Below are 288,358 nucleotides of genomic sequence, written 5' to 3' on the forward strand. Positions count from 1 at the left end.
TGTCTTTTCCTTTCCTCCCCAGGTGTGCTGGTTGCTGGAGCTAAATGATGAACACAGCCACAGTGTCTCTAATGGGGACATTATGCAAGAGTATGGTAGAAGTGCTCACACCAGGCTCATAAATCACATGCTCCTGGAGAGAGCCTCACGGCGAGGCCTCGCTGCTCCACTAACCCTGCACAAGACACACTCACGGAAACTCAAAAAACAGACACATGCACACATGCAAACACATCAGTGCATTTGCATGCAGGGATAAACAAATACAGATTAGCACCCTCACACACATGGTGCTCAGGCTGCAGTTCATTCACCTGGCCTCTCGTGCATATAGCTACCGAGGCACAATTCACTTACATCTGTCCGGTGGCGTCTCTGTAGGACAGTGTACCACACCACAGCTCGTGTCAAGGTGATTGAAGTTTGACAGAGCAGTTAAAGCATTATTAGTGCTCCCTGTCACAGCCCAGCACACATGGAGGCCCGGCAGTGGCACAGGTGAGGTAAACACAGGCCCCATTTAGCATATTACCCATCAGTCAACACGACAGGCAAAAGAGATAAAGAAACGCACGCCCACTGCGACCGGGAAAACACGCACTCTGGTCTGCTCTGCTCTGTCTCACAAGGTGGGCTATATAAAGGTATTTTGGCAGGTCTGTACTCAGGCGACCCTCACACACACACACACACACACACGCGCATGCACATGCACATGCGCACACATACTCACAGCCGTTCATACCAACACTGGCTGATGACAGAGGAGGCTTTACTCAAAGTAAAATATCTCTGGGAGATGCCTCACACAGCTAATTGACTGTGATGAACCAGCGCCAGCACGCCTTGATCCTCTTTCTCTCTCTCTCTTTTAAATGTATCCCTCAATTTCTGCTTTATCTACACGGAGATAATCTGGAGAAATGCACAAAACTGTTTTTTTCTCTTTGTGGTATTTCCAGTGACAAATCGATGAAAATATCCACAAGTGAGGCGTGACTTATTGCTGCTCACAAATATGCTAATCTGGAAAGTCCAAGGTGAGGAATTTGATTTGTAATCTCTTTCTATATTACTATTCATGATAAAATACTTCAATTTACATTTGCAAAGGAGGAAGTGGAATAACAATAACCCCAGGAGCACCCACTGGGAAGGTTTTAGTAGTTAGGATATAAATAATACTCACAGGCATAAGCACGCGCTAATGACGGTGCCGTTTTAACAGCTAGCATTTTGCTATGAGGTATAGGCCACGATGTGGCAACAGAGATTTAGCCGACAGAGCTGTTTGGATTAGAAACAGATAGCTGGCACAGTGGTGGGGACACCTGTTTGAATGGCGTCTCCATGGGAGGGCAGGAACCCGGATGACCTTTGCTCATACACTCAAAATGTGGACGTGCATAACAATTATCAGAACAATTCCAAGGAACATTGGACAATAATATGTACACTACCAACACATATGCTAACAAGGGTATTGAAAATAACTGGCAGGCTACAGGAGCTTTTCATTGCAGTGTCTTTCAGTGTGCCACAATGGTAGTGTGAAAAAAAAAAATCGGGGGATTAAAAAGGACGTAGGTTGAAAAGACAATAGAGTGAGACAGGTTGACAGAATACTTGATATAGTCGACAAAAGGGAGACAGCGCGCATATTCTAACCGAAATATTTACACGCTCCGCTGATATTTGTCTTACATCTTTTGAAATGGCATGAAGCAACCTTTATCCTGTGTGATTCCTCCCTGAAGATAATGGATTATGAACACAAAGCCGCCTCCTCCCCCTCAAAACTCATCATCTGCCCCTTTCTCACTTCCTATCAGCAACAGGCACGCACGCACACGCACACACACACACACACACACACACACATACACGCACACACACACGCACACACACACAGACCTCCGTCAACACTCCCCCAGGCAGTGGTGTTAATTCTCCTCAGCCTATTCTCAGTCACACATGGCTGTGGTGGCAGTCGCCAGTGGAGCCTCACTGCTAGATTAACCTTTGCTCCCTCCACAGATCTGTTTTTCAGTGGGACCAGCAATTGAACAGGGGGCCGCGGCTGGCTGATAGTAACTCATTGTCAGGACACTGTCAGCATTGGGTCTTGCATTAGTGCCTTTTGAAGAAAGGGACTGTTGACATGGGCAGAGTGCCAGCCAAGAGGAAAGCCAGGCCTTCAGCCCTGCACAACACTTAACGTGACCTCTCCCCTCAGGATGTGGGGAAGAGCTGGAGGAGCGTGTGTGTGTGTGTGCGTGTGTGTGTGTGTGTGTGTGTGTGTGTGCGTGCATGGCTTCAAGAGTTTCAATGTGCCTGCGCATTCGTGTATTTTGGCTGCCGACGAATCTCAATGCAGGAGAAAGAAAAACAACACAGGTACTTTCTGTCTCTCGGTTTTTCATTTGTGCAAAATGTCCACTCCTGTTTCCTCTGCACCCCCCTGTGGTCTGCATTAGATTTGCCAGCGAAGATAACATGTCACAGTGTCTGTAAAAAGCATGTTCTGGAGAAATACACACTGACACACAGGCTGTGCAATTTAAACAGAAGCATGTCCTTTGTGAAAACCTTATGTGAAAACACTGAACATGGCTTCTATTAATTACTGTGTTTCCTTCCTAAAAACTGCCAGGCATGCACAGAGGTACATGGACAGGATTACACAGCTGAGGCTAGGCTCTGTGGTTCAAATGATGGAGTGACCTTATTGAACGGCAGCTAAACTAAGTAGTGAGTAAAACCATAAAGAATCAATTGCAAGTGAAGAATTTGTTTTGCAGTAAAAATCAATACTAAATGTTGTTCCCCATAATCAATGAAATACACTTCCTGACTGGTCTACATTACCACTTACAGCACTCACTTAAGTCAAGACAATTACCTGTTGTGTTGCAGCGATGGGGCAATAAATGCTTCAGACTTCCAAACACATCATTCAAGTTAATCGGGTAAAACAGAATTGACAGGGATGTAAGAGGTGGACAAGACTGGGTCAAAACCTAACGTGCCATTGTGATGAAGATATCAGCTATTACCTGGAACGAAATGTTTAAAAAGAAGCATCAAAAGCACAATGAACAATTCATTTCCTGAAAGTGGAGAATGGCGCGGGGCCTGTGAAACTGGGTTCTACGCTGAGCCCAGTTTAAAGGCTCATAATGTGCCGGAGGGAGGAGCAGGATGAAGCGGTGGAAGGACAGAGCAGCGGATCAGGAGCGGCTGCCGACAGCTTTGTACCTCATTGTGTGGTTTGAATGGCAAGGAACAGCAAGATAGTACCAAACAAAGGCGGAACAGGAAAAGGCCATTGGAGAGTTCTTTTCAGCAGCACAGTGTCTAGTTCTACCGCCGCCCCTCCATCCAGCGCCATGTCAGCTCGGTGAATCCTCCTTGCTCCGCTGCTTACCAAGTGAAAAGCCATGGCTGTCAACGAGGCTCCCAGGTGGGTAATGTACTCTTTAGAACACCTTATGTTCAGCTAAGAGCAGGCTGGGGTGGCGAATTCATGGAAATGGAGCTGCTCTGAGCAGCAGGCCTGGCCCAGACATTGAGCAAGGAGGATGTGGGACTTGTCGGGCAGGCAGTTGGGAGCCTGTGAGTGAAAAAGCGATTTGGGTTTTAATGAAGCGCTGATGAATGGGTCTTAGACCCCTGCAGCAATAACTCAAAGCCCAGGCGGAGACACATGCCTGGCAGGGAGAGGAGCTGCGTATTGCCGGTCCATGGCAGGGACACAGTAGCCTGACACTACAGACGTGACACTTGGTCTTCACAATCAGCTTTAAAAACATGGCAGAGTGGGTCGACCAGCATTCACATTTTGTTGTTAAAACAAACCACTGTGCAGGCATGGACACTGAAATGCATCCCAGCAGCTAAAAACACTTCGCTGTGTAGCTGCATGCCAAACCCAGCCCACAATAACTGATCCCCATTACAGAGAAATCAAAGTGTATTATGTCTATTATGCTTCTTGAGTTATGGCAGCTTTTATTGTCTATCCAATAAAAACAACACAAGATTGCTCTTAGTCTTAAATAGCCACAGATGCTGAATTTTACATTTATAAGAGCTGCAATAATTTACTGTAAAGGAGATGCTTTTTCAGACATGGAAAATTTCAGATTTAGTTTCTGCACATTAAAAGGAAAGTTGTAATACCAAGATGGATAATGAAATTAAATTCAACAGGAGCTGACGGCCTTGTCAAACACAATTTGCATGAACTGTACATTCATCACAGAAATACACTCTTCTTGCTCATTTTAATTGCACTGGCCTTTTGAAGAGCTGCTAAATGTAAATGTCCCAGTTATTGTTGGATTTTACGCAATGGAAAATAAAATAATGCAGTGATAAATGTGGCCAGTCGCCCAGCTGACTGGTTTTCTGTGCTACTGCCCAATGGTTTGATCAAACTGCTTTACTGTTTGCAGTCACAGTATTGCCTCTTGCAACGCCTAATTATGCTCAAATTCCTCACTGCCCCCTTGGTATTAGCATTGTTTCATGCAGATTAAAAAGTCAGTGGCACATTGTACCCCATACAAGCAGCCAGGGAGCCCTCGAGAAAGAAGTGGCACAAATTCATCTCAATAGCAATTGGCTTGAAAACCTGACTGTAGCTCCCAAGGCTCGGAGATCTTATACTTTCAAGAGGCTTTTTTTCAACCATTTGAAGGAAAATAAAGAAGGCAAAGCTAAAAGTCATATTTTTCCCTCATTGTAACACATGTTTTACTTGTAAAACAAACAAGTGGGCAGCCTCTGGAGACTCTTCGCAAGCAAACATGTTTATCTCTCGGCTGAATTACATATGAGAGAGAAAAACTATCATCAGACAAACAGTTGAATGACAGACTTAAACATCCGTAACTGAAATGAAAACGGGTGGACGGGCGGCCGAGCTGGAACACTTCAAATAGCCAAATAAGGTCATGCAGGTGAACCTATTAGTTGTATTTTTCAGTGTGGTTGAGGAATAAATCTGTGTTTGCGTGGGTTGGTTCAGTCACGATGTAGCAAATCCGTCCACAGCGTTTCCAGACAGACACCAAGTTTAGCTGTGGTGCGCTCGCTCACGTGAAACTTTTCACTTTTAATCATAAGCTGCCATATGTCTGTTGTGTGAACATCCCCCGTTGGCTCGCCGGGAGCCAGGCAGGACAGCTTTCGGGGAGTCCACCTGCGACGGTTCTCAATCCACAAACACAACTCAAGTGTTGCAGTGAAGCCGATCCACTTGGTTTGACCGTGGTCTAAAGCCACTGCTCAAAGTGACATTTGGTCCTGAAAAGGGCTGGCAGAAAACAAGATGAGCTCATGAATACTTTTGTAATTAAGCACGTCTGGCTCTCCTGTGCCGTCTTTCTCCCTCCTTCTGCTGCACTTTATCTTTTGCCCCTCGCAGCCTCGTCAATAGAAACACACGTCCCTTCCTGCATCTGAAGGACGGAACAGACTGGAAAACAGACGGATGGTGGATCGTAGCAAGGCTATCACGGATTCTAAGACAAATCCTGGACACCTTTGCTGTGGAGCACCTGTGCCAGCAGCAATGCACATCTGCGTTGCATCTGCTCATTACAGGTGATTAGCGAGATGATATGGTGTATTCTCCACTTTCTAAATGCTGGCCTGCAGTAGAAGTACCTGATGTCTCTCCACGTTATAAACAACACTTATCTAAAACATCCCATTTAGAAGCAAGTGGAGATCTCAAGCCAAAATATGTATCAAATTCTTGTTCCCCATCTGTCCTGTTATGCTTGTTGAGAACAATAAAAATAACAAACATATCTTATTGTTTCTTCAGTTTGCCCTTGGAATCCCAACTCCTCTGTGGGCTTAAAAATAACCTGTCAGACATTACACCTACATCAGCAGAGATGACCCAACCGGCAAACAAACACATGCAAGACTGACTAAATAAGAAGCCCACACACCAACTGAAGACGGCAACAGAAATTAGTTCATAGTCTCAGCACGCAAAGTCGAAATGTGTTAAGCTCCAGAACATGGCGTCTCGAATCCTCGGGCTTCCTGTTTTCTCTCCCTCCGCGTGGACATCGCCACTGCCACAAGGTGAATCTGCAGGAGATCCATCAATTACCTTGTTTAGCTAAGTGACAAGGACAGCGAGACAGAGCGAGCGTGGCGGATATCAAACCGTTCAAATGTCAATTTAAGTACAATTAAATACATTGAGGGCAAAGCGTGGGCCTATGAGACAGAGGCAAACTCTATTAGTATTTCTTAAACACCTGATATCTGAAGCAGAGGTGAGCCTCAGTGTGTGTGTGTGTGTGTGTGTGTGTGTGTGTGTGTGTGTGTGTGTGTGTGTGTGTGTGTGTGTGTGTGTGTGTGTGTGTGTGTGTGTGTGTGTGTGTGTGTGTGTGTGTGTGTGTGTGTTAGGGGAAACTTTATTAGCGTAACATAATTTACAACAACAGCAAAACAGAGCACCGACTTGAGATATGAATTTATGGTTACCTCAAATTGAGAGTCACAGACAAGCAATGGCGGGTAATTTGCAATTAATATCAGTAATTGAAGCAATTAACTTTGTTTTGTTGAGGAAAGGAAACCATTTAGACACTCATGCGTGCAAAGACACACACAAACACACACACAACTATAGAAAGGGGAATGATGATGATGATTGTGATTATAATGATGATGATGATGAAGCTAAGTATATTTTGTTCTAAGCCTGAACAAACATCAAATGTAATATTAATATGCTAAAATTAGCATGTTTAGTTCCTGACAAGACAGCATTTAAAATTCAAATGAATAATTAACGACCCCTCTAAAGGCTTTCCAAAATCCGTGTTGTTTCTCTCATTTCTGCAGCGTACCAGATGGCGGTCCTCTCACTCCTCTGTTCACACATTTTTCCTTTTGTGTTATTTTTGTGTCTGCTACACTTCTCTCCACACAACAGACAGATGAGGCCTTGGACACAAAGCGGGCTAAAAAGCATCCGCCCCTTAATTCCCAGCCATGGCTGCTCAGACGACTCACTCGCAGTCTCTCATGCGGCGATGCAAATCTCTGCCCAGTCTTTCAGGTTGAATTTTTCTGCACGCCTGCTGAGAACGGCAAAGGCTTTTATCAAAACAATGCCACAACATTCAGTTTGAATAAATTCTGACGCAACACTGAAAATAAGTTTTCTTTAAAAAAAAAACCCCAAGAAACCGAAAGAATAAACCCTGAGTTATGAATATCAGGGAGGAGCCAGCTCTCCAAAAATAGCCAGGAATGACAGCACCATTCGTACTCGGCTGTGTTCGTGATGTCTTTTTAAAACAGTGTGACTTAAATCCACAAATACCATTCCTGTGGTCAGACTTCCACATTGTTTTGTGCATAAAGTGAGTTGGTATATTAAAACAACCCCAAAAGCAAAGACGTGAAACGGCTGTGAACTAACAACACTGACTGTCATTACCTTGATAGTATCACCCTGACATGATGCAAAACCTTCCTTTTATCACAAGGAGGAGATTCTCATCCGTGGGCGTAAAGTAGAACGAGACACGTTCACAGATGTGAGCGGCCTGTGTAGCGCTCCATTATAGAGCCTGACCGCCGTTTCTTTTCAACACTTGAAGAAAATAAAAGTATCTGGTGGGAATCGGTCTTAGAATGGGATTTCTGGAATTTGTTCTTTTTAACAGTTTAAAGGTGCAGTTTTAGCTTTTTTTTTTTTCAAGTGGATATTTTGGAAAATACACAAACAGACCTGAAATGCCTCATATTGAGATAGGGCTGGGCAAAAAAATCAATTTAAAGGATTTATCGAATTTGTAGCTAAAATTGATTTTCATTGTGCAAATTCGAGCAGTTTTTCGGCATTTTTTGCATTCTGTTCAACCAATCCTTTGGGTTACTGTTGTCACCGTTGCACTTTTGCTTACATCTAGGTTAAAGCTTCAATTTTTTTAATTATAAATTTTTTAATTGACAGAAATCAACCACCACCGCAAGTCTTCACCTTCACTAGTCTTACTAGGGACCCAGTAAGAGCAGACAAATAGTCGAGCATGGAGGTTTTAACTATTAACACACCTTAATGAGGGACAGCCTCCAGGAGGGGGCGCTGCTGTGAAGTTTACTTCAGTCAAACATGAGGCCCGTGGACCAAAACCGGCCGCAAAAAGCTCCAATCAGCCCCAGAAACCACCAAGCAAATGGTTATATAGGATTTACTTTGATATTTCACTGTATTTTACAGCAGCATGTTTCATTAAAATTGACTTCATGTTGAGAATGTAGTAATTTTTAGTACTAATTGTGAAATTCAAAGGCTATTATAGCATTATTTTACCAATTCAGCCACTCAAGCTGAAACAGGACTGTATGTGGCTTCTGAAGTTATATTTTATTTTGGATTTTTTGTATACCTTTTTGTATAATGTACAAAAAGGTATACAACTTTGTTGTACAACTTTGTCTGTTTCAGAGACGGATTACTATTGCAACAACACATCATCAGTAGGGTAAAACTAACCATATATACATGATGTATACCATCATGTATATATGGTATACATCTTTACAGTTTCTTCCATAACATATTATTTGGTGTTTGGTTCGTTCAATATGAACTCGTCCTACAATTTATCACATGTCACAATGTAGTATTTAATATTTCACAATGCATTAGAGTGCACTATTTAATCCCATCCCCCATCCCCCACCCCCCACCCCCACCCCCACCCCCACCCCCACCCCCACCCCCACCCCCCACCCCCACCTCCACAAGCTCACAAGAGCCTGAACTCTGCTGAAAAAAAATTCCTGAGGGAACACTGGATTGTTTATACACATTTCAATTATACGGACAATTACAGCAATAAAGTTGAACTTTTGACAATATATACTGTATGGTGTCTGCAGTTATTTTTCAAAATTTTTTATTGGAACACACATTTTTTTTATTTTTATCATAGATTTTTTCTCTCGGCCATATCACCCAGCCCTATCTTGTGTTGGCTCAGCTCCCTCTCTTCCAGCCCACACATCAGCATCACGCCGGCACTGACATGTTGCACCTTGTTTGCTTATTTTGTCTTTAAACAGGTAAAGACTTCAGGGACCCGCATGTGGGGTGTTGACAAGTCAGCAGACTCACTGCGGTCCAGGTTTTATTGCAGAGCCATCATTCTGCCAACAGACCCTGATTGTGAAGTCATGTTGTATTTAGGAGCACTGTCCATACCGGGTTATGTTAGGAGATCAGGCTTAGTTCAGACTTAGTCTTGAGTAAACCGGAGTTTAGTCACACTGTGGCTGTCAAGACTAAAGCTTTGGCTTATGCAAAGGCTGTAATGCCTGACATGTTTTCATGTAAGAAAAATGTCAAAAGTAATTATATCGTCAAACTTTGTCACTGTAACTGTTCCTTACCTTGTTAGATAATGTATCATTTCATATTTAATGTGTGGCCATGAAACCTGAAAAAAACTTTATGAGGATCTATAAAATCTTTTCACAAAACTAGAAAATCCTGAGAAACCTGATTTTTCCAAGTTTTGAAAGAATCACCTTTTCTGCTGATCAATAAGAGGATTTAACTTCTGACAAAAAGACTCGTCTGCATTCAGCGCAGCAGTGGAGGAAGTATCCTGCAGAGGTTGAGAACCACTATCTCCTTTTCCGGCCTGCCTTTTTCTCCGTGTTCACCTTTCGTCTGTTAATCCCCGTCTTTCACGCCCAACAGGAAAGGGGGGATTTCGGCTAGAAAAAAGTATTCTCACCCGCACATGGACTACATTTCCCTTCACCAACTCACACTTTTCTTTCTTCTCAAATTCAGCTCGGTGTGTACGTCTGCATATGTGCACGCCGTGTCTGCGGGTCACTACAGGATTTCCATGTGGGTGTGAGGTGTGTGGACAGCTCAGTGTGGTACAACACAGTGCCACTGACTGTGAGCAGTCCATCACTCTAATCCTGTTTAAATTAGCCAGTGTTCACAGGATACTCACACACACACACACACACACACACACACGCATACAGTGCGGTAATACATTAACATTTTTTCCTATTGGCAACCCAAATCAGACATTGTGTACACACCCACATTATGAGTTTCTTCTTGATTTGTCTTCTTTGTACACACGCACGCACGTACACACACACACACACACACGGAAGCTGAAATAAAAAAAAAAAAAAGAGAAAAAGAACAGACACAATACATTTAGTGTGTTTGCCTTCGGGAATATGGAATGTTGGAGATGTTTCCTCGAGCAAAATAACAGGAAAGGTTTTTGCGAGTTAGTGTACATTGTTATTTACTATCTGAAAATATGTTAATTGTTTATTAATGCCGCTGTTCATTGCGAATGATGATCATTACTCTAAACTGAGCTGTTTGGAGTAGACTTGTATGTCACTGGCAGTCTGACTCGAGTCCGTTTTCAAGTCCTTTTCCTTTCCCCTGTCAGTCGTCTCCTCGCTTCATGTGTGAGTGAAGCTAAAACCAGACCACACAAACAAATTCTTACACACTCAAGCTGCAGCCTCACTCTGGCTGAGCTTTTGTCGGACTGAAACAGCGAAGCCGGCAGTCTTTCACAGATGATGGGGGAAAAACTGGCAGCATCTAATAAAACGATATTAGACTGTCCAATCTGTCCAATTCATTTAGGCCTGTGCACTCCCTGTCTCTGCAGAGGGTTTCAGATATATAGATTGATTCTCAAGATTCCTGTGGAGGCGAGCTCAGCACCAACCACGTCTCTCTCTCTAATTGCACTGACATGCTCGATCACCCACAGATCTACACCAAAATATGTGTTTTTCTCGAGGTGGTGTGGTCACCATTTCTATCAGCCATTAACGGTTTGTATTCACATTCCAAAAGCCCTCCTAACATTTGGAGACCTCTGTGCTTTCAGTGGGCCGGTGAATGATGGGTGCCCTAAAGGCTCCTAAATCTGCAGACAGAAAGGCTCTGACACACACAAACATGAACCCAATTAAGTCTTCAGTGGGTCAGTCACACGGCAATCAAAAGAGAAAAGATCAACGAGGTTTGAACACTCTTAAAGACATCCAGCATCTAAAACATCTATCAACAGCACTGTGGTTTCTGCCACCAAACAAATACCAGCACATTTACAAAAAGAGCAGCTTCAACACAACCAGCATGACGGTGTGCACAATTCATTTCGACAACAAGACAACACTTAGTTATTCCTACGACTTACACGGCTCAGTGGAATCATCTGGTGCTGTCTTATATGGTTGGCACACACACACACACACACACACACACACACACACACACACACATATACAGAAATGGAGAAAAGCCCATGTGACACAAACCAAATGCTGGTTTTGCATTATGCCTCAACTCAACGCAAGACAGAACAACATTTAATTAACATTTATAATTGTGCCTTGAAGGCTGCCTCGATCTAGCCGCGGCTTCATCCGTAGCTGATTATGTCGCAATGATGAGGTTAATGGTGCTGGATTTTTGGCTGCTTGGCAAACAGTAAATGTGAGGACGTTGCAGCATCTAAGTTGCCCCTGGAAACTCCACATTGAAATTTTAATGAATAGATCCAAGTGTGAATAGAGTACATTCTTATTACAACCTACGTGGATTACCTTGGCAAAACTTCGGCTTCATTCAATTAGTCCTCCTGATTTCTTTTGAGACAAGAGTTCATGTTTGCAGTTGTTAAAAGTCAAACAGCTTTTTGTTGGCGGAGTTCTGAGGGCATGTGTGTGTATAGACACACTGGAGAGACACTGTTTTTAAACAATATTGTCATTCAGGTTTGATAGGATAAGATAAGATAAGCCTTTATTGATCTCACAATGGAGAAATTTACTAATTAAGTATTAAATACCGTATTTTCTACCCTATAAGGCACCTAAATACCTCAAATTTTCTCAAAAGCTGCCAGTGCGCCTTATCACCCGGTGTGCCTTATATATGGAAGATTTACGCTACATGAGACTGCTATTTGACAGCTGAACAACCAGAAGCTTTTATTTTGACAACTCTAACTTCGCAACTGGATCTTCAGAGCGGACGACACTCCACACAACACATTCATCACTCATGGTTGCACACCAACATTCTAACAAACCAAAATAAACTAGATGAAATAATGACTCCCTAAACTGGGGAACAAAAACACATAAACACAATCAACACAACACCAAGCCCAACAACAACCCACAATAACCTCCAACAACACAAAACATGAATTCCCATCATGCCTTGCATCCTGAGCTCCTCAGTGCAGCCGATAGAAACTCCCATAATTCATTGCAGCTGTTTGTGGTGTTTTAAATGCAATAATTGGGGGTTCTATTTGGTTTGTGGTGTCGGTAATAATTGTGTTGTGTTTTTGTTGCTTAGTTCAAGTAGTTTAGTTTATTATTATTATTATTATTACCGGTAGTTGTAAGTTGTCAACCAGCAGTGAAGAAGGTTTTGTGTGTAGTATCCTCCTGGCATAGGCTGCAGGTAGGACTATCAAAATAAAGTGTGTGCACCTCTCTGGGTGTTAGAATCAGTGGAAAATGTAACCTAATGGCTTTGAGCTATAAAGGTTGCTGACCACTGGTCTATTCCATGTGCCTTATAGGGCGGTGTGCCCTATATATGAACAAAGTTGTAAATTATGTCAATCAATGTAGGTGCGCCTTATAATCCAGTGCGCCTTATAGGGCGGAAAATACGGTATATGTCATTAGTCAGTGGTTTGGTGTGTCACATCACACTGGGTCTAATCTATTAAAGCTTTGCACGTATGGCCACTTGTGATATTATACACACACAAACACACACGTGGAAGCTGAAATTTAAAAAAAAAGCGAGAAAAAGAACAGACACAATATATGTAGTGTGTTTGCCTTTGGGAATACGGAATGTTGGAGATGTTTCCTCAAGCAAAATAATAGGAAAAGTTTTTGCGAGTTAGTGTACATTGTTATTTACTATCTGAAAATATGTTAATTGTTTATTAATGCCGCCGTTCACTGCCGATGAACATCAGGTGTAAATCAGTTCCGCATTGCACCAGAGAAGCTGCTGTTATTGTGTTGAGAGGCATTTCCTCAGCTGGGACACCACCACTTTAGTTTGTTGTCCTCCATTTTGACTTTGTGACTGATCCTCTTCCATAAAACAGTAACAAACGTATATTTGATCACTTCCTCTACCAACATGTCCAATCACCCATTCCTGTGTTTGTAGATTCAATAAATACTCCATCAAATCATTCTATGATTGAAGTAAGTAAATTAATACTGAAGCAATACAATTTCCTGCAAATATGAAGATTGTAAACTTACAAAACCAATGGGACCAGTTTTCAAATGATTTCAATTATTTCTAGTTTATCACTCACAAGGGATGGGAATTCATAAGATTTTTAGGATCCTGATTATTCTTTCTGATTTGGTTCTTAATCGATTCACTACTTGATTCTCATTTGGAGATTAAACCAGCAAGGACGTGCTCACGTTGCCGCGGTTGCTGGGTTGAGATTCACTCCGGAGCGGGTCCAAAATTCAACATTCGGTCAACGACATCGCTGCCGTGTGTGCAAATGCCTTTGGTCTGTTATTGGCCTAATTTCCTCCCTTTGATGAAATTTACACTTTGCAAGTATTGCAAGTTGCCCTGGTATCATCATTTCTCCTGAAATACAACCAAACCTTTGAGCATTTGTGCCACTTGGGCGCCATCTTTCCTTCTGGCTGCGCTGGTGAATCATGTCGCCACACACGTTGCATAGCTTGCATTCGCCTTGCAAATTTGGCAAATGAATCCAAGGAATTGAAAAGCGGGGAGCCGGTTTTCAAGAAGATCCGATTTTCGATTCCGATCCCTACACATAATGCAAGCAAGCTGAAATCTCTTTACGGGAGTATACAATGCAGCACTCGTTGTGCATGGTCCTAATGAGTCCGTCCAAATTGTACAGAACTGACAAAATATTGTGCAGAAGGTCATTTAGAAAAATGTTTAGAAAAGACTTTCACAATGAAAAAATCACGAGCTCTGCAAGAGTCAAAGACACACTCACTCACACTTGGAAAGGCACATTTCGGCTCAACACACTCAGGCCATATAATTCTGCCTCACTGAGCTCACTTGACTTTCTGCCAGTACAACTGTAAAAGTCACTGCCCTCCCTTCCCCACTTCTGTCGACTCTGCCGTCCTGAATCTCCCATCCTTTCCTCCTTCCTTCTTCACTTCCGACCCTCCCTTGCATTTCAAACTAAACATTGTGGGCCTGAGATGAGCGAGCGGCATAAACGGGCCCAGGTTTATCGTTAACAAATTGTTCACAACATTGCAGAGAATTCATTAGAAAAGAGCACAAAGCAGCCATTTACAGTGGCCATCCAGTGGAGAAGATGGAACTGGTAAAGCAAAGATAACGGCTGTAAGATAACAAAGACAAACCTGCTAACACGCAAAGAGTCAGAGAGGCGCCCAGAGATCTGAAAACCATTAACTCTGGTGCAGGCTGGGAGGAATGGGGTCTGCAATGGCCTATTTCTGTAGGCTCTATACCTCATCAGAGGCTCTCACCCCAGACTTCATGTTGTGTGATTTATTTGTCCTTTTTTCAAATTAGGTGTGTGCATGTACGTGCACTGGTTGTGCAGACCCAATGGCCTCCAGTTGGAGATGGGACACAGGTGCTCAACAAGCTCCCCTGACACCTGTAAGGTCACACTGAGCCCTGGATGAGGAAATAGTTTGGCTCTTGCATACAGGAGTACTTAATCTTACCCTCAACATTGTTATGACTTCAAACTTCACAAATCTGGGTCACGGATCCAAACCACGCTACTCAGTCCCATTTACAGAAGCCCGTTTGCTGAGCGCTGCAGGGCAACTATTAGCCTATTAAATCCACATTTGGACAAAAACTCAAAAATGAGACCTTGAGAACTATTGATTAAGTGACAGATCTGAAGTGACGTGAAAAAAAGGGACACCCCAGATCATTTGTGCTGAACATCAATCGGTGGTCAGGAGGAGGCAGGCATTGGATTACTTTCTGTCAAATGCACTGACTACAATAAAATAGGCTTTTTAGTGCGAAAAATATGTTTGAAAAGCCTCTAGAGTCGTACGTATGTGGAGTGGAAGAATTACAGTTGTTCTCTGGTGATGACCTCCCTCATCACACTCATGCACTAACTCAACAGAAGACACATGGCGGAACAGGAAGCATGGGGAGAACGTCTGTCCGCAGGTCCACGACAGGAAATGAGCTGTAGTGTCCATCTTTAGATAATGGAGAGATTCATTACAACAAGGCAGCTGCTTGCGGTGCCAACCCTAATACATTTTTCTGTGTGTGTGCGTGTGTGTGTGTGTGCGTGTGCGTGTATACGTGTATGCGTGCATGTGTGTGTGCGGGAGAGAACTATGAGTGGACCAAAGGAAACCGAAAATATTTGCATTTCAACACCTTACAGGTTGAGGGACAAAAGAAAAAACATGTTTTGGTGAAAGCAACCAGTTGTGGCTTGGCCTATAGTCAATACAGTTTGCCAGACAAGGTAAAACATGTGTGTTTTTGGCAAAGGAGGGATGTATAGATGAGACACCGAGGACCCCGGACAAAGCAGCCTTCCTCTCTGCCAGCCTCGCCTCTAATTAGAACGTGCACATCGGACCGCATGTGTCTGCGTGCAATTTTAGAGGCTTCCTAAAGGAGTGGAGATGTCAGGGAGGTTCTGGCTGAACTGCAAAGCTGCCGCTTTCTGCTGAACTCCTTTAAATGTAGTATGGCATAACCGTAGCTTAAGCAAACTTGCAAATTGACTTCAAAGATTGACTTCAACTTGTCTCCAGCGAGATGAATCATGCACTGTCAGAGCTACACTCAATGAGTCGCTTCCGCTGCTCGCTGTGATTCACAATTACCGCCCTCCTCAAATGTAATGAACTTAACCAAACCCAACAGTATCAAGCTGGAGTAAAGTCTTTAGTTTTTTTCCATTCACACTCCATCCAAATGCCACATCTGCTCATCCATGCTTTTTATTTTTTTCCACATTTTCAACCAATCAGTTCCAGCAGCTACCACAGTGTGGCAGTAATGAGCCACCTGCAGCTGTAATCTACCAGCACAGCAGGAGAAGAAGGCAACAGCCAAAAGCTGGCTTTGTTTTGCCACAGCTGAGTCGGTCCACGCTTTCAGCACGGTGGTGGTAAACAGGAGAAAAGAGAAATTTCAGGAGAGAAAACTTAATGAAAACAGTCCTCCAAAGTGTGGGAGCTTCACACTAAATCTACAAGAAAGATGTGTGACCTGCAAGCTGAAATAAGGACGAGACTGTCGTTTACATTTGTGTCCAGCTTAATTAGCATTCATTTAGCTCATTATTTCCTTTGAAGTTTTTTTTACAAAAAATATTCAAATACAATACTATAAAATGCACAATTCACTTGTGTTTGCTTGTTTTCTTCATGAAAATATATTCTTAATAACTTAACTGGGTAAATAAAGACTAAACAAAAAGACATTTCCTTCCATCAGTGGGGTGGAAGTATTTATACGTTAAATACTGTATATATCATCAGTGGGGTTTCTAGATATAAATACTCGATGGGGCACATTTTATTTCAGGTCTAGTGACAGCACTGAATTCCAAAGTAAAGAGGGTGCACAACCTTTTAGCCACATTACAATAATCATAAGCCCCGTCTCCACCGCACAGAAAGTACCAGCCTAGACGGGTTTAAACTGCTCCGGCTCGCGTCTCACGACATGTAATGCAGTCTAAACCGTTCCAAAGGCCACCGCTTTTCCGCTACCCATCCGTTGGGGTACCAGGACCATGGAACGGGTCTGAGCTTGAGCTGCTGTCTGCTGATTGGTCAGTGATTTACTACACGCCCTCAATATTTTAATGTGCTGGCTGGATGAAGCCTCTGCTGTCAGTGTGGTCAGCTGTGCTCTGGTTGTTTTTATTTTCATTTTCTTTTCTTTGCTGCTCAACTTTAGTGTTTGTTGTGAAAGAGCGACTTTAGGCAGGGGGAGACCGGGGGGAGGGACTTTGCATCGCGTTGGAGTTTTCTGTTAGCAGCATAGCGCTCGCCGTGGCGCTGATGTGCGTCCGGGACACCGGAGTCTGGAGCTTTGGGCTCCGGCGCTGACCGCGCTCCGGCAGCTCTGCTTCCCAGAGGCGGTCAGCGTTCTGTTCAGCCGCGGTCAGTGGCGCTTTATCGCGGGGACGGACCACGGAAGCTCGGAGCTCGGCGCCTCCGTGTTCCGGCGCTGTGCTGCCGGAACACGGAGGCGCCGGAGTGGAGAACCTCCTGCGTTTGAGCAGAAAGCTCAGACTCCCGTGTCTGTGCCTCAGCCAACCGGGGGGAACGCTCCAGCCACTTGCCCCACACCCCCAGCGCTGCAGTGCGGGGCAAGTCGCTGGCCAAGCGGCCGAGCGACTCGCTCTCTCAAAACAAACACGGAAGTTGCGCTGCAGTTCTCCACTGCAAAAAATGACTGCTGCAAAAAATAACTTCTTTTTTTTTCCGCTGCAAAAAATAACTTCTTTTTTTTTCCGCTGCAAAAAATAACAGTGCAAAGTGGAGAATTTAAACAACAACAGAGGATTCATAAGATCTACATCTGACGACATTCTTTTCTGTTATAATGTCACATTTCTGCGGAGCTCATAAGCCCCGCCCACTTTTCACGCTCCTCTCTGCAGTGGAGACACGACCCAAAATTTCGGTCGGGGTTAGTGCTTCCGAACTGCTCCGTACCGCTCCGCTCCGCCCCGGCACTTGTGTGCGGTGGAGACGGGGCTATATAGGCAATCCCGTAAAAAAGTTGAACTTTGGAGATAGCCAATCAAAAAAAAAAAAAATGTATGTCATCACACAGTAATTATTCTCTATATAAGAAGAAGTTTTATTCACAGACAAGAAAATATTGTAGATAATCTTAAAGAATTAATAACATACTTTGCATGCAGTCCTTCCTGATGACACCAGGTGGCGCTCAGCCCTACCTGCCCTTAATGGCCAGTCACCCCTGTATATCATTAACCATTTATGAGGTAAATTACCATATATGATCACTTTCTTTACAACTAACGGATTCAATTTAATAACTCTTAAAGAACAGATCAGTTCTCCATTTGTTGAAGGACACATGGGATGACAGCACTGCTCCCATTTAGAGATTTGTTATCATTGTAAATTGTGAAAGATTAACTCCAGTGAGTTTTAAACTTACCAACAGATTTTGTTACATAAAAATGACAGCAGTGTTTTTAAGTGACTCCAAAATGTCACAAATGGAAAAAAAACAAGCAGAACACAGCTTCTGAACAAAAGATTGAGTTTGTTTCCCTACGCTTCGCTCTTGACACTGTGGTCGAAAAAATTATTATCTTGTATTTAGAAACTTTATTTATTCCAATAATCAAACACGATTGGACAACACTTCTCTACCTGGTAAATGATAAATATTAAAACAAGGCTCATCCCAACTCTTCATCTCGTCTTTGTCTCCATTGACTTCTATACTTCTACCTCACTGTTGTTGTGGCTCAGCAACACAAGCTGCCACACAACACAAGGCTGGCAGTGATCCACATGTTAGTTAGTGTTCTTGGACAGCACACACACACGCACACGCACACGCACACACCCACACCCACACACACACACACACACACACACACACACACACACGCGCACGCGCCCGCACTCGCACACGCACACACACACACACACACACACACACACACACACACACCCGCACCCGCACCCGCACACGCACACGCACACGCACACACACACACACACACACACACCCACGCCCACGCACACGCACACGCACACGCACACACACACACACACCCACACACACGCACACGCACACGCACACACACACACACACACCCACGCACACGCACACGCACACACACACGCACACGCACACGCACACGCACACGCACACACCCACACCCACACGCACACACACGCACACACACACACCCACACCCACACACACCCACACACACACACACGCACACACACACACACACACACACACACACGCACACACACGTTATATCGGGTGTGTGTTGCAAATCACACAAATTACTGGGAGGAGTTTTTAGCACATTCGAGTCATTTCCTCAGACACCCCCCCCCCCCCCCCCCCCCTCCCCCCCCAGCACTTTTGTTTGTGGACTTTATAAGAAGATTTTCTCTGTATTGTACTTCAAACTTTGATTCCGTGACCAATAATCTTCCAAATGTCTTCTTTTTTTAATTTTGTGTTCCATGTCAGATTCATTTGCTTTCATGCTTGGATACATTCAATACCTGTCAGGCCCTGAACACCAAGATTCTGGTGTGTAAACATCCTTGGCCATTGAGGGTTAAGTCAGTTCTGGTCCAGATTGATGCCAGTCCAAACAACCTGTTCTAGATGTAATTATGACTTCAAGAAACCTGCCAACTGACTCAGATCATGTCTCGACCTGCAAGAAAGGTAAATTTAGATATGTCAAACATGAGTAGGCATCATTTGTAACTATAGATACTTGAAGCCACTCATACATATTTTATTATGTGTCTTTGGCTACGTATGTGTGTCTGAGTGAGTGATTGTTTTCTGATGGTGTGCTATGCCTCACTATACATCTTCCGTGATATCAGGGTGACTGGGCAGGCCTCCTCCTTGACGTCGGTGGGGCATAAATCAGAGTTGATTTGGCTTCCTGCCATGGATGTGTCAGCTCACCCTGCCCAGTGAGGATCCAACAAATAGCGTACGTTACTGGCGTCACACTCCACAGATCTCGCTGGGGCTGCGGTTTCCTTTTCTGTCTTTTAAGACTGGTGTTGGCACCCACTGCATGTCCCTACCGTGGATTTGCACAATGTCGTCCCTCTTCTGCTCACCCCTCAAATAGGCCTGTCAGGGTATTTCCACTGGATCAAAAGCCTCAGCAGCTACAGTCAGCGGGAGAGATGGGGAAAACCTCCAGTACAAAACTGGTATGAAGTCAGATGTCATGGAAGACAGTGGTTTTAAAATGAAATTGTACCGCAGTAACTCGGGGATAAATCAGTGATAGCTGGAGATGGAGATGGAGAGGAAACACATGAGGAACATGGCTCACACTGAGAAAATACCTTTTCCCTCTCCCTCCAAGCCATACCTGCTACCCTCTTATTGCTATTCTTTACCTGAAAGCAGCACAAACTGCGGTCCCATTCTGGAGCTACTGTGTGACTGTGCACCTCTGCTTGCCGCCGTATCTGCCTGTGTAATTTCTCCAGCAGCCATGGTGAAGCAGCCACTGTACAAAGTGTTCAGTGACAAAGCATTGAGTGTTGAAGCTGCTGTTCTCTTTCTGCCTCCGCACTCGGACAAGCAGAGTGATGCTCTGGCGGTGGCGTACTATTTCAATAGCATGTCAGGTCAGCGGCTGCACTCTGAGACTCACGAGGCAAGAAACCAACATGGCTCCCTCTTTGTCTCTGTCCTCGGATGCTTTGTTCGCTTCCTGCTCTTGTTCCACGAGCTTTTCTTCCACCTGAAGTTATCAGGTTTTACAAAGCGAGACCCATTATTTTCAACTTTTCTCCTGCCTACAGACACAGTTTCCTCCAGCGTCTCAAATACAATGCGGGTGGAGGCAGCGGGAGGAGTAAATGTGATACGGCTCACTGGAACACGACACACTGCAAGGACGCCTTGTGTTGAGCCACAAGGTAAACACTGGAGACAAAGTCGCAACGGGAAAAGTATTAGCATGAACAACATCATCAGCTGTTTGATTGAGCGAGATCTCAGTTCCAGAGGATCTAAAGAATAAAAGGCTGTGACATGACCAACGCAATTGAACAAACACACAAGCAGCAACACGGGGGACAGCGTAGAACATCTGTGATCAGCATTCGTCAGATGGATCTGCTTAAATTAGCATGAAAATCCAACCAGCAGACAGCAATAAAATCTAGATTCTTCTGCTAGACGGAGAAAGACGAGAGCAGCATGCCAAGAGAAAAAGAGAAAAGGGCAACCGAGATTGGGATGTAACCAAAGAGCTTAATATTTTCACTCCCAACGCTGTGATGGCTCAGTTTTGTAATTTTCTCACAAGGGCAAGACGGCACTTCTGAAAACGTGAACATATTTTGAGCAACAGCCTGAGATGAAGAAGGAGGTTGGAGAGAGGGGAGGCTAGAAAAAGATGGAACTCAGAATATATTGGGAGGAGAGGAAAAATGAGAGAATCAGACTGGGGAACTCATTAACTTCTCTTTAATAAAGCCCAAGTCACATGGGGACTCTCTCACTCATTTATCTATCCAGGCACACTCTCACACACACACACACACACACACACACACACACACACACACACACACACACACGGCTCGATTGCTCGCCTCCAGATCCCCACACATGCAGTGATCATAACCGCGGCTCCAGAATCGTTGGACTCCCATTAAAAGCCACCAGCCAGTAGAACTTCATTAGGTGATGGGATGCCACTGTCAAGCCTTTCCCACTCTCAAGTTACCGCAAATCAAGCTGCTTTGACAGTAACCTCTTTGCTACTTTAAACTGTGAATAAATTATTCGGCTGCTGGCAGCCAGAATGCTGAATGTTAATATTTTGAGCGCTCCACGCCAAAGAGAAGCTAAATATCTTAAAGCGAAAGCACACACTCTTCAAGAAAATCTGCAAATAGGGAGAGACGCAACACTATTCTCCCACTTTTTCTTTTCTATTTGCAGTCATCCTCAAAAAAACAAAAAAAAAACAAAATCAAACATTTCCCTGTGATAAACACTGAAATCCCTTTGTTGCTGCCGCTTGTGGGGTGAGTCGAATCCGACTGTGAGGTTACAGTCGCTGGATGAGCGTGGCTGGTTACTCCACAGGGAAGGAAAGCAGGGAATGTGCCATTAAAGCTTCATCTATATCTGAATATCCACTTCCTTCCCCAGGGAACAGACAGCAAGGCTAATTTAAGAAGCGTGGGCCCTGTCAGCTGTCACTAGTCATACACAAACACACACACACACACATTTATCCAAACACACACACACACACACAAACACCCCACCCAACACGCAAGATAATTCCTAAAAATGTGGGCAACTCTCAGAAGTCGTGGTGTGTTAGCACAAACAAAAGCTTCACAACCTGGAGCTCCTCTGTTTGGATGTTGGGAGGGAGAGAGAGAAGACCGGGGCAAACATTGATCGGGTGACTAATTGGAAAATAACCGCAGAAAATGAAGTCGTCAATGTGTGAAACACAGACTTCATCAATCCAGAGTGTGTGAAGCCGCTTTATTGTTCATCAGGTTTCTCACAGAAAACATCAGGACAGAAGGACGTATCTCGAAGGCCTAATCCACACCAGCCAAAACCATCTTTTTTTCCTCCCTGTCGTTCTTAACGTTTCCAGTCTACATGGCATCAGTGCAGGAAACATCTGCGTCCATAAGACACCGTCAAAGCTACTGAAAACAATGTAGGAGATGTGTCAGGCCTACAGGTAGCGCTGTGACGCTGTCACAGAAACACACCACAAGCGGAGAAGAAGACATGGACAATGCAAAAATAGAGAAATGGACAAATCCGACATCTCCATATCTCCTGCAGCCCCATCTGGAGCAGGTCGTCGCCGTTGTCGTTGTTATTAAGTGACGTTGTGGAGAAGGTAGCGGGGTTATTGGGTCAAGAGGCGGAGCGATGACATCATCATTTGCCTAAATTGTGCTCCTTGCCAAAACGATGCGATTATATGAAGTGAACGTGGCCTTCACTGATGCCGTTATCTGACACTCTGCTGGAGACCAGAGACTTTCTCACTTTGCTCTTTTGATGATCAAACATTCATTGAGGACGATTCATGATTATCACACAAAGGCTGGGACATCTAAACAATGACTGGTCTCTCTCAGGTCGGTCGAAACAAACAAGTCCTGCGGCGGCTCGTGTGCCAAACAAACATGAAATAGATCCCACCAAGAGACAAGATGAGGGAGCTTACATTTTGTTATTGTTGTCAGTCTCTCTCACGATCACACACAGGTGTTCTGTGATCAAGAAGCATTTCAAAGCAGCGACATGCGACTGCAAGCCTCCATGGGTGGCTGCAGCGGCCCTCTCACAGGCACACATTCCCTATCTAGATCAATAGGGCGTGAGCCATTCGCAGTTACTGCAGTCCTTCAGCGGAGGGATCAGAGACTTTTACATTTTGGTTCAATAACAAACAGGATGCAGTCACGGCCACCGAAAGACGTCTTGACACCCTTTCCTGGTTCAATGTGGCTTCTCTGCCACTGTGTGCAGGAAGGGATTTTCCCAAGACGCTGTGTGACATTCCTCCAACAGATTTTCATCTCATTGTCACTGTGTGCTCCATTGCCCGCTCGCTCAGATGATACAACTTAGGCGGTTTGGCGCTGAAAAGCATTAGCATTGTGGAATATATTAGCATACCCAAAGGGGGCTGCAGTAACATTGATTACCACACACACACACACACACACACGCGCACACACACACACACACACACACACACACACACACACACACACACACACACCAAGGTGACAGGTATCTGGCTTCCTGCCATCCCCAACAAATGTAGTGCTAATTGTCCCTTCAGTGTCTGAGAGCAGCGTGGATCCACCATGAGGACCATATGGACTCAAACATAGAAGTCCCCCCCCCCCCACTGCCCAGAACGGAGTCATGGCGTTAGGCAACAACCGGGGGGGGTTCGCATTGGCACATGCGCTACCTGAACAAAAATCCCTGCAAGATATTTACGATCCTGTTTCGTTTCTGTATTCAGCTTCAACTCCTGAACTGGCATTTGGCAGCCAGACAACAGACACATGTAGAAGATGGTGTTGTTAGAATGACAGCTGATTAGAAAGATGAGGGATTTGAGTGTGACACGTCTAATGATCTCTTCATATGATTGACAGGCCAGGCAAGGCTCCAGTTCACACATCCAGCTCATCACAGAATGTGGTGATCATACAGCAAAGAAGGTCAACATGTCAGACACACACACACACACACACACACACACACACACACACACACACACACACACACACACACACATCCTCAGACAGAGCTCCATTGGATGTTAGAAAAAGACTATTTGCTTCCATAAATCCCTCCTGCGGCTTCTAGAATATTCTGCTATTATGTTGGCAGTGGCGGGGCTATTTCCTCTCGCAGTTAGCCTGTCATCAGGGGGCATTGTACTCTATTGTCTGGTAGCAAACCTAAATGGGACCCTTTCAGGGGTATTTTCAGGTACTTTCATGGGAGAAAGGAGAGGGTATTCATATCGCATTTCTTTTTCTTTTTTTTCCTCTGCCGCTGAGCAAACACAGTTTTGGACTACATGCAGACACACACACACACACACAGAGACCATCACTTCCTCCGCTGACCCAAACAAACAAGTCAAGCACATTCCTGCTCCTAGCAATTTCCCATCTTTTCCCAACAGACAGGATCCCATTACAAGCGCTGGGCTTTTATCTCCCGGAGTCGGCGGCAAGCGCTGCTGCTCACATTGCACAGGGAATGTCCTGCCCAGGTAGATGATGCATCTATATATATATACTGTGTTGGAGTGGGAGCTGTTCTGTGATTAAAGAGCATTCTGGATTAACCTGCTCCACTAGACAAGGGTAGAACATTCACTTCAAATTTCAGATTTTTTAAAAGACCCAGCATGTGGTGGAGGCTCTGGTAATTGCACTCACACTGATCCATCTCGTGATTATTGGCAATTATCTGTCAATTGCTGATGTCACTTACTAATAATCCGATCCCAGCCGAGAGCCAGGCACCTTGGGCATGTGTGTGTGTGTGTGTGTGTTTGGTCCGGTGACTAATCTCCAGTGTGACTGTAGCAGGCGACGCACTGCAGATCTGTCACTGTTGTTTTATGTCGACACTGCTCAGTAGTATTGGGGCTCCTAAATAGAGTGCATATACCACTCAAAACAACCTTGACTGAAACACACTGAACCCCTCCTTGAACAGTCCCCTCACAACTGAAGACCCCAGTGACATTCCTCATTTCTTTGACTCGTACTAGGTCTGGAAACAATGTTCTCAAATTACAAAATAGAACAAAACCAAAAGCCTTTGTTTTACGTTTCCAAAAAGCAGCCTCAGACATAATTATGATTTTAAATAATGTTGTCCTTGATAACTTTGTGACGTCTTTCTACATGGGACACAGCGTTCTCCTGTCCTGTTAAATGTTTACAAAATCACAAAGACATGCAGGAGATGACAAACCATCCCGGGATCTATCAAATCCAGCCAATCCGTCAGGCACGGACTCAAATAAACAGAGGACGCCAACAACATCTGTCATTCCTTCCACATGCTGTGATCCATGATATGATCGCAGCGCTCATACATCCTGGATGATTCACAATCAATCTTTAGAGCCAGGGTGACAGAGAGAGAGAGAGAGAGAGAGAGAGAGAGAGGCCTCTTGTTTGCTTTTTGTCTCTTCCACTTTTTTTAGATACATTATCCCTCCATCCAAAACATCTATCATTCCTTTTTCTTTCAGGAGCACTTATCAAAGGTAGGAGCACATTTCCAATGCATTATCTGAGTCTGAAATTCATTGAAGACATGTGCAGAAATGCAAGTCACTCTCGTCTCCGCGCTCTATGTTTCCAGCCATCAATAACAGGAGGAAGGTGTCCTCTTTCGGCCAATCATTGACAGGTGTCTGGAGGAGCTTTTAGAGAAAGCCGAGTGAGGTTTTTTTTAAATACATGTACTTACACAAACATACACGCAGACACACTCACGGACTGGCTCAGTGACCTTGTCAGGAAGTATAACCATCACACATAGACAGCCGCAGAGGTCTATGGCTGCCTTCCACAACCCAACTTCACATATCCACTTGCTTTCATAAATGGCCAGTGCATCGCTTGAGGAATAAAAGTACATTTTTAGGGCTGAGAACATTTATTTTTCAAACCTGAGCAGAAGATGCATCATGTCTGTGCACAGATGGGCTGTTAGGGTTTTAATGGAGCCCCTTTATTCACTTATAAACAGACACACGTGCACAGTGTAAAAAAAAAAAATGGAGGTTTCACACATACCGCTGGCTGCAAGCACAACCATTTGTAAAATAAACACATTAAACACACAAAGACCAGGAGCCTACACAGGAGCATGAGACTGCAAACTACTGAGACTCATGCAACGTTTTAAATATGCAAGTAAATACAGGAAATGTGTGTCTTTGTGGCGTTAATCTGTTTATTGCTGGAGAGGAAGAGAAGACTAAAGCTCTGGCATGTAGAATAAAAGCTTGGAGACTGTCACCCTCAAACACACCCCGACATGACTCCACTCGGCCGGTTGCTTTTGTCCAGGCAGTCATTTTGTGTTGGGTATTACACGGCCGGTAGCACAGGTTGGAACATGATACATCCACCTGAACGAGTGAGGAGGAATTCAGTAATGTAATTCATTCAAATCTAAGTACTATAATGCTGAAATGATGCCCTTTTGCAGAGGAAAGCACACTGTACTCTCTGGCATGAAAGTAATAACACGCAGAAAGATCCCGAGACCTCTGTGACAGAGATCAGCCTTGTTTAGCATATGCCTGTACATTTTTCTTCTTTTTTTTTTTAACATGAACCCTCTCTGCCCAGTCTCACTGTGTTTACTGTGCAGTTACAAGACGTCATTAGCTTGCATGCAAAACAAAATAGAGAAGAAGTGAACAGAGGTGACCAATTAAATTAGGAAAATGTACACAATTGACACAAACATAATGAGGGTTGTGTTAAATTTTGGTTATGTTGTCAATGAACCCACCAGTGATGGTGTCACACTGATCAACCACATTAAAATAAACTGCATGTTTTATGTTTAACGTCAATTTCCATTAAATCACTTGTGGATTCTTCACCTTGAAATGGCCTACTTGACATTCTGTGGCATAACTCCCGTCATAATGATAAAATATAGTAAATGACCTATTCTTATATAAATGCAAAGTTGCAATAAAGGGATCAAAAATCTTTTTGGGAAGGTCTGGGACAAGAAATTCATCACATGCTAATTATATCTGTTAGTTGCAAAACACCCTCATATTTGTACATGTATCAAACACTTTCTGTGTATGTTTGGTTTTACAAATCATCTGTTATTCACTGCAGGAGAGATTCAAAGGTTTGCTGGCGCTGCATTCAGATGGAGGGTATTTGATTAAAAAAGGAGGCTAGTCTTGTGTTCCATGCATTACTAATATCACATCACTTACATGTCAAGGATGTATCTTGTAATATTAACTGAACCAGCTCTAAAACTGATGTGGCACCCAAGTAAAACAGCAACACTGTACAATTACATTCGGCTCGGTTCAGACAGAGCGTTTGTCATCCTGACATGTCATCAGCTGAGTGCAGCAAGAGTGGAGAAAAAAAGAAAACAGCACATCTGTTCACTCAGGGTCATATTCCACTTTACTTTATTTAAAACTACCTGACTACAGAGTGTGTGTGTGTGTGTGTGTGTGTGTGTGTGTGTGTGTGTGTGTGTGTGTGTGTGTGTGTGTGTGTGTGTGTGTGTGTGTGCAGTACATTGCTCTCAGAATGGGGCTGACTCCGCCCAGACATCAGTGTCAATCTGCTGAGTAGGTGTGTAACAGTGTGTGAAGCTCACATCAAAGGTACGCCGCTTTAAATGCCCAGCCTTGGCAAGGGACAGACTTCATAAGAATAAGGGATGAGGAGGAAGGGAACAATCGGAGAGGAGCATGAATTTGACACTGTTCGCTGAGCCTCAATGCGGAGGAGGTTTGGGACGAGGGCGTGTGATGGAGCCCGCTATGCTAACGAGTTAAATCAAGACATATTTCACGAATACGACAGCCAACGTAGAAAATATGCTCCTACTCACAGCAAATACTCTGATTTAAAACATCAAGTGATCTCCTCTGGGTGGGTGGGGGGAGGTGATTGGGGCACCTCCCGCTGTGGTCCCGCCGTGCTCCGGGGTGAGTGCGGCTAGAGTACGGGGGGGGGGGGGGGCACGCTCACTCCAGCGTGGCACTCCCGGGTGGGCTGGGTAGTGGTTCTCCCTCCCTCTTCACGGTTGGATTGGTGGAGGATGAGATCTTGTAGTGGCCTGGTGGGATCCTGGCTGGCGGCCTGGGCAGTGGGGGGCACCCCCCCTCCCCACCAAGTAAATGTATGTGTGTGTGTGTGTGTACGTGTGTCTCTGTATGTATGCTTAGGTTGGGTGTGTGTTGGGATTAGGGGATGGGGGGGTGCGGCGGGCTCCGCTGCCGGGATCAGTGGGGTCCCCTGCCTGCGTAGCCTGGGGGCCCTGCTCCGACCAGTCCCGGCCTGGGGCTCTGCGCCCTTTATCCTTCTCTTGTGGGCCCCTCTGGCCTGGGGGGGGGGGGTCCTCTCTGCATTCTCTGGCTCTCCGGGGGGGTTTGCCGGGGCCTCCCCGGGTCCGGGTGGCTGCCAGGTGCCGGAGTGGTGGCCTCGGGCCCTGGGGTGGTACTGCGAGCCCTGCCACCACAGTTCCAATCACACCCAGTGGACAAACCACACACACACACACACACACACACACACACTTCCACTCCTCATCGATGAGATTTGCTGCTGATTTTTCTTATTTTCTGCTATTGTTCTGTCAATTATCAAAATCATGGTTTCGTTCTTTGTTTTGTGTCGTTTTGTTTTTGCTTTTGTTATCATTGTTGCTGCTGTTTTGCTTTTTGTTTTGTTGTTGTTGTTTTTTTTTTTTTTGCCTACCTGCTAATTTTGCTAGAAAATGATGTTACTGTCTAGATAGCTCAGGCTGGTTTTATCTACAAAATGATGTTACTGTCTAGATAGAGCTGCTCAGGCTGGTTTTATCTACAAAATGATGTTACTGTCTAGATAGAGCTGCTCAGGCTGGTTTTATCTACAAAATGATGTTACTGTCTAGATAGAGCTGCTCAGGCTGGTTTTATCTACAAAATGATGTTACTGTCTAGATAGAGCTACTCAGGCTGGTTTTATCTACAAAATGATGTTACTGTCTAGATAGAGCTACTCAGGCTGGTTTTATCTACAAAATGATGTTACTGTCTAGATAGAGCTGCTCAGGCTGGTTTTATCTACAAAATGATGTTACTGTCTAGATAGAGCTACTCAGGCTGGTTTAATTGCATAACAGTTGGAAAATATTTGGATCAGTGTGATTACTGTAAAAAAAAAGAAATATATGTAGCACTAACAAGGGTATTGTATGTATCTCCCAACCCAGTCTATCTCTTCGTCTTTCCTCTCCTCTCCTCTCCTCTCCTCTATCCTCTCCTCTCCTCTATCCTCTCCTCTCCTCCATCCTTTCACCCCAACCGGTCCGCAGAATTCCTCCACCTCTGAGTCTGGTTTCTACAAAGGTTTCTCCCTGTTGAGGGAGTTTTTCCTTTCCACAGTCGCAAATAAACCTGCTTGCTCATGTGGATATGTTGGGCTTTTCTATTTTCTATGTAAAAGCACATAGGAATGACTGGATTGTATTTTTTTTTTTTTAAACAACAACAACAAAACATTGTTCTCCTCCACATCCTCTGCTGTAGCGATTCTAATAAAATGATGACTCCAGTCCTCACAGACGTCCCAGGAGGACATTCTTTCTTGTGGAGACTCGTGCAGGCGGTTCCACTCTGAAGGGTTGGATGTGCTCAAGGGTCAGCAGCCAGAACCACCAGCCTCCTCATTAGCACAAATAAGATTGTAAGCAGATACAGGCATCTCGTTCTCTCCTGCTCCATCTCTTTGTCCCTCTTCACTGCTCTCTCTCACAAATATGTCTTAATCTTTGCCCAATCGCACGGCTCCACCGAGAGCAACAGAAGACAGATACAGAGGAAGAAAAACAACACCTTCATATGGGAAACCTCCTGTTGAGGTATTTACATCTGTAGAAACTAAAGATTGCTAGAATCTGGTGCATTGGGTGGTGATGAGACCTCAGAGTGTCCTGAGAATATCACACAATGAGTACAACCACTACAGGGCACACAATATCAGCCAGCACCAGAAAGAAAGTTAGTTAGAATTAACAAACCCATTAATAAATAGCTAAACATTGCAATCATGTATTATATTGTGTATTATATCATATTTTGACAATGATTATATGTTATTACAGTTTTGACTGGTTGTTGTCATATTGAAGTAACTGAAAACATTTGAAAATATATTAAATGTAGCCAATAATGTAATGGAATATAAATAGGAATAGACTGTTTTAGAAAAAAAACGTTTTTTGCAGTTTATGCACAGTTTGCTGGTTAGAAATAGATATAGTGGATGGCTTACTCATCATTTATTCACACAGAATGCTGTCAAATACATTATTGGTAGCTACGTGGAGTAACTCAGATTGGCTGTGTTACAAGTATTATGGAGTAAACTGGAGAATCTGGACACGTCTCATGCAGTCACAGGGAGAACATGCGAACTGCAAAAACACCTGACAGAAACAAACCAGGAGGCAGTGATTATTATTGAGGGAAAATACTATACTATTACTGATGGGTGTGAGATGAAGCATATTCTTATCACACGCCTTAACCAATGGCGATGATAGCACCTTGTGATCTGTGTTGAAAACTGTAGAAGACGTTGGACTGTTTTTCATGGTTTGGGTCATGGCTTATCATTAAAGGGAAGACAAGTTGTTTTTCCTTAACACTCTCCTAAAAAAAAACCATGGAACTGAAGATGAAAGCCACACAGACTTTGGCTCTTTTTAGGAAAAAGCCACTTTCACCCTGTCAGTTGGCTCGTGGCAGCTGACCCAAGCAGGTCACTGCTGCCGTCTACTCATTCATCAGTACCCTGTGCTTTAGATCAATAGTTAATTACATCCAAAAGGCTCTCTTCTTATCCAGATAGAGCAGCGGGCTGAACAGGGCAGCCTGGCAGAAGGCTCTGGCTCCTTCTACCGCCGCTGCGAACTGGACCATCGTTGTCGCTGTCCGAAGCTGCAGCTCCATTTTGCAGCCACTTCATTTCTCTCGCTGACACACACACACACACACACACACACACACACACACACACACACACACACACACACACACACACACACACACACACACACACACACACACACACACAAATATCAAAGCACATTTCTTCTGCCACTCTCTTGTCAAGAAACCGATGTTTAATAAGAGATTACATTTATGGTGAGAAGGGCAGGCGGGCTCTGAAATATGTCCTCATGTCCGGAACCTGAGAGAGGCGCTGGCACTTACTCATTAATAATGGGACAGGCTGGGGGCCAGGGGCCCGGGCCCTCAGCTCTCAGTCTCTGCTCATTTCCTCTCCGCACATCAAAGCGTCAAAGTGTGTGTGCATGCCTGTGTGTGTGTGTGTGTGTGTGCGTGCGTGCGTGTGTGTGTGTGTCAGTCCCTATGAGAAACAGCCTGTGGAGGAGCTGGCTTTTATTTAATCAGAAGAGAAGCAGCTTCCACCACCATCCGTAATTTCAGCCCTATTAACGTTCTGCCTTTAATTCCTCTGAGCGCTGGAGATGCAGCATCCTCTGGGCTGCTAATTCACTTTAAATGCAAAATGTACCGCAATTTTTGTTTCTCTTCCCCCCTGCACAGAAGCAACTTCATATACTGCACATTTAAGTTTGAGAGATGAGGGATTTGGTTAAATAAACATGGTGTGCACAAGAGTGCACAGTGAGCTGAATTGATATTCTTATAAGTTTGATTGTAGACTTGAAGACGTTTCCCACGCTTTGGAAGTCACAGACACGCAGCACCACAATACCTGCTTTCTTGGACTCTTCAGTCAGCCTCTGCCACGCCTGCCTCGTTGCCCCTAAGCCCTGAGCCTTCAGGCTTAGAAGTCATATTAAAGTATTCTGGGTCTGAAAAAAACAGATCCCATTATAACGATCATAAATGAAGGTCTTTGTTCACAGGCCTACAACCCCAACAGTCTTTTTACCCTCTTCCTCTTCCTGTCAATGCAGCACCCATTTCATCTTCAGACGGACATGCTTACGGTACATTTCACTTTTCTTCCTTGTGGTAAACTCCCATCAGTCTCCATAAATACATCTGCTTCTAACAAAACAGTCCAGAGGCACAGAAGCAGGTGACAGAGGGAAGAGAGAGAAGTTAAAAGAGACAACTGTTTATTCTCTTGCAGCATGGCTTGGAACAGGAAGTTAGAGACTGGGGAGGATGTACCTCGCAACTACTTTTGGATTTAATTAAAAAGAACAATCCAGCAAGTGAGATGAAACCATGAGGAAGTCCAGTGGAGAACAGAAGCAGCAGCCAGTGGGGAGGAGAGGGCTGGTGTGGACGAGGGGCTTAAGGGGCCGTGGGGTCAAAAGAGGTGGTGGAAATATTGCTGTAAGTATAGAGGCCCCAGGAGCCAGGGCTACGTGAACAGTGGGAAAGAAGACTCGATAATCAATGCTTTTCCTTCTCTCCTCTCAAGCCAACACATATTGAAGAGGCTCCTCTTTCCTGTTGACTGAACAACTGTCATCCAATCTGTAGGACAGATGATAATGGAGAGGGGAAAACTCCTCGGAGACAGAAAAAGAACGAGGAAAAGCACATTTTTCACACCAACATCCCTGAGTGGTTTGGTAGCTGGGTCACTGCAGCCAATCAATTACAAACAATGCCATTTTCTGCTAGGTGTAGCTCGGATGGTTATCGGGCAGTTTGTTCTCCTGCGCACATCAAGCCTTGGTGCTCTGCGTGCATGCGTGCGGGTGCGTGTGTTTACCATTTGAGAGAACTGGCTTTACCAGCAAACAGATGACTCACACAGTTTGAGATTGAACCGTGTCACGAGCGTCACTGCCTTTCCCTCCTGCGCTCTAATATGTTTCGTATGTTGCGGATTGCAGTGGGTCTGTTTGTCCCTGTGATTGGACAGATAAGGCCGCAGCCCCTCATCCCACAACCAGCCACCTGCTCTGACAAAGGCCAGACATGAAGCAAGACGGGTGGAACCTGACACTGCAGATAGCATCTCCGCAGTAAATCTCTGGACCCAGGAATGTGCCCAAGACCCTTGAAAACGACGTAGTAAAGAGCAGAAGATACCAACGAGGCCCATGGCCAGACTTGCACCAAAACACACACACACACTCAGCACAGCACACACTGCTGTGTTCCTCATTTTCTCTACTGTGCCTCGATGCAAAAGTCTCCCACTGAGATGTACACAGAAACGTGCGCATGCATACGCTCCCAACCTGCATCCACCATCTGGCCTTCCCAAGGCTCAGATGTCTCTGGGGTAAGGTGAGCTGCGAGGGAGAGAGAGTGTGTGTGTGTGTGTGTGTGTGCGTGTGTGGTGCGTGCATGCATGCGTGTACTGTATGTGACAAAGCCAGAGACAAACTGAAGCCTGTGATCACATTAGAAGTCCAAATATGTAATATGCAAGATATTGCAAAAAGGGGGAAAACATTTACATTTTGCTCTAAATTTCTTACACAGACCACAGACTGCATGCATGTAATAGTTTCATTGAAAAAGAATAACATCACATTTCCATTTGTGCTGCAGGCTGAGGCTTGTGATTGCTGTGCAGGCTCGTGTGCTTTAATAGCAACCGATCGTTTCACTGTGGGTGAAACCAAGCCCCCATTACTGGATGAGACCACGTCTACTGCACCTGTCACAAATAATGGTTTTAGCGCCACATCAACAACACAGGCACCCAAAAGTACAATACACACACGGCTGCTACAAAACAAGTGAAAAATGGAATCGTACTTCAGGTGTTCCCAGGTCAGCAGTACTGCCCCCGGCACTCATGTGAGCACTTATAATCCTTCAACTATTTGCAGGACTGGCAGCCCACAACATGTGTCTACAATACACTCATATTTTCATTTGTTCTTTTGCAAACTACTTTAAACAAGAGATCAGAGGAGAAGGGCAATCTCGCATTCACATCCATTAGCAACTCTACAGGAACCCTTCTACAAACTGGTGAACTCAACATATCTTACAGACTTTTCAACTACACATCAACACATACTTTCACTGCAAACTTGGGAGTCTGGGGAATAACTGTAGCACAAATACTAGCACGGCACCGCCCCTTTAAAAACCCTCTGACAGGGAGGACCAGCTGCTTCAAACTGCACTTTAGAGAAGTATTTTCTCCCTTTTGCTGGCAATTACAGAAAAGCTGCAATTTAAAAAATACATAAATACATATATATATATATATATATATATATATATATATATATATATATATATATATATATATAGAGAGAGAGAGAGAGAGATACATATAGACATCTTCATGGTAATTTCAATTATACTAACTGTGCTTCTAGCTATGACTGAGAGGTCAATACCAGTTCAGGTTAATACCACTGTAGGGATTTCTTACCTCATAAGGATCACTATTTATGTTGTGGTTGACTATCGATAATGATTAATAATTATCAAAGATAGTTATTAATAATGTTATTGAAATTTAATCTGATCTGTATCAGAACCTCGGAGCTCCACCTGTCTTAACAGGAAATGATAGCCAATTCAGTTCTATCAGTCTCATAAGATATACTAAACAGTTAATCAGGAATTGGAATTAATAGTTAAATTAATTACAATTACCAGAATTAACAGTAAAGCTTGAAGGATTTTGGAGTTCTTGACACAGAAGAGTCGACATTTCATTCACCTTTGTGCTCTTTAATAACACAGCAAGTATGATTCCAAACATTATATTTATTAACAATGAAAACAAATAAAACACAGATTCTAACTACCTATATACAGCTTGGTGTGTGTGTGTGTGTGTGTGTGTGTGTGTGTGTGTGTGTGTGTGTGTGTGTGTGTGTGTGTGTGTGTGTGTGTGTGTGTGTGTGTGTGTGTGTGTGTGTGTGTGTGTGTGTGTGTGTGTGTGGAGAGAGAAAGAGAGAGTGGTGGAGGGAGTGTGTGTGTGTGTGTGTGAGACGTGTGATGGAACTACAAAACAAGATGGCGGATCACAAGAAACTCCATTCAAATGGAGGTTATCAGGGAGCAGGAAGTCTGTCCTGGGTCTCGACCATGTGCTGGAGAACAATGGAACATGAAGCTAGTCTTTAGCGTCTGCTTCCTGTGTGTCTCTGCTAAAGGACCATTTCTAGAATGACTTGATGTGAATGAGACTTGTTTTGTAAAACGTCAGGAGTCGTCAGATGGTGTTCAGTTACTGTGTGATGTTGTCTTTGATGTGATATGTGTAGGATTGTGAGTTAACTAGTTAGTAAAGCAAAGATTAGCATGCACACCCTGTGTCTGTGGCAGAGCTAACGTTGGTTTACAGGTTGATAACTGCTCCTAATATCATTATCTATAGAACTCAATCACTGTAACAGAACCAACACACCTTCATAAAAATGTAACATTTCAATGCATAGCATCAGGTTTAACTAATCTCAGTTGTTGTTCCCACTTCCTTGAAGGAGTTCAGTTGTTGTCCTGCTGGAGGGAAGCTGGTGTCTTCTCCTGTAGTTAGCACCTCCTGCTAACTGTGGTTGCTGGTTCTGCAGGCTGAGGAGAAGAAGATGGAGTTGATGTTTCAGGAGTCCTTCTTTGCAGCTCCTGGTTGTTCCTTTTGTCCAGACTGAGGAGCTGGTCGCTCAGGTCTGTGATGGTTTTCCTGCTGGTTGAGGAAAACACAAAGAAGTTCTGTGAGGCGTCGTTTCCCTGGTCCGTCCTGGAGGAACCGGTTGGTTTTCCTTGGTTGATGGGAGATCAGACTCTGGACGCTGGTCTCCGGGTCCTGGGAAGGTCTGGCCCTCGTGGTGGGTCAGCAGAGGAGTTGAGGAGTGAAGGCCCCTGGTTGCAGGCCTCTGGTGTTAGCTGTATGCTAACGCTGGGTGAGCTGCCTCCAGCAACCCACCTACTCGGGGTCGACTCGCTGCAAGAGACTGTGAGACTGGTTTTGCAGCCTTTTGTTGCAAGTGTGTGGATTCAAAGGTGTCGAATCCTGAGAGCTTCAACCAATCAGTGACTGGCTGAGTGCATGGGGGGGAAGCGTCTTTTCAGCAGAAAACGGGGGAGGGTCTGCTGTGGCAAAAGGTCCCCCCACTGGGTGTGATGGTCAATCACATTCCTGGGTCCAAATTCATATGTCATGACTGTGTATCATGACATGAAAATTGTCTTTCCTTAGAAATGAACAAACTTTCTGTGTCCTTGTGAGATCCCAACACCACTTTAGTTTAAACCCTCTAAAATAAACATTAAATCAGTCCAAATGAACCATTATTAGATCCATAAACAAAGAGTTGTTTATCACGTTGGAAAGTGCATAAGCAAAGGTTCACTCCTCAGCCAAAGAAACGTGTCACTAACTTTGCAGTTTTTATTAGAAATTTTGGTCAAAATCTTCCAACAACGTTTTTGTAGCCTCACTGCTCTGATTAGAAAAAGTAGCATCAACCCCAGAAGGCCAATTCTCCCAGCAGCTTGGTGCAGAGGGCAGGGCAACAGGTCAGCTACAGGACAGCACCAGCGGAGCCGAGTCAGTGTCTTGCTCAAGGGCACTTCAGCAGGGCAGTAAATTGCTGAGACGGGCCGCAACTCTGACCTCTCAAATCGATATGCCTGCCTAACGCAGATGAATGTACATCAACAATGTGCCGTACTGACCTCCATAGCAGTCATCTATTGTTCCTCATGCAATGATTGTTTATTGAGGAAGCTTCAATATTCTGCATCTGGTCCTCTGAGGATGATGCAGTGCAGTGTGGGATCTCTGCTCAGCATGCTGAGGGACCGGTCGTAGCACATTACTAACATTCTCTTATCACCCCTGCACTGAATGCCACTGCTGTTTTACACCAGTGTACCATGGCTTCAGCGTCCACCGCATGTCAGACCGCAGAGACAGCCGTGCTCCCTCACTCTCTGGGCCTCATTCAGTTTCAAACTACTTATTTGTAAAACATGCAAACTGTATCTTTCCTGGATCTGACTGACCTCCCTCCTTCTGCTCCTTTCATCTTTATTATCTCCCCCAGTCCCCATCTATCATCCCTCCTCCCTGCACTGGTAAATGAGTGGGCTTATCGGAGCCTAATTGGTTTAAGGGCAAACAGAAATAAGCAATGGCTCCGGAGTAGGGGAGAATTACTGCCGCCGTCGGCGGCAACCATCCCCACGCCACAGACAAGGAGAGTTGAAGAAGTGAGGAGGGACACAACAGTGGAATGAGAAGATTAGTGGAGAAACTCTGGAAGACAAAGCAGGGCGGAGAGAGGAGGAGGAAGAGGAGGAAGAGGAGGCAGTGAAGGCGGAGGTGGCAGAGGGCCGGAGAGTGAAGACAAACAGGGATGAAACAGAGCACCACTTGCTTTCACTCTAATGCTATGCAAATCCCTGTGTTCACTCTCCTCTCCGCTCGCCTTCTGCTGAGGTCCAACGGTCCTTCTGTCTGCCTGCAACTACTTCCTGCTTCTGTCTGAACCAGAGCCTGTGCTGGACCAGACGTCTGGGAGACTCATCAATCACAACTCCACGTTCCTTCATCAGCCACACACTTCGTCACCGCACCTTGTTCACACACTCTATCAGACACACACTTTCAGAAACACACACTCTTTCAGAAACACACTATCAGAAACACACACTCTTTCAGAAACACACTATCAGAAACACACACTCTTTCAGAAACACACTATCAGAAACACATTTTTTCAGAAACACACACACTCTTTCAGAAACACACTATCAGAAACACATTTTTTCAGAAACACACTATCAGAAACACACACACTCTTTCAGAAACACACTATCAGAAACACATTTTTTCAGAAACACACTATCAGAAACACACACACTCTTTCAGAAACACACTATCAGAAACACACACACTCTTTCAGAAACACACTATCAGAAACACACACACTCTTTCAGAAACACACTATCAGAAACACACACACTCTTTCAGAAACACACTATCAGAAACACATTTTTTCAGAAACACACTATCAGAAACACACACACTCTTTCAGAAACACACTATCAGAAACACACTCTTTCAGAAACACACTATCAGAAACACACACTCTTTCAGAAACACACTCTTTCAGAAACACACACTATCAGAAACACACTTTTTCAGAAACACACTATCAGAAACACACACTCTCTTTCAGAAACACACTATCAGAAACACACACTCTTTCAGAAACACACACTATCAGAAACACATTTTTGCAGAAACACACTATCAGAAACACACACACGCTTTCAGAAACACACACTATCAGAAACACACTTTTTCAGAAACACACTCTTTCAGAAAAACACTTTTTCACAAACACACACTTTCAGAAACACACACTGCTTCAAACACACACTCTATCAGACACACACTTATTCTGTCAATACACACATTTCATACCAACCAATAACAGTGAGATGGGCTCTGGTGCAAAACAGCTGCAGACTTTTACCCAATCAAGAATGTGGGGAGATGTTTTCTAACTAAACCATATTTTAAAGAGAGATTCAACCAGCATTCAACTAATTTTCTGGAGTTAGGGGGGGTGGAGGGTAGGGGTTGCATCCAGACACCCAGGCATATGTGTGCAGACACATCTCTGTGTTGATCAGCCAATTTGGAGCCTTAATCAAATCAGAGATGACAGGATGAGCCGCCTTCATCTGGTCAGTGGCCTTGCTCACTGTCTCCAACACAACAAAGGCCAAAATTACTGAAAGCAACAGATTGGAGTTCAGTTCAGTGAAGATGTAACCTTCCCATGGGGCAAACTCCTTTCAATTAGCAACACAAACAAGGAAATCTGCTTTATCCTTCTTATTGGTGTAACACAGGGGCCTTCTCTCCACACAGCTGCTGTGCACTTATGACATTTCTTAAAAGCAGAAAACACCAAACCCTCTTCCCTGGGAGGAAAATTTTACTTCCCCGTCACTCTCACCATCCACCCGAAATAAGAGTTATGCTGTCATTTCGCAGGTATAAACATTTGTAATATGCATTCTGGCAGAGGTAGTAATTTGAGCCGGGGCTTGGTATTATGAACTGTGCTCAGATGAGCACAAACAAGAAAGCCACCACTGAATTATAGAGCACAGCCAGCACTGGGAGCAGTCCAGCACCAGAGTTGTAAATGATTAAAGAGGAAACCTGCATGTGGAAAAAAAAAAACAGACAAAAAATTTAAACATTTTAATTGTGCTTGCAACTGACTGTTTTGTGGGAGTGGATACAGACATCCTAAGAGAGGCTGCTGTGTCCCTGTGTGTGTTGTATGGGAGTGGGAGAGCCACCATACAACACAAGAACAGGCTTGTATCTCAATGCTTCTTTCAATATAACATCCAGCAGCTCACATCTGAGGCTCGGTGTCCCCAGGGCCCACAGCGGAAATGAAAAACATGCTTAACTGAGGAGATAGTAGGTACTGTACTAGTGGCGCCACTTGTCCAGATGACAATGAAGAGATGCAGACAAAGGAGGAAAGAACAGGGATGGAGATGTATGAGGAGGGAAATAATGCAGGGACGGACTGACAAAAGGGGGAGAGGCACGCAAGCGTTTCTAACAGTGGATGATAGTGCTTGATTTTCAATAGTAAAACGGGAACGTTTAACACATCCCATCAGCGCACTTCAAAATCTGGAGTTTGTCTGAGTAATTCCACAGACATGATTTAGTGGTTATCTTCAGGAGTAATCTATACATACCATTAAATGTGCAAGAAAGCCGTTAAATGTGTCCCACAGAGGAGGGGAAAATTATAGCTTGTGGGATCACAAGAATCTAAAATGCCACATTTAATAGAAGAGACTTCTCCCATCACGCTCGACTGGAAAACTGAGGAAAATACATTTTGACGCATGAAAACACACTAATAGTTTAAAGTTGACACCTGTTAAATCACACAAAGTGAGATCAGCGGAGGATAACGCAGAGGGAAAATCAAACCGATCCACGTGTGTTTAACATCCCCGCGCGCCAGAGGCGCAGCGCAACCAGGCGGAGCAGCATCCCCACGGCGCTCCCGCAACCACCGGACCCGCACCGGACACGCTTTATTTACCTTCCATTGCGGAGCATGTGATGACCAGCACGCATAGAAGCGAGAACAAATCCACTGTCATGGCAGAAGGGTAGTCTCCACAGCCTGTCCCCAAATAAACCAAGACGCACGGCGCGCGTCACAAAGAATCCCTCAGTGTGTCCCCGCGCAGCTCCAGCAGGTCGCCTCGGTCCGGAGTCACATCTCCAGCCCCGGTAAACAATGTGTGACAATCAGCGCGTGGGAAGAGTGGAGCGTGGAGGCCGTGGGGTGCGAGGAGGAGTAGGATGGGGGAACCGGAGGAAGAGGAGGTGGGGGAGACCCGACATCGCTCGCTCACGGTCCCATTAGAGGACCGGGGCCAATCAGCGGCCGGGAGAGGAAACTCACCAGCCAATCGCCGAGGCGCCGCTCCGCCCATCTCACATTGTCAAAACACAAAACTTTTCCTTGACCTAGTTGAAGCGGCGTCCGCTGCACTGAAGGGGAATAACGCCCCCAGTCGGGTGAAAGCCGCCACTGCACGAGCGGCGCCCCGGGGAGAAGATCCAACATCACCTGCTCACTGCCTCGGTTACTAAAGAGTTATTTTCCAAGACGCTTTATCACGTTGAGGGATCTCCCTTGTGCAAATGCAAAGCCTTTCCAGGTTTAAGGTCTCAATTAATTGTATCCCACTTCAATGTGTTTATGATGTCTTCCATAGAAACAGTTGAGAGGCACAGTCACGCTCTCGATGAACTGTTGTTCATGCAAAACCTTCCTCTTTTTCTTGAAGCCTTAAGGCTCCATAGCCTCCGCGGTCTGGCACCTTCACTCCCATTATGCTCACACAAGTGCGAAGCCCATTTGCAATGAAAATGTTCTTTAATAGCTTGACAAATTCAGCTGCACCTCCTAATGATATTAAACAGGCGTTGCACATCAGCTCACCCCACTTCACCCCCCCCCCCCCCCCCCCCCCCCCCCCCCCCTTTGTGTGGGCATGTGCTGCAACAGATGGTGCATACAATGGGCTTTTCCCTGCAGGGAAGCAGAGGACCTGAGTCTACCTTGGCAAAGAAGGGCCAATATCTTGCCCTGTAGCCCCCAACCATACACCTGTCCTGGGCTAGATATGTCCCCCACATGTCCCTGGAGCTGAAGAGCTGGGACTGAGCTGTTCATCTGGAGCCTGAACAGGTCTGCTCTCACCTCGGGCCACCGGCTGGCCTCATACTTCAGTGTTGTCCCTTTAAAGCACACTGCCCCACATACTTTTTACCTGTTTCTGTTGTCGTGCACGAAATGGAAGGCTTTAATCTCGACCAGGGTCTACAACCTTTATGACCAAAACAGCCATTTTCACAATTTTAACTATTTATAATCACTGTGTGTTTCCTCGTGGTTTGAGCAATTTGTTCTTTTTTCTTTGTTTTTCTTTTTCTTTTTCCTTTGTTCTTTCCCTTCTTTTCATCTGTTTCCCCTTTCTTTTCTATTTCCCATTATCTTTTTTCACCTATTGAAAAAACAACAACTCTGTACTAGTCGTTTTGATTATTTTAGTTTAACCATTTTTACTGTATTATTATTATTATTACTATTATTGCTATTATTACTATTATTATAATTTATTATTATTATTATTATTATTGTTGTTAATAATAATAATAATAATAATAATAATAATAATAATAATAATAATAATAATAATAATAACCACTATACCTTGATACTGTTTATAATTCAAAATAATGCCTACATTTAGGTATATGCAGTTATTTCTTAAAACGGAATAGTTTTGACGACATATCTTGGCCACATAATTCCAACTTTTACAAATCTGAACTTCTCTCTAAATGAAAGATGACTCACACTAAATAAATGGTTGTTCTAATTGTGGCAAAGGCCAAGTGATGAAGTGGGGCAGACACTCGGCTTCAGGAGCATCAGGCAGCAGCTCCTAACCTGGGAAACCAGTTGACGAGGGCATTTGTCATTTTTAATGGTGTGGTGAGGAGTGGCATTATCATGTGGTGTGGCACCGCACAGCGCGCCCCCCGGAGCTGGCTGCTTTGTGGGGCTCTTGCAGCCACCTGGCCTGATTTTTCAGTAGGCCAGTTGCCGTCACCTACACGCTTCCACGGGTCATCTCCAAACATGGGAGGAATCTGTCCCAGTTTGCTGTCCACACCCTGGGGAGGAGGAAGGAAGGAAGAGTAAGAGGGGCGGCAGGAACAATGGCTCTGCTAGTGTAGCACATCCTCCCTCACAATGCACACACGGACAAAAACACACAGACAATAACACAAACATGTGTGCAGTCGCTCACCCACACAGCACTCTGATAATGATCCACACAAAGCTGCACAAGCACTCGCCTACTTGAGCTGAAGAGCCTGAGCCAGGACCAATCCAGAACCCAAACACGTCACAAAGAGAGCCTCTCATTCGCTCCTAGCCATGGTTTTCCTGGTTCAGCCTGTCAGTGGCACAGCACACAATTCCCCTTCATTTCTATATTCCCAGATCAGATTTATGACAAAATAAAGAGTACACCTCACCAACCGAGGTCTTTGACTTGATGGCTGTTCTGTGAACTGAACCAAAGTTTATTGAGCTTTTGTCCAGTTGGACAGCATCTGATTCTCCATGACCTTTATATTTCTCGCCTCTGTCTCCTGTTTCCTGACTCTCGTTTGGTTCTGGAGACGGAAAAAAGGAAAAGTCGCAGTTCTGTTTTTTTCTCCATGAAGTCACACAAGAAATACAAAGTCGTATGAATCTTGTTTTTTCACAGTAACAAGAACATGAGGAACAACAGAGAGGACCAGGTGGTATACAGGGAAGGAAAACCTTTTAGGATGAAAAAGCAATGCATTTCACAGCCTTGTTCACTCAGACACACACTCATTATTTAGAGGTGTGGTACGACGGTGACAAGTAGGCAGGCACAAAAAACAAGGTGGTTGATTATAATAGCATAGAATGAGAAAGGTAGAAACAGACAGAAAAAATAGAAATATTTTGCAGAAGCTGTGGAACCTGGGAAGATCTGTCTGGTGATGAATATGAATGTGTAAAAATGAAATGTCTAAGTCAATATGAAGACAGTGCAGGGACTCAGGTGACAAAGGACTGGACACCTACTCTCACCCTGAGGGTATAGACTTGTTATTAGGCCTGGTTTGAGCTTCATCCATCTTCCAGAGCCCGTGCTCTGGTCATTGACAACACAAGTGCAGAGCCAGGCTGAATACAGATGTGCTCTTGACCAGCGCTCCCCTAACAGAGAGTCCACACTCACTGGTGTGTCCCGCCCTGACTCAGACTTTCTGGGTCATAACTCCAGGGACAACGGGGTGAAAAAGGTTCATTGCTTCACACGCGACAGGTTTTTTTGGGGGGTTTTTCTTAAAATATTTCCAAAGGCTGCTCTGCAGAAGGTAAAATTTCTTCTGAGTTGTACTGCAAATTGAAAATAAAGAGTTTATTTGCAGCAGTGGAGTAAAAATGTATCCACAAGTCATATTCAGCAAGACCTCTATGAAGAAAAAAAAGTTGAATGTGCTGCTTGTGGGGAAAAAGTTTTTGCATGGACTAAAAGATGATTTTCATAGTCTTGAGAATAGAAGAACTCTCCAACACTAGGTCACACAAGGACACAGGGCAAGAGCTAAATTCAGCTTTCTCGTTACTACCAATGATGCCAAAACCAATGGTACATGTTCCCTGCTGTCTGAATAACACTCACCTCAGAGACATTCACTACCCTCCTCTGACACACAAACTCTGCAGATGCAAGAGACTCAGACATGCAAATCCATGCAAACATACCGTATATAAAAATACATACACACACATGCAGAATCGATTTACGTAATAGATGTCCTTGTTTCTGTATTATATTGTGTGTAAGAGAAAATGAATTGTACAGCATATCTTCCTCCACAGACTTGCAGTGTTATTTGTTTTTAATCACAACAGCTTGATTAATAAGTGGATAACACACATTCAGCTCTTTCATTGTAAATCCCACAAATACATGGAGGGGATTCTGCACAGCGTGGAATAAATGAAAGCATCATGCATGCGTGTGTGTGTGTGAGACAGCTGCTTGAGCGCTTCCAGCTGAAGGTTCAGTGGCATCAGGTTGCACTCTGGCTCCAAAGTGAGGAAGAGTGTGCATGTTCTACCTGACGGCATCTTCTCTAGCTTCTCATCAGAACCATCTTCGACATGGATGGATGGATAATGGATGGATGTTCTACAATGAATCTCAGCCTTCAATTGAAAAATAAATAAACCCCCAAAAAATGTTGGCTTCTCATGCAACTTATATTAGGAAGCAAGTCATTTATCAATATATAGCAATAAACACCATCGATGACCACTAGATGTCTCTCTATGACCACAGAAAGCTGCTACAGTGCTACAGAAAGGAAAACCTCCCTTACGACTCGATTTAAAGGACAAAGCGATGAAAATGTCTCCAGAAAGAAAAATGACCACAGCAGAATTTAAATCAGAACTAGAGTAGCAGAATGAGTTCAGAGTGTGAGAGAAACGTATGAGGGATTGGAGAAAAGAAAGTGGTTCCGAGATGAAGACAAAGAAAGTTTATTGTTGGCTAAAAGCTGAGGGACAACTCCTTAGCATGTCCTGATAGTATACATATCATATGGTTCTCTATGCGACAACACTTAACCTAAGCTGAGAAACTCAGGAAAATGAAACTATGAACTGTGCAGTGCCCTCATTCTCTTTATCATTTTCATTAAAAAGCATCACTTTACTGGCTTTCTCATGCTTGTTACACATTTTTAATTGTCAATTACTTAGATCCTTAGATAATATAAGATATAATATAATAATATAAGACAGTGATATTCAGAATCCCTGCAATTGTCCCTTTTTCAAACCGTCTCCCAAGGCGAAGCTTTTCTATGACACTCCACGATGTCCACAGAGACACCTCTGTTACTGCGCAGGCGCCCCACCACCATGATGAAAAGTTCTTCTGCTCATGCACGAGTAATAAACATGGCAGCCTCCGGAGCAGCATGACTCAGAGTCTGTATTCTAGTTTTATAGCCAATATTGATACTTTTACAGTTGAGATTCACCCCTGAAGCATCAAATTCCTCACTCCATCGGGTTTATATTTATAGTGTATTCTCTGCACACATGTATGTGTGGTTTCATTATCAAACAAACAACAGTGCCCCCGTGTGGTCTGGCATACTAACTACATCATCGTCCGTGTCTCTGCTGTCATGTAAAATTAACACGTTCCTGTTGCCTCTTTTACACATTGTCGTGTAAAAGAGGCTTTGGCTGAGCAATTTCAAGGATGATATCACAGAGTTTGGAGCAATGACACATGCTAGTGTAATGCCTCAAACTTCTTGTTGCCAATCAGTGGCGCTATGACTATAATTGAATTTTAGTGTGGATGTATTCAGGCATGGACTCTTGTCGATCATATGCAATTTGAATGAAATTCGATCATCTGTTTCTTCCCACAGTTCAAAAACATTCCTGTGAGGTGATCTTAAATTGTGATCTTAAATTGCTCCGAGGTGTGGGTGTGATTGTTTGTCTCTGTGTTTGCCCTGTGATAAACTGGTGATCTGTCCAGGGGGCAACCTGTCCATGGTACGCTGGGATCAGCTCCAACGCCAGGTGACCCTGAACAGGCTAAGCGATGTAGAAGATGGATGGATGGAAGGTGAGGTAGAAAGTAACATTTCATTTTTCATGGGAAAAAGTGGACAATCATCACCAGGCCCCAATGGACATGCCATTTAACATAAGTGCACAATTTTCACCATGAATCATCACCAACATGTTGGGCTTTATATCCAAAATTTGATGTTGATACGATCAGTGATCTTAGAGCTCTATGTCAAAGTGTCATTCAGCACCACCAACAGGTGACACCATGACTGTGAATGCACATCGGAATATGATTGTGATCAAACATGAATCTCCGTCTGGATTGGCAGCTCCAGAGCCTCAGGTAAGAGGTTGCTGCAGAGGGTGATGGGAATGGCAGAGAAGATCATCGAGACTCTTCTTCCACCTGTCGAGGATGTTGCACATGAGCGCCGTCTCAGCAGAGCCCCAAACCTTATCAAAGATTCCACATACCTACATCATGGACTGTTCTCTCTGTTGGGAGGTCCTGCAGCTCCAGAGCCAGAACCGCCAGATTCTGCAATAGTTTCACCCCCCAAGCCATCAGAGTCCTAAACTGCCAGTAATCCTTCTGGGCTCCACTGTTCACTGTGAAACATAACTGCTACTGTCTTTTAGTGTTTCCTCTGAAATAGATCTCTGTGCAATCCTGCTGCTACTTTTCAATTGTGCAATAAATGTGGGCAGATATGTTGGTATGTTGGTGTTTTTATATGAGTGTGTATATTTATTAATGTTGTCAAATGATTAACATTTTAATTAGATTAATCACAGGGTTGCTGTGGATTGGATTAATTTTGATTAATCACAATTGAATATCATTGTCACGCCCCACTCCTCAGAGGCCTCCTAGGGGCGTGGCTGGGTGTTCTCCCTCTCCTGTCTCTCCTCCCCTTTTGGTTTTCAGGTTGTGTTTAAGGAAGTGGAGCTGCTGAGGGAATCATCTCCTGATTCAGTTCAGCTGCGACGACCGGGTGGAGCTCGTTGTCTCCTGATCAGCTACACCTCTTAAACGGGTGATCGACTCCACTCGGCGCTGGATCGTAAAACTCCCTGAGTTAGTGGACCTGCGTGTACGTTGTCCCAAGTTAGTCGTCTACTAACGTCGTTTCCTTTGCTTCCCCTTTGAAGACTCGCCAGCCTCAGCTTCCTTGGTTCCTGACCCACCGTGACCAGATCTGACTCGCGCCCCAGTAGCTCCTGCCTCAGCTAGCCACCTTGACCTCCTGCCTCCGGAGCCTGCAACACCGTCAATCCACGCTTGTTAAAAGAATAAAACTCTTCCAAGCGTATCATCTGTCTCCCGCTGGTTTCTCCGCACCTGAGCCTCTGAAGTCCCACCGTAACAATCATCCATCCATCCATCCATCTCCTACCTGCTTATCCTGTTCAGGGTTGCAAGGCTTGAGAGGCGATCCTAGCTCACTGTGGGCGAGGCCAGGATTCACCCTGGACAGGTCGCCAGTCTGTCACAGGGCAAACATATTAACAGACAAACAACCACACACACACCCAGAGGTAATTTAGTGTCACCAATTGACCTCACGTGCAGGTTTGTGGACTGTGGGAGGAACCGGAGTACCAAGAGGAAACCCGCACATACATAGGGAGAACATGCAAACTCCACAATCTGTTAATTGTGATTCATTTTGCATGAAGAGACATATATATATATATATATATATATATATAATAAATTCCCCTCTCGCCCTCCGCGGGCGGTCACCTGTTTTTCTATTCCAAGCTCGGGTCCTCTACCAGAGGCCTGGGAGCTTGAGGGTCCTGGTCCTCTACCAGAGGCGTGGGAGCTTGAGGGTCCTGGTCCTCTACCAGAGGCCTGGGAGCTTGAGGGTCCTGCACAGTATCTTTGCTGTTCCAAGTACTGCACTTTTCTGGACTGAGATGTCCGAGGTTGTTCCTGTTTTTTTCTCATGTTGATTTTATTATCTATTTGTATTAAATGTTGATTGTTTTATTGCATGGATCTGTACAGCACTTTGGGGCAGTGGCTGCTGTTTGTAAATGTGCTCTATAAATAAATTTGACCTTGACCTTGACCTTGTTCCAGGGATCTGCTGTAGCCACTCCTCCAGTTTGGGGGTTACTGCCCCGAGGGCACTACTGTCACCTTCACCTTCCAAGCCTCTCCAGCTCCTCTCTGAGCCCTTGGTATTTCTCAAGTTTCTCATGTTCCTTCTTTCTGATGTTCCATCACTTGGTATTGCTACATCCACCACCACGGCTTTCCTCTGCCCTTTATCAACCACCACGATGTCTGGTTGGTTCGCCATTACCATCCTGTCTGTCTGTATCTGGAAGTCCCACAGGATCTTCAACGGTCATTCTCCACCACCTTTGGGGGTGTCTCCCACTGTGACCTTGGGGTTTCCAGACCATACTCCACACAGATGTTTGGGTACACTATGCCAGCCATTTGGTTATGGCGTTCCATGTAAGCTTTCCCAGCCAGCATCTTGCACCCTGCAGTTCTGTGCTGGATTGTCTCAGGTGCCTCTTTGCACAGTCTACCCCTTGGGTCTTGTCTGGTGTGGTAGATCTGGGCTTCTATGGCTCTGGTGCTCAGAGCCTGCTCCTGTGCAGCCAGGATGAGGGCCTCTGTGCTGTCCTGTAGGCCAGCCCTCTCTAGCCATTGGTAGGACTTCTTGAGATCAGCCACTTCAGTTATGTTCCGGTGGTACATCCCATGTAGGGGCTTGTCCTCCCATGATGGTCCCTCTTCCAGCACCTCCTCATCTCGCCATTGTCTGAGACATTCGTTGAGTATGTCATCCGTTGGAGCCCTGTCCTTGATGTACGTAAGGAGCTTGGATGTTTCATCCTGGATAGTGGCTCTCACGCTCACTAGTCCTCAGCCTCCTTCCTTACGGCTAGCATACAGTCTCAAGGTGCTGGATTTGGGATGGAACCCACCATGCATGGTAAGGAGCTTTCGTGTTTTAACATCTGTGGTCTGTATCTCTTCCTTTGGCCACCTGATTATACCCGCAGGTATAATAAGGTGGATAAGGTGAATAAGGTAATATATATATATATATATATATATATATATATATATATATATATATATATATATGTATACTTACTATGTTACCTGCAACTGAGAACAGTCAACGGAATCCCTGACTGACATTTACTTCACGTTAATGTGGTATTTAATGCTGAAAGTGTTTTGGTGAAAAGAAAACTGTCCTGTCGACTCTTTGTCTTGGGCTTTTGCACTCCAAGGCCACCGTGCTGTTTAGCTTCTTGTATATGGATTTGAATCTGTGACTGTCGCACTGCCACGCGCTACGCTAAGTCTACCTGGACAAACTGCCTGAAATGCATTACAAGAAACTTTTCAGTGATTTCTGTGCTACAGATGGATTCAACGTATAAAAAAAGACCAGACTAGCCTTGACAATAGATTAATAATTAGCTTTTACAGCCCTAATATGGATAGATAGATAGATAGATTAATAATTAGCTTTTACAGCCCTAATATGGATAGATAGATAGATAGATAGATAGATAGATAGATAGATAGATAGATAGATAGATAGATAGAAATTCCACTGTCCAGCAACTCATCAAAAGAAAACGTAAAAAACATCAACCACACTTCCATTCATACATCACTGTTTGTTAAATTACTTAAGAAAGTGCAAACATAGTAGGTTTAAATATACATTAAAAAAATAGTTAAAATAGGATTTGAAATATATTTTTTAAAAAGTGCTCAAAATGAGGATGGAGACTGTGTCTGCTATTGTCCATTGTTGCTTTGAGTCTGTTCAGGCGCTCCTCTCTACCACAGTTCTAAGTGGGTCCAGTCCTCTGCCAAGCACTGAGCCCACTCTTTTCATAAGCTTGTCCAGTAGTCTTACTTGTATATATTGTAAATATATTTCTTTCTTATTTATTTACAAATCTTGGTTAATTCATTTTTTCACCTTGTTTTTAACATTTGTATTGTACGACGTTTTTGAGCTGCTGACAAATAATTTGTATTATTCTTATCATCATTATTGTTGGACACCTATTTGATATTGTTGAACAACTGTGTAATATGGGACCTTTGACTGTATGTAATCGCCCACCTCTGGTTTCGAGAGAAGCATAAAATAGGAGACACATATTCACTCCATAGAAAAAAGCATGCGCAGACCCTAAAACAAATCACTGATTAATTGATTTACTTGACGGCCATGGTGATTAGAATGCCTCCATTAGTCTGTGATTAGGGCTCTCTAATCACAGATGAGGTTAATGGGGTCGTGCAGTCACTCACCTACTTTGTTTCTCTCTGAGCTTTTAAGAAACTTTCTTATTAACGAAGTAGCCTCAGACTCCTCTGGTATAACGCACCTTTCAATTTATGCACCAACCTTTGGCACCTCCTCAAAAGAGGCGCTGTGACAACAACAACACTTGACACATGGTAAATTGTTTTTTGTATCGCTGAACATGTTATCATGGGCTACTCCACCACATAGTTTCCCGTCTACAAAAGCAACATTTCAGAGGTGGACTTGTTAATGAGGAGAAACAAAACTGAGATGACAGCTCATCCGTTTATGTCAGCTTCCTGTGACAGTCTGTCCTGTTCATTTCCACCAAGTTGTTTGTCTCCCAGGGACACTATCAAAATGCAGCCCTCCGCCTCCTCCGGCCTGTCTCCTTTCCCCCACTGGCCTGTGACAGATACTCGAGTACAATCTATCAACCTCAGTCTGCCACAGTCAGACCCAGTGCTTTGTAAAGGCCATGTGTGGACAGAGTGAGCACACAACAGAGCTCATCCCCGAGTCTGTCACACTAAATGGGATAAATATCTGCCGCTGCAGAGTGTGGGGAAAAAAACCGAGGTCAAATCAATCTGCCCCCCTGCCTGCCGTACACTGATCCGCTGTCAGAGGCCGACCCCTCCGACCCACCAAACCTCACCGAATCAAACTGCAGTGATGGATTTGAATACAAAGAGTCATCAGCACTTCAGTCGGCTTCAATACAGCAGAGGAGGGGAACCGACTCAACAGTCGCTTCTTCAGTACATTTGAAAAGCTGTTGGAACAGATGTAACAATAAGAACTGTCAATACTCACTTTAATATTAAAACACCCTGCTTTATAAGCAGTTTCTGTTACAAAACTGCGCCATATGTTCATTAATCTCCTTACTATAAAACGTGTGATAATGACATCTTTTAACAGAAACATCTCATCAGTGAGGACCCTTACCCTGCACTCATCCGCCACAACATTACATACACCAGTTCAACTGCTCAAGAGTGATGAAAATGTGATATATAAGTGTGTGCGCGCGTGTGTGTGTGTGTGTGTGTGTGTGTGTGTGTGTGTGTGTGTGTGTGTGTGTCACTCTTCCTGGTCTGGGGGTGGGGTGGGGGTGTGGTGTCCGAGGCTCGACGGCTGGGGCCTTCTCTGTCCCGCTGGGTTGGGGGGGTAGGGGGCCCCTGGGAGTGCGGTGGGCTTAGCCGCCGGCATCAGGGGGGGGGGGGGCTCCCTGCCCGTGCGGCCTGGGGCACTGCTTTTTCTTGTTTTCTGCTATTGTTCTTTCAATTGTCAAAATCATGTTTTTGTTTTGTTTTGTTTTATTTTTGCTTTTGTTGTTGTTTTTTGTTTTGTTGTATTGCCTACCTGCTAGTTTACACTCTTGCTTGAAAATCATGTTACTGTCTCGATAGAGCTGCTCAGGTTGCTTTAATCTCGAAAATCATGTTACTGTCTAGATAGAGCTGCTCAGGTTGCTTTAATCTCGAAAATCATGTTACTGTCTAGATAGAGCTGCTCAGGTTGCTTTAATCTCGAAAATCATGTTACTGTCTTGATAGAGCTGCTCAGGTTGCTTTAATCTCGAAAATCATGTTACTGTCTTGATAGAGCTGCTCAGGTTGCTTTAATCTCGAAAATCATGTTACTGTCTTGATAGAGCTGCTCAGGTTGCTTTAATCTCGAAAATCATGTTACTGTCGAGAAAAAGCTGTCAGGAGGTAGACTGAGGTCTCCTTTAAGAGTGGGCGGGCCACAGGTCTGGGCGGTCCTGTTCCACACCTGGGGCCAATTTCTGTCATCACCATGCCCTATATATGTCCTGTCTGTGTGTTGGTCTGTTAGTCGTCCATGTCTCGTCTGTCCTGTCCAGTGTGTTGGAGTACAAGTCTGCTGTGCTCGTCAGGTGGAGGAGCAACCTGCAACTCGTCGGTCTGTACTGTCCTTGTAAATAAAAGACTTGATTGAACTCAGCCTGCCTCCAGAGTCCTGCACTTGGGTCCTGTCCGTTATCCGTGACAAGAGCTGCTCAGGCTGGTTTAATCTCAAAACAGTTGGAAAATATTTGGATCAGTGTGATAACTGTAAATAATATATGTAGTACTAACAAGGGTATTGTATGTTGCCACCCCAAAGAAAAAGACAAAGAGACAATCCTCAGTGAGTGGCAGCTGTCTGAGCGAAGAAGCCCTGAATGTGTGTCATGACGCCAGAGGTCTGAAGGGGACGAGACTGGCTTCGGGCAAAAGAGGCACAACAGTCATTCAAATAAAAGCTGCTTGCAAACAAGAGGTGTCAAACCTTGAAGCAGTTGAAGATCCCACCGGGGATTGAATGAGGTCAACTTCTGCTTAAAGCTAGCCACATTATATTACTTAGACAGTAAAAGCTGCAGGAAGTGTCCATTCACCCTCCAAACCATCTCAGATCAGGCTGAGTGGAGCACCATGGCCATCACAGGTGCATTCCCATTACTTTGCATGATGTTATAGTATTATTTAGTATTCATATTAATTTGGTTGTAGAGGAAGTTTGAGCAATTTGATTGCATGTTGGCCAGCAGGAAGTAGATCTACTTGCTACCTCCTGTTTCTATTTGGGTGGTACAAATATTGAAAAATGTTTTCTTCAAATGGAATCTCTTTTGGAGAATTTTGCAAAATAACATTGTTTCCTTTTTCTTATTGAACTCATATGATCCTTTCAATGAAATAATTTAAAATAAGGATTCTTACTCATCAACCTGTGTCTTCTTCTACAACTGCATTTTATTTTTTGTCTGCTGCTACTTCCTTTTTTTGTGTGGTTTGCATGTTTTAAAGAATTGTTTTTCACTATTTGAAATTGCAAATTAAACATTTAGTTTAAATGTAAAAACCAAATTTAAAAAATGTGTTTCTCAGGCCTGAAGTTGAAGGCCCCTGATAAAACTGCAGCAAGTCTCTTTGTCTGGTTCTGCAGGCCTCTTCCTGTTAAAGGGAATTTTTCCCCTACTTGCTCATGTGGGTTTGTTGCTTTTTCACTGTAAAAGTGCCCTGAGAAGACTGCGTTGTATTTGGAGATTTTCAAATAAAAATTAATTGAACTTGTATAGGAAAGTCCAGTATTGAACTTTCTTTGCAAAGTTTGAATTTGTGTGTGTGTGTGTGTGTGTGTGTGTGTGTGTGTGTGTGTGTGTGTGTGTGTGTGTGTGTGTGTGTGTGTGTGTGTGTGTGTGTGTGTGTGTGTGTGTGTGTGTGTGTGTGTGTGTGTGTGTGTGTGTTTTCTACTCCAGTCCAGAAACTCCTGTTTGATGTGACCTCAAGTTGGACAAAGCAGCACAAAAAATATATGGATGGAAAATCTACAAATTCCAGAGGAGAAAATACAAACTGCACACAAAATAATTAAACCTGGAACCCAAACTAGTTTCTTCTTGCTGTGAAGTCAGCATGCTCGCCACTATTCCTCTGTACACCTCTGAAATTTAATAACAGCAAAAGTTGTCTTCCTTTCTTGAAGCCTCAGCCTCTCCTTACCTATGCATTGATTCCATTATCTGTGACTGGTTCTATTTAATTACATTTCTGTTTTCACTTCAGATCTTCCACAGTGTTTTCTTATTAATTGCTCTGCCAGCAGACTGTTATTTTTCAATTTATTGTTGTGATTTTGTATTTCCACTTCAGCCAGTTTGTGATTTGAGGCTGCTCCAGGCCCTCTCAAATTTCAAATTAAAATTTCCACCTGCTCTGGGTTCAAATGCTCAATGCACTGGAAATTCTACAGTATGTGTGTACACTCTGCTAGTTCAACAACATAGGCAGGTGGCCCCACTGTTGGGGATGTGATTATGCATCTGTTGGGATCTGACAAGACCACAAAAAAGTGGTTCATTTCTAAGGAAAGACAATCTTCATTTGTCATGACGCAAAGTCATGAAATGTGGAGTCTGATTCAGGAATTTGCCTGAGCATCTCACCCAGCAGGAGGTCCTGCGGACACTGCAGTCTCATGCAAACCCTCCTGCCTTTCCTCCTCAGGGACACTGACGGCCCCCATGCTCAGCCAGGCACATATTGCTGGAGGCCCCCAGGGTTTGACACCTTGGAATGCCCTGATCTCATTAAAAGTCCTTGGAGAGATTCTCTTCCGGTCTTCCCCCTGTGAACACCAGAGCTGAATCCCAGCAACTCCGTTGTAGCACAGCCTACCCACAGGTAACACCAGAATCCTGCAACCAAAGGCCTCTACTCCTCAACTCCTCTTCTGACCACGAGGGTCAGACCTTCCCCTGAGCCAGAGACCAGCACCCAGAGTCTGATCTCCCATTAACCAGTGAAAACCAACCAGTTTCTCCAGGATGAGACCGGGGAAATGAGACAGTGGGAAATGACATCTCACAGAACTTCTTTGTGTTTTCCTCAAACAGCAGGAAAACCATCACAGACCTGAGCGACCTGAGTGTGATAATGACATCTTTTAACAGAAACATCTCATCAGTGAGGACCCTTACCCTGCACTCATCAGCCACAACATTACATACACCAGTTCAACTGCTCAAGAGTGATGAAAATGTGATATATAAGTGCGTGTGTGTGTGTGTGTGTGTGTGTGTGTGTCCTGGTGAGCCTGCAACGTGCCGATAATGCTCTGAGCTTCACCTGGCAGCCATGACTATCGATCTGCTGATGCATGCTGGGAGAAAAGATTGCTTTCAAAGGTCAGTGGGAATATCAGAAGGTCAGTGCGTTCCTGCTGTTGTTTGTTTGTTTGCATCTGTTGTATACATATAACAGGATATTCTAAACGAAAGTATTTTCCAAACCATAAATAAAGAGCATTTTTGGACCATGACCAGGTGTAATTGAAGACATTTAGTCCTCTGAGCAGGAAGAACAGAGCAGCGCTACTTTGACAATTATTGTTTCCGCATGTGTATGTGTTTTTTTTTTTTTTTTTTTAAACTCTTTTCTATCACAGATGTGTTGTGATTTCTTACCTCATAAGGACCATGTGGTACCATTTATGCTCTGTTTTGGCATTTTGGCTATCAATAATGATCAATAGTTATCAAAGATATTCATTAATTATGTTATTGAAATTTTATTCTGATCTGTATCGGATAGCTCAGAGCACCAACCATCTTAACAGGAAAATAAAAATAGCCAATTCAGTTCTATCAGTCTCATAAGATATACTAAACAGTTCATCAGGAATTAGAATTAATTGTTAAATTAATTACAATTACCAGAATTATCAGTCAAGATTGAAGGATTTTGGAGTTCTTAACACAGAAGAGTCGACATTTCATTCACCTTTGTGCTCATTAATAAAACAGCAAGTACGATTCCAAAAATTATATTTATTTACAATGAAAACAAATAAAACACAGATTCTAACTACTTATATACAGCTGGGTGTGTGTAGGTGTGTGTGTGTGTGTGTGTGTGTGTGTGCAGAGAGAGAGAGAGAGAGAGAGAGAGAGAGAGAGAGAGGCAGGTGGAGGGAGTGTGTGTGAGACGTGTGATGGAACTACGAAACAAGATGGCGGGTCACAAGAAACTCCATTCCAATGGAGGTTATCAGAGAACAGGAAGTCTGTCCTGGGTCTCCACCATGTGCTGGAGAACAATGGAACATGAAGCTAGTCTTTAGCGTCTGCTTCCTGTGTGTCTCTGCTAAAAGACCATTTCTAGAATGACTTGATGTGAATGAGACTTGTTTTGTAAAACGTCAGGAGTCGTCAGATGGTGTTCAGTTACTGTGTGATGTTGTCTTTGATGTGATATGTGTAGGATTGTGAGTTAACTAGTTAGTAAAGCAAAGATTAGCATGCAGACCCTGTGTCTGTGGCAGAGCTAACAGTGGTTTACAGGTTGATAACTGCTCCTAATATCATTATCTATAGAACTCAATCACTGTAACAGAACCAACACATCTTCATAAAGTTAAACAGTTCTATCATAGCATCAGGTTTCACTAATCTCAGGTAAAGCCCAGTTGTTGTTCCCACTTCCTTGAAGGAGTTCAGTTGTTGTCCTGCTGGAGGGAAGCTGGTGTCTTCTCCTGTAGTTAGCACCTCCTGCTAACTGTGGTTGCTGGTTCTGCAGGCTGAGGAGAAGAAGATGAAGTTGATGTTTCAGGAGTCCTTCTTTGCAGCTCCTGGTTGTTCCTTTTGTCCAGACTGAGGAGCTGGTCGCTCAGGTCTGTGATGGTTTTCCTGCTGGTTGAGGAAAACACAAAGAAGTTCTGTGAGGCGTCGTTTCCCTGGTCCGTCCTGGAGGAACTGGTTGGTTTTCCTGGTTGATGGGAGATCAGACTCTGGGTGCTGGTCTCTGGACCAGGGGAAGGTCTGACCCTCATGGTCGGGTCAGCAGAGGAGTTGAGGAGTGAAGGCCCCTGGTTGCAGGCCTCTGGAGTTAGCTGTATGCTAACGCTGGGTGAGTTGAGCTGCTGGGAAGCAGCTCTTCCCACAGTGTTCACAGGAGAAGGCTCACTGCCAGACTCTCTTGTAAGACTGCTTTTGCAGGCTTTTCTTGAAAGTATGTGGATTCGAAGGTGTCGATCCTGAGAGCTTCAACCAATCAGTGACTGGCTGAGTGCATGGGGAAAGCGTGAACTAGAATGCGGGGGGAGGATCTGTTGTGGCAAAAGGTCCACTGGGTGTGAAGGTCAATCACATTCCTGGATCAGAATTCAAATGTCATGACTGTATCATGACATATGAAAATTGTCTTTCCTTAGCAATGATCAAACGTTCTGTGGTCTTGTGAGATCCCAACACTCGCATTCTGACATTTTTGTTTAATAAAATGTCATAAATGTGTAGCTATATCAACAATATCATAACAATATTTCAAAAAAATGTGTAAGATTTTATTTTTGTACTCAAATTTATTACATTTGTTTTCCTTATTACATTCCTTTGTATATACTGTCCTTTCAATATTTCAAAGAAGTTTTGTTCCAATAAAAGTCCAAGATATTTATCTTGGACTTTTATTTATTATTGCAGTTAATTGCAATTCTAGCTTTATTCATGTTGTTTGTATTTTACTTTCACCGAGGTGTTTTGCCACCTGTTAAAACATTTTGACTAATTATGCTCAGAAATTCTGAGAATAATTATTCCTCCCCCTCTCTTTTTTTAACAACCTGAAATGATTCCTCTGAGACGTTTCTTCACTGTGACATGATTGATGGATGAATTGTCGAGTGATATACACTTAGGTACCTGCTCACAGAACAACTCTGTTATGAGACGTTTCAGGTCACAGAATCTGGCCAAAGTCTCAGGGGTTTGTTCAAATGTCAGCCAGATTCATGAAGGATCACTGGGAATTCTTCCAAGCTGATGACTGGAAAATTGTGTTGACACTGCTGCATTTCTATTAATTATATATTTGTGTTTTTATTTCTTTAATTATTTTCTCTTAGAGCCACAGAATGAGGGAGGCACGAAGGAAGACCTTATATTTACAGTATAGCCCTGCAGAGCTTAGCCTTATTCTGAGGCCACAGCGCCCCCTTGTGGCTGAGCTTGGGGACTGCAGACAGGACCATCGACTATTTTCAAACTTTCAAACAAAAACAGGAACCTCCCTACAATTAGGAGAACTCTAAAACATGCAGGACAGAGAGCCTGTAGGACCAGGTCTGGACACCCTTGGTCTAAGTAAAAGAATTCCATCATATTGCCTTTGTGAAAAACCACACCGTTTAATGTAAAGAGTGTACAAACTGTTCTCTCCTTTCAGGACTCGGGCTGCCTGCCATCCCAGAGAATGTCAGGCAGCCCACAAAATAACCAAATGGAGTCATTTTAGTTTCTACAAAACTAAAACTAAAAAAACTAAACACATTTTTTTTATTTACTTTTTTCCCCCCATTAACAAAACATAATTATATATATACATATCCATCAATGTATGAAACATTACAAAAATATAACCCTACATACCCCCACCTCCACCTAGCAGAACAAACAGAGGGAGACCATGGACTCGTTCCGTACGGCTTTGCTTCTTAAAAAAAAACCAAATTAAGAAAATTAAATATAGTTGTTACATAGTTGTGAATATATTGTCATCCTTTTCTCATGCAATCATCACTGAAATGTATCTGCCCCATTTCTGTGTATATTTGTGCGCCTTATTTGTGATCCTGTAAGACATATTTTGATAACCTTTGACCGTCCAGCAGTCCAGTCATCAAATGGGGGAGTTCCTGGGGATTTCCAGTGTCTAAGCAGAATTTGTCTTCCAATCATGATCACAGTCTGTGGCCAGTCCTTCAGTGCACTAGGCCAGTTCAACAACATCTTCAACAAAAACACCAGTGTCCAAGAACATACAATGCTGGACAGAAATCAAAGTGTAGACCCGATACATGTATAATATGTGTATGTGTGTATTCTTGTACAAAATAATTGGATTTGTGGACAAGACCACCGCACATGAAATAAAGTACCATCACAGTGTTTACATTTCCAGCACAATGTCGAATCTAGCAACCCTATTCTAAATAATCGACTTGGTTTTCAATAAAAGCGGTGTAATATTTTGAACTGTATCAGTCTCACTCTTAGGTCTCTGGATAAAGTACGACAATCAACACATACATTTGCTCAGTCCTGGTCATCAAAAGAAATCCATAAATCTTTTTCCCATACCCATTTCAGAGAGGCCATGCTTTTATTCTCTCCGAGGCTGAACAACAGCTTGTAATATTTTGAAGCCTCCTGCCCTCCCCCAAATATCTTAAAAATGGCATTTACTGAATCTGCAGTCTGTGGGGTCTGATAATGTGAACTAGAAACTCCTTTCAAAGCATGACGAATCTGAAAATATCTCCACATGTAGTTTCTGCCCAACCCATATTGATAGATCCTCAAATGATTTAATTATATTCCCACAGTACAGGTCCACTATGGTGCCAATCCCTTTATCCAGTCAATATGTGCACAAGAAGGGAACTTTATTTATATAAACTGTAAGATTCAGCCAAATACTTTGCAACCCTGTTATTTTGCCCCGTTGTATCCAACAATACAGTCTGAGGCAAACACTTGTCGAAACAAATGAAGTGTAATTCTGAGTTTGGCCAAAAGGTGGCAGTGCACTAACGCCCTTTAGCACTCTTGTTCGTTAGTTTCCTTCTCTGGCATCCACATTGCTAAATTGAGCACAACGCAGAGAAACAAAGGTAAACTTGAATAAAAGGTGTTTTCATAGTATAAATCAACCAAAGGTTTAACTATGATGATTGTAAATATGTCCTGGAATGTTTTGAACCAGTCCAAACTTAGAGGAAAATGGTTTTGTGGTGGTGTGTGTGACCACATTTTCTGTGTATTAGCACACTAGTGTTGCTGATAAAAACACAAGAGACAACTATAGATTAGATTAGATTAGATTGGATTCAACTTTATTGCCATTACAAATGCAACGAAATGCAGTTTAGCATCTAACCAGAAGTGCAATATCGTAAGTATCAGATAATATTATATATACACACACACACACACACACATACATACATATATATATATGTATATGTATATATATATATATATATATATATATATATATATATATATATATATATATACTGTATATATGTTCACATCAGGTGTACATGTTGTGGAGGACCTGATTGTAATTGGTACCAAACACATAGTGTGTCTTAAAGAGTTCATCAAAAGCTCCAAGAGAACTGGTTGACTTGCATGGTATGACCTGCTTGTCCAGCACGATGAAGAACTCAAGTACGGTGTTCCTCTTCATCCCAATAGCCAGTAGATAGGGTTGAGTGCTGCTCTTGGTACCATCAATATGTTTCTGGAGGCTGGTTCCAGTCTGAACATGTATCAAAGTTAAATGTTGAAAATTACAGATTAGTTTGTTGAAAATATCTTGTTAAAAAGTCTTAAAATAATCAATTTAGGTTTAGAAAAAAAAGTTTTCCCAATTTTCTAAGAATTAATTAATTTGCCATAAAATACTTTGACATAAAAAAAAGTTAATCAAATATAAACTGCAAAACACACCTTCTTGAACAGAACAAGTTGGTTCTCTGCTTGAGATGCTGACACCTCCCTGGTCTTGGGCTGAAGGAGGGATCAAGTGGAGGAGGAGGAGGATGGAAGCCATATCACTGTCCCATCCTGGAAACAAACAAAAGAGCTTAATTTGATATAATTTTACTTCAAAATCACAATATCAAAACATTGCTGTGAAGCTCACATAATATACAGCCAGGGAACCGAAAGTGAAAAAGTTAGCAGAGGCAATAGTGTCGTCCATTTCCATCTCTTCATCTGATGTCGTTCTGCACAGTGTGTCAGTTCTTCAAGGTCGCTTGTGGCAGGATAGCCTTGCTCTGCTGGAGAACCTTGGGCTTGAACATGGTGGGCCATCTGAAAGAAATATTTCATTATTCCCACACAAATAATTAAAACAATAACAGATTAAGAAAAAAAAAGGTTTTGTTAGGTCAGGACTAGTATATATTTTGAGACCAACTTCTCCAAACACTTGGCAGCCACATCTTCACCAAACTGTAGGATGTAATCTTGCTCAATCTGCAACAGATAAACATTGTTTTTGTTTTATGGCATTATCAGTGCAACTATAGAGATGCAAGCCCCCCCCACATTTAAAATGAAATATTGACACTCGTAACAGTGTGTATACTGTTGAATATTGACACAATTCTTAATTGTCTGTGATTATAAATTTGTGTGGGAGAAATCTTATCTGTTGCCCCTGCTTTAAATATATATATGTGTTTAACTTCCTCAATACATTTCTTCAAAATTGTAATTACCAAGCCTTTGACATCTTTGAAGCGTGGAAATTCAGTCAAGACTTCTGAGGATTTGTCTTTGTCGAGGACCATATTGCGACGATATTCAAACGTCATCTTCATCTTCTGCTTGACGGCAGCCTCATCAGAAGAATACTTCATGAAGGATATTGCCTCCCTACATTGCTCGTCACTCAGGATGATCTCTGGACAACAAGGATGTCTTCTAGCTGTTGGTCCACCACCAGACATGACATGATGACCTCCTACTCTGTGAAGCTGCACTTTTCCTCTGTATGGTTTTGATCCTCCAAGCTATATAACCACTGCCGCTTTCAGCATCGTAGTAATGTTCCTAAAAAATGTTTAAAAAATTACCATTAGTAGTGAAAAGAGCAGCAGTTTAAAGAAAAACACATCATGAGGCTGGATTAAAGCTATATGGAATAGCCTGTATGACACAGGTTAGTCAAAGGATTTGAAACTGGAAAACTTGCAAATAACACAATTTTTTAAAGGTTAAATTGTGTAATCTATGAATTCAATTTTGGAATACTAGTGTGATCACTTACTTGAGAAGCCATATATTTCCAATAATCAACAAGAGAACCTAAGAGGCTTACATATCCATTTTTGGAGTATGGATCCTTCAGGTAAGGCAGTGGTTCTCAATTATTTTCTGTCACGCCCCCCCTAGAGGACAGAATTTTTTTCAGCCCCCCCCCCCCGAATTGTACTACCATTGAGAACTTGATAATATTTATTTATTTATCTGTATAAACCACTGTATCAGTTGCTGGCACCAGCATTCTGCATACAATCGCCTGATTATCAAAATAAATCTCTATGGTGTGAGGTTTTATGCACCTTGTGATGTGGTGGGCAACTTTGTAAGAGGCTAACAGGCTTTTTTGTTTACTGATGCCGCGCTGACACAATGACCGGCTTGTTGGCCATACTCATGGAGTTTACCATGAAACAACTCCAGTGGCTTACTGACATAACGGGTGTATGGTCTCCAGATGTATGGTGTATGGTCTCCAGGTGTATGGTGTATGGTCTCCAGGTGTATGGTGTATGGCCTCCAGGTGTATGGTGTATGGTCTCCAGGTGTATGGTGTATGGTCTCCAGGTGTATGGTCTCCAGGTGTATGGTGTATGGTCTCCAGGTGTATGGTGTATGGTCTCCAGGTGCCGTCTTCATTTATTTGGTTTCATGCTCCGCTGCCAGAGTTTTTAGGCATAAAACACAAATGGGTGTTTCCTGGTTTCCGACGTGTTCACGGTAAACCCAAGGGCGACGTAGCATCGTCATATCTCCTGCTCTTACTAGCTTTATGTTTACTCTCACCTGTTTTCTTTTCCTCTGACGCCTCATCCTTTTTTCTTTTCACTCCTGTCAGAAACTTCTCCACCTCTCCTCCTCCTCCTCCTCCAGCTCTGTACACCGGTGTTCATGTGTCGTACTTCTTCTACTCTACTGGTTGAACAGGCAGCCTGTTGATTAGTTTGAGCACTGCTGCCACCTAGTGGCTGGAGGCACTTTTTTTATTGTTCAAGCATGAATAAAGACACTAATACTGAAAGTCGCGCCCGCCTCGCGCCCCCCCTGACACCCCACCACGCCCCCCCAGGGGGGCGCACCCTACCATTTGAGAAGCACTGAGGTAAGGGAACATGGCAACGATTCCTCGAGCATACTTCTCTCTCACATTCATTGGTGGTGGTGTTCTAACAAGAGCAAAGTGAAACAAGCATTTTAAAAACTGCTTGACGGGTCAAATGTCACAATCTTGGAAGAAACTTTCTCTCTGAGTGAGCTGTCTGAATTACCCGTAACTTCCAGTCATGTCAGAAGTGAGGATGTTGATCATCTGTCGCCGGGAAGAGTCAGTCAGGCCTTTTGTCCGGTTGTACTCTTTCATGATACGGTCTCCACCTGGTTTCTTGGTCAGTGCAGATTCAACCACCTGTGAATTGACAAGGTAAAGGACAATACAATTAAAATTAAGTAATCTTTAACAGTTTAAAGTCAATACACCTTTAAAGAACACTGAATGTGTACAATCCCTAAAGGACAATGACACAATAAACACATTTTCACACATAAACTTACACTTTTGGCACCATCATCTGCCTTCTGCCTTTTTCTGGCATGGCTGAGATCCTCATCCAGGATGACTGTATCATCAGAGCTACAGGCTGCAGGTTCCAGGATAATCGTATCATCGGGACTGCAGGCTGAACCTTCCACTGGTGAATTTGTGTTGTCATGCAGGACAAAGGAAGAGGAAGATGTTCCTGACCAACAGTCAGATGAAGCTGTTCCTAAATGTAGTTGAGGAGAGAGAGAAAGAGAAAAGAAAGCAAAAATGAACATGTAATGTTTGTCAGTTTTTCAGCACACAGCAGCAGAATTGTGTTACCAAAATTCTGTGGACTTTGCAGAAAAAAACAGGAATCGGGGGAGAGAAAGTTTACCACTGTCAAATCTGATGGTAAATACACCAGCACTGGGTTGCTGAAGCACCTCCTCAAAGACATCTCCATCAATCTCAGTTCCTGTCTCATCAAATACTCGAACACCTTCGCTCACAGGTGGGATGGAGAATTTCAAGAAAGCTTAGGAAATAAACACATACAGGGAGTCATTTGAATGTGAAATTTTCAAGATCATTAAAAGGTAGGCCCCACAGAAATACTCGTTGATGCCTTTTGAACATCCTATGCTAATCTGGACACACGGTTTGCCCTTCCAAGTTTGAAAGAACAGTTCCCGTCATACCTCATTGGTAAGGTGAGGAAACTAGTTTGTTAATTTGTGATGACGACAAACTTACCTTTGTCTTTCGAAGTCCATAAAATGGCGATGTGTTTGAAATGAGTCTGGGGGGCTTTCCAGAGTACTTCAGGTCTCTCCAGAGTAACTTTTGGTTTACACTGAATACTTTTTACACTACGTTTTTTAACTCCCATTTTTTACACTAACACTAGGTTGTTGATGTTGATGTTACTCAGCCTGTTGTTGAAATAACTCTGATAGAGTAACTGAATTTCATCACTGCATATTTTACACTCCTGAATTTACTGTGTAGTTGCAAAATTGCAACGTATAACTATAAATGTATTTGTGAACCTTGCTGATGATAAAAACCAGTCAGGATAATGTTTATTGTTGAAACTGACCACTGGAAGAGTGAATTTACTCCTTTTGTTTTTGGTTTGTAATGTGAAAATGGCATGGAAAAATGACAGTGAACTCCAAGTTGCACATGTCTGGACTTTTTTTTCCAATCACATGAAAATGTGAGTGTAATATGCTACCTGTATATTTTAGGATGTTTGCAACAGTAATTTATAGTTCAGCCAATTATTTAAATGATTTATATTTTATTGACGATAAATACTTTTAATTGTAAAATGAATCCCAATTTTGATTGTAATACGGTTTTGGTTAATCCAGCTGATAAAGACTGATTAGTAGTTAATTTTCTGCACATTGTGCAGACTGTTGTTTTTTTTATGGATGACTCGTCTGGATCTGGTCCTTTGTCCTGCTGAAACTGGATTCCAATACATTCACCCTGGTGCCTGGTTCCCTGATCCACCTCCTTGTCTAACAGTGCTGCAACGGTCACATTGGGTACTCCTTTTTTTTTATATGGACGCTGAGTATTAAGGATCTTAATTTGAGCGCACTCAGAGGTTAATTTTATTTGGTACCAACCTTTTTGGATTTTTTTTCTTTATATTTTATTGTTCCTGAGATCTCAGCGATTGTGACTGATCTGTACATTTGCTTTTTGTTATTTCAAATGAAATGTTGACTTAAAAAAATAATGAAACTGAAAAACCAAACACTAATTCGAACTTAAAATTAAGATCTGTTGTCGTATCCTTCTTTTGGAGTGGAATCTACCAGTTATTAAACTGTTATACCTATTTACAGCCAGCCTCCTCATTAAATCTAGATTTTGATAACCTTACCATAGAATCTTAGACTTGCTACGAGCAAGGAAAATCACTGTAGGGTTACAACTTCATGTCCAATTTAGATAAGGGTCAACATCTGCTATCTTCAAAGTTTTTCTCCACATCCCTAGAAGATGTGATATGATTGGGTGAAATGTGTCCCCCTTCATAATTTGGCTTGATAAACAATGTATTAAGGGTAGAGGGGCTGCTTCAGATTGCTCTATGGAGTGCCATGGGGGGGCCCTTTCTGGAGGCAGTGCCCAATGTGCAAGGTGTCGTGTCCTGTCGTTTTTCGCCCACACAGAAAGAGAGGACAGATCTCTTGATGAAGGGAAGCAGCGGCGAACATTAAGTATAGTTCAACAAACCTTGAGATTGGATTAGCACAGTAATTTATTACAAAAGACAGAAATACTGGCCTACCAAAGATTAGTCTTATACTTAGCCGATAAACGCGAAGGAAAACAGCCAAGGATGAAACACGTCAAGTCAATACGAGGAGGAATGGACAGAGAGAGTGAGCCAGCAGGAGCTTCCTCTATATAAAACACGCGCCGTGGTAAATCCCCTCTTCCCATTGGCCACCGCTAGAAGGAGGCGTAAGCAACGTGCTCTCCTATTGGCGGACCTTCACACAGACTGAACAAACTACGGTACCCATGATGCATTTCGGTATTTGTCCACCATCTACAGCTCAATAACAAAACAGTCCGCCGCCATTTTAACAGTTTTAAGTAAGTCTATGCGGGAAGCGTCACAGTTCGGAGGTCAAAGAAAACGTCATAACTTCTAACAGTCGCAAACTGTATACATAGTAATAAAATCATAGTTTTGTAAGTCCCCCCTCCCCTTTTTCTACAGGTTGCGGAAGTTTCCCAAGATATATTTGTGGGCACTTAAGCCCCATGTCCACCGCACAAAAAGTGTGAGGATAGAACAGTATAGTCCATTACGGTTCACGTTTCCACCGCAGGAATTTGTGAGTTTCTGAAAACAACTGCTCCAAAGGTGGTCGCTTTTTCGCTACCCCTCCATCAGGATACCCGGCACCATGGAACGGGTCCGAGTTTGAGGAGCCGTCTGCTGATTGGCCTGTGATTGACGTCACTCTCGAGACTTCCGCCTTTGGAGCCCAACGGCGATACGTTCAAGTTGCGAGAAGAAGCGAGCAGCTGCACACAGCGCCTTTTCTGCACACTGATTATTTATCCAAACATGGCACGGGAGACTTCATCGTGGACCGGCGCAGAGGTCCAGCCCTTCCTCTCCATTATAGGAGAGGAGGGGGTCCAGCTGGAGCTTGACGGTGCTGTACGGAAGGAAAAGATATTTTGAGTGGTTGTGTAACGAATGGCTGCACGTGGCTTCGTTCGCACGCTAGCGCAATGCCGCTGTAAACTCAAGAAACTTTGGAGCGACTACCGCCGGGTGAAAGACGTGAACAGTAGGAGTGGATCCCAGCGGAAGCACTGGTGGTGGTACGAAGCCATGGATGCAATTTATGGCCACCGACCGGCGAGTCAGGGACGGGAAGGCGGCTGAGTTGAATGCTCCAAAATGTGCTGACAACCTCTGCTCATTGTAGTAAATAAACCCGTGTGACTATGCATTTATCCGTGACTTTCCTCAGAGCTTTTCTCTTAACAATTGCATTGAAAACACTGCCAAATGGTATTTGATTTGGTTAGCTTCAGCTGCTAGCGCGGTCTTAACGCGAGCCTGTCGTGTTTTTAGCATGTGGGCTATGCTACATTTCAGGAAGTGGGAGTCAGGGAGACACAGCTTCCACCTCATCCAACACCAGAGACGCCCGAGCCGCGCCACATTTCCCGCTGTCCCCGACACCGTCAGCTCCATCACCACCACCACCACTAGCGCCATCACCACCACCACCAATAGTGTAATGACCACCACCACCAGCGCCACCACCACCACCATTGGCACCATCACAGACTGGGCCTTCCAACACGCTGCAGGGTCCAGAATCAGGTAAGAAATAACCATGGAAATGAATCCAACTTTATTGTCATTCTATAGTTTAGTAAAAATGTTAGTGTTGTTAGCATTGGTGTCACGCCCCACTCCTCAGAGGCCTCTTAGGGGCGTGGCTGGGTGTTCTCCCTCTCTTGTCTCTCCTCCCCTTTTGGTTTTCAGGTTGTGTTTAAGGAAGTGGAGCTGCTGAGGGAATCACCTCCTGATTCAGTTCAGCTGCGACGACCGGGTGGAGCTCGTTTTCTCTTGATCAGCTACACCTCTTAAACGGGTGATCGACTCCACTCGGCGCTGGATCGTAAAAGTCCCTGAGTTAGTGGACCTGCGTGTACGTTGTCCCAAGTTAGTCGTCTACTAATGTCGTTTCCTTTGCTTCCCCTTTGAAGACTCGCCAGCCTCAGCTTCCTTGGTTCCTGACCCCCCGTGACCAGATCTAACTCGCGCACCAGTAGCTCCTGCCTGAGCTAGCCACCTTGACCTCCTGCCTCCGGAGCCTGCAACACCGTCAATCCACGCTTGTTAAAAGAATAAAACTCTTCCAAGCGTAATCATCTGTCTCCCGCTGGTTTCTCCGCACCTGAGCCTCTGAAGTCCCACCGTAACAATTGGCCTGTTCAGTGGCAACCCCGTTGAAGGCAATAAACAAAGGCAAAACAAAAACATGTGGAATAGGATATAAACTAAATACACAACTTGTATGTAGCATCTTCTGGCAGGAAATGAACCCGAACTGCTGCTGTGAATTCTATGTTGTGTTTTTATGTCATCAGAAGTTGTGTTGCCATATGTTTTGGATGAAATGCATCATATGGTGCAAGTGCTCTGTTGTTTAACATCTCCTGTCTGCTTCCTGTTTAGCCCGGAGGAGGAGAGATGAAGCCAGCAGTCCCTTGGTTGCATGCCTGTGGGACATGCATGCCTCTGAGAGCTCTCTGGCTGAAAGGGCGCTGGAGATGCAAGGCCGGGCGCTGGAGATGCAAGGCCGGGCGCTGCAGGTTATGGAGCAAGAATCCATTGTCATGAGGGAATACCTGACCACTCATAGGGACAATTTGGGGGACAGGTTCATACAGGGGATTGCCATGCTTGTCCAGGCCCTCAGGCGCGTGATCAGTCCAGCGAGCCCACCGACTGAAGCAGCCTTGTTGTACATTTTGTAAATAGTTGTCTTTATGTAAATATGATTGTTGTGGTTTTGTTTTATTGTTTTATTGTTTTATTACTTTTGATTTTCCATGCGTGTTTATGCTCATTTAATCAATATCAGCACAGGACTATCAATTTTCCATATCATGCCATTAATACAGTTTTTGCACTGTGACAACAATGAATGTCCTTTATTTTTGATGCTGAATATAAGTTAAGTAAAGGTTGCAAGTGTATCAATTTAACAAATCTTGCACTTTGGTCTATAAGCAATTGTTTTTTCCCCCCAATATGTCAAACACATTTATTATAATTATAATTATATTTACTATAAATACCAAGTCAGAATGTGCAGAATCAAATGAACCCCTTATAATTGTTCCTGGGCATGGTGTTAGCCAGTGTCAATGTAAATATTGCAATTTTCTTTGTGGTAGCTGTAATCTGAAATTTGACAAGCTATCTTCAGAAAGGATAAACACTTAAGGTAAGCAGGGACAACAAGGAGACAATTGTGGTTTGAACATATATTTACAACATACAAACATGTACATTACAGGAGGCCTTTATGCATGTAAATAGTTCATTACAGCCTCTCTGCCATCCTCGTCTGCACTGTGAGCCAGTGTCTCTGCAGGTTGGTCTTCTGGGGGTGATGGTCTGTCTCATTAGTTGCTGTTCTCCTTTCCATGAGACTCACAAACAGGTTGTGCAGAGCACAGCACACCACCACCATGGACTTCACCAGGCTGATGTCACTGTCTGCCAAAGGCGTTTTTCACAACCACCCGAGCTCGTGAGATCTTGCGGTTTTACACCTGTTGATCTGCAGTCAGATGGCCAGTGTCAGGGAAGGGTTCAGCAGCCACTTCTGCAGAGGATAGGCAGAGCCCCCAAGGATGTAATATCCAGTATTCACCCCGCCTATCTCTGGTGCATGCTGGGAAAAGGCAGCCATGGTCAACCAGCTCCCACAGTGTGGACAGTCTCAGGACCCGAGCACCATGCATGCTTCCCGGCATGCCTGCATTCCAGAAGAGCCCCTTGCCATCCACGACTCCTTGGAGGATAATGGAATGCCAGCCTTTACGATTGAAGTAATCGCAGTGGAAGTCTTGTGGTGCCAGGATAGGAATGTGTGTTCCGTCAATGGCACCAACACACTGTGGAACCCCTCCACCGGTTCTGGAAATAGGCTGCCAGGTGTTGCAGCCTCTCCTGGTTAGGAAAGGTAATGTGTGCAGGAACCAACAAGTCACACGCTGCATCACAAAATTCCTTCACACAATGACACACAGTGGTTTTGCTGACACCAAAGAGATGGCCAATACTCCAGTATTCAGCATTAGTTGCAAGCTTCCACAAAGCTATGGCAACTCGTTTCTGCAGGGGGACACACAGGCGGTAGTTTGTGTCCTGGCGCTCCATCGCTGGACGAACCGTATCACACAGATACTTGAATGTTTCTACAGACATCCTGAAGTTGTGGACCCACTGTGTGCTGGTGAACCCAGGGACAATCACGTCCCACCACTCCTGGCTTTGGTTCACACTCCACACTGCAGGTCCTCGGTGGCGACTCCGGAGCAACAACATGAGCTGAAACGTATACAGAGCACATATTTTGATATCATAACAGCATGTTATAAGCTGCACACACAAGACAAACGTTAGAGTACACTACTACTCCAATTTGCTTTGTACAATTACAAAAAAAACAAAAACAGGGTCGAATGATATGGAGGACAACACGCGAAATGGATGAAAAACATGTGAAAATGAAGCTGATGAATGGACATGACAACAATTTACCAAAGGAAAATGGAACAAAAAAACATGCACAACTTGAGGAAGAGCCAAAATGGTTTTAACAACCTAAATGTTTCGATTGTCAGGTAAATACTTTAAAAAGAGGAGCCAAAGTGCTACAATCAGGTAATAAAACTAGTCACGTCATGAAGATTTCACTTTTGTGAATTGTAATGGAAACTTTCTAAACTTAGTACATTTATCGCGAGGTCATATTACACTTCATAAGCTGTGTCTGGCTCACATTAAAGGTTAAACATGTTTTATGGCTCCAGTTACATTGTTGGAAAGTCACAGAAAATGCTTTGTTTGACGTTGCAGAACCCTTGTGAAGGTGCTTACCCTGTTGCGTCTCCTTCTGCTCCTGTCCACCACGTCTGGAGGGAACGCTATCGACCACAACATCGCCATTCTTCTCCTGTGAGCGCGCAGCACTGCTTCCTCGAGCATTACTTGTTCCTGCAGGCAAAACAGGAACCACGCAACCAGAAGTAGAATGACCACGAGATCTTCCATTGTGCTCCGAGCTTCTCCAACAACAATCCTTTTCAACAATCCTTGCATGATGACGTCACCTCCCTGTGTCGTTACGCGGCGCTCAACATCCCGTCTACATTTTCACCCTCCCCTCTGCAGTGGAAACACGACCCAAATTTCGGTTGGGGTCCGCTTAGCAGGACTGTTCCGTACCTCTCCGTTCCGTCCCCGTCCCTGTTTCCCCGTGTGGTGGAAACGGGGCTTTACTTCAACATGACGGATTGCAATGAGTGACTCATTATCTCGCTTTGTGCTGAATGTGGTGATGAACCATCCAGTGTGTTAAAGAAAGGAGGCATGGAGAACATGCAGGCCTGCGGTCCTCCAGGATCTGAGTCAGAGGGAAGATGGAGGGAGCGAAAAGATTTCGGCTAAATGTATGAATGCATCCACAGAAAGTCATGAACTTAAGTAGTGAGGCTTTTTTAAACTAAATTAAAGCTAAATGAAGCATCCTCGGTGACTGGTGCCAGCTCTCCTACCCTGAGACAGCCTGCTGCGGATTTTCTGTTGCGTGGTGGTGAACAAGTTGGTCTTGAAGCGCATTTTTTTGTGGAGGGTGTCGTAAAGAAGCACCCCGATCTGCCACACTGTGGTGCCTCCTGATGTGTGCACGCCGTGAGTTTTAAACTCTGGGGGGATGTGACACCTCGTACCTAATGAGAACACAAGAAGGAGATGACAAACTGCTTGCTGGACCTTCATATTAAGTTACTTCTGCTCTGGCTTCATGTAAAACTCACCAACTGGTGAGAACGAGAAAGGGAAATGAACTCACCAAAGAAGGTGGGTAATAGTGTCCCTCCCTCCACGATGGTGCTCACTGACACTCCTGCAGGTAATTTCCTAATTGATTGCTCCCACCTCTTAAGCTACGCAGTGAGGTGGGTCCGGTGCCCAAAGATTGTGTTTCTCAACCGAGACTTAAATATTGTATTTTACCATTTGACTCTTTGTTATGCTGACGGCATTCAGATTTACCAACATGTGATTCTTTGTCACCCACAGAAATATTGTTTTTTTTGGCTTTTGAGAACATGTTGGTGTTTATTATTCAGTTTTTTTTTGGGATGCATACTGCATTTTGTGTTTCAGCAGTAAGATATTTTAGGTAATTAGAACGGGCACTCAGTAGAGTGCAGACCTTCCCCAATGCCACATTTGTTTACGGAAGCAAGTCAGCATTGCCAATGTAATAGTCTTTAGCTTATGGATGGTAACTAGGTAGGACAGGCAGCTACACCACTGTGTGAAACATTGAGCGGGGAGCATCTCCATGACAACAGATGCTGATTACCTCTTTCAGGTGCCTCTCCCATCCGCTTTGTATGGGAACGTTTTTTGAGATGTAAAAGTATTTGGAAAAGGTTGGTTAATGTCATAAAATCTAATCAATTGGTCCTTGGAAGATGACAAATCCCTGAAAATGCCATGTAACATGTACAAACATACGCAGATGAAAACGTAACCTTCCCGGCCCAACTTTCTTTGGCAAAGCTAACTAGGAGTTAATGTAAAGTGTGAGGATCCACACCTCGCTCCAGCGCCAGATCCGTCCTCACGGACACCCCTACAGGTAATCAACTAATTGATTGCTCCCACATCTTAAGCCCTGCAGTGAGGAGGTCTGGTGCCAGAAGATTGTCTCTCTTGTACGAGTAACCTCTGCGAATGCACTCCACGGCTTCTCTCTACAAGCGTCCTCGGCCAGCCTTCTCGCCGTGCAGCTCTCCCTGCTGCGCTCCTTGTGTGCCCTAAGCACTCCTCGTGGTGCAGCACACCTCCCTGCTGCCGGCCTTCTGCCTGCATACTCTGCATCCCGGAGTCTCCGTTTCCTCGTCTCCCAGGTCTTGGTTCTCAATAAAATCACTGCCAATTGCACCTGCTCTGCCTCCTGGTCTGCTTCTGGGTTTCAGGACTCCACGCACCGGCTCTCAGCCGTAACTTTTAAATTGTGCTTTAAAAGTACAATTTGACTGACTTTGCTTTCTGCAAGCAAGTTCTTCAAATTGTATCTAAACTGTTGCTGTTCCTAATGGTTCAACAGCATGCTGGAGGCTTGAAGAAGCTCTCCTCTGGAAATCTACCTGAGCCTGCTGCTCTGTCATCAAGTGGTCACGTTGATGAACGTAGTCCCCATGTCCATGCAGGGCACGGGTCGCTCAAGGACCAGGGTGAGCTCACCGTTCATGCCTTACCAGTTGAGCATGGCCACAGGAGCTGACCCGGCCTGTGACCCAACTTGTCCAGCCATGAGCCTCTGCATGATGGCCACTTCCGTAGGGATCTCATCTCATCCCGAGAGCACCAAGAGGGGGTCAAAAAGCTTGGAATGAGGAGTGATGTATAGAGTCGGCAGGTCAATGCAGATTTATGGATAATGCACACTTACGATCTTTGTATAGTAGACGTTTCTTTCTGTTTGGCTTTCAGACTTTTCCTGACTGAAAATCAAAAATTGCACTTTGATGTTTCAGACAGCAGTCATTTGTTCTCCTCAAAGGACTCGAGGACATCTAAGATTAGGTGACAGACATTACTGAAAACTGATACATGAATGTGTGTGCACATTTTCAAATGACCACAAGTAAAACTGGAAAGAACAGTGACTTTGATACTTACAGGAAGATCATCTGCTCGGCGTGAACCAGCAAACACTTGCCCACAACCTCCACTTTGAAGACCCTTCTGTTGTGTTTGCCAATCTCCTGCTGGCCGTCTTCCCTCTGAACAGCTTCCTCCCTCACAGGTTGAAGATTTGTTGTGCCACTACTAATGACGATGAAGATGCTGCTGATGGTGATGATGTTGCTGCTGCTTCCTGCAGATGATAAAAACACTAAAACATGAGCATAATCAAAGGGAACCCAGATTGGTTGAAGCTTTTCAACACCAGATCAGGAAACACATGCTGGTGTTTATGTTCGACATCATTGAAAATATGTCATTAAACTTTTCCCATCTCTTAGAGACTCAAACCATTTTCCATACCTATGGGTTAGAAGGTTTAACTGACTCCTCAACTCACCTCCTTTTACATGGAGGCGTCTCCTCCTGACAGATCTTTCTTTTCACTGCCTGTGTCTTGTGATGTATGACATCGTGAGTGTGATCTGTGAATGAGCACAACATGATTAAAGACATGTAACAGATAAAAAAAAAAGACAAATTTACCACAAATGCATATAAAATGGCAACAACAGACAAAACATTACAGCAAAACACAGAATAGAGATTAAAACAAAAAACACAAAGACCCCATGTAAATTGTAAATGACCAGAAGGCAAGGGTAGGCAAATGTAATTATAGCGTACCATCCAAACACGACAATTCACAGTGCCCTACAAAGACATTAAAGAAATACAGAAAGGCTTAACCTCCCCCTTGAACTGCTACCTTACCATGGTGGGGGAGTTTGAGCACCCGGATGATCCTAGGAGCTATGTTGTCGGGGGGCTTTATGCCCCCCAGTAGGGTCTCCCAAGGCAAACAGGTCCTAGGTGAGGGGTCAGACCAAAAGCAGTTCAACACACCCCTATGAACACGCATCAGAGGAGAGCAGTGACGTCGCCCGGTTTGGCGCAGCCGGGGCCTCACCTCCAGGGTGAAGGGTTGAGGCTCGCATGCGAGCGCCTGGTGGCCGGGTTCTTGGCCGCGGGACACGGCCGGGCTCAGCCCGAAGGGACGACGCGGGTCACTCCTCCTCATCCTCCTGTGGGCCCACCACCTACAGAGGCTGCCGTAGGGGTCGGGTGCAGTGTGGATTGGGTGGCAGTCAACGGCAGGGGCCTCGAAGACCCGATCCCCGGACACAGAATCTGGCTTTTGGGACATGGAATGTGACCTCGATGGGTGAGGAAGGAGCCTGAGCTTGTGAGGGAGGTTGAGAGATACCGTCTAGATATAGTCGGGCTCACCTCCACTCACAGCTTGGACTCTGGAACCCAGCTCCTCCACAGGGGCTGGATACTCCACTTCTCTGGAGTTGCCCATGGTATAAGGCGGCGGGCTGGCGTGGGCTTGCTTATTGCCCCACAGCTCAGCCGCCATGTGTTGGAGTTCACCCCGGTGAATGAGAGGGTTGCGTCCCTACGCCTACAAGTAGGGGACAGGTCTCTGACTGTTGTCTCGGCCTATGCACCGAACAGCAGTTCAGAGTACCCAACCTTCTTGGAGTCCCTGGGAGGGGTGCTGGATAGTGCTCCACCTGGGGACTCCATTGTTCTCCTGGGGGACTTCAACGCCCACGTGGGCAATGACAGTGAGACTTGGAAGGGGGTGATTGGGAGGAACGGCCTCCCCGATCTGAACCCGAGTGGTGTTCTGTTATTGGACTTCTGTGCTAGTCACAGTTTGTCCATAACGAACACCATGTTCGAGCACAGGGGTGTCCATAAGTGCACGTGGCACCAGGACACCCTAGGCCGGAGGTCAATGATAGACTTTGTGGTCGTGCCATCTGATCTCCGGCCGCGTGTCTTGGACACTCAGGTAGAGAGAAGGGCAGAGCTGTCAACTGATCACCACCTGGTGGTGAGTTGGATGCGCTGGACTGGGAGGAGGCCGGATAGACTCGGCAGGCCCAAACGTGTTGTGAGGGTCTGCTGGGAACACCTGGGCAAGCCCTCCGTCCGTGCAGTCTTCAACTCCCACCTCCGGGAGAGCTTCTCACAGAGGGAGGCTGGAGACATTGAGTCCTAGTGGACCATGTTCTCCACTTCCATTGTCGAAGCCGCTGCTCGGAGCTGTGGCCGCAGGGTCTTTGGCGCCTGTCGTGGTGGCAATCCCCGAACCCGGTGGTGGAAACCGGAAGTAAGGGATACCGTCAAGCTGAAGAAGGACTCCTATCGGGCATTGTTAGCTCATAGGACTCCCGAGGCAATCGACAGGCACCGGCAGGCCAAGCGAGCTGCAGCCCGGGCTGTGGTGGAGGCAAAAACTCGAGTCTGGGAGGAGTTCGGAGAGGCCATGGAGGAAGACTTTCGGTCGGCCCCAAGGAAATTCTGTAAAACCTTAGGTGGGGGAAGCAGTTCTCCACCAACACTGTTTACAGTGGACATGGGGAGCTGTTGACCTCAACTGGGGATGTCATCGGGCGGTGGAAGGAATACTTCGAGGACCTCCTCAATCCCACCACCACGTTTTCCATTGAGGAAGCAGAGGCTGGGTTCTCAGAGGTGGACTTGTCCATTTCCCAAGCTGAAGTCACTGAGGTTGTTGTGAAGCTCCTCGGTGGTAAGGCTCCAGAAGTGGATGAGATTCGCCCAGAGTTCCTTAAGTCTCTGGATGTGCAGGGACTGTCGTGGCTCTCTGCAACATCACGTGGCGGGCGGGGAGAGTACCTCTGGACTGGCAAACTGGGGTGGTGGTCCCTCTCTTCAAGAAGGGGGATCGGAGGGTGTGTTCCAACTACAGAGGGATCACACTCCTCAGCCTCCCCGGGAAAGTCTATTCCAGGGTACTGGAGAGGAGGGTCCGGCCGTTAGTCGAACCTCGGATCCAAGAGGAACAATTCGGTTTTCGTCCTGGTCGTGGAACACTGGACCAGCTCTATACCCTCCACCAGGTTCTCCTGATGGTGGAACACTGGACCAGCTCTGTACCCTCCACCAGGTTCTCCTGATGGTGGAACACTGGACCAGCTCTATACCCTCCACCAGGTTCTCCTGATGGTGGAACACTGGACCAGCTCTATACCCTCCACCAGGTTCTCCTGATGGTGGAACACTGGATCAGCTCTATACCCTCCACCAGGTTCTCCTGATGGTGGAACACTGGACCAGCTCTATACCCTCCACCAGGTGCTTGAGGGTTCATGGGAGTTCGCCCAACCAGTCCACATGTGTTTTGTGGATCTGGAGAAGGCGTTCGACTGCGTCCCCCGAGATGTCCTGTGGGGGGTGGTCCGGGAGTATGGAGTCCGGGGTCCCTTGTTGAGGGCTATTCGGTCTTTGTATTCCTGGACCAGGAGTCTGGTTCACATTGCCGGCAGTAAGTCGGACCTGTTCCCAGTGCATGTTGGCCTCCGGCAGGGGTGTCCTTTATCACCGATTCTGTTCCTTATATATATTGACAGAATTTCTAGGCACAGCTGGGGGCCGGAGGGGGTCCAGTTTGGGGACCACAGAATCTCATCTCTGCTATTTGCGGATGATGTGGTTCTGTTGGCCCCATCAAGCCTGGATCTCCAGCGTGCACTGATGTGGTTCGCAGCTGAGTGTGAAGCAACTGGGATGAAGATCAGCACCTCTAAATCCGAGGCCATGGTTCTCGACCCGATAAAGGTGGCTTGCCCCCTCCAGGTCGGTGGAGTGCCCTTGTCACAGGTGGAGGAGTTCAAGTATCTTGGGGTCTTGTTCACGAGTGGGGGAAAGATGGAGCGTGAGATCGACAGGCGGATCGGTGCAGCGTCTGCAGTTATGCGGTCGTTGTATCGGTCCGTCGTGGTGAAGAAGGAGCTGAGCCAAAAAGCGACTCTCTTGGTTTACCGGTCGATCTTCGTTCCTACCCTCACCTATGGTCATGAACTATGGGTCATGACCGAAAGAACGAGATCCCGTATACAAGCAGCTGAAATGAGCTTCCTCCGTAGGGTGGCTGGGCGTACCCTTAGAGATAGGGTGAGGAGCTCAGTCACCCTTAGAGATAGGGTGAGGAGCTCAGTCACCAGGATACCTTAACAGAACCAATGTCCTAAATAATCTGCACAGTGTGATATGTGAATGGTCAAAATCGGTTGAAGATTGAGGAAGACGAGTGCGTTAAAATAGTTTTTTTTTTTTACAAAGTTTAAAAGATTTCAAACATTTTAAAGAAGTTTTCAAAAATGTTGAATGGTTTTAAACATTGAATGGTTTGAATTGGTTAAGGTTTGAAGGAGTTATATGCTGAAGAAATGTTTCCCCATCTGTTAACATGGGGAAAAAAGTTACACAAAAGTTTAAATATTTCAAAAAGTTGAAAATATTTCAACGAGCTAATACACAGCTACATTGACTTCAAAGAGCTACACAGTTTGAAGTGTGAATTGTCAAAATCGGTTGAAGATTGGAGGAGTTGAAAGCAGTTGAAAAACATACAGACCTGTTAAAATAATAATAATAATAATAATAATAATAATAATAATAATAATAATAGCCAGTATTAATGCATTTACACTTGAAAATGCAATAGTGAATGCTTCAAGCAAACTGCAATGCCTTTTCCAGTTTAAATATAGTTTCAAAGGTTGACACATGGGATTTTGTTTATAAAGTGCTTCATAGACGTTTGAGCGGCCCAAAGTGCTATACAGAACTCATCACATTTACCCTTTCATCATACACACATTCACAATTAACAATCCGACTCAATCTTTACAAGCTTCAAAGTTTTAGCCAATAAGCTTACAATAAATGACATTTGGCTTGGACTTTTTTTTTTTTTAACAAAAATCATCTTCATTTCCCGACAAAATAAAATCATTCATAACAATGCTTTATTCAACGTATGCTCCTTGCTGCAAGCGAGATTCAGCTTCGCTTTTCACTCAGTTGGTCCTCAGCGTCCGCCGTAGCCTGCGACATCTGATGACGTAAGGAGTGGGCGGAGTCTCTTCCTGCTAATCCGAACAGGGACGAAGAGACGTCCACAGCTGCTCATCAAAAACCTCTTAATCACAAATAACTCGTCATTGTCGCCCGGATTGAGGCACAGCATGGCCGCGCAGAAGATCAACGAGGCTCACGAGCACATCGCAAAGGCGGAGAAATGGTGAGTGTTGGTGAAGCCGCCGTGTCGGTGTTGTTAGCTTAGCCGAGAGGCCAGAGGGAAGGTGATGCGACAGAAGCTGGCAGAGAAACACATCAGCGCTGAAACTGTGTCTCCATCTCCCACTGTCTCGTGTCTGCAGCTTAAAAACCAGTCTGACCAAGTGGAAACCTGATTTCGACAGTGCTGCGTCAGAATACGCCAAAGCAGGTGAATCCACGGTCCCAATACCGCAGAAGAATCACTGCAATCTCATCTAATCTGATCTGTATTGTCTTTCAGCGGTTTGTTTTAAAAATGCCAAACAGTACGAACAAGCGAAAGATGCTTACCTGAAGGAGGCCGAGTACCACACGGAGAACAAGACGTATCCAAACACCTCTGTGTTTATAACATTTTTACTAGAGCCATGGATGGAGTCAAATGTTCACTGTGTTGTAGCACACCACCACTCACTGCAGTTATTAAAACGTCAGTTCAAGCTTTCTGAGGCTTTGCAAGAGGTTGTTGGTGAGAACGACCTGACTCTAGTAGGGACTCTCAAACCTTCAGTTCGTTTTCACCTGAATCTTGTTCATCAGCGGTTTCAGATCTGTAGGCAACATAAAATGCAGCAAGAGGATTTGTTTTCATGTCGGCATTATTTAGTAGATTTCTAGTATTATTGTTCATGTGAAGGCTGGATGTACAGCCTGGGACAGTTGATTATAAAATGAGGAAGGGAAGAAGAAAGAGGCAGTTCAGCTCTAAACATATCCCAGGTGAACGGCAGCTTCCTTAACCTACTCCTCAGGCTTTTCCATGCTGCAAAGTAAGTATGTTTTAATGTCCTAGTAGCAGTGAATCACAGCCCAGGTCAGTGAGTGTATTTTAAATTGTGTCTTCTTTGTCAGGGCGATCGAACAAGCTGGCATGATGATGAAGGTGAGTACCACAGTGCACAGAGTCAAGTCATGAGTTTATTATCCACAGTACAGACATCACTGCTGGATTTTACCGCCACAGGAACAAAAGAAGATGCCGGAAGCCATCCAGTACATCGAGAAAGCCTGCATGATGTACATGGAGAACGGGACTCCTGACACTGCTGCCATGGCTTTGGATCGGGCTGGAAAGTAAAAAGAACTCTTTCTTATGTGTGTGACCAGAGATCATTTATTAGGAGATGTTTTACGCGGACTTTGTTCACGCTCTGGGTTTTCTTCAGGCTTATAGAACCAATTAACCTGGAGAAAGCTGTGGACTTGTACCAGAAGGCTGCAGGTGTATTTGAGGTAAAGAGGCCAACCTGCGCTGGATAACTGGATTAGAATTATTTGGCAGATTAAATATAATGTGATTGGTTATGGTTTGGATGTGCAGAATGAAGATCGTCTGCGCCAGGCGGTGGAGCTGCTGGGCAAAGCCTCGAGGCTTCTGGTCAGGTTAAAAAGGTCAGTGAAAGTCATTAGTGTTGTTCTGTTAAAGGACAGTGCATTCAAGCCATTTGTGACGGCGTTTCTTTGTCACCAGGCTGGATGAGGCTGCAGTGGCCCTGCAGAAAGAGAAAAACATGTACAAAGAGATTGAAAATTTTCCTATGTGCTTCAAGGTTTGTCACGTTTTTCTTTTAATAACTTGAATGACTTTATACTCGCAGATAAAAACAAACAGGATCCTGCCTTCTTCCTGTCTTCCTCCGAAAGCTTTAAGTACATCACATCAGGAATGACGGCAACTTACTGACACTACATCCACAGAGTTTCTCCTGCAATAAGCAGTTGTTGGACTTGATGTTTAACAGTCTGGATCCAAATCAGCCAGAAGACTAAACTCAAGTGTTTCACTCTCTACTGTAGAAAACGACTGCCCAAGTGCTGATTCATCTCCACAGAGGCGACTATGTAGCAGCCGATAAATGTGTCCGAGAAAGTTACAGGTAGGAGAATTAAAGTACAGATAAAATCACATGAAACGCTCTCCAGATTCATCAGACTGAGCTGCGCTGCTTGATCTCCAACAGTCTGCCGGGCTACAGCGGGAGTGAGGACTGCGTTGCCATGGAGACTCTCCTGCAGGGCTACGACGAGCAGGACGAGGACCAGGTCTACCGCGTGTGCAACTCTCCTCTCCTGAAGTACATGGACAACGACGTGAGTTTACACATTCAGCTTTGACTGACTCCAACTTTTACGAGTATTTTTATTTCCCTGTGAGTTTCCTTTCTTTTATTAATGCTGGCTGTGGCCAGTGATTGACTGGGATATAAGGGATTTTTGTCCTGCTCTGAGGAGAAGCACATATACATCCCAGCTGTGGCCTGAAGCAGGATAAGTATAAACATGTTACCAGACAACTTGGATCCCGTTCTAAATATTCATAATGAGTCCTCACGAGGAGATGTCACTGGAACAATCCAAGTAAAATACAAATACTTACTTCAAAGACCTCAGTCGGCTCATATAATATGTAAATGCACATATTGGCCAACATCAGACGACTCTGAAAAATGTAGACGCATCACTGTGTTTCACATTTCAATTTAGTGTTGGTACGTAGAGTTTAAAATGTTCTATCGACTAGATTGAAGTGTTGTGACATGAGCATTACTGTGAGCGCGTCTTAGCAGCTACTGAGTTACAGTCTGCCCGAAAACGCCACACAGAAAGGTGTGTGAGGTTTACAGGTGAACTTAAAACAATTGAATTTGTCAGTCAGGTCACAGTCATCGACCAAGTCGGCCAGCCGTGCTGGCGTCGTGTGACCGTAAACATTCAAGTTGTTGTTGCTCTGCAGTGACGGCCTCAGGTCACACAAGACTTTAGAGGCTTTTCCACTAGTTCCTGTTCAGCCCATCTCGACTTGACTTTAGCAGACGGCAGCCTCTGATTGAGTCAGGAGGCTCGTTCAGCCACCATTTTTGAAACACGATTACAGCAAAAACTCTCTCAAACGGATATAGACGCACAGAAATCTATCCCATGGAGCAGCGGTGAGCTGCAGACGTTTCCTTGTCTGCTGGCGACTGGAGGATTCAGGAGCTTGATGGAGCGACCCGCTATGGGTAGCGGGAGGTCTCCGAGCCACCCGGTGTTTCAGATGAACTAGTTTCCCTGTTAACTAGTGACCGGCTTCCTCAAGTGTCCACCCCCTTGTCACGGCAGATGTTAAAAACCTGACCAAAATTCTAAGATGTCTCGGTGAACACGTTTAACAGCATTTCCATTAAAGTTTTAAGCATCGTACTGTTTGTTTGTCTTATTTGAACCCCTGCTGCGTCTCACGGCTGGTGGCAGAGTCACCAGTTAACAGGGGCACCAGTGAAACCGAAACACTGGACAGTGAAGCATGACAGTAACAATCCACATTTTGTATTAATATTAATAAATGTATTCATAAAATTGTATTTCTTATTTGAGCTGATATCCAATACATGTTGCTCTGCATCATATCGTGTTGATTACTTGTGCATGACGAGGCGAAGCTGTGATGATTTCAGCCATGCTGCAGTGATGTTATATTAGAATGGAAACTGCGTCCAGGCGAGTGGAGTCGGGCTGAGTAGCACTAGTGGAAAAGTTCCTTCAGAGTTTGTCATTAAAAATTGAAGCAAAAAGGTAAATCTGCAGCAGAAACGGATTATCTCAGCCAACTCGGCCAGTATAACAATATAAACCTTATCCAGGGTATTTCTCCGATTTTCTGAAACTTCTTCTTGGACAAGTTCCTGTAGAAGCAACTAACCTGAGTGTAAAAACACTCTCAGTGAAAAGTTCATCCTCTTCTCTCCTTGGCAGTATGCCAAGCTGGCCATCTCCTTGCGTGTCCCTGGAGGGGGAGGGAAGAAGAAGAAGGCTCCTGCGGCTCCAGCAGGGGGCGCCACGGCTCCCGCTGAGGAGGACGACGACTACGAGGGCGGTCTGTGTTAACGTCCAGGAGAGTCTGCTGCCGCCCGTCATGACACCCGTCAGCTCCCAGAGAAATACCCGTTCTGGTCAGAGGGGATACCAGGAGGGTCTCCGGAACCCCCCTGGTATTATTTTGAGGTGGATCCTCAGCCTGTCTGTGTACGTCTCATCATTTCTCCGTGTCTCTGTGAAGCTGCTGTAAATATAGCTCTTATTGTTTGTGGGTAAAGTGTAAGATTACTATAGAAATATTCAAATGTACATGTCGATGTATAGGTGTTTATTTGTACAGAGGTAATTTATTCAGTATTTGTGACTGCGGCCTGCTGGGAAATGTCCGAACGGAGTAATAAGCAATCAGATCATTCACGCATGTGTGCAAATATTCAATCAGATCTCAGAGGAATTGATCTGCTTTCAAACTTAAACATGGCTGCTGTTTCCGACGCCTCACAAGGAAATTAAATGAAACGACTGCTCCGCTCGCTTTTGTACATGTACACTTTTGTTTCCCTTCAACTTAGAAACGTCCTGCTTGTGTCTTGAGTTTCCAGTTGAACACTGATGTGAGGGAATAAAAGGGACCATGCATCAGTGTCTGCTCCGTCATTTCCTTCCTTCTGTGTTGCATTCTGGGTAAAGACCCCACAACAAGCGCATCCTCCTGCTTGTTACATTGATCTTTATAAAATGCTAATAAAGGGACTGTTTATATATATATATATTTTATTTTATTTTTTTGTGCTGTTGCCTACTTGTATATTCCTCGAAAGCATATCTCCAAACTTTGCACATCTATCAATAAATACTTCCATTGTGTGGCACTGGGTTTGTTTTCTTTAAGCGCTTATCAGATTTTCCGCATTAGTCCGTCTGGCTGCGGCTTCTGACAGACATGTAACGACGGCGTGGAGCCTCCTGAGCCGGACTTCTCTCCGACGAGGAATGTTTTCTCCCCGTGTATGTCTCAAATGTCAAAGGCTGAGGTGCATCTGTGCATTAGAAGGATGAACGCTGGACGCAAACGAATACTTTTTCTGAATGTTGGTCTTTCCTCTCAAGTAGCATGTCTTTGATCAACTCAGAGTAAATGCTCCATATGACAACAAATATGAGAATCGTTTTACAGTGACGACATTATTCCCTACAAATCACCAAGATGTTTAGACAGACATGACCATTTCCCCAATATGTAATTTAAGAAACCTATGTATCACAAACTTAGAGCAAATATAAATTAAAAGACGCATTTTTAAAACTACACATGCAGCTTTAAGATCATTTCTATTTTTTTTTGTATTGCACATTAAACATTCAAGTTTTGCAAATTTATGGGAAGAAAACTTCATAGCAAAGTAAAAAAAGTGTAAATTTTTTAAACAGTAAGTGAATGTTTGTTGGATCATTTCTTAGTTGTAACATTGTTTGACGAAATAAGCTTCACACCACAAGAGAGCCTCACTACTTCCCCATGAAATGATTGGACATCCTACAAATGCATGCCCCTCTTGTACGAATGGCACTTATTCAAGTTGTCAAAGGGTTTAACATTTATTGCTGTGAAGCTTTATTACAACCAGGGAATAATCCACCAAACAGGAATTTACTCACATTCTGTGTGTGGTTTTAAATTCTCCTTTTTTAAGAAATTTCAGGTTTTTTTGGGTGTATTTTTACTCAAATATAATTAGACTTTCAGATTTGCTCAGTTTAATTATAAAAACAACTTGTTATTCAGTTTTCCTCCTAGCATTTGGTCTCATTGGAGGCATTGTTGATTCACATTCTTAGTTTTTCTGGAGGCTTTCTGGTCAATTCAGGTGGAAATAGACTGCAGGAGACGAGCAGCTGAAATATTTAGAACAGTGAAAAATGTTCATTAATGGGATGTGATACATTTTCATTACTGGTGTCTTTTTGTTAACAAGGTGATTAAAAAAACTTGATAGATTTTGAACACATTTGAAAACTAATGCATCATATGCAAAAGGAGTTGATGCAGATCATATTGTGGAAGCAGAATTGAGAAGCTTTTGATGTTCTATAAAGTGGAAATGATGCCTGATCAGATTGAATAGTTGGTTGTGTGCAGAGACAGAAGAGACTAAAGAAATCAGGATTATATCCTGGACAGGAAAGTATGCAGATCCAGAAACAAATCTTCCTGATGGTGGAGAAATGGGCTCTATATATTGTTATATATATACAAAGGCTAAAGAAACAGACCCACTCTAGTTCTCTCTTTTACTATCGGCTTCTTTTAATCAGTCTTTTGTCCTCCAGGTCATCAGATCCCAACGTTCGTTGCTATTTTTCACTCAAACTTCCCTGCACATTTGTTTTTAATGAATGAAACACTCTCCCAGATGCTGAAACTGTTGAATGTTGACCCCTGCGAGATGAGCACTATACTTTAATGTTTTTAAGTTTGTTGTACTCTCAGTCTCAATAAAAAAAGAGCATCCGTGTCAAAGTGAGGGAACATTTTGGACAGATGTGACACACATCAAAAATCCCTCCTATCACCAAGGTGTGTTCATGTCACTTTACTTAACTCAATGGTATAAATACGTAGTGAGAGACAGGGAAGTCTGGCGCACCAGTGTTCAAACTCTGCATCGCATCATTAGCGAGCTCATCAGGCCACACATGTAGAATTAATGAATTAAAAAACGTCCCTCTTCTTTGCTCCACTACCACGAGTCCAGGCAGAGGCCGTGCAAAGACGAGTTTAGGACGGCAGGAAAACATCCAAAAATACCTACAAAAAAAAAAATCCCCCCAGCAACCTCCCGCTGTGGTTCCACATGTGTTCCGGGGTGGGGGGGGTTCTGGAGTACGGGGGGCATGCTCGCTCAGGCGTGGCGCTGGGTTCTCCCTTCCTATTCACGGTTGGATTGGTGGAGGATGAGGTCTCGTAGTAGCTTTTCTATTTTCTCTGTAAAAGCACATAGGAATGACTGTACTGTATAAAAAAATAATAAAAAATTAATAATAATTAAAAAAAGACAATGTAAATAATCTGATAATTAAAAAACAAACAAAAAAAGACGCCACGTGAAAAAAAAAAGAAGACATCTCACGCACGTTGCAGAGCTGGCATACCTGATAAAGGAATCGTTGGCAAATTTGGCAAAAGATTCCAAGGAAGTGAAACACTGGGAACTGATTCCCATTCCTACTCACTCCTCTTCCACATGCAAGCCACTGCACAGACACTGCACAGACACTGCACAGACACTGCACACCTTTCCAGACACTTTTATTTGCAGATCTCTGGACCTCTATCACACCACTACAGTTTCACATTTCATTCCACAGTGACTCGTCGCCTTAAAGTAACCTCTATGTACATGTACTGAAAGTGAAGTCATGGCAATAATGAAGTTTTTCACTCATGCTACAATGTCCTCTAATGCATAGTTTGGACCAAAGGGCTCCGTGTCTCAGCCCTTAGTGTGAGGAATCGTTTTGTCTGCTCCTTCCTTCCTGGACGCACAGCAGGAGGCGCCACAGTATTCCCAAGTACTACGGTTAGAAACAGCAAGGAGTCTCCCGCCTGATGCGCTTTTACCCTGATTGAGAAACGGCCCTCTGCTGCTCGCGACCCGAGCCAACCTGTAGGCGATGCAAAGCGAGGAAGATTGGCAATAGTCTCATTCTCTGTGAGGAAAAAAAGTCCACGGTGGAAGATTTCCTACTGCAAAACACGGTTGAACTGTGCAGTGAACAAACTCCGTCCGTCTCAACAACATCCACATTATAGATCATGCCATTTAAATAGTTCTCGTCTTTTCGACAGTCTCATCACGGATCCGTCAAAATCTACATGTTCCAACCAACACCTAACGCGTACAATGAATATGTGAAAACAGCTCTTCCTGAGAAAGATATGTAGTTCATAGGAGTTTCAGTTCTTGGTGTAAAAACAAAATAAGACAAGTTAGAATGTCTGATAATGTTCTATACTCTCAGGCTCCAGCGTGGCTCCTAACATAAAAAAAAAAAGTCTCATCTGTTTGTGTCTTCAGGTCCATTTATTCGCCCCACCTGTTCTTCACAAACATGGAAGAAGGAGCTTGGTATTGCACAGTCCCACAATCCAGTTGGAGAAAATATGAGATTGTGCCCGTGTGGTCATTATTGTGCACTTTAATCACAAGTGGGAAGCCCTTAAAGAGTAATGCTGTAGCCAGTTTGAGTGTTTCCTCCCTGACCAGGCCATGGTGAAAATGTCCGAGGCAGCTGTGGAGAGCAACGAGTCCCTTTAAAAATCCCCTTCTACATCGAGCACGAGTCATTTTTTTTTATATACGTTAAGAAAATCGTCCGAGAAGATCTCGGGAGCCGCTCGTTTCACCCGACTGATAAATACAGCACTTGTAAATTGTGCTCATGTTCTAGTTTTGTCACTGTTGTTGTTGTTAGACATCAGCCAAAAGTTAAAAAAAACCCAAAACAAATGGTGTCACTGGGATCCGAGCTCAGCTGAGGAGGGGGAGTGCTGCTCCTCCTCAGCTCCGAGGCTTGAAGCAGCAGAGCGGCCTGAAGGCTCCGACTCGTCTTCACTGGGTTTTCTCCCGCGTCCACTTGATCATGGTCTCTGGCGAGCGGTACAGGAAGATGAGTTTGGCATACATGTCCTCCTCCAGGTCCAGCTCCCCCGTCTCTCGGACCAGGAAGATGTCGGTACAGAGTTTGAGGATCCGGTCCACGTTGGGCAGCTCCTCGAACATGATGGTGTGGGAAATACCGCTGAAGAACTCGCGCACAAACTTTCCGATGACCAGGACCACGGAGGCGTACATGCCCATGATCCTGAGCAGACGAGACAGACGGAAATGGATTCAGGTGAGGTGAAGAGAAAGTGAAAAACAAACAAAAAATAAAGGGAACAAAAAGAACAAAAAAGAATGCAGAAACATGCAGGAAAGAAAGGCTGCTATATTTCTACCATCATGACAACGGAAATATACTCGATCAAACACTTGTTTTAATTCATGTCAAAACATTTGGGCTGTTTTAGTGAGCATCCGATTTCAAGTAAAAAAAAATTCTACAAGGTTGCACCAACTTTCTATGAAGGAGAGACTCATTCTTTAAATTGATTTGAAATTAAATATCATCTCTCTTTCAAAACCAAATGATCTTTGAGACTAGCAAACTTCAACCCTCATTAACAAGCCTGTTTTATGGCCACATCAGAGGTTAAAGCAGTGGTTCTCAATTATTTTCTGTCAGGCCCCCCTTAGAGGACAAAAAAATTTTCAGGCCCCCCCCCCTGAATTGTACTACCATTGAGAACCTGATAATATTTATTTATTTATCTGTATAAACCACTGTATGAGTTGCTGGCACCAGCATTCTGCATACAATCGCCTGATTATCTAAATAAATTAATAAAATGAGCTGGAGGCCCTTTTTTTATCGTTCAAGCATGAATAAAGACACTAATACTGAAAGTCGCGCCTGCCTCACCCCCCCCTGACACCCCACCACGCCCCCCCAGGGGGGCTCACCCCACCATTTGAGAAGCACTGGTTTAAAGGGACTTCATATTGCAGTTTTGTTTTCTTTTATATCACAAGAAAAAAAAGAATCCCAGGAAAATCATGTGCTTCTCCTTTAATTCTGCCTCAACTGGCCTGATACTACATTAACACTCAAACACTTCTTTCTTTTCCGTTAAAACTAAAAACCTTCAATAAACTATACATTGAAATTAAAATAAAACAGGCTGCCAGTTCTCTCAGTGAGTGGGAGATTCTCACCATTAACTCTAAACTCATGTTGGTTTTCAATTCAAACAGAAGTTTCTTTGTTGAATCTCTCACTGACTTATTCTCACATGTAAGTATTCATCATTGAATGTGGTGTTGGGTCATGCAGAGTGGATTTTCCTGTGACGGTTAAATAACGTCTGGATCAGGAGTCGTCACCCTGCGGCGCCGGAACCACAACATGGCTGAATTGCTCTCTGAAGGTTTCACAAAATTGTACCTAAACAAAATTTGTATCTTATTTTGATTTTATTTGCACATGAGTCATTTTCGAGGACGTTTATATCTTGGCTTTAAATGGCAGGGAAAGGTAAAATGGGGGAAAAGAGCTAAAATCACAAGAAATGGGGGGAGAAAACACTAAAGGTGGGAAAAAAACATGTAAAGTGTTTAAAGAGTCCAAATGGTAAAAACAGCTAAAATGATAAACATTGTCAAAAACAAATGGTGAAAAAAAAAGAGTGAATCAGGTACAAAAATAGAAATGTAGTGAAATGTTTCCTACCTTGACCAGTAACTGAAACTTCATAAATGCAACATAACTAATATCAAAACTATCAATGAAATTCACGTGTTTGCCTCACGTTAAAGATTCAAAAGTGTTTTGCAGCTCCACAAACACTAGTTTTGGTAAAAAGTAACAAAACCGCCTCTTTTGGTCACAGACCTTTTTACAGACCAATTTTTAAAGCATCGGCATTTGCTAAAATGGATTTTCGTCATATTTCTGGGCCTGAAACAGTGCGTGTCGTACGTACCCGTATCCAGCGAGGAAGCCCAGGCTGGGTGGACTGACTTGGTCGCTGAACACGTACAGCTCCAGTCCGGCTTCGTTCTTGTATTTTTGACTGATATTGATGAGGCCCGGCTCCGTCTGCGTCACAATCCACCATTCCTGGATCTGATTGGAGGAATTTGCTTTCTGGTTTCTTTTCAGAGTCACATTCAGGTCAAACATCTTCTCATCTGCAAACAAAATTAAGTAATATGAGCATTATTATATGTGATAAATAATTAAAAGAATCCATCTCTCACATCCAAACATTGCAAGTTAATGACATAATTTATTAACAATATAGAAATATCTAATGAAAATATCAGTTTCACAACACTGAAGAGATGAAGTATAACAAGAAGGCCGTTGCTGGGCTAATCCCCCGCCGGAGGGCTTTCTATTTTCTCACAAAGCCAGCTCTAAGGCAGCACACTTGGTACACTAGAGGGTGTTCCATGGGTCCTAGTAGATAATTATGTAGAATCTGAAAGGTCTTCTTCATAAGCTATGTCAAAATACGTCTCCAGAGCCCAAAAGGTGTTTTTATGCACTTAGTGACCCTGTGACCTGATATGCAAATGAGGTCATGGTCACCATGGTGACCCTTCTCCCCAGGTGGAGTGTCCATGTGTGAAGTTTGGTGACTGTGGGCCCAGGAACTGCTGAGAAATGAGGAGAAATGTTTATATGGAAATACATGTATTGTGCAACCATGACGAGCAAACTTCAGACCCTACCAATCTTCAAGTTCAAGGTCAGGTCACTTGGTGTACTGGAGGTTATCCCTGGAGTGTGTATCATGTGTGTATAAAATTTCAGAGCCCTAGCTCAAAAACCTAGGCCTCCAGAGCCCAAAATGTGTTTTTAAGCACTTCGTGACCCTGTGACCTACTTAATATGCAAATTAGGTCAAGGTCACCATAGTATCCCTTCCCCCTCTGAGATGTATCCACATGTGAAGTTTGGTCACTGTGGGCCCAGGGGTTGCCGAGATATAGGTAGAAACGTTCCAACGGACGGACGTACGGACGTACGGAGACTGTTTCAAGATCCCCCTTCGGGGCCTATCGGCCACAGCGGGGGATAAAAAAACAACATGAGTAGGAAAGTCTAGTTTATTTTGATAGTCAAAGTTGAATACTGTGTTCTTTCTTATGAATGTGATTATAAACATGATATATGTGTGTTCAGAAGAAGTGTCAGTAAATTGAGCTATGCAGTTGAGTTTAACTATAAACCTGGTCTAAACTACAGAAGACAGTTCAAACCGAGTTGAACTGACAGAAAACCAGTCAAAACCAAATTCCAAAACCAATTCAAATTTAAATAAAATAAAATAATTCTGAACTCCACAAAACGTGTCGGAAACAAATCTAGAAGTAAATAAAACCACGCTGAAGCCAGTCCCCACCCCAGAAAACCAGTTGAAAACGAGTTTCATTCACATAAATTCAGTCTAAACTCCACAAAACCTGAAGCCAATCTAAAACCAGCTGAAACCACTAAAACCCAGTCTAAAACTATTTCAATTTATATCAAATCAGTCTAAACGCCACAGAGCTGGTCCACATGGAGTCCAGAAGTAAAGATAACCAGTGTAAATCCAGTCACCGCCCGAGAAAAATACGTCTCAGTTCAGTTTAGTCTGAAGAAGCAGTGTCGTCTGTAGTTTAGCTGGTTTTCTTTGGCGTCATCCAGACACGAGCAGCACCAGTCCCACCCCACTGGGATGAAGAAAAGGTTCGCTCACCTTTGTAAAGCTGCTCGACAGGCTTCGCGTCGGAGTCACTGGGAGCTCGAATGTATCGAGGGAAGATCTCAGTCAGTGTCCTGCAGGAAGGAAAAGCCATCAACTTTGATCACTTCATCTATTGAGATGTTTCACAGCGACAGCAGCTCTAATAAATGATCTAGTAATCGAGAGCTTTGTCCAAATCAGCGGTTCCCCGTGATACAATGTGTGAGGATAGGTACACCTGGACAGACATGAGACAGGCTCATGTCTGTGGAATTGTTTGGGGGTTTCTAAAATATTATGAAAATGCTGTTTTTTCCTATAGATGCTCTTTTTGCTTGTTTACAGTGTTGTTATGATCACGTGAGACATTAGTCTAGTTTGAATGTATGATTTGCACACGAGGGTGAATCATCACTTTTTCACTTCGATAAAGTTGCCGGCTTGCATGCATATGGGGGTTTTATTATAGCAAAACTGTTTGTCAATGCTTATGGAGAGTTGTCGGTCTGTATAGAGAGTTGTCTGTCTGTATTTCAATCCGTCTGTCCAAAGTCAGAGTTGTCAATGTGTAAAAGAATTAGTCAATGTGAACTTCTGCAAAAGTTGTATTGTAATTTGTCATGATCGAGTCACACAGAAGGTTTGGTTCAATTCCCAGTGGAGGAACGCTTTTTTTCTGTTGTGTCATTAATGTTTCTAGACGTCCAGACAAGACATCATGCAGTCCAGGAAAAAGAATGTTCATTGTGGTTCCTCTGAGGACGTGTTTTGAACCACTTGTTCCTCAGTGAGGTGCTTCTGTATGCCGACATGAGGCCAGGAGGCTGCAGGTTTGCAATAATGGATGTGGATGTGCTGATGGAAAGCTGCGGTATATTTTGCACCTTCTCCCTGTCGACAGGTTTTCTCTGGTTCCCCCGACAGTCCAAAAACATGCAGTTGAGGCTACTTAATGTGCTAATGGTGAATGTGGAGAGTCTCTGAGTGCTGAGCTGTCCTCCACCTTCATTCCAGGACGCAGCCGCCACATGAAGCCAAACTGTGTTAGAAAATCCATGAATTCAGCCACGAGAGTCGCGTCTGCAGTTTGTAGACTCACACTTGTAAGTTGTCCTCTTTCCCACTGAGCAGCCTGATGAGCTCCTGCTTGGTGGTCTTGCTCAGATTCGTCACTCGCTTCCCAGACGCTGTTTCTGCCTTGGCACCAAGAGTAAAGTTTCTAAGAGAAGAAACATTCTACCATTTAAAATGTGTCAAAGATCATTTGTTTGGTCAGAAATAAGACAAAAGCACGGTAGAACTGATGTTCTGTGTTTATGTTTTGTTTGGGTTTTTTTCTCATGCGCACGTCCCAGAAGAGAAACTCCCAGATCTTTTGTGATTTCTAGAACATTCAAGAAGTGGCAGAGAGCAGAGAGATGAAGCTCTGTGTTCATGGTCCTAAAGTGCAGACCTTAGCACGGACCAGGACACCGTGATGGGGAACTCCTCCTCGGAGCTCAGCATCTCAATCAGGTTCATCCTGCTCGGGGGGCTGATGGTCCACAGAGAGTTGGAGTTTCCTTTGAGCTCGGCGATGATCAGGTCCTCCGGCATGTAGCCCTCTAGCCACTGCTGGGCCACCTGCCGGCAGCACACCACCAATAAACTCTTCATTCATCCACTATGTCACCAACTTCTCCACCACAACACGCAGAACGCATGAAGGCATTTAGTAGTGGCTGAGCTAACGACAAATTAGACATTTACATCAGAGCCAATATACTGTTACCAAAACACTGACATATCAGAGACCCAACGAAAATAACATGCTATATGGAAAATATATCCTTTTCTGGTGGTTTTTTTTTTATTCAAAACAGCAGTGAACTCAAATAATCATACTGGTGTTTAAAGGGTTAAAACTCCTCTTGACTTTATATTTCTGACTTTTTTTTGACAGATCACAACAAAAAAACATCTGCAAAATGTTCTCACAACACTGAAGACGAGACCAGATTTTGATCAAACAGAAGCAAAAGAAAAGAATCCCAACAATAAATATGAATTATGAAAAACAATAACAACAGTAGTAATAATTCCATATGTTTAGATTTATTTTCAGGACTAATTCTGAGACGTTTTTCCTGAGAAACGATCATGTTGGTGTCACGCTGATGGTTGAGACTTTGGATTTTGCTGATGAAACTGTCACCAGTTTCAGAAAGAGGAATAAAACTGAAGAGCTCAGAAATGGAAAAACTTTCAGTATCAAGGAACAACTTCATTATTAAATGCACATTAAGAATATCTATCAAACTCAGTTCTCGTTGAACCTCCAGGACAACCCGATCATCGACTTTTTGCTCCTTCCTCTGGAAACACTTTGAATCTGACTCAAAGTACTTCAATATGAAACAGTTCATTTGTGGCATCAACAAAAACAATTACAACAGAATTATAAAACCGATTTCAGGCCTATTTAGTCTGACTGAGCAACTTTAAAATGACCAACAAGCAGAATAAACGATGCGCTCACAGCTTCTGTGTGAAAATTCAGACAAACGACACTAAACCACCATCCAACGATTCATGTCCACTGGTTTCTACCATAATGAAGAGTGAGTTGATGGTAGTTCAATCCTCCCCGTGGTTGAGTCGTACTTACATCAAACTGAAAGTAAGCCAGCTTGAACTTTTCGAAGTCTGCCGCTGTCACATTCTGCAGCTGTTTCTGCTGAGCGCTCATGGTGAAGATGGGCTGTGGAGACAGGAGTTTTTTTTTTTTTTTTTATACAAACAATCAGGTCTACATACATTTTGTTTCTACACAACCGCGTTGGAGCTTGTCCCTCTTCTCCTGATCAAAGTTCTTCTTCCTGCTGGAACGAAAATCTGCTCCTGCCCAGCAAGTGAACGCAGCCATAAAGGATTCCACTAGAGAAGCAGTGTGGGCACCTGGAAGCCGGCCAGTGTGATTTGAAAGGAGACGTCCAGCGGTGCGTTGACCACTCCAGCTACAGACTTGATCAGCGACATGAAGAGGAGCGGGAACCAGACGATGCAGATCAGCAGCACGACGATCATCCCTCCCATGCCGTACTTCACCACCTTCTTCTTCTTCTGGCCTCGCGGCTGCGGGTACCTCTGCAGGGACACCACAGCGACAGTAAACGTCCTGCTCGCTGCCACACAGGAAAATTACCACAACATCTGCTACGGCTGAGCAGATGTTGTGTCATCAAAAATAAATACATATTTGAAGGGACTTTTGCATCAGTCGAAGACACTCACTTTCATTGTATTGATAAAACGAGATGAGGCAATAGAGGTGTGTGTGTGTGTGTGTGTGTGTGTGTGTGTAGTATAAGACAGGGAGAGACTGGGATGGGATTATTATTATAGAACATTTAATATGGAAGAAAAGCAGCGCAAACAGATCAAAAAAAAAACTAATCTGGGTGAATTTCAGTCTGAAGCAGGTGCAAGTGAAACAGGGGGTTAGAAAAACCTTCTCGGACTCCCTCCAACACTTGAGTATGAAGATGTGAGCGTAGATGTCCTCCACACAGATCCAACTGGACAGGGACAGTGACGTGTCCGTCCACACCCAGTCCATCACAGCTCGCAGCTCCGTCAGGAAGGGAACCAGGCGGAAGCTGGAATGAACACAACACTTCCGTTCATCTCCATCCACACTCAGCACTTCCTTCTAAAACACTCATGCATCATTCTGGTTGTTTCAATGACATTATAAAATGTTCAAATAAAGTTAGAATAGAATATAAATCCTTTAGTAATACCAGAGGGAAATTCTTTCAACCTTTTGTTTCTTCACTATAATACAAGTTGCATTGTGTTGGAAATGCTACATTTACAAAAATCCAGACTTCGACTGAACTAAAAATGCGGGAGTAATATTCTCTTTTTAATGTCTGCCCTGTTGAGAACAAACAGTATATATTAAAAATTATGTAATAATTAAACTCCGTCTTATTTATGTAATAAATGTAATAAATAAGACGTGAAAAAAACGTTGTTTTTTTTCAATAAAAAGGAGAAAACATTATACAAGCCTACTTTAACAAACCGACTGTAAAAGAGCCTCCTGGAACGTAATGGCATTAATCCTAAGCCCTGAAAGTGAAGCACATGCAGCAGGGAAGAATCCCGCTCGGAGCGACGCCTCAGACCTGTTTGTCCAGCTGGAAGAAATGAAACTCACCCCTGGAACAGGAAGAGGTTGACATAATTGTAGCTCTTTGTGAGGAAGTTCCCCAGAACGCGGGTGGGATAGCCGCAGCGGATCTGATAGGCTGACAAGCCGAAGTAGATGCACTTAACAAAATACCACATCTGAGCCACCGTGTTCTTACTGAAACGCCTGTGAGGGAAGAAAGGCACAGAGATTCTCAAAATGACACTCCACAGACACAGTGAGGAGCAACTTGCTAAAGTGGATATGACGGAAATACAAAGGTACATTCAGAGATTTGTTCTAAACAAAATCTTGATGTTTTTTTTTAAGGATCAGTAACAAGAAAAAAAAGTGAATTAAAGAGAACAATAACACACGGTCGAGGTTGAGGACTGTATCTCATACACAGGATTTGTGTGAATACCTTCATGCTACCAAATATCAGAAATTCTCAAAATGCAGAAATAAAATACAATATTTTCCAGACTATGACTCGCAGTCATTTTAATAGTAGAGTTGCTCATATGACATATAGTAAAAAATGTAACTTATTTCTCAAAATATAGCTGTATATACCACCTTTGACCACTAGATGTCACTGTATGACCACAGAAAACTGCTACAGCACCACAGAAAAACCTCCATAACTATTCAATTAAACTGACAGAGCAATGGAATGTCTCCAAAAAATAAAATGTCAACAGCTGAGCCTAAAGTAAAACTAGAAAACAGTAAGAAACAAGAAAGGGTTCAGAGTGTGAGAGAAACTTGTGATGGAGAAAATAAAATGGTACCATGATGAAGAAAATTAAGAAGGTGATGCATTTTTAACAGGCCCAACTTCTAGTCCAGAAAATGCAGTATTTGTAAATCAAAATAGAGAAACAATAGAGACAGAACTCTACTTGGTCTTGGTTCCTACTTTTCCGTGATGCTTGGCAGGATGAAAAACATCCAGAAGTGGATTCCAAAGACTAGGATGACCTGGAAGATGACCTTCCCCATGACAGACTTTCGGAGGTAGAGGGCGCGGTCCACCACCATGGTGCCAAACTGGATCAGGACCATGACGAGGAACGGTCCCGGGACCTGATCCTCCGACAGAGACGAGGTGATGTCTGCCGAAGAGTGTTTCTGTGGAGGAAAAAGGGCCCATTAGTTATTCAATGAACAAAAATCGTTCGGGGGAAAGCTGTGACTTCGGTTGAAACGTACACCAAATGCTGAGAATCCAAACACGATGATGATAAAGTTGACCGTGTCAGCGAGGAACATCAGCACGTAGACATCAGTGACGGCACTGTAGTCTGGATGAATCAGGTTATAGAAAAACTGCTTCATGGGAAGGTAGATCTCCAAAAACCTGCATTAAGGACACAAGTTATTAACTACACCCACCATGACATGGACAAGTTAAACAATTGCATCTCATTAAATCGGCTCTATCAGACTGAAATGTGTAATTTCAACAGCTCCACTTATTGCTTCACACACACTGATGGAGAAAAGTAACGAGAAATGCTGCTCTCAAACAAAGAATTGTCTTTTCCTAATCAGACTCTGAACAAGTAGAAATGTATGTTCTACAGAAGCACGAACAGCCAACAAATCATCTTCAACACTTCCTGATAAAGCTTGATGAGGATGTGACCATGCCGCAAAGCACTCTGGGATCGATACACTGACTGAATGGGAGGACATTATGATCACTTTATTCAGTCTTCATGTAAACAGGACAAGCTGATTAAATGAGACCAGTACTTTAAGTAGGCCGGTACGCGCCACTATGCAGTACCGTCACTTTTAAATTTGATCCCTCAGTGTACCAAGACGTTTCTAGCATATGGCGCTTACCGGAACTTTCCGTGATTTCCAGACTACAAGCCACTACTTTTTTCACATGCTTTGATCCTACTGGCTTAAGCAATGAGGCTAATTTATGGATTTTTTTACGGTAAACAAGCTTCATGCCGATATTACATGGGTACATCACCCATGTAATATCGGCATGAAGCTTGTTCAGATGCATCATGTAACTCCGACCTGCTGCGCTCCGCGGCTGAGCAATGTCCTCGGAGGAGGAAAATCTCTCAGAATCACAACCAGAAAATACTTTATGAACAGAGAGAAAACCCTCAATGTTTGTGTGTTTTTGTTGTGATTCACTTGTCCTTGCTATCTCACATCATCTGTCGACCCACTACTGAAGCTGGTTAAAAACAAAACAAAATCCCACAGTGAAATTCATGCCCTATTACAATGTGGACACACGTGTTTCGTAATTTGGTGGTGCAGCTTCTGTTCATTTTTTAAAAATTGGTGTACACTCCACTGTCTGTGGGCCATATTGATGTGATCATCGACACGATTAACACGATTTTCACAATTAAACACTTAAAACACACAAAACATCACATCACCGTAGAGGCAGTACATTTGATAAAAATTTATTGCAATTACTTACAACATTTACTTATGTTTTTTTAATCTCACATGACTACAATAAGGCAGACGGTGGATCCAAACGCTGCACAAGGTGCCTTTATTTTACACTGTCTACCTGCCATACACAATGTCTGTACAAGTCGTTGAATACGTATTATATTTTTGTCTCATATTTGTACAAGAGACTGCCAGCAGGTCACTAAGGGGACTACTGGCACTTAAAGCAGTAAATCAGATCAATGAAGTGACCAGATGAAGACAGATAATGAAACAGCTGAAGTATCATTGTGGAAAAGTGATATTATCTTGAGTCAAATTTCCTTTTTAAGCATTAAAACCTTTTGTATGCGACTTGAATCCACAACTAACTATAAAAAATACCATTTAATAGTCAGGAAACCAAACAATCCAGTGCGATTTCAACTGGGTTGAAAACAGGTCTGAGCTGCTCGTGTCCTCATGTTCCCCCAGACCGTTACACCTTCTCTCAGTCAGACATTTTCAAGTCTCCCGGAAACATAGTGAGTGGACTCCACCAGACACAAAATGTTCAGCATCTGCTGATAGTTTTCTCACCGCTTGATGATGAAAGCCTTTGCTTTGATGAGCTGCTCCCTCAGTTTCTCCATGATCATCTGTTTGCGGGTCTTCTGGTGGACACCGGCCTCACTGCCGTACTTGCGGCTGCTGTTGTGGGAAGTGGTGCTTCCTGTGGAAGCAATTTAGATTTTAGCTTGTTAATGAACCGTGATGAAGCAGCCTGACAGTATAAAAAAAACCCACAGAAAACATCCACACCAGAAGTCTAGAGAGGATGGAGATTTGTGTGATACAAGTACAAACACTTCATCATCATCTTGATGGTGCTTCAGTGCCATTTGCATCTCGCGTATGTGTGGGGCTTTTCTGTGATATTCCAGTTTGCTCCCACAGTCTGGAGACTCTAAATGTCCTGGCGCCTATCGACAACTGGATTTTTTCTTATTCAGAGAACTTCAAGAATTAACTTTGAGAATGGCGCTGGTTCACTTCTCAGCAGGATAAATCACCCCGGTAACTGACTATGAATGACTAACCTGCTCCGAAACAGGTTATGTCGTCGTCACGAGGTCAAAGTTCCGCCTCCTGACCAATCAGATATCTTCGAAAATAACCTACCCATTTTGAGATGATCATGACTGATGCACTGTTTCAATTCAATTCAACTATAACTGTAAAGCACCAAATACAAGACAGTTTTAGAGCTGAGTGCAGCAGAGCAGAGAGGAGAAAAAGTTTGACATAATATAAAATAGAGCAGCCCGCTGAGCATCTTCCCCGGGCTCTAGCGGTGTACCTTACCTTGTCTACAAGCGCTGCCCAGAGCTTCTCCGGCACCTGTGGAAGACCTTCAAGGTGATCTGGCGAAGGGGAAGAGTGGTCGACCAGTGGAGGTATGGAGAGGGCGTTTGGATTCCCAAGGTAGAGGACTCGAAAAACATCAACGAGATTCGGACAATCTCTCTACTGAGTGTGGAAGGGAAGGTGTTCTTCAGAATTGTCTCCCAAAGACTGATCCAAGTTCCTCCTCGGGAAGAACTACATTGACACATCAATGCAGAAGGGTGGGATTCCTGGAGCTTCCGGATGTATAGAGCACACTGGTGTAGTCACACAGCTCATGAGAACAGAGGTGACCTTGTCGTGTTGTGGCTGGACCTGACCAATGCCTACGGGTCCATCCCACACAAACTAGTTTAGCTTGCACTACACAACCACCATGTTCCCTGCAAGATCCAGGACTTGGTCCTGGATTATTATGGTCATTTCAGGCTCAGAGTCACTTCTGGGTCAGTAACATCAGACTGGCATCGCCTTGAGAAAGGAATAAATAACAGGTTGTACAATCTTCGTTATCCTTTTCGCACTAGCGATGAACATGGTGGTGAAGGCTGCTGAGGTGGAATGCAGAGGGATGCTATCCAGATCAGGCATTCGACAGCCCCCTATAGGTCTTCCGGGACCTACATGGATGACCTTACCATCACAACGTCAGTCCCAGGGAGCAGGTGGATCTTGCAGGGATTGGAGAGACTCATCACATGGGCCAGGATGAGTTTCAAGCCCTCCAATCAAGGTCCATGGTACTGAAGAGGGGGAAGGTGGTTGATAAATTCCAGTCCTCAATCTCAGGAACAGCAATCCCATCCATCATGGAGCAACCAGTCAAGAGCTTGGGGAAGCTCTTTGATTCCAGCCTGAAGGAATCTGCTGCCATCCAGAAGTCTACTGAAGAGCTCGAAGGGTGGCTCACCAAGGAGGTCTGGCTTGCCTGGCAGAATTAAAGCCTGGATCTACCAGCACTCCATGTTGCCCAGAATCTTGTGGCCTATTGGTGTATGCAGTTCAAGTAACAACTGTGGAATCCTGTCAAAGGAAAATCAGCAGCTTCCTTCGGAAATGGCTGGGCCTTCCTTGCAGCATCAACAGCGCTGCCCTGTACGGGACGAGCAACACCCTGCAGCTACCCTTCAGTGGGCTCAGTGAAGAATTCAAAGTGGCACGCACAAGAAAAGCCCTCCAGTACAGAGACTCCAGGGATTGCAAGGCGTCATCAGCTGGGATTGAAGTGAGGACAGGAAGGAAGTGGACGGCAACAAAGACAGTGGAGGTTGCTGAGTCACGCCCAAGGCAAAAGTCACTGGTGGGGGTCGTGGCTACAGGAAGGCTGGGCCACTTCCCCAAAAGCCAGGTTAGACAGGCCCAGGGCAAAGAGAGACACCGTCTACTCCAGGAAGAGGTCCAAGCAGGCTTGGAGGAAGAGCGAGTGGGCATGGCAGTGGGACTCCGGCAGCAGGGAGCATGGACTAGGTGCATGGACTAGCTGCTGAGGAAATCACTGGCGGCACAACCAGGTACTCAAAGCAGTAGCTGAGAGTATAGCCTCAGTCATCAGCTCCAGCAAACACCAACGTGTCCCAAAGAAGGCAATCTCTTTCATCAAAGCTGGAGAGAGACCTCGGGCATGTCCACAGTCAACAACAGGCCTCCTTCACAGCCCCTGAATGGCAGCTGCACGTTGACCTGGGAAAACAGCTGAGGTTCTCTCCGGCCAGATATGATCATCATCTCTGAAGCTTCAAAACACATGATCATACTGGAATTTGCAGTGTCCTGGGAAGAGTGGATTGAAGAAGCCAACGAAAGGAAACATGCCAAGTACAAGGAACTGGTGGAGGAGTGCAGGGGCAGGGGCTGGAGGACATTCTGTGAACATAGAAGTTGGCTGTAGAGGCTTTGCAGGACACTCGCTACAGGGAAGAGGGCCATTCAATCCACTAGTGAAGCTGCAGAGAAAGCCACGCGGTGGCTGTGGCTGTAATAGACAGATCCGGGGATTGCTACTGGGACACAAGGTGGGACTTGATCACCCCAGCTGGGTCACCTGGGCAAGGATGTCTGATGTTGCGAGACCCGAAATATCCAATGACCACAGGATACATCACTGAAGATGTGTCCCAGTGCATCCAGGAGATGTTTCTTTAAAGTAAAGATAAAGACTTTTCATTGAGTCTTTCAAGCACGTTTTGTTCTTAACGTGTTTCCAAGTCTGTTTCACTACACGAAGGTTGATCTGGAAAAAAGAGGTTAATAATAATGGTCATGCCTGACAGAACTGCAGAAACATGAGTTTATGGAACCTAAAACTACTCATGCTGTCGCAGTGATGAAGTATTATTCACAACACACACTGACACAAAGGGTACTCAGCCTCAAATATAAACTAAAAGAAGAGCACTGATGAAATTCTTTCTGAAATGTTGGAGTGAGCACACTGCCATGCCTGTCTGTTTATATTGTCCGATGAATTCATATTGTGTAATCTCACCAAAGCCGGGAATGTTCCGGCTTTGGTGTGTTGCTTTTAGCCTGGTGGATGTGTTTTATTTCTTCATATTTTCAGGGAACATTTGCTCCTCTATGGTAACTTAAGCGGCTCTGCAGAGTTTCTCCGTGTGTGTGATTGGTCAGACACTGCAAACTCCGCCCCTATCATGTGCATGCTCACTGATCCTGAAGGAAAACGAGCGAGTTGTTAACTTGCTTCCTGTTAATGCTTATCAGGATCTTGCATGTCTGTATAAGTGAGCTCAGGTAACAGATATACCCTGGCTATGTTATTGCCGGGTCATCATATAGGCCCCTGGAGGAGTGAACCTGTTGCTTTGAAGCAGGAAACGGTGTGATGTGTTGGTTTGGACCGTATCTGCTGTAGAGAGAAGAATATTCACCTCTCTTGGACCTTGCAGAAGAATGGAGGGATCGGTGGGAGATGTAGGAGCCTCCACTGGAGCTCTTGCGTCTCTGGTAGGTCTGCGGCTGCGGGTACTGCACTTGGACCTGTCCTGAATCGATGGATCTGAGGGTGTGGGTGGAGCCCCGCCGCTCACTGATGAGTGAGGAGGCGGGCTCCGACTCCTTCTCACTCTCCTCTTTCTCTTTCCTCTCGTCCTCAGACTCACTCCGATGAGTAGACTCCTTCGTCTCTTTGGGGTCGTCTTCATCCCATAGACCGTGACACTGATGACCAGAGAGAGAACATATGCACACTAAAGTTGGGGGATAATACAGTAATAAGGTATCCCACGGCTTCTAAAAATAGCAATGATATCAGTTTCATTACGTCATTGAAAAAATTGTTAATCTCCTGTGCATACAGGTCTACAGGGTTGCTAATACATTGGTAACTTGGTATACTGGTCTTTAATGTCTAAATAATAAGATTGTCCGGCACCGTGTATGTATGCTTGAGTTTTCTATTCAATACTATTGAAACTATTAGTAAGCTCAACTGATTCTCTTAACTGTTATTCCAGGAGGTGAGAGTTAGTAAACATTTGGGATGTGATGTTGTCACATGACAGCTCGGGAGTGAAACTAAAGTCAAGACGGCGAGGAGCACACCGAGACAGTTGATCACCAAAAAAACACCCGAGGTGCCCAGATGTTTAGAATAATGTTCAGCTTTGACAAAGACATTCACTCTTCTCTCCACATATTGAGTTTTTTCACCTTCAGGATGGACCTGTGGAAGAAGAGAGCCAGTAACTGAACCAGATCGTAGTGCACGTAGCCGTCTTTCTTCTCCACGCCGATGATGTTGGGAGGGTGATACGGTTTAGATTTTTCCATCTTGTTCTGATTGAAGGGGAAGAAGCCAAACTGAAAGAAGTACTTGGTGACGATGGTGACCTGCAGGGAAAACACACAAAAGAAAAAAAAAACCTTCAGTTTTCATATTATTAGAATATTTCACATGCTTGTTTCTTTTGTTTATATGTTTTGAAAATTAACAGTTTATTTCTAACAGAATGCTTTCAGATGCACTTGTATTATATCTGAACAATGGGGCCAAGAATTGCGATCCTTTGAAGGACCAATGTCCTGGAGCAGTCACCTCGGTATAGATGATGGCGGTCATCCAGTAACGCTTGCTGGGCCGAGGCACCGACAGCATGGCCCAGAGGAAGATGGTGATAGGGAGGACCAGCGTGGCACAGGAGGCCGACACCATGTGGTTGATGATGATGACCAGGTAGCACACCTGCTCCGAGTGCGCCACCAGCATGTTGTAGAGGGCGTAGCAGAGCTGCAGGATGAGTGGCTGGCACTGGTAGAACTTATCGGATTGCTCCAGCTCCTCGTCATAAAACATCCTGCGCACAGGAAGAGGCTGGTTGTGCACTAAGACCACTTATATTTACAGACCAAGTACAAGTTTGAGTATTGAAATTCAGCTAATGCTGTCCTATACTATATTACTCTTATTATACTCTATTCCATTATTTTGTTATTTATGTTTCAGTGTCAACCGGGCCTCGAGTACACAAATTCATACTATGTCATGTAAGAGGGGCAAGAAAGAATCCTTCAATCATAAATTCTTATTCATAGAATTACTTTAAATATGTTTTATTTTCACAAGATAAAAATATTTGTTCAATATCATTCACATCACTACAGACTTCTCGCTGTTTGCCATTCTATTATGTTCCTCAAACAAAGTGAAATACAATTGTTTTAGTATATAAACCACCAGATTCACTTTCTGTGTAGCTAAATCCTGTCTGCTCTGATTTCCTCTCTACTTCCAACCTGCTGTGTTCAGTCAGGAGAGTAGATCAGAGAGCTGATTCTGGTAGAAACACCAGAAATATGTAGAAATCCTGCGGATGGCAGTGAGAACAGCGATGCCTGGTGGAAATCAAGATTTACTACCACTGCGTATTTACCACATTTTGCCTTTAGGCCACTTTGCATCATTGAGTTTACTTTCCTGTCCCTTCTTGCACGAACATACAACTGAATCACCACTATTTTGTATCCCATTTTACTTTTGCTGCTGCTTTTATTTACTCTTTTTCATTGTAAATCTCCAGGGTACAATGCTCTGCGGTGTGAATGTTTGTAGACGGCTCCATGATTGTTTTCTATTTTTAGTTTTCATGTGAGCAAAGGACCTCTGTGCTATCGATATCTATGACTGACAGTTCTGCGACTAATCATTGCGCATCTAACATCCGTACCAGTCAAAATCTCACATGTACTGCCATGAGAGTAAGTTGTGGTAAGAAAAAGGGTCAGAAGGAGCTCTATGTTTGATTTTTTTTTTTCCATAATAATTTGTAAGAATTGATTCAAAGATAATGTAAGGGAGAATGGACATGTGAGAATACCAGCTGATTATTTCTTCTGAAGAAGAACATGGAGGCAGGAATGATATCATGTCAAGCTTCAGGTAATGCAGCAAGACGATTACCCTGCTCAGTATTGGATCTGACCCTAGAAACTGGCCTCCATGGTCAGAATGTGCCTGAACAGTGTCTGGACTCACTTGTTGAGCAGCAGCTCGCTGGCGGTCAGCTCAGTGGTCATGGAGGGCAGCATGATGTCTGAACGGCTGTCTGAGCGGCTGTCAGAGGTCATGAGCATGCACCTCTTCCTGTCGGTGTCACTCTCATCGTCGCTCAACTCCAGACGGTCGAAACTGACTGCCTTGCTGTAACTAGGAGGCACGTCGGCATCCGAGGCTTTGGACGCGTCGGTGTCGGGCGTGAAGGGCAGCCCGCCCTGAGAGCTTGTCTGCAGGAAGTCCTCGCTTTCTGTGATGAAGCCGGCAGAATCCTCCACGTCACGCCTGAGGGACGGGCCCTCATCGGGGCCAAAGGACTCCCAGGGAGCCCCCTCTGCTACTCTCACTCTCTGTCTGTCCTCGGCCTCCTGCTCCTCTGCTTTCTCCCTGGGTTCTCCATCACTCTCCTCAAACTGTGTGAACTGCCAGGAAACGGCCTGCTCATCCTCCACCTGGTACTGCTTGTCCTCCACCTGGTACTGCTTGTCCTCCACCTGGTGCAGCTCATCCTGTCCCTGGTGCAGCTTGTCCAGTCCCTGGTGCAACTCCTCCTGTTCCTGGTCCTGCCCATCATCTGCCTGGTCTTGCTCATCCTCTTGGTGCAGCTCTTCCTGCCCCTGGTCCTGCTGGTCATACTCCTGGTCCACTTTGTCCTCCCCCTGGTCCTGCTCGTCCTCCGCTTCCTTGATGGTGTCTGTGGTTCCCTGTCTGGAGTAGAGCATCACACACTGGGTGGCTTCACTATGAAGGAGGAAAACAAGAAGAGAAAACCAAGTTCAACTTTGTCCACCAGTCAGCTACCAGCAGCCACCAGTTAGTCAGCAGCAGCCAGTTAGCCACCAGCAGCCAGTGAGCTACCAGCATCCACTCAGCCAGCAGCAGCCACCAGCAGCCAGTCAGCCACCAGCAGCCACCAGTCAGCCAGCAGTAGCCAGTCAGCCACCAGTCAGCCACCAGCAGCCAGTTAGCCACCAGTCAGCCAGCAGCAGCCACCAGTCAGGCAGCAGTCAGCCACCAGTCAGGCAGCAGTCAGCAGCAGCCAGTCAGCCACCAGCAGCCAGTCAGCCACCAGTAGCCCCCAGTCAACCACCAGTAGCCCCCAGTCAACCACCAGTAGCCCCCAGTCAACAACCAGTAGCCCCCAGTCAGCCACCAGCAGCCACCAGCAGCCAGTCAGCCAGCAGCCACCAGTCAGCCACCAGTACCCACCAGCCAGCCACGAGCAGCCAGTTAGTTACCAGTCAGCCACCAGCAGCCAGTCAGCCACCAGCAGCCACCAGTCAGCCAGCAGTAGCCAGTCAGCCACTAGTCAGCCACCAGCAGCCAGTTAGCCACCAGTCAGCCAGCAGCAGCCACCAGTCAGGCAGCAGTCAGCCACCAGTCAGGCAGCAGTCAGCAGCAGCCAGTCAGCCACCAGCAGCCAGTCAGCCACCAGTAGCCCCCAGTCAACCACCAGTAGCCCCCAGTCAACCACCAGTAGCCCCCAGTCAACAACCAGTAGCCCCCAGTCAGCCACCAGCAGCCACCAGCAGCGAGTCAGCCAGCAGCCACCAGTCAGCCACCAGTACCCACCAGCCAGCCACGAGCAGCCAGTTAGTTACCAGTCAGCCACCAGCAGCCAGTCAGCCACCAGCAGCCAGTCAGCCACCAGCAGCCACCAGTCAGCCAGCAGTAGCCAGTCAGCCACTAGTCAGCCACCAGCAGCCAGTTAGCCACCAGTCAGCCAGCAGCAGCCACCAGTCAGGCAGCAGTCAGCCACCACCAGCTGCCAGCAGCAGCCAGTCAGCCACCAGCAGCCAGTCAGCCACCAGTAGCCCCCAGTCAACCACCAGCAGCCCCCAGTCAACAACCAGTAGCCCCCAGTCAACAACCAGTAGCCCCCAGTCAGCCACCAGCAGCCACCAGCAGCCAGTCAGCCAGCAGCCACCAGTCAGCCACCAGTACCCACCAGCCAGCCACGAGCAGCCAGTTAGTTACCAGTCAGCCACCAACAGCCAGTCAGCCACCAGCAGCCACCAGTCACCAGTCAGCCACCAGCAGCCACCAGTCAGCGACTCATAGCCAGTCAGCCACCAGTACCCACCAGCCAGCCACGAGCAGCCAGTTAGTTACCAGTCAGCCACCAACAGCCAGTCAGCCACCAGCAGCCACCAGTCAGCGACTCATAGCCAGTCAGCCACCAGTAGCCACCAGTCAGCCAGTTAGCCAGCAGCCACCAGTCAGCCACCAGCAGCCAGTCAGCCAGCAGCAGTCAGTCAGCCAGCAGCAGTCAGTCAGCCACCAGCAGCCAGTCAGCTAGCAGCCACCAGCAGCCATCACCACCACCTCTCATAGCAGCGTTCAGAGCACAAGTTTGTATTAATGAGCACAAAGGTGAGTGAAAGATCGACTTTTTCTGTGTCAACAACCCTGAAATCCTTCAGGCTTTACTATTAATTTTGATAATTAAATAATTTTATATTCCAAAGTAATAATTTATTATATTTCACAAGCCCAATATAAACAAATTGGCTATAATTTCCAAGGTGGTACCCCAGAAGTGCTATGATGTACATCAGATTCGTGTGGAGGATTTCTATTGCCAGTTGAGACAAACTCTAGAGCCCCAGAGAGTCCTGTCTGGTACGGAGCAGCTCTACAACTTGTGTCATGCCACCAAAACCAAGGCTGGACATAAAACCTGATGAGTAAAGAGTCGTCACACTCTCACAGGTGAATGACTTACTATGACAACAGAGAGTTCGGCTCAGTGCATTGTAATCAAGGGCTTTATCAAACAGGTACTGTACTCAAAGACAAGAGTAGATAAGATATTAAAGTTCCTCTTCCAAAATCCACACAGAAAAAATGAAAAACGTAGGACCCAGTTTTAGATGTTGATGTACATCTCTAATATGTTGTCAATACTTTTCTGAAGGAAACAATCAGTTTCACAACATTTCACATAATAGTCTTGTTGTTTGAAAACTTTTTCATTGAGAAAGTCTAGATTTTTTTCAGGCTGAATGGGTCAAATGTTGATAGTTAAGCTTGAGCTGTTGCGATGCCATTTTTGATATCCCAGTGGCAGGTTTCCCAAGATGATGTCAGTTAAATATACAGGACTGTCTCAGAAAATTTGAATATTGTGATAAAGTCCTTTATTTTATGTAATGCAATTAAAAAAAACAAAATGTCATACATTCTGGATTCATTACACATCAACTGAAATATTGCAAGCCTTTTATTATTTTAATATTGCTGATTATGGCATACAGCTTAAGAAAAACTCAAAAATCCTATCTCAAAAAATGTTAATATTTAGTAAATATTATAGTAAAAAAAAAAGATTTATAACAGCAAAACAAAATCAAACATTTGAAAATGTCAATGAATGCACTCAGTACTTGGTTGGGAATCCTTTTGCACGGATGACTGCATCAATGAGGCGTGGCATGGAAGCAATCAGCCTGTGGCCTTGCTGAGGTGTTCTGATGCCCAGGATGCTTCAATAGCGGCCTTTAGCTCATTTGCATTATGGGGTCTGGTGTCTTTCAGCTTCTTCTTCACAATACCCCACATGTTCTCTCTGGGGTTCAGGTCAGGGGAGTTGGCAGGCCAATGGAGGACAGTAATGCCATGGTTAGTACACCAGTTACTGGTGGTTTTGGCACTGTGGCCGGATCATGCTGGAAAATGAAATCATCATCTCCATAGAGCTTTTCAACAGATGGAAGCATGTAGTGCTCTAAAATCTCTTGGTACACAGCTGCATTGACTCTGGACTTGATGAAACCCAGTGGAACAACACCAGCACTGACATGGCTCCCAAACATTGCTGACTGTGGGAACTTCACACTGGATTTCAAGCTCCTCTCCAGCCTTCCTCCAGACTCTAGCGCCTTGACTTCCACATGAAATACAAAACTTGCTTTGGTCTGAAAGCAGGACTCTGGACCACTCTGCAACTGTCCAGTGCTTCTTTCCACAGCCCAAGTCAGACGATTCTTCCGTTGTCCTGCGTTCAGGAGTGGCTTGACCATGGGAATACGGCTATTGGAGCCCATTTCCCGGACACGTCTGTGAACGGGGGCTTTTGATACCTGGACTCCAGCTTCAGTCCACTGTCTCTGAAGCTCCCCCAAATTCTGGAAGCGGCTCTGCTTCACAATGCTGTTAAGGCTGCGGTCCTCTCTCTTGGTTGTGCAGCGTTTCCTGCCACATTTCCTCCTTCCACATTTCCTTGCCTGCTCTTTAAGAAATGTCTTTTTGTGTCTGACCCTCCTGATGGAGGGTGTCAATGATGGTCCTCTGGACAGCAGTCAGGTCAGCAGTCTTCCCCATACTTGTGATTTAGTTTACTGAACCAAGCTGAGTGTTTTTAAAGGCTCAGGGAAACCCTTGCAGGTGTTTCCAGTTAATTAGACGATTCAAGTGATTAGTTAAATGGCCTGCTACTATACCTTTTCATGATATTCTAATATTTTGAGATAGGATATTTGAGTTTTCTTAAGCTGTATGCCATAATCAGCAATATTAAAACGACAAAAGGCTTGCAATATTTCAGTTGATGTGTAATGAATCCAGAATGTATGACATTTTCATGTTTTTAGTTGCATTACAGAAAATAAAGGACTTTATCACAATATTCTAATTTTCTGAGACAGTCCTGTACACACAGTTTGATGGATACAAATTCCGGTTAGGTGTGATGGATTTGGGAAACTGCATGTTAGAGATTTGTGGAAATGAGTGGTGATGGTCTTGTTTTGGTTTATTCTTTTAGCAGACATAATAACTTTTATAGGAAGTAGACTTCAAAGATCTAGTAGAGGAGTTTAAAAAGAAGTTCAAGAAAACAAAACCAAAGGCTTACATTCACACAGACAGAGGTAGAGGATATTAAGACCAGTCTTGGCAAACAATCCAAGCACTGTAATGACACACAGACTGAAATCTTTAAGATATGTGAATGTGCTCTTGCTGTATCTGTGGAATATCTGGAGATCTACTCCAGAAGAAACTATTTGGTCATTGATGGACACCAGGGCACAGCAGCAGAGACCCGGGAAGATATGGAAGCTACCACGAGAGATGGAAGTGTAGCACAGGGAGAACGGCACCTGAGAGCAGCAGACAGAATTATTGTGAAGTCTCCAAACTATAACGACAGAGCAGCAGTGCTGCAGAAGCTAAAATGTTTCAAAGGTACTGAAGATTATACAGATGCTGTCCAACTGAAGAGAAAGGAACTGTTCCCCAAAATGAAAAGCTGCTGGAGAACGACGGAATAGGCTTTGACAAACTGATGGTCCATCCACGCAACAGCACCCCAAGACAGCCTGGAGAAAACTAACCTCATGCAAGTACACTTCCAAACAGCTACTGTAATCAAATCAAATACACATCTGTTTCAGTTTGCTTTCTATCGTGGCAGAAACCTTTCACCAATTGGCAGCAAACAATGATAAATTCACTAATTGACCAACATGAGCCAGAAGGTAATTCCTCCAACAACATAAACAGTGACTCAAATCCACATCATTACTATAATGAGGATGAGATTCGAACTTTAACTGATAATCTAAAATATGAGTTACATCTGAACAAATGTAGTCTGCCAAAGAGAAATGACAAATTTTACATACTTTTGACAGAAACACAACGACATTACAGTCTGTCTCAGTACTTTTACCTTCACTAATAGAAAGGAACGTGCTGATGATGGATAACATCAAAGCCTCCATCACCCAGAGCAAACAGATCTCATTTCTCCTCCACCTGGAGGCCCTAGCAGCCACGTCAGGAGGCCGTTTGTTGACTTCAACTTGAGCAAGCTGCTCAGCAAACTGGAGACGATTCCTCGATTCCCAAGACTCACAGCTGCCAGTGTGTCCGAACTCCAAACATCCACTTTCTACTGAATGTCGTGGGCCCAAACTCAGGAATTCTCTGGATAATTCACTTAAAACGCTCCCATCTTTCAGGCTAAATTATGTAACGACCTGCTGATCAAATAGGATCCCACTGAATCTGTGCTGCTGTTGTGTGACTGTTTTATATTGACTTTGTTTGTTTGTTCTGCTTGTTGTTGCTTCAGTCATTACTTTTATTTCCATTACAGTATTGTTTATTGATGGGTAGGACTTTGTACATGCCTGCTGGGTTTCTTTCCTATCCTGCAGTTTGGCTTCGTGTTCTTGTAATTATGTAATATATTCTGATTTTGTGCAAATAAAAACAATAAGTTACTTCATTTAATGCTCATGCTACATTGGACTTTCGATGAAGGTTTAGATTTTTATTGATAATAATTTTCATTTCAGTTCCTCATTTAAATTTTTTTTTTCTGTCTCACTGAAAACCTGCTGGTGTCTCACCGTCCCTCTTAAATCAGTAAAGTCATTTATTCTGAATGCTTAATAGTAGAAGATGTTTTCAGTCATAAGAATAAATGCATTTCAAAAAGGTTTCTCCAATTATTTTAATCTGTGATATTTATGGCATCCAATTAAAAAAAAAGACTTTTTCAGAAATATTCAGATGATTTTAGCTGAAAATATTGAGAATGAAAACAAAGAAAGGCCTGATATATTTCAGTTTAGGTGTAATAAATCTTAAATATAAAGAAGTTTCACAGTTCAAAGTAATACATTATTTATATTCTTTCATTAGAGGGGTCAAATTATACAAAATTCACTTTCTAATGGTTTTCCAACAGTAATAATTAGGGATGATCGAGAACACCACTATCTGTATCTATATCTGATCAACCATCTAAATTATCTGTATCCATATTGGCACTTGGGGTGGGCGGGGCCTAAACATTGTTTATTGTATATGGCCGAACAGCCATATACAATAAACATTAATATAAGCTACTTTGTGTGTTCAGCTATATGTGTGTATGTGTGTAAGTAGTCTTTAAGACTTTCATTTTTAATGATCTGTGTGAACTTGGTGATTCATTTAAACATCTAGTAGTGGCAAACGGAAATAATCTGTTAGCCTTGTTGACTGTATTCTTCCCAAAAGCACCGCGTTCAGTACGAGCAACGTTTTCCAACTGACTTTACACCACCAGCCAAACTAAGAGCAAGCGGACCGTAAAATAAAAAAAAAAAAGAAAATCCCGACCGGAGTGGAGGCATTGACCGACACGAGCCGTTTTCTGCTCTGTCCTGTCAAATGCACCACGTACGCTACGAAACAAGTTCGCCAAGTAACTTTAAATATACAAACTGAAACAGAGGCGAGCTGAAGAAAACAGTCATTCTCTGTGTGTGCGAGCTGGCTGCGGAGATGTGTGTGTGTAGGGAGGGGCGGCGCTATGTGTGTGACTGGCCCAGAAGTGAAGAAAGTGTGTCTTCTCTCTCCCTGGCTTGTTTCAGTTTTTCAAAAAGTGTGTTGCTCCAACTAGCCAATCAGAAATGAAACCATATATAGTGTCATCGTGGGTTTAGCCAATCACAATCAAGGTAGGCCCTCCCATTGACTCCTCCCAAAACAAGGGAGCTATGCTCTGGTACGTGGCACCACGATAGGAAGTACTTTCTCCTCTTCCCAAGATGGGTATGTGTGGGCGGAGCCAGTCCAGCTCACACAGACACAGCAGATTCTAAATGCAGCTCCTATGATCCAATATTCAAATGGAGGAAATCAAAGAAAAGCTGGATTTGGGGCAATAAACTTTCAATACAACATTTTTTTACCAATGAGACCAAGTACAAATGTTGACCTGCTGGATAATAGGAGATCCTTAATTGCACATCCATCTCCAAACCGTTCAGATTTTCCTCATCATGAGTTGCAAGCAAATGCATTGCTATGAGAGCCATGCGGTGATTGAAGTGAGTGATGAAGGTGATGATGAGGGTGAGGGGCCACCTGGAGATGAAGCTGCTGCCACTGTCCATGGAGGACGTGGACATGTCCAGGCCGTACATCTTGCGCAGTTTGGGCCGGGCTCGCTCGCTGGTTTTGGGGATGCTCTCTGCGTCCATGTCCTCCAGGGTGGACTGGCGAGAAAACAGCGTGGTGGCCTCGGTGAAGGCGCTGAGGGCCGTGAGATGAAGTGGTGAGGGGGATGAGATGGTGAAGCCAGCATGCACACAGGGCAAGTTTTACCTGGACATGCTGTCTCTGGACGCCGTGGAGTCCTGGCTCTCCATGCTGTAGCCTGCTCGCCTCCGTGTCACCCGGACAGATCCCGAGGCCGTCTCGTCCTCGCTCAGCTGGTCCATGCTGGCCTGCCTGGACATGTTGAGTCTCATGGCCTTCTGGTAGTAGACGTGGATGCTCTCTCTGGATGGAACGTTGCCCTGCCGGACGACAGTTCAGCTTTTCTTACTCTCAACTCCAAGTTTAGACACTTCAAAAGAATTAAAAGCTTCAACTTTGTGAGGTCACTGTCATTACAAAGTAAAAAACGTGCTTTTATTAGATTCAAAGCAAAAATTACAATGGTGGCAACATTGGAGTTCCTCAGATATTTGAAGAGACATGTAACTTAAAACACGATGGTCTGCTGGCTCTTTGTGGAATCTTGATTTTTCAGGTGATGTCACAGGGATGACAGACTTTATTTCTAAAAAGGTTACTTGAAAAAAGTTGGGAATGTATAACCCCAACAGGCATTTGTAGGTTGAGTATAAACAAACAGCTTCTGTTTATTGTTGACTGTGTTTTGTGCTGTCTGTTGGATTGGATGGTTGAACAAAAAATAAGATAAATAAAGACATCCTATGAAGATAAATGTAACACCATTTAACATAATTAATCAGGTATAAGAAGCAAAAACAAGTTTCAACTTCTGAGGAAACTCAGCCAGAAGCCACTGGTATACATCTCCCATGGCAAACATATAAAAAACTTCGTAAAGTTCTGAAAATATTGACGCTAAAACCATGTTATTTTGACACATTTTACACGATTTCCACATGTACAAAGCCAGACAAAATGATCAGCATTCAACTTGCATCTGAGTTTTGAATCAAACAAATATTATTTCCTGAATAAAAACGGGATTTTATTGAAAACACTCTGAATTCCAATTTTGTAAGAAATCTCATTACTCTTCATTTATATAAATTACTATCTTTTACTTAGTAGTTTCTTCATCGAGCCTGTTTCACTAAGTGTCCTATGAAAGATTTAATTTATCACCCTTTGAAGCTTTTACTGTAATTCTGAATCCTGATCATCCAGATTTAAAGAGGCGAACCAATTTGAAGAATGAAAGGAGAAACACACCCAGGAAGTAAAAATATAATAGTGTGTGTGTGTGTGTGTGTGTGTGTGTATATGGGGAATTGAGGAGGACGGCCGACCTTCTTGACCTCCCGGGTAAGCATGCAGCGCTCGATGCGCAGCACGGTGGAGATGTCGATGTATTCTCTGCACATGTCATTCATCCACTTGGTGAAGCTGTCGATGGTGGTCTGGAAGAGCACCCAGGTGAACTTTATGATGTTGAACACCCGCCTGATGATGTTGTCTGCGGGAACATGTCATGCAAACAAAAGATCTTCAATTCAAGAATGATTCTTAAAATACTTTTTTTATTTTTATTTTTTTTACTTACCTGGACCATCTGACTTCTTATTGTCATCTTTCTCTTGTCCGTCAGACAGCTCCCCGAGATCGATGGTCACATGAGCTGCTGCAGTGTAGTAAAGACATTTTATTCATTTAAGTCTGAAATGAAATCACCCTTGAACACCCTCACTTCCTGCAGGGCTGCGACTGAGGTGGTCAGTCGTCATATGTAGGGCTTCAGGGCCAGAGTATGAGCAAACATATTGTAATGACCAGTGTTAACCATTGTTCATTGTTCAGTTAAAAACTGTGTCATCGTTTCTCACTGTTTATGCTGTTGCGGTTGTCACGGTGATGGGATGAGCGGGCACCTGGGAGGAGGGGCAAGGAACAGGGAATGCTGGGAAGGCGGCGAGACGGAAGCGGAGACAAATGAATGACGGATGTGTTTTTGCAGTGTTCTGTATTTCTGCTGGCGTGGTCACGGCCGACAGTGACCATTTTGTACACGAAATAAACGGCGACTTGGATGCCAATCAGTGCGTGCTTCTTGGGACAAAGAGAAGACATTACACTGGTGTCAGAAGTAAAAGACCGGACTTGGCTGCTCCGTGTGGCTACGATTAGCTCGGGCTAGCGCCGTTAGCCCCCTGACTTCAGCGTTATGGCGGTACAGCCAGATGGAACCAAGTCACGTCGGTAGAGGCATCAGGAGGTGACGATGAATATGAGGCCCAATGTTGTACCGGTAGGAACGCAGGATGAACCCACAACAGTTAAATTGCGAACAGTGACAGGTGAATTAGCTCCAATGATTGGGAGGGGCGTGGTAGCTATTGCAGTGGGTGGGTTCTCTGTGAACTTCAAGGTCTGGGTGGCAGATGTACAGGACTCATGTATATTAGGACTTTTTGAGGTTTGCCCGTTGTGTTTTAGACCTCGGGAAAAACACACTATTGTTTCCTGGGGGTCCAGAAGTTGGAATGGTGTACCCCACACCCATTACAAAACCACACTCACTGACGCTGAGGGTTGAGACACACACCACTCACATTCCTTTGGCCAATCAGCCAGACACGACAGGGAGACGGCAGTTCGAGAAATCTGGCGATGCAACTGTGAGGGTTTAGATTCTGGTCAGCAGGAGGAGCTGTGGCAGGTGCTGCTTGAGTTCAAAGACATTTTTGCATTGACAGAGGAGGAGGTGGGGTTGACACATTTAGTGCAGCACGATATTGACACGGGAGATGCACAGCTAATTAAGACACGCCCACACCGCCTGCCCCTTGCCCACCAGGCGGCTGCAGAGAAAGCGATTGAGGAAATGTTGAGATCTGGGGTAATTGAACCCTCTGACAGTCCGTGATCTTCAGGAGTCATAGTGGTCAACAAGAAAAATAGCCCAAAGATGAGGTTTTGTGTTGACTATAGACCACTAAACAACGTGAGAAAAACAGACTCCTACCCAACACCACGCATCGATGAGTCATTGGACTTGGTATCAGGTTCATCCTGGTTTTCCGCATTAGATCTGCGCAGCGGGTATTGGCAGGTGCCCCTTAGCCCAGCAGCAAGGCCCGAGACTGCTTTCTGTACAGGAAGGGGATTGTGGCAGTTTAGGGTCTTCTGTTTTGGGTTGTGTAATGCTCCAGCCACATTTGAAAGGCTTTTGGAGACAGTGTTGGCTGATCTACCTAGACAGGAGTGCCTAGTTTACCTAGATCTTGGTGCACGGTTGCTCCTTCCAGGTTGCCTTGGGGGCCCTGCGGCGCATCCTGCAGAGAGTAGCAGATGCAGGCTTAAAACTCCATCCAGACAAGTGCCAGTTTATGATGAGAGAACTAGAGTTTCTGAGTCACAGAGTTGATGGAGTGGGGATTAGCACTGTTGAAGAGAAAGTGCGAGCAGTGAAAGACTGGCCAACACCAACTAATGTGAGGGAGCAAAAGTTTTCTTGGCTTGGCGTCTTATTACAGACGTTTTGTGCGGGGTTTTTCTTGTGTTGCCTGGCCTTTGTTCCATCTGCAACAGAAAGACGGAGATTTCTCTTGGACTCAGGAGTGTGAACAAGCTTTCTCCCCATTGAAGAAGGCTTTGATAGAGGCCCCTGTCCTGACACCACCAGACCCTAACCTGCCATTTATCCTCGACACAGATGCAAGTGATAGTGGTTCCGGGGCAGTGTTGAGTCAAGTGGGGTCGGCAGGAGAGAGAGTAGTAGCGTACTTCAGTGAAACATTCAATAAAGCTGAACAGCGCTACTGTGTGACACGTAGGGAGCTGCTGGCTATTGTCAGGGCGATCAGTCACTTCAAGTACTACTTAGGAGGCTTACCTTTTGTAGTCAGGACCGACCATGCTGCTCTTCAGTGGTTGATGTCATTTAAGGAGCCAGTAGGACAGATGGCACGCTGGTTAGAAGAACTAGCACCCTACGTGTTCACAGTGTACAGAGCAGGAGTTCACCATGTCAATGCAGATGCTATGTCTCGTCGGCCTTGTGCGGTGACAGGGTGCCAGTATTGTGAGAAAAGAGATTCCCTGGAGGTTGAGCTCAATGGAAGGGGCGGGAGAAACCCTGAACAGGCAGAAAGAGGGCCAATGTGCAGGGAGTTGCAGGTTTTAAACCCTGTGGATTGGAGAGATCAGCAAGAACAGGACCCAGACCTACTACCAGTGCTGCAGTGGTTGGAGTCGGGGCAAAGTCACAGTGGAGTGAGGTTGCAGGGTGCTTGTTGGCTACAAATAGATTGTTGGCTAAGCTGAGACCCTCAGGCTGAGTGCTGGGGTGTTGCAGAGGGTGTGGAAAGAGCCAGCTGTTGGGGAGGAGAGGTGGCAGTTGGTAGTCCCTAGAGCACTACAAGAAAAGGTGTTAAGGACAGCACATGGAACCACAGGAGCTTGACATTTTGGGGTCTCCAAAACCCCGAGGCGACTCAGGCCGGGGTACTACTGGGGTCGACTCAGAAGGGACGTAGAAGACTTTTGTCACCGCTGTGACCTCTGCTCAGCACATAAAGGCCCCCCGGGGCAGTCTCATTCCCCCCCTGCAACAGTTGGCAGTAGGAGCGCCGATGGAACGCGTGGTTGTGGATGTATTGGACCCATTTCCCTTCACTGACAAAGGAAACCGCTACGTGTTGGCTGCAATGGCTGCAATGGACTACTTTACAAAATGGCCAGAAGCTTTACCAGACCAAGAGGCGGAAACAGTTGTTGATGCGTTGGTGGAAGGCATGTTTGCTCGGTTTGGAGCAGCTGAAGTGATCCACAGTGATCAAGGAAGGAACTTTGAGTCACGTGTATTCATGGTTATGTGTGAGCGGTTCGGGATGTACAAGACTAGGACAACACCATTGCATCCTCAAAGTGACGGTCTTGTAGAGAGGTTTAACAGGTCGCTAGCCAAACAGTTAGCCATTCTTACTGCAGAACACCAGAAAGACTGGGATACACATCTGCCCTTGGTGTTAATGGCCTACAGGTCATCAGTTCAGGACTCTACCTCCTGCACACCTGCCTTACTCATGCTGGGGCGAGAACTGAGCACGCCGGCAGAGATGGCATTTCTCTGTAGGTGCATCTGGGGTCGACCCAGTAGGTGCATCTGGGGGTCGACCCCCAGATGCACCTACTGCTCCTCCAGGTCCGGAGTATGCGAAGACGCTCCAGGATCGGATGGACACAGCACATGCTTTTGCATGGGTCCAGCTAGAGAAAGCAGGTATGAGGCAGAATAGTAATTATGATGTGCGAACAAAGGGCCAGGACTTTAAAGCCGGAGATTTGGTGTGGGTTTATAACCCAAAGAGGAAGAGAGGCTGGTGCCCAAAATTGGACTGTCACTGGGTGGGACCATGTCCAGTTCTGGAAAAGGTGGGTGAGGTGGTTTATAGGGTGCAGTTCCCCTCCCCCGAGGAATAAAGGTCTCCACCGAGACAGAATGGCACCATACAGGGGCGATGCAAGCCCCAACCAGCACCACTCACCTCGAGGGACACAATAAAGTGCTCAGGCAGCCACAGCCCCAGAGTCACCAGCTATTTCTACACAGGCAGTGACACGGCCTGTTCCACATGATGCAGGGAGTCCCGAGCTGCCACAAATGCGGCCTAGTAGACAGAGACAGCGGCCACATTACTTACAGTTTGTGTGTTTTCCCTCGGGACGAGGGTCTTTATAGGGAGGGGGCAGTGTAATGACCAGTTTTAACCAGTGTTCAGTTAAAAACTGTGTCATCGTTTCTCACTGTTTATGTTGTTGCGGTTGTCAAGGTGATGGGATGAGCGGACACCTGGGAGGAGGGGCAAGGAACAGGGAATGCTGGGAAGGCGGAGAGAGGGAAGTGGAGGCAAATGAATGACAGATGTGTTTTTGCAGTGTTCCGTATTTCTGCTGGCTTGGTCACAGCCGACAGTGACCATTTTATACATGAAATAAACGGCGAGTTGGATGCCAATCAGTGTGTGCTTCTTGGGACAAAGAGAAGACATTACAATATGAAATGTGCAGGGTATGTAGATTCCATTTCCTGTTTCCAGCAGGTGGCATGATAGGGCGATGGATGTTATTATCATATGTCTGTGATGAGATCCGGACTCATGCAGCGTGTAACGTATCTGGTCGATTGGACCATGTTCAGGCTATTTACACTGCACGTCAAGTACAGCCCATGCCCTAAGATTCCGAATTCCTGTTCACCAATGTCAGTTGTATGAACTGGCCAAATTTGAAGTTATTTAGAATAACCCCCTTAACGAGTTTGCTCGAGAAAATCTACAAATTTGGGCAAATATTTGCCAAAATCTGCTATATTTTTCAAAATGGCCGGCTTCCTGTTAAGTTTCTCGTATGTCTGTGAGAGGCTTTTTTGTGCGTCTTCTTGGGGTGTTACATAAGTATACCCAGTACTTTTGTAGGGTTAGGTGAAATGTGATGCAGGGGCTAAATTCTGCAGGTGGCGCTGTTGAGCCATTTGGACACTCACGTGTGTATTTCCCCCAAAATATGGACACTTTATTACCAGGTCAGACGTATGCACCAGGTTTGGTAACTGTTTGTGAACGTTTAGGACCTCAACAATGTGTTTGTTTTGTTGGGAGGATATTTCTATTTTTCCTGTAGGCTCATGGTTCTCAGACCCTAAATGAAAGGTGTATGTGGAACTTTCTTACCGTCTTTCTTGAACTTCCTGTGCCTCATGCCTTTGGTGTATTTCTTCCAGAACTTGCGCCTGTCCTTGCCCCGTGCTCGCAGGGCGGCTTTGGGGTCGGTGATCCAGGCTTGGTAGAGGAACTGGAGGAATGAGGGGAAGCACTTTAGTTTGCGATAAACGTGGGGAGAGACTCGGGTGAAAAATTCAGAAAATGCAAAAATGCATGAAGGAACAAACTTCAGCTCAGGGGTGTCAAATTCACTTCAACTTAAAAGCCAAACACATTTCATCTGAGTTAGGTTAGACTAATAACATCAAGAATGAGAGGATCGTCTACAAAAGTTCCAATTTCATACAAAAGTCCACATGAATCATCTGGAATGATCATTTTTTTCAAAGGAGCAATCGGAACTTTGTTTCTCTAATGTCTAAAGTTTGTAACAGTCTGACGCTTCACATGCAGAAACATAAGTTCACTTTAGTTTCCTGTGTTCGTTTTAAATGTTACTTCTCACTGACACGCAGTGAAACCTTCCCCAGTGGGCCAGACTAAACCTTCTGCCAAACGGGCCGGAAGTTTGACACCCCTTGCTTTAGGCGGTTTTGTATTTTTCAGTGTAATGATGAATTGATTGTTGATGAAGAGTCATGTCTTTTAATGATTCTCCGTCTGATGTGGAATATCGTCTATAATGGCTGTAATGTCCAGTCTGAAAACGTTTACATTACTCACACACAAATGCATTTTAAAGGAGTCATATTATGCAGCTGTTCAAACACTTTCACATGGCTTTCGGTAATCCAAACATGTTGTATTTAAAGTTTATTGTCCCAAAACCTGGATTTTCCTCCAATTGAATATTGGATCATAGGAGCTGCATTCAGAATCTGCTGCGTCTGTGTGAGCTGGACTGGCTCCGCCCACACATGCCCATCTTGGGGAGAGCAGGAAGTACTTCCTTTCATGGTGCCATGTGCCAGAGCAGAGCTGCCTAATTGTGGGAGGAGTCAAAGGGAGGAGCTACTTGGATTGCGATTGGCTAAACCCCCAATGACACTATATCGGGTTTGATTTCTGATTGGCTGGTTGGACCAACACACTTTTTAAAACCTGAAACCAGCCAGGGAGAGAGAGGACACTCTTTCTTCACTTCTGGGGCGTCGTTCCAGGTATGGGGAAGATTATTACTGTTGGTAAACCATTAGAAAGTGAATTGTGCATAATATGAACACTTAAAGAAAAGTCATCTTTTGAGATGTGCCTGTATAAATTAACAATAATTAAATGAAAACATCTGTGACATTCTTGTAAAATCATTGTTCTTTATTATTCAGTGTATTTGTGAAACATGCATGAACACCAGGCAAACTAATCAAAAACTACTGCATGCAAATAAACAGCTGGAAAAACAGACAGGAAGCAGCAACACTTTCCAAATTAAAGCTGAAACATGCAGAGCAAAATCATCAGTGTCTCTGCAGCACAGCGTCCACAAGTCACATCAGTAGCACTGAACAGGAGCTGCTGGTAGTTTGTACGTTCGCAGAGGAGGCGAGTACCTTTCCTGCCTTCACTACATACTGCAGCACAGTTTTAGGCAGCTTAATGACAGACTTGGGTAAAGCCAGAACAGCAGACACAAACTTTCCAATCGCTCGCTGAAGAGAGGAAGCAAGAGTGGGAGAGAATTCAGATTTCACCCGTTAGAAACACTGGAGACTCACTGGGTTAGGCGACATGAGAGGATGGAAACATGCACATTCAGGCTGTTAGGTTTAGTTCAGCTGCTTGAATGTTAGACTTCACATCCACAAGTTGAGAAAACCTGTGAAGTTGACCTTTAACCTGCTGTTTTACAACTTGGGGAAACAAGTTTTGCATCACCAATTTAACTTTTGAAAATTGTATGTGTTGAAAGGAAAAACTGTGTGTGTACCTCATATAGTCAGGGTCTAGTTTAAAAGGTCCAGATCTGCTATGAACAAAAATTATATTTATGTGTAAAAGTCTGGCTGTGGATCAAAGAGTCCTGGTGGTGTTTCAAGAGATCAGGTCAAATAATGTTAACAACAATACATATTTCACATCATTATTTCAACATCAAACCGGGAGACAAGCAGACAGAAGTCAGACAAAAAAAAGAGAAAAATACAACGAAATTGAACTCATACACATACGTGAAAAATAAAAAGAAACCGCTACACAATTGTGTCTTAAGAAGAGAAAGAGCAGTGTGATATTATATATTTATACCAAACAGCATCCTATGTCCAGATAATAACATCAACAATCCGACTCCCAAGTCTAGATCCAAAATCTGGGTCTTGTTTGAGGATTTATTTTTTACAGAACCTCAATCTGTACCTGATCAGGCATTGTTTAAAGAGTTAAAATTCAGTGGAAAGACCCCAAGTGTCTTTTTACAGAATCCAGGTGGACGGAGTCAAATTCAAAGTTTATTTGAAAGAGTCCTGGTTTGGTTTGAACACAAAACCAATCATTTAATTTAAAACTGAACATCCCTTCAGGGCTCCAAGTCAAACGGAATCTGCTGAAGAAACACATTTAAACAGGTTTGTTTTGTCCAGCTTGGGTTTTTGGACACAGTGACGGTCTGCTTATGAAAGCAGACCGTCACTGAAAACTCACAGCGAGAGAGTGACGTACTGAGTCTGTGTCAAGTCTACTTTTATTTATCATTTTACCAGCAATGCGTCATCAAATCTCATGAATAATTTCTCAAAGCTCCATTACTTGTATTATTTCCAAGTGAAGAAGTAGAAAGTCAATGAATATTCACGCAACGTACCACATTTCCACACTCTGTAGAGCTTTGTTGTCCCACAGTTTAAACAATATAACTTTATAGGGATGAAAAAGACAGGCTTTTTTTGTGAGCACCTGAAATGCAGACTTCCTCAGTGGCTCCTCATCGCTTTTCTCTTCCTCCTCCTCTTCCTCCTCACTGTCAGTTTCAAACAAGTAATAGTCTCCACTTCTGACCACTGAGGGACAGAGAGCAGAGCCTTGTAACACAGATGAAGTCACTGGTCATTTCCATCACATTGAAGTACAAAGAAAAGGTTTCCTGGCTGAAAGGAAGACGGAGGAAAATCAAAGTGCTCGCCCTTAAATTCTCATTCATTCACTAACGTTCACACATGTAAAGACAGTCACAGTTTGTCGTTTTAAAGACACACGAGAGGATGACACACAAAGTATAGAGTGCAATAATGTTAGTAGAACTGAAATGACTATGAGCACAAAGCACAATGAAGGACATCCTTTCGACTCTGCAGCAGGTCAGTGTGAGACACAATGGGACAGACAAGGCTGACTTATGTCCTTGAACAGAGCCGCGGTGGGCAGGAGATGTTCGGGAGGATGCTGGGGAAATGGACGGGCGAAACATCAAATGACAAAGAGATAAAAATGGAGAAATTATTTGAAAATGTTGTGTGGGGGGGGTGGAATACGATACGAGACATGAGCTGGAACCAAACAGGCAAACTGGGCTGATTCAATGATGTTTAGATTCACCACGTTGAACAGTTCCAATGACTGATTGCGGTTTGATTCTCCTTGCAAACACCTGTTTGGTGGTCATGTCTGCAGGCAAAGAATGAACAAAGCCTCCATCCTTTATTCCAGCTATGAAAACGAAGGCACCTTCATATCTTTGCTTCTGTGTGTTGCACAACAGAGCGATTCTCTACTGTGGACTCCTCAGGTCAGACCAACGATGACGTTCGTGTGTTAAACAAAGTCGAGCATACACCTCCGGCCATTATTCATTTTCTCTTTTTTTTCCATCTTCTTCCAGTGTCTATTTAAGGCCACCCTGCTGAGCCGTTTTTATGGAGCTTCTTAAGACTGAAGTGCCTCTTCACACATGCAAAGTAAAGTCACGGGATGCCTTCAGGTAGCAGGGCCCTTGAATAGACACAGAAAAGGAATAACGACTGGAGGGAGCCGGGCTACTGTGCAGCATGGCGCCTTTGGAGCCCTGGGGCAGTATGGGAATCCTCAGCGTTCTGGTCAAGGACACAAGGGCCAATCAGAGTGAAGGAAGAGATAAAAAAAAGGGCTTGGAGGGGTCAACCTACTGGAAGCATGGTCAACCCACGGCCTCCACCACTGCTTTTTTTTGGTCTTGGCTTTCGTTCGCTGTGCTCCTAAAATTTCACAAATACATCAATGCAACATAAGAAAATCAATTCTTCATATATTCATATTTCCACCACATGAAGCTACAACTTTGTCCCAAATACAAACATGAATCATCCTTCCCTGAGAGCTGCTAAGGCTCACAGAGCACACAGGGAAACCTTTAAATTCTCATTCTCATTATTATTATTATTATTGAAGTGTTTCGGCCGCAGTGGAGGGCTCTGTCATACCGTCATCATCATCATCATCATCCTCAGGCTGGACCAGTGTCTGTCCTTCTCCAGACTCTTGGGCCATGCTCAGCATCCTCTCCTTGCCCCTCTTAAACTTTTGCTGCCTCACCTTAATGCGCTCCATCCTGATTAGATCAGAGAGACGGTGAAGAGACGTGGAGTATGGACACAGGCCAAAATCATCACACACACATCTCAGGCTTCATACGTCAGATCATCAGAGCTCATGGTGAACTCCTGGGAGGAAAGCTAAAAGTGGTGGGAAGACACTGCCTCTAGGTACAGTATATACCAACAGCTTTCTCCCAGGAAACAACTAAGCTGGGAAAAGATTAGGTTATTCTGAGTCAAGGTTTCAAGATATTTTCCCCAATATATCCAATTAAAAACACTTGAAAGCACCATTACACCATAAGTTGGGAATACAAATTATATAAATACTATACATTGTGGCGCAAACTTACACTGCAAAGCTCAAGGGGCCGATTAAAAACAGTTTTTGAAATAATATTGTTTGCTTTTGCCACTCTGCCTTGTACATTGCTCCTTTACACTGAACTGAAATCTAACATATCGTACATTTTAAGAACGATTCCTATCTGATCCTGGACAACAAAGCTGCACTGTGGCCTGTTTCTAGATGAACTGTATTGCTTCCACACACAGTAAGAGCGAAACATTTAGAGTCTCACTGTCTCTTCAGCTGCTCCACAGACTTGCGTTCTTCCTCTAGTCGGGCTCGCACCGCCTTCACAATGGTGGCCTGGAAAAGCTCTGCCCCCCTGAAACACGCCGGTGAACATCCCAGATTAAACCTTACATATTCATATTATATGTCCTGAATGAACCATTGATATATTCATGTATACATTTCTGGATGCACTATCAAACAGACGACTTGTGTGAATTGTATTCACTGTCAGATGAACATTATTTCAGAGTTAGTGATGATAAATCCCTTCATTTTTTTTTTTTTCTACAAATGTTACTGAAAACATTTGGTGACGAGACGCATTAGAGATGAATGACTGTTCACACTCCACCACCGCTGTGGTCAGATGCTCCCTGACCACCTTGGGAAGCGGTCAGGTGCTTGTTCACACATTTCTTTCTACTAGGGCTTGTCACTTGTGATCTGAATGCTCCGAACGCCTGTTAATGGCCTGTCTGAATGGGCCCCCTCACCGAGTGCATCACAGGATATATTCACTTCTGTGTGGATTCCATCATCCTCACCGCGACTGTCCTGGATATATCATTCATCCTTCCATCCATTGTCTGCCGCTTATCCGGGGCCGTGTCGCAGGGGCAGCAGTCTAAGGACGGATGCCCACACTTCCCCCGCCCCAGACACTTCTTCCAGCTCTTCCGGTGGGACCCCAACACGTTACCAGGCCAGCGGAGAGACATAGTCCCTCCAGCATGTCGTTGGTTGGCCCCCGAGGCCTCCTACTGGAGGGACATGCCCGGAACACCTCCCTAGGGAGGCGTCCGGGGGGCATCCGAAACAGATGCCCGAGCCACCTCAGCTGGCTCCTCTCCATGTGGAGGAGCAGTGGCTCTACTCCGAGCTGCTCCCTGGTGACTGAGCTCCTCCCCCTATCTCTAAGGGTGACTGAGCTCCTCACCCTATCTCTAAGGGTGACTGAGCTCCTCCCCCTATCTCTGAGGGTGACTGGGCTCCTCACCCTATCTCTAAGGGTGACTGAGCTCCTCACCCTATCTCTAAGGGTACGCCCAGCCACCCTACGGAGGAAGCTCATTTCAGCCGCTTGTATCCGGGATCTCATTCTTTCGGTCATGACCCATAGTTCATGACCATAGGTGAGGGTAGGAACGAAGATCGACCGGTAAATCGAGAACTTCGTCTTTTGGCTCAGCTCCTTCTTCACCACGACGGACCGATACAACGTCCGCATAACTGCAGACGCTGCACCGATCCGCCTGTCGATCTCACGCTCCACCTTCCCCCCACTTGTGAACAAGACCCCGAGATACTTTAACTCCTCCACTTGGGACAAGGGCAAGCCACCTTTTTTCGGTCGAGAACCATGACCTCGGATTTAGAGGTGCTGATCCTCATCCCAGTAGCTTCACACTGGGCTGCGAACCGCGCCAGTGCAAGGTATAGGTCCTGGTTCGATCGAGCCAGCAGAACCACATCATCTGCAAAAAGCAGAGACGAGATCCTGTGGTCCCCAAACCAGACACTCGGTGCCAGGCTGTGTCTAGAAATTCTGTCCATTTAAATAATGAACAGAACCGGTGACAAAGGCCAGTCCTGCCGGAGGCCAACGTGCACTGGGAACAGGTCCGACTTACTGTCGGCAATGCGAACCAGACTCCTGCTCTGGGCATACAGGGACTGGACAGCCCTTAACAAAGGGCCCAGTACTCCATACCCTCGGAGCACCCCCCCCACAGGACGTCTCTAGGGACGCAGTCGAATGCCTTCTCCAGATTCACAAAACACATGTGGACTGGTTGGGCAAATTCTCATGAACCCTTGAGCACCTAGTGGAGTATAGAGCTGGTCCAGTGTTCCACAACCAGGACGAAATACGCATTGTTTCTCTTGGATCCGAGGTTCAACTAACGGCCGGATCCTCCACTCCAGTACCCTGGAATAGACTTTCCCTTGGAGGTTGAGGAGTGTGATCCCCCTGTGGTTGGAACACACACTCTTAAAAAGAGGGACCACCATCACGGTCTGCCAGTCCAGAGGTACTGTCCCCGACCGCCATGCGATGTTGCAGAGACGTGTCAGCCACGACAGTCCCTACACATCCAGAGACTTAAGACAGTGTTTTTCAACCTTTTTGAGCCAAGGCACACTTTTTTGTTTGGAAAAATCTCGAGGCACACCACCACCAGAAAATGTTAAAATTTGAAACTCTATAGCCTCTATTAACAATATAAAGTCATTCTCATCATAGTTTTATCAACAGGAATCAAATAAATATAGATAAAAAGTATTTCACAATTTCTTTTTTCTCAGTGTGAAACCTGGGCCTGTTTGGACGAACACAGAGCTGATATCCTGGTTAGCCTTCTTCCTTTTCAAAAACTTGTCCATCACTGTCACTGACACAGTACATTGATATATGATGGGAGCAGCCGCAGGTGGTGGTGATTAACGAGACTGACGTCTGTTAAGTTTCGATTTAACCGGCAAATTTATGTGCTGCCATCTAGTGGCGAAGAGTATTTATACATGATTACTCTTCAACACACTGCTCTCACAGCTGACAGCGGCTGTGAGAGCAAATGATTTTTAGAAAAATTGTGAAATTGGATACTTTCCCACGGCACACCTGACTATATCTCACGGAACACCAGTGTGCCGCGGCACAGTGGTTGAAAAACACTGACTTAAGATACTCAGGGCGAATCTCATCCACTCCCGGTGCCTTGCCACTGAGTAGCTTAGCAACTACCTTGGTGATTTCAGCCCGGGTAATGGACGAGTCCACCTCTGAGAACCCAGCCTCTGCTTCATTGGTGGAAGACGTGGGAGTGGGATTGTGGAAGTCAGCTCCCACCTCCATTGTAAACAGTGTTGGTGAAAAACTGCATCCCCCTCCTGTGGCGCCGGACGGTTTACCAGATAGTCCTCCTCCCTGGCCTCCCTGAACACTTGCCAGACCTGAGTTTTTGCCTCCACCACCGCGGTACTATTGGCCTGATGTTACCTGTCATCTGCCTCCGGAGTCCAATGAGCTAACAACGCCTCATAGGACTCCTCCTTCAGCTTGACGGCATCCCTTACTTCCGGTTTCCACCACCGGGTTCAGGGGTTTCCGCCACGACAGGTACCAGAGACCCTGCGGCCGAAGCTCCGAGCAGCAGCTTCGACAATGGAAGTGGAGAACATGGTCCACTCGGACTCAATGTCTCGGCCCTCACCTGGGATCTGTGGGAAGCTCTCCCGGAGGTGGGAGTTGAAAACTGCGTGGACGGAGGGCTCTGCCAGGTGTTCCCAGCAGACCCTCATGACATGTTTGGGCCTGCCGAGTCTATCCGGCCTCCTCCCGGTCCAGCGGAACCAACTCACCACCAGGTGGTGATCAGTTGACAGCTCTGCCCCTCTCTTCACCCAAGTGTCTAAGAGTGCCGGAGATCTGATGACAGGACCACAAAGCCTATCATTGACCTCCGGCCTAGGGTGTCCTGGTGCCACGTGCACTTATGGATACCCCTGTGCTCGAACATGGTGTTCGTTATGGACAAACTGTGACTGGCACAGAAGTCCAATAACAAAACACCGCTCAGGTTCAGATCGGGGAGGCCGTTTTTCCCAATCACCCCCGTCCAAGTCTTGCTGTCATTGCCCACGTGGGCGTTGAAGTCCCCCAGGAGAACAATGGAGTCCCCAGTTGGAGCACTATCCAGCACCCCTCCCAGGGACTCCAAGAAGGTTGGGTACTCTGAACTGCTGTTCGGCCCACCGTCCGAGACAACAGTCAGAGACCGAACTCCAACAGATGGTGGCTGACCTGTGGGGCAATAAGCAGGCCCACAACAGCCCGCCACCTCTCACTGCGGCCAACTCCAGACAAGTGGGTTGTCTAGCCCCTGTCGAGGAGCTGGGCTCCAGAGTCCAAGCTGTGCATGGAGGTGAGCTCGACTATATCTAGATGGGATATCTCTCCATCTCCCGCACAAGCTTGAGCTCCTTCCCCCCCAGCAAGGTCGTGTTCCATGTCCCAAAAAACAGATTCTATGGCCGGGGATCGGGTCGTCGAGGATCGGGTCGTTGAGGCCCCGGCCGTCAACTGCCACCCAATCCACACTGCACCCGCCCCCTATGGTAGCCTCTGTAGGTGGTGGGCTCACATGAGGAAGAGGAGGAGGGGCCCTCATCGTCCCTTTGGAATGAGCCCGGCTGGGTCAAAAGCTCGCCCGCCAGGTGCTTGCATACGAGCCCCAACCTGAGGCCTGGCTCCAGGGTGAGGCCCCGGCTGTGCCTTCCTGGGTGACGTCTCGCTTCTCTTTTGTTGTTTGTCCACAGGGGGTGTTGAACTGCTTTTTGTCTGACTCGTCACCTAGGACCTGTTGGTCTTGGGAGACCCTACTGGGGGGCATAAAAGCCTCCGACAACATAGCTCCTAGGATCATTCGAGTACTCAAACTCTCCCACCACTATAAGGTAGCAGTTCAAGAGGGAGTGGATATATCAATACGTAATATTACTTATTCAACTTTATCCTGTCATATTGGCATTTTAACTTCTATGCTATTTATTCTGTATGAAGCAGTTAAAAAAAACTGATGTGAAAGGTGATGCAAACCGAGAGCAGGATGATTCTAGACAATTGGAATTAAATAAAACTCGCTGGTGCCATTAAAAGCTAACTCCAGAAGAAAACATGTTTTTTATGATGCGTTTGTTTGAGCATTGACCACTTTTCTTTTTTGTGTTTTATGATTTTTTTTAATTTGTTTTCGCAAAACCAACACAACGGCCAAACAAACATGGCCTCTACTTTGAGAAGAGAGCACAATCATTCTTTTCTTGTTGTGACATTGAAGATTTATACTGCAAATCTTTCGGATTAGAGCATAGTTAGATGACAGAAGTGGAACTAAAACCAATATTAAATCTGCCACCATCACATTGGAGCTGGAGGCTCGGTGGAGTACCTGGAGGCGAGGATCTGCGAGGCCCTGATATCCGCCACGACGTGGAGGAAATAGTAGCTCATGAAGACTCGTCGCTGCAGCAGCAGGAAGGCGAAACAAATGCTGTCCCAGATGATTCCAGCCTCGTTACTGGGAAGCTCACATTGCTCATCGATACCTGAAACACATAGAAACACACACACAAACAAATCCTGTTGAATCTGCATCCTAAGGCGGAAATTAAGCAAAGTCCTATGAGTTGACAGCAGTAGAACTGATCCCAAACATCAAGACTTAAACAGATCTTATTAAATCAAGAAGTGTGGGGTTGTTTACCACTCAAAACTGTTGGATATTTTTTTGCTTACTATTCATCATTTCCCTCAAATAAACTGGTTAAAGTATTTAAAATAAACAGAGGTGTCCTCGAGTTTAGAGGAAATACTTCATTTTCATTCTCATCTGCATAATGCATAAAGTGATACTGAAAAACTAAATAAATGTCCAGGTGAAAACGTCGTCTCCCACATATTCAAAATGCCTTTACATTCACAACTTTTCTAGGAAAATACATGTAAATTATCAAAAGAAAGACTGGAAAGATGGAATTGTAGATTTGTGTGACTCTCTTTGGGAAAGCTTTCAAAATGCGGCAGAACAGGCTTAAAAAAACAGAATTTTCAAAGCTGAAATAAAATAATTTTGACATCTTTATCTCTGACGTGCCCGATCTGGGGGCCAGGATCTTTTTGGGAGGGGCCAAGGATGTAAAACTAAATAATAATACAAGTCTTTCTCGGATCTAAAGCAAAGTGAAAAGTGAAAATGTCCACTGTTTGTTTAAGGCTCTTGCTTGTGTCTGGGCCTTCTGGGAAAATCTCCTCATTTTTACAACTGAACATACCTTTGTCCTTCTGGTTGATGTCGGTGTCGTATTCCTTGATGGTGCAGGCTAGACTGAACAACTGGATCAACCAGCACTGGTTCTCAACAAGAGACTTGATATATCCACAAGCCAGGATCTGCAGAAAAAGGCCTCTTTAGTAAACATGTCATCATGTTGTGAACATTCAAAAAACTGAAGCTAAACTCAACATGAAGAATAAGAAAGTATGGAATAGATTACTCACTGACAAGACATTCTTCATAGTGATTACAAAGATGTTGTAAGCAATGAGGAAGTCCCAGTAGTGGAGTATCTTCTTGATGGGTTTCAGCAGGAGCTCGCCCCCAAAGAGCAGGAAGTAGAAGCAGGCCACCAGGTAGCCCATGCAGAAGACAGAGATCCGCGTGGTCCCGGTGATGAAGATGATCGTCAGGACAAACCAGAACAGGTAGCTAAACATGATGACCTTCAGCATGTCCAGGTAGGACCTGCAGAGGAGACGCCAGCAGTGTGTGTGAATGGAAACATGACTATGTCACCTATGTATGAGGCCGCAGAAGTGAAGGTCTGCCATCTTCCTCACTTGGTTGCTCCACTTTCCAGTAAACATGTGCTCATACATGCCATCCAGAGATTTTCCCTTCATGACATCATGAGGGGAAATAGTCACTCCCTCTGGTAGTGCATACTCACTATGACCCTCACACGGGGAGGTGAGCTCTGCCTTCTAAAGGCCAATTCAGAATTTCCGCATCTGCCTGCCTGAAGGGCCATCCATCCATCCATCCATCCATCCATCCATCCATCCATCCATCCATCCATCCATCCGTTGACTACCGCTTATCCAGGCCGGGTCGCGGAGGCAGCAGTCCAAGCAGAGTTGCCCAGACGTCCCTCACCCCAGACTCTTCCTCCAGCTCCTCCGGTGGCACCCCAAGGTGTTCCCAGGCCAGCCGAGAGACATAGTTCCTCCAGCGTGTCCTGGGTCTGCCCCGAGGCCTCCTACCGGAGGGACATGCCCGGAGCACCTCCCTGGTGTGGGAATGATCTAAGCTACATCGCCAGCAGACTGAAGACGTCTTTCAAAATACTGAAACCCACCCAAATACTTTTTTAGTCATTTTTAGCAGAGCACTCCACATTGAACATTTTCTCAATAAAAAATATATTATCTGTTGTGATCAATAAAAAATAAACAAAAGCCTCTGCAACAGTTATTTATGGTTTTGCACCATTCTAATGTGTCTTCATTACACATGCAGCATATTTAGCTCTAAAAATGGATTTTAGATTCCAAACACTAAGAATCCCTCGTTTGGTCATGGGCTGCACCCTGCATGACACGTCACCAACTAAAGTCCATTGCTCTGAGTAAACAGGATGAAAAATGAGCGCACTGTCAAGCCAGGGCGCCGGAAGTGGACATACGTTAGTGAGTTCACCGCGTACTAGACGAAGAAACAACATTTCAGGTCATTGTGTTGCTGTGATCCACTCATCCATCACACTCAGCGTAAGAGCAGCAGTAAGAGTCTGATCAATGAACGGGAACCAGAGAAACCCGATCTTGTCGCTGCACAGGTACGAGGCTGCAGCTGTAGCATGTCTAACATGCTAAAAGCATGAACGACGTGGTACAACACCAGACGCCGTTAATGTGATGTGTGGGGTGAAAACATAGGTGAAGAGAGGCTGATGGAGAAGCTGATGAAGAGGGGCTGATGGAGAAGCTGATGAAGAGGGGCTGATGGGCCAGAACAGCTGACTGAGTGTCCTCCTTCATATCAGCAGGCCAAAATACCTTTTCCATAGTTAAAAGCTATTTATTGAGTTAGAGTACAGGGCAAAAGCGTCTGAGTTGCGGAGTGACGGACAGAGTGTTTTTGTGGATTATGGATTTCTCCTCCACCCGGCACCCGTAATTTGATCCTGGAGGGAAACGATGGAATAAGTGCAGAGCTGTGTGGACAGACGAGCTGAATCTCTCTCTCTCTCTCTCTCTCTCTCTCTCCCTCCCTCCCTCCCTCCCTCCCTCCTAGTGTTTGCTGGACACAGAGTGCGTTAATAAAAGTCTCGTCCACTCAGAGCATCAAAACAATGGAATGTGAAGCGCAGATAATCAATGACGACAGGTCAGCGTGCTCCCTTCTTCTCCTGCGGCTAAAAATCCTCCGTTCATTCTTTTTTTTTTTTGCAAAGTCAGTTTTCAGTTACAGATCCAAATGCCCAACTTTGGCCAAAATTGTAAATAATGTGTCCAGTGGGGATCCAATAACATCTGTCAGCGAGCCACTGACATGAGCTACCGAGGTCTGTCAGCCTTCTCTTACCATTATTTGTCCGGGATAAGAGATCTGCTGAGTGAGACGGTTCTTATTCAGCACCTCCCCATTTTAGATTTCTACAGTTACACTGCAAGTGGCCAAGTGCAACAACAGACTGTAACTTAGTGTATAAAACAAGGCTTACAGGAGGTCGTTTAAGGAGACTGAGAGTCTCCTCCTGTTGCTGTATTTATTGGAAATGAGCATGGCTGCCGGACACAAGGGGGTGGGAAGACTCAGACCGCGGGGTGGGGTTATGTCAACAAGGTTACGTTATGAGGCAGGAACTTTGTTGACAATATTGTTACAGTTACAACATCCCAAAGCAGGAGTCTACAGCCTTTATGACCGAAAGAGCCATAGACTTTCCACCAAATCAAATTTAACTGGAGCAGCCAAACCTATTTAACCTTTAAGATGAGGTCAACACAGCACAGTGCAACGTCATTTTGGATATATAGACATAAACCTTATGTTGCATTTATGAACTTTCAATTGCAATTTAGAATGGTACACATTTCATTACATCTTCAGCTGTTTTGTAAATTATTGTAGAGGCTTCAACCATACTTTTCAGCAGTTTTTAGGCAACTTTACATTTCAGCTGTTTCAACATGTTGGCTCTTTTGTAAGCAGTGTGTTTTTTACCCTAATTTGTCATTTTTTTTCTTTCAGCAATCCCAGTCATTTTAGATTTTTTTAAAGCTGTTTTAGCAGATTCTTGTCCCCATTTGTTATGGTTTTAGCAACTTTCCTCCATTTTATCCTTTTAAGTTGTGCATTTTTAAAAGCCCTTTTCAGAGCTAAACGTGCTTTTGAAAATGACTGTGCGCATAAATAAAATATAAACAAGATAATATGATTATTTAGGTATAATTTTGTGAGCAGCTCAGGGAGCCACTACAGAAGGGTCAAAGAGCCACATGTGGCTCCAGAGCCACAGGTTGAAGACCCCTGTACTTAACTTCTAACACCTAATGACACCTATAGAGCCAGACTAGCATGAGCAGTGTTTACAAAACCAATTTGCGTAAATAAATAAATAGATTAATTAATAAAATAACCAGAATGGACACATTAATTCAACATTTAGGTGAACAATGTGAAATTAAACAAGAGCAGCAGCACATTAGCAGAAGCTGTCAGCTGAGATGACGGGTTCCAATCTTCTCCTGACACAGGCTATGGCGGTCGTACCTGCAGTGGATGAAGTCGGGGACGGGGTTGTGCACGCTGAAGGAGGCGGCGTCCAAGTCTCGACAGATCTCCACGTTATCGCCGGCCATGAGGCGGACTGCCGCCTTGTTCTCGTCGTCGAAGACCTGCCTCTGGAGAGAGGCGCAGAGAAGCAGCATGAAGTCATCTGAGAGGAGAGGAGAGGAGAGGAGAGGAGAGGAGAGGAGAGGAGAGGAGAGGAGAGGAGAGGAGAGGAGAGGAGGGGAGGGGAGGGGAGGGGAGGGGAGGGGAGGGGAGGGGAGAGGAGAGGAGAGGAGAGGAGAGGAGAGGAGAGGAGAGGAGAGGAGAGGAGAGGAGAGGAGAGGAGAGGAGAGGAGAGGAGAGGAGAGGAGAGGAGAGGAGAGGAGAGAGGAGAGGAGAGGAGAGGAGAGGAGAGAGGAGAGGAGAGAGGAGAGGAGAGGAGAGGAGAGGAGAGGAGAGGAGAGGAGAGGAGAGGAGAGGAGAGGAGAGAGGAGAGGAGAGGAGAGGAGAGGAGAGGAGAGGAGAGGAGAGGAGAGGAGAGGAGAGGAGAGGAGAGGAGAGGAGAGGAGAGGAGAGGAGAGGAGAGGAGAGGAGAGGAGAGGAGAGGAGAGGAGAGGAGAGGAGAGCCAGTCAATCACCACCGACGTCTTCATGGTTAACATGCAGGTGAAGCACAACTTTTCTGATAGACTTTGCTTATTTCTGGTATTTCAATCAGGAAACAATCTGTTGAGTAATGGCAACACGTTTCAGATACGTCAATAGTGTAAAAGAAGGGAATTGACAGCTATAACACAAATAAGACAAATTGAAATAAAATTAAGGAGGATACCAAAATGAATACGGAAACATCTAAAATGAATGGAAGAAATCTTCCAGAGCCTTTTCCATCTGGCTTTTATCTAGTTTTGTGTCTGTTTTTGTTCTTTGTGTGGAATCATTTTTATCTGATTTCACTCTTGAACGGTTCTATATAACTAAACTCTTATTAATTAATTCTGTTAAAAGTGAAAAAACTTGAAATGTTTTACTTGTAGCACAATGATCAGATTTTAAATCCACTTTTACCTGAGTGGTATGGTTTGTCAAAGGAGTCTTAGTCCAGAGGCCACAAACTGAACAATTTGATCTCTATCAGGCCAAACACATGAACCAAGATTTACTTTAGTTTTACTGCAAGAAAGTACAAGCAAACCCTGAAAAACAGGAAATCGACTTTCTACAACATTTTGCCTCCTGCAGTGTCTCGGCTGATCAGATCTTCCATGAATGAAATGAAAGCAGAGAAATGGAGCGTTATGTCTGAGGTCCATGTCACTGATCTCTCTGACTCTTAATTGGTGACTTTCATTCTTGCTGAAACGAAACATCGCCCAACAGAAAAATCTGGAACATTGATCACTTTGAAACTGCAACAATTGCAAATCTCCGTTGTGCAGGACTGAGGTTTATAAAGAGGTTCAGGGCCGAGAGGCTCCGGGATGATACGTACAGATGAGGAAGGACGGGTTGGGCTTGGTGCGGAAGTCTGGCACATAGAGCCACTTGACCACGTTGGAGTCGGTGGTGGAGTTAGGAAACCTCCAGGGATACTCTGCAACAAACCAATCAATTCAGAGTTCAGACAGTACAGAAACCAGATGTTCTCTTCAAATGACCCTGACATTACTATAAAACCAAGAACAAGTATTGGAGAAATAAAACGAAAGGGGAGGTTTTATTTACAGTAATTCAGGAGTAATGCAAGATAAATTATATCTGCTATTGGAGAATGACAGTGTTATTTTCAAAATAATGTATTATTTTTAAATATCATACAGAAAGACTAATAGAACATGCATTTTTTTTGTTGAAATGAAATGTTAATAAATGTTACTTTTGTAATTTCATAAACTAAAATACTTCCAGTTTTCACAAGATTATATTTCTAGTAACTAAATTAAATAATTACCCAAAATAAGTGATTTCAGTGCTTCCTGGATTATCTAGACAGTTTTGGGAACACAGACATTCTCATGTGTCTGGATTAAGAAAATGACGGCAATACAGTGTTTTATGAATCAAAACCTATGTGTTGTAATATTTTTTTCAATACTAAATGTATATCATCTTCCACAACAGTGTATTATTCTTTTTAAACATGTACCATATTTTCCGCACTATAAGGCACCTAAATACCACAAATTTTCTCAAAAGCTGCCAGTGCACCTTATAACCCGGTGCGCCTTATATATGGAAGAATTGTTCTACTTGAGACTGCTATTTGACAGCTGAACAACCAGAAGCTTTTATTTTGACAACTCTAACTTGGCAACCGGATCTTCAGAGGACGACACTCCACACAACACCGTCATCACTCATGGTTGCACACCAACATTCTAACAAACCAAAATAAACTAGATGAAATAATGACTCCCTAAACTGGGGAACAAAAACACATAAACACAATCAACACAACACCAAGCCCAACAACAACCCACAATAACCTCCACCAACACAAAACATGAATTCCCATCATGCCTTGCAGCGACCACCTCTGGACGGTAAGCTACTCAGTGCAGCCGATAGCTGCAATGAATTGTGGGAGTTTCTGTTTGTGGTGTTTTAAATGCAATTATTGGGGGTTCTATTTGGTTTGTGGTGTCGGTAATAATTGTGTTGTGTTGTGTTTTTGTTGCTTAGTTCATGTAGTTTAGTTTATTACGGTAGTTGTAAGTTGTCAACCAGCAGTGAAGAAGGTTTTGTGTGTAGTGTCCTCCTGGCATAGGCTGCAGGTAGGACTATCAAAATAAAGTGTGTACACCTCTCTGGGTGGTAGAATCAGTGGAAAATGTAACCTAATGGCTTTGAGCTATAAAGGTTGCTGACCACTGGTCTATTCCATGTGCCTTATAATGCGGTGTGCCTTATATATGAATGAAGTTGTAAATTATGTCAATCAATGTAGGTGCACCTTATAATCCGGTGTGCCTTATAGGGCGGAAAATACGGTAATTGCATGAAAATAAGTTTGTGCATGTGACAATGCAGTGTGAAATGCTGTGGTCCTTATTTAAGATAAGATAAGATAAGATACGCCTCTATTAATCTCACAGTGGAGACATTTACTTGTTGCATACAGCTCTTGAGGACACATGAGGAAAGGAGAGGAAAGTGCAAACTGTTAGTAGAATAGGCAAGGAAAGTGCACACAGTTGGTAGAATAGAGGTATCTTATATACAATTTTACAAATTAAGTGACTTAGATAAAGTGTCCTAGGTGCAGGGGTTGTTTCACATACTGTTTTAGTTACTACACAGTCCTGTGTAGTAACTAAAACAGCAGTGGGGATGAAGGACTTGCTCCGTCCTGCACTGAGGGTGTCAGTCTACCACTGAGAGCTCCTCAGCTCCTCTACTCTATTTGTTTAGTTTATATCAGGGGTCCCCAACCACCATGATGCAAAGAGAATAAAAAGGTTTATTTAAAAAAAATGTATATTTAAATTAAACTTTCCGTTAGTCTGCATTGAGTTTTATTTTGAAAAAACGTTTCAATACCATGAGCATATCTTTCCCGTGCTGCACTTTCAGGTTTGTTCATACATCACTAAGCCTTCGGTGATCAAACTCCATTCTGCCCTGAGCAGAAAAATGAAAAGCTAGGAGTAATATCGCAAAAAACGTTGGTGAGTTGATCTCTGACACCTCTATTCTAAAATCTGAGACCATGTCTGGACCACCAGACTACAAACGGTCATCACGTGCTGCATGACGCAGATGCAGATAACTGATGAAAAACTAAAGGATGCACCGTTTTGGTAGAAAATGACCACATTTAATCCATTTTATTCTGCATATCTGAGTCAAACTGGGGTGATTAACATCCCTCATACAGCTGCTGAATTCATTTAAAGATCTTAAAAACATTTCAACAGTAAATGAAGCAAGAAATAAAGAGAAACACGTGAGCACACAAACCTTTACAGGCTGCCGGCGGGATCCCGATGCACACAAAGTACTGGAACGTCAGCATGCAGGCAAGGAAGCAGCAGTACTTGGGCCAGATCTCAGCGATGGCTTTCCTCCTCCGTCGATACATGACGCCGATCAGGGCGAACGCGTGAAGCATGGCGTAGAAGTCCATCCTCTGCCCGATGACATTGACCACCAGCAGCAGGCAAGTCTGAGGGAAACACCGAGCAGTGAAGCTCTCCACGGCACGCAGTCCAACTCTTCGTCACGCTCCATACCTCAAGTCCAAACTTGTAGAAGAAGTAGTTGACGAAGTATTTGATGAAGCAGATGATGCCGATATCCAGGTGCTGCCGTGTGATGTCATGGAAGATGATCCTGGCGGCTGGCGGCGACAGTTTGTTTCTCAGTCTGAAGTACTCTTGGTGGCGGTAGATCGTCACTTCGAATGCTAACAGAGCCAGCATCATCAGGTTGTTCTACACACACACACACACACACACAGGTGTTACAGTGGTGCTAAGAAGTCACACTGTTGACCAATGCACAGGCCAGACGGGCAAACTATTGATGGATGGATGAAGAACAAATGGATGGACTGAGAGAATGAATAAATGGAAGCAACCAGTGCTGTTAAAAACTGTGTGTATTCATGGCGAGTCTTAAACATTCACTGTGTCAAATTGAAAAAAATCTACATTGCTGCCACATGTATCTGGAAGTTGTTGATTTATTGTGTCGAAACTAAATAAGCCAAACTTCAAACTGCTTCAACACACCTCTTTTTCTACTCTGTCTCTTTTCTGTGTCCTTGAGGCTCATTTGCTAAGATGAGTGACTGTGTTGATGTGTTGACTTTGAGAAAGCTGTGGCTGCTGCGGTGTGCTCACCCTGAGGTACCCCAGCAGGTCGTTAGACTTCTTCAGGCCCACCCAGTTGGCCGGATCTACCGGCGCTCTGTACAACGACGACTCCTCCAGCTCCTTCCTCTCGTCCGTGGAGTAACCGTCTAACTGTGGGCAGAAACACAAACTGTTCATCAATTGATCCTTCCCCATCAACGGCTTCACATAAGAGTGTGAATCAGGTGAGTGTAAACATGTGTATATTGGAGGCACCTCACTTTCACACAATTATTTTTATTGCATGGGGAAATAAAATCCACCCCACTCACCCAGCAAATTGATGCATTTTAAAATGTGAGTGAGGCAGAGCTGCCAGCTGAACACATGAATCAGGATGCAATTAACTCTAAAATCAAACCAAGCCAATTTGTGCTCTGGTAAAATGCCACGTTTCCTAATGTTTCCCAACATTAACAGAGACAATAAAATAAATAAATAAATAAATGCTGTTGAGACCAAACACCAGTGGCTCCCCACATGAGGTGCAGGACTCTCTTTTGATGAAATACTTATTTTACAGCAGCAAGAGAGAGAATGTGACCATTTTTAGCTGTTAATATTTACCATGGTGCAGTTCTTGGAGTATGTTTTGGGGTTTATGGACTCCAGCTGGTACAACATTTTACACACGATGATGACACACGTCCAAACAGTGCAAACACTGGAGGCAAGTGGCCGGTACTGGCTGTAGGGCAGCGCGAAGGCCCAGGATGCCAGGAACACATAGTTGAACAAAGACACCTGCACACACAAAACAGGCAATGAGGACAAAAAAAATTAAAAATAAAATCATCATCATGTCATATTATCCAGCTTTTCAACATGTTCACGTGTTGCGTTGGTCCTAACGCATTGTATTCAGTTTATTACCCCAAATCCAGCTTTACCTTGATTTTCCACCATTTGAATATTGGATTATAGGAGCTGCACTCAGAATCTGCTGTGTCTGTGTGAGCTGGACTGGCTCCGCCCACACATGCCCAATTGGAAACAGGAGGAAGTATACCCTCACGTGGCGCCATGTGCCAGAGCAGAACTTCCCAATTGTGGGAGGAGTCTAAAGGGAGGAGCCTACCTTGATTGGGATTGGCTAAACCCCCGATGACACTATAGAGGGTTTGATTTCTGATTGGAGCAACACACTTTTTAAAAACTAAAACCACCCAGGGAGAGAGAGGACACACTTTCTTACGTTGCTCCAGGTATGGGGATGATTATTACTGTTGCAAAACCATTAGAAGGTGAAATTTGCACAGTATGATCCCTTTAAAAACCGACCGTTTCCTCCTCAAATAACCACAGGCACCATCAGATCACTTTAAAAACTACAGAAATAGTTACTGAAAGATCATCACATTACAAAGTTTGAAATGGATAAAAACAATCAGACTGAGGAGCTGATCCAGACAAAGGCTGTATTTACACTACAAGTCTTGATGCTCAGATTGGATTTTCTGCCTCGGTTTTTTTTAACAGTGGTGTTATATGTACTTAAGTGACCCACATCATATTCTCGTGATTAACTTGCCTACAACATCAGAAACGTGTGTTTGTTCTTGTGGTGTTTCGATCTTTGAGCTACTTCTGAAGTAAATGTTATTCTATTTTTATTCTCTTTTTTTGTACTTATACTTACTTATTTATGTATGTCGGCTCCAGGGTAGACGGCAAAATAAGAATTTCATTCACTGTGAAACCTGGCTTTTACTGGTGATATGACAATAAAACACCTTGAACCTTGAAGTGCCAACTGTGAAGCCCCCCCCCCCCCCCCCCTCCCAAAAAAAGGAGGATGAGATATGTTTCATGCTGGTTTTGTGGCACCTGACAGCCACCGCTACAATATGCCTCACATGAGAAGTTATGTGACCTCCTCAACTACCAACCAATACGCTGGATTTCCATCTTGTTCGATCCCCATGTGTTTTTCATTTATTCACTCTACAACAAAATAAGCCAGATGTTGACAGATTTGATGACGTCAGAAACGTAATGTTAAGACAATCTGATCAGCCTGGTTACTACATACATATGTAACGTATTTACACATATGAATGAGGCTTGTATCCGATCTGAATATATCTGAATGCTTGCTTTGTTTTCCTGCTTACATTCTCTAAAAGCAGATAGAATCTGTCATATAGGAGCAAAAAAAAAGGGGAGATGGGTCATATGACACTGACCGTGTCAATGTGGCCAAAATCAGTCATTATGATGGCAAAAACTTTTATACACGGGTGAAAAATAAAAAAGCTGATGGTTTGCTTCTCAGATTGATCTGTATTTTGAATAATGTCACAGAAATCAATTTTACAACAACTTAATGAGAGCAAATCAACAGAAATGAAATGTAACGTGCCAATCGCTTCAAAGAAAAGGTGTGAAGAAGAGGAGGAGCAGCAAGTGGAAACATTGTTTAAAAAAACTAATTAAAAAAACAACCTTCCAATCTTTAAAACTACTTCCAACAATGTAAGAAAACAGACTGACGTCAGGATTTCTTGTTGGTCTTACAGGTGCAAGTTCTTACAAATGTGCATCCCATTTATTGTAAATAAACACCATGAAAATAAAAAAAAGAAATAGTGGTAAGTAAAGTAGTATAGCCATTTTCATTTTAAGGTTGCATTGTGGATGTTGTACACTGACAATTGTCTCAAGAAAGAGAAATGATGACATGTTGACAGAGTAAACAGTCGCCGTTTCAAAGTTAGATGTGTAAAAGGGGAAGGCAAACATAAGTTAGCCTCTTCCGTCTCCTTTTTGTGAACATGCTGACTTTCAATTTTCTTATTTTCTGCTAAAATATGTTTTGTTACTAATAATCGTGTTCACGTTCCAAAAAAATACATTTCATTCGTTCATACATTTTATTCAAATTTCACAATGTTTGGACGAATGATTAAGAGCAAATAATTCATGACTGTGGACTCGGGTGTCTCACCTCTCGGACAGAAACCAGGACGATGTAGCAGGAGACGATCTTGATGATGTGGATCTCCAGCAGCCACCAGATGAACAGCTGCAGCTTGTGGAAATACTCCAGGAACTTGAGGAAGAGCACCGTCAGGCGGTCGACCACCAGATGCCATTTATTCTTCAAATCTGGAGAAAGAGATGAGACGCAAACTGGAATCACTTCAGAAGACCAAAAAAAAAAAAAAAAAAAGAGTAAAGAGGTGTGATAGAAACTGTCTCCAGGTTTCACTTCATAATTAAAGTCACACATCATCTGTTAAAATCCTCTTTAAAGTCATTTAAAATCAGGCTTTATTAATCTCGTTTGGACTTTCTGAAGTCTCTGATTCAATGTGAAATAAAACTCTAAGACATTTGGTGGGACCAAAGTAGTTTTTGGACTAATTATCTTGGTCTGTTAAAGCGTATGTCACTTTGCAGGGCAAATTTAGAGCTGATAAAAATTCTTAAGAAAATCATACTGACTGCATTTTGCAATCAACTGTAGCATTTATTTCCACTCAAGGTCAACTTTGAGCTCAATTTAAACATTTCAATCAGGTACCTGCAGAGTGGAGAAGGCTCAAGACAATCAGGACATCTCTAAACTTATTTTGGAGGAAGGTAATATACCACAAGAAGAACTTTTTTCTCTATATTGCATCAGCAAGAACAAGAAAAACTGTTTGTTTTGTTTGAGGTTTTTGATACCCGGTGGGAACCGACTGCGAGAAGTCGGAAGACACATGTCCCTCGATTGTGGAAATGAGAAAAAAGCCCAGCAATGATACAGTGAGGAGGTCCGTTTTAGAGCCCGTGAAAGGGGTTGAAAACTGCATGTTTGACGCTGAGGAGGAAGATTCAGCTTTAAAAGGTTTGACAGCAGAGGAGATGGAAAAAGAAGTGGGCATAGGTGGCTGAAAGGCCCGAGTACCAGCAGAGCTGAGCAGTCTCCACCTCTATCTGGTTTCTTCTTCTTCCCATTTCTGGCAGGTTTATTCCCGTTAAAGAGGAGTTTTTTTTCTGTTTGCTCATGTGCAATAGCTGTTTTTTCTCTGTATAAGTGCCTTGGGATGACTGTGGTGCATTTGTAACAGAAATAGATTAGAGCTGAATTTAGAGCACTAATAAAATACATATATTTGAATGCTGATAGTTTGTACTTGATTTTTGAAGGAGCTGATTGTCTAGTATTTCTTTGTTTTCTGTTTTTTTGCTTTTTTTTTTTTTTTAAAGATGTGAGGACTACAGTACTTGTGAAGAACTCATATTTGTGGCGGTTTTGCAGAGTTTAACATTCCCTTGAGCCCCTGCAGGCTGGTAAACAATGCAGCGAATGAGTTCCTCCTTTCGGGTTTATGACAGAACGACGTCGTGAGAAGCCAGAATTGTTTTTTCATCTGGACACCAGAGAGAAAAACTTCTTGCTTCTTGTGGAGCATGCCGAGGCGTCTGAGAAATGGTTGAAATAAGTGATTGGAATTGACTGGATGAGGTCAACATTTGCAAGACATCAAAATACTGAGCATTGATTTGAGACAAACGTTACCCCACCAGTGCAGTCAGATTGTAAAGGACCTCTGAGGTCCTCGAGGGCAGAGGCAGCAGACAAGGTTAGAGATCAGGACATCACAGGTTTGAATCCCACAGCAGTCAGGTCACCCTTTTAGGTTCGACCTTTGACCCTCATTGGCTCATGAATTGTCCTAATGTGGCCACACCTTCGCATTCTAGAAACAGGATGTTCAATGTGAAGTAAAGGAATTGCCCCTAGGGGATCAATACAGCAGGATTAGTTGAGTTGAAACACAGGCTCACTCTGACGACCACTGTCTATGAGCACAGTCTGCAGTAGAGGCCTTCTACACAAGTTATCAAGCAAAATGTGACAACAGTCCAGAGATTTTGATCAACAATGGGTCACGACAGTGTTTCTGGTGTGAAGCAACATAAATTGCTATTCAAACAATGTCTCTTTGAAAAAGATCTTCACGCTTCAGTGAGACGAAGCATGTTCATGAATCACACACTGCATTCGTCACTACAACCTGGATCCACGGTGGAAGAGTCCGTCTGCAGGACTGACCTGAATTCACCAACACAGCCACTACAAGTACCAACCTTTAGAAGACATGCAGATTTATGTTTAATTTACATGCTTTCCAGAATAAATCAATGCATCTGGGTTTTATTCACCTTCTGTTCACAAGGACTCTTAGGAATCAAGGTTGTTCGTATTAACAAGGAAATTCTACACTGTTGAATTAATTACCTGAGTATGAGGACTTCACATATAGTTTTATATTCTCATGAAGGATATAAAACCTCCAGCTGTGCTGAGCTACAAAAGCCAGATTTTCTCAGGTCCTAATAGAGACCTCATTGTTTGTACTCAAAGGTCTGAGCAGCCCACTGCTCTCCATAAACCCAGAGGCTCTGCAGACGGGTGTTTTATCATCCACTTTATTTTCTGCATATGTAAAGTACAATTTAATTTAAGACCATCTTAAATGTTGGTATAAATATGCTAATGGTGCAGCTTCGGCTGGGCAGTGAAAGTGAGTACGAGTTGTGTCACAAATAAAATAACTAAAGATAAATCTTGTCAAAAATCTGCAAATAACAAAAGTTTGGTTTTTTTCACCTCCTAGCACAGTGGTTAATGACTGGCTGGAGAACCCAGGTGGGGGGGGGAGGAAATAAAGAAGGAATAAAGAGAGGAACGAGAGAGTGAGACAGTGAGGAAAGAGAGTTAATACGAATGAGTGACAGAGAGAAAGAGAGCAAAAGAGGGAAATAGAGACAGTGACAATGAGGGAAAGAGAGAGAGCAATAGAGAAGGAGAGGGATAAAGCCACAGTGTCGTTACAAACCAACATGTGATTTTCACCTGCAATGAGTTGAATGAATCACAGGAAAAGTTGCATGAATTTCAAACCTTTTTGAAGGAGGGAATATCAGTGATAACAGACACATGACTATCACAAGCTCCAGAAACTCAATATTTCACCTGGTGAACGTTCAGCGAATCAAGTGTGCAAATGGAGAGGAATTCATGTGAAGTCCAGATGAATTTGTCAACATTCTGCACAGATTTGTGCAACAATTCTGTGCAACCAGTTCAGTGTGATTCCAAGTGAAGACGGTCATGGATTTGCTTTGGAAGTTTTCCAACTTGTTGTTTCAGACCGGTCAGATTCAGGCTGTCGCGTTTCGCGGAAACATCATCTAAGTCTTATAAGTTTTAAGTGACTGGAACAAACATCATCAACAACTAAGTGGAGCAATAGAAATATCTTAAAGCAGCTTTTAGCTGTTTTGGTACTTTATTTATTTCTGTCTTTATGTATTTCCTTAAACTTTACTCGATGAAAATCAACTTGTTTTCCTTTTATTTTGGTTGGTATTTAAGAAGAATCACGGAGTCAATCCCAGCTAAGATTTTCACCTAAATGAGCAGAAACGTATTGAAGAGACAAACCACTTCATGCATTCATCAGTTCATATGGGAAAAGACTAAAAGAGATGAAAAAGATCTGAGTAACAACAGATCAGTCATGTTTCTCTGCAGTGTGCATGTTTAAAAGTGGAAGCAAAGTTTGATTCATCGCGATTAAAGCACATAAACTGCGAGATTACCTGATTGAGCAGCAGGGGTTCATTGGCATAGAAACATTATCATTGTCTCCTTCAAACACAATTATCATGTCAGTGTGTCGGCAGTCCAACTTGACCAGTGGTTCCTGATCTAAAGACCCCTGAAGGGACTCCAGAGTCGACATGCTGGTCAGAAATATCTTTTCAAGTCTGCTTTGTTCTGTACATTTCAAGCACCTGGTCTGGCGCTGTACAATTAGGCCGTCAACCATGAGTTTGTTTGGTCGAGACCATTGTTTCTGAGCGGTTCTAACTGGGCCCTCCTGCCTTGCTGCTCAGACCCTAAAGTAGAGAAGTGTATTTGTGCCATTAGTCGGTCAAGACTGAACCTCAAGTCTGAACGCCAGAGCTCACAAGAGGTTTGCACATTATGTTTTCTAAAACCTAGAGCAGACATGAACAGCTCACTGGGTCCTGGAGGAGTCCCACAGGGAGTGTCACCATGTCTCCGGTGTGGTGCTCCACACCTGAGGTCTGCTCTCCCTGAGGTCTGTATCTACCCGAGGTCTGCATCTACCCGAGGTCTGCATCTACCCGAGGTCTGCATCTACCCGAGGTCTGCATCTACCCGAGGTCTGCATGTACCCGAGGTCTGCATGTACCCGAGGTCTGTATGTACCCGAGGTCTGCATGTACCCGAGGTCTGCATGTACCCGAGGTCTGCATGTACCCGAGGTCTGCATGTACCCGAGGTCTGCATGTACCCGAGGTCTGTATGTACCCGAGGTCTGTATGTACCCGAGGTCTGTATGTACCCGAGGTCTGTATGTACCCGAGGTCTGTATGTACCCGAGGTCTGTATGTACCCGAGGTCTGTATGTACCCGAGGTCTGTATCTACCCGAGGTCTGTATGTACCCGAGGTCTGTATGTACCCGAGGTCTGTATGTACCCGAGGTCTGTATGTACCCGAGGTCTGTATGTACCCGAGGTCTGTATCTACCCGAGGTCTGTATGTACCCGAGGTCTGTATGTACCCGAGGTCTGTATCTACCCGAGGTCTGTATCCACCCGAGGTCTGTATCCACCCGAGGTCTGTATCCACCCGAGGTCTGTATGTACCCGAGGTCTGTATGTACCCGAGGTCTGTATGTACCCGAGGTCTGTATGTACCCGAGGTCTGTATCTACCCGAGGTCTGTATGTACCCGAGGTCTGTATGTACCCGAGGTCTGTATGTACCCGAGGTCTGTATGTACCCGAGGTCTGTATGTACCCGAGGTCTGTATGTACCCGAGGTCTGTATGTACCCGAGGTCTGTATGTACCCGAGGTCTGTATGTACCCGAGGTCTGTATGTACCCGAGGTCTGTATCTACCCGAGGTCTGTATCTACCCGAGGTCTGCATGTACCCGAGGTCTGTATCCACCCGAGGTCTGTATGTACCCGAGGTCTGTATGTACCCGAGGTCTGTATGTACCTGAGGTCTGCTCAGTGCTGGGCTCTGGCTCCGTCACTGCACTGCGGTGGCTCTCCTCAGTGCTGGACTGCCGATGGTCCGACAGACTTTTGGACTTCTCTCTGGTCACGTCGGTGTCGTCCATCACCACCACCAGAGCCTGGTCCTTCTTCTCCTTCTCCGTGTCTGTGCCCCACCCCCCCTGCTCCTCCTGGTCCTCCAGCTCCTCCTCCCTCCTGGACAGCGCCGTGTCCACAGAGCAGGCGCTGAGCATGGTGAGGTCGGCCAGGCTGCCATCCTGGTGCACCAGCCTGAAGACACCACAGCTAGTTATTACTGGACAGGACCCTGGTTGCACGCAGACACTCACACAAAACTCTATTCATATACTTATGAGGACTTTTAATGACTTTTCACATCTGGCTAAATGGTGTCAGGGACTCTTCTTTTGGTTTAAAATCCATTGTTGAATCTAGTAAAACTCAGGAAACACGTTTTCCCTATTTGATTTTGAATAGAAACAATCACCCTTTCTCCGAGTTATTTCATTTCCTTCCAATAACACTGTAAACTAGAGGAAACATCCTTCACTTTCAATTTAGATGCAGTAATCCAAAATTTAACACACATTCATAGGGGTGGACAAACCCAGAATTTTATGTGAAATTATTAGGAAAAAAAAATGTGTGGCAGAAAGCAGTAAAAAACTGAACAACAGATTGCTTCTGTGTATTAGGATGAAGAAACCCCCCATAGACCATCAACTACACTGAGCTTTCCCAGCATCCCACCTGGACCTCCAAATGTTTTCCACATTGTAAAATATAATTATTAGTGGCTGCTGAGCTTCAGAGAAGATCACAACATCAGGCACCTTGATCTACTATTATGAAATAATGGTCATTTTTTTTCTGGTTTAATAGTTAAAACTGTCTTTATTCAATTAGAAGGTTGCAGGTTTGATTCCCTACCTGTTTAAGTGTCCTTGAGTTAGATGCTAAACCTGCACCCAATGGAAGGACTAGGTGCCTTGTGTGATTGGATGAATGTGATTAACAAGATAAAGCGCTTTGGTGATTGCTCAAGTGGTGGAAAAATATCATACAAGTAAAATCCATTTACCTTTTATTGCACTAAAATCCATTAAATCTTTAAAATGTATTAATTAGGGCACTGCTCGCCCTGTCAAATATGATTTTTTTTTTTTTTTTTTTATAATTATAATGTGATTCTGAAATCTGTGTCTGGAATCAATTAGTGACTTTAGCAACTTTATCCAGAAGACGACTGGTTCTAGCTTGTGGAGCTCAAATCCCCTGTGTCCTCGAAACGCATCACAGCTCTGATTGAAGCTGGACGCTGCTATTGGGTTAAAGTGTTGAGTGACAGTATCATCAGCCAATCAGATTTTGATGTGTTATTGACTGAATGTCTTAGGGTCTTAGGGCCAGCAGAGTTCCGAGCACTGGCCTTGGTGTCGTCATTGAAATGAGCTTGACTGATTGGCCCATGGGCAGGTGGTGATGACGCTCTGTTATTATCTGCTATTCTGGAGTGATGGTGGCTAATTTAACAGCAAGATCGATAATGCGATAGTGGACCTGGTTCAGGGTCTTTATCAAGGTGCTGTTTGCAGAAGAAATTGAAATTATGAGTAGAAGAAGACCAACACCAGAAATGGATGAGCTAACTCAGACCAACAAAGACTTTGTGCAGTAGCTTGGCTGCTTTGTTTCGTTTTCCGCCTTTCCACTCATTCACCATGTGAAAGTGGAGGAGCTTCCTTGTTTGCTCTGGTCCCTGTTTTCCAAACACCCATATTAGAAGACTTTGGAACTCTACAGTGTAATAATAAAATGTTATAAACACGGTCTCTACCAAACAAATACACACGGAAGCTACATACGGCAGACGGCAGCGCTACTGCTGCTCTTAGTAGTATAAAACACTTTATATAAATTTAGAAGCGTATATATGTGAAATGCGAGTCCTTCGGCGCCATGTCCTCCTACCCCTCTGTTTAAAGTGTGCATCTGTAAAAGCTTTGTTTAGAGGGGTGAGGGGAGAAATGAGATGCAGCCTTAAAGTCCTAGTGAAATGAAAATTCGACCTCCAAAACACTCTGGCTGTCGCTACTAGGGACATTTTTTATGCTAACTGGTCCAAGGGTAAAATGTTAAAACACGGCAATCTGCGAGAAAATAGCAGATAAACAGCGCTATTTCCGCTGCTGGGCGGAGCTTCTGACAATAATAGAGTGACATCACTAGTTGTGCACACGCCCAAGTTGTGTTTACATTATGGAGGATCAGAGTTTTGACGACGAAGAGGCTGAATTTAACGATATTTCATCATCATCATCGGGCATTTCAAACCCAGTGATTGATGAAGACACAGAATGCTCGTTCTGCCATTGGTGACCCCGTTTTGAACACGTTTGAGGAAGCAGAAGACTGTTCGTCCTCGCCTCAGCAGCCGGCAGTTTTCACCGCGGCTTTGAGGCTCCTGACTTTTGGAAGAACGACCCGGCTTCCTGGATCATGTCGAAGCGCTTTTCCGACTGCGCGGAATCACCGAAGATGAGTCCAGGTATTACTTGATCGTCTACTAGCCGCCCGAGCTAGCGGCTCCCGCTAGCCGTGCTCCTTTTCTCCTCTCTGGTCTCTTCCAGGCTCAATCTTTCGTCAAGGCTCATAAAACGCTGACTATAACTTCAAAACACTGTAAAAACTTTGATATTTAAGAGGGAAACAACGCAAGCCAATGTAAACACAACAGATGGAGATCTGCACAACTCTTGACGTCACGCTCACGAAGAAGGATTCCCCCGACTTCCTCGGCTGGAGATTCAAAATTCAAATAACTTTGTTATGCGACAACAGTGGTGGGGCAGAGTCGGACGAACCTTACAAGTAGTAGCCCAGCTATCGTTTTTTGCAAAGTAGTGTTTTACATTTCACTAGGCCTTTAATCTACAAGTGATGGTGAAGTGCTAGTATTTTTTCTTTTTTTTTTTACCTTCTCTGAATTACATTGGTGCTGCTATTGGTACTTGGTGCTGTTTTTTGATTGTAAAGTGGTGTTTCCCATACACATTGACAGAGCGCGCCTGCATGACGGGTGTGTGCGAGACCCCGCCCCTCGTGCAAACCTGTTGGAAACACTGGAAGATGATCTGATGGCGAAGCTGCACAGTGGTGTCTTGATGTGTTGTGGTTGTTGGTGTGGATTAAGTACTGATGCATAGTAGTGGCCTTACGTTGGATTACGATTGTGTATTTACTGTAGGACATACTGTGTGGCGCTGGCTCTGACTGAAACACCACCGCACGCTATTGGTTACCCATAATCCATGTATACAGAAAACTGAACAATTTACAGAAATTAGAAACTCCTACACATCCAACTAATTTGATGATGCAAAAAAAAAAGTGCAATTTAAGGTGGAGTCCTTGATGTGAAGAGAAAGAGCTTCTGCACATCCGTCACTACTGTTTACACCCATCAGTCAGACATTATTCTGCACTGATGCTCATCTCTGAGTTTATTAGAGGGAAACTAGCTGGAACAGCACAGTGTTGTTAAAGAGCTGCTAAACCTACGAAAGATTATGACAAATCATCACTTCCGTTACCTGAGTCTTTGCTGCTAATGCTGAAGTTTAGCTAAATGCTAATGTAGTGTGGTGATGTGATAATTTCTTTTTGAAGAATCGGACCAGTTTTTCTCCAACAAAAAAAACCCAACTAGTCTAAATAACTAAATAATTGAATATTAACTCTATTATCTTATCATATTACTTTGTCTACAATTCATTTAAAGACGGATATCGAATTAGATTTTACTTGATAGATGGGTTACATTTTTCATTTCACATTGTGGTACAATTTACTGACATCAGTTTATTTCTATTATATTCCTGCAATGTGATTGTTTTTTTTAATTCTCATTTCATTTCTGCCCTTTTTTGCTCAAAGATAAGAATTAAAATAAGATGTCCTTTACTCTTCTGTTTAAACAAATTGTTCCGTTAATTTATAGTTGTGTATTTCTGTCATTTTAATATTGCTAATTATTTATTTTTTTCACCATTGCCTGTTGAGCTGCTTGGAAAGTTTTGTGAAAAGTTCAACTTTTTTCTAACCATCACAGCTTCGGTGGTCAATCCACCTTGTTAAATTTTTTTCTTTCTGTTGTGACTCTTGTAAAAAAAACATTTTGAATTGGAGTTTTTATTCGAGACCCTTAAAGCCCCGTTTCCACCGCAAAACCGTGGCGGAACGGAGCGATACGGCAATGCATAACCAGAGCCAAATCCGGTTCCCGTTTCCACCGCAGAAAGGAGCTTAAAACGTGACTTAAGAGCTCCGCAGATATGTGACATTACAACAGTCGTCTTAGCCTGGCGGCAGATCTAGATCTTATGAATCCTCTATTGTTGTTTACATCCTCCACTTTACACTTGTTGTTTAGTTAACTTTTATTTTTTGCAGCCGCAGAGCTGCAGCCGCAACTTCCGCGAATGCTCCGGCGACTTGCCCCGCACCCGAGCGCACCCTGGTTGGCTGCGGCACAGAGCTTGCGCTGGTGCACAGCTCCGGGACACCGGAGCCTTTAGCTTTCTGTTCAAACGCAGGAGCAGCCACTCCGGTGCTGATCGCACTCCTGCAGCCCCGCGCCGGAACACGGCTGCTCCGAGCGTCTCGTATCGCGTCCGCGGTCCGTTCCTGCAGCGGTGACGCAGCGGTGCTGACCGCGGTTGAACAGAACGCTGACCGCTGCTGCATCGCGTTTGAACAGAAACCACAGACGCAATGCAGAGACAGACCCGGAGCGCACACCCCCTGCTCAAACTCAGACCCGTTCCATGGTCCCGGGTACCCCGACGGGGGGGTAGCGAAAAAGCGACCGCCTTTGGAGCGGTTTGGAGCAGTTGTTTCCGCATTCCTGACATGAAAACGCGACCCGTAACGGACTATCCCTGCACTTTTTGTGCGGTGGAAACGGGGCTTTTGTCTGCAACCTGCGGCTCAAGAGCCATATGTGGCTCTATGGCCCTTCTGTAATGGATCCCTGAAGCTTTCAGAAAATTATACCAAAATAAACATTTTATGTTGGTTTCATTTTATTTAAACACGCAGTCATTTTCAAAATGACATTTAACACTTGGCTAAGAAGGGCTTTTAAAAAAAGACAAGTAAAATAGCTAAACATTTGAAAAATAGCTGAAAACAAGAAATTAGGGGAAGAAACTGTCAAAAACTAATTTAGGAAAAAAACAACCTAAAATGACAAGGATTTGCAAAAGAACAACACAAGCATAAATATGGGGGGCACACACTAAACTCATTTTAAAAAGTGCCAAAACAGCAAAAATTTCTAAATTGCGTAAAAAAAAAATAAATTTCAGAAAAAGAAGGATAAAATCTTTAAAATCAGGTACAAAAACAGCTGAAAATGTAATTAAATGTTTACCAACCGAAATCTGAATGGAAATTTCACTTATGCAACAGTTTGTGTTTGGATATCAAAATGATAAATGAAACTTTAAGCGCCATCGAACCTCTCAGTTTAAAGCTTCAACATGTTTTGCAGCGCCTGGTAAATTCGATTCGGTGGAAAGTGATAGAAACGGCTCTTTTGGTCATAAAGGTTGCAGACCTCTACCCTAAACTAGGGGGGGTGGATAAAATTAGAATTTGCATGTAACAGGTTTAAATTGACCTTATTTATATACAAATCACATATATAATATCATTTTTAGATTTTCAGGTTGCTACTGCCTGCTACTGGCCATATAAGGAAAACCGCGTTTTGGGCGAATTTCTCGAATTTTGCCACTTTTGAGATTTAATGGCTCAACAGTAACGTATCATATATTACATTCACACATTTGTCATGCTAATCAATGTTTTATTTGTTTATTTTAGGTAGTCTGAGAAGTAGCCAAGTTTTCAGAATATTTGCCACTGTGGGACGAAAGAGAACAATGCTAACACCAGAACAATTTGGCAACAACCTCAAGATAGTTTTGGGGAAAACAACTGACAGATCCACTGTTACCTTGACAGAATTCCGTGCCGCGATGGAAAGACTGTCTGTTCAGCCATTATAATCATTAATAATGTGCATGCTATTGATTTTTTTTTGGTGTGTTCTAGTATAAACCATACCTTTTAGTTCATAAATAAACAAAATAAAACAAGTAATCACTATATTTGTACACAATGTTGAGACAGAGTCATTGTCCATTATCATATATAGCTGAAAAAAGCGTGCAAAAGTGTGATATACGCAGTACATCAAAACATGCCAGTAGCAGGCAGTAGCAGAACCAAAATTGAAAATGCAGGTTACTTGTGTGTTTTATATATAAATAAGGTCAAAATAAACCTGTTACACGAAGGTTTTGGGAAAAAAGGTCATTTATCCACCCCCCCTACCTAAACAGTCGACGGACCAGCTGGAACTGAACCCGACATGTTCTGGTTCCTAATTTCACCTGAATTTCTCTTGGAGATTATTAAAGTATTTATCTATCTATCATCTTAGCACAGGCAAAGAAATCCACAATTCTACAGTTCTTTTTCAAACCCTTCTGTCCTCATAGGTATATAAATAGTGCAAACGCTCACACACACACATCGTCCAGGTCATTGACAATAGGATCCGATGCAAACGTTGGGATGGGAGTCATTTCTTTTCTTTCCGTTTCTCCGCTAACTGAACAGCAGAGCAAATGTTTCATCAGGCATTGTGGTCCAAAAGCAGTGCACATTCCTTCTGCATTCCTGAAACAATCCGTGGAGGTTTTTATAGTGTCTCTCCTTGCAGCAGATAAATAACAACCGAAGGGAAGCATTAACCCTTTCACGTCTGCTCAGGCAATGGAGACAAAGTTTGGGTTTGGCTTGCACGAACTGGCTGCATATCAAAGCAAGCATTTCTCCGTCCAGTGCTCACACTTACTTGCTCGGTTGATTGGGAATTTTTTCTTTGATGCTGCTCAGAACAATAAAGTTACACAGAAGTACAAAATAAACAGTGTGGAGATAAACTGACAAAGGAAGCCTGAAATCTAAACGCACGTCAAGAACGATCCATTTCGGCGCAATGGAATTTGCAAAAACTTGCCACTGGACCCAAGTGTTTTATGGGAGGAGGAAGGGTGATTTCTGGGAGGGAATGTGAGAAAAAAAAGAATTCCTGGAGGGTAAAACATGCTGGACTAAACAGTTGTCTATGCAAAAAAGACAGGTTGTCTTTGGAAAAGGTTCAAAGAAAAAAAAATCCAGACTGGAGGAGGCTTCAGGCAAAAACACAAAAACACACAAAGGCCAATCGTGTCACGTAGATAGAATACCTGAACACGTTCAGAGGATTGTCAATGTAAACACAATCATTGTCTTAAAGCACAGGGTGAAAGGACAGAGTCAGTATGGGGACGACAGGAGGAAGACGCCGACAGTCGGAGGTGAGGTGAGGCTGTGATGGATGCCACAGAAAGCGAGCAGATACCCACCTATTCATGATCAAATAGACACGCCCATTGACTTTAGCATGGCTGTGATGGAGGAGAGATGGCAGCGGGTCACAGAGGGAAGCAGAGGGAAGACGAGCTGAGCAAGCAGCCGTGAAAAGAGTCACAACAACACCACAGTGAAGCACGCACGCACGCACGCACGCACGCACGCACGCACGCACACACACACACACACACACACACACACACACACACACACACACACACACACACACACACACACACACACACACACACACACACACACACACACACACACACACACACACACACACACACACACACACACACACACACACACACACACCCACCCGAGGTCTAACATGCAAACACCAGTGTCACTGAGTGAAAGAGTGTAGAATGAAAAAGGTGGGGGAAAAAGGAGTCAAACTCGATTTAGTTCAGTGGCCATATTCAGCCCAATGTCATCTCGAGTGGGCCATAAAATAGTGCCTTAATAACCTTTAAATTTAAACTTTTGTATGCGATTATCCGTGATGAAAATGTCCATATTTTCACAAAACAAAACAATTGCTATGAGAAGATGACATGAAGCCAATAGTAATGAAACCTTGTGGTTCAAAATGCAGTGAAATATACAAAAAATGTACAATCGCCCCCCGTCAGCATGGCTTTAAGGCTAATGCTGGTTTGCTAGCATTTATGGCAGCATCACTGATTTCTCAGCATTGTGTTGTGTTGCTACTCTTAAGAAATGTGTTAAAAGAAATCACTGTTTTCTGAAATTGTTTTTACAGTTTACTTGTTGGCTTGGCGAACCTCTTGCAAGACCAAGGCCCAGAAACACTTCTGGTTTAGATTGTTTTTTAAACCATTAGAGGGATATCAACATACACAATAGACACATCATGAAAGACCGATGATGTTTTAATGAGCATTCACTGTGCGTTCATGTTCTGCAAAGGTCGTGAAAGATAGTAAAAAGAATAAGGAATGAAAACTGCATGGCTAAATCAGTAAGGAATGTGAAATGATTGACAGGGATGATTTTTTTTGCCAAAGATCAGAAGCATAAAAATTCAAGAAAAATGGTAAAACAAACAAAATAAACCCCAAAAAAAGCTGCAGATGCAGATGTAATGAAAAAAAAAGTCCCATAATATAGTTACTTCAATATTCAACAGTTTTGTATGTGTGTGTGCTGTTGTGCAGCTCTCCTGAGGGAGCAAGGTGCTGATTGGTCAGTCGGTCAGTCAAGGTGACGCCTCACCTGTAGATGGTGCTCTCCTCTTTGGCCACCACGGCCTGGAGGTCAGTGAGCTGCAGGAAGCGGTCGTGGAAGTAGTGCAGGTGTAGGATACAGACCAGCAGGAAGGAGGTGGGGATGAAGATCCTGGTGAAGAGCATGGGCACGGTGAAGCGCTCCAGGCCCAGGTCCTTCAGGCTGCAGCGCAAAACACACGAGAAGAGAAGGTCTGAGTTCCTCTTAATCGCCAAATCCAAACACCTCTTAACATCAACGGGGTGGAACCCTCAAGAAAAATATTCAATCATTTCTCTTCAGACTTTTTTCATAATATTAACAATTGTTATGTAAAAATCGATCATTAGATGACTTCTACTTAAGCAGAAAGCTTAAGTCGAAAGGGAAAGGACACTACAACCTGTATTTGCTGGGATTGGATAAATAGAGCGTAAATTATTATCAGTTTGTTCTTGCAGTCTGTCTGTTGGTGGTCTACCTGAACTGTTATCTTGCTGTTGTCATCAAATCTCTCCAATTCATTCTTTTAAATACAAGTGATTTCTTGTTTCCTGACTCATGGTATCAAAGTTACTTTGCTCCTCTGAATCAGTGAGCTTCTTCCATGTTTCTGCAGGTTTTCTATGAGGATTCAACACATTTAAGTAAACCAAAAATTCTAAGGTCTTGTATTGTGTGAATTGACTTTTATTTGACTTATATTTTCTAAAAGACGCTCAGAGGCCAGTTAATCGTGACCCTCAGGCTGTGCAATGTCCAGGTCTGAAGTCAGTGGCGGCACCAGAGATTTTTTTCCTGCTGGTGTTTTTGGGGAGCTCCATCATTCAGTGACGGTACTGTTGGGGATCTGTAGTTAACTTCCGACTGTTGCTCCAACAATATGCACACACCACGTCGTGCACGTAACAGTCGCACACACTGAAAAAGCTCCGCTATTTAAAACAACATGTTGCAACACAAAACGCAAGATATGTATCCAGAGTGATAAAGATGAAAGGTTTATCTGCCACTTAAACACACCACTGAATGTGAACTTTAGCAAGAATTTCACTGATGGAGCTTCAACAGCAGCAGGAAGCAAAACACATAGCAAGTTTTCATTTAGGCCTCACAAAGACACTGACTGCTGCCGGCAGTCACCAAAACATCCACTGAAAGAAAAATACACTGCTCAAAGAAATAAAGGGAACACTAAAATAACACACCCTAGATCTGAATGAATGAAATATTCCTATTAAATACTTTGTAAATCAAACTCATTAACCCATGGAGGTCTGGATTTGGAGTCACACTCAAAATTAAAGTGGAAAAACACTACAGGCTGATCCGACTTTGATGTAATGTCCTTAAAACAAGTCAAAATGAGGCTCAGTAGTGTGTGTGGCCTCCACGTGCCTGTAGGACCTCCCTACAATGCTCCTGATGAGGTGGACCATGGTCTCCTGAGGGATCTCCTCCCAGACCTGGACTAAAGCATCTGCCAACTCCTGGACAGTCTGTGGTGCAACGTAGCATTGGTGGGTGGAGCGAGTCATGATGTCCCAGATGTGTTCAACTGGATTCAGGTCTGGGACTGGGCGGGCCGGTCCGTAGCATCAATGCCTTCATCTTGCAGGAACTGCTGACACTCCAGCCACATGAGGTCCAGCATGGTCTTGCATTAGGAGGAACCCAGGGCCAACCGCACCAGCATATGGTCTCACAAGGGGTCTGAGGATCTCATCTCGGTACCTAATGGCAGTCAGGCTACCTCTGGCGAGCACATGGAGGGCTGTGCGGCCCCCCAGAGAAATGACCCCCCACACCATTACTGACCCACTGCCAAAGCGGTCATGCTGGAGGATGTTGCTGCAGCAGAACGTTCTCCACGGCGTCTCCAGACTCTGTCACGTCTGTCACATGTGCTCAGTGTGAACCTGCTTTCATCCGTGAAGATCACAGGGCACCAATGGCGAATTTGCCAAACATTCTGCACGGTGTTGGGCTGTAAGCACAACCCCCACCTGTGGACGTGGGGCCCTCATACCACCCTCATGGAGTCTGTTTCTGACCGTTTGAGCAGACACATGCATATTTGTGGCCTGCTGGAGGTCATTTTGCAGCTCTGCCAGCGCCTCCATGCTCTGGACACTACGGTGACAGACACAGCAAACCTTCTTGCCACAGCTCGTATTGATGTGCCATCCTGGATGAGCTGCACTACCTGAGCCACTTGTGTGGGTTGTAGACTCCGTCTCATGCTACCACTAGAGTGAAGCACCGCCAGCATTCAAAAGTGACCAAAACATCAACCAGAAAGCAGAGGAACTGAGAAGTGGTCTGTGGTCACCACCTGCAGAACCACTCCTTTATTGGGGGGGTCTTGCTAATTGCCTATAATTTCCACCTGTTGTCTATACCATTTGCACAACAGCATGTGAAACTGATTGTCAATCAGTGTTGCTTCCTAAGTGACAGTTTGATTTCACAGAAGTGTGATTGACTTCTGTGTGTTGTTTAAGTGTTCCCTTTATTTTTTTGAGCAGTGTATTTGGTTCAATGGATCTAATGACATTAATAAACACTGTATAGAGAGAACCAGGAGTCAGAATAAAACGATAGGTCGGTTGCTGTGGTTTAGAGTGAAGACATCAGTGATTTTGTCCTTTTTTTTTTTGCAAAAAGTTTTACTTCAGGGGCCACATACAGTCCAGTTTCATCTTAAGTGGGCTGGACCAAGTGATCTTAAGTGGGCTGGACCAGTAAAATATTGCTATAATAGTTTTTCCCAATTACTGTAATTGGATTAAACCATCTAGAATTTTCAAGATCAAACATTTACTCCAGAAATGTATTACAATGTCATATCAAGTACATGTTCCCAACAGACGCACACCCTGCAGCTTGCATTAGCACACTGCTCCTCTATATGGGAACATATAGAGGCGCACTACATGGGAACTGTGTGTGTGTGTGTGTGTGTGTGTGTGTGTGTGTGTGTGTGTGTGTGTGTGTGTGTGTGTGTGTCCTGACCGCTGCTTGTCCATGTGCAGTGCTCTTGACCAGAAGTTCTCGGAACCCGTGAACTGGAAGGTATAGACGAGAACAAGGACCAGCATGGTGTACATCACCACCGACATCCAGAAGTACTTCAGTATTCGCCTCCAGCGCTCGTAGTGCACCTACACAGAGGAGTGGAGCAATTACAATACCTGTGATTTCGCTGCTCGTGTAACATCTGGCATTAGCAGGCGAGAGCTTGTTAATTAAAGATGGTTCACAGGGGGCCTTTGGATCTAGGTGATTTTCCAGTTTGTTTGTGGCAGCGGTCATAAACAAGCGGAGAATATGTTTTTTTGTCATGAGCCTGCGGTACACACACTTTATGACCGTCAGGTCACTGGAAAATCAAATTGGGACCTTTACAGCACGTGACTCATATACTTTGTTGGGACGACACACACAAAACCACATTGAGTTATCATATTTTTACCTGACACATTATACTGAGGACACACTTCAGTTTTAACAGACACATAATATAATAGTAATAAAATAGTAATAGTAATAAAATACACATAATATGTACCATAGATTATAAACCTGCCTTGATGTGAATATCTATGAGTTTTATGACATCAGAGCAGTCATTATGATTATCAACTTTTGTACTAATGTAGAGAATTTAAAAGAGAGAAACTTCAGTGTCTAACTCTAATCAGTTACCTGATAAAGCGCCACACAGGAGAGGAACATCATCATGTAGATGATCTTGTACATGACGATGGTTCCCTCGAAGCTGACGAAGAAGAACATGCCACTGCAGATGTAGATCCAGTATTTGACCAGCAGCGCCATCACCAGTTTCCCCAGAACCTGCATGACGTCCGGCTCCCCCCTGTCCTCAGGCTCCTCCTCCTCTATAGAAACAGTTTTCAGCGTTTCACATCATTTTCATGGCACTTTTATTTGTGTGTGTAGACGTGAAGACAATGCAGCTTCTGTATCCACAATCCACACTCACAAACAAGCTCGTCAACTCCTGTTGTCAGACTGCTGGTCGACTGGGTTTTCATGAAAACATTCACAGAATGCAGATTCTTTAGGTCAGAAGTCAACATGGAGCCAGCTTCCAACTTTCAGTTTAAACTGTCTAATTTCATGGTTAAACCTTTTCTATCTAATTAAGCTCACAGGCTGGTTCAGGACACCCGGGACCATTTTCTAGTGAAGCTGCTGTAGGTTTACACTACAGGGAGGCCTTTATTATTCTGAGCTTTCCATCCTCATGAGGAATAATTGGATCTTCTCAAAAAATCTGGAGATGTATTGAGATGATTATTTTGTTATTGGCAGAAAATTTAGAAATTGATTAAAAAATACTGACTAAAATAACCACTGATTTCAACCAAGGTGAGCAAAAGATCATGTCAGAATGTACAACACATGAAACCCTGAAGCTCCAGAGGCAGTGCATCAAACACATGCTTGTGTAGAAGAGGACAGCACGTTATTACAATATGGATGACTACATCATGACTCCTGGTCTGATTCACCTACATTTCTGCTGTGACATTCAATCAGGATAGTCACATTTCAGAGCAAGCAACAAGAAAGCATGGAAACATTTGTTAATGATGTGAGAGCTTGTTCGGCACCTTATTGCCAGAAGCAAGCTGAACATGGACGTCATTCAATAAGCAGCAGTGTATTGTTGTGATGTCGATGTTGAATCAACTTAGCTTTGCATCTTAATGAGCCTATCAAATGTGTTTATTTGTTACACTCTTTAATAAAGTGCTATTGAAGTGATCATCGGCCTCCATTGCAACAAGAAACACATCCAACGGAGCTTATTTGGATAGAGTAAAGTAACAGAAGAGAGTAGCCGACCCAGGTTATACTTAAATTACTGTTCTTCTCTATTGGCTGTTATATTGCCAAACAAAACTAAATGGCAGTGTTGGTTCTGTTGCTAAAACCGGAAGAGACTATGAGCTTGCCCTTCTTCTCCTCCTCCACGTGAACATCCGACAGTCCGGCACGGTCTTCCTTGAGTTTTTCTTGTTTCTCGGTGAGCGTCTGTCTCAGCAGCAACCAGAAGCTCAGCAGACACAGAACCTACACACAAAATAAAGTGCTTACTCACACACGACTGGCCAGGAAGAAAATATGAACCGTTGTTTGAGACAGTTTACTTTGGCTGTCTGACCGCAACTAAATACACTGTACATCAGTGGCAGTTCAGTGGCTGCTAGTGTCTCTAAACATGTCAGAACAACAGAAACCGGAGCTTCTTCTCACAGTTCTCCTAACCTATGGCCCTCCATTTCTTCATTATGTTTAGAGGTCAGCTCACAGCTGTCACATTTGGTGCAGTTACAACAAATAAATCTTATGAATTATATTATTGGAAGAGTAGATGTTGTGTTCTTGTAATCCTGATGTGAGCAGAATGAATAAAAATTACTATGTTTGCAGAGGTGAAGTTCAATTCAAGTCTGATGCCAGTATGAAGTCAGCTCATAAGAGATGACACGAGAAACTGTGAAAGATCTGTTTCCTTGCAGTTTGTTATAACTGATGTGCACAGCAGAGGAATACCTGCAGCTGTTTCGACTTCTTTATATGCTTTATAGCAAGGACCGTCAATTAATTCAGCCAAAAACTGGCAAAGCTGTGGAAGGGTGAGTCGCAAACGACCTAATTCTACTCATTACCACATGTGGTATGAAAATAGCATATTCCTGCATGCCTTTATTCTATCTTCAAATATAAAAGATGAAATCTGTAAACAGAGAGAAGACTGGTGAAGCTTCACTTGAACAAAGTCAAACTGTTATTTGATTCATGTGGTTAGTTTATAGGCTGTTTGAAAGTTTTGTAGGCAGGAAATAATCCATCAGTGATGCAACTTCCATTAAGATGCATTCATCCCTGACAACAGCGCTGTTGTGTTTTGTTTACATCAATGTTTTGTTGGGTTTCTCTGTTAAAAGGACCAATAAATGACTGTGTTGTATGTGGTGCTATACAATACAGTTGAATTGAATTGCAATGTTAAGACTGGCGCTGCAAGTGTGAACAGCACCTCAAAGTTTCTTTTTGTGAGAGAATAATTTAATCTACTCTATTCAGGGAACAGTTTCACTTCCAAACCTTGGAGGAGAGCGAGTGGAAGGGGTTATTCTTCTTGATGAAGAACCCTGGCACTTCATTCATGTTCTCGAAGCTCCAGATGTACTGCAGGATGATCAGCAGGTTGCCGTAGGCCACCATGAAGGGCGCAGTCAGCATGGCGTACCGCCGCCGGTCCCTTACCATCCAGAGCGTGCACGACCAGATGAGGAAAACAAACGTCAGCCAGCTGACGTACGTGATGCTCCAGGCCTGAGGACAACACGCAGCAAAGAAGCCATGAAAAACCCAGAGGACTACACATATGTTTGTGCATAACACATTTTACCAGCTTTACTCAGTTACTTATAACGCATAATAAATAATTTAATATAAAGCAGAGTCGTCTCACACCTTCATTAATTGTGTTTGAATGCTGGATTTCCTGAATGAACAAGTGCCAGTTAAAGACTTTGACTGTGAAGACTCTGTAACCTCCACACTGCTGACATTTATTATGGTACTGCTTTGGATTTTGTCTGGATCTTACAATGCAATTGTATAGGAAAGTACCTTAGAAACCTTTTGCTTCCCTTTACAAACTCTATACCAGAACTCTGCACCTCAACATTATTGCCTCTGCCAAGGATGTTTATTTGTTTATTTGTTTGTCTGTTAAGTTACCTCATGGTGTTCATGAAAAATGGTGCGTATGTGCATTTTGATCAAAGGAAGAACACACTACATTTTGGTGGTGATCCAGATCAAAAGTAATTGTTGCAATTTTCCTTTCACGATATATGCTTAGCCTGTCTCTTTAAATGACAAGTGCATTGTGGGAAATGGAGTTGTAGCATGTTCTGGTTTTGCAAAGTGTAGTTTGTTGTTGTCCTGTTGTGCTCTGATGCTCAGAAGCAGACAGGAGCCAGAAGTTAGTGAGTGAAACTCCATAACAAGCTTCTCAACGACGGTTTGGATGATAACCTGGAAGAAGATATACAATACAATACTATATTGTCTTTTCTTGTATTCTTTCAAACTATGAAATATTAAAATAAAATATTAAATAAAATAAAAAAGATTGTTCGTGGCTCATCATGTGATCACTAATCATCATGTGATCAATCACCACCATCATGTTCACCATCATGTGATCAATCACCATCATGTGATCAGTCACCATCATGTGGTCACTCACCACCATCATGTTCACCATCATGTGGTCACTCACCATCATGTTCACCATCATGTGGTCACTCACCATCATGTTCACCATCAAGTGATCACTCACCACCATCATGTTCACCATCAAGTGATCACTCACCACCATCATGTTCACCATCATGTGGTCACTCACCACCATCATGTTCACCATCATGTGGTCACTCACCATCATGTTCACCATCATGTGGTCACTCACCATCATGTTCACCATCAAGTGATCACTCACCACCATCATGTTCACCATCAAGTGATCACTCACCACCATCATGTTCACCATCAAGTGATCACTCACCACCATCATGTTCACCATCATGTGGTCACTCACCACCATCATGTGGTCACTCACCATCATGTTCACCATCATGTGGTCACTCACCACCATCATGTTCACCATCATGTGATCATTCACCACCATCATGTTCACCATCATGTGGTCACTCACCACCATCATGTTCACCATCAAGTGATCACTCACCATCATGTTCACCATCATGTGGTCACTCACCACCATCATGTTCACCATCATGTGATCACTCACCACCATCATGTTCACCATCATGTGGTCACTCACCACCATCATGTTCACCATCAAGTGATCACTCACCATCATGTTCACCATCATGTGGTCACTCACCACCATCATGTTCACCATCAAGTGATCACTCACCATCATGTTCACCATCATGTGGTCACTCACCACCATCATGTTCACCATCAAGTGATCACTCACCATCATGTTCACCATCATGTGGTCACTTACCACCATCATGTTCACCATCAAGTGATCACTCACCATCATGTTCACCATCATGTGGTCACTCACCACCATCATGTTCACCATCATGTGGTCACTTACCACCATCATGTTCACCATCAAGTGATCACTCACCATCATGTTCACCATCATGTGGTCACTCACCACCATCATGTTCACCATCAAGTGATCACTCACCATCATGTTCACCATCATGTGGTCACTCACCACCATCATGTTCACCATCAAGTGATCACTCACCATCATGTTCACCATCATGTGATCACTCACCATCATGTGATCACTCACCATCATGTTCACCATCATGTGATCACTCACCATCATGTGATCACCATCATGTGATCACTCACCATCATGTGGTCACTCACCATCATGTGGTCACTCACCATCATGTGATCACTCACTATCATGTGATCACTCACTATCATGTGATCACTCACCATCATGTGATCACTCACTATCATGTGATCACTCACCATCATGTGATCACTCACCATCATGTGATCACTCACTATCATGTGATCAGTCACTATCATGTGATCACTCACCATCATGTGATCACTCACCATCATGTGATCACTCACTATCATGTGATCACTCACCATCATGTGATCACTCACCATCATGTGGTCACTCACCATCATGTGATCACTCACCATCATGTGGTCACTCACTATCATGTGATCAGTCACCATCATGTGATCAGTCACCATCATGTGATCACTCACCATCATGTGGTCACTCACCATCATGTGATCACTCACCATCATGTGGTCACTCACTATCATGTGATCAGTCACCATCATGTGATCAGTCACCATCATGTGATCACTCACCATCATGTGATCACTCACTATCATGTGATCACTCACCATCATGTGGTCACTCACTATCATGTGATCAGTCACCATCATGTGATCAGTCACCATCATGTGGTCACTCACCATCATGTGATCACTCACTATCATGTGATCAGTCACTATCATGTGATCACTCACCATCATGTGATCACTCACCATCATGGCAATGAGGGCACAGATGTAGCTCTGTTTCATGATGAAGTGGAAGGCTTTCACCATGGCACCCAGCCCTTTCTTCTTGATCTCGTTCTCTTCACTCTCAGACTCCTTCGGTGGTGAATCCTCCGGGGGCAAACACACTTCATATACACACTCTTCTTTCTTCTCTGTTTGGACAAAGAAGATTAAACATTCAGGATCAGGAATATTTCACTCAAAAGCGTTCATTAGACATTATTGCAGCTCACCAACATCCACCAATCGAGCCCCACCAGCCTGAAAGACTGCAGAGTGTTTGTAATGCAGCATTGAGCCAAACTACCAAAACCAGTTCACACTTCTAATGTAGCTAATAGCTTTCTTAGACTTTCTGAACTTTCTTTAGAACCACAGAAGACATGAAGCAGCTGTAGTCTCACTCTTAAACTCCCCGTGACTGAATGGAAAGTCGAGGAGAAGCATGTTTAACACGTCTATGTTATATACATATATAGAGAAAAACAAAAAAAACATTGTATTGGATCTAATGGTTTAATCTAACAATCATAGTGAGAATATTGTTTATTTATGAAGAAAATGTATTATATAATATGGTATTTTATGTATGATAAAAAAAAATTCTAATTGACATAAGTTAAACGGTCTTTCGTTCAACTTTTGTAGCTAAAAACACAGGAATCATGAACAAGCTTTCACTTGATGCACTTTATTTCAGGGTGGGAGTGATGGGGCCGTGTTAAATGATGTGAGTGGCACGCGGGGGGGGGGGGGGGGGGAGTTCAGAGTCTTTTAAATACTTGAAGCTCTTTAGTTTAAACAGTTTTAAAAATGACTGAGAAAGCAGTTCACATTTTGATGTCATTTTTTAAACCTTATAACACAACCTTTAGTCGGTGTCCTGGTGACCCGCTCACCTGTGCCGTTACCGGGATGGTCCATTTTGTACTGAGGGGTGGAGTACAAGTCCAGACAGACCGGTCCATTCTCAGTCGTAACAAATTCAAACGACGTGCCATTTGAGGTAGGAACAGCCTGCAAGATGTGGTGAAATACAGGGAAATGTGTTTATCAATACATTTACGTAAAGGGAAAGTTCATATGAACAGGGACGAGTAGAATAAACCAGCAACACACAAAACAGCATTTTAAAGCCTAAAAGCAAAATGCAAGGCTCCACAAACACAGACACAAATTAACCCACAAGCACCAACAGGAGCAACTGAAGTTCAGCTGGTTCATCAACAGGATCAAAAAGTAGAAGCGATCAGGGTCTTTGGTTGGTTTTAACAATCATTCAATTACCACAATTTGACTTTGTGGGGTTGGAGAGGGTCTGTTTTCACACTGCACATTTTATCAATCAAACAGGGTTTTCAAAGTGTTGAATGTCAGACATCCTCATGGTTTTTACATTTTAAGATTCCACATGTCCTCTGCAGGTGTTATGTTCAGAGTAATTTAACCCAAAGACAATTCTCTGACATGGTTTACTAATATTTCACTCTCCATTTATTTGTGATATTTGTAATAATGCCAGGAAAAGGCATCATCCTGAAGTCCTGATTTTCCCCACTGCCAAGTGGAAGCCTACACACTTTGAAAACCACTGTTCTGAATACATTTGCTTTTCAATTCAAAGAAAATCGTATTGTTTTGGAGCTTCCTTCAGATAGACGAGCTGAAACAAGGATCTCAAGTACATTAAGCACAGTTTTTAGCGGCTGAAGTTTTTTCTTTTTCATAGCGTGGCGCCTGTGACAAAATCTGTTTATGACAGAGTTAAAAACTAAATGCTGGGTGAAAAAAACCCAACAATCCACTTCCTGTACAAAAACACAGCCTGTATTGGACAAGTCAAGTGATCATTTTCTAAATCTTCCTTCTTTCAAGTGTATTTCTCTTTTCTTTGACTTGTTGCCAATGGCATTTCCCTTCCAAACAAAGCACACACGCAAGTTGGAAAATTATAGGATATCCTCTTAATCTGGCTTTTTACAAAAGATGAGTGTGACTGCAGGGTTTGTTTTACATCCTGTACACAGCAGAAGGGATTCATTCAGCAACAGAATCACTGATGCATTTAATGCTGCTGTCTGCGTATACATGAACGCATTTAGGGACAGGAGTGAAATATCTAAACTTTTGTTTTAAATGCACAATAGGAAGGTTTCAATCAGACATCAGCAGATAAGCATGAAAAGATAGAGGCCGGGAGCTCATTTGGAGCTGGATGAGCCACAAAAGCTGTGCATACATGTACTTAGAGCTCGTAATTAACTGAACCCAATGGAAGCTCAGGTTGAAGATAGTTCAATCAGGATGCAGCGTGAAAAGTATCGAGCAGCAAGACTGGGATGCACAGATTTAGGACGTATCCACAGCAGCCACACCTCAGTCGTACTGATCCCATCCAGGGTGGAGAGGAGCTAGGAAGGAACAAAAACAGCACAGAAGGCAAGGTGTGTTATCGATGAGCCGTCTTGGTCTTTATAGTCGCTGAGAAGCAGGAACAAAGCCGAGCAGCACTACTCTGTAAATCGTGCTCATCACTCATCTGTGTCTGCACACCTAAAAGCTTTTAAACCTCAGGAGGAGGCCGAGTACAAGGTCAGTGTGTGTGTGTGTGTGTGTGTGTGTGTGTGTGTGTGGGGGGGGGGTTTCTCTTCACTTACGACCTCAGATGTGAGAAGACTCCCAACACTTACACAGAACTCCAGATGTTAAAGTAGTGAAGTACATTCTAAGGAGTAAAAAAATGCAGAAAGCTAGAATGGGCACTCAGCAGAGCGCACACCTCTGCCATCGCCATATTTGTCACCGTGGAAACCAATGGATTACAATGCATTTGATCCCCCCCCCGACCCCCAAATGCTAACCAGGATTATGACGTCACCTCATCGTGTGGCATATCAGAGGATAGGGAACTCAAAACTATACCAAAACTGAAGAAATATTTGGCATGTATGGGATTAAAACTGACTGCTATTTTATTTTTTTGGGGACCTCGACCTTGACTTTTGACCCAATCGCTCTCAAAATTTAATGGAACATCCTTGGATAAAGCCAAATCATGTAATTTGGGTCAATAGTTTATTCAAAAAGTTGGTTACATATGTGCATACAAAGAAACAAATAAATAAATCAATGAATAAATAAATCCACACGTACAAAAAACATAACTTTCCAACTTTCGTTGTCGAAAATAAAAAGGAGTAATTTACTTCAAAAACACTCCTGAAGGTAGAAACATCCTGATTTATAATAGTTTAATTTGTAAATATGAAACTGAATAAATGACCTGAAACTTGTTCAGAGGTTTTCAAGCTGTTGGCTCCACCCTAGATTTCTTTGGCTAAATTAACAATGATCATTCGAGGACACGCAGAGATACATACATTTTTTTCATCTGTGCCCCGGCGGGACTCCCACCACAGCTGCCGCTTCCTGTTGGCCGAGCTGTTGGATCTATTTCCTGCCTCCTCCTCCTCACACGCATCGTCTTCCTTGTCGTCCTGGAACAACATAGACAGACAGTCCAGTGTTTGATGTCAACCTCACTTTCTCCACGTTCAGCTTGTCTAATAGGCTGCAGTTTTAATCAGCTTCTGCCAAGGACACAATCTTTTTCTGGAAATAGCAACATATTGAGCATAACATTGAACAGAAACACTGGGAGCCGCAAACTCTCTTAACACAAAAATTAAGACAACACTGCATATATCGATTTTTAATAGATTTGCCTCCCACGAGCAAATGAGCTAGTGGGAGCTCAAGAAAGACACAACGCAGCTCAAAAGGCACCGCACCCAGCATGCGCTGCAGTTTGTTTCACATAGACAATGCATGGGATGCAGGAAATTGCATATATATATATATATATATATATATATATATATATATATATATATATATATATATATATATGATTGATTAAACATTGTGTCCTTTTTGCCCACGGTACGCAAGGTTTGGTTCCAGCGCCCCACGACCCGGAACAGGAGAGGCGGGATCAGATATGGATGGATCTTTTTTTCCACTGTTCAAATTGGACAATTGTAGGAATAGAATGAAATAGAAATTCTGAATAGATATAAATATTAATAATCTGTTAAAATTAGCATATCATTATATAATGTGAGAAAGTTGTAGAATTTGAAAACATCTTCATATTTCTTGGGATGGAAAAAAGTTTAAAAGTATTTTCGCTCTGATTTTCAAAGTAAATGATTACTTTTATCCAATATTTGTGATTTTCACATAACTGAAGCTTCACAGTTTTTGTTTTTCCCTTTAATTGTATCTTGTATTTACAGTGCTGTTTCAGAAGCTTCATCCGTTTTGCTAATAAACAAAAAATAAGAAGAAATTCAAGGTTAACTGCTGAGAAATGGTTCTGGTTCCTTCAATCCATCCTGCATTGTTGGAAAAGTTAAGGCCAACAATAATCCACCATCTAACAAAGCTGTCAGCGGCTGATTTAAGCTGTAATCTGCTTTTATTAATAGCATCATCTAAAGTGGAAGAGTAGGTGAAAACACACACACACGCACACGCACGCACACGCACACACACGCACACACACGCACACACACACACGCACACATGCACGCACACAAATCAATATTGTATACAGGCCTACAGGTTTACAGGGAAGTATTGACCCCTCTATAAAAACACTAATCTATAACTCCATTACAGGGCAGAGGAGCAGAGCCCGGAGCTGCGAGGAACCGGCTGCTTTCTAAATTGAGGTTCTTCATCTATGGAGGCCAATTGCACTTCCTGCACAACTTCTGCAGCTCCTGACAAATAATGGAAACTGATCAGCACATCCATTGAGATCATGGAGCCGAAACGACTCGCTGCCACTGCTGCTCCTACATACGCTTTGGATTTCATCAACCAGATCTAAAATGATCTAACTATTAATAAACATTGTCATTCTGTCCAAATTTACCAAACATTAAAATTTTTAGGCAGGTCCAATCATATAAAGATATTAAAAGATAAAGATATAAAGAGATTCATTGTAAATGATATGAAGATGGAGTGTGAGAATATGTTCCTACATACTGTATATTTCTAAATGTGGGTATATGTATATAAACATTTCTATGTATGTAAATCGTATATTTGAAGTTACTTATGTATGTATATTTTGGATATGGTCAGAAATCACACGTGCATGAAGATCAAATATAGATTTACTTTGGCTATTGTAATAGAATACATTTATCTATTTGGGATGTTTTCAATAGTATCCTTCCATAACCATAAATATACTTTATTATATTTATCATATATTATATATAATTTATTTATCTAAAAAGATATGTAATGTATTTTCTGAATATAATCGATCTAACATGTTTACAGTAAATTAATTGATTGTGAAATAAGTGGAAGCAAGCAAGCAAACAAACACATAAATAAATAAAGCATATATTGTTTATGGATCCAATGAGTTAGATTTCTTCCCACTCTTTTTTTGGCTTTTCTTGGGTGAGAAAGCTTTGTGTGATTGATGTGTACTCTTCATATTGATATCTGATTTTGAGCATGTCTGAAATAAACAATGTTTAAGCGCTCATGTAAATAAGCGCATGTGTGATGTACAAATAAATACATTTAAAAATGAACATACAAACCTAGTGTATATATAATGTATATTCTATTAATGGAAACATTCCTGCCACAATATATTGTATCGACTGTGCTTTGAATATTTATTTTTTTTATTTAAATTAATTGGAATGAAAACTTTCTGTATGTTTTCCACCTGTTCAGATTCTCTGAGTTTCCGATATAGTAACTGTGTAGAAACGTCCAGAATGACATCACTCTTCTAAAATTAGACCAAAAGTGTGGGAGATAACCTGAGCCACACACACACCCAGCCATCGATTGTCCTGAAATCTTCCATCAATAAAGTTTGTGTGATCACGCAGCCACCGGGCTGTTCTATTAATTCAATCTGGATCGATTTCAGGTCACTGTCTGCTGATGTTTTCTGAATTCATCTCAACATCTATGACAGAACAAATCATCTGAAATCATCACGGCAGAAACTGTGTAAAGGCATTAAAGCATAAACGCTCCGTTTCTCTAATATTAGAGTGTTTCTTAGACACTCTAATACAGCATTATTTAATTACGTGTTTTACATGTTTTGTGAATTAATTGGAATAAATGACCTTTTCATAGTTTAAAACTGCAGCAGTGCGTCTCAAACAGTCTGTTGTTTGTTTGTTTGGACTGTGGTGGCTCAGTGGACACCAGGGGCCCAATTTATTATCAGTATGTACAAATATTCCCATGCAAAGTATAGAATTTATCAACTTGTACTGAGGAATGTGCCTAAATTCAAGCACAACAAGTCACAGCCGGTGCTCAACAAGCTCAAACACCACATGTCCCCCATTGATTTGATTGAAAAATGATCAATTTCATCTTGTTCGACGTTAGTCAGACGACAGACATTTTGTATGTGGAGTGAAAGGCGACAGAAGACAGCTATTTGAAATGTACATGAGTTCTATGGCTCATCTTGTGCTGTTCAAAGATTTGGGGAACCATATTATATATATTAATATACCATATTCATAATGCTCTGATCTGTTTGCGGAGAGCAAAGCGGCTTCCCAAGCTACTTTTCTGCCCGTGGCTTCAGTGTCACTCAGTTTATTTACAAAAGCCTTTTAAGAATTTATTCCACATGTGACCTGATAGTCTGGCGGTAGAATTCCCGTCTGTCCCGTGGAGGCCAGGCCTCGATTCCCAGCAAAGCCTCAGCTTTATTCATATTTTTTGATAATTGGTGGTGCCGAGAGTTGAGTAGTAACGGATTACATGTAACAGCTTTATGTAATTAAGATACAAAAAAAAAAAATGTAACTGTAATCCGTTGCAGTACATAAAAAAATGTGTAATCTCGTTACAGGTATATTGGATAAAAACCGGGATTACTGAGCAGGATTACAATAGAAAATCAGATGGAATAAAGTAGAACTGCAGTGTCACATGATCCGTCCACTGACATTGCGACACTTCCTGACGCTTTCAGGCTGGCCGACACTGACGCGTTGCCATGGATACTGCAGCCAGCTGCTCCCGTCACTATGTTTTAAAGTGGGAGGAGTCTCTTAACCTCTCTGTACAATGCTAATGACGCCTCCCAGCCGTGAAAGTGACGTGAACGTCCAGGAAGTCGACGTCTCACCTGAAGAAACATCTGGTAGGATAAAACCTGCTCACTTTACTGAAACACACCTGGATTCTGTCAACTAGTTTTATTAACTCATAACCTGCCAGTAACCTGCCAATACCAACTAGTGTTATTAACTCATAACCTGCCAATACCAGTACTGGTACTGATGGTAGGAAGACTTTCTCAATACGCTTAGAGGATCTCGTGTTTTAGGGATTAATTGGGGCGACACACACCATAACACTTTTAGAGGGTTGTTCAGTTATTATCAATCAGTGATTCATGCTACCAGATACAGCCTCTCATCAAACATTCTTATTTAGTCTGGAAAAAAACATTAGAACCAACGAGGAAACGGGACGAGAGAGAGAGAGAGAGAGAGAGAGAGAGAGAGAGAGAGAGAGAGAGAGAGAGAGAGAGAGATAGAGAGAGAGAGAGATAGAGAGAGAGAGAGATAGAGAGAGGTAGAGAGAGAGAGAGGTAGAGAGAGAGAGAGGTAGAGAGAGAGAGAGGTAGAGAGAGAGGTAGAGAGAGAGAGAGGTAGAGAGAGAGAGAGGTAGAGAGAGAGAGGTAGAGAGAGAGGTAGAGAGAGAGAGGTAGAGAGGTAGAGAGAGAGAGGTAGAGAGGTAGAGAGAGAGAGGGGTAGAGAGAGAGAGAGGTAGAGAGAGAGAGGGGTAGAGAGAGAGAGAGGTAGAGAGAGAGAGGGGTAGAGAGAGAGAGAGGTAGAGAGAGAGAGGGGTAGAGAGAGAGAGGTAGGTAGAGAGAGAGAGAGGTAGAGAGAGAGAGAGGTAGAGAGAGAGGTAGAGAGAGGTAGAGAGAGAGGTAGAGAGAGAGAGAGAGAGAGAGAGATAGAGAGAGGTAGAGAGAGAGAGAGAGAGGTAGAGAGAGAGGTAGAGAGAGAGGTAGAGAGAGAGAGAGAGAGAGAGAGAGAGAGAGAGAGAGTTTTGGAAAAGATGGGAACATTTTCTTGAATAGAAATTAAAAGCTTTATTTGTATTGTTGTTTTGGTTCTTAAAAAAATCAATCAGTGTTGGACACCTGATTGGTTACTGAGTTTTGATTTAGTTCAAAACTTGTTAAGTACAATTAGTGTACAAGACGTGTCAACACACTGAGCAGACACACATTCTATTCTTGCTTGCCTTTATTTTTTATGTTTGCTGGTGAAGTAATCCCGAAGTAACAAAAAGTACTCTGGTACATTACTTTTTTATTTTAGTACTTAGAGTAAGCTACTGATTAAATTTTTTTGACAAGTAACTTGTAATTGTAACAGATTACAGTTTTCAAGTAACCTTCCCAACCTATGTTATTGGTAATGCTTCCCAAAATGATGATGAATGGAGTGAAGCCGTGAATTACACCCTATACTGGAGCGAGAGCCGAGAAGAACTGAAGCATCCAAGTGCTTCTGTCCACTCTGGGATTTTTTTTTTTTTTTTTTTTTTATTTCTGCTGGCAATCTCTCCTCTGAAAACCGAATTAATTGAAGAGGTTCCCTTATCCCAGGCAGATTTTTTCCTTTTGATGGTTCTACAAACATGCAAACAATATTTTCTAGTTTGCTTCAACCTCACTAACACGTCCCATGATTTCAGTTTGGGAAAAGTTCCTTATTTTCGTCCTCTTTCCCACGATGATGAATGGTGAGGAAAAAATAAATATTTTTATTTAATTATAGCTTATTGTCACCATAATTGGTTAATTGGATGCGTCTCTGAAGGCAAATGATCCTACAAGAGCACGGGCAGAGCACAAGTAACACTGTCACTGATGTCCGTACTGCCCACATATCCATGGTTGATAAATACATTTATTTTTGTCTTTAAACACACTCTAAATTCAATCTGTACGACAGAATTGAGAATTGAATAGAATAGAACTATATTTATGTAGCACCTTTCACAGACCTGCATCACAAGGTGCTATACAGCACTAAAAACTGAAACAATAAAACAGGAGATAATATCATTAAAATTATAGAAGTAAGAAAAACATATCTACTGTATTTTCCGCCCTATAAGGTGCACCTAAATACCTCAAATTTTCTCCAAAGCTGCCAGTGCGCCTTATCACCCGGTGCGCCTTATATATGGAAGAATTGCTCTACTGGAGACTGCTATTTGACAGCTGAACACCCAGAAGCTTTTATTTTGACAACTCTAACTTCACAACCGGATCTTCAGAGGACGACACTCCACACAACACCTTCATCACTCATGGTTGCACACCAACATTCTAACAAACCAAAATAAACTAGATGAAATAATGACTCCCTAAACTGGGGAACAAAAACACATAAACACAATCAACACAACACCAAGCCCAACAACAACCCACAATAACCTCCAACAACACAAAACATGAATTCCCATCATGCCTTGCATCCTGAGCTCCTCAGTGCAGCCGATAGCTGCAATGAATTATGGGAGTTTCTGTTTGTGGTGTTTTAAATGCAATTATTGGGGGTTCTATTTGGTTTGTGGTGTCGGTAATAATTGTGTTGTGTTGTGTTTTTGTTGCTTAGTTCATGTAGTTTAGTTTATTACCGGTAGTTGTAAGTTGTCAACCAGCAGTGAAGAAGGTTTTGTGTGTAGTGTCCTCCTGGCATAGGCTGCAGGTAGGACTATCAAAATAAAGTGTGTGCACCTCTCTGGGTGTTAGAATCAGTGGAAAATGTAACATAATGGCTTTGAGCTATAAAGGTTATGACCACTGGTCTATTCCATGCGCCTTATAGGGCGGTGCGCCTTATATATGAATGAAGTTGTAAATTATGTCAATCAATGTAGGTGCGCCTTATAGGGTAGAAAATACGGTAGTTATACAAAAAAGTTACATTTTGCAGCGACAGGTCAAAGGCCTACCTGAACAGAAATGTTTTTTTTAACTGTTTCATAATAGAACCACAGGCGTTAACACGTCTCAGCTGAAGGGGAAGAGCTTCAAATGCACAGTCACCAGGAGTTTTTGAGTTTACGGTGTGTGGGCTCTGTTTAGGGCATCGCTTTTAGAACCTTTTCTCCACATTGATGATAAATGATGCCTCTTTTAAAAAAAAATTAAAAATATTTGTCATTTTACTAGAAAAGCACAATAAATAGCACTTTTCATATTTAAATCTTCTGTTATTTTCAATGTGAAATGAATGGAAAGATAATCAGTGTTTTGCATTAGATATTAATTTCAACCATTTTTGGGATTTAATAGTTTTCTGGAATTCTAAACCTGCATGAGGATTGAAGATAGAGACAAAGTAGAGGCAGACAGCCTCTGCTTTAATAATCAGACTGATACGGACTCATGATGAGAAGTGATGTCACTGTGAATAAAAGAGATAAAGAATTCATCTTTCTCTCTGATGGATGAACATTTGTAACTCTCAACCTGCTGGAAATATTTCAGAAATAATGTCACAATTCATTGAATAACTGTTCTGTATTCTGCCAGTGTCTTTCACTGCCAATCACTGAAAATGAAAGAAGGAAAGAGAAGAAGTGAGTTTTGCTTGTGTGCTCACCATCAGCTGGTCGATGGGCTCCTGCAGCCAGAGGCGGATGAGCGTGGCCAGGGTGTAATAGAGCACCAGCAGCATGATGGGGCTCACAAAGTGGTACCACTTACGCTTCGGGTGCACGATGAGCTTCCACGTGTGAGAGCAGTTGGTCTGAACGATGGGGGAGATGCCAAACACTCTGCGGAGAGACGGAATAACAAAGGCGTCAGAGGTAAACGCAGCGCCAGAATCAGTGATCAAAACCTGAGTGTTCTTTGTGTTTTCAACAAAGTGGAATAAGAGTTGATGTAATTAAGAATTGCATACGGGCAGAGTCGCGTCAGTCAGTGTCTCGTATCGCCACCACCAGTGTGTGAAACCTCCTCCCTAAAGCTAATTGACTGATTGATTCAGTGTGGTTTAAAATTCTTCCTCAAGGGCTTCTTCAGTTTGGCATGTGAATGTGAGGTGGCCCTGGAGGACATTTCATTATCCAGACTCCGCCGGCCTCAGGCACACCGTCCTTCAATTAAAATGTCCATTCCAAGGCAGTTTTTACTGTCCACAGTTTAAACAATCTGGAACGATCAAAGTGTGACCGTCTAGACGGTGGATTACCGAGCACATGCATTTGTATTTTTATATGCAAATGTAAGTATTTTCTTACTTTGACCCATTTTAGCCATGAAAGATCAAAATTATTAGATTTTCTTCCCATGACTTTTAAAATGTAACTACTATTTGTTAAAGCAAAACCAAACATTTGCGCGATGGTGATTAGTCTTGAAATGTTTAATAGAGATTTTTTTAGTGGATGTGTTTCCTGGCAGGGGAGCCTGGTCTGAAGCCTCCGTGGAGGGCACACTCTGGAGGAAACGGGAGTCATGTGACCTCCTTTGTTTTCCAAACAGAGCGGAACAAAGGTCATCTTCTCGGGAACTCAAAGTGACGTATTCCAGTGACAACGCTGAGATTTAGGAGCCCCCCGAGTCTGTTTCTTCCTCCGTGCCGTGTGGAGGAGTGACCCCCGCACACTTCCTGGACGGCTTCTTCTTTCAGCCAGCGGCTCACGTGACGGGCCGTCCATTGTAAAAGGTGTGGAGGCAGGAAGTGGAGTGGAAGCCGGAATTTCAACGGCCTCACTCAGCACCAGAGCCGTGGCAAGGCCAACCCACTGTCAACAGGGACAATTACAGCTGAGACCCCCCCCCCCCCATTGTCCGGTCACCACATGTTGACGATGTTACCAGTTTCAACCTGGTGGCTGAAGACTCGAGGAGAGCGCCTCACATTCATCATCACACTGAAATACCTCCAGTCACCCTGTCAGGAGACGATCAAACAGGAGGGTGTGTGTGTGTGTGTGTGAGATGTAAATAGACGTTAATGTGGACAAACAATGGCGTCTTTTCAAAATGAGAAGTTAAAAAAACTGAAATAAACACTTGCTTATTGGTCTAAACTTGTGTTTTTAAGCTTTTTGTTGTGTGTTTAGGTGAACAACTGGCTGGGATTGGTTATTAGTTGGGGGAAATGGAATGGTGAGGTCTGCACTGATGGGCCGTTACATACACAAAACGTTTTTGTTTGTCTGCTGGAATATGACAAAACTTAAGTAAACAGAAGAAATACTTGCTTTATTTTGTTAAAATATGGAGCAGAAAATAGGTTTTAAAAGTCCAACGACTTCCTTCAAGCTGGAGACAGTTGTATTTAATTTACGCTTTTCTTGATGCAGTATGCATAAAGCTAAAAGATTGAAATGAACAAAGCAGGTTTACAAAAATTTACCTTTTCATTTGATTCAGTTTTATATGATGGAATCTGCAGAAGGAATAGAATAAGGCCGGAAGGTTTATTGCTTTATAGCATATTCAAGTTGTGCATCATGTTTTTAAAAGCCACTGAAGTAAAGTAACTAATTAATTTTGATAACAAGTAATCAGGTAAGTGGATTACTTTTGCAGGGAAGTAATCAGTAATCAGAAACTACTTACTATTTCCAAGTAACTTGACCAACATGAGTGGTGAGAATTATAATTATCCACTGAAGCTGACTTCAAATCATCCCAGACCAGAAGCTGCATCCTTCATTATTAAAGGATTAAATTGTGCCTGAAAGACAACAAGCGTTTGAGGTTTTCCCACGTGCGTTTTCTCTCATTTAGTTTTACAAGATAATGATAAAACCTTTGTTCATGTAAGATCTTACAAGTGATGAGTGAAAGCATCCACTGATCCCACAATGTTAAATATAGACACCTGAGAAAATAACAGTACAGTATACTGCTCGGCTGCAAATTATTGCAAATACATTATCAACATGCATGAATATCATTATACTGTGAAAAAAACCCAAAAAACTCCTTGAATCTGCACTCATTCTATGCAACAGAGGTGTCAAACATAAGACCTGTCGGCTAAAACCAGGCGGCAAGAAGCTCCAATCCGGCCGAACCTCTGCACCAATAAATCACAGAAAACAGACAGACCCAACACTTCACCAGGGTTGGGTAGTAACGTATTACATGTAACGGCATTATGTAATTAGGATCCAACATTTTTTTACTGTAATCTGTTACAATACATTAAAAAATGTGTAATCTATACTACTCTCCTGGCCCGACGGGCCATTCTTCTTAAATGGAAGCAAGCCGCCCCTCCTTTACACATTAGGTGGGTCCGGGAGGTCTTAGCCTGTGTCCGTCTTGAGAAGCTCCGATATTCTTTGAAGGGATCTCTCGAAACCTTTCGGGAGATCTGGAATCCCCTGCTGAGTCATGTGAAAAATATTGACCTAACCCCTGTAGTTAGCAATGTGACCTCTTGAGATGTCTCTCTCTCCGTTCCTTTTACCATTATTATTATTATTGTTAATTTGTTTTTACTTTATTTTATTACTATTTTTGTTTATTTATTTTTATTATTTTTATTTTTATTTATTTTTTTATTTTTTTATTTATTTTTTTATTTATTTTTTAAAAATTTTTTTATTGTCTAAGATTGTGTGTGTGTGTATGTATGTGTGCGCGTTATGTTGTGCTGTGTCGATTTCTGTTGGCCAATACCGGGTGGGCTGGGGGGTGGTGGGTTAAACTAAAGACACTTTACCTTATTTTATAGACATTATGTCAAGCTGTCAGTGTTTTGCCTACTCCTATGTACCCTTTTATCTTTATTCCTGTAACTGTTTGGCACTGAATGTAAATTGTTGTTTTTTCCCCCCCGTTTCTTTCTCTCCTTGTTGTGATGCTTAGGATCATGTGAGCAGGATAACAATTGAAAAGCAGACGGAATAAACTAGAAACGCAGCTGTCCACTGGCATTGCGAGGCTTGCCGGCACTGACACGCTTGCTTTTTTTACGAGTGCAAGCATGATACGAGTAAAACTCGTCAATATCCGTGTTCATGCTGAAGCAAAATCCTCATTTGGGAACTGACTGCCTTCACGCTCTGTGATTGGCCAGTAACACACAGAGCTCAACCCTCCCTACACACACACACACACACACACATCTGCAGCCAGCTTGCACACACAGAGAGTGAGTGTTGCTTTCTTCAGTAACCTTAGGTTTTCTTCAGCTCGCCTCTATTTTGGTTTGTATGATATTTAAAGTTACTTGGAGAACTTGTTTCGTAATGTACGCAGTGTATTTGACAAGACAGAGCTGAACACGGCTCGTGTCCCGTCGGTCACTGCCTCCACTCCGGTGTGTGTTTTATTTTTTGTTTTTTATACCGTCTGCTTGCGCTTAATTTGGCTGGTGGTGTAAAGTCAGTTGGAAAACCTTGCTCGTACTGAACCCGGTGCTTTTGAGAAGAATACAGTGAAAAAGGCTGACATATTATTTCCCTGTTTGCCAAAACTGGATGTTTACATGAATCACCAGGTTCACACACATCATTAAAAAATAAACAGTCTTACAGACCACTTACACACAAATAGCTGAACACACCAAGTAGCCTATATTAATATGTTTATTGTATATGGCTGTTCATAAAAATAAATATAATATAAATATTACTAATTGAGCTTTATATACTGGATATAGTATATAGTTTTTTATATATAAAACATTGAATCTCGGTTCTGTAAATAGTTTTCAAATAAACAATAACTAAAGCAACTTCTGATCAATTCATATCAATTTCAGACTTAAAATAATGTACCGATTTAAGTTTGACCCAGTTTCACTTGAACCACGCCCACTTCCGGATTAGGTCCCACCAACTCCAAGTACAGATACGGATACAGATCATTTAGATGGTTGAACAGATAGAGATACAGACACAGATAGTGATGTACTCGCTTATCCCTAGTTATTATGTCCCTATTTTACCAGTCCGGGCCAACTCACAGTGATACTAGGCTGCATGTGGCCACAGAACTAAAACATGTTTGACACCCCTGATCTACAAATTCAAAATGAAGAAAAAAGTGACACTGATTATGCTGAATTCACAACAAACTGTAAATAATGAATTATAAAAAACGTAATAATCCAACATTATGTATCCCACCTGATGGTGACAGACCAGCAGACAGATGTACTAAAGTAAAATAATGAAGTAAAACAGGATGGAAGATGCAGGAAGAGCACAAGCTGCTGGTTGAAGAGCAGACAAACGCGTTGAAGTCTCATTTCTCGTCTCTCTCACTGGGAAAGATTCAAAATAGGTTTCTCACAACTACACAACCATTTTGCTGAAGAAAAAAAAAAAACCTGTAAACCCCTCGATATATTTTGGAGTTACTGATCTGTCTCCCAGGATGTTGCCTGGTCAGACGGGGTTTTCTCCAGACCGTTACCCGACGGTGAAGAAACCGCAGCAGCAGAAAGAGTGACAGGCCTCCATTCATTCTAATGAGCAAGTTTGCTCACATAAAAGGTGTAGCAGCGTAATCACCTCCTTATCTGCCATCAGAGGCAGGGGGTGGGGGTGGGGGTGGGGGCATGGTGAGGCTCATTCAAGGCAGCTTCAGCAAAACTGGGCTGAAAATAGCTTTGTTCCTGACACACAGCCAGAGATCAATACAAGCCTGCAACACCAAGGGCACGGAGGTTTCAGCACCAAGCCGGTGCCCTGCCTGAGGCCATGTCAGGAAGAAGTTAACGGCAACATACATCATGTTTACACTTACATTTCAAGAGGTTTGTTTTTTGTCCATTCTCTCCTCAGACCTTAGTGAACTCATTTGTCATTTGTTGTGATTTACAGTCACTTTATGTGTCGAATCACTGTGGATAAAGAACTTTGCTGTGACAGCTTCCAAACAATGTGGTTGTTTTGAGATACAAGTTTAATGTAAAAAAACATTTTTTTTTTTTCTTCTTCACAGGACTTCACCTCTTGAGCTTATCCCATATGTACACAGCGGGGCTGAATCACTGCAGCCCTCAGACAATATGAAATAGGTGAAACTGATGTAATTAACTGAAGTGAGAGACTAAAAGCCACACCCTGGCATGAAGCCACCCTCAGTATACAATCTAGGTTAAATTGAAAGACATGGCACTATTTAAAATAGAGATTCTGGTAGTTCAATAATGAAAACGAGGACTTCCGGCGGCGCCATGTTTGGGTAGGTCGCAAAAGTTTGAGCTCTGCTGACTAAACAACCAACCAAACGACATATAAACAAAAACTCGGCAAAATCATGCCTAACGACACAACAAAGACAAACGCCTCTGACAGGCTCTTGAGAAATCATTTTAGAAACAAAGATGGAGACGAGAAATCGACTGAAACAATTGACGCTAACAGGCCGGCTAGCCTCGAAGCAGCTAGCGCTAGCAAAGGTGCTGAGGCTACGGAGAAAAATATGACCGAAATGTTGCAAGCTATCGTCCAGTCAAACCAAGACATACGGGAGGACATTCTACAGATGATGACAGATGTAAAAGAATTCAAAGGCCAAACCAATGAATCATTCACGAGACTTGAAACCTCAGTCTCGGGTTTAAGTCTACAACTGACGACACTGGAAAAGAGGGTCGTTGACACGGAGCAGCGTATAACAATGGCGGAGGAGACCACCGCGGCCCACGGAAAAGCCATCGGCTTCCTATTACAGCGTGAGGCAGAACTCATGGAACGACGTGAGGACCTTCAGAATCAGGCGAGAAGGCAGAATTTTGGGCTGTATCAGGTCCCCGAAGGAAGTGAGGGGAAAGACATGGCGGCGTTCATTAAACAGCTGCTGCCGAAGGTGCTGGATGAGCTGCCGCTAACTGAAGCCGATATCAGGATTGACCGGGCACACAGATCGCCGATGCCCAAACCCAAAGAAAAGGACCCTCCGCGATCCATTGTGGTTCAATTTGCGGACTACACGGTGAAGGAACAGATCCGTGTAGAAGCGTGGAAACAGCGCACAGTGAAGATTGAGGGGAGGTTGATCTACTTTGATAATGATTACTCACCTGAGCTGCAGAGGAAATGCACCCAGGTCAGACACGTTGTTAAACAGCTGAAGGAGAAGAATATTAAAGCCAAATGCATGTATCCAGCACGGCTGAGGATGACCGTGGGCTCAGAAGAAAAAACTTTCCAGACGGTGATGGACGCAGCTGGAGGCTCTTCTTCACTTGAGATCACTGGACGAATCATGCAAGAAGTAAGGTCTTGTTGTTAACTCTGTTCGAGGAGCTAAAGTTAAATATTCTTGTTGGTGTTGAAGTAATATAAATATAATATATAATAATAAATATAATATTAAATAATATAATGTACACGTGATTTATTTTTATTTTTATTTTTTGGTATATTTTTTTTATTTATTTTCTTTACACTATCTTAATTTTTACTATTCATATTTATTTTTATTATATGTGTATATATCTATATGTATGTATGTACACACACACTTTTTTATTTGACCATTTAATTTACTTTTATTTAGTTTCTATTTTATCTTTATCTTTTTATTATTTTGATAATTTTACTTGCTATCTCTGTTATATGGATACTATTACTATTTGTTAGATACTTTACTTTAATCCTTATATTCATTATTCTGTTTTTATAAGGAAAATAATAATGATATTTTTTTATTATTATTATTATTTAAACTTTGTATTTTATTTAATTATTAGCATTATTGTTATTTTATTTAATGAATATGTGTGTTTATTTATTTAAAATTTTTATTTAATTTAATTTTGTAATTCATTTTTGTTTATTCCATTTTATTTTTTTCTATTTTGCAATATATTTTGCGGAGTATAGAATGTAACTACAGTTGCAGTTGCAATGGACAATTCGAGTGATTTACACTCAGCCATTGTATGGCCGCAGCAGTTCACCCAGCTAAATGGGACTGCTTCACAATGTGACATTATCCCGGAGGGATTCCGCCACCCTCCGCCCAGTTTCACACGGGAGCTGGTCTGTACTGGAGACAGACCAGTTGAGGACTTGGAAGCCAGGTTGTTCTTTGAAGTTGTTTTTTGTAAATTGTTCATCGTTTCTGTTTTGTTGCACGTTACCACCTTGACAGCAGATAGAACTTTTATTACAGTTGATGGTGCATATGACACTTATAACCTGAATGCAAAGTATTATGATAGTAACTATTAAAAGTAGTGCATGGATGGTTTAACTGTGGTTAGCTACAATATAAAGGGTCTGGGAAGTCCAATTAAAAGGAAGAAAATACTCAACCAACTTAAGGCTTTACACTGCTCAAATGTGATGTTGCACGAGACACATTTGTCCGAGGTGGAACATCTGAAATTAAGGAGAGACTGGGTGGAACATCTTTACAGCGCATCTCATGAAAAAGGGAGAAAAAGAGGGGTTGCAATCTTGATCAGGAGGGGTGTTTTCTTTAACTGCGAAAGGGTACTGAAAGATAAAGAAGGTAGATACGTCATGGTGGTAGGTACTATTGGGGAGAATAGATTTACATTCTGTAACTTATATGCACCAAATGAGGATTGTCCACATTTTTTTAAGAAAATAGCATCCAAACTAGCAGAGGACGGGGAGGGAATCATTGTGGTTGGAGGGGATTATAACTGTGTGCTGAACTTGAATATAGACCGACTACCTGCTGAAAAGAGACCTCAAACTCGTAAATCAGTTGCTGTTGTGGGAATGATGGATGCATTGGGCCTGATTGATGTGTGGCGATATCGTCACCCCAAAGACATATATCATACGTATAGGTCACAGGTTCATGGGACTTACTCCAGACTAGATATGATCCTGGTTTCAAAGGCTGATGTACAAAGAATGTTAGAGAGCAAAATAGAACCCAGAACCCTGTCGGACCATGGCCCTATTAAAATAAAAATAAAGTTGGGTCAAGAAGAACAATTCAAATACAGGAGACTTAATGTCTCAATATTAAATGATCCCCTAATTCAACAGGAACTACGTGACAGACTAAAAGAATATATATAAATGATAATGGAGAGGTTAGCCCGTCTATTTTATGGGACGGGGCCAAAGCGGTTATGAGGGGACATATAATCCAAATTACATCGAGATTAAAAAGACAAAGGGAAGCCAGGGCACTTGCTCTGGAGACTGAAATTGTGAGGTGAGAAAGGGAACACAAAATATCGAGAAGAAGGGACGTATTAGAACTACTAAAGCGGGAACGTAAAAAACTAGACGATCTACTCACATATAAAGCTGAGGGAATGCTCCGGTTTGTGAAAAGAAAATATTATGAAATGGGTAATAAAGCAAGTAGATTGTTCGCATTTCAGCTAAGGAAAGCTCAATCAAGCCGCGTGGTGCCTAAAATTAAACATCCTGACACAAATAGAATCACTTCCCAACCGAAAGAAATAGGCGTTTGCCATATATTATAAGAAACTTTATGAATGTCAAGAATTAGTAGGGAAGAAGGAGAAAATAACAGAAATTCTGGATTTGGTCCAACTGAATAGTTTGACACAGGATGAGGCGGAGAGGTTGAGTTCTCCTATAACAACACAGGAAATAATAGATAGTATTAGTAAGTTAAAGAACAGCAAATCCCAGGTGTTGATGGATACTCTGGAGAATACTACAAAGTTTTAGTTAAAGAGTTAGCCCCAATTTTATGTCGAGTATACAATTACGCACTAGATGACAGGGACCCCCCGAAAACTTGGTCAGAAGCAATTATCTCGGTTATACACAAAGATGGAAAGACCCCACTCAATGTATGGGATATCGGCCTATAAGTTTGCTTTGTCAGGATCTGAAAATCTTGACCTCTATATTGGCAAACAGAATACAAACACACATTCGGAAATTAGTTAATTCGGATCAAACATGGTTTATCACCGGACGGCAAGGCACTAACAATGTTAGACGAGCTCTAAATCTACAATCTATTGTCTCTAATAGACAGACTCCATCATTGCTTCTCAGCTTAGATGCTGAGAAAGAATTTGATAGACTAGACTGGACTTTAATAGAGCAAACACGCGCTCGTATGGGGTTTAATGAAACTTTTTTGAACTGGATTGGATTGGAGTGTTCTACTTGAATCCACAGTCAAGAGTCAGAGTCAACGGGCAATGCTCCAAATTTTTTGATGTGAGACAGATACACTTTCACCAGCCCTTTTTGCTCTTAGCATTGAGCCCCTTGCAGAACTGATCAAAAGTAACCCCCTTATAGAGGGAATAGAGATGACTGTGGGAACCAACATAAAATCGCCCTATATGCTGATGACATTGTTTATTGAAAATCCTATTCACTCAATCCCTGCTCTCTTAAAAAATCTTAATGAATATGGTGTAGTGTCTGGCTATAAGATTAACCCTATCAAATCAGAGGCAATGATGGTGTCGGGAGCGTGGCCTGGCCAGCTGGATAATACAGTGTCTTTTTGCAGAACTAAACAGGGGTTTAAATATTTAGGAATCAAACTCACTCCTCAGGTACCTCAATTATACAAGGCTAATTTCGAAAAAATATTTGAAACATTTAAGAAGGAACTCGCTTGATGGGATGTGCTCCCTTTGTCTCTTCTGGGTAGAGTGGAAGCTATTAAAATGAATCTACTTCCCAGACTTTTGTTCCTATTTCAGTCTCTCCCAGTTATGGTCCCAACATCAGCCTTTACAATGCTGGACAGACTTATATATAAGTTCATATGGCAAAATAAGAGACCAAGAGTGAGACTTAAAACGCTTACTCTTGAGAAGAGGAGGGGTGGACTTGGCCTTCCTAGCATGAAATTCTACTTTTGGGCAGCGCAGCTAACAACGGTGGTAGCCTGGGTTAACACTGATGTGGAGTCGGGATGGGTAAACATAGAGCAAAACTCATTGCCAGCTTATTCCACTGTCCACTCTAGTGTTTTTAGGCAAGCAGTCCCAGAAGAAACTGGAAATAAAAAATGTTTGGATAAAACACACATTAAAAGTGTGGTCAACAGTCCAGAAAAGAATTAAAGGGACAGCTGGTCTTTCACGGGCAATGCAGATTACCGGAAATCCAGATGTCCCCCCCTACACAGTGGACATTACCTTTAAGAGATTGGAAGGCAGAGGCCTAAAGGTTATTGATCAGCTGTTTTGTGATAATATTCTACAGCCATTCTCATATCTCCAAGACAAGTTCTCTTTACCCCAAACCAATATGTTCCATTACTTTCAGATTAGACACTATATTACAAACCATAACAATTGGAATACAATTAAAACCACCCCATCAAATGTTGAAACTTACCTGATAAATATAATAAGACACCATCTACCAAACAAAAAACATGTTTCCCATTTCTATAGAAACCTGCTACCGGACACATCAGACAATACTCACTACATTAAAAATAAATGGGAGCTGGAACTGAATATTATAATAGAGGATGGAGAGTGGGAAACAATGTGTAGTGGCTGTCATAAAGGAATCAATAGTAACACGTGGAAAGAGTTTGATTGGAAGACGGAGAAGGTTCTTTAACACACCTTTGGTGGTTTCTAAATTTGTTGACCATCCGAATGCAAGAAAGTGTTGGAGAGGATGTGGAATGGTTGGCAATCATTCACATATATTCTGGGACTGCCCAAGTTTGATTCCTTTCTGGAGGGGTGTGAAGATAAGTGTTGGATAAGGTTCTGGGAGTCGATGTACCGCACACGCCAGGCCAGTTTCTTCTTGATTTGACTCCCGAGAACAAGTTTACAAAAATCAAAAGCACCTGTTACATATACTATTGATGACTGCAAGGAAAATGGTGACAAAGTGGAGGAATTCAGCCACCAGCAGTGGGACAATGGAAACAAAAAGTGAGAGAGGTGTATGGAATGGAGGCTTTAACGGCAAAACTACAGTTGAAGTCTGATCTTCATGAGAAAATGGTTCCCTATAGAAAAATACCTGTCGAACTGAATGGTCACCTACACAATACAGTACTGTCTTAATTTTTTTTATGTATTTGTCTCATATCGGTTCTGTTGTCATAGTATTATTATTGTTATTTTTCTTACATTGTCATGTATATGCTGTCTTGCTGTCGTGGAAGGTTCTGTAACGTGATTTTTCATGTTCATGTTCATTATTAAAAAATAAATAAAAATAAAGTAAAAAAAATAAATAAAAAAATGAAAACAACATGAAAAACAAGACCCAGCCTGTAACACTGAATACATATAGAATAGAATAGAATAGACTAAGAACACACTATAGACTAAGGATCAAATTATGTTCAACATAAATGGATAAGAGTGACAGTAAATATCACGAGAAATATGTTGTAACCTGTCTGTGTTGATGCTAAATGTGCCTGAGGTGGGTTATTTTCTTCCAATTACAGACTGGGCTCTCAGGAGCCCAGTCTGTAATCTGCCTTTTGTTCCCCTCCTCTCCTCACCTCATGTTGTCCTGCTTTCCCCCAAACTTTCTATGAAATTCCGTTGTACCTGTTACAATGACAAAGAAGATTCTGATTCTGAAATAAGTTATATTTCTTCTCACTACTTTCCTGCACATTTGTGACCAGGCATTGTGATGTGTGTTATTATTATTATTATTTTTATCATCATCATCATCATCTGTAGTGAAAATTGCAATTATTCTAATTTTATATTGAAATATAATGACCCCCAGCCATCGGTGCAAAGACATACAGTTTAAATGTCAGCTTGATGATGCTGATATATAAGGTCCATATTGTTCTATTTGAAGGTTCAATTCAACTTTAATGTTGAATGTGATGAAACAATTGTGGTTTAATATCTCAAATAAATGTGATACAGATTCAAATGAGTTTCAGTGGAATTTCACTGTTTTATCAACAATAAATCAAATTTATTTAATGCAAGATTTATATTGGTGGAATAACTGGACAGTGTCAAACACGTTATTATAAAAAATAAAACTAACTAAAATGCATCAATATATTTTGTGTTTCAATTTCAGAGCCATTACATTATTTAATAATGTATTTTAACTAATCATGCAAAGTCAATTCAGCTTTTTTCGACACAACTATGACATTGAGTAAGGAAACCAACATTTAAAATGTTAAAGTTGAAGATGAATATATGACATTTGTATTTAAGAGGGTCACACAGGAAAAAAACCCTGAAAAATAATAAATTGATGTTTTTGCATCCATTTTCTGTCTTGACAATGAGTGACACTGGCAATAAATTAAACTGCTAATTACTGTAATTACTTAATTATTGACTTCTTACAGTGACCGTATCATTCAAGAAATAACCCTAACAACTTAATAAAAAAAAAAAAGTTCCATGAAAGTCTGGAGGTTTAGCAGTGTAACTTCTGTTATTATCATTATTGTGGGTACATTCATGTCTATTAAATTCCGTTTTGCTTCTGACTTCTGAACTTCCTGGTGAACAGAGGGGAGATTCTAAATTGAATTGGATTATTAAAAACTATGAGACCTCGGTGTTTGAGGAGTGGACATAGCTGCAGTGTTTCAGCTGAATGTGTGACACGCATGGTGTAACTGCCGTTGGTAACCATCTTTGTCAGTGAACCATAGATGAGCATTGACATAATAATTGAATGAAGGAGTCGTCAATGGGTCTCATCTTTCTTGGTCAGCTTTCTGATCGGGTGAGGCTCTGTTTGCAGCAAATTGTGAAAAATGAATAGTGTCCCTCCAATGTGATTCAAATCAATGGGAACTTTGCGCTGCTACCACCCAACTAACTCAATTCAACTAATTGAACCGGAAACTTTCAGCAGCTGGAGACTCTGGACACAAATCAGTCGTTAGATTGAGATGGGTCATGGAGAGGACGGGAGCCATGATGAAGAGACCACCAGAAGAGGCTTCATCCATCTGTCCAAGGCCGGCAACTCACTGTTCAAAGTAGGAGCAAACAGATCCCAGACTAGACTTCAGCCAGGGCTGATGAAAGACACGATGTTGATTAAAGATGATCTGCTGATTTATTTATAATGAAGCAGGGTCAAAAAGATTAATGACAGAACTTGTAAAAAGTGGACTTGATATTTGTTATTAAAGAAGTCACACTCTAAAGAGCTCTTCAGGTAAAACCTGGAGTTAATTGATTCTTTTATAAAGTGTTGAATTAAAGCACATGTATGCTCCACATGAGATACGTAGTCCCGGCACAGACACTAATAAAAACCATGGAGTAGTGGTTAGCACTCTCACATCACAGCGAGAAGTTCATGGGGTCAAAATACCAGTCAGTCCTTTCTGTGTGGAGTTTGCGTGTGCACGTGCGTGCGTGTGTGTGTCCTCAGATGGACTGGCCATCTGTCCAGTGGTTTCTGTCCTCGCTCATTAGCTGGAACCAACTCCAGTGTCCTGCTACCTTGTGAAAAGTATAGAAGACTCCAGACACAGACCAAAACTTGCAGTACCACTGGTAGAAACGTCATAATCATAGTTAAGTCTTGCTTGTCATTTCTTGGCCTGGATGTTGATTTAGAGCAGCGTCCTCTTGTGGAGTGAAGGTGAAACGTTCAGTGGGTTGTAATTCAAACCGTTTAATTCACATGTGTGTTTTTGTGCGAATATAGCTCATAAATCAAAGATCGTTTTGGTGGGTAGAGCAGTCGTTTCCCAATCAGAAGGTTGCGGGTTTGATTCCAATCCCCACCTTTCCACATGCTGAAGTGTCCTTGAGCAAGACACTGAACCCAAAACTGTTCCTAATGACAGTGCTGTTGGGATCTCACAAGAACACAGAGCGTTTGTTCATTTCTAGGGAAAGACACTTTTCATTTGTCATGATACACAGTCATGACATATGAATTGGGACACAGGAATGTGATTGACCATCACACCCAGTGGGGGGACCTTTTGCCACAGCAGATCCTCCCCCGTTTTCTGATCACAAGACGTTTCCCCCAGTCACTGATTGGTTGAAGCTCTCAGGATTCGATACCTTCGAATCCACAAACTTTCAACAAAAGCCTGCAAAATCCAGTCTTGCAGTCTCTGTGAACACCAAGGAAGAGCTGCTTCCCAGCAGCTCCACTCACCCAGCGTTAGCATACAGCTAACACCAGAGACAGCTCACCCAGTGTTAGCATACAGCTAACACCAGAGACAGCTCACCCAGTGTTAGCATACAGCTAACACCAGAGACAGCTCACCCAGCGTTAGCATACAGCTAACACCAGAGACAGCTCACCCAGCGTTAGCATACAGCTAACACCAGAGACAGCTCACCCAGTGTTAGCATACAGCTAACACCAGAGACAGCTCACCCAGTGTTAGCATACAGCTAACACCAGAGGCCTGCAACCAGGGGCCTTCACTCCTCAACTCCTCTGCTGACCCGACCACGAGGGTCAGACCTTCCCCTGATCCAGAGACCAGCACCCAGAGTCTGATCTCCCATCAACCAAGGAAAACCAACCGGTTCCTCCAGGACGGACCAGGGACACGACGCCTCACAGAACTTCTTTGTGTTTTCCTCAACCAGCAGGAAAACCATCACAGACCTGAGCGACCAGCTCCTCAGTCTGGACAAAAGGAACAACCAGGAGCTGCAAAGAAGGACTCCTGAAACATCAACTTCATCTTCTTCTCCTCAGCCTGCAGAACCAGCAAACCACAGTTAGCAGGAGGTGCTAACTACAGGAGAAGACACCAGCTTCCCTCCAGCAGGACAACAACTGAACTCCTTCAAGGAAGTGGGAACAACAACTGGGCTTTACCTGAGATTAGTTAAACCTGATGCTATGATAGAACTGTTTAACTTCATGAAGATGTGTTGGTTCTGTTACAGTGATTGAGTTCTATAGATAATGATATTAGGAGCAGTTATCAACATGTAAACCAACGTTAGCTCTGCCACAGACACAGGGTCTGCATGCTAATCTTTGCTGTACTAACTAGTTAACTCACAATCCTACACATATCACATCAAAGACAACATCACACAGTAACTGAACACCATCTGACGACTCCTGACGTTTTACAAAACAAGTCTCATTCACATCAAGTCATTCTAGAAATGGTCCTTTAGCAGAGACACACAGGAAGCAGACGCTAAAGACTAGCTTCATGTTCCATTGTTCTCCAGCACATGGTGGAGACCCAGGACAGACTTCCTGTTCTCTGATAACCTCCATCTGAATGGAGTTTCTTGTGATCCGACACACACACACACACACACACACACACACACACACACACACACACACACACACACACACACACACACACACACACACACACACACACACACACACACACACACACACACACACACACACACACACACACACACACACACACACACACACACACAAGAATGTGTGTTTTATTTGTTTTCATTGTAAATAAATATAATTTTTGGAATCATACTTGCTGTTTTATTAATGAGCACAAAGGAGAATGAAATGTCGACTCTTCTGTGTCAAGAACTCCAAAATCCTTCAACCTTTACTGTTAATTCTGGTAATTGTAATTAATTTAACTATTAATTCAAATTCCTGATGAACTGTTTAGTATATCTTATGAGACTGATAGAACTGAATTGGCTATCATTTCCTGTTAAGACAGGTGGAGCTCCGAGGTTCTGATACAGATCAGATTAAATTTCAATAACATAATTAATAACCATCTTTGATAATTATTAATCATTATCGATAGTCAACCACAACATAAATAGTGATCCTTATGAGGTAAGAAATCCCTACAGTGCCTTGAAAGGCAGCTGCCTTCATTGGCGTGGGAATGTGTGTGTGAATGGGTGAATGTGATTCATGATGTAAAGCGCTTTGGGGCTACTTGCACAGTTGAATATCCATTTGCCATAGATGATTCCTGTGGATTCATGTGTGTGCGCAACGCTGCATCCTTAAGCAACAAACTGAAGCTGAAGTTGCTTGTAGTGGTGTGAACACAATCCACAGACAACATGTGAGTGAATGTTTGAATGTGACGGATCATGTGAACCACTTTGTCTTTGCTGAAATCTTAAAAGCTAAGTAGAGGTCATTGAGCAGCACCTGCTGTGTCGTCACTCAGAGCGACTTGGAGGCTCTTCACTGAGTCAGATTTCATTACATCTGTGACCAACAACGTGCAGAGCAATGTGGCTTCGCTTGGACCGCCAGCACTTCAGCACCGCAGCCAGACCGCTGATCTCCCGCTTTATCATGCATAATAAAGCAGGAAGTGATGAGCTGTGAGTAGGTGCTTGTTCGCCATCTGCGTTTGCCTTTTCTTTTGCCTTCTTGTTTGTTACAATACAAAATATTTATTACGGTTTAAACAAATCTGCCTCGGGCGCGATAAATATTTTGTTGCTGAAGCAGCTCTGGATGCTCAGGCCAAGTGTCTTCACATTATTAAGATGTCAGACAGCAGGAGCTCCAGCTTGCGCTACGTAACGATAAAAACACAACCATTTATCACACTGACAACATAGACATAACTGAACGTTTAACTTTCATTCACTGCCATTTAAACACAAGCCAGACTAATGTAAATCAGACTGGAGAAAAGTATCTAGATGTGTTGCTTCCTAACAAATTAAAACATTTTAGTTTGTGACCAATAAAAGAGTTCTGTAATCCCCTTATGGCCACAATTCTCTTCATGGTGAAAAGATTGATTTGGAGTTTATGGCTGTTGGACTGAAAAGCTTAATGAGTAACTTGTGATGTTTTATTTTTAAAATAACTTTCAATCTGGCAGTTATCTGAAGAAAACTGCTTTTGTCCACACTCGGTTACAAATATGCGAGTTGCTTTTTTGATTCTGTACATGTCATGAAGTCAGGCTGTGAGACGTGCGCATGGCGACAGGATAGGAAGGAGCTGAACTCCTGACCTGATGTAGTGGTCATCGGTTGGGATGGACTCCTGGAAAAACTGAAACTGATATAGGTAGAGCACGATGAGGTGTCCCGCACTGAAGATGGCCATCAGGACACACATGCAGCTGAAGATGAGCGTGTTGAAGGTCCGGCAGAGGGACCACCAGGTGCACAGGAAGAGGAAGATGAAGAAGTAAACAGCTGAGGTCAACGAGGGCAACATGACTCCTGCAGAAGCAAGAAGACAAGACTGTAAGCAGACGACTTGTTTCACGACATCCCAGAGGGACGAAAGCAGCAATGAGAAGTTCAGTCACAGTTTCCACGGTAAACATGAGAATTTACAAAACGATGAAGGCAACAGGAGAGGGAGCAGGGTTTTCTCAGGGTTTAGAAATGTCCATCTGCTCAGTCCAGCTTGTAATACGAGAATGTTAACAGTTAACAGTTTTGCTTTTGCTGCAACAAAGAAAAATACTTTAATCAACTATGAGTTAAATATAAGAAAGTTCCTGAAGCAGCAACAGTATTCATTAAGATATCAGCACGTATGGATCAGAACTGAGGAAAACTTGGACCGGGTGGGGAATGGATCCGATCTTTACGATTCAGATTCCATTGTTGATTCTGCTTAACGATTCGGTTCCTTATCGATTCTCATTTGTAAATGAAACCTGTATATCATCAGCAGGGGACGTGTTAGCATTTTTGCTGCTGCCGCTGCTGGGTTGAGATTCACTCTGGAGCAGATCGAAATGCAACATTCATTTAAAGTTATCACAAATTGCCTGAGCACATTTTTTTCTGTATATTGCTTTGTATTTCCACCCTTTGAGGAAATATCCACTTTGCAGGTCCTGCAAGTTGGTCTGTTGTCGTCCTTTCTCCTGAAATGGAACCAAACGTTTGAGCGTTTGTGTCGCTCGGGCGTTTTGTTTCCTGCTGGCTGCACTGGTGAATGACACTGCAACACAGTGACAGCCACTGGAATCGATAAGGGACTAAAGGATTTGAAACACTGGGAACTGGTTCTCTTCAAGAACCGGTTTTTGATTCCCATTCCTGAACTTGATGAAAGACACTCGTAAAAAACCTACATACATCATGTTTCAGTAGGTGTCCATCAAACAAAGAATGAATGTCATGCTTTGCACATGGAAGTTAATGGCGATTACAAAAGGAATTAGGATTTTTGCAGCGTCGGCAGGATTAAAAGACACTCAAAATCCACGTCGGGTCTGCTTTTGGTTGCAGTATTTAATGTGAGAGTTTGGTATGAAAATAATGTGAAAAGATATCTCATCAACACAAGACTGCCAAAAGCACATTCCCCACTTCAAATCACAACTCAAAACACATTTTCACAACTGCATATTTCATTTGATGTCAATACAAGAAATCTGTCTTGCATTGCTTTGACTGTTTTAATGTTGTAAATTGTTGTATTGTGCAGTGTCCTTAAGGGCAGAGAAAGACACCTTTAAATATTATACAAAGCATGAATAAAACAAAAAACATTTGGAAAGTCCACTGGAGAGAAGATCCAAACCACCAGAAATCTTTCTGCTGAGTCACTCGTAAGGATGATGTAAGAGAGGTTATGTTTGTACGAGTGCTTCCACGTCACAGAGAGAGTAGGAGCCTCCCTGTGCTCAATAAATGAGCCCAAAATAAACCGAGGTGGAGAATTGGGACCAGAAAGTGCTGAGCAGAACCAACTGGACTCAACTGGAGCAGTTAAACAGGCTGGATTATTCATCATAAGCCTCCTGTTTATTGTAGTAATGGACTCGGGTCACTTGAATTGATTTCCCCTCTGATGAGAAAAATTCTCCAGAAGTGCAGAGTCACTGTTGGCTGGACCATGTCACTGCCTGCTTGTACATTCTGAGAGAGAGGAAGAGGAAGCTCACCAGTAATTCCCAGCAGGATGGTCACCACCACCTTCCCTGCAGTGATGATCAGGTTGCCGATGATCTCTTTCACCTTGGACGCCACTTCAGCCACGAGCCGCAGGACCTTCATCTTTGCACTTTCCTTCACCTCTTCCTCGTCGTCGTCCTCTTCATCCTCCTCCTCCTCGCCCAGCTCCTCATCGTCCTCGTCCTCCTCTGCGTCGTACCCGGCTTCAAAGTCCTCCTCCAGCAGGATGTTGTCATCCAGGCTGAGCTTCTCCTCTTCCTCCTATGAGGAGGATGAAGGTGAGGCAGGTCAAAGCTCTCCGTGGTGCCGAAGACACTTTAAACCAGGTCACAGTAACAACTCCTCCGTCACCTCCACACCTGACCGAGGGACCGCTTTTCAAAATGTCTGCAAATACTCAATGTGCTTTCTCCCTTCATTCCTTTCATTGCCTATATAAGTATTTTACTGTTGTTTATATGTCTGCATGTTTTAGAAACAATTGTGTATTTTACGCCTGCACGTATATACGTATACAGTATATCTATTAATGATGTTAATCCATAAAAAACTAATTGCTGTCACAATTACAAAACAAATGAATTGCACAATTTCCTGTAATTAATTGTCGTTAATCAAATTTTTTATCTTAAGATTGAAACTTAAGACTGCTTGTAATGCATATTTTTTTCATGAAAAACTACAGAATTAATGTCAACTCAACACAAAGAGCAATATATTTAAATTCAAAGACAATTTGTATACCTTCCTCTTGGCTTTGAGTGAATGCTGTTTCTCTCCAAATATAGAAAAATAATACATCATATTGAGTAAAATTGTGTGAACTCTGCTTTGGCTGTTGTCTTTATTGTCCCGAGTTTGTCTGTTTGTAATAATGTTTCTGTGAAACACTTGTGTGACCTGAAGCACTTCTGTCTATTGTCTGAAAGGTTTTATTTAAATAATAAAAATACCAACTCTAATCATTGATGTTCAATGAATAAGTAATTATATGTGAACTGCATTTAATCTAATTTCCTCTAAATCACAAATAGTATGTCGATCACAATTAAATCATTAAATAGTTATTGCTCATAAATAATTTTTACGATGTGGAAAGCAGAATTTAATTTATCGTGAAAGGAATCCAGTGAAATGTGTCTGGAATTTCAATAAAGTGGGATTATGAGTTTGGTTTTACACTTTCCACAGATTTTAATATAAATAAATGGAATTTAATGGTGTTTATTTTTATTTTTTGTGACTTTAAAACACCACATGGGCACTTTTATAAGATTCCAGGTTGAACCGCTTTTTAATTTAAAGTTTCATTACTGAAGAGCGGAGTGTGTGTGTGTTTGTGTGTGCGCCTGTGTGTGTGTGTGTGTGTGTGTGTGTGTGTGTGTGTGTGTGTGTGTGTGTGTGTGTGTGTGTGTGTGTGGTTTTCAGTCCGAAATTATTTTGGTAAATTCAGTCTGAACGTTTCTGAAGTTCAGACTGAAGTGGAAAGCTCTGAGTTTCTCTGCCTCCTCTGCTTGAATCAGCGTCCAATCAGACACCAAAATGTCTAAAACGGCTTATTTGAAACATTTCCATTATTTTCTTGGAACCAGGTGTTAAATCAGTTAGTGTTTGTGTTTTTAAATATTTTACATTGAACTAATGCAACTTAATTTCCAACTATTGCACTTTATTGCGTTTATCTTTTCAAATTGTCTCTAAAAATCTGTATTTCATCATTTTGACAGTTGAATATTATCAAATGTGCTGGTTTTTGTAAATCTGATGATGTGACGGGTGATGCAGACCTCTAGGCCAGGTCCTTGTAAAACAGATCTCCATCTCAGTGGATTTTACCTTCCTAGTTCAATGAAGGATAAATAAATAAATAAATACATTGTTTACATGGAAGTTTGAAGGAAATGATTACCACAAAAAAAAAGAAAAAAAAAGATTCAATATCAGTCCTTACATGAGTTTTACAGACAACTTTAATTATTAAACATAATGTAAATCTTTTGTCAATGTCTAATGTGACAGAGGGACATTTTTTTGTATTTATGCACCTACTTTAACTCCATTAATATTGTGTTTTAGTCTGTATTTGCTCCGGAAAGGAAGAGAAACAATAAGTCGGTGCAACACACACTGGCTTGTTGTTTAAGTGACATTATTTAGCTTCCTTCCATCACTTTCCTTCAGAGCCTCAATCTGTCATCTGGAAACTGTGTGAGCAGTGATGAGAGCAAACCTTCTCGTGTGAGCGACTGTATACAGATGGTTCATCTGTATACAGTCGCATGTGTCCAATTCTGCCTCGAAACAAAAACATTTATCCAGCGTGAGGAAATCTGGCTCCATTATTATGGAGGGAAATATAATTTCAGGACAAAAAAACTAAATCAAAACAGCTGCATGTGACAATTTTATTTTTCCTCCGAAGCCGTCACTGTTTCCTCTCACTGGATCAAGCAGGGGCCCACTCGGGACGGGGTCAGAGGGCCCATGGGGGGGGGGGGGGGGGGGGGGTCAGAGGGCCTATTGGGGGGGGGGGGGTCAGAGGGCCCATTGGTGAGGGGGGTCAGAGGGCCTATTGGTGAGGGGGGTCAGAGGGCCTATTGGGGGGGGGGGTGTCAGAGGGCCCATTGGTGAGGGGGGTCAGAGGGCCTATTGGGGTGAGGGGGGTCAGAGGGCCTATTGGTGAGGGGGGTCAGAGGGCCTATTGGTGAGGGGGGTCAGAGGGCCTATTGGGGGGGGGGGTCAGAGGGCCTATTGGGGGGGGGGGGTGTCAGAGGGCCTATTGGGGGGGGGGGGTGTCAGAGGGCCTATTGGTGAGGGGGGTGTCAGAGGGCCCATTGGTGAGGGGGGTCAGAGGGCCTATTGGGGTGAGGGGGGTCAGAGGGCCTATTGGTGAGGGGGGTCAGAGGGCCTATTGGGGGGGGGGGGTGTCAGAGGGCCCATTGGGGTCAAACAATTTTTGCAGCTAATTTCTCCATTCAAATGAGGGTAACCAGAGTTTATCAGATGTGTGTCGATGAGAATGAAGCCCACCTGTTCCTCTGCATCGAAGTCTGCGTTGTACTGAGCCATGTCCTCAGGTGGCCTCTTCTGGACCAGACTGCGACACAGCAGCCAGACGGCCAAACCCACCACAAACATGCCGATGTCCGGGAAAAACACCCGGATGCCGTTGCCTGCATCTGCGCCAATCACACTGTAGGCAAACGAAACAGAGAAGAAGCGCTGACAGAAAGCAGACGAACCCCAAAACCTCCGAAATCTGTGAACCGGTCGCTGGCGCGGGACGGAATGACAACCTGCTGATGGAAACCGGCACTTCTAACACGAAGCAGCTCTTCTGGGAATCGCAGTGGCGAGCAGCCCCCTGAGACGTGCCGTTCTGAGCTTGACCCCGGGACCCAGATCCCGCTGCCACGTTTCAAACAACGGGAGCTTTACCGCTCCGCTCCTTCCGGTATTAGTCATATTGCTCAGAAAACTCCACCTGCTCACAGGAGCGCCTGAGAATCTGGACTTTTCCATTGCTCCACCGTTCTTATAATACACGTTGCACTGAGGGCCTCAGCTTTTATAAGGGCGCCACCCTCTTTAATGAAATCAGGCCTGCCGGGTTGAATGTGTTGCTATTAAGAAGTGAGTGAAATTCCATTGACGGATCTTTTCTTTTCTACCGTTTTGACCTCAGCTTTGAACAACATGTTTACCCCCATTTGAAAGGTTTTATGCTTCATAACGAGACTTCTGGTCCAGTCGCTCCTGTTGTTTTACCTCCTTCTGAGTCCCCTGATTAATTCATCAGAGTCACCGTCAACATAGGGCAACTCGTAGAAAGATATCATATAGAACACATTTACCTCAGTTCTGCACAACCTGTGCTTTTTATTCAACTAAACCCGGCACAGAGGTGGCACTGAATCACCTGGAACTGAACAGAAAACCAGGAAACTGACCGGAGGTGGGGAAGTGTTGCCGTGACGACCACGGCAACGTTCAGCTTCATATAACCTGGTGTGATGCATTTATGCAGCCCGGGGACGCGTTTTGTGAGGTGTCATGATTGCTCGTACAATTACAGCGAATAAAAGCTGTCCTGGAAATAGCTAACAGGTTTCAAACGTTCTTTTCTCAACCAAACCCGATTCTATTTCAGCTTCACAGCAGCGACTCTGCATCCTGTGTTTTCTTTGAGCACACATGTTCTGATGGGGCAACGGTGTGAGTGTTGGTGACGGCTCATTTTCAAACATCTGAGCTCAGTCAGGACAGAGAAACCTTTACAAATCAGAAACAAAGTACTGAAGTCACATGAAGAAAATATCTAATAATTTTCTTTCTTTTTCTAAGAAATGTTTTGTTGAAAAACAAATGAATGACTAACTTTACTTTTTACTGCTTCATAGTTCTGCTGGTGGTCAGAAGCTTCCAGAAATAAACACAAGACAAAGCAAAGAATGAGACTGACGTCATCCTGATGGTAGAAACACACCAGCTTAAGACAAACCAAGAATATTAAAAGTCACAAAAAAAAACATTTTCCTCATTAAAGTATAAATGGAGCAAAACTAACCTCCCGTGTAACACAGATAAACAGTGATCAGAACATTCTTCTGTTCCACACTTCTTATTAGAATAAAGGAAACTAAAGCTTAAGTTGAAAATCATGCAAACACTTAAAAAGTTTTCAAGTAGTTTTACAATTCACTTCAACACAGGTAGAAGACGGGCGAACAACAATCTGCTGGTCAATAAATATGTAGACACATATTCAAAGCTAATCTTGTATGTTAAACATTCGTCTGATTCATCCTCTGGGTTTTCTTCACATAACCTTCACTTCAGGTTCTGTGTTGTTCTGCATCAAATCTACTGTTGACCTGCTTCACTTCTTTTCTTTCAAGGGTCTTTTTATTAAACAATGTACAACTTACAATAAACACACATCAAAATTAATTATTTTCTTTGATTTAACCCCATACATATAAATAAAAAATTTAAATAAAATATAAAAAAACAAAATAAAACAAAACAAACAAAACAAACAAACAAGAAAAAATAATTCAAATTAATAAAAGCAATAATAATAAGTAATGGGGGAGGGGGGGGGGGGGGGGGGGGGGGGAAATCGGTGGGCTACTCAGATGTTGTAATTGTAGGTCTCTCAAAGTAATCCAGAAATGGGCGCCATAATATCTCAAATTTGTTTTCAGATCCGCGAACTGTGTATGTAATTTTTTCTAAATCCATACAGGACATTACATCTTTCAACCATTGTGAGTGTGAAGGGGCCTTGGAATCTTTCCATGTCAGTAATATAGCTCGTCTGGTCAGCAATAGTGAAAAGCGAAGGTTAGTTTTACCCTACTGATGATGTGTTGTTGCAATAGTAATTCTAACCTTCACTTCAGGTTCTGTGTTGTTCTGCATCAAATCTACTGTTGACCTGCTTCACTTCTTAAACAACCAAAAGTCCTCAGTTTAGTGTTTGTGTCTCCTGAACACTTCGTCTGTTTCTAGCGACTGCATCTGATCCCTGATGCTCCTCTACACATCACACTAAAGAAAATAAGCAGAAAATATAAATAAATAAATAAATATATAAAGCAGTCAAGTTATTTGTTATATTCAAACAGAAAATGTGATTCTTTTCACTTTATTTTGTAGCCAATAAAAGGCAAAACACACACACAATAACTGAGTGTAATCCTCAACACAAACAGGTAAATGGAGGCGGGATAAATGTTTATGGCTCCACTTCCTCCACTTACAGTATGCGATCCACGGAGGGCTGTTGAGTACTGGAAAAAGGACGTGGCTGAGTTCGGACATTCCCGTACTCAGGAAACCACATCTAATATGATCATGTGGATGTGAGCAGACACACACACAACTGCAAACGCTTTGAAAAATCAGCCTGTCAACTGATTGTCAGGACTAACTAGGTTTGGGCTTCATCAGGAATCCACACGGGGACACGTCAGGAGCATTTATTCAGCTTGTCGTCGTAGTGAAGGCAAAAAAGTGGTGCTTAATGCTGTTGTGTGGTTTCTTTATTTAGAACACTTTGGCCAGCGTTAATGCAACTTTACCTGCAGTGGACGGTAATTAAGAACACGTCACAATTTACACTGTGTTGGTTTTCACCGTTTCACTGAATCTGAATAAAACGTTAAATTGAATATTAATTCTAGCCTCGGACGGTGTGATTTTATCATTTTGGAAAATGTGTGACCTGGACTTGATGAATGTCATTTACAGGCTGCTGGTGCCTTCAGGGGACTAAGAAAGATAACTGAGAATCAATCTATTGTTTCATTGAAATGCCCCTGTGCCAGAAAGATCAATATGGGAATAGATGCACACAGGTTTCTCATGCGTCCCTTTAATGTTCATTTTAAGGTGTTTTTTTTCATGTTTTATCAAGCAGCTGTCACTGCAAGTGAGGAAAAAAAATGGGTTTTGAGCCATCTCACAGATCTTGAACCGCAAAGTAATCATCATGAGCAGATCTATTTTGTCAAAAATTTAACAGTGTGCAGCCATTTTAAAGGAGATGAGAATAAAGTAAAGAAAATAATAATGACTGAATTTCATTCACTTTTACAACTTTTTTTTCACACATCCGTCTCATTTATTGGCTAAATGAAATGGCACAAGTGCAGATATTTACTTCACCGACTGTGGTTGATGAAGGAATCAATACAATTGTATAATTTGAATAAAGAGACATTATTTTACCTCTCGAAGCCAATTTGTCGAATGGATTTTTCCCACGTGGAACCTGGAGGGGAAAAAAAACAAAAGCCCAAGTTATTCAAGTGGTTAAAACTTACAGAGAGGGGGGAACCGATAAACTGTTACTGCTGGTTCAGATGAAACCATTGAAAATAAAGCAGTGGACCACAAGGAGGCACCACTACCGAGCTGCTCGTGTCCCAAGAGGTGGGGTTTTTTAATCTTGTGCGATTACAATACATTTGTACACAAGATTCTTTACTATGATCTCATAGTCCCCTCACGACTCCCAATGCCACCATAGGATTCCGATTCGGCCCTTAAGGAGAAAGTTAAGGGAAAAATGGTTTGACTGTATCATCATCTGTTTTCTGTACCGTGTATTGATGTAAAAACAATTGAGACATTTTAGCTAACACATATAATTTGCCGAACAACTAATATTGAATTTGTAGAACATTTATTCTATTTGGGAAAATGATAAAGGGGAGATGTCACAGGTTATTTTTTCATACCTAGACCACATTAGACAGGTCCAGATGAAACACCATTACTGCTGGACTCCTGAAATCTGAAGTAGTTTATCTTACAGAGGCTAAATATTCATTAACACAGTTTCAGATTTGTGAGACCTTTATTCTATTTGTGAAAGTGGAAAACAAGAAATAGACAAATAGTTGCTCCACATGTCAAGTTATTCTTCCCTTATCTGCTGAGCTGGAATCTGAAGCCAACTTCAGTGTTGCCTACTGTTCACAGGGGGTATCTAGAAGAACATTTTGATCAAACTAATCTCTTATTGTAAGTGTCATCAGCAGCCAAATAACTAAAAACATGCAGCCTATAGTCTGGAAAATACGGTAATCAAGTGTAGTTCGAGAATGAATTTATAAAACCAGCATTAGAGGCAGTGGAGTGAAAAGCCCAGCATAAAGACCTTCAACATCTAATGATGTCCTCACTTCTACTTCCACAAAGAATAAATCTGCTGATGCTTCAGGTTCCCGTAACAATTCATACAACTGTCTGCCATTTTTCTGCCTGTTGGGGAGACTCATTCATGAGCTGCAGAGGGTTGTGGTGGGGAGAATAAAGATGACTTTGAACTGGAACTATAGTCAACAATGTGCAAGTTGACGCAATTTCAGTATTTCAAGTACAACAAAGTTTGTAAAGTCTTACATTTCTGGATAGAAAGAGACGCTGTCCAATTTCCTGAAAATAACAGGATTAATAATAAAATGAGGGATTTATAGAAACGGTTCCTCATTTAAAAATACAATAAAACAAACTGAACCACTAAAATGTTGCATGAATGAAAACATTTATGATATTATGTGTAAACAATATTGAAATCTTTCTCCGCAAACACTTCCGACTCCATATTTCTGTTGTGGGGGTCGTGTCGTTATAGTTTGAGTGTAAAACACACAATCTCCTTCAGGTGCGTGGAGGAGAGAAAATTGTTCACACAGACGACAGCAAGAATTGTTGAAAAGACAACAACATGTGAGGAGGGTGGAGGCTGTATGGCTGGTCTCTGACTTAACCTCTGACTTCAAACGCTTGAACCAGAGTCTATCTGAGCTGTGGAGACTCATCTGTCCACCTCCACCTCCCTCTCCCCTCACCACTTCCTGCCACCTCCCTCCCCTGCCCCTCCCCCTCCTCTGGTTCTGCCCTCTCTCAAGTCTTCCCTCCCCCTGGAAAAGAAGGATCTATGTGAAACCCATTTGTCCACTTCCACACAGATCCTCCTCACTCAGGAGGCGAGGAGACTCGCGCAGATGCATCCAGGTTTGACCCTTCCAGTTCTGCCCCCTCCAGGCCTGACCCATCCAGGCATGACCCCCTCCAGTTCTGACCCCACCCAGGTCTGACCCCTCCAGGCCTGACCCCCACCAGGTCCGATCCCTCCAGGCCTGACCCCTGCAGGTCTGACCCTCCAACCCTGACCCCCTCCAGTTCCTACTCTCTCCAGGTCTGACTTGGAGTCCTTACCTCACCTCCATGCCCCTCAGAGATTCATGAAATCGAACGCGGTGTGCCCCAAGGCTCTGTCACAGGCCCCCACAGGTCTTTTTAACTTGTATATATGTCCCCTTGGTGATGTCATCAGGGGACATGGCATTGATCGTCACAGCAATGTTGACAACACACAGCTCTACATTACCACGTCTCCTGAAGACGTGCGGCCAATTGATGAACTTTGTAGCTGTATATAAGATATTAATGCTCAATGAGGACGAAACTGACATTTTAGTTTTTGGTGCTGAAGCTAAGAGAAAGAAACCTTTGTTAAAATTACAGGCACCATCTTTAAAAAACACCAGATCAAGTTTGACTGAGCCGCGTTTTATTCCACATGTAAGGTGTGTTTTTTTATCATCCGAGGAATATATCCAGAGTCTGTCTGTTTCTGTCGCGGACCAACATGGAGATTCTGATGCCTTTGTCTCGAGTCAGATTGTGTTGCCTTCTAATCTTCCCCCCAAAAAACTATCTCACACCTTCATCTTCTGCAGACCCTCTGTTTTAAAGGCTTGGCATTGGCTTGCTGTGTCTCTAAGGATTCATTTTGAGGTTGTTTTTTTCAATGGTTTTAAAAGTCTTATCTTACAGATTTACTTTGATCTTATGAACCATGAAGAACAATCCGGTCCTCAGGCACCGGCCTTTTAATCATTCCGACTATCAATACAAGAACCTCCAGCGAGGCTGCTTTCCAGCACGACGCTCCTTTATTGGAACAAATGTTATCACCGTTTTTTTGTTGTTTCAGCAAACATATCTTCACGTTTTACAAATGGACGACCAAAATGGCCTCCAAGTTCATTCAACATAAAATAAAATAAAAAAAACAACATTTCAGCGACTCTGCCTTCAACTTGGTTATATTTCTATTGATAACCAAATTATGAATGAGGAATTGTTTATGAGCTGGGGGGAGGGGCGTCTGACAGGTCCCACCTGACAACCATTAACTTCTTTCAATAGTAAACCTTGCAGGTGTCCTTTCAAAAGAAACAGAATCTTTCTTGTTCAAAAAAATTAATTACCAAAGGTGATATTTTATAAACAACAGCAAATCTGTTGATTTAGCTTTGTCAAAGTAAAGTGTGTGTCCTGCAGCCTCACAGATCTGCAGAGCTGTAACTGTAGACTGTAAACCACAGACTGGGGCTGCTTCTCATTAGCCGCTGCTCGATATGAAACATGTGCCACTTGTGGCACAAAGGCTCAGAGACAGCAGCCGTTCAGTAGCAGAGACGCAGAGAAACTCAGGTCCTTCACTGGAGGCGACACGTCAAACTTGAACCCCAAAACATCTACTTTCCTCTAGTCCGAAGACGTTTAAATGGCAAGTACAGCTCCAGAGACAAAACGAGAAACGCACATCAACATCAGTGCATTTCTACACCCCACACATCTGTGATGAGACCAGGGAACTCCTCACGGAGTGTTTGAACCATCCACGCATCAGAGTATTCAGGATGAAGCGCGACAGTGTCAGGAAGTTGCACAGGAGGAGATAAAGACCACTGGTGTTGATGGAATCTTTCATAATCTCTCACAGAGGTGGAGAAAGGTCACAACTCACTTCAGGCCCCATTTAAATCTTCAAATACAAAAGCAGAGACTCTCCATAGAAAAGAGGCTGCTGCAGATTCCCGAGGAGGAGGAGGAGGAGGAAGAGTGTTGAGGAGCTGAAGGAGGAGGAATTGGAGAATGAAGAAAAGGAGCACGAGGTCTGACTGGAGGAATGCTGCAGGTGTAGTGAAGCCAGTGAGGTCTGCACTCTCAGAGGGAATATTGCGTAACACCCCGAACTGGTAGATGAAGAGCCACTGCCCGTCGGGGCGGGGCCACAGTTCACCCAGCTGGGCACCAAAAATACCTCCTCACTCTTTATGTGAGCGTCATAAAACAGCCTCTGTACTTGCTGGGCCGTTAACCTACGAGAGTCTGTCCTCCATCTCCTCTGGCCAGCAGACACACACAGAAGACGCAGTATCGACATTTCACCATGTATTATATTTCAATGACAAGAATTTCAATAAGAGAGAAACGTCTGAATGATTAATTCACAAAACCAGTCCAATTAACTCAGAAGTATACCCAACAGCCTGGATCATAAGTGTTGATGGGGTAGAAATCATTGAAAAAATAAATAAAAACAACAAAATCTACAAATTTAAGCTGAGAAAACTTTGGATAAGGGCAGAAAAAATGTGATATAGTGGAGTTCTTCTGGCTGTAGGATTGTTTAAAACATTTTCTGAATGAGATCTTTCTGTAGGACAACTTCACTGAGTTTTCTACTGTGGGTTTTACGTGAAGTGTGACACTCGTCTGACTGTAGCTGTCTAGACAACATAGGCACAGAGCTGCTGTCTGGCACGTCTTCAACTTTGCGTTTGGGAGTGCTGGTCCTGTCAGGAACACAATTGTTATTAAAAAAAAAATCTGCGAGAAGTTTGTAATAGAAATCTGTTGAAGAAGAATTGACCTCTTCTGAACTGGTGAAAAACCACATTATTGTGTTTTTGGGCTAGTTTTCTTTGTAGGGTTTTTTTTTAACCCACTTCGTTGCCACGTGTCCGGAGAACATCACTCAGGAAAATAATGGCCCAAAACTTCCAACAATCAGAGGAAGTTTGATGACTCTGGTCCCTCCAGACAGTTTTGACTGCGACTGTGATGCAAGATGGTTGATACAGGAGCTCCTCATCTGGTGACCACTCACTGACCTAGCTGGAGCCACTTCGCTCCTCCAAACGGCTCTCAGTTTACGGCACTAATGCTCCATTTGGCTACAAGCGACGGAGGAAATCATATGAAGTTATCTGGGGGGGGTCGCCGCCTCACCGTGTTTACATTCGACTGCCAAAAGGAAAAGAGTGTTGAAGGTGCTGGATACAGATATAGAAACCTGAGATAGGAAGAGGCAGAACAAGGCGACATGGAGCGATGCCTCACTTCCAAGAGCAGAAAGGAAATCAGGACATTAACTTCAGGAAGTGAACATCCAGACAATATGTACACAAAACCACACGCAGAGGAAAACCACAGTTTATAGAATCCATTGTATAGAAAATGACGTAATAATGCTGGAGACAGGATACAAGCGCTTGGTTCAACTTTGTTAAATGAACCTTTATCAAGTCTTTTTATGTGATCCTCAGCTGTTGCCTAAGAGGTTCAGCGCTGCAGAAGCCCTGCAGGTAAACGTCACTGATGATCACCACAGAGGTTCATTTCATCTTCAAAAGAGCAACTTCACCTAAAACAGTTTTGCAGCATGTTCAACTTCATTTACTTAAAACTTCAATCTGAACATTGGAACATTCAAAAACAGGCCGTTTGTGGCAAAGCTTTGTGTTTGTCTCCCACGTGTGCCATTTTGGCAGAGTTAGTACGCTTGGAGCGAAAACACAAAACTTCTGTTGTGTTATAGTTTTACAGGATAGCGGCAGTGCTCAGAGCCACAGAAAACACCTGCTCATGCACACCACAGCCACGGTAAACAGTTCTTTCTGCACATGTGCAGTAGCTGGACGATAAGAACAAAGTCTCCTCCATGGTGTCATGACTCCCAGTCCTTATTCTATTGGGACTTGATACTTTTATTTTGACAGTCACCATAATAACAATCCAATGCAGTAGTATTATTTTGACAGTTACCATAATAACAAGAAGGCCGTTGCTGGGCTAATCAAAGCAAACTTCAGACCCTACCAATCCTCAAGGTCAAGGTCAGGTCACTTGGTGTACTGGAGGTTATCCCTGGAGTGTGCATCATGTGATTATAAAATTTCAGAGCCCTAGCTCAAAAACCTAGGCCTCCAGAGCCCAAAATGTGTTTTTAAGCACTTCGTGACCCTGTGACCTACTTAATATGCAAATTAGGTCAAGGTCACCATAGTATCCCTTCCCCCTCTGAGATGTATCCACATGTGAAGTTTGGTCACTGTGGGCCCAGGGGTTGCCGAGATATAGGTAGAAACGTTCGAACGGACAGACGTACGGAGACTGTTTCAAGATCCCCCTTCGGGGCCTATCGGCCACGGCGGGGGATAATAATAATCCAACTGGCTGTCTGTCCACTAGAATGTTCTCCCATTGTTAACGTTTATAGTGTACTGCTCTCTGCTGCATGTGTGGTTTCATTACAAAAACAACCAACAGCACAGCCTCTTGGCCCAACATGGTAACTACATCATCTTCCAGGTTTCTGGCGTTTCCGTGGAAACACAGTTTAAACAATGTTGCAGTGTAAACAAAACTTTTCTACAACCAAAACGTTCAATTGAAACGTTGTCATGGAGGGATCCAAGAATTCAACACAAATGGACAAAAACAACAAAAAATGGTCCACTCACGGGCCGGTTATCTTAAGGTTTGCATGAAATAGAAAATTAAAGCTGTGGAAACTCAGCTGCAGTTGAGATACATCATCCTCAAGCCCGACCAATCAATCCCCAGGCCAATTAATTGGCTGATTAGAACCCAAAGTTGGCCGATTGGTTCCACTGTTCACACCAACTTTTCACTAATAACATGCAATGATACACTGATTGCTCCCACGGTGAAGTAGTGACGAGTGAATTTACCGAGAGGTTGTCTTCAGTGGTAAAGTTAACTAGTTTGTGCAATACACATCTCAGGAAGTTTCTCATGACGCACCTCATTGTGTCTTTCGAGCTTGACCGATAACTCCATCCATGCTTTTATTATTGCTGCCACGTTGACAGGACTAAACGCCAGCACTAAACATTTTTATCAGCCAACGTACCAGGTATCCACATTTTTTATTCCCCAATGTCAGAATTGGCCCCCCAAAAAAATCAGTTTCACGCCGGCCCTACATTATATTGATTGAAAGAAAAATGTAACTGTTCGATGTATTGCATGTTAATGACGCAATGTCACACGTCTCCAATCATGAGTGATTGGAGTGGCTCAGTAACTACTAAATGTAAATCAAACCTGTTTTAGGTATTTTTCTTCTTAAAGGGTCAGAAGAGCTGAGCATTATTTTTGACATCATTTAACAGTGAGCAGCTTGATTGAGGCCACCGGCTGCCGCAAGGCGTTTAAAGACGGTTCAGTATTGGTTGTTAGGATTTTTTTAAGACAGTTATTTTAAAATCTATAATTAAATCTGTTCATCCGTCCATCTTTGAAAGTTGCAGAGAACGACTTGGGGGTCCTGGGAGGTTGTAGCCAAACACAGGAACAATGTGGAGGGCAGGTCATATCCTGCTGAGGTCAGCTGTCCATCACCACACACACACACACACACACACACACACACACACACGCACACACACAGTAACAAGTAAACCAAAAACACGTGTTTTGTGGGAGTAAAGCAGATCAGGTCACCAGGGGAGAACGTGTAAAACAACCCAGAAACAGTGCACAAACAAATCATCGAAAAAAAAGTCTTTGAAAAACCAAAAATTCGTGCAATTTTTCTTTATCTGACTTTGTAGTATTTGACATGAAATTGTGGAAGTTGCGGGAGACATTCTGAGCATGACAAGCTGGTGTCACATGAAGCTTCAGTTTTTCTGGCTGCTCTAGTTTTTCCCCTACGATGCTGGAATATTTGAGTAAATGTCTCACTGAACTAAAACCCATTGAACACATTTGCTTCACAGTAGACTTACCCAGATAAGTAACTACTAACAAGTTCAAACATTTCATGTTGCTTAAGTCATTTCTAATCTCGTGCAAGTAAAAAAGTCAGAAACAATTGCTTAAATGTAATCATGTCGATTTCAGCCATTGATTGAAAACAAATAAAACATCTTTAAAGGAACTTGATATTTACAGATTTACTTCAGATAATTACAGTGTTATAATTATTTCATGTATAATTACCATTCTATATTTTTAACAACAGCACAAAATAGTCTGCAATATATTTCAGTTTGTTTAAAGCCAAAATAGGTGAAAGATAAAATTCTTGGATTACATTTTATTAGTAGATGAAAAGAGTCAATGGAATAATTTGGAATCTTGTCACTTTATAATCGGAGCTGTAGTAAAGCGCAGCTCTTTTGGCCCGGGTGTTTGTAGCTCTTTGAGCCCGGGGCGATGGCGCTGGTTCTGCCCTTTGAGTCAGCTGCACTTGGAGGAAAGTGAATTATTTTCATTAAAAAAAAAAAGTCATTAGAGCACAAGGTCGGGGTCTGTCCCATCTGGACGCTTTCAAACTTCACAGCTGAAGCCCGAGGCTAAACGTTAACACCTTCCCGGTACTGACTCGGTGTTTGCTTTACTGGCACTACTTTCTTCTGGGCCATGTGGCACGATGGAGCTAATTACATGGAGGAATGTGTCGAATTCATAAATCTGCACGATGCGACCAAGGAGATTTCTACAAATTGTGACTCATGTTTAACTCACTCCTGCTAACGAAGTGTTTTGGGTGGAAGCTTTCCTGAAGGTCAGAGTTTAGGTGTGGTCGTGGGCACAACACGTCACTAACGTCAGCCCACCAGCAGAGACGTCTTCAGTTCTGTCGCTTTGTTGGGGAGAAGGACTTGCTGCTGTACATCACTGTTTACTGAGCGGGGCTCCAATTACAAATCTGCTCATGGCAAAGAAAGCAGAGTGAATATTTTTACAGTTTTAGTCAAGCTTCACTTTTAGCTCAGTGGTTCAGCGTTTGGCCAACAGCTACCTCTGCTCTGCTCCATCCTGCAAGACAATATTACTCACAATCATGGTTTATAGCAACTAAAATGGCTGTATTGTATGTGTATGTTAATGTGCCAGGTGTTGATATCAGGCCTGTATTTTTTATTTTTTTGTCGACTCGTCATTTTACTTAATAGAACGACGATTTATATTTGGTCTCACGTCCCAAACAGTTCACCAGGTTTGAAGTAACTCTCTTCCAAACCCCTCTGTGTGCTATGCTCACACTGCTGGTGAAACCTGCTGTCCTCTTTCTCCCCCTTCACTGTTTTGATATTAAAATGCTGGAGGTGGGTGAGCAAGAAGCAAGCACGTTATCCAGTGACACAACTTCCAGTCCGAGATTAAGACCAAAAGTGTCTAAAGTACAGGAGTACTTCAGGTCAACTGGTGACAAACATTATAAAAGTTGTTGGTTTATTACTGAAGCACTATGGGGTTCTATTTGTGCCAAAATTCTGAGCGAGCGATGGGAAAATTTGAGCGCAAAAAAATTAATTGTGCAGCACACTAATAACATTTTGAGGAAATATTTAAATTGCGCAAAGACAAACTTGAGATTGCGCGCTCAAAAATCATTTCTGCGCTCAGATTCTTCCTCTGCGCTCTCTCTCTCTCTCTCGCTCGCTCAACCTCTCTCTCTCTCGCGCTCAACCTCTCTCTCTCAGGCTCAACCTCTCTCTCTCGCTCGCTCAACCTCTCTCTCTCTCGCTCGCTCAAATCTCTCCACGTCCGCTCAAGTCCTGCTGTGCACTCGCTCAAAATGTGCAAAGCCCAAATGTGACAGACACGGTTGTCCACCAATCACAGAAATTTGGGGCGGGCGTTGAATTCTGATTGGTTGCTTCGGTTTCTGGAAGTGCCTCATAACCGACGAAGAAGAAGAGGGAAAAACAAACTGTGAGGGAAAACAGAAATAAGGAAAACTAAAGATAATGATCCTGGATTACAACATGTTTTCCCCCGCAGTTTGTTTTCCCCTCTTCTTGTTCTTTTTCTTCTTCGTTGGTTATGAGGCACTTCCAGAATCCGAAGTAACCAATCAGAGTTCAACACCCGCCCCACGGCTTTGCACATTTTGAGCGAGCGCACAGCAGAACTTGAGCGGACGTGGAGAGATTTGAGCGAGAGAGAGAGAGAGAGGTTGAGCGCGAGAGAGAGAGAGGTTGAGCGCGAGAGAGAGAGGTTGAGCGCGCAGAGGAAGAATCTGAGCGCAGAAATGATTTTTGAGCGCGCAATCTCAAGTTTGTCTTTGCGCAATTTAAATATTTCCTCAAAATGTTATTAGTGTGCTTGTACAATTAATTTTTTTGTGCTCAAATTTTCCCATCGCTCGCTCAGAATTTTGGCACAAATATAACCCCATAAAGCACAAGCACAACCTGAACAGATGGGTAGTCCGGGGTATACGACATATTGCGTAACCTCTTCTAAATCCCACAATTTATCTTATCCACAAGTTTTTGCTTCCCTAAAGGATGATGACGTCATGACCCACCCACTCTGCCTCTGATTGGCTCGTACTGCAGCATGAGGGCTGACGAGCCAATCAGAGGGTCTTTACGAAGGATAGTTGACTGCTAAATTAAATCAAAATCATGTGACAATGAGCAACTACTGTGGAAGGATTTTCACTATAGAGTCATCTTACAAAGCCACTTTTTCAAAAAAGAAAAGAAAAGTTCCTGTGCTGCTTTGAAAGAAGCCCAAATCCCAGCGAGCTAGTCTGCACTTTTTTATTAAGTCTTTAGAAGAATGACGACTTTATTTAGACTGTGAGAGTCGTATTTTAAGATAATGGGCGTCTCGGGGTTCATCCTGTGTTTTTCACATCATATATATTTGTTATTGTCATACAGTATCTATATTTTGTAATTGTTTTGCTTCATTGTATTTATTTGGTAAAGTTATTCATTTATTAATTAATATATTAATATAGTCATTTATTTTATCGTTTACATTTGTCATGGTACGTCCCTCGAGTTGTAATCAAATAAAATGACCCCCAACACTGAGCATGATTGAGAACGATTGAGTTTTGATGAAGTGAAACAAGATCTGGCTCTGATTGGTGAAACATGTTGGGATGCAGAAATATCACGTTCAGTCAGTTTCATGTATATTGTGAACGTCATGCCTGTCAGGTACTATTTATTAGAAAATTTCAGTTTCAGTGTCCACTGATTGTCAAATTAGTTTTTGATCTGATAATGTAATAGATTACCGTATTTTCTGCCCTATAAGGCACACCGGATTATAAGGCGCATCTACATTGATTGACATAATTTACAACTTTGTTCATATATAAGGCACACTGCAATATATGGCACATGCAATAAACCAGTGGTCAACAACCTTTATAGCTCAAAGCCATTAGGTTACATTTTCCACTGCTTCTAACACCCAGAGAGGTGCACGCACTTTATTTTGATAGTCCTACCTGCAGCCTATGCCAGGAGGACACTACACACAAAACCTTCTTCACTACTGGTTGACAACTTACAACTACCGGTAATAATAATAATAATAATAAACTAAACTACATGAACTAAGCAACAAAAACACAACACAACACAATTATTACCGACACCACAAACCAAATATAACCCCCAATAATTGCATTTAAAACACCACAAACAGCTGCAATGAATTATGGGAGTTTCTATCGGCTGCACTGAGGAGCTCAGGTTGAATTTGTCGCTGCAAGGCATGATGTCCCATCATGCCTTGCAGCGACAAATTCATGTTTTGTGTTGTTGGAGGTTATTGTGGGTTGTTGTTGGGCTTGGTGTTGTGTTGATTGTGTTTATGTGTTTTTGTTCCCCAGTTTAGGGAGTCATTATTTCATCTAGTTTATTTTGGTTTGTTAGAATGTTGGTGTGCAACCATGAGTGATGAAGGTGTTGTGTGGAGTGTCGTCCGCTCTGAAGATCCAGTTGTGAAGTTAGAGTTGTCAAAATAAAAGCTTCTGGTTGTTCAGCTGTCAAATAGCAGTCTAGAGTAGAGCAATTCTTCCATATATAAGGTGCACTGGCAGCTTTTGAGAAAATTTGAGGTATTTAGGTGCCTTATAGGGCGGAAAATACGGTAATGACTTTCAGTGCTTCTACGTCTTTTTTTAAGTCTCTAAAAACTCTCTAAAAAAACTCAACAAGGTTCAATTAATCACCTCCACTCCTGCCTCTCCGATTCTTGACCTTGGAGACGTTTAGTTTTCTCCACGCACAACAATCCTACTCACCCCGAGAGCCGCGCCATAAAGGCTGCAGTGTACTCACAGTTGAAGTCGGAGGTGATGGAGTTCCCGGCCAGGAGGCTGTTGACGGTAATCTGATAGATGATGTGGAGCAGCAGGAAGGACATGCTGGTGAAGCAGAGGGACTGCAGCAGACGCCCTGTGTGGCCTGCAGGAGAGGGAAAGACGCAGTCAGTTCACGAGGTTCCCACACTGTTACTCTGCCATCCACACACTTAAAACATGGTGGGAGTCAGAGACAAACTCAGTGAGCAACAAGTCATGATCACTTCAGCCAGGCAGCGTTTTGAATAAGTTGCAGAGGAAAGTGAATGTGACTGGAGAAGAGACTTCAATGGATCATAACATGGATATTGCCTGCAGAGCAGCTGGCAACACGACCTCAGAACAAAGCTTATTTCTCTTGAGAAGCCAAATCCTGGTGGTCGACAAGACCTTTTGATCCCTAATTCATCCATAGCCTTTGCTTTTGTTGGTGGGAGACAAAGACAGAACTCCACAGCTGCTCCACACATGGACTGCTTGCAGAACACCTTCAGGTATTTGGGATCATTTCAGGAGTTGTGATGGAGATAATCCTCCACAGTCAGACTGTTCGGACCACTTCCTGTTAGAAAAATACAAGATGTTCTTCCTCAGGGGCAGAGGAATTCTCAGATGACAAAATCACCAAAGGGTCTCCTGCCGAGGCTTCGGCTCTGCTGGAACAAGCCACTTCAGCGCAGAGCCTTCATGTGTTCAACAGCTACATCTCATTAGATTTACTGCAGCCATCCACAACTACTTTATTTACAATAGTACTACACAATATCCTAGCAAAGGTGAGGCCCTACTGGGGGCCACAAAGAGCCCATGGTATCACAATGTGCACAACAACACATCACATCGGGCTCATTAAATGCTGAAGTGAAAACAATTTGCGCTAATTTCCCCTTGCAATTCCCTGGGCTTTCACAAGCAGGGTGAAGAATGCTTATAAACACGAGCTCCGAGAACTTTTACCAAGCTCCCGCATCCACAGTCGCTCCTGAGGCACTGGACAAAGCACCCGCTCTGGCTCGGTCCCGCATTCTCAACCTTTTATAACATTTATGTTGTCATAGCTGCCCGACCCCTGCATCGAAAGTCTCACTTGACGTCACCATTCAGGCTCAGAGCCACGTCTCCGGAGTGCGTTCTAAACGCTTGCAAAACAAAAAATTCTCAGAATTGAAGACGTTGAGACTTTTACTGGTAGTAAGGACCAGAATTAACAGCCTGAAGGCACTAAAGAGGTCAGAATGAGACGGTTTGATATCACAGTCCTGAGCTTTGAAGATCTGCATTTTCGAAACCTGCATGGAAATCCATCCTTGTTGCAGCTTTATACAAGTCCACAGCGCCCATCAGCTGACGGCGGGCAACGGCAGCCGTCCATTAATACCTACGGGACTTTTTAGTGACAAACAAACCTCAGACATGTTTTATCCACAGAGAACAGGAAATGTCCAAAAGCTAGAAATCAAACCAAGTATATTGTCACTGTGAGGCAGAATTGTGACCCTCAATATGGTTTTATTAAAATATATAATTGTGCTGTTTGTATTGATAACATATAATGAAACCACATGTAAAATATTCCTTTATTAGATTGTTTTTTTTTTTTATTATTTCAATCAATGTAAAAAGAAAAAAACCCAGAACAATACAATACAGAACAAAAGTTATCAAAAGTTTTCCTGAATAAAACGGAGCAGAAAGAAGATTGACTTATACACTCTGCCCCCTTTTCTCAAGTAGCCATAACCAGTTTCCCTTATATGTTATATTTCTCAAAGAAAACTTCCACCGTTTATCCATCATTGTTTGCATTTCAATAATAACCTTGTTTTAATTTTTCTAAATATAGAGTGTGAGAATATTTTGAGTCACTTCCATTTGATTTATTTGTTTATTTATTATGGGACAAAGCATGTCAATGTCATGAGGTTACCAGACTTAGCACAAGTCTAATGTCCACCCGTTGTCCCACATAAAACCAGGTTATAAACAAGTCCTAATCTAGATTGTTCCATAACTGAATCCCTTTTAACGAAATGCAACATTCCCTTATTGTGCTCCAAAACTTTGGGGTTTTTTTTGAAGATGAGATCAACTATGTACAGTAACAGTCAGTGATTCCTGGCACACTGGTACTCTTGGTATGCACAGCGTGGAACATCAGTCATCTTCCAGGTAAATCCCTGCCAAAATCCATGAGTGCAATGGAGATTCACTCTCTGTTCAGATGTGGATCTTATTAGAGATCCTGGATTTTGGCAGAAATTTGGCACCACAGCCATTTGTCACAAACCAGGCCGTGTATAAATGTGTTTTAAATTCAGTGAGTTATGATTATTTTAACTGTGTAAGGACTTAATTCCTCTGTGATGTGCCTGAGCCAGTCGATGAGGTGTCAAATCGTCTGATGCTGCGGCTGATTCAGTTCCTCCACAACTTAAAGGAACTTATCCATGTGCACTGAGAAATGTTCGCTTTGGCTTGAATGTGTTGCTTTTTCTACTTCAAATGAACATGCTAATGTCTCACACCTACACAGCAAAAAGCCCAGAGTTCAATTAACTCCCTGTAATACTAGAATTCTAGTTATGAATGTCAAATTATGAAAAATAGTTGCTTCGATGCACACGTTTTCAAGTTGGTGTGTCTAAGGGAAGATTTTAACATTGGCAATTGGCTCTGATGCAGTGGAAATTAGAAAACTATTTTTTTTAAATGACCATCAATACATGGCTTTCAGTCCTGAGAAGCTTACTTTGATTGACCAGGAGAAGACCAGAGGGACAGAATTAGGCCGAGCAGGTTGGAAATCTGTGGAGGTGAGATGGTGGACATGTTGAATAAAGATTTAAAGGCTCTTACAGAGATCTTAATCTTATAAGTTCAAAGCTTGTCACACTGTACGACACCAATCTTACAAATGTTGGGCCATGACATGAAGTTTGCTGTGTGCAGACTGCAGAACGTGTTGTTGCACAACAATGACACATCCTGAAGAGAAACGGAGCCTTGCCGCTGTGGCGTTCAGGTGTTTGGAGAGAAATTGTAACAAAGGAGCAGGAGGAGAAGATGGACGAGGTCGTGGCTTGGAGACAGAGGACAACTTGGGATGCTAATTTAGCAAAGGAAGCTTGAAGTAAATACTTGTTAGCATTGACTAGTATTAGCATTTACTGCTATAGTCTTTCATTTTCCATCAAGAAAAACCACAAATAAACATTAACAGGTCGCAGCAGCAGTCACCATAAACCTCAAATATCTGACACTGAATTTGATGGCAGGTTGTCTTTGGTCACCATGACATCATTGTCCCTGAACCGTCTCAGTGTGTCGTAGGACCAAAGGTATCGCCATCACACAGTTGCAAACTTTTGTCAGGAACCGTAGAAAATCCCAATGTGGAGCAGCTTTAAAGTCCTTGTGAAATGAAAATTCCACCTCCAAAACACTCTGGCTGTTGCTTCTACGGACATTTTTATGCTAACTGGCCTAAGGGTAAAATGTTCAAACACGGCAATCTGCGAGAAAATAGCCGATAAACAGCGCTATGTTCGCTGCTGGGCGGAGCTTCTGACAATAACAGAGTGACATCACTAGTTGTGCACACGCCCAAGTTGTGTTTACATTATGGAGGATCAGAGTTTTGACGACGAAGAGGCTGAATTGAACCATATTTCATCATCATCATCGGGCATTTCAAACCCAGTGATTGATGAAGAAGACACAGAAGGTGGTTCTGCCATCGGTGACCCCGTCTGGAACATGTTTGAGGAAGCAGAAGACGCTTCGTCCTCGTCTTCTCAGCCTCAGCAGCCGGCAGTTTTCGCCGCGGCTTTGAGGCTCCTGACTTTTGGAAGAACGACCGGCTTCCTGGATCATGTCGAAGCGCTTTTCCGACTGCGCGGAATCACCGAAGATGAGTCCAGGTATTACTTGATCGTCTACTAGCCGCCCGAGCTAGTGGCTCCCGCTAGCCGTGCTCCTTTTCTCCTCTCTCGGATCTCTTCCATGCTCAATCTTTCGTCAAGGCTCATAAAACGCCGACTATAACTTCAAAACACTGTAAAAACTTGGGAAAAAACTTGAGGGAAACAATGCAAGCCGATATAAACACAACAGATGGAGATCTGCACAACTCTTGACGTCACGCCCACGAAGAAGGATTCCCCCGATTTCGTCGGCTGGAGATTCAAAATTCAAATAACTTTGTTATGCGACAACAGTGGTGGGGCCGAGTCGGAGAAACCTTATAAGTAGTAGCCCAACTATCATTTTTTGCAAAGTAGTGTTTTACATTTCACTAGGCCTTTAAAGGAGAAGCTGAAGAAGACCTCAGGAGATTCGTGGGTTTATTGATAGATGGTTCGTTTTATACTAAAAAGAATCTAATTTTTGAAAAAGAACACTTCTATTTGAGAACAATGATTAGTAAGGATGAACGGACAATAAGATCTCTGAAGCTAAACAAAAAGAAGAGTTCCTACCCCTCCACCCGGTGCTTCATATGTACACTGGATCGTATTCATCTCCATCATTTAAACTTTCTTGTTGATCAATTTTTCCTCTGAATCAAAAATCTGATCCAAATGTCCATAAATATTTATCAGTTCTTCTAATATCCTGATCAGTTTGATCAAAATCTGGCCACAATTTTTGGATTTGTCCAGTTAAACAACCAAACAACAGGAATGAAAACATGAATAAAGTGCAGAGCAGTTCATAGTTCAATCCCATCTTGTATGACTGCTGTCATTATTGTAGGCCAGTGAGTGAGTGAGTGAGTGAGTGAGTGAGTGAGTGAGGTTGAAGTCACTAAAACACTAAATGTATCAAAAGCAAAACGTTTCAAAGTTGCTGAGCAGGTGACAAAGACGATGGAACCATACATCCAGTGTCTGCAAGAGGAAATGTGAGTTAATTGAAAACCAAAGATCAAATTGATGCATCAGCCCTGAAGGACTCTTCACGGTATTATCCTTCAATCTCGTGTGCAGCATCAACTGCAAGGCTCCAAACTACAGCAACAGTTTATATTTTGTTTGCCTCCACTGGGAATTAAATCCCTAGAAGGAGCCAAAAACTGTAATTACGACATTAGAGAGTAAATCGCAAACAACAACAAGTTGTCTTGGCTTGAAAGTGCAGTCTCCTGTGCTGACGTACCTTCAAGCCGAGGCGCCTTTCGAAAGCAAATTACCACAAATGAATTATTCACGTCCAACATTTGGTTTGAATTAACTTCACAGATTTAACTGCCACATGTCCTCGAAGGTTCAGGATGAAGCAGACCATCAAACCAGGCAGTGAATTCAGCTCAACATAATCCCTCTGAAAGCAATGGAAACCTCCCAGGTGTGTTTCTCTGCTGCTTTTCAATAACATACTTAGACTAAACTAGACTAAAATCATCAAATAATGTCTTATAAAGAAGAGGCAAGGCTCGGTTGGTAGAGCGGTCGTCTCCAAATTGGAAGGTTGCAGGTTTGATTCCCATCTCTGCCTGCCTGCATGTCGAAGTGTCCTTAGGCTGAACTCCCAAACTTCTCCCATTGGTGCGTGCATGCGTGGTTGAATGTAATGAACTATGTAAAGCTCTTTGGGGCTGCTCAAGCAGCTGAAATTTATTTATTTCAAATCTGTAATTCATACCAGTTTATGAACAACTTCACCTGAATTCAGACAAGAAATTTAAATAAAAAAACATGAACCCGCTAAGAATGAAACAGTGTGGCTAAAATACAAATTTGAATACACTACAACATAAACCGTAATCAATAAAACTGATCAGAAAGTCCCAATTCCCCCTTAAAGTCGCTTAAACAGGTCGGCTTGAAAAGAAAAGTTCATTAAAAAAGTGTACATACAAATACACACAGTCCTGTGCTGTGACAGCAGCCATCATGAACAGCCAGTGTGTGTGTGTGTGTGTGTGTGTGTGTGTGTGTGTGTGTGTGTGGCGCCGCCATACTGGACACACACATTTATTATTATTTTATGACATTCTATTACATCCACTGGATAGCTGATGGTGACTATTGGTCCATTTCCAAAAGGCCGCTCCGTGGACGGCAGCCGACATAAAAAAGATCGACGAGGTGATTGGCTGGATTTCCTGATACCCGATTAATCAAAAATCGCCATTATCGGCCCCAATCCGATATCCACCGATCCGATCAGGACATTGCTAATCTATTTCTCACCGTCAAAGTTTTTTGGACTCGATTATGGAGCGTCTGAACAGCCATACAGAATAAAAAGAAACCCTCCCTCGTTGGATCGTTCTTTCTGCTCGTACAGCTTCCCACGTTGAACTTATTCATTCATTTCAGTCAAAACTAAATGTGTGTGCAAGCACATACACACACACCGATACACATACATATATAAACCCTTTGTTGATCATCTATATAGAACTACATTTGTATTTTATGAACATATATTCACACAAATAAGATAAGATAACTAATCTGTATCCAAGTTTAACCACACCTATAAATACGTGACTCATATTTCTATTTTAACATGCTCGAAAGCTGGGAAAGAAGTCAAATGTATTTAATCCAATGAACAATAGTCACTTTATTGGCCTTCTGTATTGTAAATATATAGTTTTATATCTGTGAATATACACAGTAATAATGTTACCTATACACCATCACTGCATGTTTACATGGGATTAACTGTGGCAGTAAAAAAAAAATGTCCAGCGTAAATATTTGTCTAAAATTTTACAAGTTTTAAAGAATTTCTTTCTGAACAGACTAATAAAGTCATTGGGCTTCACTTGGAGCTCAGGGTTGTGAGCGCTGGCCTGCAGGGCTTCTGCTTCCTGTCAATGCCAGATCAGGATCAACTCAGCAGGTGGACTTTGTGCTTGGTGACCCGACAGAGACGTTTCGATGACTTGAAGCCGAGGGTCATCAAATGCCTGAACACGGAGCTTTACTAGAAGACTGTCCTCTTTAACTATTGATGAGGCTGTAAGTGGTCCACTCCTCTTCCTCATTGTTATTTCAGCTGGAGATGAGCAGAGACGATCTCAGACTGGAAGTTGTTCCCTCCACGCATACGGCTCCATTTATTATTAAACAGTGCCTGTGGTGTCCTGCAGAAGGTCTGGAAGGTGTGTTGTTCAGTGTTTTGTGGTGAGGGCCGCTTAGGCTGAACCGCAGCGCTGCATTATGGTTCCTATGTGTTTAGCAGAAGCTCCTCTGCAGGTTTGAAGTGTTTCTCATCTAAAAACCAAAAAGGTTAAACAAAGGGACTTTACCACAGCTTGGTTGAGTTAACTACCTGAACTTGTCTAAAGTTTGGCACATCCTGTCGTTACTAAATAAAATGCACTTAAAGAATCAGTGAGGCCTTGGGAGAAATCTTTACAACCCCTTTCCGTAATTGAAGTGGTTATTCATGATCAAAAACAGCCCTCATCCTGAGTTCTACATTTTACAAGCTATCTTGGCTTTTCTTCCTCAACTGTGCAAATACTGGCCTCCATTTTCAGCATTTATAGGCAATTATTTGTGCACATAAAGCTAAAAAGGTGAGATTTCTGTAAACCCGGGGCCGTGACGCAACACACCTTTCTATCTCCGACCTCACCAGCCGTGGATTATTTTTATTATTACAGATGGACTCGTGCCCGCACTAACCCATATTACCTTTCACGGGCTGAACTTTGTGCCAAATCCATCCTCATCTCAAGGAAATTGACGTCTCCTGAGGACGGATTGTTTGCATTACGAGTGGGAAACGCCGGAGGTTGAGAGGGCGAGCGCTTGGCTTTAAAGCGAACTGCAAGATCTTACCTTGCATCGTTGTGCTTGTGGGCTCTGCGAAGAGTGGGATGAGCAGGAGGTAGACGAGGTAGACGAAGGACAGGGCATTGTACCTGAAGAGGCAGGCTGCGGAGACAAACACACAGAGGCCGGGTGAGCAGGACGTCCCTCTGCAAACGTCACGTAACACTCAACAGTGGAGACGAAATGACGTGGTCTGAGGGAAGCATGTGGTGAAAGCCATTAAAACACCAGAACATTCCTGCAAGTGAACTTCACACTCACTGAGCTCATTAGCTCTTCCTCTGGAGCCTCTGAGGGAGCTGACATTTGTTTTAAACTTCAGTAATGAGCCGAGCTAATCGTCTGCTCACACCGAAACCAGCAGCCTGGGACTGCATCTGTGTCTCTGTCTCTGTGTCTCTGTGTCTCCAAACAGCTAAAGGTGGAACAGTGAACCGTCAGTGTCTCAACTCAAACCACCATTCAATCATTTCAACACACTTTTTCGAAAAGTCACACATCAGATGTTCTTCAAGTGCAGTTTGAAAGTGTTCACGCAGCACAACATACAATGAATGTAGTGTCACTGTGTGCATTAAACATGTAAAAGACTGAGCTGGGAGAAATTGTGTTTTTATGCACTGTGACATTTTGAAGACGACACAAACGTATTATGACCCATCATGAAAGCCATAATTATTCCATGCCAGGTTATTATTCCACATTCAGGAGCAGAAATATCGAGGAACTTTCACCATCAACAAACAAAAGACTCAAATTGAATGAACAACAGACACGTGTGGGAAACCGGCACGGCTGCTGTAGATTAGAGGAAAGAGAAAGAGCGCCGTTAACCGGAGGAACAAACCTCAACGTCATTAACATCGTCCAGAGAGCAGCTGGAATTATTTCTCTGATCTAGAACAAAACAGGCCTCGTGAAACATTAAAGAGCAGGATTTATTTTGTGTGTATCTGAAGTTGTTGCCGGAAGAAAAGCTTCATGCGCCACAAAAGTTTGTTCAATCTGGTTAAAGACAAAAACTATCAGAGACAACTTGCCCACTGATTGGTCACTTAATGGTGATCACAGACCTGCTGTACTCAGGAAGGGTTTTTATTGTAAAGCTTTAAAGTTGTCCACGATTACTTCAACGTTAAGCGGTAATCCAACATCAGCATCTTTTCACACACACACACACACACACACAGTATTGTGGTCTCGTGGTGAAAGTTGAAACACTTAAAAGCAAACATGACTTCCAAAAACCATTCATTTGTATTGATCTGAAGCACACCTCATTTCCCGCGTCAGGCTGACCGTCGGCCCTGATCAGAGCTTTTACCAGTTAAAGAGCTTACGTCACCGGCTCACCAAACATCAATTAACTCGTCCAAAATGAGCCGCTGAAGCTCAGTCGCAGTCTCTCCGAAAAGTACCTCACAGTCATCAACTCTCCTGCAACCACAATGATCTGAAAGTTGGTGGGTTTATTTAGATTTTACCGCCATATCAATTATCAGTGAGTGAGTGCTTCTGCCTTTTTTTCAAAGAGAAATTCAACTTTAGTTAATCAAGATAACTTTTTGACTGTTTCTGTTGTGAACCTGTGATATGAGGGAGGACTCATGGATACGTCTGCAAAGCTCTGATCTGTGGCACATTTAGACTTTTAGAGATCATAATTTGTACATGTTAACTTCTGTCAACAACAGAAGCAATAGAAGATCAACATTTGCAGTTTGTCCAACTTTTCCTCAAGCTTCATATCGTCGGAGAGGTCTGTGAACATTTTTAGATCAGGAGGAGGAGGGGGAGGAAGAGGGGACACAGTGACTTTTTGTGAAATGTGGACAAGGAGTCTGACCTCCTAGATTTCCCCGAGCGGTTATGTCAACACGCTCCAAGTTTACAACCGGGTCGGCTGCAGGACTTATCGCTGCAGTCACACGCATCGGCATCTCGAAGTGTTGAACGACTGAAAAATTACACATAAATGCCGAAAATGGTGCTTTTATTTATCTTTGCATGTTCAATGGAGCCATTCATTGACATTTGACTTGGCCGGGACTCTGCTCACGCTGCACTGCGCGGCTCCTGATTTCCTCTGTGCTCACATCCACACTGAGGAAAACCAACATGCGTTAGTTGGGCTGTCATCTTACCGGGGGAAATCGCAGACATCTGGAGAATCTCTGATGTACCATCGAGTGTGCATGAACGTTAAAGTGACCACATCTGTCAGCTGCCATTTGTCTCGGCATTCATTAAAGTGTAGGTGAGGCTGTTCAGACTCCTCACACAACGTTCATATTCCCCCCAAAAAAACTCATTTCGTCTCTATTAATCTCACCAGTTTTGCAGATTTGCAGCACACAGCGAGCTGCAATCATTATCAGACCTGAAGCAGTCGGCATCTAAAGCCATTGTAGATACAGGAAGTGTATTTGTGCGAGCTCCCGGCTCCCGCCGCTTCACCACAGCCTCCCTCACCCGTCACTGGATGACTCACCATCCCAGGATTTTTACACAAGGAATGAAAATAAACTGCAGTTGTTTTCAGACATCAGATTACTCAAAAAGAAGAAAAAAAACACTCCCTCTTCATGTCTGAATCATTCTTTTGTCTCTCTGGTTGGAGCCATTATTATAAACATTCAAAGCCTGAACACAGGAAACCTGGATCTTCCTCTAATGCGAGGTCAAGGCCGACACGGCTTGAGCTCATAAAGACATTTAAATACGAGGATGGACGGCGGCACGAAGCCACGCCAGGACGAAGGGAGGGCTTTGAGATAAGGCAGGAATTTAACCGTTTCATCACAGCAGGAAACTAAAGTCAAAGTGGTCAATAAATTAACCTCAGCCTAAATCAAGTTAGAAGATAAATTCATTTATCAGCAACTCTGATGTTTTAACTAACAATGTGATTGGAGCTGAAACTCACACAGCAGGAGCAGCTTGTCACATTCAGGCCTGGAACCAACCAGAAGATACCAGACGTTCTGGACACAGATGTGGGGGGGGGAAAAAATGTTCCAGGAACTTCTGCAAACATGTTCCTCGGTTATAAGCCAACGACTTGATTCTTTGTTTTCTTCATCACAATAACAGTTTCTTTTCTCCGGTTCGCCACAAGTTTGTCACACGCTCTGAAATCGTTGCACTTTCTGTGTGTGTGTGTGTGCTGTGGATGCTTTCCTTGCTCTGCAAGTTAAATCAGGTAGCAATAGGGCTTTTTCTGTAGTACGGCAACAGCTTCCTGTTGCCGTACAGTGACACCTCGGAGTCACAGAGGTTATGTACCATATATTTTCATGTACAAGTCACATGACAAGCCAAATGACGACCAAAAAATGGCAGCTTATTATCTGGAAAAGACAAAACATTTTTCCAATTGAGCTTTAAAATATTTCCGAAACGTGAACTTTCCAGATTTGTATCATAATTCCACATAATAAACATGCTTCGGTTTCACATCAATGTTTAAACCAGACCTGCATCACACGCAGTAAAGATAAATGCAAATAGGGTTTCACATTAAAAAATATACAGGATGCCAAAACAGGATGGAATTTTACTGTGTTAAATGTTAAAAGGCAGAAATCAAGCAGGGATTTTAATCATTGTTTTTAGCTCTGATTTAATAGGGGCGGTTATGCCAAAGCTTGGGGGCAGAAACTGAAGATGCTCCATCACCGTTAGCTTCCATTGAGGATGTGTGAGCGGCTCGTTATCCGACCTCAGTCCTCTGGATGGGACGTAAAGTGTTTGAACCTCAGCGACGTAAAACCCTTCAAACCTTTCAGAAGCTGGAAATCTTGAGCCAAAGTCAGTATGCGACAATCACTTCACCTCCTAAAAGCTCACCTGGGAGTTAGCATCAACACGTGTGGGACATTTCCAGAAGCTTCTTCAGGCTCCGAGGCGGCATGACGAGCTCAAGATGGACCGAGCACCTTACAACCTGTGACATGTTCTTTCTCTCCGACTTCAACCCTGCATGGAGTTAATATACTTTATTAACTTAACAACTCCAAGACCTTCCATGATGTCTGAGGAGTTCCAGGCTGAAACAGGAGGAGGCGGTACCTTCTCTTCTTGGAAAGGACGAATGATACTTACATCTACATTGCAACATCTCTGGTCAAATCACTAGATTCTCACGACGTCTGGCAACACCGACATAAAAACACACAGTCGGAATAAACGTTGAAGCTCTCTTGGAGAAAAAGGTAGAAGCACCTATTTGTTTTGTTTTTTTAACTCCCAACAATCCTTAAGTCATGAAATCCAAACAAATATAGACGGACTGAATCTATTTAGGTGTAAAATTTTAAATCAACTTTCTCCCCCTAAACTTAAAAGAATCAAATCTCTCAGCAGTTCAGTCTTTTAATGGGCGTTTAAAGTCAAAAGCTTTATAATTAAACAGCAGAACATCTTTGGATTGATTCACCCGGGTTTAAGTCAAAAGCGTCCCGGTTACAATGATGTTCCCAGCAGCTCCACCTGCTTTTGTTTGACTGTTGACTCGCGGCGTTCACGCCACAACTTCCACACCAGACATTTGGGAAATTGCAGGCTCACAATTATGAAGCCACTCCGAACGCTGCCCGTAAACACATAAACAGAGGGCCTGTTTGATCATTGTGCGTGTGTGTGTGTGTGTGTGTGTGTGTGTGTGTGTGTGTGTGTGTGTGTGTGTGTGTGTGTGTTCTGTACACATAAGTGCCCAGCGGTTTGCTGTGTTTCAATAGAGGTGCTGTCAGATGGCCAACAGGAGGCACAGATGTAGCGTCAGCGGCCACGTCTTTCAGCGGGACGCGAGAACAGAAGCCGCCTGCATCACGTTGTTACACAACTGAAACATTCACAGTAACGCGACGCTTCCTTGCTCTGCTTTTCCTTCACTCTGCTTTGCGCCGAGAAGCCAAACTGTGTTGTGTCCAAATGTCCAGTCCAGGGTCGTGCGGCGCTGCAGCCAACCTCCACACACACTCACAAACACACTGGACTCTTTAGCTTCACCACTTCAAACTACACATTTTTGGACCGTGTGACAAATGTGTATAAACCCGTATAGACACGGGGACAACATGCAAACTCTGCTTCAACCTGGCCTCAAACCGGATATGTCCTCCCTGTGAGGCTGAACCGCCGCCCCGGTGAGGTGTTTTAAGGTTCCCGTCGACCGCTGGTCAGGTGACGTTCCTGTACACGTCCTCCTCGCTACAGTTCCTGCATCCTGTCCGAGGCTGTGTGCAGATGCAGTGAATGACAAGCGCTCATTTGCACTTTGAAAAAACATAAAATATTAAAAGGTATGTTTACGATAAAAGGGAAAGCAGTTCTTCTCTCCCTCACAACCGCATTATTAATTCATACTGTTAAAACGACTTTCCACGAATTAATGGAGACAATGCATGGCCTAACGGTTGCTTTTGGAAATAAAGGGGGCGTCAGGCTGTCAAGCGATGCATTATGGTGGGACTGAGTGGGTCTTATCTATAGAAAGCATGCTGTTCATAGTCATAGCTTTAAAAGTACCTCGGCCTCGTAAGTCTTGCGCAGACAGACACCACACTGGAACCTCAGCAGTAAGACACTAATCATCTTTGGCCTGTGGCCGACCACAAGACTGCAGCTGAAAACTAAAAGTAAACTGCATTTAATCTGAAGACCACACCTCAGGCTTCGTCTCCACTTCACGTGAATCAGCATTCTCGTGTTTTTAATGTCCGAAGCTGCTAAAAGCAAAAAAAAACGCCATTGTGAATCCTCTTGGGCATCTGGTATAGCAAAGGAGTGAATCAAAGCGACATGTCCGCTGACCCCGTGACCACAATCTCAACTGTGTGGAGAGCGTCTCTTAACAAAGGCACAATTTCAGTAAACACACCCAAACTTTGGGAAAACAAACCACTGCTTACTGTAACTGAAGGGGAAGTGACACAGTCACCAAGCCATGTCAGAGTTTGTTTGGTTTTTAAGTTTTTCACAATACAAGGAATTTGTTCTGGTGGGATTGATGCAAAACATTGTAAAACAGTGAATTAGTGCAAACAAGAAATAAAGAAACAACTGCGAAATATTAGCAAGAGAAAAAAAAAAAAGAGGATTTAAGAATTTTAGTTAAACAGCCAAACACCAACACTGAAGGGTGTGTGTGTGTGTGTGTGTGTGTGTGTGTGTGGTGAGGGGTTAACTGTGACCTCCAGCATCCTCAGGTCAAACACAAATCACCATAATAATAATTAAAAAAAAAAAAAATCAATCACAGTTTCACACAACTCTGAATTTAACTGCTTTTCCCATCAAGTCCGTGTCACAGAGATTTATATCAGCGGCAAATGTTACATGCTTCAATGTCATTACAAATAATATTGATCATTCTGGCCATTTGTTTCAATTGAAAGGAAACAGCAGCAATCTAAACCTCACGCCTTTGCGGGACGAACTGTTGATTAACCCGTGAGCCCAATCAACAGCAGAAGTGTACAAAGTTAGTTTAAAGGAGGAAAACTTACCAGCTGCGAGAAAGACTGGCAGCAGCAGCCTGAAGACCAGTCCGCACACCACCTCGGAGGCCATGGCTGCGTCAGGCCGTGTCGGGTCCAGGTGAAAGAGGCCGAGGACTGTCTCTAAGGTTTCTCTGGCATCCCAAACTCCAGCCCTCTGTCAAATCCAGGCTGGCTGCGCCGAGCGGCCACATCAGCTTCCCCCCCCCCTCCCCTCCCCGGTGGCACCTGGGCTCCCGTTATTCCACAGTGAGGGGCTGCGATCTGCCGGGGTTCACCACCTCTGCAGCAGCTGTGTTGCCGCTGGATACTGTCACCATGATAGTTCAGCGGCTCGGACGCGCCGGACTCATCCTGACGCGCCACGAAGCTTGCAGCGGACTCAGGTGCGCCACCGCCGCGTCCAAACAGCCGCACAAAAGCAGCCAACAAGTCTGAAGTCCAATTAACCAACCTTCACACTACAAGAACAGACCCGCACGCACCCTTGACGTCAAATCACACCTTTCAAACAGGCATCGCCGGAATATAAAACCGCGAAGGGACCGAAGGAGTGCGCCCTGCTGCCTTTACCCCCTCGGTGAAATTTGGACTTTCTCGACTTCTGGTGTAGATTGTGTTCACCAACAGGAGGCTGTGGGACGGGGAGGTGATTAACACGGGTCCCAGCCAATCAGGAGAGAGCGTCCAGGCGCCGGACCGTCCCACTGGGATAATTGGAAGAAAGAGGCGGAACGCGGAGAGGACGGGAATGACACAAATCCTCGAAGAAAACACACCAAAAGCTGCTGTTTCTGACAGCTTCCTGCAGGAACAGGCACTTTGAGCTTCAAACTAGCAGCCCTCCACTTCCAGCCGGCTGCAGGAGGGTTTGGTGAGTCCTCACGTTATTGGATCTTCTGGTCCAGATGTCTTGGAGAGGAGCAGCGCCGCCTGCTGGCGGGACGTGTGCTGCATGCAGCTGTCCGTCTGTTTATTCTGTTTTTTGCTTCTTGAAATAATTCTGAATGATGCAGAAGAAGCATATTTTGTGTTTACATGTGATCCAGCTGTTGACTGAGTAAACTTCCAGCCAAAGGCCCCAGTTCTGTTTTGAACATCCTGGAAATGCAGCACGATGTTTGATCTGGAAAATAAAGTAGTTCCACCTGAGTTAATCCTTTAGGATTAAGGCTCCAGATGACAACAAAGGACACAAAAAGAAAATCCTAGTAAAAAAAATACACCACAGCCGGTGAACCATCATCACCTTTAATTGTTGGTATGTTAAAAAAAGACAGATTATGGAAATGATGGTGTATTTTAACTTGAAATAATGATTGAGACTACAGAACTTACAGGAAAATATGACTAAGGTCCATTAATTTATTGCTTATAAATAAGCAGAACATAAAGTAAAGCAGACAGTATCATCAGTATCAACTAAAACATACATTTAAGCATACAGTTTTAATTTTAAAAGCACAAGCTATTTCAAATGACATGTTGGTATAATTCATTGTTCTTTTTTCAACCTCAACGGAGCTGCAGTCAGACAGAAATTAGTTTAGCTCAGAGCTGTAAGTGTAGAAACAGGAGCAAACAGCTTGTAAAACTCTCTTCAAACAAAAAATATCAAATGGTGCCAACAGCAACTGTTGAGCTCTTTAATGACGATATATGTCTCTTTTGTTCTGCTCAGAGTGAAAAGTAATAACATCAAACTCTTCTTTAAATTGTCAGAGTGGCATGAAGGAGAAAAACTGTTTCTTATTCAGAAATAACTTCAAAGTGTGTGACTGTGCTCAGATTAAGAGCCCATTTAGTGAAGCTGTCTGCAGCTTTATCCTCCAACTACGGTGGCCCTGAAGTGCAAACCACAACAACAAATCACTAAACACAACAACAAATTGAAAAACACAACTGCAAATTGAAAAACACAACACAAATGAAAAAACACAACTGCAAATGAAAAAACACAACACAAATGAAAAAACACAACACAAGTGAAAAAACACAATATTATTTTTGATTTGCAGTTGTGTTTTTTCATTTGTGTTGTGTTTTTTCATTTGCAGTTGTGTTTTTTCATTTGTGTTTTGTTTTTTCATTTGCAGTTGTGTTTTTTCATTTGTGTTGTGTTTTTTCATTTGCAGTTGTGTTTTTCAATTTGCAGTTGTGTTTTTCAATTTGTTGTTGCGTTTTTCAATTTGCAGTTGTGTTTTTTCATTTGCAGTTGTGTTTTTTCATTTGTGTTGTGTTTTTTCATTTGCAGTTGTGTTTTTCAATTTGTTGTTGTGTTTTTTGATTTGCAGTTGTGTTTTTCAATTTGTTGTTGTGTTTTTCAATTTGCAGTTGTGTTTTTTCATTTGTGTTGTGTTTTTGATTTGCAGTTGTGTTTTTTCATTTGTGTTGTGTTTTTTGATTTGCAGTTGTGTTTTTTCATTTGTGTTTTGTTTTTTCATTTGTGTTTTGTTTTTTCATTTGCAGTTGTGTTTTTTCATTTGTGTTGTGTTTTTTCATTTGCAGTTGTGTTTTTCAATTTGTTGTTGCGTTTTTCAATTTGCAGTTGTGTTTTTTCATTTGTGTTGTGTTTTTTCATTTGCAGTTGTGTTTTTTCATTTGTGCTGTGTTTTTTCATTTGCAGTTGTGTTTTTCAATTTGTTGTTGTGTTTTTTGATTTGCAGTTGTGTTTTTCAATTTGTTGTTGTGTTTTTCAATTTGCAGTTGTGTTTTTTCATTTGTGTTGTGTTTTTGATTTGCAGTTGTGTTTTTTCATTTGTGTTGTGTTTTTTGATTTGCAGTTGTGTTTTTTCATTTGTGTTGTGTTTTTTCATTTGCAGTTGTGTTTTTTCATTTGTGTTGTGTTTTTTGATTTGCAGTTGTGTTTTTCAATTTGTTGTTGTGTTTTTCAATTTGCAGTTGTGTTTTTTCATTTGTGTTGTGTTTTTCAATTTGCAGTTGTGTTTTTCAATTTGTTGTTGTGTTTAGTGATTTGTTGTTGTGGTTTGCACTTCAGGGCCACCGTATCCAACACACTGAGATGAGTACATTGAAAAAAGGATGGTTCCCCACAACATTGAAGTTTTTATGTGAATGTAAGAAGACGATGACTCAAAGACAAAAAAAAGAGTTTGAATGTTTCAGCCTGTAAAGATAAGTTGGCTTTCAAGGGGATAAACTTTGTTTCGAGTCACTGAAGTAAAACTGAAGTGGAGTTTTTAAAGATCATGGAGAACTTGGTGAAACTTGAAGAGAACCTTCTCTGACGGTTAGAATGGACATGGTTTCACACTCTGACCTCAGACACCGGCTGCAAGACTGAAACAAAAGCAGAGAAAATCCAGACCCGTGCAGGGAGAACATGGAAATGGATTGGAACGCAGAACGGTCATGAGACGGTGTGCCTCCAGATTGATCCAATTGTTCAACACACAGACTGAGCGCAGGTTTTCTTTTAACATTCCTCTAATCTCCTGCAGGTTGTTAAGTGCTAAATGACCTGTATGTTCATTGTTATTACTCCGGCCATTCATGAAGCTATTCTATTCAAGTTCAATTCCTCATTGTCTTTTTTTCAGTTTTCTACTTTTAACAAAATCTATGATCTAATCTAATGACATTTATTTCCAAATGTGAAAATGCAGCAGGCAAAGTTTGAGTGTCTGTTAGGTCGAGTGAAGGAGGCTGACTTCTTGTTTGTGGAGCGTCTGAAACATCAGAATGAAACGATCAATCAAGCCTACTTTGATTAGTCTAATGACTGAGTCGGCGAGGAAAGGAAGCGGGTTGCGGGCTCCCCTGGCGTGCATCACACAGGAGGAGAGCAGAGGATCATGGGAGCTGCAGGGCCGAGCCAGACAGCTTGCTCTCACCACCACGTGGAAATAAGCCCAGCCCCCCTTGCACGCGGGACGAATTATCATTTGGCTCAATCACCAGAAATAGATTCAGTTTATGAAGAAGAGAAAAGTAAACAGCTGCTCTCTGCCTCCGCCTGAAGCTCCTCTTCAGACCAGATCCACAACAGATGACGTGCCGCGGCGGCGGCGGCCATGTTGGAGCAGCGAGACTCGCTCCTGATCTGCAGCCAGAAACAATCAATACCCGACCTCAAAACATGTTGATTTGTTTCTGCTGCTTGAAGTCTCAACCTGCTGATCTAATCCCTGAGATGGATGACAATCTTAAGTAACATTTGTCTTTGTTCCATTATTCATCCACTGGTTGAGAGCGAGGTATTGGTGAACTCCCGGGTGGAGCTGCATCAACACACCAGCCTCATATTAACACACTTCTGGTCTGATGGAGGACGAAGACACACACTTCTGAAGGAAGAATATACTTTTAGGGTGCTCTTTTAACATGTCTGCATACGTAGAATTAATAAGAACAACCTTAGAAATCTCCGCAGACGGTAAATGTTCTTCAAGCTGTTTCCTTCGTCACGCTCTGAAATGTCTCGGCTCTCTACTGCAGGCCTCAGAAGAGCAGCTGAGCGTTTCTGCTTTTCCTTCTCGGCCAGGTTTCCATCATTGCATCATTAGTTTATGTCTTCAGATAAACCAAGGAATAAATTGTCTCTTTTATTATCTTAATCTTATGATGTGAGGACAGAAACAGAGCAACTCGTGCAAATATAATAACCGTGTGAAAATATTTATAGACAAAGGAGACAAATTCTGTTATTCTGTTTATGCAATTCAATATTACACCACTATACATATGTGATTAGCATCCACTTGATAACAGTGCACTGCAAAATATGCAGACCCAAATATAATATATAAACACAAAATTTGAGAAGGAAAGAATTTAAAACAAGTGAAATGATCGGTCCAAGGTGCAAGTACATTTCACTCAATAAGACATCTTGAAATGAGATTTTTAATCTAGTTTCAAGGTTATACTGCAAAATAAGCAAATCATCTTTAAAACAAGTCAAACTAACCATCATGTCAAAAAATATTATTTTAAGTCTTTGAACAGTGGGTTTTGTGTGTGTGCAAGTGTGCGCGCGTGTGTGTGTGCGTGCGTGCGTGCGTGCGTGCGTGCGTGTGTGTGTGTAGATAGATAGATAGATAGATAAATACTTTAATGATCTCCAAGAGAAATTCACAATTTGTGTGTGTGTGTGTGTGTGTGTGTGTGTGTGTGTGTGTGTGTGTGTGTGTGTGTGTGTGTGTGTGTGTGTGTGTGTGTGTGTGCGTGCGTGCGTGCGTGCGTGCGTGCGTGTGTGTAGATAGATGGATGGATAGATAGATAAATACTTTAATGATCTCCAAGAGAAATTCACAATTTGTGTGAGTGTGTGTGTGTGTGTGTGTGTGCGTGCGTGCGTGCGTGCGTGCGTGTGTGTGTAGATAGATAGATAGATAGATAGATAGATAGATAGATAAATACTTTAATGATCTCCAAGAGAAATTCACAATTTGTGTGTGTGTGTGTGTGTGTGTGTGTGTGTGTGTGCGTGCGTGCGTGTGTGTGTGTAGATAGATGGATAGATAGATAAATACTTTAATGATCTCCAAGAGAAATTCACAATTTGTGTGTGTGTGTGTGTGTGTGTGTGTGTGTGCGTGCGTGCGTGTGCGTGTGTGTGTGTGTGTGTGTGTGTGTGTGTGTGTGTGTGTGTGTGTGTGTGTTTACTCAATGTAAAATTCCATTTCCTTCTCGATGATGATGAAACTTCTGCCCAAATAGAAAGAGGTTTAAATGAAACAGTTTTCACGAGTCTTTACACAGGGAAGGATTCTACACAGAAGGCTGCTGTGAACCTGGACGACACTGGATCTCTGAAGCTGCACTGTGGCGTTAAGTGTTTGTGAGTTTTCACATCAGATCTGTAAGTCCTGTCATGTGTGAGCCAGGGCCAGTCATTGGTAAAGCATCCAAAAACTGCTGAATATATCAACCCGTCATCAGGATCTGTGATCAGGATGTTCCCTTCCACTGTCAATGGTCATAATGTTGTGGCTGATCAGTGGACTGCCGGCTTCACCTTTATCAGACTGTCATCAGCAGATTGATTCCTTCTCACTCTCCTTGCCGTTCAGTCTGTCAGATACTTGTAAAAGGAGAAAGTAACATGTATAAATAGAGTATTGATTCACTCTCTAAAATCTAATAGCACAGAAACTCTGCCGTGATAAAAAATTCATGTGAGCAAAAGCAGAAATTTGGTTGTGATTCCAGAGCTCTGCTGCTGTTCGTCTACAGCTGCTTCGGCCAAGAAGGCAACAGCAGCGAAAATGAGATTAACGTCCAGATTACTTCAATATTGATCTGTCAGTGAAATCCAAACTGTAAGCACACTTAATATTTACATGGATGCACTTTCCATGCACTCTCAAGGTGCCACTGCTTAAGTGGGCTTTTTACTGTCTTTGCGTGGCGGCTGTGGCAAAGCGCCTCTTTAGGAATTTAGACTGACATCTATTTCCGCCGTCATGTGAAAACCTGCTTCAGTATTCACTGCGCTATTGTTAACATTTATTTTGACATTTCTTTTCGCTTGTTCTTTTTTTTTTTGAGTAAAAATCCATTAAAGTTTCATTTACATTCAGAAATCTTTCCATAATAAAACTAGAAAACCGGCGAGATCCCATCCTGACAGTTCTGTGTTCGACACCTCACCAGCACTGTGCTCATCTTAAATCATGTTGACGAGTCTGTTTTCACAGCTTTGGGCTCATAAAGGTCATTTTCTATAGCAACATGTTGTAACCTGAAGTTTCTTGTTTGAGATCATTTGGAGTTTTTAAGTCCTCAAAACACACTTTTAAAGGACATTAGTTCCATGTGGTGATCAATAAACAGGTGAAAACATATCCACTGTGACTTTTACATTTTTTTCAATCACAGTTTTGGAAATACGATGCAACTTGTAGGTTTTAAAATTTCCCAACAGATTTTTTATCACACATAGATAAAATGTAATTCTGTCTATTTAGAGGCGACTCTAAAAAGTTGTTGATATATTCTTAAACATCTGTATTAAAATGTTATGTATATAATTATGCAATAATTATATTATGATACAGTCTAGCTCCAACTTTTAAAATGAATTTCATTTCTTTACTTTATTCATTAACTATTTATCTGTCTCACACTTTATACTTTTTACCAGTATCATTTGATTAGTTTGTTATTAGTCTTGATTTGTTCTATTTCATTTATTTCAACGCCTCGCCTTAGTGGTTACTGTTGTGCGTCTTTGTAATCTTTATCAGAGTAGTATTTGACACTGACATTTCATTCTGACCTTTTGACCTTTTCAATGCCTAACTCAGCTTCAGCATCGCCTCACTGGTTGTGAGGTTACATACTTGCTTATATTGTGAAGCACTTTGTGCCGCTTTGTTTTTGTATGAAAAGTTCCCCAGGGGAAAAAGATTGATTGATTGATTGAGAACAGATGTAAACCATTGTACTATAAAGTGCATCTGGAATCAAAATCATTTCAACAAAACACTCTTGTGGATCCAAAGTTAAAATGCATGAAAGCAGTGATTTTCAAAACAAATAAAATTACAGATGTTCATTTAAGTTCAACATTCAAGCAAAGTGTCAAACAATCGATTCCCTTCAATTGAGCTGAAAAACAGAAGAGTATTCAAACATCTTCCTGGACTTTTGAGCTTTCGAATAAACGGAGTAGTTAAAAAAGCCAAAACGCCAATGTGCAGGAATCATGTTTGATGTCAAGCACAGCTCAAGGAGTGAAACCTCACTATTGATCTGCGTCCATTAGAGATGTGACACCTGAACTCTGCAGCGTGGAAACAGACAGAAAACATCTAACAGCAGCAACAACAACGTGGCTTTCATTCCATCTGTGTGCAGGAGAGCAGCTCCCTTTTATTGGTGCAGATTGATGCAGGATAATTGCATCTGTTTAGTGTGTCATCAAGGCTTCTATCATCTCAGCATTAAAAGGCAGGAAGATGCTCATGTTAATGCACATATACAGGATGTCGGGCTCGTCGTAAAGAACGGACACGTTGACAGATTGTTGGTAAACATCGCATCGCATCCTGAAGAATTAACAGCAGCCTGACCGAGCGTCTTTCTCGTGCTGGAAAGCTTTGCATTATTGAGGGATGTTTGTGCTTTTCAAGAAATCCCACGGCAAGGAGAAAGAGCTTGGCGTTTAAAGTGGTCACACCAGTGTGCAGCAGAAACACTGAGAAATAGCAGTTTAATCAATCAATCAATCAACTTTATTTATATGGCACTTTTTATACAATAAAGTAATACAAAGTGCTTTAACACGATTTAAAAACAGTGCAAAGATAAAATAGATCATTAAAAAGCAAATGAACACAGACTCACACATGCAGACACACACATAAGTGAAGACATGCCTGGTGATATGGAGACATGGCAGAGCACCGAGTACGAAGGTGAGGAAAGGGACGCATTTTGGGCCGTCCACACTGGGACACAGGGCACATCTTCTAACCACAGGGGGCGCCGCCCCACACGTCCCCCCTCAGCTGGGCAGACCGGCCAATCCCACCACATAGGTGGGCAGGGAAACCTACGGGACGGCACCACCAGCGCGGAACCCGGCCACCACCAGTGTAGTGACCCCTACTGTATTATTCCCTACATTTGAATTAAACCACTACTTTTTGGTTTGTTTAAACTCATAACTGTATAATATTACAGGTTATCATCAATCAAACCAACTTGGATATTGTTCAACGTCAGTTTTATTAGGGTTGTTTTTTTTTGGTTGATACAAATCTGCAACATCATTGGAAGCCATCACTTTCCATGATTCCTCACATTTTGAAATATTTCTATGTATATATTCACTGTAAAGTGCAAGAAAGAAAACAAATATGTTCAACAAATATGTTCAAGTGTGGTCAAACTAAATTAATCTTCAAAGACAGCAGAGAACTGGAATGGGCACCTGACGGTGCGCAGACCGTCGTCAATGCCAACTTGTAATATTCAGGTTAAATGATGGTTCTATTTCATCCCTGCTTACCGGCAGAGGGGGTGCTTAAAGCACTGAATGTTCCCTTCATGCATACGCAGTTCGAGTATGCATACCAACGATGTCACCTGTGACCCCTGGGTGACCCAAGAAAGGTAATAAGTTCAGGTGTCACCCGAGGTTCACTTCCTTTTTTCTTCTCGCGTGCCACGCATACTGTTGTTTCTACAGCTGCAGTAGAAATCAACGGACTCGCCTTCGGCACTATCACTCCGTCGCTCGGAGCTTCATCACCATGTAGGTCGTAGCAGCGGGGATTCGCCCTCCAGAGGCTGTGACGGTAGTGTATTTGGCCTTTTGGTTTGAGACCTGCGCTCTATAAACGCTCTAGCCTCTCCCGGTGCACGGTAAGGTTATTGTAGCTATTTGTTTATGGTTTGATGACGGATATTTAAGTTGTGATTTGTCGGGTAGACAGCGGTTGTGCTCTTTTCCCCAGTGGGTCACTTTACCTCAGTTTGACTCGTAAGACAGTGATGGCAGTTTGCTTCCCGCAACCCTTTTTCTGTTTGTTGATGGCGCCGTAGTGACCCGTTTACCCGCTGTGGAGTGAGGGCCCGGTTAGACTGGTGTTAGCGCCGCGCTGCTCAACGCGAACACGTGTGTTTGTTCTTTACTTATTCACGCGACCACTTGTGTTATTAATATACTTCTGCTTGGTCAAGCGGTCAAGCACCAACAAGCCCTTCCCCCTGCTTATTGGTGCTTCTGTTGATATATTTTCTAGTTAACAGGACGTTAACTGCAGCCTTTGCTGGTGAAGGGAGCGTTCATGTCTCCTCTCCCAGTTTACGGCGTTGCGGCTGTCGCGGAGCCCTATATATAGCGCTCTCAGCTGACTGTTTTGCTGTGTTACAGGTGTGTTTCCTCTTCCCTTAGCTTGCACGGTTTGAATATTAATCGGAGAAGCTAAATAGCCTTGTGTGAAGCACAAGCCGCCGGTGCTGTGCGACGTGCGTCTGCTGTGTAAGGGGGGTGTGCGCCTCCTTCCCGCAGCCTATCGCATTCATGTGAGCTAATTAGCCTTTTCACCATGGAGGGCTCACACTGTTGTGCTACCTGTAGTGCCCTCCTTGAGGCCGTTGATGGCCATGACCTCTGTCCAGGGTGCCTCGGTCCTGACCACCTTAGAGAGGGCTTATCTGACGACCCGTGCATGAATTGTAGCTACATGCCTCGAGCACTGAGGGTGTCTAGATTGGAGCAGGTGGCTCCTGTTGTAGAGGATGTCCCCTCCCTCCCCCCGGACAGCTGCCGTCATTCCAACCTAGGCGCTCGAGACGCCGTCCCATGTCTGCCACTGGGACTGACCTCCCCAAGAAGAAGGCGAAAGCTGAGCGGCAGCTTGCCTCAGAAGTGGACCACTTGCATGCATAACTGGCGGGGATGAGGTCTCTCCTGCAAGAGCGGCACCCCGCTATGGCCACAGACATGACGGGGCCACCGACCCCCCCCTTTGCCGGTGCTTACCAGGGAGGATGATGTTCTCTCTCTGGCAGCTTCAGCCCCTCACTTCTGGGAGGATGACGGTGATCAGTCCTCCATGATTTCGGTGCCGGGATCCCCCATCCTCGGCTCGGAGCTCGTTCAGTGAGACAGTGAATAACTCAATGCAGGATGTTATGCGTATGGCCTTGGAGCGCCTGCAGTTCGAAATTCCCCAGCAGGCTCCGTCACCTTCCGAGAGAGCCTTCTTCCGGCGCGGTCATTGTGTCACCGGAGGAAATTGTTCGACCATCTGTGAGGTGCCCTCAACCTCAATGTCGAGTAACTGATGTCCTCCTTGTGAGGTCCTATAACGCTGGTGCACGGGCTGGACGAAAAAAAACTGACGGATACAGGCCAGTATTGGACTGAAGGGGATTCAATCTCTATCTAAAAGTGTTGCCATTTCACATGCTAACTACACCGGATGTCTAACGAACAGTGACCCAGGGTAAATGGTTCACATCCGTCGATCTGAAAGATGCTTACTTTCATGTCCCTATTGCACCTCACCACAGGCGATTTCTTCGCTTTGCCTACAGAGGCAGACACTGGCAGTTTCGAGTGCTCCCCTTCAGGCTGTCCCTCTCCCCAAGGGTCTTCACTCATTTTGTGAAAGCTGCTCTTACCCCCCTGCAGTCGCGGGGCATGAAGGTGCTGCCATACCTGGACGACTGGCTAATCTGTGCACCGTCACAAGATCAGGTGGCCCAGGATACATCCGGTCTCCTTGCCCATGTGGCCCAGTTGGGCATCAGGGTCAATTTCGAAAAGTCGTGCCTCGAACCCTCTCAGAGGACAAACTTTATTGGGATGACCTTGGATACCGTGACCATGAGGGCACGGCCAACCTCTCACCGGGTAGGGGACATTCTCCGTCTCCTCATGCACTTCCAGGTGAACATGGTGGTGCCGGATATCACTTTCCTATGACTTATAGACAAACTGACATCCGTGACAGCTGTGGTCCTGCTGGGTCTGCTGTCACTGCACCCCCTGCAGAGATGGCTGAACGGCTTCCATCTGGATGCGAAGCGGCACCGTTACCGGAAGCTCAGGATGTCACGCCAGTGCCTCCTTGGCTTGGCCCCTTGGACAGACAAGGATTCCTGTTGAGAGGTGTCTCATTGGGCACTGTCCCAGGCTGCCACAAGCCTGTCACTACCGATGCCAGCCTCTCCGGGTGGGGGACTGTCTGGCAGCACAGGACTGTTCAGGGTTGGTGGTCTGTGCGGGATAGCACCGATCACATCAATGTGGTGGAACTGCGAGCAGTGCAACTCGCTCTCGATCACTTTTTGCCATTCCTGAGGGGAAAACAAATACTTGTCCGGTCAGACAACACCTCAACAGTCTTCCACATAAACCACCAAGGGGGAACCAAGTCTTCCCAACTGTTGCAAGTCTCCCATCGATTGATTGATTTGATTTGATTGTCATTGTACAGGTACAGGTACAGGTACAACGAAATTACATTCACATAGAAAGTTTTGGGGAAAGAAGGACACATGAGGTGAGGAGAGGAGGGAAAAAAGGCAGATTAAAGACTGTGTTCTGAGGAGCACAGTCTGTAATTGGGAAAAAAACCCCCACCTCAGGCACGTTTAGCATCAACACAGACAGGTTACAACATTTCTCGAGACAGCATTTGGGATACATGAAGGGAAGTTCTGCAGTCCGCCACTAGGAGAAGGTTTTTTCAGGCGCGACACCTTCACCAGGCACGCAGCCGCCCTCTCCAGTGGCCTCTGCTGGTGGTTTGGGGGTAGGGGCACAGCGAAAGCAGTGAATGTCCTGGGAAATTCCAGAGGCAAAAATGTCCGGGGAGGGAGGGTGGGAGGAGGGTAGGAAGGCCAGGGGGGCGGGGGTGGGGGCGGGGGTGGGGGCAGAGCCTTGATTCACACGTGCATCCCGGAGATATGAAGACAAAACACAGCCTTGGCAGCTGTGTGTCTGGGAGCCAAATCTTGATTTTCTTTGTTTTCGTTCAGGCGCGTCAGCTTTATCCGTCGACCTTGAGTGTCTCTGGTCTCACACTGCTGCTCCAATTGTGGCAGAATAATTATGATTAGCTTCCCGCCGAGCTCAAATATCCTCCAAGATCGATCCAATTTCACGTAAACGTTCAAGAATCGTGGCCTGCACGCGCTTGAGTTCGTTTAACATCTGAGTCTGAGTGTTCAAAGCTCGGCCCAGTCCCTCATTGACGATAGGCAGCCTTCCCAATGCGGCGGCCCGCGTCTTCTCAACTTTGCGATAGATCAGAAAACTGCCAGCTCCAATCAGCAGCATACCTGCTATCATGAATCCCAATATGTAGAGGTCCTCCACATCCTCGATGGAAAGAATGGCCAAACACAGGAACCTCCAGGAACCCCAGGAATCCAGCATGTATCCGGCTGCAAACGTCCCATCGGGACATGCAGGCTCTCCTTTGCCCGATCGTCGTGTCGTAAAAATTTGGTCGATCGCATTGAGAGACCAGCTGATCAATTCCATGGTTCCGGTTAGGTTCGGATGCGGGTCTGAAGATATTCTCTTGATAGATCGGACACAAGACAGTACAGGACGGAGCAGCAAGCGGGGAGGGCAAGAGGGAGAGGAGAGAAGAGACAGTGCGCAGACCGTCTCCTCCTCTGAGTCTGGTTTGACAGGAATTCTCCTCCTCTGAGTCTGGTTCTGTAGGAACTCTCCGCTTATTAGTCTGGTTCCTCTGAGTCTGGTACTGCAAGAAGTCTCATCTTTCTACTCTGGTTGTATTTGGAAGTCTCCTCCTCTGACTCTGCATCTGCAGCAAGTCTCCTCCTCTGTGTCTGGTACTGTAGAAAGTCTCCTTCTGTGAGTCTGGCTCTGTAAGAAGTATCCTAATCTGAGTCTGGTTCCTTAGGAAATCTCCTCCTCTGAGCCTGGTTCTGCAGGTAGTCTCGTCTTCTGAGTTTGGTTCTGTAAAACGTCTCCTCCTCTAAGTCTGGTTCTGTAAGAAGTCTCCTAATCTGAGTCTGATTCCGCAGGAAGTCTCCTCCTCTAAATCTAGTTCTGCAAGAAGTCTCCACCTCTGAGTCTGGTTCTATAGGAAGTCTCCTCCTCTGATTCTGGTTCCTATGAGTCTGGTTCTGCAGGAAGTCTCTTCCTCTGAGTCTAGTTCTGCAGGAAGTTTCGTCCTCTGAGTCAGGTTCTGCAGGAAGTCGCCTCATCTGAGTGAAGTTGTGCAGGAGGCTCATCCTCTGGGTCTGGTTCTGCAGGATGTCTCCTCCTCTGAATCTTGTTCTGTAGGAAGTCTCTTCCTCTGAGTCTGGTTCTGAAAGAAGTCTCCTCCTCTGAGTCTGTTTCTTCTGAGTCTGGTTCTGCAGGAAGTCTCCTCCTCTGACTCTGGTTCTGCAGGAAGTCTCCTCCTCTGAGTCTGGTTCCTCTGAGTCTGGTTCTGCAAGAAGTAGCCTCCTCGGAGTCTGGTTCTGCCAGAAGTAACCTCCTCGTAGTCTGGTTTTGAACAAAGTCTCCTCTTCTGAGTATGGTTCTGCAGGAAGTCTCTTCCTCTGAGTCTAGCTCTGGAGGAAGTCACCTCCTCTAAGTTTAGTTGTGCAGGAGGCTCATCCTTTGGGTCTGGTTCTGCAGGGAGTCTCCTCCTCCGAATCTGGGCCTCTGAGTTGAGTTCTGCAGGAAGTCTCGTCCTCTGAGTCGGGTTCTGCAGGAAGTCGCCTCCTCTGAGTTTGGTTCTGTAGGAGGTCTCCTCCTCGGAGTCTGGTGCTGCAGCAAGTCTCCTCCTCTGAGTCTGGTTCTATAGGAAGTCTCCTCCTTGGAGTCTGGTTCTGCCGGAAGTAGCCTTCTCTGTGTCTGGTTCTGAAGGAAGTCTCCTTCACAGAGTCTGGTTCTGTAGGAGGTCTCCTCCTCTGAGTCTGGTTCTATAGGAAGTCTCCTCCTTGGAGTCTGGTTCTGCCGGAAGTAGCCTTCTCTGTGTCTGGTTCTGAAGGAAGTCTCCTTCACAGAGTCTGGTTCTGTAGGAAGTCTCCTCCTCGGAGTCTGGTTCTGCCAGTAATAGCCTCCTCTGTGTCTGGTTCTGAAGGAAGCTCCTCTGCTGAGTCTGGTTCTTCAGGAAGTCTCCTCCTCTGAGTCTGGTTCTGCAGGAAGTCTCCTCCTCTGAGTCTGGTTGTATAGAAAGTCTCCTCCTCTTCTGGTTCCTCTGAGTCTGGTTCAGCAGAAGGTCTCCTCCTCTGAGTCTGATTCTGTAAGAAGTCTCCTAATCGGAGTATGGTTCTGCAGGATGTTGCCTCGCTTTAGTCTGGTTCTGCAGGAAGTCTCCTACTCTTAGTCTGGTTGTATAGAAAGTCTCTTCTTCTGGTTCCTCTGAGTCTGGTTCAGCAGAAAGTCTCCTCCTCTGAGTCTGGTTCTGTAAGAAGTCTCCTAATCTGAGTCTGGTTCTGCAGGATGTCGCCTCGCTTTAGTCTGGTTCTGCAGGAAGTCTCCTACTCTTAGTCTGGTTCTGTAAGAAGTCTCCTCCTCTGAGTCTGCTTCTATAGGAAGTCTCTTCCTTGGAGTCTGGTTCTGCCGGAAGTAGTCTCCTCAGAGTCTGGTTCTGCCGGAAGTAGCCTCCTCTGTGTCTGGTTCTGAAGGAAGTCTCCTCCTTAGAGTCTGTTTCTGTAGGAGGTCTCCTCCTCTGAGTCTGGTTCTACAGGAATTTTCCTCCACTGAGTAAGGTTCTGTAGTAAGTCTTCTGAGTCTTGGACTTCTGAGTCTAGTTCTGCAGGAAGTCTTGTCCTCTGAGTCGGGTTCTGCAGGAATTCGCCTCCTCTAAGTTTAGTTGTGCAGGAGGCTCATCCTCTGGGTCTGGTTCTTTAGGATGTCTCCTCCTATGAGTCTGGTTCTGAAGGAAGTCTCCTCCTCAGACTCTGGTTCTGCAGGAAGTCTCCTCCTCTGAATCTGGTTCTGCAGGAAGTCTCGTCCTCTGACTCAGGTTCTGCAGGAAGTAGCCTCCTCGGGGGCTGGTTCTGAAGGGAGTCTCCTCCTCGGAGTCTTGTTCTGCCGGAAGTAACCTCCTCGTAGTCTGGTTTTGAACAAAGTCTCCTCTTCTGAGTCTGGTTCTGTAGGAAGTCTCTTCCTCTGAGTCTGGTTTTTCTGAGTCTGGTTCAGAAGGAAGTGTCCTCCTCTAAATCTAATTCTGTAAGAAGTCTCCACTTCTGAGTCTGGTTCTGCAGCAAGTCTCCTCCTCTGAGTCTGGTTCTATAGGAAGTCTCCTCCTCTGTGTCTGGTTCTGAAGGAAGTCTCCTCCTCAGAGTCTGGTTCTGAAGGAAGTCTCCTCCTCAGAGTCTGGTTCTGCATGTAGATTCCTCCTCTATATCTGGTTCTGTAGGAAGTCTCCTCCTCTGAGTATGATTCATCTGAGTCTGGTTCTGCAGGAAGCCTCCTCCTCTGAGTCTGGTTGTATAGGAAGTCTCCTCCTCTTCTGGTTCCTCTGAGTCTGATTCTGTAAGAAGTCTCCTAATCTGAGTATGGTTCTGCAGGATGTCGCCTCGCTTTATTCTGGTTCTGCAGGAAGTCTCCTCCTCGTAGTCTGGTTTTGAACAAAGTCTCCTCTTGATTGATTGATTGATTGATTGATTGATTGTTACTTTATTGTCATTGTACAGGTACAGGTACAGGTACAACGAAATTGCATTCACATAGAAAGTTTTGGGGAAAGAAGGACACATGAGGTGAGGAGAGGAGGGAAAAAAGGCAGATTAAAGACTGTGTTCTGAGGAGCACAGTCTGTAATTGGGAAAAAAAACCCACCTCGGGCACGTTTAGCATCAACACAGACAGGTTACAACATTTCTCGAGACAGCATATGGGATACATGAAGGGAAGTTCTGCAGTCCGCCACTAGGAGAAGGTTTTTTCAGGCGCAACGCCTTCACCAGGCACGCAGCCGCCCTCTCCAGTGGCCTCTGCTGGTGGTTGGGGGTAGGGGCACAGCGAAAGCGGTGAATGTCCTGGGAATTCCAGAGGCAAAAATGTCCGGGGAGGGAGGGTGGGAGGAGGGTAGTAAAGGGTGAGGGGGTGGGGGCAGAGCCTTGATTCACACGCGCATCCAGGAGATATGAAGACAAAACACAGCCTTGGCAGCTGTGTGTCTGGGAGCCAAATCTTGATTTTCTTTGTTTTCGTTCAGGCGCGTCAGCTTTATCCGTCGACCTTGAGTGTCTCTGGTCTCACACTGCTGCTCCAATTGTGGCAGAATAATGATGATTAGCTTCCCTCCGAGCTCGAATATCCTCCAAGATCGATCCAATTTCACGTAAACGTTCAAGAATCGTGGCCTGCACGCGCTTGAGTTCGTTTAACATCTGAGTCTGAGTGTTCAAAGCTCGGCCCAGTCCCTCATTGACGATAGGCAGCCTTCCCAATGCGGCGGCCCGCGTCTTCTCAACTTTGCGATAGATCAGAAAACTGCCAGCTCCAATCAGCAACATACCTGCTATCATGAATCCCAATATGTAGAGGTCCTCCACATCCTCGATGGAAAGAATGGCCAAACACAGGGACCTCCAGGGACCCCAGGAATCCAGCATGTATCCGGCTGCAAACGTCCCATCGGGTCATGCGGGCTCTCCTTTGCCCGATCGTCGTGTCGTAAAAATTTGGTCGATCGCATTGAGAGACCAGCTGATCAATTCCATGGTTCCTGTTAGGTTCGGATGCGGGTCTGAAGATATTCTCTTGATAGATCGGACACACGACAGTACAGTACAGGACGAAGCTGCAAGCGGGGAGGGCAAGTGGGAGAGGAGAGGAGAAAAAAGCGTCCGCCTTCGCTGAGAGCCGGAAGAAGAAGCAGACTCTTCTGAGTCTGGTTCTGCAGGAAGTCTATTCCTCTGAGTCTGGTTCTGTAGGAAGCCACCTCTTCTGAGTCTGGTTTTTCTGAGTCTGGTTCTGCAGGTAGCTTTCTCCTCTGAATCTGGTTCTGTAGGAAGTCTCCTCCTCTAAGTATGTTCCTCTCAGTCTGGTTCTGTAGGAAGTCTCCTCCTCTGAATCTGGGTCCTCTGAGTCGAGTTCTGCAGGAAGTCGCCTCCTCTAAGTTTGGTTGTGCAGGAGGCTCATCCTCTGGGTCTGGTTCTTTAGGATGTCTCCTCCTTTTGAGTCTGGTTCTAAAAGAAGTCTCCTCCTCTGAATCTGGTTCTGCAGGAAGTCTCCTCCTTTGAGTTTGGTTCTGTAGGAGGTCTCCTCCTTGGAGTCTGGTTCTGCAGCAAGCCTCCTCTGAGTCTGGTTCTATAGGAAGTCTTCTCCTCAGAGTCTGGTTCTGCAGGAAGTAGCCTCCTCTGTGTCTGGTTCTGAAGGAAGTCTCCTCCTCAGAGTCTGGTTCTGTAGGAGGTCTCCTCCTCTGAGTCTGGTTCTATAGGAAGTGTCCTCATCGGAGTCTGGTTCTGCTGGAAATAGCCTCCTCTGTGTCTAGTTCTGAAGGAAGCTCCTCTGCTGAGTCTGGTTCTTCAGGAAGTCTCCTCCTCTGAGTCTGGTTCTGCAGGTAGATTCCTCCTTTATATCTGGTTCTGTAGAAAGTCTCCTCCTCTGAGTATGATTTCTCTGAGTTTGGTTCTGCAGGAATTCTCCTCCTCTGAGTCTGGTTCTGCAGGGAGTCTCCTCCTCCTCTGGTTCTTATGAGTCTGGTTCTGCAGAAAGTCTCCTCCTCTGACTCTTGTTCTGTAAGAAGTCTCCTATTCTGAGTCTAGTTCTGCAGGATGTCGCCTCGCTTTAGTCTGGTTCTGCAGGAAGTCTCCTACTCTTAGTCTGGTTTTGAACAAAATCTCCTCTTCTGAGTCTGGTTCCGCAGGAAGTCTCTTCCTCTGAGTTTGGTTCTGTAGGACGTCACCTCTTCTGAGTTTTGGTTTTTCTAAGTCTGGTGCTGCAGCAAGTCTCCTCCTCTGAGTCTGGTTCTATAGGAAGTCTCCTCCTTGGAGTCTGGTTCTGCCGGAAGTAGCCTTCTCTGTGTCTGGTTCTGAAGGAAGTCTCCTTCACAGAGTCTGGTTCTGTAGGAGGTCTCCTCCTCTGAGTCTGGTTCTATAGGAAGTCTCCTCCTTGGAGTCTGGTTCTGCCGGAAGTAGCCTTCTCTGTGTCTGGTTCTGAAGGAAGTCTCCTTCACAGAGTCTGGTTCTGTAGGAAGTCTCCTCCTCGGAGTCTGGTTCTGCCAGTAATAGCCTCCTCTGTGTCTGGTTCTGAAGGAAGCTCCTCTGCTGAGTCTGGTTCTTCAGGAAGTCTCCTCCTCTGAGTCTGGTTCTGCAGGAAGTCTCCTCCTCTGAGTCTGGTTGTATAGAAAGTCTCCTCCTCTTCTGGTTCCTCTGAGTCTGGTTCAGCAGAAGGTCTCCTCCTCTGAGTCTGATTCTGTAAGAAGTCTCCTAATCGGAGTATGGTTCTGCAGGATGTTGCCTCGCTTTAGTCTGGTTCTGCAGGAAGTCTCCTACTCTTAGTCTGGTTGTATAGAAAGTCTCTTCTTCTGGTTCCTCTGAGTCTGGTTCAGCAGAAAGTCTCCTCCTCTGAGTCTGGTTCTGTAAGAAGTCTCCTAATCTGAGTCTGGTTCTGCAGGATGTCGCCTCGCTTTAGTCTGGTTCTGCAGGAAGTCTCCTACTCTTAGTCTGGTTCTGTAAGAAGTCTCCTCCTCTGAGTCTGCTTCTATAGGAAGTCTCTTCCTTGGAGTCTGGTTCTGCCGGAAGTAGTCTCCTCAGAGTCTGGTTCTGCCGGAAGTAGCCTCCTCTGTGTCTGGTTCTGAAGGAAGTCTCCTCCTTAGAGTCTGTTTCTGTAGGAGGTCTCCTCCTCTGAGTCTGGTTCTACAGGAATTTTCCTCCACTGAGTAAGGTTCTGTAGTAAGTCTTCTGAGTCTTGGACTTCTGAGTCTAGTTCTGCAGGAAGTCTTGTCCTCTGAGTCGGGTTCTGCAGGAATTCGCCTCCTCTAAGTTTAGTTGTGCAGGAGGCTCATCCTCTGGGTCTGGTTCTTTAGGATGTCTCCTCCTATGAGTCTGGTTCTGAAGGAAGTCTCCTCCTCAGACTCTGGTTCTGCAGGAAGTCTCCTCCTCTGAATCTGGTTCTGCAGGAAGTCTCGTCCTCTGACTCAGGTTCTGCAGGAAGTAGCCTCCTCGGGGGCTGGTTCTGAAGGGAGTCTCCTCCTCGGAGTCTTGTTCTGCCGGAAGTAACCTCCTCGTAGTCTGGTTTTGAACAAAGTCTCCTCTTCTGAGTCTGGTTCTGTAGGAAGTCTCTTCCTCTGAGTCTGGTTTTTCTGAGTCTGGTTCAGAAGGAAGTGTCCTCCTCTAAATCTAATTCTGTAAGAAGTCTCCACTTCTGAGTCTGGTTCTGCAGCAAGTCTCCTCCTCTGAGTCTGGTTCTATAGGAAGTCTCCTCCTCTGTGTCTGGTTCTGAAGGAAGTCTCCTCCTCAGAGTCTGGTTCTGAAGGAAGTCTCCTCCTCAGAGTCTGGTTCTGCATGTAGATTCCTCCTCTATATCTGGTTCTGTAGGAAGTCTCCTCCTCTGAGTATGATTCATCTGAGTCTGGTTCTGCAGGAAGCCTCCTCCTCTGAGTCTGGTTGTATAGGAAGTCTCCTCCTCTTCTGGTTCCTCTGAGTCTGATTCTGTAAGAAGTCTCCTAATCTGAGTATGGTTCTGCAGGATGTCGCCTCGCTTTATTCTGGTTCTGCAGGAAGTCTCCTCCTCGTAGTCTGGTTTTGAACAAAGTCTCCTCTTGATTGATTGATTGATTGATTGATTGATTGTTACTTTATTGTCATTGTACAGGTACAGGTACAGGTACAACGAAATTGCATTCACATAGAAAGTTTTGGGGAAAGAAGGACACATGAGGTGAGGAGAGGAGGGAAAAAAGGCAGATTAAAGACTGTGTTCTGAGGAGCACAGTCTGTAATTGGGAAAAAAAACCCACCTCGGGCACGTTTAGCATCAACACAGACAGGTTACAACATTTCTCGAGACAGCATATGGGATACATGAAGGGAAGTTCTGCAGTCCGCCACTAGGAGAAGGTTTTTTCAGGCGCAACGCCTTCACCAGGCACGCAGCCGCCCTCTCCAGTGGCCTCTGCTGGTGGTTGGGGGTAGGGGCACAGCGAAAGCGGTGAATGTCCTGGGAATTCCAGAGGCAAAAATGTCCGGGGAGGGAGGGTGGGAGGAGGGTAGTAAAGGGTGAGGGGGTGGGGGCAGAGCCTTGATTCACACGCGCATCCAGGAGATATGAAGACAAAACACAGCCTTGGCAGCTGTGTGTCTGGGAGCCAAATCTTGATTTTCTTTGTTTTCGTTCAGGCGCGTCAGCTTTATCCGTCGACCTTGAGTGTCTCTGGTCTCACACTGCTGCTCCAATTGTGGCAGAATAATGATGATTAGCTTCCCTCCGAGCTCGAATATCCTCCAAGATCGATCCAATTTCACGTAAACGTTCAAGAATCGTGGCCTGCACGCGCTTGAGTTCGTTTAACATCTGAGTCTGAGTGTTCAAAGCTCGGCCCAGTCCCTCATTGACGATAGGCAGCCTTCCCAATGCGGCGGCCCGCGTCTTCTCAACTTTGCGATAGATCAGAAAACTGCCAGCTCCAATCAGCAACATACCTGCTATCATGAATCCCAATATGTAGAGGTCCTCCACATCCTCGATGGAAAGAATGGCCAAACACAGGGACCTCCAGGGACCCCAGGAATCCAGCATGTATCCGGCTGCAAACGTCCCATCGGGTCATGCGGGCTCTCCTTTGCCCGATCGTCGTGTCGTAAAAATTTGGTCGATCGCATTGAGAGACCAGCTGATCAATTCCATGGTTCCTGTTAGGTTCGGATGCGGGTCTGAAGATATTCTCTTGATAGATCGGACACACGACAGTACAGTACAGGACGAAGCTGCAAGCGGGGAGGGCAAGTGGGAGAGGAGAGGAGAAAAAAGCGTCCGCCTTCGCTGAGAGCCGGAAGAAGAAGCAGACTCTTCTGAGTCTGGTTCTGCAGGAAGTCTATTCCTCTGAGTCTGGTTCTGTAGGAAGCCACCTCTTCTGAGTCTGGTTTTTCTGAGTCTGGTTCTGCAGGTAGCTTTCTCCTCTGAATCTGGTTCTGTAGGAAGTCTCCTCCTCTAAGTATGTTCCTCTCAGTCTGGTTCTGTAGGAAGTCTCCTCCTCTGAATCTGGGTCCTCTGAGTCGAGTTCTGCAGGAAGTCGCCTCCTCTAAGTTTGGTTGTGCAGGAGGCTCATCCTCTGGGTCTGGTTCTTTAGGATGTCTCCTCCTTTTGAGTCTGGTTCTAAAAGAAGTCTCCTCCTCTGAATCTGGTTCTGCAGGAAGTCTCCTCCTTTGAGTTTGGTTCTGTAGGAGGTCTCCTCCTTGGAGTCTGGTTCTGCAGCAAGCCTCCTCTGAGTCTGGTTCTATAGGAAGTCTTCTCCTCAGAGTCTGGTTCTGCAGGAAGTAGCCTCCTCTGTGTCTGGTTCTGAAGGAAGTCTCCTCCTCAGAGTCTGGTTCTGTAGGAGGTCTCCTCCTCTGAGTCTGGTTCTATAGGAAGTGTCCTCATCGGAGTCTGGTTCTGCTGGAAATAGCCTCCTCTGTGTCTAGTTCTGAAGGAAGCTCCTCTGCTGAGTCTGGTTCTTCAGGAAGTCTCCTCCTCTGAGTCTGGTTCTGCAGGTAGATTCCTCCTTTATATCTGGTTCTGTAGAAAGTCTCCTCCTCTGAGTATGATTTCTCTGAGTTTGGTTCTGCAGGAATTCTCCTCCTCTGAGTCTGGTTCTGCAGGGAGTCTCCTCCTCCTCTGGTTCTTATGAGTCTGGTTCTGCAGAAAGTCTCCTCCTCTGACTCTTGTTCTGTAAGAAGTCTCCTATTCTGAGTCTAGTTCTGCAGGATGTCGCCTCGCTTTAGTCTGGTTCTGCAGGAAGTCTCCTACTCTTAGTCTGGTTTTGAACAAAATCTCCTCTTCTGAGTCTGGTTCCGCAGGAAGTCTCTTCCTCTGAGTTTGGTTCTGTAGGACGTCACCTCTTCTGAGTTTTGGTTTTTCTAAGTCTGGTTCTGCAGGAAGTCTCCTCCTCCAAATCTAGTTCTGTAAGAAGTCTCCACCTCTGAGTCTGGTTCTGCAGCAAGTCTCCTCCTCTGAGTCTGGTTCTATAGGAAGTCTCCTCCTCCTCTGGTTCCTATGAGTCTGGTTCTGCAGAAAGTCTCCTAATCTGAGTCTGTTTCCATTGGAAATCTCCTCCTCAGAGTCTGGTTCTGCCGGAAGTAGCCTCCTCTGTGTCTGATTTTGCAGGAAGTCTCCTCCTCGGAGTCTGGTTCTGTAGGAGGTCTCCTCTTCTGAGTCTGGTTCTGCAAGAAGTCTCCGCCTCGAAGTCTGGTTCTGCAGGTAGTTTCCTGCTCTGAATCTGGTTCTGTAGGAAGTATCCTCCTCTGAGTATGGTTCCTCTGAGTCTGGTTCTGCAGGAAGTCTCCTCCTCTGAATCTGGGTCCTCTGAGTCAAGTTCTGCAGGAGGTCTCGTCCTCTGAGTCTGGTTCTGCAGGAAGTCTCCTCCTCTGAATCTGGGTCCTCTGAGTCAAGTTCTGCAGGAGGTCTCGTCCTCTGAGTCGGGTTCTGCAGGAAGTTGCCTCCTCGAAGTTTAGTTGTGCAGGAGGCTCCTCTGGGTCTGGTTCTTTTGGATGTCTCCTCCTTTTTATTCTGGTTCTGAAGGAAGTCTTCTTCTCTGAATCTGCTTCTGCAGGAAGTCTCCTCCTCTGAGTCTGGTTCTGCAGGAAGTCTCCTCCTCTGAGTCCGGTTCTGCAGGAAGTCTCCTCCTCTGAGTCCGGTTCTGCAGGAAGTCTCCTCCTCTGAGTCCGGTTCTGCAGGAAGTCTCCTCCTCTGAATCTGGGTCCTCTGAGTCTCGTTCTGCAGGAAGTCTCCGCCTCAGAGTCTGGATCTGCAGCAAGTCTCCTCCTCTGAGTCTTATTCTATCGGAAGTCTCATCCTCCTCTTGTTCCTCTGAGTCTCGTTCTGCAGGAAGTCTCCTCCTCTGAATCTGGGTTCTCTGAGTCTCGTTCTGCAGGAAGTCTCCTCCTCTGAATCTGGGTCCTCTGAGTCCGGTTCTGCAGGAAGTCTCCGCCTCAGAGTCTGGTTCTGTAGGTTTCTTCCTACTCAAAGGTCATTTTTCCTTTCTATTGTCTTGCTCGTGTGAAATTGTGTGATTTTCTCTGAAATAGGGCCATAAGATGGCTGTTTTATATCCGTAAAATTGAAATCGTCATCATCATCATCATCATCCCTATCATTATGAGGAAGAGCACGGCCTGAAGCTGGGAAATGCACCAAACATGAAGTGTTATAGTTCCAGTTAGAGGTTCATTAGGAGCCAAATGCACGTTGAATCAGTGTTTGCACAAAGTGAAGTACTCAAAACTCAGAGGCTGACTGAAGTTGTAATATAACTTAATAACCTTGTTAAGAGCTGCGTGTTCTCCCCGATAACCTGCACTGCAGTATGTTTAATTTGATTGTAGCTGAGAGCTAAGTGAGTTATTTCAAAGTTTCCTGCTGAGAATGCAAAGTCTGCACCGTCCTATCACCTCCTTGAATTTAATCCACATCTGTCTATTGATCACTGAGAACAAACAAGTTATAAGATGATCAAATGTCTTCCACTTGAGAGTGGTACAATTCAACAGGATTGTTAACATACTCCACTTTCATCAGAGGACTGGATGAGACCAAATTAATAAAACAACACACATTTACACACAAATAACAGCCACAATCTGACTCAGAATGTGAAGAATTTGTCTCCTGGTTCAGTCCACCTCAATCTAATCATCAAGCTGTAGAAAGAGCCCAAACAGAAGCTCCTCTTGGCTGTCAGGTGTGTTGTACCTAGGAGAGACGTGCAAGACGGAGCACATCCCATATAAATTCAAATAAAGACCTCTCTGATCTAAATGAAACAGAAGCATTTGTATTTTAAATTCTTTATACGTTGGCTTGTCGAAAGAGAGGAGAGTTAAGGAAACAGAAACATTACTGGAGGTTAACATACAGTATATTCAAAACCCGAGTTCGAGAGCAGATTATACTGATTAGGTGATTAGAATTGAAAGAGAACCCACTGTACCAGCTGAGGCCTAGAACCCCCTGCAGAACGGATCTGGTTTAGTGTTATCTGGTGTGATCAGAACATTTCTGGGAGAGATTTCATGATTGTGAATGAGAGAGCTGCAGTGGAGCTCAGGAACAAGAATCCTTGTCCTGTCCAGTCAAGGTTTTGGCGAACAGTGTTTGTGATGTGAACACATGAATTGTACTGGTGTGTGAATGTGCCGAGCGTTGGGTCAAACCACCCGAAGCCATGAAGAACCAACTGATCTGGATGTTTGGAGATAAACCCTCCTGGAATAAAGTGTACTGTATGTTAAAATCACTATCAACCTTGAGATCAGACTTCATATAAAGACATGCTGGTGGAGACAGAAAGACTGTATGATGAACAGACACCACAATAAATAACAGCGTTACATGGAAAACATTTCACCATATCTGAATTTGCTGGTGATATATTGTTTGTCTATTTTACAATATATTTAATATTCTGTATGGGGTTATTTGTATTTTGATTTTGACTTTTGCTCGTATTTTTTATCAAATGTCCCTCTCACTTTGGATATTCTGGCGAGGTCGTCCTCCTTAAATCTAAACTTTATTTTCTGACCACCATGAGCTATCAGTGCGACGTACAGATTCCGAAAAACTTGGCGTGTATTTTCAGACGTCACCTCCGTGGGGGTCATCTTTGGTGAAAAGTGTTGTTGTAACTTCTAACCAAGTCTTGCAAAACCTTGAGGTAACGCCTGGTGTTGTGAGCCGTGAAATATCTCCACATCCTCATTGTCTGTGTGCGTGCGTGTGTGTGTGTGTGTGTGTGTGTGTGTGTGCGTGTGTGTGTGTGTGTGTGTGTGTGTGTGTGTGTGTGTGTGTGTGTGTGTGTGTGTGTGTGTGTGTGTGTGTGAGAGAGAGTGTGTGTGTGTGAGAGTGAGAGTGTGTGTGTGGCAATTATGAGATGATGTAATAATGTGTGTGAATTGACACCAGGAGTTTCTAGTTGGAGATAAATGTATTAGATTAGTTGACAATGTATTGTGAACAACCAATCAATCAATAAATTAATCAATCCAAAAATTGAGTAGTACATTGAGACTACACAGTGAATGATTTATTCTGCTGTGATATTATATGATCAGAACTTATGGTGCCCCCCCACATGCTGTTAACTTTTGAAGTTTTCCAACAGAAAACAAAGGGAGGAGCACATATAGAATTTTTTTTAAACTACAATGGTTCAATAATGTGAAAAAGGTTGTGATTCCACCCTGAAAAAGCAAATCATGAACTAAAACAGTCACAGTTCTAACAGCCAGAATGACGTCACACTGCACTTGGAAAAAATACTGTGGGGAAAAAAGGAAAACCATTTCTCCTGCATACAAATCAGTTCTTTAATTTTTGCCAGAATAGAGTATACATTGAGACGAAACGAATGAGAAGATCACGCAGAAATAATCAGCTTTAGGTCGTTCAATAACGTGTCCGAACAGAACACAAACCAACAGCTCACTTCTTTTTCCCACAGATGATCGTTTTTGCTGACTTTGCCAAATTTGTGGAAGGACAAGCAGGAGAGGCCATAAAGCATGGAACTGCTTTATTATTTTGGGAATGTCATTTATTTTGTTTACACTTTATTTTGTTATTGGGGTTATGGTTCAGAGTAAAGGGACTGATCTCTTTTTGTTGGTCAGGTATAGGCTACTGTTCACCCAAGGACACTTCAGGAGTCCTCCTCATGGTTTAGCTCTATTTTTATTAAAAAAAAATTTTTACAAAGCAACTAAATGCACCTCAGGACAGTTCACAAGTCCATTGTACAGTTTGTATTAGTAGTAATAGTAGTACTAGTGGGCTGTATGCCCATTTCTTTCTCTAATTTATTGTAGTTTTATCTATTTTTCTAATAGTTGAAGTATTGCTTTTGAGTTTTCTATCAAACTATTCTTGTGTAAAACATTTTTGTCTAAAAGTTGCACTAAAACAAGACATGGTGTTACTCACCAGCAACTTAGTATTTTTTTACAGCACCTTTAATCTTTATTATAAGCCTTTATTATAACATTAAATGTTCTTGTGTGGAAATTTTGCACTAAAAGCTCTTGCATGGAACTTCATTGTAGCCCGCTTTATTGTTTATTGTGTATTTATATGTGATTAGGTGTTGCATGAATGATATGAGTGAAAGTAGTTTCACACACTTTATACAAAGGGTACATAGTGATCTCACTGTCAGGTCAGAGGGATTTGGCAGTGGAATATATACAATGAATCAATATCAGACTTTAAAATCTTGTCCACACATGTCAAATGATGCTATAATCAATATTTCAGAATAATTCAAACTCAAATAGTGGTGGGAAATCTGAGTTTGAAATTATTCTGATCCAAACCTCAGCCCATCATTCCTCCCTGTGATTATTTCCAGGATAAAATGTATGAACCCGAGGCTGGCTTCTTAAAAGTGAAGAAATATAAAAATGAGCCAAATGAGACAGTATTTTGAATGAATCTTTGAAACAAACAGATCCCAAAGATCTGGCTCCCCCCAAAGAGCCATAAATCCCATCTCTACTCAATAGTTTCTTCTTCTTCTCGTATACGCCGTACGGCATAATGCTGCCCCGAACTGACCAAACAACATATTACGCCAACAACTCAAATCCTCTATTTTAACCCAGAAATATACCATAAATACTATCACTAGTATTCATGGTATTCAGGATATTTCTGATGTGGTTGATGGACTTTTTTCTGTGCTTGTCCAGCAGTTTGTTGATCAACTGAATCAAAGCAGCACTAAGATCCAACGACACTAAAAGTGAGATGCTCGTTGAGTCACTGCTCAGTAGAATTCATTCAGGCTGTTTCAGTGCTGTGACCTTAATCCACTCTGAAAAACACTGAACTCATACAAGCTTTAGGTTGTATAGACACCTTCATTGTCAATAATACTACTGAAGAAAGCCAGGTTTGTTATTATATGCCTGTAATTATTAATCAATAAAGTACTCAGATTACTCTTTTATAAAAGGTTTCATTCCTGTTGTCTGAAGAGGGCTGTTGGCCAGTGACAAGACAAATACGTTTTATCAATAAGGAATAAGAGTAAGTTAAAGTAATACATTTAAATATTGTTATACTTGACTGATAACATTGTTAATAAAAATGCAATCAATTCATTGTAATCTAGTCTATTAATGAAGAAACCATTTTCAACTTTAAATGATGAATTAATATGTTATATTTGTTACATAATTCAAGCTAATGAAAGAGTGGAATTTTTGCCTCCTTTTGTCTATTTTTCATGCACTTTCTTTGAGGATGAACAATAATTAACACACCTGTATTGGTTTGAAAACAAAAAGTTATCTTTCTCAGCCACGGCTCTGCAGGTCTTCATGCTAGTATAGATCCAAAAAGGACAATATGTATGTATTTCCTGACATCATTACTGAAAAGGTTCATGAAAGTTGAGGTGAGGAGTGTACCATTGATGTCATTTGTAATTTTCTGATAATATAATGTTAATAACACAGAGCTGGTGGAGAGTCGCTAGTTACTTCAGTGCCTTTTCAGGCTTCAGAGAATTCTGTTTGTGTGTTTACACCTTTGTTTGTACGAGATTGCTGAAACTTTACTTTTCTTTATTTGAATTTATTTGTCTCGTCACTTGATGTTCAATGTTGAATCAAAGTCCAGCTATTACGTAAATTGCGTGATCCTTTACGTGACGAGCTGCGTCGTGGTCATGGTAACGGGCCGATGCGTTGTATAAAAGGCCAGCGCGTCTTAACTTGTGATATTGAGGCGGTGAAGCTTCTGGACATCACATCTCTCTGGAGGACCAGTGAACCTGAGACTGTGGAGATGGACTTCAACAGAGCGCCGGAAGAGGAGGAGCACCTGCTGGTATGGAGCTCCACTATTTCTTGACTCTTTCACTTTTCACTCGATATCTCACTGACTAATAGAACATTGATGACTTGACTTTGTGCTCAGACACTTAGCATCATGTGTCAAAGTGTCAGATTTGATTGAACCATACTTGTCCAACTTATTTTTGTGAAAAAAAAGAATCACAATCAGAATCAGAATTTCTTTATTGTCATAAGAACAAAAAAACAACAACATCAACAAAGTTTTGTGCACCGGGGTGTGTTATATGCAGTTCACAACCCAATATTCATTTAAAAAAGTACTTCTACTAGTGTTTGAGTGAGTAAAAACTTTCCTAAAGCTGATGATGATTTGATCAAATAAGTGGACAGGGTTCCTTGAAAAAATGCCAAACGGTTATTTGGTGCGCTGGAGGCGTTAAAACACGACGCGGGTGTGATCTGTGCAGCACGTGATCATCAGCCTCACATTGTTTCAATGCATGAAGCATCGATTTAACTACGACAGACTGAATTATGTGTAAACAGCCTCTGTGCGTCCTGGAAGTCTCTGTCTGCTGCGCTTTAAACTAGAACGCCTGTTTACATCGCACATTATGGTAAAGCCCACTGCTTCATGGTGCGTTCACGTGCACCTCAGTCGCCAGTATACACAGTACTGCACTGGCTTATTGTGACCCAGATTGTTTATTGGGTGTGACTGGGTGTGCAGCTGCCTGCAGGTCAAACCTCTGACCAACATGTTGCATCTGGTCTGTTGCTGTACAGGTAAGAACATCAATCAAATACAGGTGGAGCAAAATCACACTAACCCTAACCCTAACCCTGAGCAACTGTTGGGTGTGTCAGAACATGCCCAGGTCTACTAACTCACCAATGTTTACTCCGATCCCTTTTACGAGCGCTGATTACAGGTTGTTTGACTGGTGTGGAGTGGGAGCTGCCCTTAATGAAGGTCAAGAGGATTGTTACACACCAACATATCACATGCATGAGAGTCAATCAGCCAGGTATCAACCTATCATAGCTTTGGTGGTGAAGGAGATAAACAGACAACATTAAATGTTACGGTTCTGTTACGGGTCACACACATCCAGAGGTACGTGCGAGGAGAGTTTGCATTCAGAGTTCAGCTAACCTTCGCTCAAACAAACTGTTGGCAGTACAGAGAGGGACAGGTGTGTCTTCCATAGGAACAGATGTCCACACTGTTAGTAGATGCATTAATAAAATCACGTGCAGGAATCAAGTCAGTGTTTTCAGTAACAGTTAACATTAAGCATTGTGCCTCTCCGGTGTTTGAAAGTTCCACTTCGTTGAGAGACTGTTCCAGATATCATCCCCCGATTACTGTTCACGCTATGACTAATGTGTCTCGGTGTTTCAAGGTACAAGGACAGGTGCCAGGAGAAGGAGAGCATTTAGGAGTGAGCTCGTGTCTGGAGGTGATTGAGGTGCAGACGACGAAAGTAAAGTTGCCGGAAGAAGTTTACATGATCTGTGGTGAGAAAGCGTACAGGTGCATTCCAACTGGTTTTAGTGGAGTTTGCTATCTGGCTTATCTGATCCCAATGATCAGGAAAGTCCATACGGCAGAAGTTTTGGGACTGTATCACCCTTCACATCGACAGGTTTGGAGCTTGTGTACTGGTCAACAGGTGTTTGGAGTGATGCTTCCATTTTATGGTGTGTATGCTAATCAACAGGAGATCAAGGAGTTGAGTGGAGTGTTGGAGAGTCATATGAATGGTCCACCAGAGCGATTGCAGCGGGGAACAAGGCGTTGCAGGAGGTAAAATCAGTGGCGGTGGAGAATAGAATGGCGTTAGATATGGTGCTGGCAGCTCAGGGAGGTGTGTGTATGGTGATTGGGACTGAGTGCTGTGTTTACATTTCTGATGCAACGAGAGAGGGGATTGATTTAGTTCATGATACAGCTCACGGAATAACGGAACTCCACGATTCACATGGCTTTGATTTTGGGAATTTTGGAGGCATGTTTGGATCTTGGGGAACTGGACTGGTCGGATTTCTGGTAACTGTGATGACAGGTGTGATTGCTTTAGCGATGATAATCATCTGCAGAGCTGCAACTGTAAGATTCATGTGCAGGAGAGTGACTAAAACCACATTTCAGGCAGTTCAGATCGTGGCGTCCCTTATGGTTGAAAAAAGAAGATTACAGGTGAACGACAAGGAGTGAGAAGGTTTTGTTTATAGTGGATAGATGAAGGTACTGTTGGTACTCTTAATTCGTCTTAATCGGGTTTAATCGGGTTTAATCAATACAATACTCAGGTAGATGTAGGTACATTTTAATTAGACAATGATGATTGTGGGTGAATAATAAAGATGATTCTCACCTTGTTTCAATAATCAATGACACTAATCAATGTATACTCCATGCTCAGAGATCTCAGGTAGTCAATATCACTGTATATTGGGGTTCTGTGCACCATACAACCGAAAAGGAGGGACCTCAGCGGGAATGTGCCTTAAATATCTACTGTTTTCTTTGATGCTGTGATTTTCAATAAAGATTCATATTTCCTTATACAAAAAAAAAAGAAAAACGCATTGCTGCTCCAGCATTGTTAAAAAGAGTTTATTACTTTGTATGTTTGCTACCTTAATCAGTATTACTCCTGTACAGATTATGGATTGACATGTTTCAAATGATGGCACTGTGATATGTAAGTGTTACAATTGTATTGTCATTTTGATGATTTCAATGTATTCATGCATTGCATTGTTTGACTTTGTAATTTTGTAATCTGTTTCTCTGGGTCACATAGGTGCAGAGGGGACCAGCTCTTTTACTCCTTTCCCGAATTGGCGGAGGGGAAGGTGAGGTTTGGGCTGGATCCTCGGCTCAAAGTCTCTGGGGTGCATTCTCTGTGACTTTCCAACTGATTTGGTAAACATCTGCACATTCGTATGTGTATAGTTGTGTTGGAAGGGCTGGTTCATGTACCTCGGAGGGGCTGCGAGTCAAGGGGGAGTTTGTGTGACCATTTAAATTCAAAGCAAAGAAAGAAAAATGAGATGCAACAAAGAGTGTGTTTTGCTGGAGCTAAATGTGATGTCATCATGAATGTTGTAAGTGTGAATGTGAATGCATTATTCCATCGTATATGCTAGAGTCTCCATCTTGTATGTGTATTGGTAGTAGTGTTGATCTCACGATCAAAAAGGAGGGATTTGTTGTAGAAAATATAAGATGTGTTTGATTCTTGGGCCTACGTATTCACTGATAATTACCCCATCATCCAGGTCACTGCCACCCAGGCCGGTTACGTTGTTGTTAGATTTGAGCCCCTTAATCAATGTTGTTTTTGCTGGCGGCGCCAGCAACTGGCCTCGGTGGATGAGATTACAGGGAAACGATTTTATATATGTTGGGACCATTATGTAGCCCGGACACGTGGCACCATTATTATGGGGCCATTATGTAGGGATTTACTACCTCATATGGATCACTATTTATGTTTTGGTTGGCTATCGATAATGATTCATAATTATCAAAGATAGTTATTAATAATGTTATTGAAATTTAATCTGATGTGTATCAGACCCTCGGAGCTCCACCTGTCTTAACAGGAAATGATAGCCAAGTCAGTTCTATCAGTCTCATAAGATATACTAAACAGTTCATCAGGAATTTGAATTAATAGTGAAATTAATTACAATTAAATACAATTAATTACAATTACCAGAATTAACAGTAAAGATTGAAGGATTTTGGAGTTCTTGACACAGAAGAGTCGACATTTCATTCACCTTTGTGCTCATTAATAACACAGCAAGTATGATTCCAAACATTATATTTATTTACAATGAAAACAAATAAACACAGATTCTAACTACCTATATACAGCTTGGTGTGTGTGTGTGTGTGTGTGTGGAGAGAGAAAGAGAGAGAGAGAGAGTTGGAGGGAGTGTGTGTGTGTGTGTGTGACGTGTGATGGAACTACAAAACAAGATGGCGGATCACAAGAAACTACATTCCAAATGGAGGTTGTCAGAGAACAGGAGGTCTGTCCTGGGTCTCCACCATGTGCTGATAGCAAAAGAACAATAGAAGCTAGCCGTAGCATCTGCTTCCTGTGTGTCTCTGCTAAAGGACCATTTCTAGAATGACTTGATGTGAATGAGATTTGTTTTGTAAAACGTCAGGAGTCGTCAGATGGTGTTCAGTTACGGTGTGATGTTGTCTTTGATGTGATATGTGTAGGATTGTGAGTTAACTAGTTAGTAAAGCAAAGATTAGCATGCAGACCCTGTGTCTGTGCCAGAGCTAACGTTGGTTTACAGGTTGATAACTGCTCCTAATATCATTATCTATAGAACTCAATCACTGTAACAGAATCAACACATCTTCATAAAGTTAAACAGTTCTATCATAGCATCAGGTTTAACTAATCTCAGGTAAAGCCCAGTTGTTAGCACTTCCTTGAAGGAGTTCAGTTGTTGTCCTGCTGGAGGGAAGCTGGTGTCTTCTCCTGTAGTTAGCACCTCCTGCTAACTGTGGTTGCTGGTTCTGCAGGCTGAGGAGAAGAAGATGAAGTTGATGTTTCAGGAGTCCTTCTTTGCAGCTCCTGGTTGTTCCTTTTGTCCAGACTGAGGAGCTGGTCGCTCAGGTCTGTGATGGTTTTCCTGCTGGTTGAGGAAAACACAAAGAAGTTCTGTGAGGCGTCGTTTCCCTGGTCCGTCCTGGAGGAACCGGTTGGTTTCCCTGGAGATCAGACTCTGGGTGCTGGTCTCTGGATCAGGGGAAGTTCTGACCCTCGTGGTCGGGTCAGCAGAGGAGTTGAGGAGTGGAGGCCCCTGGTTTGCAGGCCTCTGGTGTTAGCTGTATGCTAATGCTGGATGAGCTGGTCTGCAGCAACCCACCTCCTTGGAGTTTGCTTTGCAAGAGTCAAAGAAGCCTGGCTTCGCAGGCTCTTTGTTCCACGTGTGGATTCAGAGGTGTCAAAGCCTGAGAGCTTCAACCAATCAGTGCCAGACACGCTGATTGCATGGGGGAAGAGTCTTGTGAGCAGAAAGGGGGGGGACGAAGGTCCTGGAGAATGTCCCCCCCTTCCCCACTCTAGGTGTGAAAGGCCATCACATTCCTGGGTCAGAATTCATGTCATGACTGCGTCTCATGACAAATGAATATTGTCTCTCCCCAGAAATGAACAAACTTTCTGTGGTCCTGCAGATCCCAACATACACAACGGAGTCAGAGGGTGCACAGCAAATTCACTAGAGTCAAAATTCTAGTGTTAGGCATATTTAGTGTGAAGTGTTCAGGTTCTGGTGTTGATTCTGATAATATCCACTCTGTGCTGGTGAGAAAACCTAATATTGTGGTGTTACATCACAGAGTTGACGGTATTCAACACCTGTGAGTGACACTTTCAACATCCGGGAATTTTGGGAGGTGGCTTGTTAAGGAATATGAGGCAGCCATTTTCTTTCAATGGTCTCAAGCACATGGATGTGGTCGAGCATGAGAAGGTAAGACTGATTAGTAAAACTTAATTAATGTTCGTCGTGTCATTGCAATGTTTATTAAAATGTTCTTATATATATGTTCTTATTATTAAATTTGGAGGCATAATGAAACTTAATTGCATTTCTAACGAGTTACCGCCGTGGTTTTTGCTGATAATGTTAAGCAGACATGCCCAGACATGTAGACGGTTAACGTTGGTTTCAGTTCATCTTAAGACACTGTGGGTAACATTAAGGTAGATAAAGTCTTTTTTAAATACGTTTACGCTGTTTGGGTCCAATAATAATTTTTAACTCTTATCTCCAAACTGAGTTTCAGTTGTGCAGGGGTTTTGTCTGCAATATTAGGCGCTATCTTTTCATAGATATTGCCGTTAATCAGTTAATGTCATGGAATGAACTTCATGCTGGTGAAGTAAGCTTATTACACGGCCTTACGAGTGAAATAAATAATAAATAATCACCCACAATGATTCAGTAGCGACAAGGATTGCGCGGTAAAGTTTTAACTTTCACTTTCACTTTCGGGGCCGGCCTGAGAGAGAAGCTGGACAGCGTGCTGTGGTTGGTGTAACGCTTTGAAAGTCCAGCTGCCTTGCTTATGTTGCTATATGTTGGCAGGGCGGATCAGAGCGCCGTCCATAGCTGCTCTCATGTGTCCAGTCACAGACGACTGACGACTTTCGGGGCGGCCTGAGAGAGGAGCTGGACAGCGGCGCTGTCTTGCTTATTGCCAGGGCGGATCAGAGCGCCGTCCCTAGCAACGGTCTAATATACTTGACGACGGTCATTATACAGAAATATCAGACCGTAGAACGCAGCGATGGACCATCAGAGAGCAGCATTCAATAGAGCCGTGTAATAATTATTGTTCATTTATACTAGTTCGTGTTTGTTACAGCGTTTAAAATATGACCCTTCGAACGTAACATGTATTACCAGCCTTCACCTGCACCTCCTCTAAATGTATTAATTAATTTGATGTCTCTTATTTTGTAGTGATCAACAAGATACCAAGGGTCCAGATTCAAAATGTCAGCCTTCAGGTGAGTAAAGTTGGGCTGAATGTTTGCCTTTTTTAAATTTGTCATAATGCAAGCGTAGCCATGTAAACGTAGGTACTTAAACAATGGCTATGTTAAAGTCCCCCAGGATTATGTTTCAGTTGTGAAGGAGTCCGGCATTCAACTGGAAATGCTATACAGATATTAATCCTCAGCATAAGTCATGTTAGTAAGTTTACAGAAGATAAGTAATGGCTGATTCAAAATAGACTGAGAACAGTTCATTAGTATTAAGCTGTAAATGTAATTATTTCTGGACATTAGCTAATTTTCTGTCTTTAGTGCATAGACTGTCTGACGACCACTCTTTAGTGAAATCACAAAGGGAACAGTAATGGCAAGGTATATGCAGGTGCACCTGTTGTATGTGATACTTTTCAGTAAAGCCTAAAAATGCATGTTATAACAGGAAGCTAGCATAACGGGATCACTCTGTGTTTTTCAGTGGATACTAAGATACAGCAGTCATCATAAGAAGTGTGAGGAGCAGTACGTTAAGTTCCAGTCCTGTCAGACAGAAAGGGAACATCTGCATACCCACCAGCTTCAGTTTGAAAAAGTATATTTTGGTCCACCAGAGTATTTGAGTATAGTGAAAGTTTTTTGATTGTTATTTAGGCCATAAAAGACAATTATTGATTTTTTAAATTAACATTGTTCCTGATTTAAATGAAGCCCTCTTGTCCCTCTTTTTCTCAGGCTCGTGTTGTAGATGGCAAAATGATCATTAAGGTGCAGTATCAAACCCGCAAGAAATACATTAAATTACAAGCTGCTGATTTTGAAGAATTCCTTTTTGAAGGTAAATATCCAAAACTGGTATATAACTAACCAGTAATTCAGACTGAATGAAGGTCATTACATCCTATAATTTAAACAATTTTCCATGTTATGTTGTCTTTTAACCTCATCACTTAGTGAGAGAGAAGTTCTCCATCACTGTGGATAAGATTAATGTGGAAGATGATTCAGGCACTGAAGTGGATCAAGCAGTGTTTGGCGAATTATGCCAAATGGAAGGGATTTGCTTTGTTATCAAGGACAGTCAAGACAATGGTAAATAAAAAAAAATAAAAAAAAAAGCTTGTTTTTACATCGCATTAACAGTAGTGCTCCTTTCAGATGCATCTGTTGCATTTAATTATCTTACTTAAAATGTTAAGATTAGCATATAAAGTATTAAGACACCTGGTGGTTAAACTTGAAGTGCTAATTGAATGCTTAAAAATGAATGTCTTTATACCAAACAGTGGGGTATAGTTTTATAGCTGTTTGTAGCAGTTCAGCTAAAATGAATGAGCTAAAACAGAAGGTTTTCTCTCTGGATTTTTTTCTGTTCAGGGAGGATATAAGCTTAGTTTTTTGCATGTGTGATTCTAAAATGTGATCCACAACCATGCGACAAATGAGGTAAATTGTTTATGATATCCTTTGTTTTTAGATTCAGGCACGTCATCTCCTCCATCCACACCACGATCCTCACACAGTGGGAGTTTCCTCTCCGTGTCCATTAGTAGCAGCGACAGTGAAACATCACGACCACCCAAGCGAATGAGAGTTGATGAAGAGGCATTTCAGAGTTCTTCAGCCAGAGATGTAAGTGTGTCATCAGATGTTTAGTTTAAATCATATCTAAATTTTCAATGGACTAGGCCAGACTGTTTGGCCTCGTCAGGAAGTATACACTGTAATGAGTGGCAGTGTAATACAGTGTTGTTACAATTTGTTTAGCTGATTAAACAGATCCTGCAGACAAAACCAGGAGGAACAACAGTGATTGAAGAATATGAAGAAACTGGGACGCTGTGTGACAGTAGGAGGAGGCAGATGGTTCACATTCTTGCAGCACACATGGTTGAGACAGAAGGGTAAGTTCAGGATACCAGGGTTAGGCAGCTAAAGGCTATTGAACTTCATTTTGTTGTTTTTTTACCCCATTTAAAATCAATTTCTATACTCAAGGATTACAAAACTGTAGGTAGGCAAATGGTTTTGGTCCAAATCACTGATAGTTGGCCATTAGTAATGGCAAATTGTAAAAGGACATCAGTTGTTTGAATGCGATTGGAGAAAAAGCAGCAATGACAGTAATGAGCTCAACTCTGCGCTAGATGATGTGAAGTTATGTGGTAATCGTTCAGCCCTATAAAGCAAAGGTGCTTGAGCATGTAAGCAAAGAACAATTGATTAATTTCCTTTTCTTATTCTTTCTTTGTAGGAGAATCCCTCAGCGAGTCACAAAAGAGAAATATGCGTTGGGAATTGTCACCTTGTTCCCTGCATTAAAAGATCCCTTCTCCAAGAAAGGATATGTAAGTTATCTTAATCACATACTTTATTTACATACATACGTATTTTTGCATTACGAAATAATGCTAAAGCGTGGATGTGCTTGACACAGTACAGTACCTCTTTTGCTTATTTAATCCAATTAGGGTTGCATGGTAAATATCTGGGCTGATATTGGCTGATAGTGCCTATCACAGCTGTATCGTTATTTCCGTATATTAGCCGATACATTTCAGCTATAATATCTGATTTGACAGATTATGTCTGAGCATTTCACTTGAAGATTGAACATTTAAAGTTTTTGACGTGCTTGACTAGTAGTTAGATTTGGTTCGGTCAGAGCTATGGAATATTAAATTATCCATCTTTGCTCACTAGATCTGAACATTCTTACTCTCAAGCGTGCATAAAACTACAGATTATGTGAACTTAATTTTTTTTTTTATATATCTGTTAATCTTATTTGTATCGGCCATGAAAAGAGTATGTATCATATTGTGCATTCCTAAATGAAATAAGTTGTCAGTTTATTAGGTCCACCTAGGTAAAATGGATGCAGTTAAACACAGCAGCAATGGAGGGTCTAATGTTCAGTAGTTTTTTAAGCTGCTTCAGAGAGGTGTCTATTCAACATTATGGTCATTCTCAGCATAAGACAGTACAAACAGCAGCATTTAAAATTAGCATAAAATTATATGAACAGTTTAAACAAAAACTGAACATTAGAACCTTCGTAATAGTAGGATTTATTGCAGGCCTGTGGAATTGGACTGTATTAGTTTTACCTAGGTATGTAGCTCTGCCATTTAGTAGCAACCGTAGCCACATGGCTGCTACTAAATGCATGGCATAAATGCTTACTCTAATGCTATTGATGTCTGTGATTACAGGGGATGTCTGTTTCAGAATCATCCTAACTGTTCAAATGCCTGACTTTTATTTATACTATGAACAAATTGTTATAAGCGCGTTCCTGCTATTGCTGATTATGAAGTTTAACTTGTGTCTCTGTCCTTGGTAAGGAACATTTCTACGACAGCCAAAGTGGCTCTGGATTTCTGGCATGGCGGCTCAAGACAGTTCAGAGAAAGACAAAACTTGTGTCCAAGGAACCACAAACACAGACAGCAAGAGGAGGTGGTCCAAGCCGGGAGAGAGAGCTGCCTCAAATTGGTAGTCAGTTGGACGAAGTGCGTTGTAAAGAGGTCATGTCCTTGATGAACCACACCAGTGACAGAGAAATCATCCTGCAGAAAATGAAGGAGACCTTTGAGTATAGACAGCGCCTCGTCCACAATCCTGATGAATCGCACACCGTACTCAGTGTTTCCAAGGCTGCTGGACACAAAAGGGCTGGTAATTATTGGCATCCTTTTCTGTAACCACAATTCATAGCTATAAGCTTAGCATGTGCTTATCAGAAGTGTAATTTTAACAAAAAACGTTGCTGCAGATACATCAAGATTTCAGCCTCCTCTTTGGACCAGATACAGCTGCCAAACTCCTTGAGAAGTGGCATACATCCTATAAAAGAAAGGTGATCCGAGAAGCAGAGAGCCTTACTACCACGCCAGTGCTCCAGAGTTTGCTGAGGTCTGTCAAGAATCAGCACAATGATGAATCCTCAGAAGATCACTCAGGTATTCTATTAAATGCCAGCTGAAATGATTTCCAAGGCATTGTCATACACAGTACTTAAAGGGATAGTCTAGTTTCTTTGTAGTGGGTTTGTATGAGGTATTTGTAGATACAGTAGATGGAGGTCGACACACCCTCAGCTTTGAGAAGCAGAGAGGAGTACCAGCAGATAGCTAAGCAATGTACTGCTGTGGACAGGCTCAGCAGCAAAACGTATTTAACCACTTAAAAAGGTCCACCCAAACAAATTAATCAGTTTAAGTGTACACTATATTTAGAAATATTTTATTTTTATTATAAAATATTTTTTGATATGCCTTTGCTGTTGCAGCCGTGTCTGGAGTGTCCGGAGGCATTATGTTTTCAGGTTGTCAGTCAGTCCATCCATCCACATCAGAACATTGCTTAGCTTCCGAGGTGGTACTCCTCCGCTTCTCAAAAGTGGGGGGGGGGTGCCGACCTCCATCTACTGTAGTTAATACGCTGACTATCCCTAATTACTAAGTACCTCATACAACCCCACTTCAATTCCGGGTGCTTTGGGTCCAGCAACCCTTGGAGGGTCAGGGACAGTAGGTTCAATGGCCTGGAAATTATGCTTGTGAAAGTAAAATTGTAAAATTAAACTCGCAACTTTTTGTTGCTTCTTTCAGGGTGGGACAGTGATATGGCATCTTTCCTGCTACTCCTGCATATCCTACCACCTCAGCCTATTAAAAAGAAATCACAGAAGATCAGCGCAGCACAAGCCATGGACCATCTAGTTGTGTTTCACAAGGCATGTATTTGGCCACAGTATATTATGTAGCTGGGAAATGTGGCACGGACTAAAGACTATTACAATGTAACATGATATGTTATTTTCTCACAGTCATGTAGAAGCCTAGAGGAACACCTTGAGAAACAAGAGGGTCATCGCCAGCCATACCTCCTTGCTTCTGGAACCTGCAAGCAGGCCATCAGCACTTACTATGTTGTGATGGACAAGAACCTCATCCCCTGCCAGGGAACCACGTCATTGGCAGCCTTTGATGAACTCTTCAAAGTGCACTTTGTTTTCAGTGTAAGTTATGATGACGCTCTCTGCAACATGTACACATTCCTCCAGACAAGTCTACAATATTGATGTTGACAACACCAAAGAAAGTCCAAAGGTGAAGGAATTGAGAGCCAAGTTCATGAATAAGAGCTGAGAGCCAAGTTCTTAAACAATGTATATGTGCACCATTTTGTTGGTCAGTGCACGATGCACCTTGTGCAATTTTTCACGGTATTTGTTTTTGCACATCAAAGAAAGCCTAATGGTAAAGACCCACGTTCATGAAAAGAAACCATAGCCAAGTTCTTTAACTATGTATAGGTGTCATATTTGCAGATCCTTCCATGATGCACCCAGTGCATTAATTCAGCACCTTAAGTTTGTTCATGGTTTATATCCAGGCAAAAAATGTGTTGTTCTTTGTGCTCGAGAAGGATGTTCATTGCAGTTTAAAAGTTTTGCAGGTTTTAGAAAGCATTTAAATAATTGTCATGGTGCTGTTAACATGAGCACAAGCAATGATGTTAATGTGCAAACACCACAAACCCCACATCAGTCAGATCTCTCTGACATGGACCTAGATGTGATAAGTCCACCTTCAACCTCTAATATGTCAGAAGACCAGGCCAAAGATATGTGTGCTTCGATTATAGCAAAGTTACAGGGCAGTGGAGTCGCCAGCAATGTTGTATTATCTGTTGTTGAAAGCATGGAGGAGTATGTCAATGAAGTTCATGCAAATCTTAAAGAACAAGTTTTAAGTGCAGTGCCTTCTGATAATCCCAGTAGAAGTGCAGTGGAAGAAGTCTTCAGCAACACTTTCAATCCGTTTAGTGACTTAAACACAAACTCTAAGTGGACAAAATATTTTAGTGAGAAATGGGGTGTTGTTGAACCACTAGAAATTCATTTAGGAGTGAGATATGATTCAAAGAGAAACAAAGTGTCTGGAGTATATGAGCAGGTACCAGTAAATGACACTTTCATGTACATACCCCTGTTAAAAACATTAGAATTCATTTTCAAGAACGAAGAAGTGTGTCGTCAAATTAATAAATCTGCTGGACTTTGTAGCTTATACCAGGATTCCTGTGATGGAAAATACTACAGAAATCACCCACTGTTTTCAAAATCAAATAATGCATTGCAAATTCAAGTTTATTATGATGACTTTGAAACATCAAATCCACTAGGATCAAAACAAGGCATTCATAAGCTTGGATGTTTATATTTTACACTGCGCAATTTACCACCACGTCTGAATTCATCCCTGATGAATATCCATCTCATTTCCTTGTTTCATTCCCAAGATGCAAAACAATATGGCATTGACAAAATACTTAGTCCGTTTGTGGAAGATGTAAAGGTACTAGAGCAAAATGGAATGAAAGTGTCATTTACTGAACAACCTGTCCGAGGCACGATTGCACAAGTAACAGGCGACAACTTAGGTCTCAACTCAATTCATGGCTATGTGGAATCTTTCACTGCTAACTTCTACTGCAGAATGTGTCTTATTGATAGAGCAACTGCTCAAACAGTGTTTAGTGAAAATGATCCACGTGTGACATTGCGCACAAAGTGAACCAATGAGGATCACTACAGTTACCTTGTTGAGAATCCAAGGGAAAATTCTTATTTTGGGATCAAACGCAAAAGTATACTCAACTGCTTGTCATATTTCAATGTATCAGATAACTTTGTTTGATATAATGCATGATATTTTGGAAGGAGTAGTACAGTATGAGATTAAGTTGTTGTTTGAATATTTGAAACAGAACTTTATTTCCAATGAACACATACTTCAACGTGTATATGCATTCAACTATGGCTTCATGGATAAAAAGAATCGTCCAACACGCATAAACATGTTTTGTACTGGCAATAGTATGGGGCTAAATGCCAGTCAAACATTATGCCTTATTGGAAACCTCCCACTAATCTTTGGAGATGTTGTCCCAGAGGGTGATGAACACTGGCATTTGTTGTTACTGTTGTTGCATATCGTTAACATTGTGTTTTCCCCATGTATTACAGAGGGAATGACTGTATTTTTAAAACATCTTATTGAAGAGCACCACAGGTTATTTACCAATTTATATCCTCAAAATAATTTGATCCCAAAACATCACTTCATGATCCATTATCCTGAATGTATACGCCAAATTGGTCCTTTGGTACATGTTTGGAGTATGAGGTATGAAGCGAAACACAAATTCTTTAAGTCCAGTATAAAAAACTTCAAGAATATAACCAAAGAAACACCAAATAGCTGTTGCCTATCATTGGGAATCATTGTCTGCCAAAGGTATTGAGTGTGGGCCTGTCAAACTGAAAATATTGACTGATGTTGAAAATGGGGATTTGATTTCCGAGCATTTTCAAATGAATATGTCTCGTGAAATAAGTGTCACAACCTGGGTTAAACATAATGGTACTGAATATCACACCGGTCTTGTTGTTTGCACGGATGTGGTTCATGAGATGCCAGTGTTCAATAAGATTGTTTGCATTTTTCTGAAAAATGAAATCTATTTTTTGCTTTCAGAAATGGAGACTATGTTTGTAGAGCATTTCCATGCTTTTCATGTTGTTGACAACATGCATGTTTCAGTTGTTGCGCCTCATGATTTGAGATACTTTGAGCCCTTTGATGTCCAAATGTCTTACGGTTCTGACTCATTTTTTTATGTTGTGCCAGACAGCTGCATTGTGTAGGGCAACCAACTGTTAGTAGCTACCTCATGTTTGTACAAGGCAGTATTGTACAAGGTTATATTTATGGTTTCAACTGTAAGTGCCTTGTTTCTTGAAATGTAACGTGAAAGCCTTGTTAAAGGAAAAATAAAATGTTTATTGCAGTACTCTAAATAGTGATTATTGCACATGGGTGGTGGGTGATAAGACTAACACTAACAGATTAAAATTTTAGCTCTATTAGTGTTAATCCCAGGGGACCAAGGACCCTCTACGAGTAGCAAATGAAACACTAGCTGGTGTAAAATGTACAGTGAGCAAGTGTTACCCGATCACTGGTGTAGTGTTGACCAGTTAACTCTCTGGGTGTCTCTAATGAGTGAATTTTGAACACCGACTTAGTGTCCTTATCATCCATTGTGGTGTTAATATTTTACACTATAAGTGCTTTTTAGACAACTCTGTCATAGTGTTACTAATGTTAACTCTTTGAAAAGTGTTAATTTAACACTTCACTAGTGGTTCCCATATAAACCCTGGGTGAGTGTTAATTTTAACTCTGAGGGTGTTAAATTAAGGATTTAAAATGTGCAGTGTGGTTGGTCAGATTGTGCATGCCGGTGTGTGTGTGTGAGGATGGTTTGGGGAATGTGTCTGTGTTTGTCTGTCAGGTGTGGGAGCGCTCTAGCTTTACGTCTGAATAAATTCCACTCTGCATCTTAAGCCTTGAGTCTCAGTTTCATCTTTCCAAACCTCCGGCCGTCACTGAATAACAGAAAATTATCCACTACAGTATTCAGTTGTCTTTCTACACAGCTGGGATTTCTCCCACTGCCCAGGTTGGGAATAACACAGCTATAAATCCTGTTCAGGGACTTTCCAAGTTGGTCGGCGATGTCTCCTCAGCGCTCCACTTTTCAAAAACATGGTCAAGGTAAGATAAGAAGTCAGAGGTCACTTTGTCCCACAGAACGTCAAGCTCTGAGAAGAACCAGTTTGAAGCAGTTTTGTAGACAAAGGAATAGCAACTTCACCATAGCAATGCATACATCACGAGGAACTGACCAATGTGAGGGTGAGGTGGTGTATGCAAATTAATAAATATGAACCACGTGTTGCAGTTGTTCCCTTCTTCATTGTAGACCCAGCCTGCACATTTGGGTCTGCAAGGAAGAACGGTCCGAGCTCGTATTATGCAATCTCTGATATATGGAATTTTGTAGCATTATGTAATCTAATATGCATTTTTGTAATCTCTTGTTTGTGTGATTATTAAATTCACTATTGAAGAAATTAACTTTGTTTCTGCCTCTCCCGGATCAAGCGAACACGCAGGAATTCAGGGAAACACAGGTACGAATTCCAACACCTTGGGCCAGCAAGAAGTGAATTTGAATTCTTTAAATATCAATCTGAATGGTCTCATTTGAAATTGAATCTACCCACTGAGCAAGCAACGTCCATAGACGTCCAAAACACGTTGGTCCGTCGAGGCCGTGATCTGGACAGCCAGAACTAATCAAAAATAGATGTTTTAAACAGGCCAATGACACATAAAAATAAAATGATGGACATATAAGACAGCCAGAAACAGTTGAAAGGTTACAATTTGTTAAGTCCAACTGCATGTATGATTATTGATTTGTCATTAAATCAATGAGGAAGTAGATCATGACAGGCAAGAGGAGACAGCATGTGAAGTTTAATGTCTGAGTTATGACCATTTATTGTTTTTACAAGGCCACAAGGTATTGAACTTTTCAAGTCTCCATGGAGAAAGTCCCCACTGTGATAACCTTTCATATTGAGAATACAACTATATACCAATTTAATATTTTATCAGCTCTATCAATTACAATCGTCAAATTGTCTCAGTGGCACAATGGCTACAGACAAAAAATTGTGGGTTCAAATCCACCTGGAGGTATTTGTGGAATTAACTTGTGTGTGCATGTGTTTCCTCAGAGTTCTCTGGTTTTCACAGTCCAATAAAATGCATGTAAATGGTTATACTAAATTGACTCTCACCTGTTCTGTTTCTTTTGAAACGTATTTTCATTGACGTCCAGACAAGATGTTAATATAATGTCCAAGAAAGACGTCTAAAAAAATGTTTCATTCTGGCTCTTCTGAGGACGTCTTCTGGATGTCTGGAGTTAGTTGTGTTCTGGACCTACATGGTCACACATAGAACAGTGGTTGTGTAAGACACATTGGTTACTGTGGAACTGTGCTGTGTATTCATCAAAAACATCTCACATGTTGGAAGATACACATGAGCATGGAGCAACATTACAAACATCACCTAGGTGATGCAAGTTAAACTGTAGCAACATTATACTTTAGCATTATGTTGCTACAGTAGCAGGATTACTATTGCAACTATTGCAACAACACATCATCAGTAGGGTAAAACTAACCTGTCTCACGACGGTCTAACCAGCTCACGTTCCCTATTAGTGGTGAACAATCCAATGCTTGGTGAATTCTGCTTCACAATGATAGGAAGAGCCGACATGGAAGGATCAAAAAGCGACGTCGCTATGAACTCTTGGCCGCCACAAGCCAGTTATCCCTGTGGTAACTTTTCTGACGCCTCCTGCTTAAAACCCCAAAAGTCAGAAGGAACATCAGTGGCACGGCAAACATGAACTTATAATTTTGTTGACTGACACATTTTAAACTTGGATGGGCTGTTTTTATAATGGACAGACTGAAACTTATATACTGAATACGCATTATCTGGCTGTATAAAAGTGCCATCTCGTGGTGAAAATTAAACATTACCTCTCCTCAACTACAATCTTCACATTAGTGTCAGAACATTCTTTTTGAGAATCAGCTTAATGTGAACCACAGCGAGCACTATTTCTTACTAATTATCACTTTGTTGTTAAAAATGAAAAACCAGAGACCCTAAGACTAAAAATGGTCTCTTCTAGAAACGACAGTTTTATTAAATGTCTCATATCAGTGGATTAGAACAAGTTAACTTTCGATGACTCCTTTCATCCTGTGGGAATACAACACTTAAGTAATGTTAAACTTAGCCCTGTTATTGTTTTTTTTAGGGTTAGGGTTACATTTTTACTGAGGCACTTGGAGCCACAAGGCTTGACAGTTTCCACAGTAAATTCCATGACCTTTTAACACTGAAGAGGTTCCTCCACTCTTCCACTCAGACTTTACATCCCACCAGACTTCAGCAGCAAGAATAAATCATTGGCTAACTCATTGTATCTTTAAAAAGAGAAATATACTAATATTTTATTACTGATTTTTAATCAGGGTTTGGGTTAGGGTTTGGGTTGGGTTTAACTAACTGTTTATAGTAAACAGTTAGTAAACTAATCAGACTGTTTTTGAGTGAACACTCAACACAAATCCTGATAAGTCCAAACCAGAAATAATTTAGAAGAGACTTCATTTTGAAACTAATATCATTTACTGGGGTAGCAGGCGAGTAATCGTTTTTTTTTTGCAATATTTGTTCAAAATTAGTTTTTTTTTAAATGTATTATTTCTGTTTTTTTTTATCTTCTTTTCAAAATAGCCTTTAATCTGGAGATATCTATAGTGATCAACATGATCAATATACCTTCAAAAATCGTCCAAATGTCTCCTTCAGTTGATCAAAGCTCAGAAGTTGCTTCATTCAGTCATGGTGCACATTACCATAATTGCTTTATCTGCCCAGTAACTAAAGCCTTTATCATGAGTACCAGGAACAAATCTTGGATGCCATGCAAACCAGCTCAAAGTCTTTCTTTCTCTATCTAATTTATTTTTCCCCACCAGTGTGTTCCATTTGTCAATTGAGGTTTTGATAACAGGGTCTACTTGATTATCTAAATGATATATTACGTCTTTGTCTGCTATGAATTCCATTCTTCTTTGTGTTTCATATCGATTTCTAAACTTTTCCATTTCTCTGTGAGAGAAATAGTCATGGAGGAGGTAGAGGTCAGGAGAATGATATTATTTAGTGTCACAGTAGTGGACTCACTAATAAAAAAAATAAAATAATCGTCACCGCTGGAAATAGTGTGACAGCCACCACACTACTTTGTGCGACTGCAGAGGTGGAGAAGAACAATCTGATCTGAAAGCAGGAGGCTACAGGAGAGTGACATCATGGGGCCCAGCACCCTAGCACTCTGCTGAGCGCAAAAACAAACCTCATGGTTGTGATGACCAGCGTTGTTGGAGATCGCAGCAGACCGATAAAGAGAGTTTGAGGTGCAGAGTGGAGGATGACCATACCGGCGTTGTGCCAAAAGGTGAGCGGCTTTTATTGGTATTTACAGCTATAACGGAAAAATATACTAAACTGAATCATGTATCACCTATGTATAAATATAAAATAAGCAACATAAAATCTATAATTTCTTTATTTTAAGTAAATTTTTTTAAATCACAAACTTTGCGTGGGAAGTGGTGTATGCATTTTTCAGGACCCGTTTTGTGCATATGCAAGCTTTATAAATGAGGCCCTTGGTGATTTCCCAGGTTTAGGGTTAAGAATTGCTTTTTCTATTTCTTCAAAAGTTATTACTTTGTATTAAAGTTAAATGGGTCTTGGATCGTCACCTGCAGCAGTGGCCAGCTGTCAGGGAGCCTTGAGGTGGATCAGCTGGGGTCGGAATTTGGAAGAGACCCATTCACTATGGACTGGATGGCAGCGACTCTGTCGTTAGAAGCTGGGTGGCCTGGTTCTGAGCCAAGGGGAGTCGGGCTGATGACTTGGGACCAAAGTAGCCGTTGGTGGCAGCGAGTCGGTTCAGGAGGTCCTGACCAATAAGCAGTTCCTCTGTGTCCAGATCAGTGATGTAGATGGGATGAGTCACTGACATGTCCTGGAAAGTTGTCGACCCAGACACGTTGAGCGATGGGGGGGCAAGTACTGAGTGAAGCTTCAGATGTTTATGCGACACTCTTCCACCTGAAATGGCTTTCCTAAAGTGGCATGCGTAAGCACGGTTATAGCAACCCGTGCGAAGGTGTCTAAACACATGAGGGTGATGTCTGACCCAGTACCAAGCAGGGAGAGAGTGTCAACACCCACTACCACCACTGAAGTGTATCTGTGGTTGGCATCGCCATCGCACACAAGATTACCCAAGAATGTCAAAGGGGGCCTCTCCTTTGGTTCTGGGGGCCTCTTTGACCTCCTGGATCTCCTCCTCCTGACAAAATGAACTTTGTGTGCGGAGGGGAGGGGCCAAGTTATGCGGTCAGGGGCCGGGAGTCCGGTTCCTTGGGGGAGCAAAGGTCCCTTCTGACCAGGCGGGTTCAGGTCCTGCGTCACCTCTTTGATGCAGGTTTTTATCCACTGTGGGACGTCTAAACTTGGGTTTTAAGCAGGAGGTGTCAGAAAAGTTACCACAGGGATAACTGGCTTGTAGCGATGTCGCTTTTTGATCCTTCGATGTCGCTCTTCCTCTCATTGTGAAGCAGAATTCACCAAGCGTTGGATTGTTCACCCACTAATAGGGAACGTGAGCTGGGATTAGACCGTCGTGAGACAGGTTACTTTTACCCTACTGATGATGTGTTGTTGCAATAGTAATTCTATTACAGACTCAAAACCAGTGGTTTTGAGTCTGACCTCAGCCTTGGACTTACCTCTCCTTTGGGAGGAGTGAGACCTTGTTTTGCTTGATCGCTTACCTCTGTGCGGTTGTCCAACCTCGTGGTCAAGGTTGTAGACATCTAACGGGTCCCCCATACACAAAAGGTGCGGGGGAGGGGACCTCGTGGCCTACAGGTGCCAGGATTGTGTTTCTAGTCACCTGCGATCTCAGGACACCTGCGTCACCATCATAGTTTTAGGTGCAGCTCCCACACCATCTCCGCGCGTTTGCGAAGGTTTTTCATGGTGGGGTTTTTGGTCCTGCAGAAAATGGCGACATCGAACCGCACACTGTTGTGGAGGTTGTTAACAAAGAGGGACTTAAAAGTATGATTTTTGTCCAACCCTGGTGCATTGCGGCCTTGGAAGTAGGCATCTATAAATACTCGAGGAGGCAGCGTTCAACCTCCCCGAGGTAGTCCTCTATATGAATCTCCGGGTTGTTTGGGTCGAACTGCTCTATGTCCTCTGCAAGGGACTCAAGTTGTCGGGTCCGAAGACCACGTTCCCTTGGGGGACCGGAATGGTCTGAGTCATCTGAGCTGAGCAGGGGGGTCCCTGGTTCAATCTGGCGGAGAGAGTGACCTCCAGTGAGTGGAGGACCAAAGCTGAGAGTATTGTGAGGTGCTGGAAAATTACTCTTTTCCTTGTCCTGAAAAGGAGGGAAAGAGCTGTGAGAGCGGGTGGTGGTGCGGCTGAGGACTGATGGATGTGTGCCATACCACACCGGGACCAACTCGCTGTTGAGATTTCTTCTCTCCTGTGTGGAGAGGTATAAAAGACTGGCGACTACAGTCTGCAGGACTGGGTCATGTGGCTCCTGAGGAGTCTCTGCTCCGAGCACGCAGTGTCTTTATTTTGGTATCATGGTAGGAGTCATGCGAAAGCTGTGTTCTGAATAGTGCGAAAATGTTGTTTAAACACAGGTGATGATTACACCTGTGGCTTACAACTCTATAGGTAGCTGCTGATGCACAGGTGAGAGCTGCACCTGTGACTAGGAACTGCCTATTCTGACTGCACCTCACTGGGATCACCAGGACGTCTGGCTCAGCTCCTCCTCTGACGCACTGATGGCAGAAAGGCAGGAGCTTGGTCCAGAACAGGCCCCCCCCCCCGGCTAAACGAGTGGATCTGGGCGTCAAGACCCAGGTTGGTCCCCACGTGTCCCTCACTCGTTCTCCTCCACGCCGGATGTAACTGTCTCCAATGATGAAGACTTGGGCTCCTGTTGAATGTGAAATAAAAATCAAACATGACCGTTACATGAACCCTGTGCTGGTGTGTTATAGAACTTAGTTTAGTCCAATTGTTAATAAATAGTCATGCGGGCCAAAGTTAATCAATTCATGGGCAGAATGCAGCCTCTGAAGGTGACTTTCACACGTGTGCTTTAACTTGCATCTGTGCACCTTGTAATTTAATCCATACGGCTTTTAATTTCATCTGTGCAGCTTTTAATTTAAATTGTGCAGTTGAAATCATTGAAGGCAACCATTTATTTCCTCACTGGCTTAAAAAGATGTCAACTTTCATCATTTCTACTTAAATCTCCTCTTTGTTTGCCTGATCAGTGACATATGAACTATATTAAACATGTTAAATCTTACCTTTTCAATGTGGTTAGCGGGACAAAATGGATCTGTATGAAACTCTATGAAAGTCCGTCAAAGTCTCAGGGCGGCTCCTCAGAAGTTCTCCGGATGGATGGATGGATGGATGGATGCTGATTGGACAGTGACATGACCAAGCAACGAGCGTTACCATGGTTTCTGCTTCACTCTGATTGGCGGAACACTGATTTTCTCATCTGTCTCACTCACGGCTATGGATCTGGTAGGTGATGGAAGTATTTTTACTTTTTCCTCCTGCTCACATGCTACTACACCGTGTTAGTTGTTGCTTTATTACTCTTTATTCTTGGTTAATAAGCTGCCGTGATGCTGCTCTGTCACTCTGCTGAGTGAAGCTTGTTGTTTTCAGGACAGAGCATTTATTCCCGGGGTTTTATGTGACGTGACCAATTATGCTAATTGATTAGCTCACACTGAAACATTCTTCATATTTTTATCTCTTTAAGTTGTTTATTTGGAGTCGTTTGCTGCTTTCTAACACACTATATTAAGGTGTACGGGGTTCGTTTCCCCAGTGGTCAACCACACACACCTCTCATTTAATATTCAGAGTTTTCCACTTCAACCTCTAGCTAACATGTTGCTGGTTAAATCAAACTAAACTTACTGTGTGAAAACATTTATTGTGAATTCCTGGACATTTGTTTTATTAACTGGAGGAGGTTAAAATTACTTTTTTCCCTCACTTTTATTTCTCCCACTCTGCTGAGAGTTCGGCTCTGTTTGGCTCCGTCTGTGTGACGGTTTTATGTTTAATATTCATATAATTGCTTGTTCAGCGTCACATCACAATCGTATGTGTGATTTCCCGCATTCAAAGGTGTATGCTTCTGATTTAATAATTGAGTATTATTCCTGATATTTCCTGAATGCTTGAGGCACACATGGTGTGCTGGTTAATTCCTCAGTAAGGTGACAGTAAAAAGCATTCATGTGAATCCCTACAGATTTCTCATATCAACAGGAGAAACTTAAAATGACTCAGGTTTTCTCTGCTGAGCTGTGAGTTTGCCAGAGACATCAGTTTTCTGAGACGTTATTGAACGACTTAAAGCTGCTTATTTCTGCGTGATCTTCTCATTCATTTCTTCTCAATGTATACTCTATTCTGGAAAAAAATTTAATAACTGATTTTTATGCAGTGAAAATAGTTTTCCTTTTTCCCCACTCTATTTTTAATGCCATGTGCAGTGTGACGTCATTCTGGCTGTTAGGACTGTGACTGTTTTTAGTTCAGTATTTATATATTTGCTTTTTCAGGGTGGAATCACAACCTTTTTCATGTTATTGAACCATTGTAGTTTAAAAAAATTTCTATATGCACTCCTCCCTTTGTTTTGTCTGTTGGAAAACTTCAAAGGTTAACAGCGTGGGGGAGGGGGACAGGACACCATAAGTTCTGATCATATAATATCACAGCAGAATAAATCATTCACTGTGTAGTCTCAATGTACTACTGAGTTTTTGGATTGATTGATTTATTGATTGATTGGTTGGTTGTTCACAATACATTGTCAACCAATCTAACACATTTATCTCCAACTAAAAACTCCTGGTGCCAATTCACACACATTATTGTATCATCTCATAATGGCCACACGCACGTACGCACGCACGCACGCACGCACACACACACACACACACACACACACACACACACACACACACACACACACACACACACACACACACACACACACAGTACCATAAAGTTTATTGTGACTTGGTGAGATGCTGCATGTCTTTTATATATTTGCTCTGAAACCTTCGGATTTGTGGCTGATTGTGTATAGTATTGTGTATTCTTATGTATAATCGTGTATTGTTGTGTATTACTGTGTATTACTGTGCCATGATGTCACTGCTCTGACCACCTCCAGCTTCTCCGTGAACTGAGTTTCACTCTGCTGCATTGCAGGCCTGTATTACCACAATTTCTCTGAAGGTCACATGTGTGTTTTGTGTAGCTGCTGGTATTTTTCTGGAGAACTAATGTTTGTTTTGTGGAGTTGCTGGTATTTTCCTGGAGAACTAACATGTGTTTAATGTAGCTGCTGGTATTTTCCTGGAGAACTAACATGTGTTTAATGTAGCTGCTGGTATTTTCCTGGAGAACTAACATGTGTTTAATGTAGCTGCTGGTATTTTCCTGGAGAACTAACATGTGTTTAATGTAGCTGCTGGTATTTTCCTGGAGAACTAACATGTGTTTAATGTAGCTGCTGGTATTTTCCTGGAGAACTAACATGTGTTTAATGTAGCTGCTGGTATTTTCCTGGAGAACTAACATGTGTTTTGTGTGTTTCTGAATGTTGACGGAAGTAAAAAATTCAAAATGGCGGACGAGGAGGAGATTCCCTGACTATGTAATTCGACGGATTCCCGAGGAATTACGTGACGCTATTCAATCAGTATGCATGTTTTCCAGGTAAGTGCGTCACTGACCAGAATGGGGAACACGAATCAGGAAGACAACGGCGTGATCCGTTGGTGATACTAAGTGATTTTTGCCAAAAACAAAGGTCAAAATATCGCCAAAAAACCATTTGGGCAAGTTGGGTGGGCGATTCAGTTGCCCAAGCCAAGCTTTTATGGATGTTTGGTAAAGGCTTAATGTTGAGCCCTGGTCTTAAAATTTTTGTACTGCGTTGTGTTGTCTTGTCAACAGAGCTGATGACACAGAGCTACACTGTGCTTAAAATATCTTTAGTTCTTTAAAACAACAACAATGTGATTAACCTGAAGTGGGGGAGTCTTGTTGACCTTTGAAATATTTTTTTTTAATCGATTAATCAAAAAAATAATCGACTGATTAATTGTTAAATTAATTAAAATAATCATTAGTTGCAGCCATATTCAACAGCTTTACAAATCTGGCATGTTCATCAAGTCTGGGGAAAATATTGCACAAAAATGTAAAAATTAACCCCGAGGTGGCTAAAATGTGTTCTTGAGCACACACTACATACACTACAGCGAACCCCACGACCCGTTGGAATGTCGTGGAGAAATCAAACCAAAACTTAATTGTTCGTGTCATCACGACCTAAAAATCACGTGCCCACACCCTTGACTGAAATCCAAAAGAAAGTCTGCAATTTGCTTTCCAGAATATGATTCTCAGCCACAAAAGTCCCTCATGTAAACGCTATTGCCTCTGATAACAATGCTGTCATGTTTGTTGTATAAACTAACATGCTAATGTGTGGTTTGTGGACAAGCTAATATGCTAATGTGTGATTTGTAGACTACCTAATATGCTCATGTGCGGTTGGTTCACAAATATACATGCTAATGTGCTGTTTATGGACTACCTATTGACTACTTTTAAAACTCTAAAATCAACCATTTCAACAGTCAGTTATGGACATTTAATTTATATTTCATCACTTGAAGAGTCCCGCATTGCTTTACATCTTTAACTTGTGAACAAGTGAAATCACAGCTCTAAGTTCCTGTCACTGAATGGTCCTTGAACGTCTCACCTGTCCTTGACTGTGAGGCCCCGTCCGGATGGATGGAAGAGCCTGATGAAACGTGGGATCAGCTATGGTGGAGCTTTTCACTCAACCATTAGAGGCGATGCTCCCACGTTCCTCCACTCGCAGTGTCCTCCAGTTAAACCATGGTTTAATCTAGGAAAATCATGTTACACTGAAAAAAAAAATTCTCAGCCATTTCCACACTCAAAAATAATTTGTTGAGTTAATGCAATTTGATCATGTCACACATTTCCATCTATTAAGTAGATTGAATCCCCTTTATTTCTGTTATCTGAACAACATGTATTAGAATGAATGATTAAACAACAAGAAACTGAACATGCTGATGTTACTCAAACATTTCTGATATGTAAATTGTAAAATTGCTTAGTTGACTTTTTTTGAGTGTACTGTCTTTAGATAGAGCTGCTCAGGCTGGTTTAATCTAGAAAAAGTGTGTTACTGTCTTTAAATACAGCTGCTCAGGCTGGTTTAATCTAGAAAAAGTGTGTTACTGTCTTTAGATAGAGCTGGTTATTTAGCTTTGGCTTGACTCCCTAAATTCTTCATCTTTTTATAGCATATCTGGTCTTTGCCTGGTGCTGTTAATCCTGATTTAGCTATAGCTCTATTTTATTCTTGCACTGAACCATGAACATCCACCAACTGGTCCCCTGGTATGGTCCATCTATAGAATGTTAGAATTAACCTCCCTTGTCTGGTCTCTGCTACGTTTCCCCTCCTCTGACAAATTATTGGTACTATGCATTTTGGAAAATGTTTTTACCATTAAATCAGATTTCTCTTGATTATAGACTGCTATTATTATGTCCCACTGTTTGAATACAGGGTATGAGTGTTCCCTTCTAATTCTTCTCATCATTTCCCACACATTCCTATATTGTGTCACAGTATGTCCTCCATCTTTCTTTCTTTGCCTGCTTTGCCTGCTCTGCCTGACAACTTGCCTTACTTGTGCTTGAGCTCTTCTCGATTTTAACAAATTCAGCATATTGTGCATTCTTCTGAGAACTTTAAAAGCTTTATTTCTTAACTTCACTGCCTCGGTACATCCCTCTGTCCACCAAGGCACTGCTGTTTTACTCAGCTTTTCTTTACTTGGAGGGCTAGCCAGCTTCCCTGATCTCAATATAACCTCCCTTAGCTTACCATCAGCATCCTCTATATCTGGATTCAAGTCTGCCTCATCTAATTCGCTTTCGTAAGTATTCCCTTTCGCATGAATACTTACAAACTCCCTGTCTCCTCCAGGTGTCAAGCAGGTCTTTCTCAGTTAGGAAGGTGGAAAGTGTGGATGCTGATGGTGGGTGTGGTTCCTGTATGTTCCTGTCAGAGTCTGGATCAGTGGTGCAGTTCAAGTCTCCTCCTATGATTTAAAAGAACTGCTGTTGAGTTGTTTTAGTTTATTGTTTAGTTTATGAAAGAGTCTAACACGGTTGGCCCCGGTGTTATGGGCGTAGATGTTAATGAATGTGAACTCGGCCCCTCTTATTTTTGCCTGCACCACCTGAGCCCTGCCCTGCTCCACCTCGCAGGATGAAATGTCTGCACCACCTGAGCCCTGCCCTGCTCCACCTCGCAGGATGAAATATCTGCACCACCTGAGCCCTGCCCTGCTCCACCTCGCAGGATGAAATGTCTGCAGGACACAGGCGGGGGGACAACAACACTGTGACTCCAGCACTGAAATTAATGCCATGACTGAAGAAGGTTTCCCGTCTCCAGCCTAAGAGCCAGTCTCTTTCATTACCAAAGGAGCTGTGCGTCCCCTGGAGGAGGAACACATCAATGTTCTTATCTTTGCACAGCTCCGATATTAGTGCTCTCCTTTCTCTGTCTCGCCCTCCATTCATATTAAGAGTAGACACTCTGAGAGTCTCCATGAGAAGAGAGAAGAAGAGCAGGACAGTGAACCACCACCAATGAGACAAAAACACCTTCAGAATAAGAGCCATGTTGTTTTTGTTGTTCAGGAAGGAGTCTTCCCTCTCCTTTCCTTCCTCAGTCTTGTCAGGAGTTTCTTTAACCGGAATCGTTTCTGTTTACTGACTTCCTCAGTGCTGGCCTTGTTTTTAATTTTTAAAACAGAATTAATAAATTTGTTCACGTCCGAAAAAAAGTCCTTCACATCCACTGATTGTCGTCCGTAAGTCTCGTCCAGAAAGTCGTTTATTTCTTGTAATGTGTATGAAGCTGAGTCGTCCTGAGAGGGAGAGTCAGAGAACTGGGAGAGTCAGAGAACTGGGAGAGGGAGTCGTCGTCTTCCATGTCGTCATCCAGGTGTTTGTCTGTCAGGTCACTGGTGTCAGTGTGAGGTGTGTGTGTGTGTGTGTGTGTGTGTGTGTGTGTGTGTGTGTGTGTGTGTGTGTGTGTGTGTGTGTGTGTGTGTGTGTGTGTGTGTGTTTGCTGGGGGTATCAGTGTGGGGTGTGTGTGTATGTGTGTGTGCTGGGGGTATCAGTGTGGGGTGTGTGTGTATGTGTGTGTGTGCTGGGGGTGTCAGTGTGAGGTGTGTGTGTGTATGTGTGTGTGTGCTGGGGGTATCAGTGTGGGGTGTGTGTGTATGTGTGTGTGCTGGGGGTATCAGTGTGGGGTGTGTGTGTATGTGTGTGTGTGCTGGGGGTGTCAGTGTGAGGTGTGTGTGTGTATGTGTGTGTGTGCTGGGGGTGTCAGTGTGAGGTGTGTGTGTGTATGTGTGTGTGCTGGGGGTATCAGTGTGAGGTGTGTGTGTATGTGTGTGTGTGCTGGGGGTATCAGTGTGGGGTGTGTGTGTATGTGTGTGTGTGCTGGGGGTATCAGTGTGAGGTGTGTGTGTATGTGTGTGTGTGCTGGGGGTGTCAGTGTGAGGTGTGTGTGTATGTGTGTGTGTGCTGGGGGTGTCAGTGTGAGGTGTGTGTGTGTATGTGTGTGTGCTGGGGGTATCAGTGTGGGGTGTGTGTGTATGTGTGTGTGTGCTGGGGGTGTCAGTGTGAGGTGTGTGTGTGTATGTGTGTGTGCTGGGGGTGTCAGTGTGGGGTGTGTGTGTATGTGTGTGTGTGCTGGGGGTGTCAGTGTGAGGTGTGTGTGTGTGTACGTGTGTGTGCTGGGGGTGTCAGTGTGGGGTGTGTGTGTATGTGTGTGTGTGCTGGGGGTGTCAGTGTGAGGTGTGTGTGTGTGTATGTGTGTGTGCTGGGGGTATCAGTGTGAGGTGTGTGTGTGTATGTGTGTGTGTGCTGGGGGTGTCAGTGTGAGGTGTGTGTGTGTATGTGTGTGTGCTGGGGGTGTCAGTGTGGGGTGTGTGTGTATGTGTGTGTGTGCTGGGGGTGTCAGTGTGAGGTGTGTGTGTGTGTATGTGTGTGTGCTGGGGGTATCAGTGTGGGGTGTGTGTGTATGTGTGTGTGTGCTGGGGGTGTCAGTGTGAGGTGTGTGTGTGTATGTGTGTGTGTGCTGGGGGTGTCAGTGTGAGGTGTGTGTGTGTATGTGTGTGTGTGCTGGGGGTGTCAGTGTGAGGTGTGTGTGTGTATGTGTGTGTGCTGGGGGTATCAGTGTGGGGTGTGTGTGTATGTGTGTGTGTGCTGGGGGTGTCAGTGTGAGGTGTGTGTGTGTATGTGTGTGTGTGCTGGGGGTATCAGTGTGGGGTGTGTGTGTATGTATGTGTGTGCTGGGGGTGTCAGTGTGGGGTGTGTGTGTATGTGTGTGTGTGCTGGGGGTGTCAGTGTGGGGTGTGTGTGTATGTGTGTGTGTGCTGGGGGTGTCAGTGTGGGGTGTGTGTGTATGTGTGTGTGTGCTGGGGGTGTCAGTGTGGGGTGTGTGTGTATGTGTGTGTGTGCTGGGGGTATCAGTGTGGGGTGTGTGTGTATGTGTGTGTGTGCTGGGGGTGTCAGTGTGGGGTGTGTGTGTATGTGTGTGTGTGCTGGGGGTGTCAGTGTGGGGTGTGTGTGTATGTGTGTGTGTGCTGGGGGTATCAGTGTGGGGTGTGTGTGTATGTGTGTGTGTGCTGGGGGTGTCAGTGTGGGGTGTGTGTGTATGTGTGTGTGTGCTGGGGGTATCAGTGTGGGGTGTGTGTGTATGTGTGTGTGTGCTGGGGGTGTCAGTGTGGGGTGTGTGTGTATGTGTGTGTGTGCTGGGGGTATCAGTGTGGGGTGTGTGTGTATGTGTGTGTGTGCTGGGGGTATCAGTGTGAGGTGTGTGTGTATGTGTGTGTGTGCTGGGGGTGTCAGTGTGAGGTGTGTGTGTGTATGTGTGTGTGTGCTGGGGGTGTCAGTGTGGGGTGTGTGTGTATGTGTGTGTGTGCTGGAGGTATCAGTGTGAGGTGTGTGTGTGTATGTGTGTGTGTGCTGGGGGTGTGTGTGTATGTGTGTGTGTGCTGGGGGTGTCAGTGTGAGGTGTGTGTGTGTATGTGTGTGTGTGTATGTGTGTGTGCTGGGGGTATCAGTGTGAGGTGTGTGTGTATGTGTGTGTGCTGGGGGTGTCAGTGTGAGGTGTGTGTGTGTATGTGTGTGTGCTGGGGGTATCAGTGTGGGGTGTGTGTGTATGTGTGTGTGTGCTGGGGGTGTCAGTGTGGGGTGTGTGTGTATGTGTGTGTGTGCTGGGGGTATCAGTGTGGGGTGTGTGTGTATGTGTGTGTGTGCTGGGGGTATCAGTGTGAGGTGTGTGTGTGTATGTGTGTGTGCTGGGGGTATCAGTGTGGGGTGTGTGTGTATGTGTGTGTGTGCTGGGGGTGTCAGTGTGAGGTGTGTGTGTATGTGTGTGTGTGCTGGGGGTATCAGTGTGGGGTGTGTGTGTATGTGTGTGTGTGCTGGGGGTGTCAGTGTGAGGTGTGTGTGTATGTGTGTGTGTGCTGGGGGTATCAGTGTGGGGTGTGTGTGTATGTGTGTGTGTGCTGGGGGTATCAGTGTGAGGTGTGTGTGTATGTGTGTGTGTGCTGGGGGTGTCAGTGTGAGGTGTGTGTGTGTATGTGTGTGTGTGCTGGGGGTGTCAGTGTGGGGTGTGTGTGTATGTGTGTGTGTGCTGGGGGTATCAGTGTGAGGTGTGTGTGTGTATGTGTGTGTGTGCTGGGGGTGTGTGTGTATGTGTGTGTGTGCTGGGGGTGTCAGTGTGAGGTGTGTGTGTGTATGTGTGTGTGTGTATGTGTGTGTGTGCTGGGGGTATCAGTGTGGGGTGTGTGTGTGCTGGGGGTATCAGTGTGGGGTGTGTGTGTGTATGTGTGTGTGTGCTGGGGGTATCAGTGTGGGGTGTGTGTGTGTATGTGTGTGTGTGCTGGGGGTATCAGTGTGGGGTGTGTGTGTGCTGGGGGTGTCAGTGTGGGGTGTGTGTGTGTGTATGTGTGTGTGTGCTGGGGGTGTCAGTGTGAGGTGTGTGTGTATGTGTGTGTGTGCTGGGGATGTCAGTTTGCTCAGTGTGTGTTCCAGTCTCTATCAGTCCATTGTCTTCTCTTTATTTTTCTTGCCTGTGTTTATTTCCGTGTCATCCTGTAACTTTCTCCTGTTACTTTTCTCTTGTTGTGGAGAGCTGTTTACAGCTTCCTCCACCTCCTGTATCTCCTCGACCTCCTCGACCTCGGTTTTTTCTTCCTGCGGCTTTGGCGCTGCTTCGGCGCCAGAGCGGCAGGCAGAAAAAACGGAGTGGGAGCGCTGGCACCAGGGGTCGGCCATTCTGACCGTAGTCCACCGGGAGACCCAGGACTCGCAGACTCCGGCCCAGGCCACGGCGCACCCCATGGCGCTGCCCGTGGAGCGGCGGCCGGCGCAGCGTGCAGGCTGCTCTCCGTGTGGACACGTCACACCTTTATATCCCCACAGTCAAAACATTTCATGCTCCCCGAGCTAGCGTACAGCGTGTAGTACCCGTCTAAGTACTTCACACTGGCTGGGCCTTCGCTCTTCCTGGTCTGGGGGGGGGGCTGGTCTGGGGCTTGGCGGCTGGGGCATTTTCTGTCCCGCCGGGGGTTGGGGGGGTGGTGGGGGGATGACCCCCGGGGGTGCGGCGGGCTCCGCTGTCGGGGCCGGGGGGGCTCCCTGCCCGCGTGGCCTGGGGGCGCTGCACTGGCCGGTCCCGGCTTGGCGGCTCGGGTCGGGGCCCGGGGCTCTGCACCCTTTATCCTTCTCTTGTGGGCCCCTCTGGCCTGGGGGGGGGGTCCTCTCTGTGCCCTTTATCCTTCTCCTGTGGGCCCCTCTGGCCTGGGGGGGATGGGGGGGGTCCTCTCTGCGCGCTCCATCTGGTGCCTTCCGGGTTGGGGCGTGGCTCTCCGGGGGGGTTTGTCGGGGCGTGGCTCTCCGGGGGGGTTTGTCGGGGCCTCCCTGGATCCGGTGGGTCACTGGGTGCCGGAGTGGCGGCGTCCGGCCCTGGTGGCCTTGGGCCCCGGGGTGGTGCTGAGGCCCCCCCACAACAGTTCCATTCACATCCAGAGGACAAACCACACACACACACACACACACACACACACACACACACACACACACACACACACACACACACACACACACACACACACACACACACACACTTCCACTCCTCATTGACGAGATTGTTCTGTTAATTATCAAAACCAAGTTGTTGTTTGTTGTTGTTGTGTTTGTTTGCTTGTTTTATTTATTTATTTATTTTGTTTTATGTCCTTTTGTTTTTGCTTTTGTTATAATTGTCGTCATTATTTTGGTTTTTGCTCTGTTGTTGCTCAGGCTGGTCTTAATCTCATGGCAGTTGGAACATATTTAGATCACTGTGGTTAATGTATTATCAAAAAGAAAAAAAAATGTATGTAGCACAAAAAAAAAAAACAAGTACTTCACTTTAAAGGACACCTCCAGCGTCTGTTCCGGGTCATTCAGGTACATAAACGCCTGTCGGCGGAGGGACTGGACGTGCTTCAGTTTGTCGTTTTTACGATTTAATTTAATTTCTCTGAAGCCGCTGGAGAACTTCCCGAAACGGGTGAGTTGGTTCTCCAGCAGCTGGTTGGGGATGAACGGGGGAACCCGGGGCACAGTGACCCGGGTGGACGGGACAAACAGCGGGGACACCGGTACATATTGATCTTCTAGTACAATTCCCTGCTCCACCAGTGAGTGAACCATCTTCTCCTCACAGAGAAAAGCCACCACGGCCTTGTTCATCCTGGAGCCATACAGTATGTTGATATGACCCACTACGTCCCCTACAGCGAGGACAACGTCCTCCACATAGTGCTGTGGATCAGCCACTACCCAAACGCCTTGTTTGATGGAGGGAGGAGGCGAGCCCTCCTGCGGTAGGGACGCCATCACTCCTCCAACAAAACACTTGATTTACTCACAAATGATCTCTTTTCCTTCAAACTGATGAATGAACCTCCTCTTACCTTCACATGGAGGAACCAGGGGAGGAGAAACACCGAAAGATTAAAGTGCAGAAACACAGTTTTCACACTCAAACTTCTCCCAACACCCACACACTCCCAGCATGCACCAAGAGTGAGACAGTGTTCAAGAGTGTTTGGGAAAAGATGGGCACATTTTCTTGAATAGAAATTGAAAGAATTGAAAGCTTTATTTGTAGTGTGGTTTTGGTTCTCTAGAATAAAACCAGTGTTAGACACCTGATTGGTTACTGAGTTTTGATCGTTCAAAACTTGTCCAGTGCAATTTGTGTCTGCTGTGTATAAGGTGTGTCAATACACTGAGAAGACGACATATTCTATTATTTCTTGTCTTTATTTTTTAGATTTTATTATGGCCAACTGTTGAAATTCTTACCCGTGTTTCCCTGAATTCCTGCGTGTTCGTTTGATCCAGGAGAGGCAGAAAGAGAGCGTTAATTTCTTCAATTATGTATTTAATAATCACACAAACAAGAGATTACAAAAATGCATATCAGATTATACATTGCTACAAAATTCCATATATCAGAGATTACGTTATACGAGCTGGGACCGTTCTTCCTTGCAGATCCATGTATATAGGCCAGGTCTACAGTGAAGAAGGGCCCCGCTGTAACGTGGGGTTCATATTTATACATTTTGCATATGACACCTCAACCTCACATTGGTCCGTTCCTCGTGATGTATGCGTTGCTATGGTGACGTTGCTATTCTTTTTTCTCCAAAACTGACCTCTTATCTGTTCCAACCTTACCTTCAACCATACTTTTGCAACGTGGAGCACTGAGGAGACATGCCAACCAACTAGGGAAGTCCTGGAACATTTTGTTTTCCCCAACTTGAGCAGTGGGAGGAATCCCAGCTGTGGAGGAAGATGACTGAATACAATGTGTTCAGTTGTCCCACAGAAATCAAATGTTTAACTTGTATATTCCTTCACGGCCAAGAGCAGAGGCACGGCTCCACCAGGAGAAACATCCAGGCTGGTCGACCTCCTCCAACTATG

The 288,358-nt window shown here is 43.5% G+C and overlaps 3 protein-coding genes across 3 annotated transcripts in view; 1 reads left to right on the top strand and 2 right to left on the bottom strand.

Annotated features, from left to right (window-relative positions):
* ephb1 (EPH receptor B1) overlaps positions 1 to 40,339 on the bottom strand; it is a 218,997-nt gene extending 178,658 nt beyond the window's left edge. Inside the window, exon 1 of the mRNA XM_080503748.1 lies at positions 40,208 to 40,339. Coding sequence (XP_080359874.1) covers positions 40,208 to 40,268 — 61 coding nt within the window. The 5' untranslated portion in view covers positions 40,269 to 40,339. The remainder of the gene's footprint in view (positions 1 to 40,207) is intronic.
* Positions 40,340 to 78,011: 37,672 nt separating this feature from the next.
* Positions 78,012 to 82,852, top strand: napgb (N-ethylmaleimide-sensitive factor attachment protein, gamma b). The gene is made up of 12 exons (XM_080502857.1): positions 78,012 to 78,154; positions 78,294 to 78,361; positions 78,434 to 78,518; positions 78,945 to 78,962; positions 79,045 to 79,075; positions 79,157 to 79,266; positions 79,359 to 79,425; positions 79,514 to 79,584; positions 79,664 to 79,742; positions 79,990 to 80,069; positions 80,154 to 80,283; positions 81,928 to 82,852. Exons 1-12 carry the CDS (start codon positions 78,099 to 78,101, stop codon positions 82,057 to 82,059), a joined length of 927 nt encoding a protein of 308 aa, XP_080358983.1. The 5' UTR covers positions 78,012 to 78,098; the 3' UTR covers positions 82,060 to 82,852.
* Positions 82,853 to 85,284: 2,432 nt separating this feature from the next.
* On the bottom strand, positions 85,285 to 226,689 carry piezo2b (piezo-type mechanosensitive ion channel component 2b). The gene is made up of 53 exons (XM_080503219.1): positions 226,614 to 226,689; positions 220,111 to 220,206; positions 212,286 to 212,411; positions 200,299 to 200,341; positions 196,594 to 196,756; positions 193,554 to 193,824; positions 191,655 to 191,868; positions 174,430 to 174,604; positions 167,098 to 167,214; positions 166,093 to 166,128; positions 164,617 to 164,734; positions 163,700 to 163,869; positions 160,727 to 160,957; positions 159,571 to 159,688; positions 158,294 to 158,487; positions 157,601 to 157,749; positions 154,595 to 154,768; positions 145,842 to 146,131; positions 140,753 to 140,913; positions 138,373 to 138,549; positions 137,794 to 137,916; positions 137,182 to 137,382; positions 136,910 to 137,114; positions 134,442 to 134,543; positions 132,950 to 133,115; positions 129,673 to 129,916; positions 129,447 to 129,564; positions 128,564 to 128,720; positions 123,613 to 123,702; positions 122,918 to 123,045; positions 122,624 to 122,692; positions 121,419 to 121,522; positions 118,536 to 118,656; positions 113,408 to 113,485; positions 113,154 to 113,320; positions 111,952 to 112,145; positions 111,712 to 111,879; positions 103,828 to 104,586; positions 102,391 to 102,649; positions 102,006 to 102,185; positions 101,225 to 101,513; positions 97,530 to 97,662; positions 95,724 to 95,871; positions 95,431 to 95,642; positions 94,536 to 94,694; positions 93,822 to 93,969; positions 93,269 to 93,457; positions 92,979 to 93,071; positions 91,785 to 91,954; positions 91,431 to 91,550; positions 90,344 to 90,423; positions 88,577 to 88,784; positions 85,285 to 86,856 (listed from the first exon to the last, which is right to left on the bottom strand). The coding sequence occupies exons 1-53, from the start codon at positions 226,675 to 226,677 to the stop codon at positions 86,604 to 86,606; spliced, it is 8,922 nt and encodes a 2,973-aa protein (XP_080359345.1). The 5' UTR covers positions 226,678 to 226,689; the 3' UTR covers positions 85,285 to 86,603.
* Between the last annotated feature and the right edge of the window lie 61,669 nt (positions 226,690 to 288,358).

This window comes from Blennius ocellaris, assembly GCF_963422515.1.
Source record: "Blennius ocellaris genome assembly, chromosome: 10".
NCBI classification, from domain to species: domain Eukaryota; kingdom Metazoa; phylum Chordata; class Actinopteri; order Blenniiformes; family Blenniidae; genus Blennius; species Blennius ocellaris.

Bases quoted from the DNA above. Each gene is read 5' to 3' on its own strand.
- napgb (XM_080502857.1), top strand. From the start codon at position 78,099: ATGGCCGCGCAGAAGATCAACGAGGCTCACGAGCACATCGCAAAGGCG. The intron at 79,426-79,513 runs GTAAAGAGGCCA...TTGGATGTGCAG, and splicing joins AGGCTGCAGGTGTATTTGAG to AATGAAGATCGTCTGCGCCA. The intron at 80,070-80,153 runs GTAGGAGAATTA...GATCTCCAACAG, and splicing joins TGTGTCCGAGAAAGTTACAG to TCTGCCGGGCTACAGCGGGA.
- piezo2b (XM_080503219.1), bottom strand. From the start codon at position 226,677: ATGGCCTCCGAGGTGGTGTGCGGACTGGTCTTCAGGCTGCTGCTGCCA. The intron at 174,605-191,654 runs GTCAGGAGTTCA...GTCTCTCCGCAG, and splicing joins ACCGATGACCACTACATCAG to AGTGTTTGGCATCTCCCCCA. The intron at 86,857-88,576 runs GTACGTACGACA...TCGTCTGCTCAG, and splicing joins GGCTTCCTCGCTGGATACGG to GATCATGGGCATGTACGCCT.